Source organism: Podarcis pityusensis (assembly GCF_964106645.2).
Source record: "Podarcis pityusensis genome assembly, chromosome: 4".
Classification (NCBI taxonomy): Eukaryota; Metazoa; Chordata; class Lepidosauria; order Squamata; family Lacertidae; genus Podarcis; species Podarcis pityusensis.
The window spans coordinates 54,598,646-54,851,935 of record NC_138027.1 but is presented as its reverse complement, the minus strand read 5'-3'; the positions used below and the strand labels follow the sequence as shown (position 1 = coordinate 54,851,935).

Genomic DNA, 253,290 nt, shown 5'->3' with positions numbered 1-253,290 from the left:
CCTAACATCCTTAACAAACAAATCTCCAGGATTGCTAAAGTGGTATAAGAGTGTTTTAAATGTATGATGTGGATGTGACGACTGCGAATCCTCCGCTGCATATTCTGTTTCTAAGAACTAGTATTTTTATCCACTTTCAGAGCTGACTTGAACATTTCAGCCAGCTCTTTTTCAGTCATTTGTTGGATGGGAGCAAAACATCCCTTCCTCCCCTACTGTGGCTGGCAGAAAGAAATTCACCCAATGCTTGGAGGGTAGTGTCTGCTTACTACACTTAACCTTACAAGATAGCTGTGGGTTTCCTGTGTTTTCCTCTCTTGGTTTTTTAAAACTTAAAAAAAAAGCCCAGCACCGCTCACAACAGTGCAACAGGTCTTTCAGAAGCTTTCCACAGATCACACTATCTGGAATGTCTGGGAAACAGTGACACGTCATATTACATCATTCTCAAGATATTCTACAGAGAACGAATAAACATTCACAAAATCTTTATTGGTAATATATAGATAGATAAATTGAAGATCTTTACAATTTTATAACATGCAGATAAAAACACATGTTGAGAAACCAGAGATAGGAGCTGAGTGAAGTTGAGGGGGTGGGATGGGAGGGTGGGCATATGCCTCGGGGGGGGGGATAATGTGGATGATGTATCTTTGTTATAATTATTGTGATGAAATTCTTAATAATTTTTTTTTAAAAGATATTCTACAGAGAATAGCCAGCAGGTATCTACATATTTATAAAGTAAGGGTTCTGTACTTAAGGTAAGGAGGGAGATGAGAGGAAGTGAATGGAGAAATAAGAAGAACCTTGAAGTGGCATTTCAAGTAAATTCCTTACCATTCAAAGGAATATTGCAATCATCTACATACTTTCATTGTTTCATATCAAGGGGGAATAATTCCTGCCCAGGTACTGAAGTCTTAATGTTCTGTAAGAGTAAGAAAAGGTGCATCATTATCATTTTGCTAGAAAAGTAGTAGTAGAAGTAGTAACAGCAACCAGTGCTTCCTAAATCCTTCTGAGGTTGTTCATAAAGGTCTTCCATTTTTTATACAAATCCAAAGGAGCAGCTGGGTTTGTCTGCTACAGCAAAACCAAAACAGAAGACCAAAAAAAAAAAAAATACTTTCGGCACCTTAAAAACTAAACAGTTGTAGTCAACTACATTCTACCCAGTGTAAACCCACTGCAAATAATGACCTAAATTAATCATGTCCTTTAGGGTCCCTCCGGACTGGCATTTCATTGTGGGTATATTCTGCAACACGTTCTTGGCATAATATAGTGAATTTGTGTTGGATTATTGTGCTTTAGATTCTTCAGCGATACTTCCCCAATGCTACCACATTATTGCTGTCCAGACAGAATATAGCACAAGAAAAGCAGGACAAAAATATCCCAGAATATTTGTGGTATAAACATTTACAGGATTTCAGCAGGAAGTTATTGTTAAAGTTATGTTTAATGTACATAAAATGCTGTGTTTGAATTCATTGTACAGGTATTTGGAATGCTATAAAGAGAAGTGAGAGGTTCCACTCTGGGTGAAAGTGGAAGTATGGTGTTTTTCCCCCCATTTCAGCAAGTTAAGGTACCTGATTACTCATCCTGGAAACCTGACCTGCAGCTCTCACAGCAAGAGAGAAAACTTGAGAGAGGGCTAGTAGCAGCAGCACTAGAAGAGAAGCTCTGCAATGATGCACAAGCTTAGGATCTCTCTCTGGAACCAGAGAGTCGAAAGTTTACTGAACTGCAATGCTTCTTTGCAATGTTACTTTGTTATTTTGTTCATGTAATGTTTATTTGTAAACTAGCTTAAGACTGTTCTGCAAAAAGTTTTGGAATTCGTTTTGGGGGTGGGAAGTTCATTTATGTCTACACAAGGTCCAAATCAGGGATTCCACTGAACAACTCTAGCATTTATGGGATATGCAATGATTAGAAATGAAGCAGTATAACCACACCAAGACTTTTGCAAGCACAAACAGTGAGTTGGCTCTGGCTATGACTAATGTTTGATACAATCCTAACACCTTTATTATGGCAGAAATCCATGAAAACTTTTTATACCATATGCAATCTGTTTGTCTTTAATATCCGTAAGATTCTTTCTCACTTTTTTTTTACAACAAGAATTAAAATCAGTAGAGATCATTTCCCCCTACTCCTGCCAGGCAAAGAACAAATAAATTTATTAGTATTTATTTGAGGACAAGAAGGAATATCTGGACATGCAATACATATTCAAGCATAATGTTCTGTAAATGAGGCTGTTGATTTCTAGTGATTAATATGCTGGCATAAAAGTCAGGAAATATGATGTTGTGTGGTAGTCGAAATCTCACTTTGACATTTTTTAATGTTATCAGATTGCCAATAAAATGTCTCGCACATGCAAAAACTGTAGTCACTTTAAGATTAACATTTATTTTCAAGATGATTCATGCTACAATCTTACCCACACTTACTTGAGAGTAAGTCCTATTAAACTCAGTGGGACTCATTTCTTGAAAAATATGAGAAGGATTATGTTGTAAGATATTATACAATATAAAGGTTTGAGGAAAGGGAAGAAACAGAAATTCTTCTCCACACTTCCAGTCAAAATTAGCCAGATCAGGTGGTTTAGCATGTCTTCATGAATCAACTTGGGACACTGAAAGATTATTTGGGGTGGAAAGGCAAGGAGGGAGTCAGCAAAAGCTGTTTGTTAGTCACTAACATTCAGTTGCCCTGACAACCAGAAAGCTCTCTTGCAACAGCCACTGGTTTGATAACCCCAAGGTTCCTTAAGCTATTAAATAACACCTACAGAAAACAAAAACATACTAAATGCCGGCTCTGTGCATTAGAAAAAGGAACTCTTAATAAGTCTGATTCAAAAAAAAATAAAAATCAATGCCCAGTAACTAAGAAATAACAGAACTTTACATCTCACTGAGGAGCACTTCCAGGTGCACAATTTTGATCGCAGGAATGCAACCATAATTTGACTTCTGTACCTTAGATCCAATTGTCATACCATAGACAGGAAAAGTGCAAAAGAAGAGGCCCTTCTGAATCAGAGGAAAGGCCCATCTAATCCAGCGTTCTCACACAAACCAACCAAACACCTGTAGGAAGAGCGCAAGTGGGAAGTGAATGAAACAGCTCTCCCCACATGTGATTCTCACTTGTGACCTTAGTGGCTAGTAGGTCTTTAGCCTCCATGAATTTAGCTAAACCCCTTTTAAAGCCATGAAAAACAGCCTTAGTCAGGGAAGTTTTACTTATATCTACTCACAGGCAATGCCAAAGCATGCCAACCCATTCCTAGTTTCTCTCTTTGCCTTTCTCATAAATAGACCCTTCCTCCTTTATGATCATAGAAGTCAGAGTAAATTGTGTAAATGTGCCCATGAAGATGGCCCCAAGTTAGTCTATCCACTCCAGTCTAGCACAAGGAGTTAATATATGAGGGAAGATTTCTCCAGGGTTAATATGGGGTGTGCTGGAAGGGAGGAAATGTTCTATGTCTGTTTTTTTAACAAATGTTCCACCTTTCAAATGCCTTTTTCTCAGGCTGCCTTAAGTAATCAATTAAAGCAACACCCTAAAATTATAAAACACTAAAATAGCGAATGCCATACCATAAAACTAATTCATCATAACTAAATGTTTTGGCTTTTTAAAAAAGTATTGGAAAATAAAACCTGGTACCCCAATCAGCGGGAGGTACCCAGAGCAGGAACTAAGGCATTCATATGAATAGACTGGCCTGGAGGTGGGCAAATCTCCAACTTCTCTGATCCGAGCTGTGAAAGGTGGCATCCGGCTATTCACCTATAGCCTTTGCAGTAGGCATTGTTTAATCATAGGCACAGGTGGTCTCCTTTTGTGCCCAAGGTTCTCTAGATTTCAAGCTATTACTGGGAGCCACAGTCATTCTCCAGTTACATAATCAATTAGACTTTATTAGGCAGGTGTTGTAAAAGAAAAAAATCCCTACTTACCTCCCTTGAGGCTCAGGGCAATACTTCCACTAACCGTTGAGGCAGCACAATCAATCACACAGTTTCCCCCAAACTGGAAATTCATGCTTCCCTCCTCTCTTCTCATCTGCATGTATAAATGGCAACAGATCCATTTAAATTACATATTGTTAAAATAAGAATTGTTCATCAAATAACAAAGACTAGCAATTTTATCCAATTCATTTTTTGTTAATAATTAAATGCTAAATCTGTTTTTCACAGTGAAGTCCTAATAATTCTACTCGATAAATCCAAATGCAGAGATATTTAATATATGCCAGGTTTCTCTCAAAACCAAAGCTAGCTTTAGTCATGGGATTAAAGACTATAAAGGCAAAACCTCAAATTATGTACTGCCAAAATCATTTTCAGAGTGAGAGGATGTTCAAAACTATTGGGAAAAAGATTCTCACATGGAAGTATATTTAGAAATGTATCTAATTCTTAATTTTTAAATTCATTGCATACCTTTTCATCATTATTATTTTCCATTTATAAAACATGCACTTAAAGAAACAATACAGTTACAGGGAGAGGGGAGAACAGAGAGAGGTATTTTCCTGTCACATCAAGACAGACAGATAGCGCCATCATATCCACAGCTCATATGTTTTCAAAGAGCTAAACTAAACATTGGAGGGGGGTACCTGGGAATGCAAACTGAGACGTGTAAAAACAAAGAACAAAAATACCTCCACACATGCAAAACTAACTTGTCATGGTAATGGTATAGATGATAGATAGATAGATAGATAGATAGATAGATAGATAGACAGATAGATAGAGTGGTACCTCGAGTTACAGATGCTTCAGGTTACAGACGCTTCAGGTTACAGACTCCGCTAACCCAGAAATAGTACCTCAGGTTAAGAACTTTGCTTCAGGATGAGAACAGAAATTGCACGGCGGCGGCAGCGGGAGGCCCCACTAGCTAAAGTGGTACCTCAGGTTAAGAACAGTTTCAGGTTAAGGACAGACCTCCAGAACAAATTAAGTTCTTAACCTGGAGAGAGAGAGAGAGAGAGAGAGAGAGAGAGAGAGAGAGAGATGGGAAATGTTCAAACATGCTGCAGTTTGATGTGTCCAAATGGGTTGCGCCACATATTTTTTTCATGTATGAATTAGTCCCTGGGTATCATCGGTATTCTCCAACTTCTGATGTTGCTTCCACAATTGCTAGTTAAGATGTACTGATTACCAAGTGTGCTGAGAACTATGGAGACTGAAGTGGTGTGGTCAACCTCAGAATCAGACATATTCCTGTCTACATTATATAAGGGTGGGGTCAGCCTATGAGAAGTGATGATGGGATAGGTAACGTTCAAACAGAAATGGAAATGAGGTGGTGAGAAAGGTACCGTCTGGGCTTTGCAGTTTTTTTTGTAAAGCCTGTTAATGAGAGTCCTAAAGCACGAGAGAGAAGACACATGACAAACTGATGAGCTATTTCATGGACAAGCAGTTGTAATATCACAGGTATAAGGTTAGATTCTGAAATCTACTAAAGATCCAATCTCGGCACTTGTTACCTGATAAAATAAGTGCTTGAAAGGTCTAGTTCCTAGAGTTCCTGGAGAATATTAACTGCTATTTCAATGTGTGACAAAAATGACAATCCCAACAGATTTTGCAGGGATTTTGCAGGTGCCATTAGAGACGCCAGCATACGTCTTCTGAGCCAAACTTGGAAAAGTACCTTGAGGGGCTCATTAAAGTCTGCCTCCAAAAAATAGGAGAGCTTGACATCTCCAGCTCACATTGAAATCTGAAACAGAAAAAAATGCTAGGTTTATTCCTTAAGAATGTCTCTCATACCTACAAATAAACGCGCACCCCCCATGCACGTCCTTGTTTTGGGAAGGAGGACCCCTCTAGTGGTAAAATCCAAAGGTGGGGAAGGTTGTCATCTCTCACTGATGATTAGCAGGGAGCCTCTTCCCAGCTCATAGAATCACAGAATAGGACTATTACAAGTGACTCAGGAGTCATCTAGTGCAACCCCAGTAATGCAGGAATCACAGCTAAATAATCTCCGCTCAAAACAGTTAGTTTAGGGTTCTCTCACTCAAAGTAAGCTAATAGAGTAAAGCTGCTCCATTAGCTTGTATGGGGGCAGGGAGATGGAGGAGTACTTTTTCTAAGCCTTTGGAATGGTTCGGGGAAATTGCCCAAGGTGGAGACCACGGCAGGGTGGTCTTGAGTAATTTCCTGGTTAATCTGAGGCAAAATTCAGAGATCTTGCCCATCTCCTGCGGCTATTGCTGCTGCTATTGATTTTGCCACTGCCATTGCTTCTGTTAGAAAGCTAGCAATGGGATTCCGTTTTTAATTCCATTTTGCAAGAAAAGTATCATCTGGCAACTCATCCTAAACTTTAGGCACTCATCTTGGAAGTTCCCAGACATCTTCCATTTCATGGCTTCTTGTGGCTTCTGAATATATCAGATTTAAGAAGATTTAGGTGCCACTTAACTGTGTGACTTAATTATTTAGCCAAAAAGACGCATGTAGAATTTTCTGAGTGTAGCAATCTAACATACCCTAGCATTACATTTTAAGAAAAGAATGAGATCTTCAAAACGATGGAGCAGCCATTAGCATTGCAGTACAAGCAGGAAGCCTGTACAGCCTAACCATGTGTGTTTTGTTGTGTAGTGCCACCTGGTGTCCCAGACCAGACACTTCTGTTTAAGCTTGACAAGCCCCATTCAGTCCCTGCTGGTCTCTTGCTCCAAGTTTTCAGAAGTTAAAAGATAAGGCAGATAAGAACTGTTGTGGTACATTTGTGTTTTCACATGGCTTCAGAATGGAAAAGCTCACTGCTGTTTCTACTCCAAATCTACACTCTATACACACACAAAAACAGCATCAAACTTCCAAAATTATATCTAAACATAACAACCTCACCTAGGAGAAACCAATCTGATGCTACCCAGACCTTTTGGACTACAACTCCCATTATTCCCTGCCAGCTTGGGCAATGATCATAGACGATAGGAGTTGTAGTCCTCCCAAAATGTTACAGCATTTGGGACTCTTACTCCCTTTTTTCCTTAAAAAAAAAGAGAGAGAGAGAGAGAGACATGATAGAGCTGTATAAAATCATGCATGGTGAGAGAAAGTAGCTACATAGAAGCTCTTTCTCCCTCTCTACTAGCATTTGAGGTCATGCACTGAAGCTGAAAGTTGGACAAATCAGGTGAAAGAAAGTACTTCACAGAGCGCATTGTTAAACTATAGAATTCACTCCCATAAGGTATAGTGATGGCCCCCAACTTGGATGACTTTAACAGAAGAATAGACAAATCCACAGAGGACAAGTAGTTCATGAAAAGCTTCAGAAAACAGCAACCAAAATGATAATCAAGAGGCTGCAGTGACTCCCCATGAGGAAATGTTGCCTTTGTTCTCATCAGTAGTGTTTTCCTTATGTCTTTATGTCCTTATCTGGAGGAAGGCACATTGGCTACCCCTTGCCTATGAGCCACTGTACTTCAAAAGTGACTTCCAGGTTCATGAGTCCAAATCCCTTCACTAGCAGAAGTAGGCAAATTGTCTCCCTGCATCAGCAATTTCATCCAATTTCATAGTGACTCAGCTCTCCATCATGCAACTCAGCCTGTGTGTGGCTCAACTGAGTCATGCAAAATGCTTTTATTACAGGGGGGAGTCAGAAGCAGGGCAGCAAACGGCTTTTTACATGGCATCTGTGAGCAATTTATTTGTCCTGGGCAAATACTGTTGCTGTTCCTTTCCCCTGCTAGAGCTACAAAGTCTGAAACTCATCAGTAGGATGGATACAGCTGTCCAAGCATTTTAAGGAAGTGTCTGTCATTAGTCTAACACCTCCATATTTTCAGGTTCATAATCTGCCTTGTAGATTATTGGCCCAAGAAGCACACATGAGTCATTCCTCAACATCCATCCTTAGATGACTTCAGTCATCATCATATCAAAATTTCAATATGTTCCACTGCTGTTTATCCCTTTCGTAGTTTTAGCAATTACATGGCACTTGCTTTCTGAAAACTGTATTCCCTTTTTCACAGCGTTCTCTTACCTATCAATTACCCATTTACCCACACAATATATGTTCATTAGCAGGCAAGTAAACATTATCACGCTGTCATTTTCCTAGCTCCTATTTATACGCCTTATATTCTTAACACTTGTATTGTTCATCAGATAAAAGCTGTCATGGATCATGAAACCGAACAGACAGTTAAACGGAGCTTTTAATTCTAGCTTTTAAGATAAACCATTTCTATTTGATTTAGGGCCTTAAAGAGTGCATAAAATCTCCATTCAAGAACAAATGAGACAGAAGAAATTTCTCTTCATTTTGCAGGGAGCTCCATAAAAGCTGATAAAATTCTAGCAAGCACAGTATGCCATAGAGGTAAATGCCAATGAAATCACTGTGGCGTAGTATAGATCGTCTTGATTCCTTGAGGGGATGGGAGGTTTTGATACCCAGGCATAGCTTCTGTGTCTGCAAGTGTTTCCTCATTCACTTCAGTGAGGTAGTAGTAGCTCCACCACACACAAAAGGGATGTGCTTGAGGCATATGGGTGAGCAGTGAGCAAGGTGGCTGCTTAGAGATCTGCTCCTGAGCCCAAGTAGACCTACTTCTTAAATATAATGAAACAATTAAGGAGACAAAGTCTCTGGGGAAAAGAATTGGCATCTCCACTTAAATTCTTTTCAGGATGGGGCAGGGCTTGATTTCGGTTTGATGAGGCCCTAAGCTACTGAAGGTAATGGGGCCCTTTATATGTCCATCTGTCCTTTGTCAACACCAAATTGTCACTTTATTGTGTTGAATATATGCTATATGAGGGGCCCATTACTTACATCATAGGAGCCTACACAACACAAAACACTGTTGCTGTATGTAGGTTTTATTTTATTTTATTTTATTTTTATCTTATATTTTGGAAATGTACATCCAGGGGTTTTTCCTTTAAATTTTTTGGAGGCCCCCAAGAGAGTGAGGCCCTAAGCTATAGCTTGATTAGCTTATATGTAAATCTGGCACTGGAATGGGGACCTTCTGAAACTGATATATGTAAGTTATATGAACACATCCATTTCATCAAGAGGTGTGGGGTTTTTTGTACCTCATAACACAAATATTTGTTGGATTCAGCTCTGCAGAATCTTCTCCAAAGCAAGGAGAAGATTTAGAGTTAAAATTCTAGCTTAAAATTGCACCAACAGCACAATCCTATGCATGCTTACTCAGAAGTAAGTTTTAATGTATTCATTGGGGTGCACTTGCAGGCAAGTATGCCAGATCCTAGGCGTGTTAACTGAAGTAAATGGGGCTTATTCTCAGGATAGCAATCTGGAATCCTGTGCACAAATACTGGGGGCGGGGATCCCATTGAAAGGAGCCAAGTTAAACATGGACAGATTCAAAATGTACACGCCATTAATTTCAACTGGATAAGCACAGGTAACTTTGGTTTGCTAGAGGTCCGCCAGCCATTCCTGATAGAAAATGCAAATTACAAAATTTACATTAACATCCTGGGAAAGTGTGATTCTGTGTACCCACTTAGTGTTTATTTGCAGTTTGAACAGTTTGTTTCTGGAAGCGCACTTTGCAGGCTTGTCCATTATATTATCCCACCAGCTGTCACCTTCTAAAAAATCTGCAGTTTATTAATAGAGTTGCATCAAGCCACTCTCCAAGCAGACAAAACACAAGGAGGAAAAAACCTCCTGTCCCTCTAGGCTTCTTTGGAAAGTTTCTCAAACTTTTCAACATTTTTAAAGATGCAAGACCTCCATCATGGCAATAATGAGCTTCTAGAGATCACACAGAGAGAAAGAGAATACCTGAAGAATCTGGCAGTGGAATTATCTTGCTAAAGGAAATTAAAGCCATTTTAGACCTAATTGAGACTGCCTAAAGTTGGCAGGTTGTTTGCCTGAACAAATTACAAGTTTTCCTAGAAGAAATGCTGCAGATTTTAAAGCGGAACTCAGAGTAAAATATGGCTAAATATTGAATATTGTCTGTTTAGTGTTATTCATGCGGTATTATTTCTGATACTTCTGAACCAGTTGGTATCTGTACTGGGTGTGAAGTTATTTTTATATTTGTAAATGTTTTAATTGGGTTGTATCCCAAGTAGTGCTACATGAATGTTCCATCAACTTTTCACTTGTACAATGGAGCATTCTTCCTCCCTCCATGCTGCCCCAAAACTGTTCTGGGGGTTCTCTCAACCTTCTGGAGCAGATCTGAGGAGGGTAGGAACTGCAAAAAGGAGGAAGAATGGGGGGGGGAGGGGTCCATTGCATAAGCAGTGGTATCTAGTGGGGTGGGGGGGGTTATAGCAGGGAAATGATTTTGTTAATTCCAAGTGATTCATCATAACCTGAAGCTGATGAGGGAAAACTGTGCAATATATGTTACAGTATTTTACCATGGCAAAATCTCATTTACAGCTCCTCATGGTTTTTCTTTTTCTTTTACTGATAATGTGTCAGACATCAAGTCCATACCTGTTCAGACCCACCCAATATTGAAGAGCAGAGGAAGTGGCAAAGCAATACTGGAATAATCCATTTTGGGTTCAACAAATTAATGACACTTTTAGACTGCTCCAGAGAGAAAGCTTGTTCTAATTTAAGATTACATGCACAGTAGAGATAGATGGGAGACGCATGTGAAAGAAAAATATTCTCAACAGATATGCAGTGATAAAATCACCATGGAGCACTTTATATTACTGTGATTGTAATGAAAGTGGTTCGTATCCATCATGAATTTCCACACATTTGCTCAGGAAGAAAGGTTTTATGACACATTTACAAGACTGAAGGTCTGTAGAGGGTGTGCATGTTTGCACACAAGAAGCTCAGTCTCGGGTATCTCCAGGTGAAGTGGGAAAACCTCCCCTCTGCAATGCTGGAGAACATCTGCCAGTCAATGTAGAGACAATAATGGACCAGATGTGCCAATGGTCTGACCTGGCATAAAGCACTTTCCTATATTCCTGAGGTCACTTTGCTCCTATCAACTTCCACTTAGCTACTTTCACAATGTACATACTGTTCCAATGTGTTCTTAAAAGATGAGTTTTTCCCACAGTGAAATAATAGCCATTTAATAACTCTGCCTTCATTTGCACAACACACACACACACACACACACACACACACACACACTGATGGTGATTTCCAAGATCCAGGTTACATTTGTCCAAATCAGCATGCACTCTGCCTTCAATCACACCCTTATTCACATAAATGAATAATACACAACAGCTATTCAATTTATTTAATGTGAATCAGACCAGAAGCTTAAACACTGGGCTGGGTGGGATCCGGTGGGGGGCAAGCAGGGAAGGGGACCAGATATCTTACAATTTAGTAGGATACCATTATGCTGGGGATTTCCCGTATTCTCAGTATGGCAAAAAAAACCCCAACAACTAATGATAGTATATGAGAGAAAAGAAGGTACAATATGGCCCAGAAGGGTCACGTTTTGATGTCACTGTTTCCTGGAAGGTCTCTGCTGCTCATTTATAACCCAAATGCTTTGCATTTACAGTGCAGTAGGCAGGGAATCATGCACAGTTCATTGTGTAGCTTGCAGCCAATGTGTGTCTCTAGGACAGAAAAGAACCCTGAAACAATTTATTTTTTTTTAAGTGTCCAGGTTTCAACCCAGCTGTTTCCCTGACACCTTTAAATATGCTAGCTTTCCCTGCCAAATACCCTCCCACCCCACCCCCAACCCTATCTTTAACGATCAGGACTTCAGGTCTATAACACCCGTAGGTTACAATTCTAATGGTCACAGTCTTTGGCTGCAAAATGGTGATTTGCAGGAGAAATCACCTGGCTCCAGCACCCTGCTTAGAAGAAGATGTCAAAGCCTAAACTTCAGTCTACACATCAGTAGACCATAGGCAGAAAATCAGATCAATCAAACTTTAAACTAATGCATCTCTTTCATAAATCAATATATATATAGGAAATCTACATAAAAATCCAGTCTGTTCAGTCACTGTGAGAAAAGGATGGTGGAGGAGATGTCCCAACGGCATGATCTAGCAGGTTCTTTTTATGTTATTACTGCTTCCAGTGTTTTTAACTTAAGCAAATAAGTTTAAAAGCGCCTCTTCTTAAAGCAAAGCATTTTTATTATTTTCTTTGTATACCGCCCCTTATCTGAAGATCACAGGGCGGTTCACAACATGAAAATGCAAAAGAAGAGCACAAAATACATCATAAAACAAAAACAAAACAAACCAGCAACCCCTCTACCACAAACACATTTAAAAGGCCATGGAATGTTAACCAGCCCAAGGCCTGGTTGAAGAGAAACGTTTTCTCCTGGCTGCATTGTTTTGCTCGTTTACTTTGACTTTTGCAATTTTATTATCCTGCCAAGTTAATTAAGTCTTACGGTTTCCAAGAGATGCAATTAGGATGTTTCTTTTTTTAAAAAAAAGAAACCAAAGCAAAACTTGTCAGTTTGATCTTTGCCAAGAATAGTTAAGCACATGTGAAACTGAAGAGAAACTTGCATAACCACAAGTTAAACTGCTAAAAGGGTAGCTTGAATATTTGAACTTTTAGGGAGACGTAGCTGGGAAATGAGGGATGCGGGTGGCGCTGTGGGTTAAACCACAGAGCCTAGGACTTGCCGATCAGAAGGTCAGCCATTCAAATCCCCACAACGGGGTGAGCTCCCGTTACTCGATCCCTGCGCCTGCCAACCTAGCAGTTCGAAAGCACGTCAAAGTGCAAGTAGATAAATAGGTACCGCTCCAGCGGGAAGGTAAAACGGCGTTTCCGTGCGCTGCTCTGGTTCGCCAGAAGCGGCTTAGTCATGCTGGCCACATGAAGCTGTGGACAAACGCTGGCTCCCTCGGCCTTTAGAGCGAGATGAGTGCACAACCCCAGAGTCCTCCACGACTGGACCGAACAGTCAGGGGTACCTTTAACTTTACTCATGAAGCTGCCTTTGAATACATGTTACGTTTAGCATTATGGTGTTCTGATGAGAGTTTCAGATGCTTTGCTTTATGTCAGTTATGCCTTATGTAATGGTGTTGTTCGCAATGACATCAGGGGATTCCCCCTTACTTTATCCTTATGCCCAATGGCCCAAATTTCCATATTCCCTGCAGCTCATGGGAACCCTCCCCCACAACAATTGCAACTGCATGCTGCTGTTAATTATAGGGAAAGCTCCCATGGGTGCAATTGGGAATTCCCCCCCCCCTTGCTAACTGCAGCACAGGGATGAATTTTGTCATGGTTGGGTGGAAGAGAAGGATTTAACCTCCCCTCCCTATGTACTGTTATGCCTATGGAAACTGGCAAAAAGGTAGGTTAGGCTGACAGTCGGTGACTGACCCTATTTCTCCTGCCCTTGGTGCAATAGTAAATATTGTATTTCATATCACATTGGCATTTTGACCAAAACATAATAAAGGATAGAAGCCACAAAATTAAAAGTATAAATGTGTCAATACTTGTGTTTTTATCAGCCAAGCGGTTCATTAAAATCTATGTATGTAGGCACTGTCTGACAGAGCACTGAAAATTAATGTTCACGAGAATTAAAGTCTCCTGGAAGCAAGAACAGTAACAAGAACCCATTGCTGGCTCAGTGAAGCTAAGTTGGTATACAAATGGGCTTATAAAGAACATCATTAGGCATTTCTTCAACCCAAACAACACCTAATCGAAAAACAAAATGAAGAAAATGAATTGCTTAACAACTCTTCTGCGGCAAGGATTAACACCTGTGCCAAAAAAAAAAAAAAAACCTAGAAGAAAACATACAGCAGTCTAGATTGGTGCATTGTGCATAAGATACTATGATATATCCATTTGGCATTCTGGTTCTACTCAAGATCCCCCAAAGCCACCACTATATTATGCAAAAAGCAATTTGTGCTTAAAAGAAAGAAATTCAAATAGTTGGGGAAATATTTTGTGCAGTTTCAACCCCCACAGCCCTCTGTGAGAAATCTATCATGTAATATGACAAAGCAGAGGCATGGACACTGTTAAAATTAATGGCACGCATACATGAAAAGAAGTCATGCATCCAGAGGAAGCAATATTTTGCTCCAGAAAAAAGTAATGCCAGTGGCTTCTCAGGGGCTTCTCTTGCCTTTTATTACATCTTTTCACCACTACAACTTGGATTTAGATCTTGGCAAAGACAATAAAACTCAGGGCCATTTGGCCTGGCTGAAAAGGGGTTGTATGTCATCTGAACAGGTTTGCTAAGCATTGCTGTCACACACCATAGAGAGTATATTTACAATACAGCTTTACATCACATCCAGTGTGCTCCCACTGCTAATTTTTGAAGCTGCATCCACATGACGTTAGCCACAATCCATAACAATCCAGCTATTTTGCGATAAGTACTGCTGTTTGATGCATGTTCTCCCCAACTAGCTTCAATTTGTTTTTTAAAAATGGATTTGAAATAAATGGTGACATAGCCATACCCTAACTGCTGTTGGGCAGGCACAGATGAAGGCACAAGTGTAGATGACAGTGCAATGGATAGGAATGGGGATTGGGTTGCACAGAGAGAGAAACAAACAAACAAAAACACCATGCTCAGCAGACAACAACATCCCAGCCCACTCTCTGATGCAAACTCTATGCAAAGGAAGCTTGAAATGCAGCGGCAGGCCTTGCGGTGTTCCAAGCTGCTAGTGTGAACATAACCTGAGACCCATAGTAATGCCCAACAGCCTAAGACTACAGTAGCAAAGAAAATCAGGTCTCTTCTGCATTCTGTTCATCTTCTCAGAACTGATTCATTCTTTTAGATATCCTGATAGGCTCACAAGCCTGCTGATATTATCCTGGCTATCCAGGGGCATAGGAAGAGGGGTGGTCCACCTCAGGTGTCATCCCTGAGGGGGGCGGTGACAAAAAGGCACACCATGGGAGGATTGCCCCACCACATGCGGCGGATCGCCCCCCCCCATGCACTGCATGGCCGCCGCTCTGGGTGCCCACGCAGCTCACCCCGCCACTGACGCTATGTTGCCTTGACATGTGTCCTTTGGGGTGCCCTTTATGCTTGGCAGGAACACCCGGGTGAATGCCAATCCAGCAGTACCACAGCAGGTTCACAAAGCCAAGGTTCTCATAGCAGGGAGCAAGGATTTCTTCCAGTTCTTTGCTGTGGGCTCACAGGTGGAGCCTAGAAATGCATTCAGGTGTGGGGAGGGACCCTGTTCCTCCCATCTTAGGGAACTTCCCCAAGCAGTGGATGTGGGGGGGGTGACAAAAAGAAAAATTCCGCCCCAGGTACCACCTGACCTTGCTACTCCTCTGCAGCTATCCACAACGTGTCTGGCGCGCAGCCTCTCAGTTCATTAATCAGTAGTTTCCCTGCACATACGCACACCCTTTCACTAGAAGAAGAAGAGTTTGGATTTGATATCCCGCTTTATCACCACCCGAAGGAGTCTCAAAGTGGCTAACATTCTCCTTTCCCTTCCTCCCCTACAACAAACACTCTGTGAGGTGAGTGGGGCTGAGAGACTTCAGAGAAGTGTGACTGGCCCAAGGTCACCCAGCAGCTGCATGTGAAGGAGCGGGGAAGCAAACCTGGTTCACCAGATTACGAGACTACCGCTCTTAACCACTACACCACACTGGCACTTTATTTCCCTTGTTGTACTTTATCAGAGTTCTACACATAATGTTTGCTGGAGTGGGGAGGGCCCTCAACCCAGTAGAGGCTGGTCCATTAGGAAAATTAGGGCACTGCCCCATCAACCCCAGTCTGCTCTCACCCCATCAGCTCACCACCAGCCTGCCTCCCTCCTTACAACTAGTCTAGCCTGTCAGCTTTCTTCTTAGTTTCAGCATTTCCCTTGTAGAACACAGCAGGGAAGGGTACAAAAACTAAATTAGTTGGCTTTGCCTGTCATTGGCTCTGGCTTTGCCCGTGGTTTGGGCACTCTGCCCTACTAGGCCCAGTGGGTACCAGCCACAGCTACCTCAATTCCTAGCACACTGGATTTAATGATTCACTTCATATAGGCTTGTTTTTCCAGAGGTAAAATGACCTTGGCGGAGGGGGGGGGAGAGAAGACAATTTCGAGAATAAAATATTGTAAATTCTGTTTCTATCTGCAAATGCCTCATCTCCCCTCAAGAAAGTGGTGAACATTAAATTCAATACCCCTTGCCACTTTCTACATGAAATACTAGAGACTGGTTTATTACACTCTTTAGAGAGGTAAATCACGACTCCTGTATTCTGTTCCTCTGGTTCAGGTTGCCACTTTTCTCACATGCCTAGAGGCCTTTTGCTTTCAATAACTGCACATGGGGATGGACAAAATGGGTCAATTTCAAGCTCTCTCATATTTTCATTTTTCCAGTCTTCAGTTCTCCACATTCCCACAACAGTCCGCTTTTTTTTATGTCCTCATGCAAATCCATCAGCATTCTTGTGCAAATTTATCCTAATATACACATATGCATGCTATTCAGTTATTTTTGGTAATACAAGCATTTTTATGAATACTTTACCCTAGTACATGCAATTTTTGTACCTCTTACTTGGCTAGAGAACTGCATTGTAAAATAAGGAGAAGTGCCAGTTTCAAAATACAGCCATGCCTCCGTTCTCATATTGTTTTGCAAAGTGCAAATTAGGTAAATTTGCCTCATATAATTTCTCCCACATCACTAGCTTCACAGCAGGCAGAAAACCAAGAGGTGCAGCTTTTCCCATCGCTACTTGCTGGGAAAGGATTCCTGTTGCATTTCTGCTTGTTATGGATTTATTGAAGGAAATCTATTTAACAAGATGGCACTGCCAATGTGTTTCTTATTATTTCTTAATTTCCCGTTTCTTAAACATCCCTCATCAAAAGCTTCCATGGTGGTATGGAAAAGCAGGAATAAAATCAATTACTACAGCATAACCCAGGCTTTACTTACCAATACTTGGACATTCTAACCTGTTTCATGCCACTGTTACGTTAGACTGGAGCCCTGCATATACTGTACTTGCAATGGGATGTTTTCTATGTAGTCAACAAGAAGAAATTTACGGTAAATGAATTGGCTTAAGGCAAAATACATTTTCCCATATTAGGGTTATTTGCATTAGATTGAACCTAAATTAGAAAGAGCATGAACTCCAGCCGTTGCTGCTGCTTTTTGCTTTAGGGTGGATACACTACTGCCCAATCACAGCTCACCACAACCCTGGATTTCTCCTTTAATTTCTCTGGGCCACAGTCACTTCTTCACCCAAAAACACCTTCAAAACGTGCAAGGAAGTCCCTTCGCTTTTTTCTGGAGAAGAGACTTCCTGGGTCATTCTGAAATGATTCTTGGCTTCTTCCCTTGTGCTTGTATGGCTCTAATTTCTCTGTGGCACTCATCAATCAAAGCTCTGGCTTCACTTATTACGGTAACTAAAAACAATGGCAGACGGCAGGAAGCTCGTATCTCACAAAGCAATTGCTCTGAACGCTGCCTGCACATTTTGCTTCAAGCCTTTTGTTTGATGAGGGCTTGAGACGTACAAATTCTGGGGACCCTGCTGGCTGTGGACAGTGATACCTACTAGACACCCCCCCCCCATTTTGGTGGCCCTGTCTGAACTGAGTGAGTCCCCACTGTTGTTAATTTGCTCCCAGTTTGATATCAGTGGAACAACTCAGGATGAATACAAGTGCTCTGGCTCATAATTTGCATTTTCAGTTATTTTATGTTTATTTTTTATCTTTAAATTTATAGCTTCTCTGCCATGAGCCACTCAAAGCAGCTGTTCGCCAATAATTAAAAAATATGAGCAGACCCTTTCTATTACTCAGATCAATACAGACTATAAAAATAGCCTGGAGTACTCATGTCTTTTTTATAAAAAAAAAATCCAGTGCAGATGTAAAATAACAGTACTGTATCCAGCAAATAAAATATAGATGAAAAGTTGTCTGGTTCTAAAAAAGGGAGGGGGGAGAGATTAAGTCGGGTGCAACTCAGAACTGCACCAGCTATGCATGCTAGATTCTTGGAGGCTTGATAACTGGGTTTGTTTGTTTGTTGCTGTTTGCCTGGGATCACAAAACTGGAGTGAAGGCAGTTTATTAAGTATCTGACAGGCTACAATACATGGCTAGCGGGTTGTGTTCAGTTCTTTGAGTCACAAGCTGTGCAGAAGACTTTTACCCCATTCCAGCTAGACTGATTTGTGTATGATTTCCCTGCAGCAATGAGAACCCTATGTGCATGCCCCTCTAGAAGTCATAGGCTTATGTGCGCTTGCTGAACTGGGGACCCCCTCATACAGTAATGAATAGATGGTTGGTGCTGGCTGCTATGATAGCATGGAATGCATGTGAGAGTGCTGTCTCAATACAGCTGTGTGGGACTCCACTGAAAACAGCTTCTCCATATGAACCAGGAAGTGACCTCTCCAGACAACGGAACGACTCTTCTTTTCTTATTTCTGTGGCTGTGATCTCCTGGGTGACGTGGACGTTAGGCAGTTGAATGTGCATGCATACGCTGCCCGTTTCCCTCCCACCCACACCCGGGACGCCCTTGGGTCCTTATGTATTTATTTTATTGAAAATGTTTCAAGACCCCTCTCCAAGCAATACCCAGCTTACAACAACAGAAAGGGCAAAATATCTTAATGGAACTTTTACATCTATCTACCTACTTACCTATTGGTGTCGCAGGGCATGAAATCTCTGTGAATATGCTGCAGATTATTATTATTATTATTATTATTATTATTATTATTACCCCGCCCATCCAGCTGGGTTTTCCCCAGCCACTCTGGGTGGCTCCCAACAGATTAAAAACAGAATAAAACATCACACATCAAAAACTTCCCTAAACAGGACTGCCTTCAGAGGTCTTCTAAAATAGATAGTTGTTTCCTTGACATCTGATGGTACTAAGACAATTCAGAGAGTGCTCAAAAACATCAGATTAAATTATGGCCGATGGTATGGAATGATGGGAGTTGTAGTACAGTAACCTCTGGAGGGCCATGGGTTAGCTCAGGCATAGGCTAACTCAGCCCTCCAGATGTTTTGAGATACAATTCCCATTATCCCTGACCACTGGTCCTGTTAGCTAGGGATGATGGGAGATGTAGTCCCAAAACATCTGGAGGGCCAAGTGTCCCTATGCCTGGGTTGGCTACACTCCACCATACTGTTCTGCTCCAATTTTCTCCCTTGCCAGTCTCCGTGGATGCTCAGTCCTCCTCTTTAAAACCTTGTTTCTGCCTGCCTCTTTCCCCTGCCTCAAGTCCAAACATTATGTAATAACTAGGATTTCCTGGAAGCCGTGGGTACTGATCTCTGTGTGTGGCGGTGGCACCCTCCTTATGAGGCACTGAGTAAATCATTCTTCTTGCTGGAATGATTGCTGGAACGATTCAGTATATCATCCTGCTTGCTGGGTTGTCACTCAATCAGTCAATCAGACAGAAACGTGAAGCAATCTGATAGCATAATCTCCCATTCTCCCCTGTCATACCTGCTGTTTACAGAGAGTTCTGCAGCAGGGGCAAGGGCGGCAGTGCTGTAAATCTATAGCAGATTGTAACTTGTCAGCTTGCTCCCTGGAATCCTCTACGGGCTCCTGCCAAGCTTCAAATGTAATCAGTAAATCATCATTCACAGCAGTCCAGCGTATCTTCAGTCCATCTAACACTTTCTTGTTTTCTTTGTTTTATTAATCCCTAAGAGTGCTTTGTGAGTTTGCCTTGGTTGCCTTCCCAAAGAGCAGTTCAGGCAGGCTGCCAAAAAGGAATCTCAACACATATGGGCCTCTTGTGCTCAACTTGAGTATGTTCCCACATGCCCAATTAATCGAAAACCACAGGCTGAGAGTGTAGTGATGCACTGCCGGAATCTGCTGAGGTTGCTGCCATGCACACATTGAAACAAAAAGGTGTTTTTAATAGGAGTGGACAGTCACCTCAAGATTTGCCTTGTATCTGTAGCATTTGGGAGCAGGTGGATCTGTTTCAGATCATCTCTGTGCCATTCTTATTCAATTCATTATTTGGGTACAAATCTGATCTGCCAAATGTGAAGCTCTGCTTTGTCTCCATTCACTATAATGGGGACTCGGAAAATAATTACAGTATACATTTTTTTGTTCCTTTTCACATATGTAGATGATATTTGCAGGCATAGCAGCCCATCCAGAATGGATTAAGTATGCCAATGTTCAGGCAGATTCATCCACTGGAAAACCTTTAAACGTATTTTTTAATTTTTTTTAAGAAAAAGGTAAAGGGGCTAAATGGACATTTTAATTTTCTGACAGAATTGAAGAAAAATTGTTGGTATAATCACCCCTTCTGAGAGGATTAAGCCTGCCATTTTTCAGAAATATTGGTGCAGTGGTTCTCCTGCAACAGCAGACCATGGGGGGGGGATATCACATTCTTCATCTTAGTTTTGGAGAACAATCAGATTGAAAACTAGAAACATGAGGCAGGTGGCAAGGGGTAAGAAGCCTGCCACAGTTCAGAAAAATAGGCCCAGCAGCTATTTACCTTTTTAAAAAGAAAGAAAGAAAGAAAGAAAGAAAGAAAGAAAGAAAGAAAGAAAGAAAGAAACTGGAAAAGTCACTGTTTTTCTCACGGTCTCCCCCCACCTTGCCGGAAGAAAGAGCTATGATTTTTAGTTAGTTGCTAGGGAAAAGGGTAATTGGGAAATGTGTAGGCCACTTCGGTGTGTCCAACTCCATCACTGCTTCACTGTGCTCAAAGTCAATATCAGGGGGAGAGTAGGAGCCTGCTTAAAAAACACCTTTGTTCATTAACTCTACATATTATAGCTACTGAGCATGTTGGTTTTCAATGAACTACTTTTTGTACTTTTGCAATGCTTACACACAGCTTTGTCATTCTTAAAAGAAATTTATGGACCCTTGCCCTAGGCAGCCATCTCTGGATTGTTGTTTTCCATCCTCTAACTTCTCCTGATTTTTTCTTTTTAAATACACACGGAATCATAGTGCTTATTTTATGGGTTTCTTGGCACACCTGCGCAGTGGAAAAGGTGTTAGCTAAAGTATCTTTCAAAATGATAAAACAAATGAATATTTTCACAGGAGAGTTTACAAATCTGAGGCACCCCAGGGTAGTTTGCACCTCGCGGTAGGTGATCTATTTGAATAACAATCTGTGTTCCATGGATAAAAAGGGGGGGGGCCTCCAGATGTCCTTTTTGTTGTGCATCCATCTTGATTTGGGTTCATGGTGGTATTTGAGTAGTTATATGCCACCCTGCTTTTGATACCTTTAGTGCATACATACTGCTTCAGTTCCACGTATTGCCGGTCTCATAGCTTGCTCCTGAAGCCCTGTAACTTTTCATACCACAAACGTTCCAGAGTTTTGTTTTGGTCCTGTTGTTGTTGTGCTGTGGTACACAAGTGGCTCTCTAAATGGCAGTAAAGCTGTAACAATGGTGGAGTATCACAGAAGAACTAATAAAATGGATTGGTGCACGGGCAGGCCAGTATAAATCTACTTCTAACACACTATTATTGCAGCAATAACATTTTGTGGAATACACATGCACACAAAAAGCACCTGTCTCGAGTGGGCAAGACAGACAAATGATAAATACACAGCAGCCAATGGGCTACAGGAAGACCAAGAAACATGAGAAGAGGCTGCTGGATTAAGCCAAAGATCCATCTAGTCTGGCATCCTGTTCTCTCAGTGGCCAATCAGATGCATATGGGAAGTGCACAAGCAGAACCCAAGAGCAATAGCATTCGCCCCTCCTCCAATTTCCATAAACTCTGGAGGCAAAACATAGCTTTATCCTCCAGGAGAAAACCTGTGAACACAATCCAGAGAAAACCTCTCTTTCAGAAGCCATGAGTGTGAGCTCTTGCATTTCTTGCATTGTCTTTTGCAAGAAAAATGATTAATGTTGAAGTTGCCTTACTAAACGGAAGTGGCTTTAAGTTAATTAATTTATCAAATCAGTTGTACCTGAAAAACAAAATGCAAGTTTAAACTAAGAGTTCTCAGTTTTGACCATTCTCAAGTTTTCCCGCTTAGGCACATTCAACATTTTACCGATTGGTTATCTTATAAAAACAGCATTTTTCTTCCTGTGCCTTTGGAATATTTTCCTTTTCATTGGGCGTCTATAATTATGCTCAGTGAAGTTGCTTAACTCATGGTTTCCTGCTCCCACCTTCTCTCTCAAGCTTTATTTCTCATTATGAAGAAATAAAATAAGAATGTTCTTTTTTTCTCTATTGTAAGACAAGTTTAGTTCAGCATGATGCCTATTACAGAAATAGAACAAAAGAGAAGAATTGAATCATCAGTTGCTACTAGAAGCTAAACAGTTGGCCTGCATTTTGTTTCTCTAAAACAAGGGGTTTCTCACATCCTACTGAGAATTTTTTAAAAAATTAAAATAATCTGAGATTTAATCCACATACCAGCATGATGCTTTTCTACAGATAAATATAATATATTAAGTTTCAGAGGAGAAACTAGCTGGAAGCTTCCCACTAACACTGGACTTGCAGATGAAAAAACCCCAGAAAATAAGTGAAAATCTTTATATAAAAAAATGGTTACTGTTCCTAACAGATGCTGCTGAGGATTTTGTGTTCCATCATTTCTAGAACAAGTGAACCAGTTCCAAAAAGAAGGTTTGCTTCACCTGGCAGCTGCATACAAGCAAAGAATCTCTTTCAAGAAAATGCCTCACATTTTGCGAACAAGAAGGAATTAGAAATGCCAGCTGAATTTCTGCTGGGCTAGAGATATCGAAGAAAAATAGAAGGCAAACCTCTGCGGTCTATCCTAGGCTGCACTCGTAGTTATGTAAAAAGATGGAGCAGTTTGGCTTGCTTTGAAAAACAGAGGGGGGAGCTGCAGTGCTAAATTGCACAGGAGCCAAATGAAACAGTTTGAATTCTTGTAGCAAATTGTTACTGGCCCCTGTAACCAGGCAGACTTCATGTGTCACATTTTAAGAGAGATTTAGAGGGAGAAAAGTGTAACGGTGTAGGACTTTATTTTTAATCGTGTTTTATTTGTGCACACACACCCATCAGAGGAATTAATACGTTAAATAAAGGACCACTTTATTAATTCAGTGTATGATTTGGAAACAATATATGAACTATTTAAACTCTCCTAACAGTTGCCTATGTCTAAAGTGAGACCTAGGGATGGACAGATTCATTCCATGCTTGTTTGCATGTACTCAACCATAAATCTGTTCCATTCCATTTTTGTATGGGTTTTAAAGTGTGCGTTTAAATTGTACACATTTTCCCCTAAAATCTGCAAGTTGGACATCACATTGTTGATATCCTCCCCCTAAAATACAAATTTGTGTATGGTTTTAGTGCAAGTTCCTCTAAAAGCCACATGGTTGCACCCATTTTGGGGCACGTGTTTTTTTTTTAAAAAAATGAAGATGCATCTCAAAATATGGAGAAATCCATAATCCAAGTGAGAGTCACATTCTGATCCACAGACTTGGGTCAGGTCGCTTAAAAATGTGAACCAAACACATTTCCCCTACATCTCTAATGAAAGCCTCCTGTCTTTACCTCCTTCACTTGCCCACGTCCTGACTCACACCTGGACCTCTTCAGCAGCTTCATGTCACATTCCAAAAGGAGTGAGTACAGAGAGTTGCCTCCCAAATACAGATAGTAAGGGATAAAAGTATAAAAACTTATTTCATACATGTTTCCTGTCCTCAAAATTATGGCTTGGGCATCAGGGATGTGCTACACATCTCCCTGCTCTCATTACACGAAGTATGAGGACCTTGTGGTCCTCCAGATGTTGCACTCCAACTCCCATCATCCCTGACCACTATGCTGACTGGGTGTCAGGCTTCGGGGAATCAGATCCCTCCCACAATGGCAGCCAAGAAGCAGAGAAATGATCAGAGTTCTTACCAAGCAATTTATTCAGTAATTCACAGAGAGCAAGAAAGGAATGCAGTCTTCCCTAAATAATGGCACTGCTGCAAGTAAAGTCCCACCCCACCTATGTCTCTCTTATTCTATGCCATCCCTGCATTGGCTAATCTGAGCTTTCTGCCTCTGAGCTCTCTGTTCTATTACCCTGAATGCACGCCTGGTCCTGGGAGGGGGAGGGGGGTCAGGAATGCTTTCCAGGGACACTGAGTCTGTCAGCTGTCTCTCCCCTGGTGCTGCTTCTTCCTGCCGTTCCTCTTCCAATATTTCCCAGCTTCTGCCCTCTGCAGCCTCTGAACTATGCCCTTCTGCAAACCATTGTTCAAAATCTGTCCTGTGCTCCTCTTCTTGGGAAGCTTCAGGAGAAGGGGGGTGGTCCCCACCTGTCCTCCTCAGTCCAACCCCTGACACTGGGGCTGATGGAAGTCAACAACATCTGGAGGCCCATAAATTCCTCATTCCTGCCTTGCATACTACTACTTATATCTACTATATAAGTTCAATGCAAGTATCTACAAATACATAAAATAACAAGTAAAAGTTTAAGTATGCTCCCCAAAGTGAACTCTATGAAGTTTGACAGTATTCAGCTGGGCTGGGCTCAGGTCCTCCAGGCTTCAGCTTTTTGTGTATTCTAACTGAACACATGAAAAGCCTTTAACAAACTTCAGTTCCTTGGGCTCTTTGAGGAAAGCTATGGCTATTTAAGCTGGTGTGATACTGCTACAAATATACATATGATGCAGTTGTAGCTGCAGAGGCAGGTTGTGGGCCCAGTATGAACCACAGTTCTCTTTTGTTGCTAGTGTCCCTGATTATATTGATAAATTGGGTATACTTCAAAGTCTGAAAGGCTGTGGTCATCTAATGTCAACCAAGCAGTAGTTCAATCTCTCCCCCAACCCCCCAAATTGCTGACTTGGGAGTCTGACATGCCTACAAAAGTTAGGATATAAATGTTAATGGTGATTACTTAATTAATTAGTGTTACACTGCAGAATTTGCAGGTGATGTGTCTTGCCAGTCATTCTGATTTTGACCCTGATGATTTCCATGTGTACTGGTAATATAACAACTAGATAGATGATAGATAGTTTTTGTTCAGCTCTCAAAATTGGGAGGCAGGCAAAAGTAATGAAGCATAACAGTTTATTGTTGGTGTTTTATGTGCTGCCTTCTACCCAAAGGTTTTAAGGCAAAATAAATATTTAAAAACAAGCAATAACTCAATGCAAAAATCCCACATGGAGGAAAAATGGACAGAGCCATGTCAGATTTAGTATCGCAATGGGAAATGGTGAGGTTACTTACTTTTAAACTGATAGTGTGTCCCCAATGATGTACACTATAAAATTGATTAGTTGTTAAAGTACTTGATAGATGTGAACTTAATAATGTTTTCCTTCCAGAATTCATCACTGCACAGTGGTCTGCTCCCGCTTTATTTCCTTGTACGGAACAGTCACTAAATGAATACCTGACAACTTATCCCATGTTATCATTAGTGGTGAGTCCTGTGAGGGACTTGGGGTCACAGCAGCTGCCTGAAGGTTCTGGGTGCTGATGGCTTGCCTGGTGTTTTCAATGTTTGTTAGCTGCTAATAACTATGGTTTATCAAATGCCATTGCTTTAGAGATCACAGCAAGCAAGCAAGCAAGCATCATTCGACATTATGTCTGAACTGCCTTCATGCCTGTGATCAGCCAGAAATTTTGCATGTACCGTATTTGGTTTCTAATTAAATGGGAATGGGAAATGTTAATTGGATGTGAATTCTTTGACTGCTTAATTATTTCAAATACTGTCCCTCCTACTCTTTAGCAAGAGAGAAGTGAAACATTCAAGACAAGCCATTGCAATAGATCCATAATCCAACCTTTTCTCTGGGATTCTGCTTGTGTACTAAGACTTGGTTTTATATTGCTTGAATAATAAAAATGAATATCACAAAAAGTATAACCACATTGCATAAATAAATCTGTAAAGATTGCTACAATATGCCAAGTTCATCTATAGACATCTAGAATAAACTTCGCATCCCAAGCACTCCTAAAAGACCCAATTCACCCCCATCCTCGTAAATAGAACCACACTGCTCTATTCAGAAACATAATTTTACATCTCTGGTTGTGTCCACTGGTTCCATAAAATATTTCCTTCCTTTTCTATAATTCATAAGAACATTTGGAGTCAGACATTATAAATGAGCACGAGCCTACATTTATTCAACGTGTGTAAATGATGGAACCAACTCTTTATGCTACTTTAATAGGAAAATCCTAACCTAACAGCAGTTTTCATAGAACATTAACTTTGCCTATGTATTCATTAATTCTGCCTTCTGTATAGGAAACTGACGTCGGCATCACAGAAAGACCTTCATCAATGCTATGTTAAATCTGGCAAGCTGATATTTTCCTAACTTTCTGGGTTTCTCAAGCTCGGCACTTTTTACTACTCTTTCACTCCACCCCCACTGGCTTAATAGAAAACATTATTCAGGCTAAAAAAAATTGCATTTTGCAGTTGTTCCAACAGTCACTCCATCCCAACACATACATTAACTCTGCATCACTAGTGTAGCTGTGGCTTGGACTGCAGATGCAGCAGAATGAAACTGTAGAGTCCTTTGCTGGAAAAGTGGTCAGTACTACTACAGATGACAAGTGAAGAATACCATTCTTAATGCTTCCCCCATTTGTTTCTTGTTCAAATCTATCCCTTCCATTAACAGCAGCAAAAGCTAGCACACTAGGAAGAAAAGCTCTCATCCTGTTCTTCCCATGTTATGCTTGTCTTCTACATGCAGGGAGGCTTTTCATTGGAGCTAATTTAGCTGGAGCTCAATTGAGGAAGGCAGTCATCACTGAGAGGCAGAACTTCTGCTTTGCATGAAGGAAGTCCCCATTTCAATCCCTAATGTATACAAGTTGGGCTGGGAAAGGTGCTTGTCTGAAACTGGAAGAGCCTGTCAGTGAAAACAATACTGGGTTAGCTGGATCATGGTCTGACTCATTATTGGGGGGGGGGCGGGGAGGGAAATTCTATTCACATTTAAAGGCAAGCCGATTTAATTCACACTTTCCAAAACAAGAAGAGAACCAAAACACAGCCATCATTCCAAATCCCCACTTCTCCAAATTGTGCAGTGCAGTTCTCTAGCCCAGCACTGTGTGCAAAAACACCTGTACTAGGGTGAAGACTGCACAGAAATGCATATATCAATGAAAACTGTTTTGTCAAAATTAAGGGAAATTCCCTACAAACATGTATAATAGGAGAAATCTGCACTAAAATACTGGTGAATTTCCATGAGGATCCCCCCCCCTCTCTCTATATATATATATCAAAGTGATATGGAAGTGTGGAGAACTGAACTTAAGATCGGAAAATGAGAAACAGGCATTGACAGATTCACCCATCCCTACTGAGTACAACACAGCTTCCTGTGTTCCTAAATGCAATCCTACCTATAGTCTGAAATTGATTGTAATCCCAGTGGCCTTTCCCTGCAGCCCTCCACACTTCCAAGCTGACTGTCTGCAGCAGGAAGCCAACTCTTGACTTCTTGTGTGATGTAGAAGATCATGCAGGGTTCTAAATGGTGTGAACCATCAATGCAAGAAGGAGGGGCCACCCGGTGCAGAAGTTCCACTCAAACACGTGAATGGCTACCAGGATGGGCTGTCAGGAGAACAGTGAGAGTGAGGGGCCAATGAGTGCACCCCACTCTCCTTCCTCACATGATTAGAACGGTGTCAGAGGGAACGACCAAATGGGCCTGCTGCTTGTGTCGACCAGGTCTGAATAACTGGTTTTAAATTTTATCATATTGATATCAGTTGTGTGGCCTAGCATGCAAACAAGAAGCTTAAGAGCTAAACAAGCCATGAATAGGTTCTTGTTCTTTTTAAAATGAGGGTTGTAGTTGCAGGTTGATAGGGCAGAATTTAAAAATGTAATGCTGTGGTGCAGGGGATCCATTTTTCCTCCATACTATGTTCCAGGTTGAAATTACACATGCACAAATCACTATTCCCCTGCCCAGGGAAAAGATGTAGGTATGATACCTGTGGTAAACAGGGAGTAGTCCATCTCACCAGGCAGCTCTTTTATGTGATAGACCAAGGGCGCTCAATGTGGTGCCCTGCTGGACTACAGCTCCCATCATTCCTGACTTTTGGTCACATTGGCTGAGGCTGATGGGAGTTGGAGTCCAACAACTTTTGGATGATGGCATGAACACAAAATAAGCAGAAGAAAATTATGTAGCCACAACTGGCATAGAAGATAAAGTTTCACAATATAATAACCATAAAAAATGTGTCTGGGCCTGTTTACAAATCCGATCATCTTTCAGTAAACCAAATTACTTCTCATTCTGCTAGTGGATGACTTATTCATTTCCTTCTTTCATAACCCATGGTTCATTTTTAATAGAATATGATACAGAAACAGCATGAAAAATCTATATTGGCCTGGACCAACTTTCACAGAAATCCATGGAAAGATGTCCACAGTCTTCATTGATAATTGGATCAGGATATAATTTCTCAAGTCGTATTTGGCCTCGCTATCTGAGCCTCAAATGAAAAGAAATAGCATTCAGAATGCCACACCAAAGGATGACTGTACAACGATAACTTGACACAATGTTATTAAAGCAACTGAAGCATACCAGGAATAATCTGTGCTGTTCACGCACAATCCGGGCACTGAGGTGATGCACACTCTTCTGACATTAAAGCTCTGGATTGCACACAAAGCTGAGAAGTAGAAAAGCAAACATTCTCTTTTGCTGCTCTTCAAGAAATCTGTGATCCTGCCATGGCTGTGTAAATGATGACAAGCACTTCTAATCTCCCACCTCAGATCTCACCCATCTTCCTTATCACATACATGCCTCAATAGATTTAGCTGCCTGGTCCCAGCTCCTTGAAGCAAACCAAGATACAGCTTACGTCTTGCACAGTGGCTTTCACAAGTGCAAAAGATCCATTGGAGTTGGCTGCTGTGCTATGTTAAGAATGAGGCTCCTGCTACTTACTCACAAGTTAAAGCTAACTGAGATGGGAAGCAACACGGGATGCAATTTCCAGGTTAGTTTGTAGAGGATTGCAATCTACAAATATTTATATTTGAGAGCCCCAATTCTCAGAGTTTTTTAACAGTCAAACTCTCTTCTCAGACAGCTCTGGGAATTGCAGCTCTGGGAGGGGAATAGGGAATCTCCTAAAAACTCTCAGCGCCCATAACAAACTAGGATTCTTTGGGGAAAACCATGTCTATTTAAATCAGCTTATTTAAATGAATAGTGCAGATGGGGCCTGAGTAAACATGCACAAAGTTCTGTCACATGTTACCTTTTACTTGCTCCTCTGCCCTGCAGGAAGGGTTCATTGGACTCAGCTACACAGCTGCAAATAAAACATTTTAAATGTGTTGTAAAGTGCAATATAGGGACGCAGGTGGCGCGGTAGAGACGCGGGTGGTGCCGTGGGTTAAACCACAGAGCCTAGGACTTGCCGATCAGAAGGTCGGCTGTTCGAATCCCCACGACGGGGTGAGCACCCGTTGCTCGGTCCCTGCTCCTGCCAACCTAGCAGTTCGAAAGCACGTCAAGTGCAAGTAGATAAATAGGTACTGCTCCAGCAGGAAGGTAAATGGCGTTTCCATGAGCTGCTCTGGTTCGCCAGAAGCGGCTTAGTCATGCTGGCCACATGACCCGGAAGCTGTATGCCAGCTCCCTCGGCCAATAAAGAGAGATGAGCGCCGCAACCCCAGAGTCGGTCACGACTGGACCTAATGGTCAGGGGTCCCTTTTCCTTTTACCTTAAAGTGCAATATACAAATGTGACACTAGAAGTGACACTAAATGCAATGTATTTTTCGAAACATTTTTTAAGCATTTTCACAGCGTTTTTTATATGTATGTAGATTCCACCACTGTCTTGTGCTCTTGCCATTTGAATAATCTGTGTAGAGGGATGCCATTAAATAAGCAGATATAAAATCCTAGCTATAAGGGGGGTGTTAAAAGTCTTGAGCTCGCTGTTAAGTGGTCAAAGCCATTCCTTTGTTTTGTCCATTGTAGAATTAATATGCTGCTTAATATGAGATTGTGTTCAGAGAATGGGGAAAGGATTAGTGATAGCAATAACAAAAACAGAACGTGGACATTTAATTTACAGATGAGATCCCATTGCAATAAAGCCCATTCAAAGGAAAATAAGACAAACAATTATGAGATTAAGTTTCATTGGGAAGAAGTTGCTGTGTGGTTAAAAAAGATAAGAAGCCAGAATCCAAATCATTCTCTGAGTAAATGGGATTGCAAAGCTGTTTTTATATAGACATCACTTCCAAAACCATATCTGACAGCTTCTTTACCAGGAGAAATAGGTGAGAGGGGTTGCCTTTCTAGGGCAAATATATTCCCTGTCCAACAAATGTTCATCTTTGTGCACAATAATTTCTTGTTTTCGAATGCTTCAATGATATATAGTGGACTATAGCAACATTTTCCTGAATAATCATAGCCTAGAGCAGGGGTCTGCAACCCGCGGCTCCGGAGCCGCATGTGGCTCTTTTACACCTTTGCCGCGGCTCCGGGGCGGATACTAGCGAGGGGAGGAGGCGCATTGTGCGCCCCGACACTCCCCACTGTGGCGGGCGCTGTACTGGCTGTGACGTCGCATGGGGGCGGTGCGTGCGTTAGTCACGCACCGTCCCGACGTCACCTTCCCACCCGCTGTCAGATCGGAGGGCAGCAGCACGCATGCTTTAAATGTCGCAATGGTTTTGCGGCTCCCAGGTTTTTTTTCTTCGGAAACGGGTCCAAGTGGCTCTTTTTGTCTTAAAGGTTGCAGACCCCTGGCCTAGAGGCATTTATATACTCCTGGAATCATGGACAAATTCCTCCTGAACTCATTATTTTGGCTGCTGGGCCCACACAAATAGCATAATGAGGCCGTAGAACAGGCTCAGCCACTTCAGACGACAGGTGGGGTGTACCATGTTGGAATGGTTAGGTTAGGAACTCTAGAACTGTGGGGGTGGGGAGTTCTAGCCCAGCACTTTGCCTGTTGGTTTTCTTTTTGCAGAGTGTGTATAACATGGAGGAGCCATCAAAACTGTCACACATGCACACCCATTTACAGTCTGAAGCAGCAACTTCATCCATTTTTAGGAACCCACTCCTGAAATTTTGGAATTTTTTTTCTCATGGACCAACACAATTTCCTTGCTTTCTGTGTTTTCTGGAGCAATGAGTTGCTTAACCATTCATATCTTAGCTGAGTTCTCACACATGAGTAAGACTTCAATCCAAGACTTGCCTAGGAATAAGTCCCTCTGATATCTTAGTTTAGTTCTCCACATGCCCACATCAGTTTGTTATTCTCAAGAAAATTCATCAGTGTTTTAATATGAATTTCTCCTAATATGCATATTTTTGCAAATCAATTTTATCTAACAGGCATGCATTCTTGCATGCTCTTTTCACTAATGTATTCACTAATAGTCAAACTCTACACTAGCATATACATTTTTGTTTACATTACTTGGCTGAAGAACTGCAAATTTCAAAGTATGGCTGTGTTTTGGTTCACATCTTGTTTCTGAAAGTGTGAATTGTGTAAACTTGCCTCTAAATGTGAACTGAACTGAACTGCTCCCCCATCCCTCATGTGGGTCAGCTATGCCCATGTTGGCCCTGCCCACCACTGGCAAGCAGCCTCCCTGGAGAGTTGGCCAAGAGAGAATCAGACCCTTGGACCAATAATATTTCTAACACCTCCTTTAAATGCTACAGATGTTTACATTGTCCCTTTTTAGGATTAATAATTCTCTGATATGTTGTTCTCTTGAGCCAAAAGCTTAAACATGAGTTTTGATTGATAGGGAGAAAGGAATCTATACAAGCCAAACCCTCTTAAGTTCCAAAATAAATTTTCCAATTTTTGTATTTTATAAAACTGAAAATAATAGAAACCTTGTGTAGGGTAAGCAGTGATCAATTATGGAGGAGAGACAACTAACAATCAATCAATCTTTAGAATTACGAATGCTTACACAATGCTTCTTTATAACACTGGACTAAGGCAGTTAGCACAAACAATTAATTAACAGCTATAAATAATTAGAGAACAGAGAAACAGATGAACCTGACACCTTTTAATTACTTGACAAAAGTATTGTCAAGATTATTCATTACTAATTGGATAGCAGTCAGTCTCTATAGGAGAAAGTGTTTTAATAGATCCTTTTCTCCTGCTCCATGTCCATAGTTCTTATTTCTGATGTTCCTCCTCTCTTGCTCTGTTTTCTTCTCATCACCTTCTCTCACACATTGACAAGGTTCAATAAATTTGGGCTGCCCTTGGTCACCAGAGCTATCTCCCTCCCTCAAGAGGCACACTCTTGTTCCTGAGTTCACAATGTCTCTCCCAACAGAGTGTGAATTCAGAGATAGTCCCCTACTAAGCTTGAAGCTGAGGAGAGGGGGGCATAGAATTCCCCATAATGCAACACAAAATTCTCTTCTTCCCTATAATGCAGGTGTGTGAAAGCTTTGGCCCTCCATATGTTGCTGAACTACATTTCATGTAAGCCCCAGTAAGCCAACAGTCACACATGATGGAACATGTAGTCCAGAAACATCCATAGGGGGGAAGGATTCCCCATACCTGCTATAGTGAATCGGATCTCATCTCTGCCATCACCTATGCTGGTTCAGCCTCAGCAAGGCTTATTCTTCTATATGCTTAATCACTTTATCATTCTTCCACCCACACCTGGCCCTCCTTCCTAAGCCCCATGCCCTGACAGCCCCAGATCACTCTGGGCTTCACAACCCAACTTGACCAATACCTGGATTTCACTTGAATCAGCCCTACTAAAAAACTAGATTTAATGCTATCTGTTGAGAATGTATATATTGTAGAGCTCCACATGTGTGCTCTGAACATTGTAACTCTTCAGGATATATTTATATGGCTCAGAATATTCAGGCTGGAATGTGACTCATACTTATAATGACAGCTTTTCCTGTTCCGCTGCTCTGTAATATGAGTGTCAGGTATCCATTCCAGACTAATAATTGTAGTCTTGCAGCAAGACATAAAGGAATACAGTGACTTGTGTCTGTGTATCCAAACAATATTGTGTAGTCAGCAAATCCCTATTCTGCAACCTAAGGCTTGAATCCCATGCACTAAGTAACTGTTGGGAATTTGATATAAGATACACATGCAATAGTAGTTGGATCTTGCTTGCAGTACCAGTCATCACACACAAGCAGAAGTTGTAGAAGTAATAGGCTCAGCAAACAGCTCTGGATGAAGCTTGTAGGCTTTTTCGATACAGATCTATACGCATATATGCAGATACAAAGTCTCCCTGTTGCTCTAACAGACACCTGCTAACCAAGACACAACACTGAACAACTGAACTAGCTGACATATATTAATCACAAATATAGTCAGGGCTCTGAGCCATTACTACAGCAACTGGCTCCTTTGACCTTGTACCTGTGATTACCTCGTCCATGGGATGATTTATGCTTATGAAGGAAAACAACCCCTTCCTATGTCCAGCTACTCCAACAGTAACTCATTCCATTAGTGCAAGGATTGGTGCCTCAGCACCCCATGTGCCCCCTAAATCTGCACACACACTCACATCTCTCCATCATCCCTACCAGCAAGCCATTGTCCCAGCACAGGACACATTCCAAGCCAATAACAACCTGTGAAGGGAAAGGGAGGGAGTGGCCTCAAGAGAAGGTGTGGCCTAGAGAGAGAGTCCAAAGACTTGGAGGAATGCATGGCCTCTGTCAGGCCTGATATTCCACACCCCTTCTTGCCCTTGAAGTTTGAGTCTAAGCTCTGGGTTCTCACAGTCATTGCCTGCAAAGTCTTACTTAATACACAGCAGTAGAAAAGAAACAGATGGCAGAACACTCAATAACTGTGATGCACTGAGATGAACTGAGTAGTGGCATTATTGTGCCAAGATAAAAACTTTATGCTATCCAGTTATACTTTGTTCTATTTAGGAGCAAGGCCAATGTGAAATAAATCCACTTCTCATTAAGGATGACACTGGTGCATAATTTTCTGAATAATATACCCAGGAAAGAAGTACAACTTCATTTATTAAGATCATTGTTGTAATGTTGCCTGAGCCAAACCAGGTTAGTTTCCGCCAGATAAAAGAATTTAGCAGCACATAAAGCCTGTTTAGTGGTAATTGAGAACCTTGATTTATTCTGAACTATGGCTCCTGTTCAAAATAAGAAGAAATGGCCAAAAGGCTTTGTATGATTGTATGATTATTATTCTTACCATGATAAACATCCACCTTTCAATGCAGAAAAATTCTTATTTGTGTTCTTTGGCCTAAGAGAGGACTTCAAATGAATGCATAAACTTTTTGAAGATATACCACTGAGAGTTTCCTTAAGGTAACTATGGATATATCCTTTGGCATTATTTCCTTATCACACAGCATATGGAGGCAGTGTTAATTGCCTCCCCCATGTGAAAAAATTAATAATAATCCTATATATCACTGACAAGCTAACTTTCTACAAGCCTGGAGTTTTGGACAAGGAGAAGCAGTCAAGCTTCCAGTGCTGTAGCTGCGATCAGAAGTAGTCTGGTGCTAGAAGTGACACACCATATAATAACCCTCTATTTGTAGCTTGGATCTTATATTGTGGATTCTAAACTAGGCCTCTACCAGTACAAAATTATATATGCACACTGCCCATTGTATACTTCTTTTGTGCGTGTAACTTCAGATGTGTTGTAGTCATAGACAAGCACATTAGAAGATGTGTTTTAGTGTGAACAAGATCTTCTATCTCTTTCTACTACTCTCTTGTATCATTTATCACTAAAAGAGATAAACAACCAGTATGGTTCCTCATCCCACCCAACCTAGACCTTTAGCAGGATGAAGAGGAAGAGGAAGGAGAAGAATGCTAAAAGTTCCCTTTTTGGTACTCAAATTTAGCCAGAGGCTGAGATACAGAATTCTCAAATTGGTTGTCTGCACTGTGGGTTAAATCACAGAGCCTAGGACTTGCCGATCAGAAGGTTGGTGGTTCGAATCCCTGCGACGGGGTGAGCTCCCATTGCTCAGTCCCTGCTCCTGCAAACCTAGCAGTTCGAAAGCACGTCAAAGTGCAAGTAGATAAATAGGTACCATTCTGGCAGGAAGGTAAACAGCGTTTCCATGTGCTGCTCTGGTTCGCCAGAACCGGCTTAGTCATGCTGGCCACATGACCCGAAAGCTGTACACTGGCTCCCTCGGCCAATAAAGCGAGATGAGCACTGCAACCCCAGAGTCGGTCACTACTGGGGTTTACCCTTTACCTTTACCTTTATTATCTAAATATCTTTCTTATTAATTACACAATGCTTACACACAAACTACAGTACATACTTAGCATTAGATTGGTAGTTACAAGAAACTAGAAGCTTCAGTCTCAGAAGAGCAAACCATAAATTGTTCACTGGCCCAAGACTGCCAGATAAATCATAAATCATAAGGCACATAAATGCTCATGTCACCCTGTTTGCTTATTTAAGCCCATGTCACATTTACTGAATCAATAAATTATAATTAAACTATTGGCTATCAAGCACTAGTGCCTAGATTTTACAGTTATGTAGCATATCAGCAGCTACTGAATCCCTAAACTATATTCAGAGATGCTTCATACTTTGGGATGCCTTTAGATGATATGGTTCAGATGTCAATTTGTCCATTGCTACTCTGGAATTATGTAAACAAATGGTCCTTCTTGCACTGAGAGTTACCAGGATTTTCAAATGCAAGTGGTTGTTTATCCTGAAAGGCTATGGCCATTAAAATAACAACTTGTCGTAAAAAGACTATAGCCACACACTTCCCAGGCAGTCGCTAACACCTTGTCAGCCATTCTATCTGCTGCTTCCAAAAATGGCTTATAACCGGGGAGAAAGAAATCAAATCTTAGGTATTGAGCCCCTTTTGGGAATGTATCATGGTGACTTATTTAATCAAAATATGCCCCACATCGGTGGAGAATAAAATCAAGAATGTGATCCACACTGGCAGGATGATGTGCTGAGACACTGGTGAAAAAGCAGTTTTTTCCAAAGGATAGGCAGTGTAAACCTTGCTACTCCTGAGTTGTGCAACTGAAATGAAAGCCTTCCGAGAGAGGTTTTTATCCTCATTCATGTCCCTGGTTATCACTTCATGCTTGAGATAATCTGTCCATGCAAAGTGTTTCCCCACATCTATGGATGATATTCAGAGTTTAGTTTAGTTTAGTTTTTAGTTTAGTTTAGTTTAGTTTTTAGTTTAGTTTAGTTTAGTTTAGTTTAGTTTAGTTTGGCAAGTGTATTCTGCCACATATAATTCATGCAATAATAGTGGTGGATTTATACTGAACCATCCACACACCATTCCAGTTTATTAGCTGTCCTATGATGCTTCTGCAACTTTATCGCATCCAGAGGTGCACTCTTGCACTCTGGTCAAACAAAAGCAGGACGAAAATAAATAAACCAAAACATTTAAGGTATAAGTTACTATTATCTCATTACAAACTCATGCTGCTGCATGTGTCAGACAAACCAGTGAATTGCACCCAGAATCTAGGAACTCCTTTTGTTGAGTAAGATTGTGTTTCAGGTGACATGGAAGTTATGACTCTGATGTTGCATCTGTAGTTTCACACATCCAGGTCATCCCTTGAGGCTGTAATCATATATGTGTGAATTCACCCTCAGTACTTGAAGCACAACAGAGTGATGAGGGGAAAAGGTAGATCTTGCCAGATTTTGCAGCTGAAAACAATTGACTCTTTGTCTTCCCACCCACCTATTCCCAGTCTCCAAAACGTGAATCAGGGACTTGTGTTCTTTGTACCATCAATCAACAATGCCAGCACTGATGTAACATTTTTTTGTGATTTCATGTTTGTGGGAGTGGGAACAGAGTGTGGCATCTCCATTTTTAAGGTCTGCATCTGGGATTCAGGTTTCACTACCAACAGTTCTGAACCAACGGCAGGTTTATATAGTACCATAATGGGTACTAAACGAGATGAAATATGCAAGCCAAGCCAGCAGTAATTAAATCAGGCATATAACATATACAACAGAACCTCACTAATCCCTTTTAATGGGTGGAGGATGAATTGCAAATGGCTTATCTTGTAAATTGCTGAATAAACGGTCAAGAAATAAGCAACTGTAATGCGACACATAATGTACTTTGCTCCTTTCTTGTGACAGCCATTGTTTAGCTTTGCTATTTATGTCACTTATCTAGAAGACTATTCTAAAAAGCACAACATAGCACGTTTCCTTTTTAACTATGTTAAACGATAGACCTCTTGTTGCTATTATGTTTTGTTACATGTGGGAAAAAGTGGCCTGGAGGCCTCCTTGGGTGATACCACAGGAAATGTTTGGCGCACATGTGTGTCCCCACCCCACAAGCGTCACATTAAAAGATGTGTAACAAGTTAGCCATGACTACATTGCCCCATTGTTTTCAATCCTAGCAATACTTATCCAGGTATAATCCCAATTGAACACAGTGAGACTTACTTCCAAGTAAACACCACCAACCATATGCATATTTCCTCAGAAGCAATCCCAGTATGTTAAGTGGGGATTGTACCCAAGCAAGTGATGCATAGAATTGCCACCTTAACCATAACTAACTTAAACTGGATTGGGGCTATCCAGTTCACTAGCTCTGAAAAGTTTCAAAACTAGAAAAACTGCTCTCTGCAGTTAATCTTATACTTACAACACAGCAATAAGCATGAAGGTATTTAGCTGCCACTGTATTCATTTACCAACAGCTTTCATTACCTCACTTTAAGGTGAATGTGTTACAAATTGCTGTAATATTCTGCACCTCCCACACTGTAAACTGAGATACTCTGAAGACTTTGTTTGTTTTTCCACTTCCCACAGCCACATGTTGACCTCAATAAGTTAGCAAAGCAGTATTAAAGTTGGTAAATCATCACTGGCAATAAACCCACTATGTAATTAGTAATTTTTGACGGTTTGTGAGCAGCAGATGTTTAATCTCCTATGAATTTATCCATTGGCTAAGATTCTCACTTAAGTCTGGCTCTGAGCCAAGGTCTTCATCTCAGCTATTTCACCACTTTGTGGGGATGTGGTGCAACATATCCTAAAGATCAAATTCAATTTCTAGGGAGAGAGGGGTTATTGCCTTTTAAATTGCAGGTAGCCAAGTATTTCCTCCATTTTTTTAAAAGGGCTTGACCTCAGTTGGTGGGTTGGCAGGCCATAGCCATTTGCAGGTGTTTCCAGGACAGAATTCTCCTGGGAATTATACTAAGGTATGATGCAGCATCATTATGATGTAAGGCATTATTAGAAGCAGGGAAGGGATGGCTTCTCCCACAGGACTTATTAAGTTCAGGGCCATTTTGGGCCCCATATCATTCTCTCAAAAACCATTTTGAGACACTCAGCTGAGTTCAGAAAGCATGAACTGTGTAGGCACGGTGCAGACTGGCACTGCCTCCAATGTCATGCAGTTCTGCTTGAGCTTGGGGCTCGCAGGGGAGGGAGAAGCAAGGAAAGGTGAGGTATAAATGCAATAAAGAATAAGCAACAGGTCAGCTGGGTCAAGTCCAATCAGACAAACAGGTCAGATCAGATCAGGCAAAACGTATCAAAGTAAGCTCATTCAAAAGGTCAAGGCAAGTATCTCTAAACAGATCGGGACCTTGGAGAGTTCCCTGTTGGCTAAGCATTGCTACATGCTGCCAACATGAGCCAAGAGCTGGGGCCACCTGAGGCCTTATGTAGGCTGGCAAGGCTTTTCCTAGGGTTTTCTTGGGTCACCAGTAGTTGCTGGGCTATAACCAGGCCTGTGCAGAGCTTGCCTGACACCCAGGGTGGAAGTCTTGTTCTTGGCATGACAGTGTAAATCCAGCAGGCCCCTGGCAGGGCCCCCCAGCTGGCTTAGCCCTCCAAGGCGTGGGGCAATTGTACCTGGGTGCACCCCCACCCCCCACAGGCCTGACTACAACTCTCATCAATCCCAGCCAGTTTAGTCAATGGCCAGGGGTTATAGGAACTGTACTCCAGCAGCATCTGAAGAGCCAAGCTGAATAACACTGGCCTATACTACCACATCAGCAAGGTCAAGAGGGAGGTCTTGTTGTCTGGGCAGCCCAGAACCTCTATAGACATTGCCCCGGTGAGAACACTTCAGTGCTACTATCACTGTGGTTTGACTTCATCCCCAGAGGCGCACTCCACCATCTCTCGAGACAGATGCCAACAACAATACTACAGTGGACTGCACTTCCTTGAAATGCCAACCATGCTGACTTGAAAGGACCCTTCCCTGATTCCACAGGCACTGACTTCTGCAGTGGTAATTGATGGGGTTGATATTGAGGTTTGTGTATGAGGCAAGTGACAGAGCTACATCTCCTGGCTAGGAGAGCCCAGGGGATAGTGCTGAGGAGCAGCCTGTATTCCTTCTCATCTGTATCTTCCCCAGGGTAAGGTACAGTTGTGTGAGTTAGTGGTCACGACAAATGTCCCTGACTGCTCCACCCCAGCTTTTCCCTATTGATCTTTAATGGCCGAAGGGGATTTCTAAGTGTGATGACACAGGGTTGCTAATCGTAGTGAGGCTTTTAAGCTTCCAACCGAATGTACTTAGAAGCCCCCTTCAGAGTTTCTTGTTCGGTGGTGGAGGTAGCAGGCATGGGAGCAGTGGGGTCAGAGTGGCATGTGTGCCTCTTACACACTTTGTGCCCTCATGCATTTGACTGAATGAATGGGCAGGGCTTATTTCATCAGGAACAAGATGAGACCTGTCCTCAGTCTCCTTGCTAGCTGCCACTTCTCCTGCTGGAATATCGGAAACTGCCTTATATTGACTCAGACCATTGGTCCATCTAGCTCAATATTGCCTGCACACACTGGCAGTGGCTCTCCCAAGATTTCAGGGAAGGTTCTTCCCCAGCCCTACCTGAAGATGCCAAGAATTGAACATGGGACCCTTCTCCATACAAGGCAAGATGCTCTGCCATTGAACTACAACTGCCACCCCCCCCCCAATAATGGCTGCCTCCAGGATGCAAGCATGTTGCAAAGGGAGAGAGAAGCATGCCAGGATCCTGCCTTGGCTTGAGATGTATCTTTGCACTCTCCAGGCTCCACCTCCCGCTCTGCTACCCGTGTCACCATGGCACCAGCATCTCTGCTCTGCTCCTCGTGTTTCTGCTGGCTCTCAATTCCCACCCAAACATATGCTGTGACATTGAAAGATGTGGCAGACAGGACCAAAGAGCCAGCAGAAATGTAAGGAACAGGGGATGGGGAAGAAAGAAAATATAAATATATATCGCTGAAATGAGGAAAAAGCAATGTGCCTATTTAATCTAGTTTTAACCTTGTTAAAAGAGCAGAAAGATTTAACACTGAACACTGAGTCAGGCAGCTGGGGGCAGCCAGTTTCTGCAGCTGCTGTTTTCCCTGTCTTGCTGCCTACACACAGATCTGAATTTTAGACATGTGAAACTTTCTGATTTTAATAGTCCAAGTAACAATACTTTGAAAGAAACAATAACCATTAAAAGAAAAACCCTTCTTCCCACAGCAGGCTGCTCTTCCTAATTTGAACTTTGTTTACTTTTATTTGTTTGGGATCTCATTTTTGTTCTAGCTGACAAATGCGTAGCAGGGACAACCATATCTTTTGCTATGTCTTATGCATAAGCTTCATAAATGCTTACTAGAAAACACACAATTGTATTGGTACCACTCCAGTCCCAGTTGGAGCTGGATGAGGGCTATGTTTTCAAGCTAATGAGGGTTGGCTTCCTAGAGATATGCCATTATTTTTTCCCTTCCAAACATTTGGAACTCTGTTGTTTATTGCAGTGTGAAATTTTCAGCACTGGAAATCTAATTCATAAAACATCAGCTTTCGAGTAACTTTGTAAAATGTGTGCAATATATGCTCAAAAAAGTACTATGGGTGCCATTTCATGAAAGTGGGGAGGTAAATGCTTCTGCATTGTGCAAGAAAACAAGTTTTTATGAGTTTCCTCTAGGATCTGCAGCCTTTACTTTCCTCACAAGTTTGTTGATAGCTCTTCTCAAATCTGTTTCTTGTATTCCAAAGTCAGCCATCGTGATGCTCTCCAACTACAATCGCTATCACCCCTGTCCATGGGCTAATGCTGCCTGAGGCTGATGGGAGTTGTAGTCAACGCCAACTGGCACACACCACACTGCTTAACTAGGGGCACCTCCAGACTGTCAATATTTTGCGAGAGCAATTCAAATATATACTGGGAATTTTTGGTTTGCACAATTAAAGTGGATTAAAGTGGTCTGTCATCCTAGCACAAGAAATCCACTTTAAAGAAGAAACTTCTTGCCATTAGGAAAATGACGGGAAAATGCACTGAAAAGGTTGGAATGATTAATGGGAAGACATTGAAACACTTACAAGCAGATGAAAGTAGGTTGAATGCTCATTGCCATATAACTGTCCTGCAAACAAATCAGAACAAGTCCTCAATAAAGAGCAAATATAATCTAACCTCCACAGAGTTGTGCAAGCAAACTTAGTGCTCAGCAAACAGGTCACCTGGAGGGGTCCTAAGTCACACTATAGTCTCATTTTGGTTGATCCCCAAGAGGATGCTGGTTTCTCTTTGCAACAATAAGACAGGAGTGGTGGATTAACTGGAGAGGTTCAGTTTCCTCCCAGCTTCACAGTGTGCAGATATCCACACCAAGCAATCATATGCTAAGTCATTCGTCAGTCTCATCCCACCCCCCATGGCTCATGCAGGCTGAACCTTTTTTTGCTTTTAAAAACACCACATGAACATTTAGGCATGTGTCCCTTCATACACCAGCAGAGTAATTTCAAGGTGGAAATGTTTTTAAAGTGCAAAACTGCTGCAGAGATTGGTGAGTTCACATCACAAGGACCTACCAACCAGTGTTGAATTGCCATTTTTGCTTGAAACTTACAGAGCTCATTGTGGCTGCATTGCTGAGATCTCATTGCTCATTGTGAGTACTGAGGGCACTGGACTTCACTCCTAGCCTCACCCCAGACATTGGGCATTGACGCCTACATTAGAGGCTACTTACTGGGACACCAGCACAATTAGGAAGCTGCTTTAAACTGAGTCAGGCTGTTGGTCCATCAAGCTCAGTATTGTCTACACTGGCAGCATCTCTCCCGGGTTTCAAGCAGAGCTCTCTCCCAGTCCTACCTGGAGATGTTGGGGATTGAATCTAGTACCTTCTGCTTGCAAGGCAGATGTTCTTCCACTGAGCTGTGGCCCTTCCCTATGGAGTTGCCTGATTGTGTGCAGCCTACACTTGAACAGCTGTTTGCAGGTAGAACACAGGTGGTGCTGTGGGTTAAACCACAGAGCATAGGACTTGTCGATCAGAAGGTCGGCGGTTCGAATCCCTGTGGCAGGATCAGATCCTGTTGCTCGGTCCCTGCTCCTGCCAACCTAGCAGTTTGAAAACACGTCAAAGTGCAAGTAGATAAATAGGTCCTGCTCCGGCAGGAAGGTAAACGCCGTTTCCGTGCGCTCCTCTGTTTCGCCAGAAGCGGCTTAGTCATGCTGGCCACATGATCCAGAAGCTGTACGCCGGCTCCCTCGGCCAATAAAGTGAGATGAGCGCCGCAACCCCAGAATCAGTCACGACTGGACCTAAAGGTCAGGGGTCCCCTTTACCTTTATGTCAGAGAATTCTGATGGAAACAGGAGCAGAAATTGCCACTCTTAGTTTTTTTATCTGTGTCTGGAATGAAAATCAATCTAATGAATGCAATCAGTATTCACTGTTGATGTTGTTTACAGCCTGCAGACAATATGTACAGTGATACCTTGGGTTACATATGCTTCAGATTACAGACGCTTTCCGCTAACCCAGAAACAGTACTTCAGGTTAAGAACTTTGCTTCAGGATGAGAACAGAAATTGGGCTCCAGCGGCGTGGCGGCAGCAGGAGGCCCCATTAGCTAAAGTGGTGCTTCAGGTTAAGAACAGTTTCAGGTTAAGAACGGACCTCCAGAATGAATTAAGCACTTAACCTGAGGTACCACTGTAATTGATTACTCCCCACCACCACAATGCATTGTGTTTTCCTTTGAATGAATGGTGTGGGGTAGCATAATGATGAATGGCATCACCTTTGTCAGAAGCCAAACTGCAGCAGAATGGAAACAGCACTTCATGCAAAGAAACCGATTCCTTCTTCCATCCCTTGCAGGTGTTTTATTTGCAGGTGGCCACAGAAATGTGTGTATATCTAGAGGGGCCAGACAGTATGCTAAACACTAGGCGCAGCACTAGGAGTCTGGTCCTGCTAACCAGCACCAGCATGATGCCCCCTTATAACATGTGAAGAGGGCTATTTCCCTTTGGGGGGGGGGAGAAGCTCCATGCTCTTGCCACTGTATGAGGAGAGAAGCCTTCCTTATATTGGGGCAGGGGGAGGGAAAGACTTGCATCTAGTTAGCCACTCCATAAATCCTGCTATGGTTCTTAACCTTTAAAGCTGTTCTTATCTAATTTATTGTATTGGCTCTTTATCCCATTGACTTCGGTTACCGATATGTTATACACTCTCAAAGAGAGAGAGAGTGAGCCTTACTAGAAAAGAGGATGTTTTAAATCCTGGCTGAGGAATGAAAGTTAAATTTTTAATTCTGTGCTCTCTCGCTTTGGGTATTATTTTTATTGCTGCTGTAAAAAAGTTTCCTTCTTTTTCCTGACTAGAGCATATGTCTAAACGTGCTTTACACTGTGCACATTTACACTCAGCAAAATGACATGTTTACAAATAAGCATTTCTTTAATCACAGGCACATTTATGCTGAATATGGATTTCAAGACTAAGAAACCTTAGTGACCCCTTGCTCAAATGAATCCGTAGTAGAGAGCCAGTGTGGTATAGTGGCCATGGTATTGGGAGACCAGGGGTTCAAATCCCCACTCATCAGTGAAGCTCAGTGGGTGACCTTGCACCAGTCCCTGCCTCTCAGTCTAACCTAGCACACAGGGTTGTGAGGATATGAATAGTGTTCTACTTCCACTGTTGAAGGCAGTAGACCTCTGAAAGCCATGTTCTGGGAATGACAAGTGAGGAGAGGGCTGATAGACTCATGTCCTGCTTGTGAGCTTCCCACAGGCATCTGGTTGGTCATAGTGAGAACAGGACCCTGGACTTGGTGGGCCATTGGCCTGATCCAGCAGAACTCTTCTTATGTGGAGAGGGAAGCCCACAAAAACCACCTGGAGCTTCTTGGAGCAATGGTGGGATAGAAATGTATTAATTAATTAAGGGCAAATGAAAATTGTGGCCTTTACACAATGGTACCTCAGGTTAAGTACTTAATTCATTCCGGAGGTCCGTTCTTAACCTGAAACTGTTCTTAACCTGAAGCACCACTTTAGCTAATGGGGCCTCCTCCTGCTGCTGCGCCGTCGGAGCATGATTTCTGCTCTCATCCTGAAGCAAAGTTCTTAACCCAAGGTAATATTTCTGGGTTAGCGGAGTCTGTAACCTGAAGCATATGTAACCTGGAGCGTATGTAACCCAAGGTACCACTGTATTGACATGTTTATAATTATGGTAGTCAGAACTCAACAGCTCTATAGGGAAAGGATGAAGCTTAAAAGCTAAAGGTCTTCAAGAAAATTCCCTTCTGCTGCTGGGGATCAATCTGAAACTGCCGGTCCTTTCTTGCAACAAGAAGAAAAACCAGCATATAGAGAAGTTTCTATTTCAAATAACCTTTTTTTTGTTTCTAAAGCCAAAGTGGAATAAACTGTGTTACTGAAACGATCCATAAAGATCTTTGACAAAAGTGGAGCCAATAAACCCTCTATTTTTATGTAAACACTCTCTGTGGTTCTGATTCTGCTGTCAATAATGCAGAAGACTTTCAGCACAAGAGTTGCAGAGGGACCACTATAAATCTTTCCTTGTATGATAACAGGAATAAAGGATTAATATATGGGAGGAAAAGAAACAGCCTAATATCATTGTGTAATTTAATTGCTAGGGCTCTATTTACATGAAACACAGCCCTGGAAGCAATCAGATTTAATCAAGCTGAATCACAAGTGGCTCTCATTTTATATGCCAAAGGTAATTAACAGGGGAAATGATATATAGATTCATGCTTTCGGGGAATTCAAAATGTTCAAATATCAAGCTGAGCATTTAGCAGTTTAAATAGGTTTTCTAATCTTCTATTTCAGAACAAGGAATCGCATATTTTCAGCCTAATTCTGTTGGAAACCTCATCCTTATGCAATACAATCAATAGCGATGAAATTCTGAGAACTACCTTACCTTCTCTGGACACATTTTAAGATATTATTTACATAAAAACAGAAATATAGATGAGATTTGTGGGATGAGTGCTTTGCAGAACCGCTTCATTTGAAAATATTCCCCATCAACCCTTTTTGTACATATTCACTGTGGTTGTTGTTTTTGTTTAAAAAAGAGAGTCAAAAAGAAATGAACTAAGAATAGCCTTCTCAGTGTTTTGTTCCCATTCTACAGTCTAATTAGCATAACCTTAGTAACAGAAGACCAACACTGATATGAATGCAAAACTCCTGTGGTGATCATTAGGATAAAATCTGGCACTGTCCCTAGCAGTCAGTCACAAACATTTAAAAACTGGTATATTGCTCTCCAATAGGGTGTGAAATGTCTCATACTCAAATCAAGTACAGCAAAATAAAGATGTCAAATAAATGACAATTTGTGTATGAAAGGCTGTGTCATTTGGGGTAATTGGAGCTGGCAAGCAATTCCCCTTGGTATATCCAGTTAACAAAAGGGAAAATAATTCAGTTTTCATTCACTATGTATATGACAGTAAATCCACAAAGACTACGTGTTAACATTGCATATGAACATTTATTTATTTCCAACTACAATTTATTTCAAACGACCATTTCAGAAAATAAGAAATAGATTGCATACACATTCTAAGCAATTCAGCATTGTCATTGCAACTCAATATTTGTTATCTAACAATCTTGTATCTTCCATTTTAATGGAATCTCATAGCAGCAAGGGTAAAACAAATTTTTGCTGCAACTTGAAATTCATTATCTGATGGATATTGTCCCTGGGAGACTCTGCTGGGTGGGTTGTTGGTACCAACCAATCTTAGCAATGATGCAGTGTTGTGTGACCAGGAGTTTGCAGCCAAAGATCTCACTGATTATTCTCAGATAAATATGTGAATGCTAGCCCCCTTCCTTTACCACCTCTTTACTCTGGCCACTCTCTCTCTCTGTGATGGCCTCAGGCACTGAATTAGACACCAACTCAAAAGACAAGCAAGCACCATATCCACTTCCCAGCCCATTTGTTGTTGTTTAGTCGTGTCCGACTCTTCGTGACCCCATGGACCAGAGCACGCCAGGCACTCCTGTCTTCCACTGCCTCCCGCAGTTTGGTCAAATTCATGCTGGTAGCTTCAAGATACCAGGGTTCTAACTTGAAGGTTCCATGACTGCATTCATATGACAGCTTATTCCATTTCCCCAGTGTTCCCCTGCCTGTTAATTTCTGCATTATATGTGAGTTTTCACATGACATAAAAGCCACTTCTGGAAATATAGTGCAAATTTAGAGCTCATTTCTGTGTTACTTGCCTCCAGAAACTTTCTGTTTGCAAATAACGCAGAAATTAACACCCAATGTGCTATATTCTGTTACATTTCCAGAATAGATTTTTACATGACATGAAAGCTCATATATAATGGGAAATTAACTGTTAGGGAAACACTGGAGAAATGGAATGAACTGTCATGTGAATGCAGCCTGTCATTCTCATCTACCTCCACAGTCACAAAAAGGCTTGCCGCTGGGCTGTAACATTTTACCTGTTCATTTGTTTAGTTATTTCCATTCATTAATTGCTTCCCATAAAATATCTCAAAGCAACTGCACAAAAAATGCATAAGCCATAACAACAATTATACTATTTTATAAAAACAATTCTAACAATTTAAAGCAATAGAAAAATTTCATATGTAAAAACAATTAAAGGCAATTTTCTTTGTAAGAACAAATTCAAATCCAATATTGATATGGACTGGAATAAAGATCTCCACTTCAAAGGCTTGCTGAAGAAGGAAGGTCTTCAACAGACAACAAAAAAACCAACACAGATAGTACCTTTCTGATATGTATTTGGAGGAAGTTCCAAACGATGGATGCTATCATGTTAAAGGCCTGATTCCTGTATGGTATTGAATTAACCTGTTGAGGAGAGGGCATCTGCAGGAGAACTTCTTCTGCAGAGCACAGTGATCAGTTGGGTATTTAAGAGTTGAGACAATATTTTAGGTATCCTGGTCCCATTCAAAGAGGGCTGCCATTCAGTTATGGGTGCTTAATGAAGCTTATTAGAATTGTAGCCTTAATATTTTTTGTACTGTATGTTTGGCTTGTGCTGCTACATTCAACTCTCTACAAGCAGTTCCATTTTTAAAACGGAAGAGCCCAAGTCCATCCCAACAATTGCTTTCACTGCCCCTCTGAATGAATTGCTTGCACATTGTTATCTGGGTAGCAATGTAGTTTGGAAACAGCTCAGGAAAAAATTGTTTCTGAATTGAAGCTCCCACCAAACCACAGATTGTAGGCACATTTGAAGTCTGTGAAGGAGGCCAAAGCCATAGCTGGAACAGACACAGCCTCTCCTTAAGAGATGGGGTGAAACGTCAGTGACTAAAAGTTCAGCTGTACAGGAAAGGTCAAAGAAACAGATGAGAGTGAGTTAAGCAAAGCAATAAACCCAGCTAAAAAGGAAAGCTGCTTCCCATGTTACAGTTTGGAAGGCAAAGATACACTCTCAAGAGTTTTATGTGCCTAAAAAACCATGGCAACCTCATGCCAGACCTGTGAAAGATCTGTCTATTATGTCTGTAAGACAAGACTCCAGAATTATCTCTACATTTTCTCACAGGAGTAATTCTTGAGTGCATATCAGAATCACTTATGCCAATTTTACACATGGGGCACCAACACATGCACATTTGCCCATTCATTTCAATGCTCCTTTCGAAGAGCTTTGAAGGCACCACTGACCTACTGCTCAACAGTGCCAGAAACCTCCTTTTTGGCCCATGTATGATGTCATGGGCTGGGCAGGTGGGTGTGGCTTGTCCAAAATGGAGAAGGTCAAATAGGAGTCTTGGTTGACCACAAACTTGACATGAGCCAACAGTGTGACGCGGCAGCTAAAAAAGCCAATGCAATTCTGGGCTGCATCAATAGGAGTATAGCATCTAGATCAAGGGAAGTAATAGTGCCACTGTATTCTGCTCTGGTCAGACCTCACCTGGAGTACTGTGTCCAGTTCTGGGCACCACAGTTCAAGAAGGACACTCACAAACTGGAACGTGTCCAGAGGAGGGCAACCAAAATGGTCAAAGGCCTGGAAATGATGCCTTATGAGGAACGGCTAAGGGAGCTGGGCATGTTTAACCTGGAGAAGAGGAGGTTAAGGGGTGATATGATAGCCATGTTCAAATATATAAAAGGATGTCACATAGAGGAGGGAGAAAGGTTGTTTTCTGCTGCTCCAGAGAAGCGGACACGGAGCAATGGATCCAAACTACAAGAAAGAAGATTCCACCTAAACATTAGGAAGAACTTCCTGACAGTAAGAGCTGTTCGACAGTGGAATTTGCTGCCAAGGAGTGTGGTGGAGTCTCCTTCTTTGGAGGTCTTTAAGCAGAGGCTTGACAACCATATGTCAGGAGTGCTCTGATGGTGTTTCCTGCTTGGCAGGGGGTTGGACTCGATGGCCCTTGTGGTCTCTTCCAACTCTATGATTCTATGATTCTATGATTCTATGATTCTATGAAATGGAGGATCCAGGTGGGCCTAATTCGGCCTGCCAGCTGGCGTTTCTCCAGCCCTGCCCTAGAAGATGAGGGAGATAGGACTGTATAGCTATGCAGCCGTATTTATTCTGCTGCAGCAGAAACAATAAAGAGCCTTGTGGCACCTTAAAGACTAACAGACTTTTTATTATGGCATAAACCTTTCATGGACTATAGCATTGAGGCATGCATGAGCCCCAAGATTTGCCTTGTATTCATATCTGTATGGGTGCAGGAGGGCTTTAAATTCTCATCTGCTTCTGAGTTGCTCTTAGCAGTCTCCACTTCCATCTGTGTTCTATGTTCCAAGCCACTTTATGTTTAATGAAGGTCCATGCTTCCCCATTCACTGTAATGAGGAATCTTCAAACTACTATATATACAGTATTTTCCCTTTTGACCAAACTGGATAAACTTTACAGTCACAGGAGTCCCTCCATAGTGGATGAAACCTGCCAGATTGCAGGCAAATAGGTCCTGGGGCTTTTTGCAGGAAAGGAAAAAGGAATTCACTCTCCTACAATCCCTCATGGGGAGGGGGAGGGGGGTTGTCTCTATTATGTATTCAGTGGTCTGTGTTTGCATGAGCTTGAGTCTGGACTAAGGAATCTGAGCCCCTGTGTTCTGATTTGATACATGATATCCAATCACAGAATATTTCAGGCCCTTAAACTCTGAGTTATGATTCGCAGCTTGGGAGTTTAGACAGCCAATCACCTTGACAGTGGGAGTGGCCCAGGTCTTCAGAAATGTATATAAGCAATTGCTTTGCCCCTGTTGTCCAGTTCTGTTAGTTCAGTAAAGGTTCTTGCTGTTATCACTGTGTCTTGCTTTGAAGGAACCCACCTACACTTCAGTCTCTTTCTTACCTTAGATAGATAATATTTAAGCCCTGGCTGAGTGTTGTGCAGCTCCCATCGGCCTTTCTTTCTGATGTTTGTTTGTTACAGGTCTCTTGCAGGCCTTACAACATGAGGCTGTCTAGAATGCTGCCCAATGAGTTCTTAAGAGCTCTGGGCTTTGCTTTAATTTTGTTAAAGCAGAGCAATGTAGTCTTCTGAAAGCTTTTCAAGAAGCTTAAATGAAGCCTTTGACTTCATTTCAGTGCTTTAGCAACAACGACAACGACAAATCCAGAGATCTTATGTGCATCAGCAACATTTTGGACAGCCTCACTTCTTCCAAGGCCCACGGGCCTAAATAAACATAGATATATATGAGAAACAGAGAGGTGAGTTTCCCTGGATAGATGTTTATTGCCATCATATTTCAACTCGGAAAGGAGGGAGACTCCCTCCTCACCCCAATTCTCCTCATTTAGCCCACATAGAGACCCAATGCACACACCTACTAAAGCCCACTTCATTTGCTGTATTTCGTGTGACCACAATCCATGAATATGATGAAAAGTCCATGGAAGCTTACTACAAGTCCTGTAATTTTCTGCTTCCCCCACCCTCTTACCATTGCTTAGCCTCATGCTGCACAGAAAAGCTCTGCAAAGCGCCCACTAAAGAACTGCAAATGAGAAAAACAACAAAAGCAGCTGCTCGCATCCTTCTGAGCGAATTGCATGATTGAAAAATCAATACAAGGATTGTCTTGGAGGTCTTCTTCATGATGTCTTGGAGGGCCACTCAGGTGCTTTTTGCAGGCCATGGCAAATGAATCAAGCAAACAGAAAGCACAAACCTGAAAAGTTGAAAGCGAGCAAATGGGTTTTGAGAGAGATTGCATTCACCAGCAGCCTGTAGCAGGCATATTGCAGCACTGTGTGGGCGGCTGCCTGGCTGGCTGCCTCTTTTGCTTTCCTGCCATCCCTCACACACAAGCTGTACAATTCAAAGTCCCTAATACAAGGTACTCATGCTGAGTGACAGAGACTGTTACAGACTTCAAGGAACCCGTACAGCTTCGCTGGGCTGGTAGACAGTTTGTGTGTCTCTGTGCTGATTTGGCCTGCATTTTTATATAACCTCATTGATGAGGCTTCTGCTTTTTTTAATAATGGCTTTGCTCAAAGGAAGTAAAAATAGTACTTCATTTCCAGGAGAGAAAGGAACATTGCAATAAGGAAACATTATTTTTTGCAACACTATAGCTTTCTTATAGTTGGCACTGAAAGACTAAAGTCTTCCCATTATTAGACATTTGCAGCATTACAGCTCCTCCTACTTAGGTTTTCACAGACACAGAAAGAATGGTATTATGACTAATTCAAACACAATGAACCAAAGAACGGCCCCTATTAGATCAGGCTAAGTTCTATCTAGTCTGCCGTTCCATCTCTGATAGTGGCTGGCTCAGTGCTTCTGGACTCTTAGTGAAGTGTGCGTTGGTGATGGTGGTCACTTCTTATTGTTTACTCTCAAGTATGTGATCGGGCAAATCTACCCCATGAATACATTTGCCAAAAGCCCTGTGTTACCCATTTAAAGGAATGGGTGATAGAAAAGTCCAGTTCCTACCCTAGCTTCTAACATGAAAAGCTATGAGATTTCAGTTCATCCTTATTTTCCCACAGTAAAGCTGTCTTTGGATGTATCTCACATACAGTGAAATCTAATATTTAACACATCTGGGAAAACATCCCTCCCCAGTGTGTGATGTTGGGCATAAGAAAGCCCACCTACAGGCTCAGCCCAGTTTACATTTAGCAGACTCTCATGCATGGTAAGGGAGGAAGTAGCAAAGGAGAAAGAAAATGCAGATTCCTCTCTCCAAGGTTGCACTTAACCCTTGTCTCACACAGTGGACTCTTCCAGCTCTCACCTGGGAGCTTTCCCAATCTCTCACCCTGGGAGGTCTTCCCTTCCCTGCCTCTCACTCATGGTCCTTCACCAACCATCCACTATCTTCCTGTGTGTTTGCGTGTTGACCTGCACACAGACTGTAGAGCCAGAGGACAGCTCCAGGAGTTCATGATTCTCAGGAGTGCCAGGGAAGGAGTCTAAAGCACCAGAATGATCAGTTCTAATGCTTTATTAAAGAAGGGAAATAGACTTACAGCCGAAGCAGCCTGTTAGTTACCCTTGCCCTTACAGACATGGGATGGATGCTACAACAAGTAGGCACCACAGCAAGGAGATGGCTTGTCCCCACTCAGCCCAAAGAGCATACATTCTTTATAGAGTAAAGCAGTATATGTCACACTGCCTAACTAGATGGGAACACAGGTGGTTGATACTCCAAACATTACTGATGTTTCCGGCTTTCTGGGCTCAGAGTCCAGCATCTCAGATCCACAGATTAGGATATCAAAGCATGGATAAACATATACGAACTACTTCCAATTAATTGAAGGGCTACCTTGGGTGCCAAGATGGCATATGCACAGTCTCCAGAGCAGTTAACCTTTGGCTGCAACACAGTGTGTAATCCTTGGACCCAAAAACAGTCCAAAGCCGGGGACACCAAAAGAAAAGAAAAGAAAAGAAAAGAAAAGAAAAGAAAAGAAAAGAAAAGAAAAGAAAAGAAAAGAATAAAAAGGACTTCCAGTTTTCCACCTTTCCACAGTTACGTAAAATAAATTACTTAAAATATTCACTCTAGAATGATATCCAACTGATCATTTTGGCAGGATATACTGTATAGCAAGACAAGCCATACCTCATGTGGAGACAGGCACCCAGAAGACAGCTTCAGTACAATGGCGGTGGTGCATCAAAGGAGGAGGCAAGTAGCTCACTACCACCATTGGTGGACCACTGTAGTTGCTTGACTGAACTGTACTTTTCACCTACAAATTAAAATGGGAAATTTAGCCTGCAATCCTAAGGGTACAACTTGAGAGCTGACTGCATAAAGATGTACAGGACTCACTTCAGACTGTGTGTGTGTGTGTGTGTGTGTGTGTGTGAGAGAGAGAGAGAGAGAGAGAGAGAGAGTGTTTAAGACTGGAATGTAGATCTATCATGTGGGACAAAGCTTGCTCCCATGCAGAATTTACGCCTCTTGTATGGCTTTCACCATTATAATTATTTTTTCGGGCACTCCCAGAAAAATGGTGTGGGATTCTTGTGCAAATAGGGTCTTGATCTACAAAAGCCTCTCTTCTGAAGTAGTGCAGAGGGGAAGGAGAGATCCCCTTGAACACACATTCTGAAGCACAATGAGCACACGAGTTATTTGGACAATGAAGTGTGTGAACTGTTTGATGTGCTTCTTTTTCAGTAAGGCTAAATGAAAGCTTTCCATCACTGGAGCCATCAGTCTCTCCTCCTCTGGAACTCATTTGGCAGCAGAGAAGGCTGCTGATAGCTCTCAGTGATCTTTGACCATGCCGCTTTGAGTCTGTGATACCTACGGAAGGGAGAGTGAGACCATCCTATCCCTCTCAGCTATGGATGGGGAAGAAATTTGGTTCAGTTCACATTTTAAGGCAAATTTGCCCCAATGAATCCTTCCTGAAATGACACAAAATGCAGCCATCCTTCAAAAGGGGCACTTCTCCAAATTTGGCAGTGCAGTTCTCCAGCCAAGTAATTCATATGCTAGGAGAAAGCATGCATAAAAACATGTATCTTAGTGAAAATAGCATCCCAAGATGCATTATAGTAGGGGAAATGGCTAGCAAAAACATGCATATTATGCAGAACTGAATTCAAGCTAAATTCAAGCTAAAATGATGAATTTTCCTGAGGCGTTTATATGTGTGTGTATGTGTAACTGTGGAGAACTGAACTTAACGATTGTAAAAATGAGAAACAGGCTGCATACACAACCATACATTTAAAGCACATTGCTTCCCCCCCCCATTGTAGGAATTGTAGTTTATTAAGGGTGCTGGGAATTGTAGCTCTGTGAGGGGTAAACTACAGTTCCCAGGATTCTTTGGGGAAAGCAATGTGTTTTAATTGTGCTTTCAATGCCTCATGTGGATGGAACCATGGAGAGAAACCAAAACTGACAGATATGCTCACCCCTCTCCCTCAAGACATATGCACATTGTTAAAGGTTAGAGCAGATGAACCTGTTGTTTCTGAATTGATCTGGTGGCAAAAATAGATTAGGAAGAAGGAACTGGATAAAATTGCCATAAATCGTAAGGGGGATTTGCAGGTCTAAACTGAAACTCAGTTAGTGTAGCCATGGCAGTATCCCTGTTATCAATTATCTCGCAATATACGGTCTCTGTTTTTATTTGCAGCTGTTTGAGTTATATTTTAAGCCGATTGTGTGGATTTGTCATGGCCTGTAGCAAGCACAATCCATTTATAGATGATGACTACCTGACTTTTGAATTAGCCCTCTCACCAGTCCCTTGGTGGTCTAACTGGGATGTTTAAAGCCATTTTCCACTTGCCTGGAACATTTCATAAGGTTTGCTGGGAGCAATCGCATCATGTGCATTTTTACTGCATTGTGCATAGAAGAGAACTAATCAGCTCTGGCTGCCTCACAGCTGCTTTGGGATGCAGAACCTTTGGAGCTCACAGGCCAGTCTCATTCAGGAATGTTTCCAGGCTGGCTTTCCTTTTGCTTTGCTCAGGACTTATGGAGGGGAAAACATCACAATGAAATTACTATAACAAGCGGCAGGAAGAGAGGACATGTAACGAAAGGGTCAAGAGTGAACACCCCCAGCTCCCTAGCTATGCCACCTGCACTGTGTGAGTGGCATGAAACAATGACTCCCCCCCCTTCTACCAGAGCAATTTGCCCATTAAAAAAAATAAAATCTAAATGCAATTCAGATTTTATGTGGGCCATTTGCTTTAATTGAAATGCCCACATGAAGCCTGAATGCCAAATGGCCCACATAAAACCTGAAAGAAACTGCTGCAAGTTTGCAGAGGGCTCCTCATTCAACACATACCATGCTTGTTGAGTTAGATCAGGAGGCAGCAAACTTTTTCAGCAAGGGGCCGGTCCACTGTCCCTCAGACCTTGTGTGGGGCTGGACTATATGGGGGGGGATGAACAAATTCCTATGTCCCACAAATAACCCAGAGATGCATTTTAAATAAAAGGACACATTCTACTCATGTAAAAACACGCTGATTCCCAGACCATCCACGGGCCGGATTTAGAAGGTGATTGGACCGGATCTGGCCCCCAGACCTTAGTTTGCCTACCCATGAGTTAGATGGTTTGAGTGTTTGCAAAGGGAACTGAAATGCGTTTTCTTAAGGTGCGATCACGTGCCTCTGTGTGCCTGTCCTGTTCATGAGTGTGTGGGCACATGGGTCTGTGAGGTGGCAACACCAATCCCCAAATGGTTGGCCAAAGGTGAATGTGTCCCTAGGCCTGGGGAGTGGAAGGTTAGCCACCTCTGAGCTAGACAGTATATATAGCAGAAGTAATTCCAGGTTTAGGTATGGTTTTTACATTTTTCCAAGGGGGGGGTGACGGTCATCCCTCACCCTAACCCCAAGGCTTCATCCCATGTTCCTCCAATAAATTTAGAGTTAAAGGGGTAGCAGGAAAGGAACTAACTATAGGGTTGTCCAGCACCGCCCACCAAGAGTAGAATGCCTTACTCCAGGAGGGAGATAATTGGCACAGGAAGGAACAACTTTGTTGGCTCAGCCCACGTGATCTCCAATTCTAAGTTTACTAGGGAGTGGTAATATTGAGCTAAGGAGCTAAGGAGGCATTATCTAGCATGCTGGTCTGTGACATAATAACTAGCCCATAGTGACTAGTCAAGCCATTATGGGCTCTGGCGAAGTCTCTCCCTATAACAGAGAATACAGCAGGATGCAAGCTGATGGATTCCTTCTGGGTAAGTATTAGCTTATCCTACATAATGTTTCAGATATGTTTGTGCATGCTATTTCTTTTTGAATCAAAGTTGGGTTTTTTTTTAAATAAAACACTCAAAACATATCTTCTTACACCATCTATTATATACTTGGAGCCTCACCAAGAAAAGGAAATAAGTTTCCAAGTTTTATGTGGCAACAGATTAGTGGAAGGGTGAAAGGTAGCTGCTTAAAAGCATAATTATCTGTTTTGACTGCTTTCTAATTGCTTAATTTGAGACACTGTTTATAATTCCTTTTATTATTGATTTTAGACCTCCTTGTGGTTAGAAAAAGAGGCTGTTTCGATAAGGTGTGCACTATCCGTCGTTTCGCATGCATCTGATAACAATAAAAAAGTAGGTGGGAGCCCAATGGTCTGCGTGTTTATTTGGAAGCACATTGCAGTGAGTTTTACAGAGTTTACCACCAAGCTGGGGAAGTTGCCATTAAGACATGCAGTGTACCAAACAGCCATATTGAGCGCAAATCACCACCACCATCCGTGAGTATTAGTTTTTATATTTGTTATATTTGTTATTTTTGTTGTATTCTTCTTTTCAATGTGGCAGGCAGGACCTAAGGCTTTGAGCCTCCACTGTTAATATGCCAGTGCATGATGAACCACAGAACAAGAAATGAAGTTGGGGGGTGTGAATGTCTGGGAGTCAATAAATTAAAGGTGAATAGATTTTAGGGGTCTAAATGGGAAATTGAATTGGGAGGGTTTGAGTGGAACCTGAATGTTGTGAGGGTTAAACTAGCAGAAAGTGGATAGCTGTGGGAGATCTGGTGGGCTCTGAATGTTTTAGATAAAATTTATTGAAAAGAACTTCGTTGGTGGGTTGGGGAAAATATTTGGGAGCATCTAGATGGGCTTTGAATGGTCTGCTGTAAATTAATTGAAGGGGAATTGATTTTGGAGTTTGGAACTCAGACGCAGCATTAAACTTGACCTCAGTTTATGATTTCGTTTCAAACAAGTAACCAGCAGATGCCTCTAGGACACTGACAATAATGGCATGAAGGCACCATGTATACCCCCCCCCCATTCAGTGATCTACTGCCCCTGATCATGGTTGGCAATATTTTGCTATCATGATGGTGAAGCCAGAGAGAGCCATAATGGGGATTTCAACTGAGAAGTTACAGTAAGAACGGGTAAGCTGAGAGAGAAACAGTTAGATAGGGAGAGGCAGAATTAGTACTGAATAGTCTGTGACTTAGTGGACTTCAATATAGTTTATAGGGAGGGGGGAGGCTGCAGTTAGGAATCCAGCTACAGAATAATGAACCAATGCAGCCTAAATGTGCACACTCTTTTGGCATTCACATCCTCTTTGTAACAATTGGACAAGATGAGATTTTTTATCATTCATTCTGGCTACAAATTATGATCGACAGGGTTATTTGCTCCCTCCCTCTCCCCCATATAGGTTAATGAGGTTGTAAATTAGGGAGACAACATAATCTGATTATCATATATCACAAAGCAGTCGCATGGCAGAGCAAAGCATAGTGGCAACATTTACAGCTGCCTTTCATGGGAGAGATGAGCCAAGCATCCAGAAAGCGGTGGAAATGGAGGCAGTAAAATCAAAGCAATTTGGCGTTTTCTGTTGAACGATAATAGCCATTGAACACTACAGCCCACAACCATCTCTTTACATATTGCCAATTCAAATTCATTATTGAACACAAGATCTAAGCCAAACACCTGCCATTTAAAATGAGATGACATGATGCAAGGAAAAGCAACACAAGGGCAGAGGGCTAATATAAAAGGAATGTTTCATGGTGAAGTTCATATGTAAATATACGGGGAAAATATGGGGAAAGTTGTGTACTGGATTTAACAAAGGAGAGAGGGAAAACAAAGAAAGATTTATTCTAGACATCAGGTAGATTTTTGTAGTTGAATTACAGCAATAACTCCACAACCTTTTACACACAGAGAACCTTTAGTTAACCAGTGGGTTTCCCCTCTCCCCTATTATTCCATATATCCAAGTGCAGCAATCCTAAATGTAGATCCTGGCAGCTGTTTAAAAATTGAGGATTTGTGATAATTACATATCTTAATTAATGTCTCAAAGAATAAAAGCTGTAATGCAATTTATTGTTTACTACATAAGTCATTCTGAGGAGCACCTCCATGGGATTCCTGACTTAAAACCTCTCGGCCTTGGAAGTCTAGCTGCCAAATACCACAGCAACTGGAAAAAAAATACTGAAGAAAGGACAAGAGGAATTTCCCTCTGGTGTGACTCAAATAACAAAGCTTATTTAGCTAGTTTCCACCCACTGCTGTCTTTGTTCCCCTCCCGTTCTGGGTCTGCAGCATGCTCTGAAAATTTTCCAAACAGATGGTATCTCATCTCCACGAGGCATGAAATATTCTCCACAATAGCAGAATTGGGCCCTTTAAATATCATGTAAAAGTTGCTTGCCATTTTAATTCCTTGTCAATTCTGAAACGGAACTAAACATGGCACTATTAGAGGTACTGATGAATGGCAGCATTAAAAAAACCCCAACCTGTCACATTTTCTTTCAGTGCAGTGGAACGCGAGTATTATTTGCAATCAGAGAAGAATCCTGTTCAAAATCCCGTGCTTTTCATCTGAGCAAAAATAAAGAACTTGTGGGTCAAGTCCCAAGGCTAATACAATATTGTAAGATAATAAAGGCAGTTATCACTCTTCATTTATCATGGAAAGAGCAATTCAACATATAATAGAGCATCTCGGCTAGTCTCTAAGGAGCGTTGGTGGAATATCAATCTTTGGTTGGATTATGTTCGTGTTTTCCTATTAAAAGGTCCAGATTTGCTGTTGAAAATCTCCCCTTTGAATGCCCAAATCTCAGAGCCAGCTCACTCAGCCAAACAGTTGCTGCATGAAAATGTGGGAAGGTGGATCCGTACAGAGTTCAGTGCATGGTGAAGTAAAGGTGTGAGCCACTTTGTAGCACACTTTTGTGAGTACGGCAGCCAATGGTGCAACAAATGTAAGTTGCAGCAAACAGTGTGTGTGTGTGTGTGTGTGTGTGTGTGTGTGTGTGTGCGCAACAAATTCACTGGACTCACATTTATGTTCTTAACATGCCAGATGAGTCATGTGAATTGGCTGTTCATATTACTGATATGCAACTGAGATGCATTTTCCAAACACTCATTTTAACCATCCTTTCAATGTCAAATATTTTAGCTAGGGACTGTGGTCATATAAACCAACATGCACCCTGACCTCCTGACTAACAGAAACTCTGCTTCACTATATTACTAAAACCAGAGAAAAGCGTCAGAAGCCTGTAGACAACACTTTCCCAAGTGTCTTCTTTTTTAAAAAAGCCATTACTGTTTATAAATTGCAGATCTGTTGTTCCTGAGCTGCATGCCAGTGCTACATGCTGGATGTGATGAAGGCCCAGAAACACCCCACATGGACTATAACATAGATCAAATCCAGGGTTCACTGTACAGATTCATTCACATAAATACTAGACTTAGGCCAAGTTACTCAAATAGGCTGCCATTTTTCCCCATTTTCCCATTAATAAAGTGCAGACCAAGACAGTGGTATTTGTCAACTGCAAATATACTACACACCACCTTCAGGAAGCTTGGAGTTAATTCCATGGAATCACAGGGCAGTTTCCCATCTAGAATTTGCCAGTATTAGAAATGTTCAGTTTTCACAGAAGGCTATTTTGGTCTTGTTTAAGCAATGGAGAACAATAAACAGGAATATGAAAGAGCAAGACTGGCAGTGGTCAAGCATGCAAACACACACACACAGAGAGAGAGAGAGAGAGAGAGAGAGAGAGAGAGAGAGAGAGAGAGATGCCTCCACATTAAGAGCAAGATGCCAGCCTGCAATGGTCATCCATTGACCCCTGTAGAGCAACAGCTTTGGCTGAAGCAGTTGACACACCATGAAGAATTGCCTTGCTGAATATAGTGAAGGACCAGCTGGGTCCAGAGTCAAGTGAAGCTTGCCCTACCAGTCTCAATAAGCATGAGCCGCCACTGGGCTTGCCTCTCTTCAACCAAGCTCAGACAGCCACCCTTTGGAAGCTGATGAGCATGATGGAGCTCACCAGTCTTGCTTGTTACTTGTCCCCACCCAGTATCTGGTGATCAGAGATGCACTGTCACCAGGGACATTATGAGGGGGTGCCTTGGGGGTAGGCTGAGCCCCAGGTCTTTTGCACTAGCCCACAGATCTGCTGCCCCTTGCCCTAAACATTTCATCTTTTTAAAAAAATGCTTGCTGTGTAGTTAGGCCTACTGCAAAGTGCTGCACTAGTGAGACCCACCACCATATTAATTTGCCCAGAGGGAAATACATGTCGTGGGCTTCTACTCCACATCTGTTAAGTTCCTACCAAGGTCACTAAACATGGGGGGGCTCTATCGTCATCTGTACCACCCAGATTAGAATCCCAACAGCCAATATCATTAGGGAAAGGGCCATGGCCCAGGGGGTGGAGCACATGTCTTGCATGCCAAAGGCCACAGGTTCAACATCCAGCATCTTGAGGGAGATCTCCACTGCCTGAAACTCTGGAGAGCTGCTGCCAGCCAGCGAGACAAAACTGAGCCAGAAGGACTGATAGTTTGATTCAGTATAAGGCAGCTTCCTATGTTCCTGTATCATGTTTTAAATCTACACCACTTTGCCCTACAAAGTCTCATTACTATCTTCTCCCATTTATAGACAGAAGCTTTCTCTAAATTCTTGCTTGTCGTTATTCAGTGTGGACCTTGTCAAGCAAAGCTTCAAAATCCTACCACAGCGTGCAACTCGCCACAGCCAACGTGCTTAATGTCTCTCAATTTCTTTATCCTTGCCAAAAATGTTCCTATTTTCTTCGCCAAAAGGGATAATCCACACAGCCTTTTTTAGAAAGAGAGAGAGGAAGGAAGGAAGGAAGGAAGGAAGGAAGGAAGGAAGGAAGGAAGGAAACACTGAATTCCACATGTCCCCCTCCTACTTCAAAGAATCTAGCTTCTGTCCTCCTTTGCCTCAGCTCAGGAAAAATAAAAACCTGTTCCCAGGAAACGGAGCGGGTTGGTTGCACACGCAGTAAAGTTTCCATTTAGTCTCTTCCAAGCTGAAAAGGAAACAATCTCCCCTCTTAAAAAAAAAAAGTGGTCGTGGGGAGAACCTGCCATAGCTTGTACTTTGTCGGTTCGGCGCTAGATGGCACTGCGCGAAGTTTTATCTGCTCTTGTTTTGTTCCCGCGACTGGAAACCCAGGCTGGGATCGAGCGGAATTCATTGAAGCTGCGGGCTTTCGTGACGTGTCCCTGAGCGCTCCATTACTTTGCTCGCTGCCAGCGCTTTATTGTTCTTGCTCCCTTCCGATCTTCTTCTTCTTCCGCCTCCTCCCCACCTTCCCTCGTGGTGCCTATCCGATGCCTTCGCCATCCCGCTGAACTCTGCCTGGGCGACCAGCGGGCGCCCGCTCAACTCCAGCCCTCTCGCCCGGCTGCGCTTGTGGAGGAAACCCAAAGGGATCCAGAGGCAGGTGAGCAGCGCGCAGGATGGGCGCCGCGGAGAGCAGCGCGGGACCGCTGTAGACGCGGGACGCCTCGCCTGCCCTTTCCTTGGAGACGGGCATTGGCTCGAAATCGACATTCCATCCTCCAGTGAGCCACCAGCCGCCCCAAAAAAGCCACCCACCCGCGCCCACCCTGCTCGATCTCGGAGGGAGGAATCATGATCGAGTGAGCGAAGCCGTGCGCCGAACAGGTAGGGCAATGCAGCTTTCTTCCTTCTCGCCGTGCGCGAAGCCCAGGAGGTATCCAGCCCTCGCTCCTTCCCCCTCCGCCCTCGCCCACCCCAGCAGATCCCGTCCCAAAGTTGTGCTTTTGGGAGACGGAGATGCCAACGGCATGGCGACAAAGGGACGGTCCGTTTCGCATCCTCTTCTTGGTTCGCCGGTGAAAACCTGGAAAGGCTTGGCGAGGTGGTGGAGGGAGGCTTGAAACGCAGCCGGCCACTTCTTCCAGATCTGTTTCTCTCTCCCTTTGGGTCGGAACTCCGGATATGTTGGTGGAGAAGGCTGTGGGGAAGGCGTGTGTGTGTTGTGTTGTTGAAGGAATCAATTGTTCTCCGATCCTGTTTACCAGAAAGAGAGGGAAGGGGCGGGTATCTTCGTTGGCTTGGTTTCGGTCCATGCAGCCAGATGTGCATCGGGAGCAATAATTGGATAGTAAAAGTCACCCAGCCCCGAGATCCTTGAAAGTTGTGGCTCTTTTCTCCCTTCCCTGGCAAAAACCTCTTGGCTGAAATCAGACAAGTTACGAGGCTGTGGTGGATTTTTAAGAATAACCACATCTGGAGAACCTATTTGGACCTATTTGTTTGTTTACTAAAAACAAATGATTGCTAGTTTGAGGATAGGGAGACAAACCATGATCTAATTATGTAACTGAGCAGGGTACTTAATCCCACATTTCAAGCTCTGGGAGGCTGGTGTGGGAAACAGCAGAATGCTCCAAATAAAGACCTGCATGGCAACATCCAGGATATAAAGAGACAATATTCCCACGAAGCTTGAACTGGAAAAGGCAGGGCTGAGAGTGCCAGCTGAAACCCATGGCAGGATTCTGCCTGATTTCACTGGTGCTGGATGGCACCCTGAATTTGCATCATAGCAGAGTGATGGTTACAATAGAGTGGGGGGTGTCATTAAAAGAACAAGGCATCTGTGGCACTGTGACGCAATGTCACACAGTCATGCAGTGACACCCATTTCTCTCCTGAATCTTTTGAGGAGCAAGAGAGTTCTGTGATGTGCAAAGCAGCAAGCGAAAGAAGTCTTTAGGCTAATGAGGTGATGCCTAATTTGTCTTGCTCGAAGGAACAGAGCTCACTATCACCATGGCGACCCAGGGAATATTAACTTCAATTCCATAGAACATGTGGGGTGGGGGGGTATCTTTCCCAGTTGTAAGTGGGGGGCGGGGTGGGATAATGAAAGGTTTGCCGCCACTGATTTAGTAGAGAAAGTTTGTGGCTTTGGGATGATGTCTTGCAGCAAGATCAAGTTGCCCTCTCTTAAGCATAGAATGCATAAACCATGCATCAGCACCATGGACAGTGCAACATGGAAAAGCCACTCGATTCAGCCCTATGAACGTGGTGTTGCTTCTTGAAAGTTTCCCAACTCTCTTTGGTCAGTTGAAAAGTTAGCATTCTAGTGAAAGGTGTGAAGTGGGGGAAGAGAGAGGCTTATTGTACATATTACAGCATGCAAGTCCCTTTTGCTGGGGGGGGGGGGGCGGGATTAATCTGCTTTGTGCCTAGCAGTGGTGCAGCATCAGAAGAGTCCTTGGGAATGAAGAGCAGCTCCAGTAGCTGGAAAGTGGAAACAATCAAGCAATTTTAAAAAGTGATAGGAAGAGAAATGGAGTTGTTTTTCCCATGCTGGCTTATCTCTTGAACTTTTCAGGGCCCAAGTTAATAGTGAAGAAATAGTTTTGCGGCATTCACTGTACAGACATAGCACAGTCTGCATAAAAAGCACAGCTCTGCCCCAGTCTGGAAGATGAAAAGGATATGTGGGTACCACTTAGTTAAGTTCATGAATGCCCAGAACTGCAAAACTTACATTTTGCTTTTATTTGGTAGTTGTATAGCAATGCCACTAATTGGATGGTGCTAAAATTACAGATCCACAGGGCTAGGAGGGACTCTAATGTATTCTCTTGGATCATTGCATCTGGGATGGGACTTAAATCATTGCATCTGGGATGGGACAGAAACTCTATGTCCAATATACCTCACATCAAAGTTGCTAGCATTTATATTACACTCTCCCACAGGTAGCAATCTTGAACCATCAAAAGTGTGCTATAGATGAATTCCTAAAGAAAAAGGATCACAAATTTTATATATATATATATATAGTGTGAAGCACTAATTAAGGCTTTCAAAGAGCCTATGTATGGTTTCCCAAGTGTGAAAATGGAATAGAATCATAGAATCTTAGAGTTGGAAGGGACCCAAGGGTCATCTAGTCCAACCCCCTGCAATGCAGGAAGCTTAGCTAAAACATACATGACAGATGGCCATGTAACCTCTGCTTAAAAACCTCCAAGGAAGGAAAGTCCACCACCTCTCGTGGGAGTGTGTTCCATGGCTGAACAGCTCTTACTGGTTTTTCCAAATGCTTAGTCGGAATCTGCTTTCTTGTAACTTGAAGCCATTGCCTTGAGTCCTACCCTCCAGAGCAGGAGAAAACAAGCATGCTCCCTCCTCCATGTGACAGCCCTTAAGATCTTTGAAGATGGCTATCATAGCTCATCTTTTCCAGGCTCACACACAGATCAGAGACACATTGGTGCTATGCTGGCAGATTGGCTTAATGGCACCAAGAATGCAGGCTCAGCCTGAGAGGGAAGATGGGAAAACACACAAGGAGAATTTTTTAAAAAACACATAAATGTTTCCAGGATCCTGTACCCACTGGTAAGGGACAGGGCTGGCAATGGAGCCCAACCTGCCACCCACATCCAGAGAAAGCGAATGACTCCTGCACAATTTTGCCTGTGACATAGGGTGGAGTGAGTAAAACATGGAAGACTTCTGTAGCAGTTAGGCATGACAGCCCGTGTTCTCCCTTCCCTTCCTTAGCCATATGGGGTGCTCTTTTCTGGTATTCCCAGAACTTCCCTCTGATATTTGGATGGGTGGTATACAAATGTAATAGATCATCAGCATGAACATCAGTTGTTGGAGTGGAATTTGGTATTATGTGTTTGTGTGTGGAGGAAGTCAAGAGCAAGGTACTTTTTAGAGATCTAGGCATAGATGTGTTAGCAACGGGCTCAAGTTACCATGCATCTAACGAAGCGGACACAGAGCAATGGATCCAAGATACTAGAAAGAAGATTCCACCTAAACATTAGGAAGAACTTCCTGACAGTAAGAGCTGTTCGACAGTGGAATTTGCTGCCAAGGAGTGTGGTGGAGTCTCCTTCTTTGGAGGTCTTTAAGCAGAGGCTTGACAACCATATGTCAGGAGTGCTCTGATGGTGTTTCCTGCTTGGCAGGGGGTTGGACTCGATGGCCCTTGTGGTCTCTTCCAACTCTATGATTCTATGAGGCTAGCCTGCTTTGCACAGAGTGCTCCCTTTGTGTGCAAGGTGCCCTTTCTCCAGAGTTTCTCATCCCCAGAGTTCCCTTTGTGAACCCTTAAGCATGTTCAGTATTGGGCCAGAGAGAGATAATCCCAGACACAGCATCCTATCACCTCAGTTATTTTCTCCCTGTGTGGGGGTTATAGACTGATGGTAGTGTGATTGGGTTCTGAGTTACATCATAACCTGCGCTTTGTCACTGTGACATGTGGGGGCCATCACTGATGTGGGGTTAGCTATATTTTCAAAGAAAAAAATCTTACCTCATTGAAATCAGTGGGAGGAGTTGCACTGCCCATGAGTCAAAGAGGTAGAGAGGATGCAGCATAAATGTGCTCCTGCTGTGTGCTGCCACCCATGCGCCACCCACAATGCTACCCTGTTTAGCCATTTGACCAGCATGACCTGTCATGGCAGTTGCATATCAGATGTTCCTCCAACATTGCTGTGTCCCTGTCAAATACTTTAGCCCCCTCATTCAAGGATTTGTCAGTACAGAATTGTGCCCTGAAGATATTCAAAATGAAACCATCATTTCAGTGGAATAGCCCTTGCTAAGTTGGTGTCCTCCAGACAGTGGCAGACCTTGGGGTCTCAAATTTCAGCGGCACCCCCTGCCACTTGTGCCCTATTCTAAATCATAGTTGCCACGTCCCCTGCAGCACCCCCAAGGCTCCTTACCCATGGTGACCAAACCGGTCACACTCTCCTTAATCCACCTCTGCTCCAGACTGGGGCTCATGGGAGTTGTAGTCCCGCAAATCTGGAGGGCAATAGATTGGCAAAAGCTGCAATAGTATTTTATACAAATGGAGAAGGTGGGTGGAATGGCGGGCATGTCTGGGGGATTGCAGCTATAGTCTGCAAAGCAATCTCATTCCAGCACCACAGAAATCTAAAGAAATCTATGGTCACACCTACTCCAGACTTGGCATCTTACAGATAAACTAAAGGGCCTTCTGGCACAGATTAAACATTGAATGTCAAACAATTGTCAAATGACATATGCAATTGGATCAAAGATTACAGCCATAACCCTTCATACACTGAATTTGGAGTAACTCCCAAGTAACTCTGCCCTGGGTCACTCAACAAAACTGTTTGGTTGGTGACTGCTCTCAAGTGGTTACAAGAAGCAGGAGATGGTAGGCAAATAAATGCTCTTCATGTGCTTCTGAAACTCTAGTGCGTAGTCTGTTCTGCATACTATTTGAAAGCCTCCCTAAAATACAGCCGTGTAAATAAGTATCATTTCACATTGACATTGCTAGTTCTATTTCTGTTTCTTGCTACCATTATTTCTCTCTATTGTTAGACATACAAGACAATCAAGAACAGAAAGGAAAACAAGAAAATAATAGTGTTCATTTAGGAAAGAAATCTTTCGATGAGTCATTTTGATTCTGTTCCCTGTGCAAATGCATGTGCGTGTTTTGTTTGTTTTTTACATTTCACAAACACACTGTCTTTTAGCACTTTACGTAGTCTTCAACAGACAACAAGCAGTAAATACACATTTTTGTGGGGGGGGGGAACTGAAGATTTATATACCTGGAGAAAAATTTAAAATATGTATTTGTAATCAAATGTCTTATTTTTATAGGTCATTAAGTTATCTCACCCTGTAACTTAGTGAAAATAATTGAAAAGGCAAGGAGGGAGGGAGAAAGAGATGGGGGGAATCAGCTAGAGACTACACATGTCTTTGTTTCTCTGAAATCTGTAGAAAATAATGAATTCTGTAGAATATTGCAAGTAGAAACTCCAGATTCTATGACCAGATTATAGCATGTATACTAGTTACACATAATGCTGACAACAAAATATATATATTTTCAGATCATGGAATTTGAAGGAAATGGTGAGGATTAAGGTGATAGGAGGAAACGGGATTTAAAATGCATTTGGGCAGCAGAATCATAAGGAAGAATTACTGCATCTTCTCAATGTCCGCAAGTGCTTGTCTATCTGTGACTGCTGACCAGCTTTTCCCAATGAACTCTGGTTTTTCTGTGACACCTTATGCAACAGCAGAATGATTGAGCCCGGAGGGATGTTGCTTATGCCCCATCAGTTCTTCATCCCACACTCTGCCGAGACCAAAGAATGCAAGTCAACGTTTTGATTTGACTAAAATCAATGTCACACAACAGTCCTGATCATCCTCAGAAACAAGCACAATCAACTGGGTTGGTGGGGTGATGAAATGCTCACATCACACACAACAGCACATACCTCAATGCAGTGCAATGTCAGGATTCCTGGGGGTTTTTCCCATTTGTGCCCCACTCTTCCTCAAAAAGTCTGAGTAGCTTGCGGATGGTTCCCTGGTAGTCTCACATCCAGGCAGTTGCCAAGGCCAGGTATGTTCATGCTGTCCAGCACACTTGTGTAAATCTAAGATTCAGTTCCTTACAGCAATATAAATTTCTGCATCAGCATAGCTGGTATAACCAGTGCTTTTTTTCTGGGGGGACGTAGGGATACGCATAGCCCTAAACATTTTGTGAATCTAAGTTTGGTCTCGTTGAGGGGCAGTATTTCAATATGAATAGGAAAATGAGAATATTCCTAAACGTATATATATATATTTGGGGGGGGGGAGCACTGGGTATAACAAGGGAAGGAGCAGAGGTCAGCAAAGCATTTAACCACACCAGATCCATACATTGCTTTGGAAGGGAAAATTGGCCAAAACTTAGTTGTGGGGGGTGAGGGGTTAAGGATTCATCTTCTAACACTGTCATGAGTATTAAATCTCTGCTGTCCCTCCACATAAACTAGGTTGTTCCCTGCAAGAAATAAAGAACCAACAGAAAATAGCCCCTTAGGCAGATTCTGGGGCCTAAATCTCTCCCCAATCCAGTCCAACATATGGACCTATACCTGCCAACCAACAGGACTGGGCTGCCCCAAGTTTGAAATTGATATTGCTAGCACAGTTTGTTACTTCCTTTATAGAAAGCTAACAGTTTGCACCTCAAAGGTACTGGGAACATGAAACTGCTGTCTGTAAGCCTAATTATTTGGTACTGAACAGCGTGTCTTCTTGTGTATGAAAGGGGTGGGTGGGAAAGAGATAAGACACAGCAGCTAAAAATATTGGTCTAGAAGATATTGGTTCCCATGGCCTCCCTCTCCATAGAAGCTTGAAAAAAGAGAATGAAAAAGAGCCATCATAAGCATTGATAACAAAACTGTTCAGCATATGTGTGAGTGTTTATTGTTACATAAGCTAATAGTCTAATGATAAAATTATTCAAATACAATTTAAATGCTATTGAAATGGAAGCGGAGAGGAAAGAAATTGCTATAGTCATCCAACCTCCAAACTAAATGAATTCACTGATACTTTTTTTAAAAAAAGAATATTTTTGATAAGTCCAGCATTTTAACTTGCCAAGATAGGAATCATATTTTGCCCTCCTACAGATGTTCAATTCTCTTATCAAAACAAAATATTTTTACACTGTTCATTCAGTGAGAAATTTGGATTTGTTTCTGGAGACAAATCACTCCAAAGACAAAACAATTGAAATTATGTCTGAGAAATAGATTTCCTCTCGTCTACAACTCTTAATAATGCCCTCACATCGGATGCTTGGCCATATGAGAACTAGATGAAAATTATACTCTGTTTCAGCTAAGTATATTAATCATGTCTGTGTAAGGGTCAGATGGCAGAGCGCACCATTAAAACATCACACTTACCCAGGAATTATTTCCATGTTTTGAATGTTAACCATCTGAAATGAGAGGTAAATGTTACTTCCTATTGAAAGTAATAATAATAATAAAGTAAGCTTTGCTTTGAACAATTTTAGTATCACAAGCATTTGATAGAAGGTGCTTTAATTTTGGTTTTTATTATCAATTGCTTATGTTATACATCTTTAGTCAGCTTTTATTGTTTTATTGTTTGCGTGTATATTTATTTTTCAAAATATAATAATAAGAAGAAGAAGAAGAAGAAGGTTCTGTTGTTAGCCACCATGGAAATACTCAAAGGAGAAGTATAAGTAAAATAAGAATAAGATAAATAAAATAAACAAACCAATTTATTATGATTGGTGAGTGGTAAGACGAGCAGGCAAGTGGTGGCCCCTGTAGCAACTTTCTGGACAGTTTATAGACAGTTTCTACCATCTCTTATTATCTCCTGTGAAATGCCGGGGGGGGGGGGGATATGCCCTGACCAAAGCTACATAGCCCATATGATACTGTTGCTGTGGCCTGAATGAATCTGCCTACTGTGATGACAGGAGAAAATAAGTTTCTAGGGGAGCAAGAAGCTGTGTCTTGCACACAGGGATTGTTAGGTGTTATTGCAAAAGACTGCTCTGTAGTGAAGGGGCTAAGTGGGAGAGAAATTACCACCTCAGGGAGAAAATACCATACTCTTGTCTCACCACAAAATTGTGGGAGACAAGAGTAGGGTACTTTCCTACAAAATTCCCACAAAATAGGTGGGAGGCTGTGCCACAGCCAGCAAATCAGCATAGCTTTTACTGGGATGGAAATTTATTTCTTACTTATTTAATGCATTTTCATTATGCAATTCCGGCAAAGAAAGGAGGAGGGGGCATCAGGCCACTTACAAATGTCAAGACAGCCCTCAGGCTCACAATCTAAAAATACCCGACACAAAAGGGAAATGGGTTGGGAGGGAGGAGGAAAAAAACCAAAACTCTGCCACTATATTGCAATGATCAACTGGAATGGAAATATTTCAGGGTGGAGAGAAACCAAAAGTTGCTAGTATTTTGACAGAGCTGACGGACATGCCATACAATTCCATCTCTGCCCCTCTCCTATATGGAATAGATGCAGTAGATCAGGCATAGGCAAACTCCAGCTCTCCAGATGTTTGGGACTACAATTCCCATCATCCCTGACCACTGGTCCTGTTAGCTAGGGATGGTGGGAATTGTAGTCCCAAACATCTGGAGGGCCGGAGTTTGCCTATGCCTGTAGCAGATGATAACTGAGGAAGGAGCCTGGTGGAGCTAGTGTTTCAGCAGAGCAGATGGAGAGGCCTTGCAATGGGTTTTGGAAAAAGCAAGTACCAATGGCAGGTCATTCCAGAACAAAAGTGGAAGTAGGTGAATGAGGACATCCAAATCTGGTCCTAAGAGAAAAATCAGCCTGCAGATGCTCAGAACAGAGAATGCCTTTCCCCCTCACCCATAGATGCTGAGTGCCTTCTTTCCTGCTGAATTTCCCATAAGTTTCTTCTACACAAACAATGATGTATAGATTGAAAGAAGAAAGCCGAAGGCTGGAAGGAAAAACAAAATGACAAGAAAACGAGCTGCTAATTCAATGGTGTAATCAACTGTGTTCTGCAGTATTTAATCAGAGGATCCCTCCATTCATTTATCCAGCTCAGGCTTCTGCTGCAGCATTGCAGGACACCTTCTGGTCCCGTCCCCCCCACTCCCCATGAGGAGGAGAATTTTTTCAGTCGCATAAGAAAAAGGGAAATTATGAAGGCCATTTCACACATTACACAGAAGCATACCTGGGTTTGCCGCTGCAGATCCGTGTCACAGGAAGCAGCCGCCAATTATGGCTTAGACTTGCATGATACACGCTTGCTGTTGTCACATTCCCACCTTACGTATTTACATCTACTGCCCTAAAGCTGCTTGTGAAACAGAACTGTGTATCAACCCTTGGTACGTGGTTCTTCCTAGATTTAACCCTATTAAGGGCCCTTTCAGCTCATTGAAATTTAAGGGCCAAAACACATCTGACAGAGGATATAACTGCTTAGGATCTCCTGTGGTTCTTATGTTGCTTATGAACTGCCCTCAGAAGGGCTGCTTTGAAGATCAAGCAGATGGTGCTCTGGGAGAGGCTGTCACCTTTTCCTTCACTGCCCTTTTCCAGATATGACCTCTACTCCACCAATACCCTAAGCATGTCAATGTGTTTTCTCCTGAACAGCACTAATAGCAGCTCTGGGGAAAGATTTCTATAGGCTCCTTGATTTCTCTCTGACCTAGCTGCTTGGAGGAAAGATCCATTGCTATGATATAATTGTGTGTCCCTGTGAGCACCTTGGCTGGGGAGAGCCTGGCTGAAGGGGGACCATCTCAGTCAGAAATAGCAGGTTGCTCCCCTTCCCCATCCTCTATGGAGGTGGCTGAGGCCAGATCCATGCCATGCATCTCCAGCACACATGTATGACATTCCCCAAAGAATCCTGGGAACTTTCCCCTCACAGAGCTGCAATTCCCAACTCCAAGGATTCTTTTGTGGGGGTTAATATGCTTTGGATGTGATTTAAATGTATGGTGTTGATTGGCCCTAAGAGGGCTCTGGAGCATTTCCTGCCAGATCCTTGTGTTCCCAGTCTGCATGGGAGAATCCAGAAAAATGAGGAAGGGGTCCTCTGGTCTAGGGTCCTGTCTTCTGGTGAGCCACAATCTCGTAGCTGTGGCCAATAAGCCAATGCCTTGATCATTGCAGTTGAGGATGCTGAACCCAAAGTTGTTCTTCTATTTGTGGAAGGAGTTTTTCCCTGAGTAAAAGGACCCAGTAATCTAATTTGGATCCAGACCTGGACATTTTGTGATCATCCATTGGTCTCCAGCCATCTGTGGAGGACAATGAAGATTCCAGCTTCTTTCTTGCAGGATTATGTTGGAGAGGTTGTAATAAGCAAGCATTAAAAACAAGAAAAACCTCGTTTAAAATATTATTTTCCTTTTAATCTTGTTGTATTTCAATATCTGAATATAAACTGTTATTCAAGGCTCATGTAGTAACTTTGTTTTGTGCTGAAGTTCTCACTGGACAGAAACTTGGCCAAAAAAAAAAGTTAAAGCCTAAATGAAAAGATTTGGGGGGCAGTATTTGTCTGTAGGTGTTTTACACTATATTTTGTGAATAGTTCTCTAATTTGGGCTTTTGCCTGACAGAGAGGAAACCTAGCCTAGCTTTCAGGTTTTACCATCTAGAGAAAAGGTACCTGCTTTTAAAAAGCCTTTTAGTTTATATGATAGACAGATGGCAATTAAGATGCAGAAAGTCTTGTTTAGTCGCTACCAAACAGGGCAACTGAATTGCTGTGGAAATGGTCCCTTAATAAAGGCATGAGATCTCCCCCAACTTTAATTTACTAGTGGTCGTTGCACGACAGCTTTCTAAAGAATGGAAATCAGTTCCATCAGCTGTCATCCAGTGTCATTTTGCTGCCGTGTTATAAAGCTTTTCATTGACTTGTACTGACATTGTAGTAGCTCTGCAGGAACTTCTGCTATGTCCAGTCAATCAAAGAGGAGAAGCAATGTCAGGACCTCTACACAGCTCTTGCTAGTTGCCTTTGGCTTCTCCCTGTTCCCTTGCCACAGTAGCCTCTGTCTAGATCACTCTGAAGATGACACAGGACCAGCTCAAATTTATACACTTCCTTCTGGATTTCATTGTGCAATCTGTCCTGGATGTCTTTGTCTGCAGCAGAAATGTTGAATCTGTGGCTCTGTCAGTGTCATTAGACTACATTTCCCATCATCCCTGACTGTTCGCCATGTTGGCTGATGGGAACTGAAGGCCAATACCATCTGAGGAGGGACAGGTTCCTCATTCTCGGGCTACAAAATTGCCTGGAGATAATTATTATATGCTGTTGTTTCATTATATTACTTTTGTGGCTTGGAAAAGGTGTTATGCTGGTAGTCTTGCATATTATTCAAGGGTGTGTGTTATTTTGTAAATTTTCTTGTGGTGTTGAATTATGGTGCATTGTGCTGTCTTTTTTTTAAAAAAAAAATATTTATTACTTTTATAGATTACAAAAAGAGAGAAGAAAGCAAAAAAGAAAAAAAACAGAACAAAAAACAAAGGAGAAAAACAAAAAGAAAAAACAATACAATGCAATATATAAACAATACAAAACACAACCTAAACTCAAAACTAAACACATTAAACTAAACTAAACAAACCCCACTCCCTAACCTTAACCCTGAATAAAACAAAACAAAAACAATTTAAAAACATACATCGTCTCTTTTCCATACTCTATCTTTCATTCCCTTATTTCCTCGACCTCCTCGCACCTCCCTTTTTGTGTTCCACTTCTATTAATTGTTTCAGCAAATCCTTTCCACTTTTCTCCATTTTCTGGGATAATGTAAATAACGTATTTTTTAACCTTATTTTCCATTAAAACTAAAAGGCTTTAACTTGTAACGTCTTTGCTTCAATCTATTTACAAAAACGGGAGGCGGACTTCCTGTTTGTAACCTTCCCGTTTCAGTGCCGAATTAAAGTATTTAAGAATCCAATTTTCCGTTTTACTCACGAGTAAATGTTTAAAGTCCAATTGTCCACAGGAAAAAGTCAGCGCTCTCCGGCAACAGCAATGTGGCTTCACTCCGTGAAAGAAGCAGTCGATTCAAAGCACCGCGCCACTCACCCCACGTCGCTCCGGATCCCCAAAACAGGGTTTCCCCACGAGTAGGGGATGCGCAAAGGTGCCAGCCGAATCCCATGTCCACAGGCTTCTCCCGCCTGTGGTTTTTAATGGGTCTCCGCCTCGCCGTGGTGGCTCAGACCCTGTTTTCCACGGAGCGGATTCCTCCTGATCGGAGGAAATCCGCCATTGCCAGAGGCGCCAACCCGGAAGTCTCCTGTCTTTATTCTATAGTCCTCAGCTTCCTTGACAAGGAAATTAACATGGATCGTAGGTATTGATAAACCTACCTTCGATTAATTTGTCAAATCCCCTTTTTCTCCAACTCAGAAGTCATCATCACATCTTGTGCCAGCAAACCACACAGTGTTTGATTGACTATTAAGTTAAGCATGCATTCCGTGAAGACATGATTTCTTTTGTCCATCAGTTTCATTAGATAATCCAGAATTCTAGTGTTATGAGAGAAGGAGGTGTTTTTCCCCTCCCTCTACCCACTTTCTACACATCATCATTTAAGAAATATCTTTAGTCGTCTTTTTTCCTACATTAGAGAGTCTCTAATGCTTTATCCTCCTCCAATCTGAGCATTTTGGCTGCCCCATTTCTGCATCTTTTCCAGTTCTACCATATTTACTGAGATGAGGAAATTAGAGATGTAAAAAGCATAATGGCATTTTTCCACCCCTTTTTTCTGATTACCGAGCACCAATTTTGCCTTTGTCACATTCACTGCACACTGAGTTCACATTTTCATTGAGATCTCCACTGTGACCACAATATGGTTGACCCGGTTAGTCAAAGTTCAGACACCATCAATTTATATGTTGTATATTCCCCAATTTGCATAGTTTTACATTGAAGTTACACTGGACCTAACTAGCCGTCTTGTTGCCTAGTCAGCCAGTGGAGAAATCCTGTTGCAATTCTTCACTCTCTGCTTGGGTTTTCACCAACCTATTTCCATATAATCAGCAAACCTGGGACCCTACGAGCCATACCATTTTCATCCTGACTGCAGTCCATTTTTACACAAAATACTTTGTTATTTAAAGTAGTGCCATCCTGCTCTTCAGGAAAAGAAATGGCACAAAAGGAAATGGAATTGGGAGGGAAGAAGAAAAGGTAGTGGCAAGTGCTAGGTCTTGGTTACAAGGAAGAGGGAAGTGGGCTCCTTGAGCTGGATGGAGGGGGGCAGGCTGGCCTCCCCCTTGCCATTTTGATATTCCCTGGAGGCAAAGGAAGGAACCTAACAGTGATCTTCCTTCTTCCAGCCAGTGGTAGAGGCCAGAGTGTGCTTCCCTTCAGCTTTGCAGTCCCTGGAACAAATTAAATAGCACCAGCCCCAACACAGGGCTTTGGGACAAGGGGGTGTGTGGAATGCTTTTCTGCTTCTGCAAGAACTGTCCATTTAGTCCTGCCCATTCACCCAATACGTGACTCTCATAAGAGGAGCTGTCACTTAACCCCCTGGCTGTAAACATTGCAGGTGAGGGATTTCATCGGAAGCTTTTTGGAATCCCCAGTATGTAATGTCTTTGGGTTGAGAACATGTTTGTTCCGTATATTACGGACCATCTGGACATGTTGTCCTAACAAGCAATCCAAGGCAGGTGACTGACTCAGGAGGACTCATTTTAATTGCCACACTCCCAAGCTGAATTTGTGTTTGTGAAATGGTGCGAATTGCTTTGGTTCTGCTACTGCCTCCCTCCTCCTCCTCCTCCTTTTCCTCTACATGCTGTGCTGCTGCACCATTATATAACCAGCCATGTGTGGAAGCTGCATGCAAAAGCTTAAGAGCCAAGATTAACTTGTTAGTTCAGTGCAACAGAAGCAGAGCAGGAAGCTTTTCTTTAAAATATAAGGAGGTGGAAGCCAGCAGCCACCCACTGACCTTCGCTCACTGTAAACTAATGATGTTGGCATTCTGTAGGATTGATATCCTGCTGCCTGACATCTTGTGCCAGTATTTACTAGAACCACAATATTCTTAAATCAGAAGAGTATGCTCTGCATGAAATAGAAAAAGTGACAAGACCATGTTCTGATATAATCCCCCTGATTTTGATGGACCATGTGGTGGTCAACAAATCAGTCATAAGAATAAATTAATTTTCTGGCCAATTTAAATGTTTTCCTCAGTTCATTTAAAATAGGATTTTAAACATCTATACAGTGGTACCTCAGGTTACATACGCTTCAGGTTACAGACTCCACTAACCCAGAAATAGTGCTTCAGGTTAAGAACAGTTTCAGGTTAAGAACAGACCTCCAGAACCAATTATGTACTTAACCCAAGGTACCACTGTATTAACACTGTTGAGGATGGCATTTTCAGACCAGAAGGATGCTTGAGGGGCAGAATAATCACTCTGAAGAATCACTAAGTACACAAGAATGTTCAAAGTACAGAAATATGTCATTTTTCTGGGACACGGACATTGATCCCACAATAAAGAACTTCACTCTGATCTACCCTGCATGCCCGCTCAGAAGTAAAGCCCAATGTCCAACAAGATTTGCTCCCGTGTAAGTGTGTGTAGGACTGCAGCCTACATTCTTTCAAAGCTTATGGGAGATGTTACCTTTTTAACATCTACCTCTTACTGATAAGGATATATATGTTTTCAGTGTGGTAAGCTCCTCTCCATTCCTCATTTTACTATTTTATTAGTTATCCATTTAAAGCATTTTTTTGCTGCATTCGTTGCCAAAGGCACCCAAACTAATGCATGGTTAAAATGTCATACAAACCTAGTTTACTTTTTTCATACTCGTGATTTATTTTCAAACTTGGGTTGCTCGAAGCAAAATCACAGATCTTCCTCCACCCAACTCATATTTATTGTGTTCTCCTGTTTCTTTCCTCAGCTTTTCTTATTTTTGAAATGAATTGGCATTTAGAACATGGATGACATGCAGCACCATTCTACAGTATATATGTCTACCCAGAAGGCCCAGGGATATCAATGGGACTTGGTGCCAAGTACATGTAGAGAACAGGATTGGGGAACCTCAGGCCTAGGAGGGCTCTTGAGGCCTCTCTGTTTGGCCCTCAGGATTCTCCCACATTCTTTCTTGGCCACCCACCTTCCCCAGACCATTTGCTTCACTGGACCTGGCCCATGCCATCTTTATGTGCTTTTGTCTGGCTAGAATGATTCTGTGATCATTCCTCTAGCTTGCTTGGATGGAGAAATTTGTGTGCATGCCAAACCTTTGACTTTCATGTTGGGTGGAATGTAGCTTAGCCTACAAAGGCGAGAGCACAGGCATTGCTCTGCTCACTTTGACTCTGATCTTGCCCACCACAGGCTTGCAAAGGGCCCTGGAAGGTTGCCCATGAGGGAATTTGGCCTTCAGGCTGAAAAATGTTCCCCACCCTTGGTGAACAGGACTGCTGCCTTGCAGTGCAATTGTATGCATGTTGGCTCAGAATTTAAGTCAGTATAAGATTCCTATGCTTCTAATGTTGCCTACTTCCTAGTAAGCATGTTCAGGATTGCAACCGCCATCGATTACAAATGAGGAAAAGGTTTTGTAGAATATATTGCATGTGCTCTTGATATCCTTATCTGCTAGAGTGTGGCCTGAGGCTTGAGTTGAAAGCCCCACCAATGCATCCCTTCCCACCATCCTGGGATGTAAACAGACCAGACAGGCACTTGCTCATTAAGACAAGAATGATTTATTCTCTGTATATATCCGTGCTTCGCCTCTCTACAGAGCCTTCCAACAAAGCAAGCTCTGCTAGGCTCAGAAGTAGGATGAGATAATTCAACACATTTAACTTAAAATCAATCTTAGGGGGGCTTTAGATATCACAGCCCAGGGAGATCATGTTCTGTAGAAGCAGTTTGGTTAAATCTAAACTAAGTATCTAAAACCATAAATATGGAACTCCTGATTATTTCTGTACCATGCATACTACTGGAACTCAAAAGTCGCAATCTGATTTTCTCTCTACCAAGCTATATAATTTGGTGGCTCAAGTAACTTCATCTGCCCTGCAGGACACATATTCACCTAATTTGGGAGGATGAACCATGTCTGCAGTGAATCAAAGCATTCAAGTAAAGCTTTCCATCACTTCACACCTCTTATCCTTGCATAACAGCATCACCGATAAAACACACATGCAAACCCAAAGGCACTGTTGACCATATACTGGGAAATAAAGTCTGCTAGGGAGTGTTCTATTGGCAGTGTTCTTCAACCTTAGATTCTATTCGGAAATACTCAGGAATAAACCCCAGTAGGTTTAGTGGAACATACTCCCAGGTAAGAGAGTATATGGCTGCAGACTTAGGGGGGAAGCATTATGCACTGATGTTTAGTCAAGCATCAGTACTCCTTGCACAGAATCCTCATAAATGGCAGTCAGTGAGGGGTTCTATTCCAGTGGTCAGATTATCTGATCTGCCCCAGTGGCCCAAGAGAGTTGAGCATCATTCAGTGAAAACATGGTGTGGTCCAGGAAGTAAGATTTCCCCTCACACATTCTAAAATCCTATTCCCTTATGGTGTCCTTTCCCACCTTGCTCATTTGTTTCCTCTTGTATCATCAGCATTTCTTTTACAAATGCATTTATGAGAGAGTCCAAACAGAGTCTGGGAAGGCAAGGGAAGCCATTTACGGTAAAGGAAAATAGAAATCTGGTGCCTGTGAATTAAAACTACAACAGTGATTGACAAGTTACAGTAGCGTGTGGTGTTATCTGCATCCACAAGCAATATAAAATCAGCAGCCAGTGCAATTTCCTGATTGCAGTGCCTCGGTGTTGTCACTCGTGATTGCTAGATCCTTATAGTTCCCCTCGAGGCAAATGGGAAACATGAAGGGTGTAATTGGATTCAATAGGGCCACAGCTTTATTTGGGTGGAATCTGATCTGTCGAAAGCTTCCACAACTACCTCCCATGGCAGATCTGCCATTTCATAGCACTCTTGATCTAAAAGCTTTTGAACCTGCTTTTGACTCTCGTATCTCAGGACCTTTCATTTATTAGTTGAAATATGCCACTTTTGAGTTATGCAAGACTTAGGGAAGTATCCATGTATTTTTGCCTATTTTGCTAGATTTTTTTTTCCAACTTAAAAAGGGAGCTCTTCAGGGATGCACCGAGAGTTATCAATTCCTTTCTGATAGGTTAATGAACATGAAAATCATATGTTCCACAAAAATCTACCATGAACTTAGCCTCTTCATAGAGCTCCCAAAGGGACTGTCAATTGGGCAATGTTCCAGAATGAGACAGGCATGTTCACTCCTTTTGAATATTAAAAAAAAAAGAAGAGGAGAGGAGAATTTCCCCAGCAACCGTTGTAATCTACTTCACAGAAGCTTTATGCAGAGAGATCACAACTTGTTTTGGTAAAATGAATGTTCTAAAGGAAAATATAAAAGATCAGGGCATGTAACGCACGCTGGGTATATTTTAAGGGTCTGTCTTTCTAAACACCCATGCTGAGCCATAATGGAGGCACAGCTAGTTAAGGGCCCTACCAAGAGCTTCTTGAAATCAATGGAAAAATCTCCCATTGATTTCAATGAGCTACTCATCTCTTTTTTTAATGCCTATAAAGGGCAATGCACCAGTGAATTAAGCACCACCAGGACTCAAAGAGTGATAGTCCAGGATTTAATAACTAAAGAAATTGTTGCATTGGAAAATAAGCACAAAAGAACAGTCAGCAACAGAATATGTAGGAAGCTTATCAGCAAGAGGCAGGAATTACAGGTAAATAAAAATTAACATAACCATGGCCAATAAATACTATGCATTTGGGAATAAACATCCTAATCCAATGCTATGAAATGAAAACCTTTTTAAAAATACTGTAAAGAAAAAAAATGGTCTGTAGCCTCTACAAGTGGAAAGAAAGTGTACACCGGCCAAAACATCAATACAGAATTCTTCACCCAGTTCGTACTTCAGATGCATCTGATGGTAGGGATCGCCAAGCTTATTCACACAAGGCATGGGTACAGCCTTTATTTTTATTTATTTTTTAAATAATATTTATTGAGAATTTTAAGATTACAAAGAAACAAAGAAAAAAGAAGAAGGAAAAAACAAGTAACATTTAAACAATACGAATCAATAAAAAAACAAGGTCAAAAAGAGAAGAAAACAAAACACATAATACATCAAAAGCAAAAAGCAAAAATAGACAAAAAATTTAAAAACAAATCCAATATTCCCAAATCATTAACTGTCATTACCTTGTTTCATCGACCTCCTCACACCTCCCTTTTTTGTATTCTAGTTGTTAATTATCTCAGCAAATCCTTTCCATCTTTCATAATATTCTGTCATTAAATTACCTTAATCTATTTTAACCTTATCTTACCATAAAAGGCCCTAAAACTTAAAACTTAAATCTTATTTATACCAAATTCTCTTAACCATGACATATTCTTACATAATTCTTTTTGACATTTCTGCTAAAGCCAAATAATTTCATTCCAACATTTTTCTAATACTCTTTACTTTTACAAGATTTTCCTAAATAGATTGTTTAAAACTTTCTTCCAATCTTCATCCAACGTCTCTTTCTCCTGGTCTCGGGTTTTGTCAGTCCTTTCTATCCCATCCATCTAGTCCATCAACCTGGTAACCTTATATCCGAGGCCCTTGGATCTCTTCCATGTCCCATCCGCAGATCTTCTTCATATTTATACCTGTGCTTTACTTTGTCTTCTGCTCCTTTCACTCGGGGAGACTCCAGCTTGACAATGTTTTTGTCCCTTCTCGACAGATCAGCCCCTTTTCCAAAGTCAACACTGAACTCCATGTGGTATTTAAAAGCATGTTTCAAAGTCCCTCCAAAGTTAAGGGCCCGCACAACTCCGAACGCCTCCCGGCCCAAAGCCAGACTTGAGGGGTCAAAACATCCCTGCATAGGGGGGTCTATCCAGCCCCCCATCTCCAAGCCAAACAGAACTCTGTCTCTCCAAATCTGGCTTTTTCCAGGTTCATTCGTCAAGTCCAACAACTCATGTTCCTGCTGGGCCACAGTTCCCTCCATCTCTGCCTCACTAGGTCCAGCAACAACCTCCTCCCTCATCTGATCTGTCAAAGCACACTCCTGAATTAATTCCTGAGTGGGTTCTATATAAGTACCCACTGCCTGTCCAAACTTTCCGATCGCAACAGTCATCAAGTCCGTCTTCTCATGTAACTGTTCCAATAAAGCACTTGTCTTACAAAAGGCCAACACCAGAGCCTCCGAGTACATTCTTGTTGAAGGTCAAAGTCTGGTCCCACAATCTTAATCTATTGCAGCTGCAAAGCTCCCCAGTTCGGATTTAATAACAGTTTCACAAGCTCCCTCTAGGGGAAAAAGCTTCTATTTGTATCCATCTCTTTTTTTTTTTTTAAAGCAAATCTAACAACAAAGTTTCCTTTTTCAGATATTTTGTCAATATTTTGTTCCTTTTAGATGCGAAGGGGAACAATGGAATCAATATGTTTCTCTTCTTTTAACTATCTGTCAAAAACGTTTGTCTATAGTCAATGAACTTCCCGAAGACGTCTGTCCTGACACCCTGCTCCCAGGTTCAGGACGGTGGAGAATTGCTTTTCTTAACTTGTCTTCTACAAGTTTAATCAGTCCAGAAAAAGTTCCCCCCTCTTCTCCTTCTTCCAAGGGGGGTTCAGTAATTTTAAATGATGAAAATTGATCCTTTACAAACGATTTTCTAAGCTCTAGCTTGCCGTGTCTTTGCTTCAATCTATTTACAAAAAACGGAAGGCAGACTTCCTGTTTAGACCTTCCCGCTTCAGTGCCAAATTAAAAGAAATTTCTTATTCCAATTTTCCGTTCTGCTCACGGACAGTTATTTAAGCTCCAATTGTCCACAGGAAAAATTCAGCGCTCTCCGGCAACAGCAATGCGGCTTCACTCCGTGAAAGAAGCAGTCGATTCAAGGCACCGTGCCACTCACCCCACGTCGCTCCGGAACCCCGAAATCGGGTTTCCCCGCGAGTAGGGGGGGCGCAAAGGTGCCAGCCGAATCCCACGTCCACAGGCTTCTCCCGCCTGTGGTTTTTGATGGGTCTCCACCTCGCCGTGGCGGTTCAGACCCTGTTTTCCACGGAGCGGATTCCTCCCGATCGAAGGAAATCCGCCATTGCCAGAGGCGCCAACCCAGAAGTCGGCATGGGTACAGGCTTTAAAACCTAAGCACTGTACTTTCTTGTGTAAAAAATAACCAAGGAAGTGAATGAATTCTTTCCAAACTTAAAAAAAATCACAAATCACCAGCGGCTCTTTTAAAAAATATATGTGTATTAGTCTCACATATGGCTTATGCTGGAAAATGGGTGAAACCCAGAAACTCAAGGCTGATGATAGTGCCGAAAGCTGGGCAAGATCCAAAATACATGTGGGTGTACAGGCCTATATAGCTGTTCAGCCAGTTTCATGGCACCCTTGCAACTACACCAAGGGTAGCCAACATGGTGATCACTAGATGTTGTTGGACTACACCACCCATCAGTCCAAGCTAGCATGACCAAAGGCCAGGGATGATGGGCATTGTAGTTCAACAGCATCTAGAGGACATTACGTTGGCAACCCCTGAGAGCAAGTCATTTTATCTCACACTATGTGCAAGCTGAACAAAACGACTTTATACCAGATAGAAAGATTGTGAATCCTCTTAGACAAATGTCCTGAATGCCAGTAATGCAGAAAGGGGGGATATGCTAGTTTTTATCTTGAGATGCCCACAAAGTGATCACCTGGAATGGCATTTCTTAGTGGCAATGCTAAACAAAAGGAAGAGGGTGGAAGTAAAGCTGTATGAGAAGAAGCACATCTATATTAGAGACCTGCAGCAGTGATCAAAATGAATACCATGAACGTCTTTTGTCACACAGGGGAATGAAAGAAGACAGCCTCTTGTCTCCGCTTTTGTGTGCACTCTCTCTGGAGCCCCTAGCAGACATACTTGGAATTAGACATTGTGCTGACAGTCAAGAGGTTAACGTCAACCAGAAAGGCTCCGCTCATCAGCATATTTGCATGTGACACTGCACTCATCATATCCAACCCAAATAAGGTGGCCTTGGTGCTATTTTGCAGGTGGGATTCATGCCAGGAAATCCAGGTTGTACAACTAAACTGGTTTTGGTGCTCTTGAGCAACAAGCTGCTTCCATAAAAGATACCTGACTTTTTGAGGAAAGGAAAGTGATGGGTTGAAGCACTGGGTGCTGTGACATCATATAATCTTCCCATGAACAAAACAGCTGTCATCGTATCACCTCCATGCAAACAAATGGGCATGAATGTATCTGGAAGAAGCCCAGCAGTCATACATTTAAATGATAACAAACCTGTAAGCATCAAAAGACTTAGAAAGCAGCAGGCAGTGCATATTAAAATAGCTAGGGATGCATTTTCCCAAGAATCCCAGCCCCTGCATCCTTGCTGTGAGACATGTCTGCCTCCATCCCATTCAGGAAAGACATCACAAGTCTCTTGGTATGGGGTCAGCTTTATAAGCCATCCATACCACATCCCCTTTACCTAGCTTGGCATGCCACCCCTTTTGCAGAATGGGAATAGCCAGCTGCCATTAGCAGCTGAGTAGGAATTTTTCGGGTGGTCTCCAATTGGCCTTTCCCAACTACTCCATACAGCCAATCAAAAATGTCATGGTAGGGAATTTAGTCAGCTTTCTGTCATAACAGGCATGTTGTGAAGTCAGGAATGGTGGGACTTGTAGTCTAATAACATCTGCAGAGCTAAAAGTTGCCCATCCCTGGCTTATACCAGAATTATTACTTTTAAATTTCTGTGTATGAATTGGTATACTACTTATATGCCAAAATGGCTTCTACAAAATGGCTTCTAATCAATGTGTTGGCTTTGTAAACTTTTTTGTTTTTGCTACAACAGACAAACACAGGCACCCCTTTGGAATTTGTGGCTTTATTGATTTATTTCACTTGACCAGCAATTCTTCTCTGCTATTGTGCTCTTGTTCTGTTGTTTTAGCCTTCTTATCTCCTGCTCCAACATCCTGGAAATCTCAAGCTTGCTGCAGCATTCTGGCAGGAGAATGAATTGTCTTCATCAAACCTAGGTATGTCATGCTAGTCGGAAAGCAGAAGCAAAAACAATGGCAAATGTATTCAGCATCTTAAATACAGACAGTGCAAACACTCAAACAAATGACACACCATACAGTATCCTTCCCAGTCATTATTAAAGTAGCTCTCTACAGGAATCGGCCATTAGGAAACAAGGCAGGTAAAGAAACAAAGGCCAGCAATTCAGAATTAGAAATATGCAGATTGCTGTACCTTGGCAAGGGAAAACACAACTCTTCGGTTGAGCAAGCATCAAAAAAGCAAAGCTGTTGTGCTGTTTATTCTCATAGCCCTCCTGCATGTCCTATTTGGATTCAGTGCATACATTCATGCCTCTCTCTTAGCAACATAGGAAGCTGCCTTATACTGAGTCAGACTACTGGCCCATCTAGAGCTTCATTGTCTACACTGAATGGCAGCAGCTCATGGGGTTTTAGACATTTACAGCCCTACCTGGAGATGCTGCAGACTGAATTTAGGACCAGGCACTCTGTTACTGAGCTACAACCCTTCCCCTTATTACTAACAAAGCAAATGTGAGCAAGTGCTGGATGGCTTTTCCTGATTTCCAAATAGGAAAGTTGGAGTTTATTTAAAACAGAGTACAGAAGCAAAATCAACAATAGCTCTTTCCTTCAAACACATCCAATTATTATCACCAAAAAGGGGAGCGGGTAGTCAGGTTACTAGGTCTTCAGGTTACTAGACAATGCATTCATGTTATATAGATGTAGAGTAGAGAAAAGGAGAGGAAATGTTTGTTTGATCTATGTTTAGCCAGTCATGTCTAATCTTTGCAAGCCTGTCTATATTTGGCAACAAATGAACACATAGGGACATTGGCTCAAAAGCTTTATAGATTGTTTTGTGTGTTCGCTAATTTAGAAGCTAGGAATAGACCCAAGGGAGATGGAGTCTGGGTTTGGTGTTTCTCCTATAGTCTGTAATATAAGCCACTGTGTTGCTTTTCAGCACAATTTACTAAACCTACCATGGAGACTTAGGATGAAGGGTGGGCAATTCATAATAACAATAAATATTATCAAATCCCCTAAAGAGACTGGGTGCAGAGCAGCTCATGAATAAAACTCACAGGTCTAATTGTTCTGTCCCAACAGGTACTTCGTTGCTTTTTTAATAAGGCCTCCCAAAACGCGGCGGGCCTCCCTGCGGCCTAAAAAAGCCGCTTGGAGGCCTCCGAAGCCCTGGGGGGTGACTGGGGACCCCCCGCCACCCCCCGCCGCACCCCAGGGCCGCCAGGCCTGGCGGGGGAAGGGAAGGGCCGCGTGTGGCGTTGCCTCCCCCCCGCGGCCCACACGCCCCCGCAGGCATGGGGGACAGCCAGAGGGGCCCCCGTGCCACCACCCAACACCCCGGGGCATCAGGGCCTGCCTAGGGTAAAGGATCCCCTTTTAAAAGGGTATCCTGAAATCCATTACCCCCCCCGCTATCCCTTGGGAACTCTGTCGCTGGGGGGGGGGGAGGCCAAAGGCTCCAGGCTTACCTTTTGGAGCGAGGAAGTCCAGCGACGTCCTTCCCGGAGAAGCTCTGGAGCCAAGTGAGGATTCCCAGGGAAGATCCTCCCTCTATTGTGTGGGCAGGTAATCCCTCCCCTACCTGGCCTGGTCTCCTTGGCAACCCTTCCCCCAGGTGGGATTGGACAACTGATTGAGGTAGGCGGGGACCTCCAGGTATCCCACCTGAGGGAAGGCAAAGCCAAGCCTATGCTGATGGGGCCGCTCCAGATCTAGGGCTGCGCGCGTCCACGCAAAGGGCGCCCCCCGTTTTAAGCGGGGAGCGGTCATTGTTCTGTCCCAACAGGTACTTCGTTGCTTTTTTAATGAAGTGTTTGTTGACTTTGGGTAAGCTCTTCATTGCTAGAGGCAGTCTATATGCACTAAAGCTGCAATCCCAACCATGTCTACTTAGAAGTAAGTTCCAGTGAATTCATTGGGCCTTACACTTTGGTAACTGGGGTTAGGATTGCACCCTTAATCCACTGTGAATCCTGAAAACCAATGGAACGCATTGTTGCCCCACTCCCAGCCAAATCCCCATTGCTTTCCTCCCACCACCACCGTACCCTGAAATTTTGTTAACTTATGTTCTTTTCTAGAATAGAACACATTGTTCTTTTTCACGCAAAAAGAATACATTGGCGCGCACAAAACAGAACTGAAAACTGTCAAACACTAAATCATGTTTACTACAAACATTTAAACATAAATTAGCTTGAGCAAACACACACAGACGACCACTTTCTGAATAAAATAAATGTTTATGAAAGAAAATGTTGCCATGACTTTTATGTGCTTAAGTGGCATTACGCTGAGTGAAGAGGTAGTTCCTGCCACCCAGGACACAAAGAGCAAAATGTCAACAGGGTGTCAAACTGTTCCTCCTTGATGCCTGAATTAAGGGTGACAAATTTCTACTGAAATCAACCTGCAATCATAACCCCACTTACCTGGGACTTAGTCCTGCTAAGGCTTACTTCTGAGTAGAAACAGTTCGAACTGCAGTCATAGAGGACTTTGTGATAATGGGACATTAGTCACTTCATTAACTTTGTCATTAAGATGCCACAAGATTATTTGCCATTTTTGCTGCAAAAGTCTAACAGGGCTACCCCTCTGGAAATTCATTAACTTTGAAGGCGAACATAAAGAGAAGATAATTGATCTGTAAATGTCTGTTGGTGGCTGAATAAGAAAATATGTATATTTCAACATCAGCAGATGATGAAATGAAAAAAAGACTAGTGCAAATAAACCCATTGCAGTGGGATGGAAAATACCAGATGAAAGAATGAATGACTGTTGGAAAAGTTCTAGCTTTGTCCTCTAAGCCGTCTATGATATAGCCCATGGAAAGGAAGTCATGTGCAGTTAGGGTTTGGCTTTTGAAGTTTGTTGAAAACCAGGTTCTGGGTGAAAAGGTCAGTGCCTATGATCTTCAACCAGTCTTTTCCCATGTCAGTGTTCTGTCAAAGGGACTAAACCCAAAGCTTGAACCCAAATTTCAAATTAAACTGGGTTCTGGGCTGGATCTTAAGGTTGTACAACTGCCACCCTGGCCTACAGCAAGTTCTGAATGTGAGGGATGTCAAGCCTTGAACAACCATCTAGAAGAAGCACATCTATATTAGGGACCCTAAGACCTCCCAATCCATCTCTCTGTTGCATTCTAGGGAAGGGAAATATCATAACTGCTATTCACCGCAGGTCCTGGAGGTATGAAAGCTTCCTGGTCAGATTAGCTTAAAGTAACAAAAAGAGCCTGCTCTGTGTTTTCCACATAGGAGATCACCCTTATCTCTGTCTCCTGCGAGCTGTGGCAGGAAGCCGGTCTGACAAACATAACCTGAAGCACGAACTCATCTAACGACCCATGCTCCACTCATTAGATTCCAGATTCATCTAGTACACTGCTTGCTTCATTTACATACACCTCTGCTGGTAGGATGACTCAAAGGAATTACTTTAAAAGAACTTCAAAGTATTGCAAAAATTGACAATTTAGGGAAACAAATTGATACCATGGGATTATACTACAGGTGGAGTAGAGACAGTCTTGCTATCATTTCTCTGTCAGGCATATCAAACAGTCGCAATCAATACTCAGCCTTTTACAGTAACATTTTCATTAGCTGGTGCATTCAAATAGATCAGTTTTGGCACCTCAACAGAGACGCTCACATCTACTGACTCCAAACAGTAACATTTTTGCAACTCTATTATTCTGTAGTGCCAAATTCTGGGTAAGGTATGCATATATTCTGGTCCTGAAGGGAGCCTTCGTACCCACTTGAAGCTTGGTATAATCAGCTGCTACAGCACAGTTCACCTATTGGGAAGTGTCAGGGGTTCAGGAGCAGAGGCAAGGGCAAGGGAGGAAACAGAGAGCGAGGGGGAGGAGGCAGAAGAAAAGATGAGTGATGACGACGACCCGAGATCTCCGAGTCTTTCCAGTGAATCAGAAGATTCACAGAAAGGAGCACCAGTGGCCAGGGCAAGGGGGGAGCCTAGGGGGACACCCCAGGAAGATAGAGCCAGAGGGGACTCAGAGGGGAGCAGTTGGAAATCGGGACCAGCGTCACCGCCAGAGAGCAGGGAAGAGGAAGGGCGCCAGGGATCAAGCGCTGGCAGCTCACAACAGGGGGGAGGGCACGAGTCAGGAGTGGCCACACCTCCATCGGGGAGCGAAGAAACGGTCAGACGGAAGGTGGAAGGTTGGGCGCGCGCGACAAGTTCAAATGCACAGGAAGGTGGCGCAGTAGGCAGCCCGGAAAGGGAGCCAGGTCCTAAAGCCCGCCGAAAGGAGGGAGAAGAGTCAGGGGGGTCAGCGTCAGCGTCAGAGGAATCCCGGAAGGAAGAGACCCCGGGGGGCAGAGGGACCCAGAGAAGAACAGTCAGGCGGAAAAGGTGGAGCAAGGCTAGGATATTAAGTTGGTGTACAAGGGGCGGAGACTCAGATGGGGCTTCGCCGATCTAACCATTAGACGTAGGGTTGCACGCAGCAGCTTGAGAATGGAAACTGTAACTCAATAAAGACTTTTATTTAATGATCGCTGGCTAGCGTGATCCTCTGTGAGCTAGGATCTGGAAGCAGCTCTGACAGGAAGGGATAGAAATCTTTATTTTTTATTCACTGTTATTGTATGGCCACCCAACAGAATAAAACACAATATTAAAAATATGATACAAAACAATAAAAGCAGCACCAAAGCCTGATATTTTGAACAGATATGTGTGAAGTCCAGATTTAAAACACTAAGTTGTTAGAAAGCTCTGGGTGAAGAAAAGGATCTTGAGCTGAGGTTGAGAATACCATAAAGATGGTGCCATGCAAGCCACTATAAGGCTGCTGTTCAATAACTAGGGTACCACCACCAAAAGGCCCTCTCCTGCCTGTCTCAATTCATTTGGCAGGTGCACTCAGCAGTGGTCCAATGAGGATCCGGCAGATAGGCAATTTTTCATGCAGTTTCAGGCTTTAAAGGTTAAAACCAGCACTTTAAAGTAGGCCCTGGCTGGGAGAGCATCTGGGTCTCTCTGCTTTTCTTTAGCACCAGTAGAGAACTGCTTCTCTTCAGAATCTCTAAGAGGTACTCTCTCTTCTCTGCATCTGCCTCAAAATTCCTTATCCGTGCCTTGGTTGTTTCTCACCTTTAAAAAAAAAATTGCAAATTGTGTCCTCCTGAAAAGAGGGCACATGTTGCAGTGAGACCTGGAGACTGACCTCCTGTGTTGTGGGTGGGTTGGATTGGTTGGCCACAACACCCGATTGGTAGGTCCCTCAATGTTGGGTTCAATCTGGCCAATGGGGCACAGTCCAAACGGATCGAGAGACCTATATATACCCATGCATGTGACCCAGAGCTTCCTCTTTCAGCTCGTGCATTCAGAACACCCGCCCACCTCTCCCTATTTTTAGGGCATTGTGCGATTGACCTTGCTATGCCGTCGTGTGTCGTCTGACGTTGGGACAGGGGCACGGCAGGAATTTCCCCACTTGGCTGATTGGCTGTTGCCATTTGGGTTTTGCCTGCCGCGTAGCAAATCGTCACAACTTGTTCAGGTGATAGGGATGGGAGAGCGGTCTCACCATCCCTATGTGAAGGGTATTTGGTTAAAGGAATCCAGGGACTCAAATGGTTTGATCAACCACCAAGAGTGGGTTGTGCCCGTGCCTGAGTCCAGGGGGGCATCTGGGTGGTGAACATAGTCTGTTCCCGGCTTTTCACCTACCCAGGTGTTCACCCTTGGCTGACCTATGCTGGTGCCCTGGGTCAGCAGATGCAGGGAGCTAGTCGAACCAGAGCCTATGCAACCACTCACCTTCTGTAATCAATAAAGTTGTGGCCTAAATTCTGCCAAAAACCAAAACTAAAATTTTAGTCAAGTGTGACTTTATTTAGGGGGGAGATCTCTGGGTCTGAACACGCAAAATACATTTTTGCAAAACATGCACAAATGCCAAATAACAAATTGTCCAAGCAAACATATTTTTGCTAGGGCTGTAAAAAACAGTGATTTAACCAAAAATGCACAAAACTGGCCCATTAATAGAAGGGAGAGATGAATGAAATTGTCCTTGCAGCTTAGTTTCACTGAATCATTTTGCTGATTTATAAGCATATTTATTTGGCAACAAGTCCCGTTTAACTAGTAGTAGCTAGACTCTAATCCTAGCCCCATTTACCTGGGATTAATCCCCACTGAATTCAATAGGATTTATCTCAGAGTAGACATGGTTAGGATTGTGCTGCTACTTCTGATTAGACATTCACAGGGCTGAACTGTTAATCTCTGCTTTCCCCTTCACACACATTCCAAAAATAGCATGGGATGCATAATAAACCTTTGTGTTTGCTTTTTGAATAAAGCATCTGGGGTTTTGCAAGACTTTTCTTATTTTTAAAATGTAAATATGAAACATTGTAGCATTTCAGATTTAAAAATAGAATTGCATACAACAGCACACTGCTAGTTAATATTTTTTTAGAAGCCTGCTTCAATCACTGGTCTTTCTTTGGACAAGTATTCAACACTGTACTTCTTGAGTATAATGAGCTAATTAAACTACAGTTCGTCCATATAATGAGCTACTTGAGGTACAATTCTTCCATTCTGTAAAAGCACCATATGTATTCAATTGCTGTCCAATAAAATGGTGACCCATCACACACGCACCGCAGTAAGTGGCAAAGGAGGCAGATTTTTTAAAATGAATTTCCCAAAATTCCAAAAGTACCTAAGAGCTGGGCTTCCTGGCAAAAAGAAAAGGAAACATGGCAGGTGTTCTGATTCCATTTCCTACAAAAGAGTTTTAGCTCATTCACCAAGACACAGCCTAAAACCAAACAACTGATTTCCAGGTGAGTGAAACAGTTGAGAAATGGTCATTCTCTGTTTATTATATTTGTAATTTCCACATATTAAGGCAATGTGTGGGAAAATATAACTCTGGTGTCTCCTAGCTCTCCACCTCCTCAAACCATACAATTTACCAAAGATCAAGGCAGGAAGCCTTTGGACCTCATAACACAGAGATCACATCAGATTCCATCTATGGTTATAGGAACCTGACAGTTCTGTCCCCCTGAACTATGCCAGGGCTCGTTCTCAGAACACAGAAAGCAGGAAGCGATGAAACTGTCCCCTGAGCAGCTATCTGGTGGAGGACTGAAAATAAAATGAAAATAAAAGATATAGTTCTTCATGCAGTGCATCATTTAATGAAATCTGCTGCCACAGCATGTGGTAATGGTCAACTTAAATGACTTTAAAAGTGGGTTGTACCAATTCACTGAGGAGAAGCCTGTCAGGGACCTCTGAAGTTCAAAGGCCATATGTTACTGTGGCAACTAGAATGGTAGATCTGATAGGTTCTTCATCTGATCAAGCAGGGCTCTTCTTAGAGGGCACTTCACAGATAACTATAGTTACAGTCAAACCTTGGTTTTCGAACGTCCCAGCTGCCGAACGTTTAGGAAGCCAAATGCCCAAAACCCGGAAGTGAATGCTTCCATTTTTGAACACACCTCAGAAGTCAAATGGCTTCTAAGGTGTGTTTCTCCATTTTTTCAGTGGATTTTGCTGCCAGCCCTTTGATCCTCGGTTTCTGAATGTTTCGGGAGTCAAACAGACTTCCGGAACAGATTATGTTTGAAAACCGGTACTATAATCTGCACGTATAGGAGATTAAGAAAAAATACTTCTAGATAGGTGACATTTTCCTCAGGCAGCTGAACTCCAGCATTGTTTTTCTAGAAATTAAGCACACTGCTTACATTCCACAACTGAATTCCACATTTATTCAAGGGAAATTCAAGGGCATAATATTTTTAAAGGATAATGATACGCTACGTGGACTGCAGCGTATACATTACGCTTTTCTGAAGTGGTGCTTCGACGTGATATATCCATTAGTTTTCTAACTCTGCTAATTGTAGATTCTATCATGCTGAAGTGATTATGAGAGCCAATTTTACTAATATCTTCCCCCTTTTATGCATAATAAGCAATTTTAGAAGTCATTAATAACTTGTGAATAAAGTGAAATGAAGCCCATAAACATTAAAAAAAGAGTCACTACTGGGCAAAGGACTAAAAATAGTTCCAAGCCACTGGATGTCACAAAGGATTGGTAATGAAATAGAAACCCACTTTTATAGGATCTGGCCAGCTGAACTAAAAGCAATTACAGCTTGACAGCTTGCTAGTTACATAATGAAATGCTGGATTTTTACGGGCAGGTGTCAGCATTAGAAAAACTGTCAGTTCGGCACTAATTGGTACCCTGGATGGCAGTCTCATTATCGAGAGATAGGAGAGCATGGCCAGGGTGCTGCTAGTGATAAAAACTGCTCACACATTCATTTTAACATGCAGGTTTGATTTTTCCCTTTAGGATCTCTAACACGAGGTAGAGATGACCGTGATGACAGATCATTCCTTGTGAAGGAGAGGCTGCTGGTGACACAAGTTATCTTTGTATAGCTCTGCTCACGTACAGGCTGAAAAGGAATGTCACAGCTGCTGCAGCCAGCTCAAGAGTATCTCATCCTTAAGCAGACAGAATCATAATGTGCACCCAGCACCCTTGTTCGCATGTGAGGCCAAGCCAAGCGATAGATTCACACAACTGAGCAAATGTTTGGGCTTCTAGAGAGCAGACTGCAGCTCCTTTGCTCCTCCCTGGCCATTTTGATGCAGTGCTCTGCTATGCCATAGTTTGCCTTAGGGCAAACATAGGCAAACTCGGCCCTCCTGATGTTTTGGGACTACAACTCCCATCATCCCTAGCTAACAGGACCAGTGATCAAAGATGATGGGAGTTGTAGTCTGAGTTTGCCTATGCCTGCTTTAGTGTGTCATCTGAACCTGGGAACCTGATTTGGCTCTCTCCAGACAAACCACAAGCTGTAACACCAAGGGTTGTCCCTAAGGTTTACAGGTCATGTGAATGGAGGGGATAACCCATCAACCCAGGTTTGGCCAACACACTAAGCCAAGCCATAGCTTAGCAAGATGACCATGGAGGAGCAAAGCAGCTTCTGTCTCCTCTCTAGAAGTCTGCATGTTTGATCATTAGCACTAAGCTGTGCTTTGGCTTAGCACTGCATGCAAACCAGATCAATATACAGTGGTACCTCGGGTTAAGAACTTAATTCATTCTGGAGGTCAGTTCTTAACCTGAAACTGTTCTTAACCTGAGGTACCACTTTAGCTAATGGGGCCTCCCGCTGCTGCCACCACACAATTTCTGTTCTCATCCTGAAGCAAAGTTCTTAACCCGAGGTACTATTTCTGGGTTAGCAGAATCTGTAACCTGAAGCATTTGTAACCCGAGGTACCACTGTATGCTGGTATCAGTCCCAGACATGCTCTCCACTGCTAGGACTGATTTGTCCTCTTAAATCTCTATTGTCTGCTCTGACTTGGAGTTCCTCTCCAGAGTCTTAGGCACAGGCCTTTCCCATAACCTGCTTTCTTTGCTTAGGCATTTGTAGTTTGCTGGTTGTCAGTACTATGTAAGATGACATAACGGTTCTGTAGTTTTAACCAGTTGGCTTAGTCATATATTTATCTGCTCTCATTTTTATATTATTATGCTTATGCTATTTTTAAACAGAGTTACTGTGCCATGCCCTGGAGTCACTTACAGTAAATTGTGGCCTAGCAATATTTTAAAGAAATAAAGAAATTACTTGCTACCTGTTCTGTTTAACAGGATATGACAGGGATTGAAGCTAGGACTTTTTGCAAGCAATGCATTTGCTCTGCCCCTGAGCTATCTGTGATCCCTCTCCTAAGAAGTTAATGCCAAAAACACCAGCCAGGCCAAAACAAAAACAAAAGCATGAAAGGTAGTGGGGGAGCGTTTCTGATTCAGCTTCCACCTCTCCACACAAACTGGATGCGTGCCAGGAGGCAGTAAGATGGTGGAAAGGGCTTTTGTGGGGCATTCCAACTTGGCACACCAGAGGGCCCTCTCAGCCTCTCTCCCCCACTTCTATAGCTCCAGCACTTTTCAAGTAGGGAAGGGGTGAGAGATTGACAGCATCTCTAAGATGGTCTTGACTCGTAAGCCACCAGCTGCCAAACACTATTGTAGGGTATTATGCAGAATAGATAGGACAATCACATGTTTCTCGATAGTCCTGTCTTAAAGCAGTCCAAACAACAACCCAGATGATTGAATAAATGAGCAGTGTGGTTTTCACATCAACGTGAGATGATTCAAACTGATGCTAATAATAATGGCCCCACGGTACAACTATCAGATGACTAACTACTGTTGCTGGTAAAAATCTGTTATGATATTTAGCATCTGTATCCTTAACCCACAGGAGAAATACTATTTACCAATACAGAGCAGACAAATTCCACCAAGAAGCAATAGAAGAAGCCAGCAAATTAAAACTCCCTGAGGACAATAGGCACAGTTCTACATAACCAACCAACAACAAACATCAGTCTTTATTCTACGAGGCTCTACACTTTGTGCCACACACTCCCTTGTCAGCAGCCAGTCAGTTGCAGTGCAGCAATTTTTTAAAAAATACAGTGTCAGTGAATTTAACTCTATTCAAAGAAACCAAAGCAGAGCAGGCCTAGTGATCCCAGCAACGTTTCCCAGTAGGTCTTGCCCCAATGAGGCAGTTGTGAGGTCTGAAGGTCCCCAACTTCCCCCACCTGCTTAGTCCACTCCTTTCCCCACGTAGTCATAGGCTGTGCCTGCACACAATCTCTCCTCTCTTCTTTTCATTTCTCTGTGTGTTCTAGGAGACCGGGGGGGGGGGAGCTGGTCACAGCAGAAGGGGGAGACTCCCTGGATTCTTCAGCAGCCTGCCTCACCACTGCCTCTTGGCCCCCCTCCTTTCCAGCCTCCTCTTCTGCCTCTGGTTCTGGACTTCTTCTGCCACAGCCTCTTCCTGCTCACTAAACCCTGTTTCCCCTTCAGCTTCTGACACCTCCTCCCAGTCTTCTCCCTCTTCTCCCTCAGACCACTCATCACTAGTTCCCTAGCTCTGAGCCTTCTTCCCCTGGGGGTTCATGTGGAGATTCCCAGCTGGTGCCTTCCATCACTCCTCTGCATCCAGCCAGTCCATGACAACCCTTTTTGTGCTGGCAAGTGGAGATGGAGTTCTACACACAATCACCATTCCAAGCAAGTTTCAGTTTGATTTATGCCTGTGACAATTTCCCATAGTAGCTGACTGTAGAACCTGAGATTGGCGCCTTTAGGGGGAACCAAGGAATGGTATTTGGGACTGCTTGAAAACAATAAATTTTCTCTCGTATTTTGTGGAGAATTGTGGACCATGCATGTCTGTTCTTGTAACTTGCATTTTCTAATTGTGTACATCTTGAAACAAGACCCGCCTGGCCAGTCCGATGACCACAAAGACGCAGAGGATGCCAGTAGCATTTGATGGGCTAGAGTTGGAATAAAATTCTCCATTTTCAGCTCAATTCCAGCATAATCCAAATTCTCTCTTTATGAACAAATAACTATCGGTGTTTTAGTGCCTTGGCAATTAATTGGATGAAATGTGACAGCAGAGACTTGCTTCATGTACTGACCATTTGCCTCTGACCGCTAAGCATAGTATTTCAGAGTACTATCAATCTAATTAATTGAAAGGCTGAACAGCACCCTGTAGACACCTTTGGCCTTCTTTATGAAGTAGACAACCTGGAGCCCTTACTACAAAATGGCACATTTATTTTGTAGCAGCAGCAGCACGCATGCCTCCTGTTTTGATTCATGTTGGTTCCCACTCTTGAGCTCCCCTGGAAACTCCACTTTATTAATGCCATAAATCTCCATATACAGAGCAACCTATTTATTACCACAGAATGTAACTGTCTTACAACACCATGAAATGTTGATTTCCTCTAAGTTCAGACTGAAGCTATAAATCCACCTCCATCATTATAAAGATCGGGCTAGGTTTACTGTTATGTCTTCTAGGGTGTCCTCCTATATTGGTCCTCGAGTTATGAGGGATTCATATGCTCTCCAGCAAACTAACACTGACAATAGGAATCCTTGAAGGCATCGTGAGCTTTAGATAGATTTCCTGAACCAGGGTTGTGGTGACCTCTAGACATCATTTCTCTTTGTCAGTGACGTTCTTTTCACCACCACTGGTGCTGAGGACCACACAGGTAGGGGAAAGGAAGGAAGCACGAGAATTTCAGGCTTGGCCTTTAGGGAAGTCATTGCATTAGAAGATTTATCTGTTTGATAGATTTGTATCCTGACACTTCAACTCTTCGTCTTCCCAGGTCAGCAAACAATAAAAACAACAACAGTAAAATCTAAAAACATACAATAATTAATTACAATAAAAACAACTGAAAAAAATATCAACAACAAATATAAATCCTGCTGCTCTGGTTTTGGTTTTGGTTTAGGTTGTTTTTAACTGACAGAGATGATAAAAGTAGCAAATCCCAGAGAGAATGAAGACATTTAAACTGGGCATCTAAAAGACATCAGCATAAGCAGGTTAGCTGGGGAAAATATTCCAAAGGCAGAGACCACCACTGAAAAGGCATTGTCTCTCTATTTTTCTGTTTATCTCATAGTAATTGGTCACCTAAGGAGAGTTTCAGGGATCGAGCTGGATGTGATGTTAAATATGTATTTGCATTTAAAATCCATATTTTTTAATAAAAATGCAGTTAGAAACTGTGTGTAAAGGATAATTATTTAGATCACAGTAGGTAGGGAGTTGGTACAGCTTTCCTCCCCAGCTGTAATCCTGAAAAAGTTGGGAGGGGGGGTTGAAGCTGCAATTTGGATTGAGTACAAATCACCCAGTGGCACTGGAGGGATTTCCTCCTGAGGCAAGTAGCAGCTTTAGAGATGCAAATTTTGTCAGAACTGAAGCATTGAGAGGGATGGGTTAAACGCCCCTTCTTATCTGCTGCAGTCCTGATATCAGCCCTTGTTGCCTACTCCAGCAGGTGCTGGTTGCCTTTTAAAGTATGTATGCTAAATGCAAGGACCCATTGAGGGGTCACTTCTCATTTGATCCTCGGATGGAGATCTCAGTGACTGGGTGAATCGCGGAGTTCATCCCCATGATTCTTGAGCAATCAAAATACACATATGGCTGGGTATTTTGATAGCAAAATTGTTATTTTATGTATTTGACAAGAAACTGATTTATATATGCTATAAGGAAGCAAATTCAAATTGAACGTTTTAGAAACAGTTAAAACAAAAAACTTTTGTTAGCTTAAATGGTATCTTTATTACTAAAGAATGTACAGAACAGCAACTATTGTTAGCTGTTGGATAATTTCGAAGCTCAGTGAGCTTCATACTAATCTTCTTGCTTCAATCCAGACTTTTCCCTAGCCATCTAGCCTTCCATTAACAAGTGTAGCCTAAGGTGGGGAACTTATAGCGATCCAAATGTTAATAGACTCCATCTCCCATTATCCATTGGCGATGCTGGCCGAGACTGATGGGAGTTGGAGTCCCATAAAGGATTTGAAAATACTTGAAAGTTGAGGCAAAGGCATATTTTAAACTAAATTCTTTCAACGTCCTTTGTTGGTTTTTTGTAATTTATGCTCATGATCACATGACTAAAGAATCCATCATATTTTGCCTTTCCAGAATTTTTGAAATCCCTGTAGTAGGAAACCCTGCAAGAAATTACAGAAATGAGAGGCTTCATCCATCAAGGAGCAGAAACATCTATACTCATCAACATGGCATTGTCTAGGGAAGAGTAAGATGTTTTCTATATTTTGACAAGAGCAGATGTGAGCATAGTCACACAACATTACAAGGGCCTTGGGGCTTCAGACTCAACCTCCAGGTGTTACTAGGGCTTTGGGGATAACCAAATAAATGTTCTCTTTCACAGCAAAGACACAACTAAATGCATCTGTTTTTAAAAAAGGAAAAGACGTGACCATGTATATTTTAAAACTTTTGTTTTTTCTCCCTATTCTGCATCATATAACCTCTCAGTCATCTTCCAACAGGTAACCTTGACTATTTCCTTTTAAGTTCTTTTAAATTTGTTGGCTTCAGAATCATGCAGGCTTGTATGTTTACTCAGCAGTCAGTCCAGTTCAATGTGGCTTACTCACTAGTAAATGCATTTAGGAATGCATTCTGCTTTTACCATGCCAAATCTCTAATTTTTTGCCCATGAAGGGCATCCCAGTCACCATTCATATACAGCAACCAGTGTGTTGGTTAGGGCTGATGGGCATTATAGTCCAAAGCATATGGAAGGCATCAGGTTAGAAAGGGCTTATAAACACACATCCAAAGAAAGTTTCTTCCACCAATATTTCCTGTGATATTTCTGTGAAAAGTGGGCCATTTTCAGGGTCATAAAAAAACATTTGCTTTGTACTTTTGCTAGCATACAGGACAGGGAGAACAATATGTACTGAAAATAATAATTACAAACTTTGGTTCAATAAAAGCACACTCAAATACACCCTCTATGTTGCAGGATCAGAAAATGCTACTGGCAGTAGAAAATGAGTATATTCAAAGGTATCTAGCAATGAAAGAGGATCTATATAAATTGATATAGAAAACAGTTTCAACCCAATCACTTAACTCAACGTTAAAGTCAAGAAGACTGCAACTAGCTGTCAAAAGTATTTCTAAATTATATTTTGTCACTTTCTGGACAGTGCACTTGGTTCCCCTCTTTAATTTAAAGATAAGAGAAAATCTTCAGGTTTGATTTTTTTAAAAGGGTTTGCAGCTTACTGTAATCGGATCTTGTTTTGAATTATTGCCGACATCAAGACTCCCAACTTTGTAAATAAATACAGTGGTTTAATCCATATATACAAGATAGGGCTATTGCCTCTTATTTGTTTTTTGAGCAGTGCAGTGGTGTCTTCATCATTATCATCTTAAGCCTTGCATGCAATGGACATATCAAGTTGTGTGCTCTATGCACCAGTGGTGTCTGGTGCCAACTGAGTCTAGTGGGGTGGAAGGCAGATAAGCCAACAGTAGGTGGAGTGTTAGGGGAGGGGTAGTACCTCTGCTGGGGGACATGTCATGCTGCTTCTGGGGTAGTTTGTCCATCTTTGGTCCTCACACTGTACTCAGCTCTCACCTGTGTGCTCCCAGAAGCTGTCAGTATGTGACAGTGGCCACACCCCAGGAAATAGTTTTGACTGGCTGGCTAAACCAGGTGATGAGAGCTGATGGGTCTCAAACCCTTGGTGAGTTAAGGACTTCCCCTGCATGCAAAGACAGGACCCAGCAGATTGAGAGGACTAGACCAATAGTGGATCCAATGGTCAAGAAGGCAGTTTCTGCACATGTTGTAGAGGAACGTGAGGGGCAGATGAGGCTCATCAACCTTGGAAGGTAGCCTATCTAGGAGAAGGAAAACTCTAATCCTAAATCTCCTCTGCCTTGTGGAATATTTTAGGGAGAATAAAAGGCTAAGGAATAACCCTACACAAATCTGGGGTAGAATCCCTAAGATGGTTGGCTGGTGCCTTGTACACCTCCTTCTGGCAACTCCTGCAGCCCAGCTGGTGCCAAATGTATTGCCCTGCTTCCTTTTGGACCGCATCAACAAAGTTGAGAGAGGAGTCTTGTTGTCTGGGGAGCCCAGGACCTCCATACACACTGGCCAGGCTTGCCACCTAGGCAGCTCACTTCAGTGCTCCTAACTCAGTGGTTTGACTTCACCCCCAGAGGTGCACTCCATTGCCTCTGGTCATATCCAACAAGCCTCTTCTCATAAACGCCCATGGTATTTGGTTTTTCTTTTGCAGTATTCACAGCCATCTAAAAAATGCAATGTTCTCCTGTCCTTCCCCACCCCAATGTCCAAATTGGAAATGAGATATTCTTTGGCAGTATATTAGAAATCATAACTATGGCACCATATGAGGGGGCGGGGAACCTAATAGCCTAGCCAAAATCTTCTCCTACTCAAATAGGGCTTTACTTTCTACAGCTGTGTGTAGGCTATTGCTGAGTAAGACATAATGATGACCGTTGCATTTGCCTACACACCATCACTGAGCATTCTCTATCAAATTTGTTGTAAGTAAAGTATTTAAGGATATCTTGAGCTTGAAAGCTGCTATATAACGTGAAACTCTATTATTCTCTCCTGATAGCATATCAAGCATAACACCATTTCCATGCAGTTTAAGAAGCAATTTAAAATTCCCAAGACAGTGTTCTGTGCACTAAAATTTCACAGGCGTCTCTCTTCCTGCTACAAACCACATCAAATTAGAAGCTGGTGGTTGAATTCATATTGCCAAAGAGAACATCCATGGAATGACAGGGCATTTGCATTAAAATTGCTTTGGAAAGTAACTAAACTACATACTGATTGGAAAACATATATTCATTCCCACACCTTGAAATTCCCGAACAGTAGTCAGTTGAGGGAATATCATTCAGAAGCTTTAGCACTGCATGTTTACAAGGCACCTTCCAGCTGTTTAGAGCATCTCTAGATGCTGGATAAATCCTATCATGACAGATGTATCATTTTATGCATTATCTAACCAATCCTTCTACACAACCTGCATGGCAGTAAATCTCACTGAAATCAACAGGATTGCATGGTGTGGATTGTAGTCACAGTGTTCTAAACTGCTCATTCTGAAGTAAGAAGAAAGCTTTATATTCTTGCAAATAATGTTATTTTTTTTACATGCTTCTGCTTTACATTGCCGTCACGATGGTAAAGAGGGCTTATGTCATCTTTGCCAGTATAAACAGTGGAGTAATGAGTAGGTGTTAGGAAAAAATTATTTTATCTCTGCATGGCACTAGTTAAATTGTTGCTGGAATAATACATTCTGTATTAGCAAGCACAGTTTGAAAAAGAATGTTGGAATATGGGGCTGAGAAAAGAAAACAGTTGCATGAATAAAATGTTGAAGGGGAAGAAGGCTTGTGCTGAGAGAATGAAGGAGCTTGGTATTTTTAAATGCTGTTAAATATTGTTAAGTGAGGTTACTGGGTAATGCTGAAAAACATAGGAAGGTGCCTTTCACTGTTAGTGCATCTTGCACAGTCTTTTTCACACTGACTGGAAGTGGTTTTTCGGGGTTCCAGAAAGTGGCCTTCGCCAGCACTCCCTGGAAATGCTAGGTATTAAAGTTGGAATTTTCTGTGTGTGAACCATGTGCTTGTCCAGCAAATACTGGACTGGGAATGTTATGCTTGCTGTTAAACAAGGAATTCACCCAGGATAGGCTTAAGAGCTCTGTAGTGGGAAGAAAGACCTGCTTCCCATAATCCAATATCAACTGCAATGCGCTTCATGTAGAATGCTGCAGTCACATGGATGTAGTAATGCTACTGTGAATAGGATATGCCCAGGCAAGCATTCTGTAAGTGGTTAAGAGCCTGAGCTACAAACTAGGTTAATTCTCACCTCAGCTATAAACTCACTTGGTGAGAGATCCAGCATGCACATGAAGCTCCTGAGCCTGTGCAATCTAGGGAAAGCATCCTGAAACACTGCCATCAATGTGAGGGACATGTTCACTGAGAGAGCTCGGGGTACACTGGACCCAGCCTTTGATCAAACTGACAAAAACTTTACAGTGGTACCTCAGGTTACATACGCTTCAGGTTACATAGGCTTCAGGTTACAGACTCCGCTAACCCAGAAATAGTGCTTCAGGTTAAGAACTTTGCTTCAGGATGAGAAAAGAAATCATGTTCTGGCGGCGCGGCGGCAGCAGGAGGCCCCATTAGCTAAAGTGGTGTTTCAGATTAAGAACAGTTTCAGGTTAAGTACAGACCTCCGGAACGAATTAAGTACTTAACCTGAGGTACCACTGTATTGCAAGCTTACATAGGGAGCAGTGTTTTATTTCTTTTCATTGATAAGTTGTTGAAATGAAAATATTGAGCGTCTCCAAGTCAGAATCTTCATAAATGATTGTGCAGTTTAAATTTCCAACAGCTGAATGAAATTAAAGATCTGATAGCCAAACAACTTTTATCTGACATTCATTTACTATGCTGGGAAGCTCAATCGCTGCTGTGCTCAAGGATTTATGAAGGAAATCTTAATTATTGTCTGTAAATGTAAGAAACAAGCTTACCACATAAAACATTCCTGAGGAGTGATGAGATTGATATAAATTCCACAATAATGTCAGTGTCTCGTGAGTAATGCCCCCTATTCCAGGCAACACTTTGTAACATTATAATGAAGCTACCCACAATATCGTTGCAGCAAAACATACTTTTTGTCTTCATAAAAACAGTCCACCTTCTAAATCTGTCTGAACATTATCAGACCCATCGCCAGGAGTCAGCACCATAGGGCTCCCAGGAGGACCCACTGCTTGAACCACACAGGCCCTGTGGTCCTTTCAGCACTAGACAAAAGAAAACTAACAGCCATCAATCAGAGCAAAGAAGAGCATGCTGAATCAGGCCAAAGTCTCGTCTAGTCCAGCTTCCTGTTTTTTCACTGTGGCAACCAGATGCCTATGGGAAGCCTGACAGCAAGACCTGACAGCAACAGCACTGGAGCCCAGGAGGTCATGGGTGCTGCCTGGCACTTTAATTCCCCCATTATGACTCTGGGAATTAATGTAGCATTGCTACACCATGGCACTGTTTTGGTGCCCCAGAGGCATTGTGGGGGAATTAAAATGGCAGGTGCTATCAGCAGCACTTGCTAGCTAGACCACCTTTTCGTTACTGTGCCTTCTGTTGCCTGCCTTGAGGGAAGTTTACCATCATGAAGGGCCCCATCAAGTCTCCAGTTAGAAATATCTATGCCTTTATTTATCACTATTGATGCAGCATTTGAACAAGAATTACAACATGCCCATGCCTTTCTGTATTTTCAATACAGAAAATGTCATTTTTTAAAAACAACAACCAAACACTTTAATAGTTTACATCACTGTTTACTCTGTGTTCTGGACTTTAGCCAAAGCAAGAAAGGTCACCCCATTGTATTGAATCTGAGTCTAGGAATGATAATCCCACTGTATCCACCCACTGCCCCCCGTGGGAAAACCACCATGGAAAAAGAATCACGCTGAAGTGCAAAAACCACACTGATGGAAGCAGAAGACTTTTCCTGCTTGGGCAGCAGAGCAAAGAACACTTTAAAAATGTTTCAGACACAGCTCAAATACTTCTTCTGCTCTGTATCCACAGGTCAGACAATCAATACATCCAGCAGCTACTTGATGCTTATAACATGACAGGAAAAGATGTGTGCAGTGTATTTCATGCATCATAATGTACATAATTCTTCCTCTCTCTGTAAGAGGCCCTATGTTTTTTGTCCAGTTCTCCTTACATGCGTATCTTTCTCAGAACCCTGAAGCTTTTTCCATTCTGAGGCAGCATTTTCCAGGTTCATTCCTCCTCCAGTATTCCCACACAGTGAGAAAACAATACGTCACAACCAAGACTTTGTTTTGTAGCAGAGCAAACGTTTTTTATATAAAGTGAATCTCTTAATAATGTACAAACATGACTCCCAGAATTCTGACAAGGAAAGGGGGTACAAGGAAGGTTTCTGTCTTTGGTGGATATTGCTGAGCTGGTTTTGTTTCCATTCTTTGCTTACAAGGAAACATTTTGCTCCTAAGGGGCCAGGCTTCTCTTCAGCAACTTTCTGGGGGCATGTGGATAGATGTGTAATGTTGTATTTCTTTTGAATTGTGATTTTGCATTGAAAGGAAACTCCCCCCTCCCCACAGTGAGGGTGCTGGGGTTTTTTTTTGGGGGGGGGGACTGTGTACCCACTGCCAAACATCTCCTTGCATAGTGAAAAGGGAACTCCACAAAAATTCAACACAGCCTATTGTACTTCATTTCCACTTTTCTTGGGAATACTTCATTCCTACTCAATTTAGAGATCTTTAAATTTGGAGAATTTGAGACTCCCTGTTTAGTTTTGTAATCTTTCCAACGAAAGGAACCCATGTCCTTATAAACCAAGCACACATTGTCCCGGAAATACTGTCGGCAAATTGCACTTGTTGCTCTGTCCCACCAACAGCGATCTATACGAGAACAATAAAACATGAAAACAATAAACCCAGGTTCCAGGTGTGCATACTTCTTCTTTTTTGTTTCCCAGTTCAAGAGTATTTTAATGCAGCAAACAAATGAGCGAAAGAGAAGAAAGGTTGGGTGCAGTGAATGTTCTATTGTGTACATTTTTTATAAAAAAAAAGATTCGTCACTTTCAGTACTTTGGTTATGTTTTCAGATAATAAGCCACCCACGCAAGCTGCCATATTAATTGAATTGCCCTTATAAACAAAGCACTGTCATGGGGAGTGCCTTTCAAGAGGAGAAAGGCTTTCTCCCCCAACATAAACCTGACAGAACAGTATAATTACTGAAGCTAAACTAATATCCATATCTGCTCGGCTTCTGTGTTAAAAGATAAGAGCAAACCAGAGATTAGGGAATGAGATCCCAAAAGGAAAGCTGGTTAACAGGAAGGGAAAAAACCCTAGACCCTTCTGAAAAGGTTTTGCTGTTTTTAAAGATGTAGGCAATGCCATTTGTTTCTCCTGACTCACAAAATGGTCTGGAGACACCTGGTGTAATTCAAAGTGGTTCTGGCCCTGCAAGCTGCCTGCATGGAAACATGATGTTGGGGGGGCGGGGTTTAAAAAAGCAGTATCCGTATCATACATTTAAATCCGTTTTATTCCACTTTTAACAGTCATGACTTTCAGGCCAACAAATCCTGGGAACTGTATTTATCACAGAGGTACTGCTCCAAACACCCCAAAAAAATTAAAGTTCCCATGGTTCTTGAAAGGGGTAGGAGGAGCCATGACTGTGAAAGTGATATAAAAGTAATTTAAATATATGGAATGGATGTGGAAATAGAGCATGGTACAAGTGTAATAAATAAATAAATGTAAAAAGGTAGATGACAGAATAAAATACACCACTGCCTTAGACCACAATCACACCATACATTTAAAGCACACTTCAAAAACAATTTGCTAGCCCCCAAGAATTCTGGGAGCTGTCGCTTCTTAACGGTGCTGAGACCTTTTAAGAGACCCCTATTCCCTCCCAGAGCTACAAATCCCAGAGAATTTGACCATCAATTCCTCTTCACAGGGAACTCTAGGAATTGTAGCTCTCGGAGGAGAATAGGAGTCTCCTAACAACTCTCAGCACCCTTTAGAAACTGCAGCTTCCAGGATTTGGGGGGTGAGAGCCAGGAGTGCTCACAAAGGTGTCCTGGTGCTTTAAATATATGGTGTGAATGTGGCCTTACTTCCATTCACTGTGACAAAGATTATTTAGGAAAGGGCATAGTTCTTTTTTGGCATGTAAAAAGCCCACATTCAATTCCTGGGCATCTCCAGGCAGGGCAAGGCATGCCCGCTGCCTGAAGTCCTGGAGAGTTATGTTGCCAGTTAGTGCAGATGATACTGAGCTAGATGGACCAAGGGTCTGACTCAGTAGAAGGCAGCTTCCGGTATGCAGATATTATTTTTTATTATTTTGTTTCTTTCTCTAGGAGAAGCTCGAGAGAGAGGGGGAGAGAGACAGAGAGATGGCCAAATTGACAGAGTCAATGAGTGAGTACAAATAGGAAGTTCAACTTCTTGGCTTTTTTCTGCCTATTATTATTATTATTTAGAAAAGATTCCTTCCTGAAGGCAGTCTTCATCCAGGTTCTAATTCACTCTCACTTCCATTAAATGAATCAAGCCCCCCTCACAAAGGCTGGCGTCCTGCTCTCAGTTATATGTGTGCTGTGACTAAATTCTAAAATGATAAAAAGTTCTGGAGTTTAAAGATCTGTGGGAGTCACATCTCCTCATCCAAAATGGAGGCAGACCGGCTGTAGCTACAAAATAGTTAGCACTGAAGTCACTCTGACACATTCACAGAATACCTACCAGTATCTGTACTGGGGATGTAACATTGTGCAATCAAATATGATGGGATTCCCCTTCCTCTCCTCACCAAGCAGTCTTCTCAGCAGGGGATGCACAGGGATTTCAGGTGGAAGTCTAGTGTGCAATTGGGACACCACAATCCACTGTAACGAATCTGCAATACCAGAGCAAAACAGTCACAATACATGTTCTGGGACGACTTCTTTTTTCTGGGACCTGGTTCAAATTCACTATAAATGACTTTGGTTTATATTATCTTTTTATTACTTTAACACATGTGTCATTCTAAGGATGGGGGAGAAATTCAATTCAAGTCTCATTTGAAGACAAACCTATCAAATTCACACTTGCTGAAGCAATATGTGAACTGAAACACATCTAACTTTCAAAATTCACACTTACCTGAATTTTGTTGTTCAGTTCTCCAACCAAACAGTATTTACAAAAATGCATAATTAGGGGGAGGGGTGCATAAACGTGATTATATTGGTGTTAATAACACAAAAACGCATTATATTAGGGGTTGGTGCTTGCAGAAATGTGTACTTTAGTTAAAACAGCATATTAAAATGTGTTTGAGAAATTCACACGAAAGGATGCTGATTATTTTCAAAAGGATTTTCGCAAATTGATGCAAAATGTAGAGAACTGAGAAACAGAGCTGAAATTGACAGATTCTTCCAACCCTTTTCACCACACTGCCGTGAAACACAGAGCTGTTAGCATCACAGGCAAAAAAAAAAAAAGATGTTTCACAGTTGCTGGATGCCTTAGTGAGAACTTCTTTGTCTTCATTCCATCCTGAAAATTTCAGGATGACTGATAGAACTCACAGAGCTGTGCGTCTCTATTGTATGAAACAAGAAGAGCAAAATCCCAAATGAGGAGTGTTTTGAATTAAGTTAAAGCCAATTTGCAATGACGGGATGTGTGAGAGAACTACGGAATGACTGAAGCTAGACAAGCATTCATATCATTCATATCAGCAAGGTGCTGCTTCAAAGATAGCAACACAGGCAAAATGAGGAAAACAGATCCCAAAGACAGGACTTAACAAAGGTTTTTTGTTTTTCTTTGCAAGGCAAGAGCAGTCCTAAAACCACTTAAGCCATTGAAGCTGCACAGAAGTTAATGCAGCTCCACTGATGCACACAGTCTCAGAATCACTCTCTAAATTGTGGCATTTAGAAGGTAATTCAGTTGAAACATTAGCTTTTGCCTGAACACGTTGAGCTCTTGCTTTCAGCATGTTATGTTCAAGCTGTTAACTTCTCTTTGGAACTAAGCTAGAACACAGAGTGATTTTTAACAATCATTTTTACTCCTTGCAAAAAGCACCCTCCCCCTTTTGAAGATTCCCCCCACCGAAAGGCTGTAAAGAGTGGGGAGGAAAGTAGTCACAGCATGGCAGCCCTTCCCGACAATCACCATTCAGAGTGAAGCAAAGCTGTTCCTTTATTCTGAATTGACTTTGCAATGTCACCATGCAACCAAATCTGACAAGCTAAGTCTATGTGGTGCCACAACAAACTTTCATGCAATATTCTGAATGTATTACAATTTTGCCGACTTTATTACTTTTACAGGGACATTGAAAATATTGGATTTTGGTCACAGAAAATAAATGAAGCAAGACAAATTATATGGTACCTTGGTGAAAGTTTCAGGGAGGAATGATTTTGAAAGAAGCCTTTTTGATATGCAGAACAGCTGCTCACTGTGGATTAGTGCAGAAGTATAATCTTTATGCAAGCTCTGACTCGGAGATAATATGAGCTGAAAGATACTCGTGAATCGATAGCAGCAAAAATTTTCCTCATAAGAACTGGTGACTAAAGAGCAGTTTTCCCACTGCACTTTAAATACATATAGAAAACTTGTCTGCATGGTTTAATACTTCTGGCAAGAACAAACAAGCATCACTGCAATTTATTACAGATTTTATAAAAATGATAAACTATATTCACTTTAATAACCTGAATTGGAATAACACTTTTCCCCATCACAAGATTCTACCTTGCTATGTTGCTTCTGTCATACCAGTTCAAGTTAGGAGTATATTTGGCTGGTTGGCATGTTTCAGTGCTAAGAGTGATATTGAAAGCATATCAAGATCATTAAAACGGCAGCTGATGAGTTGGATGCAGAGCTAGTCGTGCTTAGATTCATTTATTGCAATGGTCTAAGCATGATTAAGTCTAGATCCAACCCAATGTGTATATTTGAATTCTATCCGCATAACATTTTCATGTCATGTGACCAGAGGAGAACTTCTCACTGAAAGGGACGGAGTATGAAGTCATTCACATTTTCTAACGTAACTCATGCCTAGATAATGCCCATGACTAATTGAGAAAAATCAAGGGTTGGATCCAATGCTGCTCAAATGGTGTTCTACTCCCATGATGCAATTTCCCCTTCCTCTCCTCTGCCCACATTCCCCCAAAATCTTCTCCAGTCCCCTAACTCTCTGAAATACATCTTGAGGGGATGCAGGGGAGAGCAGAGAAGAAGGAAAATCTGTTGCACGTCGAGGTCCCCAAGACACCCCAAGTAAGAACACAACGACACTTGATTTTTGTTTAAGGTTTTTGGCATAATTTTGGCCACAACTTTATTAAAAATACAGCAATGTGAGTAGTTGCTTAGGCATTGGTAGCGACTAACTGACCCTGCAGGTGACAGCTCTGACATTCGCACCCCCCGCGAAGTCAGCAAGGGTAAGTCACCTGGGGAGAGAGACGGGACTGGGAACCGTGCCTCACCTCTCCCCAGAATGCTCCCAGGGGCTCTTGCGTGGCCCTAGCCCCTTGCCAGGGGGTTCAGACAAAAGCATGGTGAGCCCCTGGGTTCCTTTAACGGAAAACCCTTGCAGCAGCAGCATTTTGGAGGGGCAGGCTCAGCCAAATCCATACCCCTCCACCAACCAATTCCCAAACCAATGCCTAACCGCAACCTTACAAGTTGTGACAATTTGCTACGCAGTAGGCAAAAACCAAATGGCACCAGCCAATCAGCCAAATGGACAAAATTTCTACCAGGCCCCTGCCCCAAAGCAGAGGACCCCATGACAGGCATAGCAAGGTCAAGCAAACAGCCTAACATTAGGGAGGGAGGGCGAGTGATCCAAAGCACGCAGCGAAAGAGGAAGCTCGTCACTGCGTGCAGTGTATTTAACAAACAGGGCTGTCAATCAATAAATGGCAACATACAAATCTCCCCAGTAACAGCCCGCCCCTGCTTAAAGATGGCCAAACTCTTTTGCCCAGCAACAGTGAGGTGTCTTGTCAGCCCCCACCGCAACACATGCTCTCCATGAGGGAGAACACGCTTTGTAAAAGTGGGAAGGTGTTGTGTCAGCAGGATGGCAGCGTTGGATACAACCCCGACTTTATACATAGAATCAAATATAAGAGTTGATGGAAATCAAATTAAAATATCAGGAGTCTTATCTTGAATTTTATCACAAGCAGATACCAATATGGACAACATTGTGCCTCCAGGTGTTATTGGTACAACTGCCATAATTCCTGACCATTGGCCATGCTAGCTGGGCCAACACAAAACTAGATGTGATTCACCCAGCCTAATTATCTCTGTCTGGCTGTTGTTGTTGTTGTTGTTGTCTGCTTGGATATATAGATAGACAGATATTGATATATTTAAGATATTTTAAAAATCTCTTTAACTTTTCATAATCCAAACTGGCGACAGCAGATCATTGAAATCTTGACAGATTTCAAGATTTAAATTTACTGTTTTCAGGTTATGAAATAATACCAGCAACAACAACAACAACAACAACAATTTAAATCTCACCCTTCCTCCCAAAAAGCCCAAATAAGTGTGATAATTTAAATTATTGGTTTGATAATTCAAGCAGAATAATGACTTTGCCAGCAAGTGATATATGCAGAATTTATGCAACCCAAGTTTCAAATTCAAAGGAAGCAGCTATTAAAATAGCTGATGTGATGGAAGCACAAGTCTCAATTAAGCACAGTTTAATTCTCCCCCCTCCCTGCCCCCTTGAATTACTGTATTATTTATTGGGGTTTTTTGGAAGGTCAGAATGTCATTCTAATGGGGCAAAGTTTTGCAGTTTGGTCAAATCTTTTTATATATATAAAAAAATCACATTTTGGTGGCTAAAAACCTTGTGTAAAGATTACAGTTTTAAATTAAGCCAGTATCCCGTGTTACTATAGAAACCCCCATTTATGACATGTTTGCAGGCAAAAAGTCAAACGATGCATTTTAATGAGGGAATCGGGAGAACATTCCTTCTATGGAGAAATTTATTTTTAAAAAAACAACACAGAATTTCTTAATGATCTGGGAAAGGCAGTCTAATTAATAGTCCTGTAAAACTGACATTAAATCCTGAAATGACATGTGCCATGTTAATTTTAAACAGTAGTCTCCACCTTGCAGATTATGTCTTAGGTACTGCAGGAGGTTGATGGATTGAGAAACATGTTTCCATGGAGATATATGCTGCTTTGCTGGTATTCCCTACAGAAAGTAAAGGGTTTCTTTGCCCCCTTCTCAGTTAGACAAATTAGCTATATATAGCAAGAGATGTTAGAAAACTGAAAACAGCAGTCTGCTGGGGGGGGGGGAGTGGAAAACTAGCATTTATGAGTCAAAAGAAGCACCACGTAACAGACTTGTTCTGGAGGATGGAGCAAGGAAAGAAGTATATATCATTTATTTATAAGCCATTTCTTCCTTCTTGAATGAAGAACAGCAGCAGAGGAAAGGCAGCTTTGCCTAAGAGAGCTTTGCAGCTGCCAGCGGTTTATTCTGCATGAGCTGGTTTATAGCTGGAAGCAACGCTAACAGCTAAAAACTTCTCAAGTGGGTAAAGAAACAATGGAATGGCCTGGGGAGCAGAATTATCCATGTAAATCACAGCTTAAGTTCGAAATGCAAGCACGGCCTCCGCCCCGCCCCCCTCATCCTGGAATTTTTGTTTCCAGCATTCTATGAACAATGGGTTGCAATCCTAAACCAACTTACTAGGAAATCTCTTCATGAATACAGTGGGGCTTATTCCTGAGAATTTGTTTATTACATTTATACCCCCCTTTTTTTTGTCCAAGAAGCTCGAGGTAGCATACATATTTCTTTTCCTGTCCATCTTATCCTCACAACAACCCTGTGAGGAAGGTCAGGCTGAGAGGCAGTGCCTGGCCCAAGGTCACCCAGTGAGTTTCATGGCTAAGTGGGGATTTGAACTCGGATCTCTCCTAGTCTGACACTCTAACCACTACGCCACACTGGCTGCTAGCTGCACCTAAGTCCCATGACTAATTCATGGCTAAGATGCCCCAATGATTTCAAAGGGACCTGACTTAGACTGAATTCAACACAGCACCACCACCACCCCAGCATCCTTTTTAGTGTGCACTAGCAGGGAATGCCTAGCACTGCCTGGGGATTAAAAGAAAACCCCTATAATTGTGTTTTAAAACAGATAATGTAGTGTGTGCGCACCATTCCCAAGACTGTGTGTGCTGGGGGGAGATGGGCTTTAAATGTATGGTGCATACACAGCCTTAGAAACATGAGAAGGAAATGGCCTTATACCAAATCAGACTGTCAATCTCTTGAGTTCAGTATTCTCTGGATTGGACTGGCAGCACCTCTCAGCTCAGTTGGTTAGAGCATGGTGCTGATAACGCCAAGGTTGCAGGTTCGATTCCTGTCTTGGTACAGACACATATTCCTCCACTGCAGGCGGCTGGATTAGATGACCCTTGTGGGCCCTTCCAACACTACAATTCTATGTTTCTATGATTCTGCAGGGTCTCAGACAAAGGGCTTTCCTAGTCCTGTCTGGAGATGTCAGCAGTTGAACCACAGACCTTATGCACAAAAAGCATGTGCTGTACAACTGAGCGAAAAGAGTGAGGGAGAAACTGTGAGGCTGCCTCCTTAGTGGGTATTTCAGGTCAGCAATAGTCACTGTAGGAGAAGCAATGGAGATTCGTGGGAGGATAAAGGTACCATGAGTCTCCCTTTCTCACTCTCATCCAAAGGAAAGGATGCAGATAACAATGACACAGATTTTTTTGTCTAGACTTTTCTTATGTCCAGGTGCAACAGGTAACATATATTCAAAATGTCCCGTTGTTTTATATAGTCTCTTGTTGTTTCAAACATTAAAAAATATTCCTATACTTCCTTGTAGAAAGTAATGTTCTGCTCAGAGGGAAGATCACAAAATGAGGTTACCACACACACACACACACACACACACACACACACACACTTTTCAGTAAGACACTTTTGAAGAAACCCTTAAATTTGGCTGTTTCCAAAGAGATAGACAGAGCTGAAATCCAAATGTACACAATAAGAGGAAAAGCACTGCATCTGCATAAAAATAGCAGCAGTTTGCATAATGTGACATGTTGGCATCATCTTGGCACAGAATTTAAGCTTTCTCGAGGCAGAGAACTACCAGCCCTTGTGTCGGGTTGTGGAAGTGGGAATTATGAGGTCTGCCAGTTGAACAAATACTTGATCAGGGAAATCATCATCAATTATTTGATCAGGAGCTGTTCCAGAGGAGTAAATTGGCTGAAAGCAAAGGTTTTACAGCAATAGCAGTAGATGGGGGGGGGGGGAGAGAGAGAGAGAGAGAACTGAGGGATTTAAGGTCGGGCTTCTTTCTGATAAGAAAATGTTTGAGTATTTAACTGTGCCATGAACCCATCTGGGACCCAGGACTTTAAAAACAGGCACGCCGAATTGCAAGACACCACTGAGAAAAATCACAGCATTTCCATTCCCAGAATCAGCTGTTAGGCAACGTGCTATATTAGGCTCTGTCCGTTTGGTAAAGGAGACATATCAGTATGTCCCCACAGTGTCACTTCCCAGGAAAGAGTCAAAAGAAAATAAAAATATCACCAGCACGAATCTGGATGTGATGTGTGATGCCCCCCCCCCCTCAAACCAATGAGCATCCTCCATGAATGATCAACAGGAGGTAGAGAAGATTGCTTTTCTTTAAAGCAAAGGAGTTCTAAAACCAGCTCAGATGTTTTGGTGCCTATGGATTCTTGCAATGCCACTTGGAAGCTGTAGTGCCGGGGCTGGTGAGCTGGCAGTGGCACCTTGCCTAAACATCTGTGCAGCAATCCTGTGTGTCATGAATCCTGGCAGCCCAGCTTGTGACTGCCTGGTGGAACCTGGAGGAAGAGATGCCCGCAACTCCAGCAGCATTGGCAGAAGCAGCCATCTCACCCACCAGGCATCAGATGGCAGCTTCCCACACTCACCCCAGATAAAATGTGCGTGCGCCACTCATTCCCCCAGTTACGAACCAAGTAAGAGTGACAAAATTTGTTTGCAAATTTCACCAGCCTCTCCAGTTAATTCATGGCTCAAGAAGCACTCATACAGCAGGCATCCACGGTGTGGAAACGAAAGAAGGAGTGCCATCCCGATGTCTTTTCCCCACTACAAGCCCAGAGAAAGTTATTAGAAGGGTGACCTTTATTGAACTCTCATAATTAGGAATCAATTTTGAGTTCTTGCCTATTTGGGGTCATTAGAATTTGTAATCTGTCATGTAGATTGTTCTTTGGATGTGAAGTATTGACTGGCTAGATAAAGAGAATAGAGAGAAGTGTGGGCAGTTCCTGCTTCAAAATCATTGTTCGTGGGCAGTAGCCACTTTCCAATTGTTTCAAGGTTTAATTTATCTTCCTTATAAAATCCAGAAAGCTAATCTTTGGCAGAGGTGATAAAATGCGTGAACCATTTATTTTCTGTGTAAAGGTATCTGGAAACAAAGGGGGAGAGATGCATGCATTTGTGTTTGGTGTGTTCCTAAGACTTCTTGTGCTGGTTATAGGTTTTAGTGGGGAAATAACAGTGTGTTTAAGAGCTGAGCGAAATGGGCAGTTTCTTGGGCAGAGAAGAAAGAAACTAGCTGGGCACAATAAACCTATTTGTAAATAGTCTGTTAAGAACCCATACATTTAAGAGTTCCTGTTGTATCCTTCCAGTAGGGATTGTATTATGCTTCCTATCCTAGGAAGTGAATTTGGGATAGGGCACACCACAACACCACAAACCATATTTGTTTAGTGTTGATTTTCAATCATCTTTTTGAGCTACCAACATACTTGGTGCTATGTATGCCATGCTGAGCTGCATGCATTGAGAAAATAAAAAAAATAGGCCTTAGTTACAGCCTGGGGGCCAACCAACTAACTACAGTGTGCAGAGCAGTTTCCCCAAAGCTGGTTGACTAGAACCCCTCTAGGTATATGCTTGTTGACACTCTCAAAGGACAAAAAAGAATGTTGCAAGCCTTAGTGATCAGGTTTTACATAATTCCTATCCGGATATATATCTACTAGTTCCTGCTTACATTGTGTTTTCAATTCTGAGCTTTTGGGCAAGAGCAGTATTGCACAAAACCTCAATATTATTTTTTTTAAAAAAAAAACTTTTAAGAATGAAAAGGCTGATATACGTACAGCAAATATGCCTCCAGCATACAGGAGTTAGTGGAAACTGACACACCATCATCATTTGGACCACCAAAAACAAAATGTCCGGGTTGTGCTCAGACAAGGAGCAAACAGGAGGGTATGTGGCCATAGAGAACACTGATCGAGAACATCACCATATATATGTACACACACACACACACATACATACCACTTAAAATATTTTAAAATCTCTCAGCAGTTTACATTAAAATAATAAGAAATAGAATAACATTTAATCAGTACTTTTTTCTGGGGGGATGCAGGGGTATGCATACCAACATTTTGTGAATCTAAGTTTGGCCTCATTGAGGGGCAGTATTTCATTATGAGTAGGAGAATGAGAGTAACCCTAAACTTTTTGGGGGGTAGGACTGCATTTAAAAAACTTTCCTAAATATTTGATAAAAATGAAAAAGAAATGATTATCACAAATAAAACGGACAAAAAAGGAAGAGTTAGCATCCAGAATAGCTTGGGTAAACATAGAAGTTTTAAAGAGGTGTAATTACTGTTTCCATCTCCTGAATTACCCGAGGGAGGACATTCCAGAGTCTGGGTGCTATAACTGAGAAGGCCCACCTCTGTGTTGTCACCAAGTGACAGTGAAGAACCACCCACCAAAACATTGTGTGACACTGTGCCCACACTTGCACTGCCTGCAATTTGAAATTGGGTTTATTTTCCTTATTGGATTAGAACATGAACTTCTGGATTAAATGGGGGGTGGGTGGTTTGGACTGGCATTTTGATGAGGTAGATAATATGTGGACACAACAAAAAGCATAAACACATGAGTAGCAGAGAATCCACAATAAAGCTCAGCGTGGACAAGCCCTAAATGTTTCAAATAAAGCCCTTACTGTGATGCATCCTTCCATTGCCTAGAAGTAGACACCAGTGCCAGAGCTGACAGATCTCACCTAGCCAAATCACTAAAGGAACACCCATTAACTTGCCAGTCCAGGGACTCCAGCCATTTGCCATGCTAAATGTGGTGCCTGCCCTGTTCTTCAAAAGAAAGGTTGGTTCATCATCCTGGCTCATACTTACCGACGGCTTTTGCCTCTCATGCACCCACTGATTCCTGTGACCCCTGACTTGCCTTGTGTACCAATCTGATCTAAAAATAAAAGTCTTGTGGGAAACTGAAGTTGGGAGTTCCAGTTCATCACTTGCTGGGGGGAGCCAGGGCAGGAGAGGAAAAACTGGATCTACCAGTATTTTTACATAATCTTCCATGTCACACTTAAAAGGAATGATTCTAGTTCTAATCACTTCTGGGCTTTTTTAAAAAATAAAAAAGACAAGAAAAAATAATTCAGGGGCAACATGTTTAATATGACATTTTGGGACTTCAATAGCACTGATATTCTAGAAAGACTAAAGTGATACAACTTTCATCTAGAGAAAAGCAATTCAAAGCCTATAATGCATATTTGATTTTCTTTTTAACTCTGTAGCATTTCTGACAATATTGAATATCCACCCAAACTATCTATGGGGCCTAGTAGGATCATTTCAGCTGTAACGTGGCATGTTATTTGATGCTGCTGTGATGAGCATTTGATCTGTCCAATCTAGTAACTGCCGGTGGGGTGGGGTGGGGTGGGGTGGGGTGGGGTGGGGTGGAGCTGCAGAGCTGCTGTTCTAACACTGGTGTTTCTGCAGCTTCCCTGAATGGCACTGGAGTGGCACAGAGTGATGGTAAGGTCAGGTCTGCATGGACACATCGGTGGAAGTGCCAGATTGGCTCCACCCGTGTGCTCATGCAGCCCCAATTTCACCATTGCCCTAACCCCAGCCACACGTTCACTTGCAAAACTGCTTGCAGGTTGCGACCAAATGACCAAATCCTGTGTGCATTTGCTTAAAAGTTAATTTAGGAACTTTGCTTCCCAAAAATGTGCTTGGGATCAAGGGATTGCTGCCTTCGGATTGGTTTACGCTGTTGTCCCATGCTGAATCTAATTTTGAATTTTCCCTTTATTCTTCCTGTGATGCTCTTTGTTCTAGTGCTGCACCTTCTGTGACACACACAAAACAGTACAGGAATAATTAAGGGGAAAGAGTTATAAGAATTGGAGAGAGTAGGCTGGAATGCCATTTTTCACATGTAAATTTCCCCTGGATAAAGGCTCCAGCCTGATTCTTGAAATGAGAGTCTAAGGTCCTTATTCATGAGCTTGCGTCCTAGAAAATGCTCTCATGCTGCTATTTCAAGTGGACAAGACAGCAGAGGCCACGATGTGCCTCACAATGCCTGTGCAGGTGACACAAGTAATATTGCTGCAAAATTAATGTGTAGTTGATATGATATTGAACTAGAACTGAACTTGGAGATAGAACATTCACCATAGGAACAGGTGCAGATTGTACTAGCATGTCAGTGAATCCTAAACTTAGATGTATTTACAGTGCAATCCTGCGCACGTTTACTCACAAGAAATGGGGTCAACAGAGCCTGCTCCCAAGCCAGCATGCACAGGATTGTAGCTTTGACTTTGTGCCCTTCTGTTTAAACAAGAGTCCTCTTGTGGTGGCTAGCTGAATCGATTGCAAAATGTAATATTTGACTGCTGCCACATCAATATAAGAAGCTGCTCAGAGAGAACATGGCATTAGTGATCACCAAAGACAGACACGTTTGCCTCCAAGGTCATGCCATGCGCATTTCTTTCTGTATACTCTTTTTAAAGAGCAGCTAAATTACTTCCTGAGAGTTTTTCTAGTGTTCTGCCTTGGTCTATCATTAGCCATTAGGCTTGGCTGCCTACTTTAAACAAAGTATTTGTCACAAAATCTTAGTGGCTCTAGCCACTCTCAAGAAAAGAATGTAACACGACATTCCTTGCTAACTTTTATCATACCAAGACATTGCTGTCACGGTGCATATAACAGAGGACAGGTTTTTCATAAGGAGAGGTTATCTGTGGTGCAGTGGAGAGTGAATGTGGGGAAGCAGCTCTTGAGAAAGCAGGAATGATGATGTGATCTGCTGACACACCAGGGTAATTGATGGACTTTTATTGCTCCGGCTAGTCAATGAGGCACTCATATTTTTCCATTCTTTGCAATAGATGGGCATAGAGAATAAGAGGAATGAGCAGGGGTTGGATACATCTTTTCTTTTCTTTGATTGCATTCCAATCTCAGATTAGCTGTTTAAACTGTAACTTTTTTGCAAGGTTTTTTTCCCTGTTTTTTTTTGGTTTTGCATTCCCAATGAGAAACTAAAGAGGTTGCATTTTAACTGGCAAGAAACCTTTTGTTAAGGCTCAGTGTGTTTTAAAAGTTGCACCTATGCAATCAGAAGAACGTAGCAACAAGTTCAAAGGACCTTATTCCCAAGAAATATGGAAATCTGGTTCATCATGTGGGGGAGGGTGAAATATTTCAATAAAGTCAAATATTCCAGATGACAGGAAGTTAAAATTCTGGCAGTGTGAGCACATGAACTAATCTGGGCTCCATGTGAGCCGCTGTGTTCCCTTTGGCAGCGCAAGTGCCTAAGAGCATTAAAGGTAATACATTGTTGCAACTGACGTCCAAGCCTGCAGGAGCATTTGTTTAATTAGGCAGGAGAATGAGCAAAGCCAGAGAGATAGAGGCTGCTCTCTTAGATGGCTTGCCTGCTGGGTTTTGATATTTAGAATTGATTTTTCTCCTTTAATGAAAAGTTAAGCATTTTGTGAAAGGGGGAGAGCAGGGAGGGGAGGAAATTATATCCCCTCTCCCCTTGATTCCACAGCAGGCCATCAGTGGGCAGAGTGCTTATTCATATGCTTAGGAGGAAGCATTCATAGGCTGGTTCCTTCAGGAATTGCCTGCTTCTACATGCATCTCGTTGTATAATTTGAATGTAGATATGTGCCTTACAAAACCTAATAGCGGGACTAGGTCCATTGTGGTGCTGAATATTCTACATAACATGTGGTAGCTGGTTAAGCAGAGTTATTCAAGATCACATCTACGTAGAGAAAAGTCCCTCTGCGACTGCCTCTGTAGGGTTGGGTGCAGACCAAGGAATGTACAAATTCCAGAGGTGAAGAACATGGTTCTGCATATAATGTAGCATTGCTTGTTTCTGTGTTTTTTATATCCAGGTGTTTTATAGTCTAATAAGACTTATTAATTGATTGTCCAAATTATCTTCCGTGGAGAGGACACAGGGAACCTATGGAGAGATAGGCAGTCATACACACCTGCCAAACTCCATTTCAACTACAGGAAAAGCAACTGATGTATTTGACTTGTGCTGAGATCAGCTCATGCCAAAACGTTTTTCTAAATATACTCACACCCTTATTCCCTTTTGCTGGGGTGAAAATTACTATAGGGAACGTTGTTCTAAGGTTCAACAATGCATATAAGCCAGTGGTTCCCAATTAGCTAAGTACTGTGGACCCCTTTGTTTTTCAAAAGCCAACCCACAGAACCCCTACTTCGGAAAATTCTAATAGTTACTATGGTCATTTTTGTTAGGCGAATGGTGTTGCAGACCCCCTGGGTGGGTTATGTGGACCACCTGGGGTCCGCTGTCCACCAGTTGGGAACCACTGAATTGTAATCAAACACAATTGTCCCTCCTTATAAGAAAAGGCAGCTTCAGAGTGGGAGAATTGGAACAGAGAAATGGTGGGAGAAAACAGGTCCTTTCATCCTATGCCTGTCTACCAATTTCCTGCTGCAGTTCCCTTCCCTCAGCTGTTGCTTTTTAAGTTTTTGCGAGATTCCAGGCTCACTTGTGGAACCCAGCAGTGAGGGGACTAGCTTGAGACATGCAGCACAGAGTGGAGGGTTGGGAAAGGGTCAAGCATCTCTCTGCTTCCCACTGCCCCCTCCCACTGCTGCTACCCCTTTGGAGAAGAGTCTGTCTCACAGCTTTGCCACGTGTAGTCTATATAACATGTAGTTCAGACTTGCCCTTCAACAAGCACATATTGCAGCACAGGCTTAACCCTGGAAAGATGCATCTGGAAAGAAAACGAATCACCCTCCCTCTGGTGGAGTCTTCTTTCTGTGTAGCCTTTGAAATTAAACATATACATCATGTTGTGTTAGTGGTTCTGAAACACAAGGCATTAGTAGAACGGCTTTATTTGAATAAATTGCTACCTTGCCTTCCTTCCTCACTCGCCTCATTATACTCTTCCCTGAGACCAATGACTCTCTAATTTCATTGGTCATGGATGATGGAGTAGGGCAACCATTCTGCTAATTTTCCGAGCGTAAGAATACTACTTGCATTCCTTTTAAGTTTCAGCACTTCGCTGTGTGGCTGCTTCTGTGCAGTTCCAGACACATAATGGATTGATAAATAAATTGGCTTTAGCTTATTTGCCGTAGTGTTAAATTAGGCCAAATATGCTTTGCAAAAGTACCCATGAAAATGGACTCGCAAGATGTTCAAGGTTTGCTTTCTAATTGGAGGCTCAGTAATCCACATGACTGGCCACCACAGGAGACCCTCTCGCTCCAGGCTGATACCTTCCCACATTCCAGTTAATATTTACACAGACACATGTAGAGAAATCAAGAGGCTATGAGATGGAACACTTATTTAATTTCCATAGTTTGAGAGGCTAGGGAAAATGAGTCTTGTATTCTGTTCATACAATTCAAAATTACTCTGTTCGTTTATACACCATACATATGCACAAATTACTATTCTGAATTCTATGGTTGAAACTAATCATGAAATTGTAGTTCAGTTTATTATGTTAAATGCATCTACTTTGAAAACCATTATATAGCCTATTATTTTACAGAGCAACAGACGTAGCCTCCGGATATTACACTATGTATTTATTTTGCTACCACAAAACATCTTATAAAAAAGGGGTTTGGAATGTGCTCTCACATCTCAGATGCCTTCTGGTGTTTTCAGTTTTTAGATGGAGTATTTCGTTAAAATCTCATTTCTCACATACTTTTATGGCTGCTGTACTATGAGTGTAAAAAGAAAAAAGTCTGATTTGGTGTAAAATTAAGAGTCCAATCCAACAGCGTTTTTTAACATGTAAAAAGGCGACTATTTTTTATCCTTCTCATGTCAAGAATATGTAAAGTTCTAGATGCTTTAATAGAAACAAAGAGCAAATGAATCTGAACTTGACTACACATTGCACTCATTATGAGAACTGGCATCTTTGTAGTAAATTCTCGGAAACTATTGAAGCATCTCTTTACTGGCTGCAGCCAGCAAAAATTTTGCAAGGATCTTAGCAGACAGTCTCCTAACTATATCCAAGGCTACCCTTCCTGAATCTCAAAATGGTTTTCGACCTTCTAGGGGGACAGTGGACATGATTTTCACTGCTCGACAGCTTCAAGAAAAATGCAGAGAGCAAAACCAACCCCTGTATATGGTGTTTATTGACCTGCCTAAGGCCTTTGACACTGTAAATCGTAATGCCCTGTGGACTGCCCTTCTGAAAATTGACTGCCCAGATAAAGTTGTCAACATCCTTCAGCTCCTCCATGATAATATGTCAACAACAATTGCAGATAACAATGGCTCTCAAAGTGAACCATTCACAGTGGGATCAGTTGTTAAACAGTGTTGTGTTATTGCCCCAACTCTTTTTGTTATCTTCATTGCCATGATCCTACACATTGGCAAAGGGAAACTCCCCACTGGAGTAGCAATCACATATGGAACAGATGGAAAGCTCTTTAATCTGAGTAGGCTGAAAGCAATGATTAGGGTTACCATAAATTCCACCATAGAGCTTCAGTATACTGATGACAATGTAATGTGTGCACACTCAGAGGATGTCCTCCAAACCATCCTAAATATCTCCGCATAAGCTTATGAAAAGCTTGGCCTATCGCTCAACATCCAAAAAAACAACAAAGTGCTGTACCAACAAGTACAAAATAACCCCTCTACAGTGCCACAAATTCAACACAGTGGTGTAACATTAGAAAGTGTCAATAATTTCTCCTACCTAGGCAGTTATCTTTCCACAAGAGCCGACATTGATGCTGAAATCCATCATCGCCTGAGCTTTACGAGTGCAGCTTTCTCCCGATTGAAGTGCAGAGTATTTGAGAACTGGGACATTCGCAGGGAAACCAAAATGCTTGTTTACAAAGCTATTGTACTACCAACCTTACTTGTGAAACATGGACCACTTATAAACGCCATCTCCAACTGCTCGAAAGATTCCATCAACAGTGTCTCCAAAAAATTTTACATATCACTTGGGAAGAGAGGCAAACTAATGCAAGTGTACTGGAAGAAGCAAAAATCACCAGTGTTGAAGCAATGATTCTTCAACATCAACTTCGTTGGATTGGTCATGTTGTTTGGATGCCTGATTATCATCTTCCAAAGCAGCTACTCTATTCCGAACTGAAAAATGGAAAGCGTAATGCTAGTGGTCAACAAAAGAGGTTTAAAAACTCTCTCAAGGCAAATCTTTAAAAATGTAGTATAAACGCCGACAATTGGGAAACACTGGCCTGTGAGCACTCCAATTGGTGTCATGGACTTTGAAAACGCTCAAACTCAGGACGAATGGGAGAAACGTGCTGTGATCAATTCCCACCCAGAAACCTATGTCCCCACTGTGGAAGGGCATGTGGATCCAGAATTGGCCTCCAAAGTCACCTATCAACACACCGTTAAGACCATGTTCATGGAAGACAATCTTACTCAGCTACAAGTGGCCCCCAAAGAAGAAGAGTAAGTTCTCTGCCACCCTGCTGTATCATTATTGCAAAAGGTCACCATGGAAATCCTGCCCATCATATACCACGTTTCCACATTGCAGCCAGTATTAATAGTAGCCACTGACAGGGAAAATCACTATGTGATGGGCAGGAGTCATGCGGTGAAATTAGCCACAAGGATGCCAATTCCTGCTGAACATGAAACATCTAGACAGCTATTATTTTCATTAATACATTAGAAATTCTCCAGAGCTACGCATTCCCTCTCTCTCATACAATATCATGACATTTTTTATAGAGGACAGCATCATTAGTTCATACGTTTGCCTGTTATTACAGTCATAAATAATGTGGTCTGCCAAACACAGAGGAAACAATGAATTGAATTATATTTTGATTATCAAAGTACTGAGCAGTTATATAAAATAATGACAAGAAAGGTCAGCACAAGAGGGATAAAATACAATGCAGATTTTATTATTTAACTCACTTGTTCATCTCTTGATGAACAACTTTTCAATTGACCAACCATCCAGCTAGTCTACAAAATCTGATACAAATTTTATCTTCATGGTCTCTTCCTACCTACCAAGCAAAATTGCCCCCTTTCTTGCAGTTCCCTTATTGCACTGACTTTTTATTAGTAACTACATGTTTCAGAGAATGGATTCTTGATCGTGGGCTGGTGTTTAGTGATTTGATAAATGGCATTAACTTATTATAAAGAAGAGTCTACAGCTGTGGTGAGAAACCTGTGGCCCTCAAGGTGTTCTTGGACTCTGATGCCCATCAGCACTGCCCAGCATGGCCAATGGTCAGGAATGATAGGAGTTGTAGTCCAAAAAACATCAGGAAGGCAGTGGCGGAGGAAGGGGTATGAGGATGCAGTCCGACCCGGGTGCCATCACTGAGGGGGGTGACAAAATGACAAAAATATGAGTTTTTAAAAATAAAAATAAAAATTTGGGCTCACGAAATGTTTTAGTTCAGAAAGGCGGCTGGTACTGGGCACCACACCACTGCGGCTGGCACTTACCACAGGGCCTGCAACGTGCCTGAGCCATGCATCTCTCCTGGGAGTGACGTGGTGGCTCGGGTGCCTGCAGGCTCCGCGCTGCCTGAAACAGCAGTGTGGGACTTGTGTCTGCCCTCCCTCAGCCACCCTACAGCTGAGGGGGAGGCGGTGGAGAGGCTCTACGCAGTGCACCCCGCCCCCATGGGCAGCTCACCCCGCCCCTGGCTGCAGGACGCACACACCGCACCTGACACCCAAGCAGCTAGCTTCAGGAAGCTCACAGGTTCCTCATCCCTAGCCTACAGAAAGTGTCTTTATAGAATCATCCTCAATAGGATGGCCCAAGATTTATGGAGACCTCTTATCCCAGCTACAGTGTAATTAGGTATATGAATTAAATATTTGTTAAGATTTTTATGTTACATTTTAATTTGATCCTTAATTTGATCCTTGCACTTAGTCCAGCAGTTAGTGCACAAAGAACACAAGAGTTCAGGCGAGACCTGGATCCCAGTGTTACTCAGACACAAAATCTCCTAGTAAAATAAAAATTAAAGAACACTATGGTGCTTGTCTGAGAACATATGCTATATAGCATTTGGCACATTAAATGCCACACAAAACAACATTTTGCATCCAGTGACACAGGGCTTCATTATTATATCACTGAGATAGAGGTTACTTTGAAAGGAAATGCTGCAAAGCTCATCTTCACTTTAACAGCCAAGTATGTCAACTAAATGTAGCTCGGTTTTTTGTGTCATTTGGAATTGTTTGCTCCAGAGGCACATATCCAAGGTTCATGTTCTCTCTCAATGTGGCACATGGCAATCTATACTGGGCAGGTCGCTCCTTAAGGGAATATTGAATTAATTGTTCTGCCTCAAAGTGCCTTTAGTTTAGGGGGCACAAGATTCTGCCCCAGCTGCAGTCCTCTGAGCTATCTTCAAGGACAGCCTACCAGGGATATGGGGGCGGCAGAGAGATGACTCCCTTCGTCAACACATGGGGGCAGCCTCTGCAGAACTACCCAGAGAGGGACTGAATGTCATGGCATATCACTGCTTCCGGGGACGTTTTCAGATGCATTTTTCAAAGTGAGAGGTGGATGCAATACTTTATAACTTCTCCAAGTGGCTAAAAGGAAAAGAAGGCAGAGTGAATTAAAGGCAGTACTTGGACCACCTCATAAGCTATAAGAATTGAAGTGTGTGGCAAAAAAAAATCCATAAACTGTGGGCCAATTCACATCGCTATAATCTGCGCACTGCTCCAGAGAGTATGGATCAGATACATCTGATCTAAAATCAGATCAAAATCAGCAAGTGTCCGTTTTGTCAGATGTGCCTACCTTGTGCCCCTGCAGATGTTTCTGGACCACAACTCCCATCCTTCTAGGCCACTGGCTATGCTTGCTGGGGCTGATGGGAGTTGTGATTCAGCAACATCTACAGGGACACAGGTTAACCCATACAGACTTATGCCTTGAACCAGATCAGGTCGCAGATACTTTAAATGATTCCTACAGAGCTATTCACAAGCTGGTGGCTTTTTAATATCTGTCTGATCAACATGATGTCTTACCTGTATCTATCAATCTTTATTACACAAGCCTTAAAAAGGAACAGAGTCAGAACTATTTGTGTGACTCTCACAACATATAAAACAAATTTCAGGCATTTATCTTTTTCTATTAAAAATCCCTAGTCTCTAAAGGGGGGAGTGCTTTTCTTAAAAAAAAAGTCAGACATAGGGTTGAAACTGAGGAGGACTTAAGGAACACAGAAATTCTGGCCACTTTCCTACTCCATCCTCCTTTAGATAGGTATTGATTACACTCTTATGATTTATTGCTTTGTACTGGAATGTTTTCATTAGAACAAATTGCAGCTCATTCAGAATTCAGAAATTGTGTTACTGATCCTGTCTTAAAACTAGGAACGAGTTTTTCCAATCTTAGTTCAGCTCTCCACATTTCCACATGAACATTCATCAGCATTTTAGTGCAAATTTCTCCTCCTGTACACATTTTTGTATAGCATTTTTTTCCTGATATACCAATTTTTGAAAGACAATTTCCCTAATGTAACACATTATTGTATGTTATTTTCACTATATGCATTTTAATGCACACTTCACCCCAGTACATGCAATTTGCTACACATTACTTGGCTGGAGAACTGCATTGCAAAATTCAGAGAAGTGTGAATTTTGAAGGCTGTCTGTGTTTCAGTTCGGGTATTGCTTTGGATAGTGCAAACCAGGAAGGTTCACCTTTAAATGTGATCTGCATCAAATTTCCATAGCTGTCAACTTTTCCCTTTTCTTGCGAGGAATCCTATTCGGAATAAGGGAATTTCCCTTAAAAATATGGAAAAGTTGACAGCTATGTAAATTTCTCCCCTATCCCAACTTAAAACTTGCCCGTTCACCCAGTAATTTGCTGGCTGCTAAAGCATAGCTTTGTTATAATGTTTTATGAGCTGCAAAATCGTTGTGTTTGAAATCTTTAATACGTGGATTCTTCTCTAGTATATTTCTACAGTGTGAAATACTCTGGTGTTATTCAAACAAAGGGTATCATAAAAAATATTTTAGATAAATAAGCAAATACTAGCACAGTGAACCTTGTCCTGACTCTGTATAACCATTCTAGCTTTGCCTCTCATCTGTGTTGTTATTTTTACCATGGTACCTTGTTTTGCGACCGGGATCTGTTCCGGAGCCCCAGTCGCTGGCTGAAAAGGATGCTGGACAAAGCGCCACATCTGCACATGCGCATGGAGAATTTTGTGCTTCTGCACATGTGCTTCTGCACACTTTAGTGCTTCTGCGCATGCACAAGTGGCGAACCCGGAAGTAACCCGTTCCGGTACTTCCGGGTTTGTCACAGACATTCGACAGAATGGGCGCTCAATGAGGCAGATGCTACCACTGTACAGATCAGCTTCACTATATGGTTGTTTTCTTTTTTTTATTTCACATGATATCATGAGTTGGGGGGGGGGGAGCACTATTCCATAGACACTTGGCTGCCACCAAATTTGCTGCCTGTTTGGCACCAAGGGAGGACAATTTTAGTCTCCTGAGCTTTTAAGTGGATAATTTAGTTTCTGGTTTTATTGCTGGTTCTACTTCTGATTTTAGCTGTTGTTTGTACTGTTGCATGAATTTCAATGAGCTTGACACTAATTTGCTGGATTTTTTAAAAAAAATGTATTGCTTGATACCCTGAAGTGTTAGCTGAAAAGCAGCCCAGATACCTTTTTAATGAATATGAAATAAATAATGTAATGTAAAACCATGCACGCCTGAAAAGCAGACACAGCCATCTTTAAAAACTTAGCTTCACATACACTCAATTGCAAACCCATCAAATAGATCAGGGGAAAGGGAGCATTTCTTAGGAAGAGGAACACATTTCCTGTTCAGCAAGCTTTCCAAGGAGAAGTAAAACTGGGCAAAGCTACTAATGTGAATTTTACCTTTGTACAGTAGGCTAGTTTCTGCACATACCCTATCTATCCAGGCAAGCAAGAAGCATTACCTGAATTCAAGGACACATTTCAACCAGGCAAAAATACTCAAAGTGGGAGCAGGACCAGTAAAGAGCATGGCCTGAGAAGATGGGTCATGGCTGTGAAGTGTGTAATCTCAGGAGAGTCCCACAGGTCAGATTTAAAAAGTCTGGAGGGCTGCATTTGACACTCGCCCCCCAGGCCTGCACCCTGCTTTCCCTCAAACAGAAGTTATTGGGAAACATAGTCATTTGTTGTTGTTGTTGTTTTGCTGATAGGATTGAGATAATACAAAGTGCTTGTTTACAATCAAGAACATGGAATTCACTCTTAAAAAAAGAAATCTGGCCAGGATCCAGGTTAATATCCATAAATTGATCTGCATTAGCAAACCTACCTAAGGGAATACTTGTATTCACTCATTTTTGTAATCGTACAAGAGGCTCATCTGGAATGCTAATATAATGTGAATATTCCATTTGAGAGCTCAACAATCTTGCCTGGTATTAAATATATGGGGAAGGGGGAAGATCACTTTGGAAGCCAATTTGGACAGAATTGCAGGAAATATTTATAAAGTCTAGGTGAATTCTACTTTTTGACATTCAGCAGGAACACTGTCTGGGAGATTCTCCCCTTCATCTATAGCAGCATTTAGAATAAATGCAACAGGCGGCGGGAGAGGGGGAGTGTTACACAGAACCATACATCTGAAAATACGCAGATCACTCTATTTATGTCTCCATCCATGTACTAAGGGTAAAAAAAATATATTGTGTCCATTATGCCCCTAACAGATCAACCCATATAATGCAGTCTATTACTGAACCAAGTTATATTCTGCTGAAGTGTTGGGGTATTTTTAAGGATCAAAATGTATTGATGCCTGTGGGCATAGTTGCAAGCATTCAAAACTGCAGAAGAATGAATACTCTTAATGGAGCCTGACAAAGCCATAGACACCAAACCATAAAGAGATTGTCTGGCATATTTTGTGACCTTTAAGGGGCTTGACAAAGCACCTGGCTTCCTTTGTTTTGAACACCTTGGTTCAGCTTTTCACTCCTTTGGGCCAGAAAAGGTTTGCTTAAGTGTGGAGAGAATACGAGATTGCGTTCTTCCTGAACTTGTCTTAATAGGAAGCATAGAATCATTGTTGGCACTGCCATACATTAATTCAACTGCAGAGTGTTACATTATAATCGTTTTTCTCCTGAAATGAGTGAAAAATCTCTTTTGGCTTTACTGCAATATGTCCGCACAAGGTATTAATCTCTGTAAGATGAAAATCAATGTTGTCACCAAACTGTCCATCCCATTTATTATTTTAAACTGCAGTTTGCTTTTATAATGTACCCTGAATCACAAGCAGTACAAGCAATAAAGTATTGTCATTTAATTTCAGGAGTTAAACCAGCTTATAGGTTTTTTTAGTTCCTACAAAGAGAAGGCCCAGACTGAAGGAACATGCCCAGCAGCAAATGGAGGGCTGGAGCTGTGCCACTCACCTCACCTCCATCTTGCTGAATCACTGCACTCAACTGGAATAGAGAGGGGAAAGATCATGGCAGTCAGGTCAGCAAGGTGCAAACACACCAGCAGAGCCAATCCCGTGTCCTGCCAGCACATTTACAACATGCTAACCTCGCCTCCACCACAACCATCCTGGCATCCTGCAGCTACTCAGTCATATACAGGTCAGGTGAGCAGAGCAACCCCACCATCCATTCCAGAATGGGCCATAACTTTATTTAAAGCAACACTTCAGTAGAAAACACTTAGGCACAAAGGACTAAGTATGCAAAAATACACTGTGAAAACAGGAGATTCCAGATTGACAGCTGACCAGCAGTGTTAATTTGAAACCATTATATTTCATAAGTAGAGTGCAACCTTGATTCCCAAACTTAATCCATTCCAGGAGTCTGTTCGATTCCCAAAACAGTTTGGGAACCAAGGCATGGCTTCTGATTGGCTGCAGCAGCTTCCTGCAGCCAATCAGAAGCCACGGAAGCCGTGCCAGGTATTCAGCTTTCAAAGAACGTTAAAAAACTGGAACAATTACTTCTGGTTTCCGTTCATTTGGTAGCCAGAACGTTCGACTCCCAAGGCATTCAGGAACTGAGGTTCCACTGTAAAAAGAAGGCGCTTGCTAGACAGGAACACTTATTTAAGCTTTCCACATGATCCAACAAAGCATTCCCCGATTACATTTTATTCACCCACATGCCCTTATTATTAATAATAATAATTTGTTACCTGCCCTACAGCATGAGGTACCATATTATAGTGGCCTGACTGCACAGGTTAGGAAGGAGGTGACATAACCTTGATGTTGGGAGATCGACATTTTTGTCCACTTCTCCATCTAATGATGCTGAACCGTGGAAGGTTCAGAGCAGACAAAAGCAAGTACTTCACATGCTGTAGGTTTCTTATGTTCTTATAAAACTTGCTAGATATGCAGCTTAGCAGGGGGGAAGGGAAAATCTCCAAAGAGCTTTTTTGAAAAGAAAAGATCCACAAAATGACAGGGAACAGGGTAATGTGTAACCTTGCTACTCTTTTCTAAAAACAAATTTTCCTGGATGAACACTCTAGCATGAGAGTTGCACAATAGGGGAATACAAACCACAGAAGTTGGGGGAGGGAGTATTTTGTTTTTATGCTTTCAAAGCGATGCTTGCAGAAAAGAGGGTTCCATTACTCATCACTTTATGCATCAATGACATTCACCTTGCTTGCCATAATGTGTTGATTACACTGTAAACTGACCACACAAAGCATTTCTAGCTCCACCTCTATGACCTAAGAAAACTGAGAGTAGAAAGAAACTGCCCAGGTATCTTTGCAATTTTATGGCGCACGTCGGACCAGGTGAAGAGTAACACCTGACAAATGCTCAGGATAAAGCATGAAATCCCCTAAAGACCTGGAAGGATATTAAATTCTGATTTAATACCCAATATCTCAGGTCCTTGGTGCACACAAGTCAATGGGAAGGTTTGCAGATTAAAGTGCTTAGCAAAAGCCACTTTTTAGTAGTTCAGTTCCCCCACCCTGCCACATCAGTAGGCATGAGATGAGCAGTTATAAGATTAATAATACCTCAGTTATGATCAGGAAATGTTTATAGAGAAGAACAATAACGGAGAAGAGCAGAGAAGGCTAGGTAATATTGTTTGGGGAAGTCAAAGTTTTCCTTATAAGGCTACATCGCCTGAGCTGAAGTTTTTAACAGCATCAATAATATTGCATTACCAACCTCCACAGACTGAATGTATCACACCCAGTCCCTAAACTAATTTTCCATTGAGGCATATTCAAAAGGCACAACAAGATCATCTGCCTATAAATATGCCCTAATTCTGATTCTTTTCTGTCCTTGCAACCTCTTGATTTTCTGCAGTTTTTAAATGTACAGCTTCTGAAGCAAGTGGCCTTGCTATTATAGTAGTATGGGCTCCCCATTTGCCCAAAAACATGTTTGCAATATCTGCACTTACAGATAAACAACTACACAATGGCACCAACTCCAGGGGGCTCTGGGGGCCCGGACACCCACAAATTATTTTTTTGCTATGGGTGCCCGGCCACCACCACTGCTGCCACTGGAGCGTGCACCCCGCACTGCACCGCCATTACGTCACGACGTCATGACAGTGTGGTGTGGCGTGCATGCGCTAGACACCCACAATCTGGGGCCCAAGTCAGCACCACTGCAACTAGAGCATAAGTGAGCATAAGTAGAGGCAAGCAGCATTCACACTCCTACCAGGCAGCCAATCTGCTGCCTTGCATCAGATCCCCAGAGGGATGCACCCTAGAATATCTCCAGCCTTCAGCTAGTTCTTAGCCTGCTCACTCTGCCTTTGCTCCCACAGTATAAACCACAGTATTGTTGCACACCACCCCAATCTCCAAGCAGTGTGATATTCCAGGGGTTCCAGATGCTTACCCAGGGTTTGTGTTTCCTTTGAAAATGAGGCACAGCAAAGACTGTGGTGTCTTTATGATCTATGGTTTATTTACACATAGATACAACCTGAGCCTATGATGGAGCCCTAACAGCCCCAAAGAGTCTTGTTTCTCCCATAGCCACAGCCTTGGATTTAAAGAGACATTGAACATTGTTATTGAAGTATTGGTGGGTGCCCACAAGGCAAGACACAGTGATAACAGCAAGAACCTTTATTGAATTAACAGAACTAGACAACAGGGGCAAAGTAACTGCTTATATACATTTCTAAAGGCCTGGGCCACTCCCACTGTCAATGTGATTGGCTGTAAACTTCCAAGCTGTGAATCATAACTCAGAGTTTAAGGGCCAATGGCAGAGGCCCAAATCCTGAAATATTCTGTGATTGGATATCATGTATCTAATCAGAACACAGGGGCTCAGAATCCTTAGTCCAGACTCAAGCTCAGGCAAACAGAGGCCACTGAATACATAACAGTTCTGTTAAGTTGTGGGCGAACATAGCAGACAACACAGCGATTCTTCAAACAGCTCTACTTTATTCAGATGTCAGAACAGAACTAAGCTGAGGGGCTCAGTCAGCCTGCTTATATAGAGCTCCAGAACAATGTAACTGTTGCCATTTTCTAAAACTATCCAATCACTGAACGTCACTTTTCGATCCTTCAGTTGCATAACTATCTACAGTATCCCCCTGCTGACCCAGGGTGAGAACTTCAGTACATAACACCCCTCCCCACCAAGATAAGGCGTTAGTTACAATTGTAATGGTTTCCTTATATACAGCACTACACGTAATGGTTCAATTAGGCACAAAAGCATATCGGTTACATTTCACATACTTAGACCAACAGTGATACATGTCCAACGACATAGTCCTTTAAATAAGTTGGGCGCTTGGAAACTCTGGCAGACCGCCGGGGACTGGTAGCTAAGTCAGGGGGGCCACCCAATTCTTGCTGAGGCTGTGGTGCGACTCTAGGTGGCGTTGAAACCAAATCCCCTGGATCCGCTGCTGTGGGTGGAGCCTCCGCAAGTGGAGTGGTCTGAGCCTGTGGTAAGTCTGGCAGACCCTCTGAAGTGGCTTGGTTCGGCTCCACGCTGGCAGTTTGCGAGGGAGGTGTAGGTGGAGCCTCGCCATCTGTAAGTGTCTCTTCCGGAGCCACGAGCGCAGTTGGGGGCACCACGGTAGAGTCCAAGTCCCCAACCCTGCGCCTAAGCTGGTCTATGTGCCGGCGCCACAAGCGTCCGACTTCGAGTACCACCTGGTACGAGCGAGGTCCAGTGACTCCCACTACTGTGGCTGGCACCCAAGGAATGTCCCCCACATAGTTCCGGGCAAAGACCTGGTTTCCTGGAACAAATGACCGTGGCGCGTTGGCACAGCCTGGGGGTTTGGCCACGGCAAAGTCCGGGTGCAGCCGGTCGAGCGGTGACCTGAGGCGGCGGCCCATAAGCAGTTCAGCAGGACTCCGCCCTGTAGCCGCATGAGGGGTGATGTGTTGCACGAACAAGTATTCAGCGACCCGCTCGTGTCAGTCTCCCCGGTCCAGGCGCACCAGTGCCTCTTTTGTCGAGCGCACCATTCTCTCCGCTTGCCCATTGCTGGATGGATGAAATGGTGCCGTTAGGGCATGGCGGATGCCCAGTCCCAAAAGATACCGCTCAAAAGTGCCTGACGTGAACTGTGGTCCGTTGTCGGAGACAAGGACATCAGGACACCCATGCGTCGCAAAGAGGCCTCGCAGCACCCGGATGACGGCCTCGGTAGGGGTGGAGGGCATCAGGGCCACCTCCAGCCATTTGGAATAGGCATCCACCACTACCATAAAGGTCCGGCAGTGAAAAGGGCCGGCCAGATCGATGTGCACCCTTGACCAGGGTGTCTTTGGCGTCTCCCAGGTGTGTCCCTTAGCTGCCGGTGGTGCAGGCCTCGATTCTTGGCACACTTGACAGGCGGACACCCAGGCAGTGATGGCATCGTCCATGTTAGGCCACCAGACATAACACCGAGCCAACGCCTTCATTTTGACAATTCCCGGGTGGCCAACGTGCAGAGCTTCCAGGACGCGTTGACGGAGTCTTTGGGGAATCACGATGCCATCTCCCCACAGCAGACAGCCGTGATGAGCTGAGAGTTCATGTTGTCTGGTTGCAAACGGTTGGAACTCGGATGCAAAAGGCCCTTGTGGCCACCCCCTCCACACCCAGTTGAGCACACGGCTGATGGTGCGATCCTGGGCAGATGCAGAGGCCACAGTGGCAGCCGATACAGGCGCTGCCGGAAGATCCTCAATCAGGAGGAGCGATGAAGCTGGAGCCGGGTCTTCCACAAACGCTGGAAGAGGGCAAAGGCTGAGGGCGTTGGCATGGCCCATCGATTTCCCCGGCCGATGGACGAGCCGGTAGTGGTAGGCAGCCAGGAAAACAGTCCATCGCAGCATGCATGGCGAGAGGACCGGTGGAGTTGGACGATCACCGGCGAGGAGGCCCAGGAGCGGCTTGTGGTCAGTGATGAGGTCAAAAGTCCTGCCATAGAGGTATTCATGGAACCTCTTCACTCCAGCCACAAGTGCCAGTGCCTCCTTGTCGAGCTGGCTGTAATTCCGTTCAGTCAGAGATAGTGTCCTGGAAAAGTAGGCGAGCGGTGCTTCTCTTCCGTCTGGAAAACGGTGACTAAGGACAGCGCCGATGCCAAAAGGTGAGGTGTCGCAGGCAAGGACCAGCGGCCTGGCTTCACTGTAGTGTACCAGCACACTGTCTGATGAAAGGAGAGCCTTGATCGCGTTGAAGGCCGCCGTCTCCCGATGACTCCAGGACCAAGGCGTCTTTGTGCTGAAGAGTCGGTGAAGAGGCTCAGCCACCATGGCTTTGTGGGGCAGGAACATGTTATAAAAGTTCAGCAGCCCCAGGAACGCCTGCAACTCTGTCTTGTTCTTTGGGATGGGGGCCTGCTGGATAGCACGGATCTTGGATGTGGTCGGGTGAAGGCCGGAGGTGTCGGTAAGATAGCCCAGGAACTCCACCTGTGGAACAGCGATCTGGCACTTCTCCCTCTTTACCTTGAGCCCGGCCTCTTGGAACCTGGTCAGCACTGCACGGAGGCGCTCGAACAGCTGCTGGTGTGAGTCTGCGGACACCAAGACGTCATCAAAATATGGTACCACGCCCGGAAGCCCTTGCAGGAGACGCTCCATAAGACTTTGGAAGATGCCAGGAGCCACACTCACTCCGAACTGCAACCGGCGGCAACGGAATGCCCCTCGGTGGGTGACGATCGTCTGGGCTTCAGCAGTGGCATCATCGACGGGCAGTTGTTGATAGGCTTGGGCAAGGTCCAGCTTAGCGAAGACCTTACCCTCACCCAGGGAATGCAGCAGGTGCTGGACAACAGGAACCGGATAAGCGTGCTGCTGAAGTGCCTTGTTGATCGTGCACTTGTAGTCGGCGCAGATTCTCACCGACCCGTCTGGCTTGACAGGCGTGACAATGGGGGTTTCCCACTTGGCATGGTCAACCGGCTCCAAATCTCCTTGGGCGATCAGCTTGTCCAGTTGTTTGTCCACCTTAGCCTTGAGAGCAAAGGGAACCCGGCGTGGCTTTAGCTTGATGGGGGCGACTTGTGGATCAAGGCTAAAGGAGATGGGCATACCTGTATAATGCCCCAAAGTGCCGTCAAAAACCTCAAAGTCTTTGAGCAGACCCTCAGTCTCTGCGTTAGAGATGCAGTTGATGCCGGTGACTCCCAGGCCGAGGGCATCAAACCAGTCTAGCCCTAGGAGGCTTGGCCGCTGACCTTCGACCACCACCAGTCGGAGCAGGCCCGAAAAATCCTTGAAGGCGATCCGGAACCGGCCAACGCCTACCATGGGAATGTCGTTTCCCTGGTAGTCTCTCAGGTGTACGCGGTGAGAGTCGAGTTGCCTTTTGGACACTCTGGGTACCAGTCTTTTGATGGTGCTCCAAGACACGATGGACAGGGCAGACCCGGTGTCGATCTCCATGTCACATGGAGCTCCTTCAATAAGCACCGTGACGTTCAGCTTGCGTCGCGTAGGCGAGTCGGTTTGGCCAATCGTGGTTCCCGACGGGCAGTGGCAGTTGGTGAGAGCGAAACAGCTTTCCTTGGCAGACTGGAGTGAAGACTTGGACTTGTGAGTTGGTGAAGGGGGGGTGTCAGACGGAGCCGATCAGCAGACCTTAGCGATGTGGCCCCTTCTGGAACACATCCGACAGATGGCGTCTCTGAATCGACACTTGGCACGGGAATGGTTGCCTCCGCAGCCAGCACATTCCGGTTGGCCCTTTGACTTCTGTTGGAACTTCCTGCGCTCCCGCTTTGTCTGGTGCACGTCATCGTCTTCACTGGAGGATGCCTCATCACTGCTGGCCTCTTCGTGATGCACTGGAACTGGCTTCCTAGCAAGACGCGGGCTGCCGGACTTGCGGATCTCCTGGGCGGAGCGTTCAGCACCTTCTGAGGCCACAGCCTCCTCAGTGGCTTTCTGTAGTGTGAGGTCTGGCTTGGCAAGGAGACGCCATTGCAGATGGATGTCCCGGACCCCGCAGACGATTCGATCCATCAGGGCATCGTCTAAGTCTCGGAACTCACAGTGCATTGCAGCATGTCGCAGGGCGGTGGTGTAGTTGTTGATTGACTCCCCCTCTGCCTGGTTCTGGTGGTAGAATGCATGGCAGGCAGCAATCTTGGATGGCTTTGGCGCGTAGTGGTTGCGGAGCTTCTCTTGGATCGTGTCCCATGGTGTTGCCTGGACTGCTTCAGGCACAACCAATGCTTGGGCCATCTCAAACACCTCAGGCCCACAGAGGCTGAGGAATAGGCCCCGCTTCCGTTCCTTTGATACTGCTGTCAGCTCGTTGGCTTGGAGGTAGCAGTCGAACCGAGCGAGGTAGGAGTCCCATGATTCAGAGGCTGGCGCAAACGGCGGTAGAGGCACAAGTGAAGCCATGATTCCGATACCGGCGTGGAGGGTGATGGATGGAACACCGTGCTCTAGCCAGAACAGTCAGCTCTGAATTGGTTCTGTTCAGTGATTTCGCTCAGTGATTCAGCTCAGTGATTCAGCTCAGTTCAGAGGGTGGCTGCATCTGGCTGTGCTCTGATGTCCATTGATCCCACCTTCGTCGCCAGTGTTAAGTTGTGGGCGAACATAGCAGACGACACAGCGATTCTTCAAACAGCTCTACTTTATTCAGATGTCAGAACAGAACTAACCTGAGGGGCTCAGTCAGCCTGCTTATATAGAGCTCCAGAACAATGTAACTGTTGCCATTTTCTAAAACTATCCAATCACTGAACGTCACTTTTCGATCCTTCATTTGCATAACAAACTATCCAATCACTGAACGTCACTTTTCGATCCTTCATTTGCATAACTATCTACAGTATCCCCCTGCTGGCCCAGGGTGAGAACTTCAGTACATAACAAGTTCTGTCTCTCTGTCTTCTCCCAGCTTCCTGCTTTACATCTGGCCCACATCACAGCAAACTCTGCTCTCCACTCTGGCTTTGTTTATTGAGGGAGGGGACCACAGCCATTTGCCACCTCTCACCAAATCCCTAACCCCCCCCCCCTCACTTCACCAGGAAGCTATTTTGGCTATTCCAGGAATTAGGGCTTGAATAGCTTTTAACACTTGCTGGATCGAGGCGAGTGTTAAAAAGTTTCTGGCATACAGCTTAACACACATACCCCAAACTCACAACAGTATTAACCACACCAGCATGTAAGCAGCAGTGCCTTAGCTGCTGGGAGGTAAGATGAGTGGTACCCCACCATCAGCTACTGTCAGTTTCATGGATAGTTCCCAGAGTTCCATGCTGATTTTCAGAAATCATTTGTGAACTCTAAGATTATCTGCTGCCCCCTAAATCTTACTGGGATTCTTGTTCTTCCCTTTCACTCATGCAATTATTCCTCTTCAAACTGTGCTCTGCTCTTTGAATAAATCTTCCTTATACTCTGCTTTCAGTAGAATGTTTTGTTTGAGTTTATTTTTCTGCAGCGAAGTACCTTTAACTGTGTAACAGAAGAAGCACGGTAGATAATAATACGACATAAAAATGCACTGACCGGAAAAGAAGGCACTGATATCCTTCACTGAATGAAAACCTTTCATTTGTCCAGTTATGATTGGCCTGAAGCCCATCAAGAGGGACAGAAATCATTTGTTTCATCTCTCTAAATATTATATTCAAAGTGGCTTGCAACCAGTTAAAACAGCATGAATATTAAAACCAATACAAATCATCCTTTAAAAAACAAAACTTTGTGGCAACAGCATTCAGATTGCACCATTAATATAGCACAGCAAACAGAAATCACAACCTGCTGAAACAAATAAATATATGTCCAAATGCAAGTAGAAAATGCCAGGCGGATTTGCCAGGGAGGATGTTCCATAATCTTTGTGCCATCATGGAGGAGGCCATGTATTTAATGGCAACAGGACAATAGATCAAAGCCTCTGAAGCTGACCTTAACACTCAGAGCAGGTTCTCACAAGAGAGAGCAGTTCTTAATGTGTCCTTGTCCTAGCTATAGAAGAAAAGCCATTGGGTTTTGCCACTAGGGGAAAAGGGAGGCATGCTACAAGCTTAAATGGATACAGTAGGTATTGGTTCTCTCCAAGAGCCCATGCAAGATGGCCTCTTCTCAGTCGGTCACATTGCTGCAATTTCTAGGACTCTTTGGGGGAAACCATGACAATTATACTTCTATTCAACCAATGTAGGTTTGTAGTGTAGAGCTGTCTCAGTTCAAAAGCACTGAATAATTCTTTACCAGACGGCTTTTAGCACAGCCACCCTTTTAAAAAGTTAATTCAATAATTTCATTTTGAAGAACCGTTTCATCTTGATTTTAACCCTTTCTTTTTGCAAATCTTTCATCTTTGTTGCTATAGAACCCTGTTAATGTTCTCTACTCTGGAATGTTCGTATTTATTTTAGGCTTGATGAAATCATTTCACTGCTGACTGTTCATCTCAGTCCATGAAGCTGCTAAATATCTGATCTGAAAGGAAGGCTGACAGAATTCATACAGCATGCAAAAATAAAATTATGAACCTAACAATTCTAAGTCCTAATTCCAGACAAGACTTTATGGCACACATGGAGAAACAAAAACAAAATAGAATCCCAGGTTTCACCTCAGCTGAATCTCCCCTTAAGTTATTGCTCATTTTCTCCTGCAAGCTGTTCTCTGCCTGTGATTAAAAGTGTGTATAACAGAGATTTAAGAACCTTTCACAGTTTTGCTTATCTATTAAGGCACAAAGGTGCCTTACCAATAGTTGCTCAGGTTTTGTTTGTTGTTTTTAAGCATTTGAGCAGAACAGTTTAACTCCTTAGCAGCCAAAAAGGTATATCAGGGAACAGAAACCAAATGAATTGTATTTTTTGTAGAAAAGCTTTCTGAAGCATGGAAGTAACGTTTTGACCTTGATTAATGAGATTACCAAAGGAAAGAGAAGGAGAGAGGGCATGTGTGTCACATTTATTCTGTCTCTTTTTATATCAAACATGCTGTAAAGACCAAAAGTAGGTACAAACATATAAAGAGAAATGTTCAGTTTTAGTCCATTATTCAAAGGACAGTAAAGAAACCAACAGGGTATAAAAATGAATTATGACTTCTTTCACTTCAGAGTTACTGAATGTTCAAATCTAGTAAAAAGCATTAAAAAAAAATACTATCATTTAATAAAATGGTGTGGGTGATCCAGTCTTTTTCTTCTTTGGATTTTCCTATACTGTCTGGTTCACGAATACATTAAAAACCAGGATGGCAGGTGCAAAGGCAGACAAGGCTTTCACACATTTGCCATTTCAGTAGAAGAAGGGATTCTTGCCAGTTTGTCATGCAAAGAGGTGAAAAGCTGCTCCAGCTGATTTGCCCTCTTCTATCATAATATTAAAGGTCCAGAACACCTGTCCAGTTTGCATCTGGTCACTTTACTGAAATATCATTATGTTGCTTGTGAAAGGAAGTCAGTTACTTCATTACCAAAATGATATCTTTTCTGAACAGAAAGTTTCCCAGTTTAATTCTTGTCTAAACGGATAGTCTCAAGCATACTGGTTGGATTTATGTTAGCAGTTGCCAGGTTACTTGTAGCAAAAGGGTGTGAACAACTGTTCACTGTAAGCATGGCATCAAAAATTATGGTGCTTAGAAGTGACAGAAAAGCTTTCCTCATTATCATATGAGACTAATCAGGAAAACCAGAACCAGACACATTTTTTCCTTTACTATTTGGCATAGTTTTGTGCAACTGAAAAGGAGGGAGGTTGCCACCATTGTATCTCCACAGTACATTTACCTTACAAAGGGTACATATGTTCAAGAACCTTTGGCACAACCTTCCCCAACCTGGAGCCCTCCAGATGGACTACAATGATGGCTGGGGCTGATGGAGGTTGTAGTCCAAAGTATCTGAAGGGCATCTGGGTGGGGGAGGTTGTGCTAAATGTTCTTGAACAGGTCTACTCTTTGTAAGGTAAATTGACTGTGCTTTCCAATAAAAGCAATAAGATGTCTGCTGATTTTGCTTGTGCATTTGTGTTCTGTGAAACAACCAAAAACAATGATCTGAAGAATGTTTCATCTATGTTTATAATACTGTTTATGAAATGAGTGTTCCTTGCATAAACCATGGCCTTACTAGGGGAACCTACACAAGCCCCTCCATCAATCTCAGCCATTACAGAAATGCTGAGTATTTATTATGAGGTTTAGAACTTCTCAAGTTCATTTTGTGTGTGTCTTATTTAAACATGATGTCAGGTTCTGCAGTGTACAATTCACAAGTGTACCCTCTGCCATGACTAATCTACAGTTAAAGACTTGCTGTTCCAAAATCTCATTGCTGTAGATTGAAATGGACTAGCATTTTGTGTAAGTATTTTCCATAGATCCTTCAGTGCTTTATTAACTGACACTGAAAAAAATGAAAGGAAATTTTTGCTGGAGAGTTTCCAGAGAATCATTTATAGTCAAGTCAACAAGAAGTCAGTAAATACCACAAGATTAGAGTTTATGCATTTTGCACATAGCAGAATTAATACTGGATCCATGGCAAACACTTTAAAAGTACTATGAACTTATCATGAAAGCTGTAATACAATGTAAGGATATAGGTGGTATCTCAGGTGTAGGATAGACTGCCAAGGTGCAACCTAGAGATTCACTCTGTCCCTTTAAGCTATCTTAGGCCCAATATTTCCCTGGTCCTTTTTGTCCATTTTCTATCTCTGTCTTTCTCAGTTGTACAGACAGGATGAAAGTCATCTCCTGCATAATTGTTAATTTTAAAGGGACAGAGTAAATCTCCAGGTTGCTTCTGGCAAACCTATCAACAGGACCCAAAAGAGATCACACTGGGTTTGGTATTTTCTATACACAGACATACGCCTCTCTGGGGAAATGAAACCTCAACTCAGGAGCTGAGTCTCTAAACATTAGCTGACCTTGAGGAACAGTGGACCATGGAGCTGGGCAGGAGAGGATTCCAGGGCAGGGAGAGGTGGCCCTGTCCACTCACTTTCTTTGGAGGCAGGAACAGGCTGGCGAAAGGTAAAGTAGTCTCATGATGGCCAAGAACAGCTCCTGGTCATCGTGAACCTTTGGGGAAAAGATCTTGGGATGGTTCAGGCTGCTCTCAGACATCATGATTTTGAAATGCCTGGCTATTTATTTATTGTATGCCTTCGTCATCCAACAATTAATGTTCTCTGGGCAACGTACAGCACAATAAAAAGGATTAAACTATAAAATACAGTTCTAAAAAAACAGCAATAAAGAAATCAATATGAAACAGAAAGAAAACTCAAATAATACTAGCATTGAACAACCATTGTATCAAAGGGTCAGCTTTAAAAGGCCTGTAAGAATTTTTTTAAAAACTGGCACCAGAAGGACTATCATAAGACTTGGCTAGATGTTGGGTTATACCAGGCTTCTCTCCCCTTAAAGGACCAGGAAGGTATGTGTTTTCTTTCATGCTGTCTAGAGATCAAGATTTCCTCCCCCAAAACTGATCCCACATGATCATTTACCGGTAATGATTGTAAATAAGAAGGTTATGACCAAATTTAACCTCAGCCTCAGTGACCCCTTCTTGCTAGCTGCAAGAACTCTGTTGCCACAAACCTTATCCAAATGAACAAGATACAGCCTTGTGGTTTGTCATGATGTTTTGAAGAACCCACATATCTTTTGCTTAAAATAATGAGAGCCAGTCTGAAAAAGTTCAGACTGTATGAATTGCCATGTTAGATCATCAGACCAAATGTCCAGGTCATCCAGCACATTCACAAACAAGCAGGTCAGTTTGTAAATCAGTCATTCCCACCCTTGTTTCTTTCCAGTGTTTGGTCATCAGAGATAGCCTACCTGTGAATGTGGAAGTTTTAGTCTAAGCTAATGCCACCGAGAGATCTCTCAAACCCATTATTAAAGCCACATATGTTCCCATCAGATACATTCTAGTCAGATTAAATGTATAAAAAATAACCCACCCCCCTTTTAAAAAAATTCAGAAGGAAAGCAATCAAGCATAGCAATATTGTTACAACTGATCGCATAGATTAAAAGCAAAAGGTTGCTCATTTAGCTACAGTGCTACTTCAACATGAACTTGTCTGAAATTTCCATGTGAATGAGATTGAGAGTTTGATTGCCCAATATCAGGTCAACCATGTAATGCTAAAGTCAGTTGCAGCTAATAGAAATTTATCACAGTCAGCTGTTCTATTAATGGCTTGCCAGATGTTGTTTGCAGAGCTCTCTCTCTCTCTCTCTCTCTCTCTCTCTCTCTCTCACACACACACACACACACACACACACTGCAACCAAGGTGTGCCAAATGACATTTTGCTGAGAACACCATCTGCTCTATCTTCCTGCCCTCTCTCTTTGTCTTTCAGAAAGCAAAGACTGGTGGCAGATTGCATTTTCTTGGGATTGTAGCACCAGATTACCAGCCGGAAAGGCCACCATAACTTCAGCAAAGAATAAATTAGCTGAACATGTAGATTGATACTTAATATCTGGAGAATAAGTGGGGCAAAGGTGAAAAGAAATGCAAGAAAAACATAAATAGGTACTATTTTCTGAACCTCACTGCAAACACCAGGTTCTACATTTATACACCTTCAGTTGGGGATGGGAATCTGAACACATTGTTCCTTCAAATTTAAACAGCACATATATTTTTTGCAAGTCCCTTGACCCCAAGCAAAGTACTGAGAAACTTTTAAAAAGTAAAACTAGTATTTCCTATCTAGAATTCATAAAGCTGTGGAAGCTTTGAATTATTTGTGCCCCTGCTGAGCTGCACTAGATATCTCTTAAGATGTATTGGCTAAGCAGGTTTTTTAAAAACCATGCATCAATATGAAATGAAGATGATTCCCAAATATATCAGTTCACCCAGTTCTCCTGTGTGTGAAAAAGTTGATTCGCTCCCAGGGGAAAGGGACTATTTTTAGAAAAACCAAGAGATGGGCCCTTTTAGTTTGGGCACATATTATAACTGTTTGGCTCCTTTTGTCTCCCTAGGCTATTTTTACGCTAAGCCTGCTAGTGTGGTGAAGTGGTTAGTCAGGGGTTGCCATCCTTTTAGGACCAGGGGGCACATTTTGACTTCTGAGGGGGGATTCTAGCCACAAAATGGGTGCCATAGGGTGTGGCATAACACAAAATGGCTGCCATCAGGGGCATGATGTAACATTAGAGCTTTTTTTAAGCTGGAACTCACCAGAACTCAGTCCCAGCACCTCTCATGTGCTCTGCCTGCACCTCTTTTTCTAGAAAAATAACACTGCATAACACATTATAGAAAATACCATCTTGGTAAACTTCCTCCCTCACCATAACTGTATTTCTATATAAGATAAGACAACCTGTCGAGGTTGTTGTTGTTGTTGTTTTGTTGTTTACACCCCACCCACCTGTCTGGGTTTCCCCAGTCACTCTGGGCAGCTTACAGCATATATAAAACTTAGTAAAACATCAAACATTAAAAAACAGAGCAGGAAAGGTGCTTTGAAAGGGGCGGGGAAAACAGCAGCAATTGAAACCCTATCACTTGGTGTCAAAACAACTCACTTATCCATCACAGCTCTGACTTCAATAATCACTGGCTAAAAACACTGACAGGCAGAAGTAGCCAGGCTGGCTCATTTCACAGAAATTACTTAGAAAGCTACCTACACATTTTGCTTTGTAACTTTATTTGTAGGAGGCATAACAACTTACCAGTACTTTAAAAAATATGTACACTCAGAGTCTGGGGCTCCTGCCTGCAGGTATCAACAAAGGCCTTTGCAGGTGTCATGATGCTGACAGGCACTGGGTTGGTGACCTCTGGAAAGTTGGACTAGGGTTTACAGACCAGAATGCAGATCCCTGCTCAGCCATGAAGCTCATTAGATGGGCTTGGGCCAGTCACAGTCTCGCAGCTTAACCTACTTCAGAGAGTAGTTGTGACAATAAAAGGGAGAAGGGAAGGACTGATACTTACTTTTCCTTATTAAGAGAGGATAAGTAAGTGCAAATTCAGAAAATCCCCGTGGAACAGTTCTCTTGAGACTACATCAGCTCAAAATGCTGATAGGACGCTGTATCCCTTGAGTTACTCTTCCATGGCCAAAATGTCATGCCAATGTCCTGCTGGCATGTCAAGAAGATGAATTCTAACCTAGCTTTCTTCCTAAAGAGCTCCTTTTCTATGTGGAGGATTTTCCTGAACAAGTATTCAGAGCTGAGGTTCCACCTGCATATAAATGGTACAATCCAAGTAGAAGCATGGGGTTGCTGAACACGTAGCTTGGCTGTTGCATTACTGCTTATGCATTCATAGCGGATCATAATACTGTAAATTATATTTCATTTCTCTACTGATTTTCATAGCAAGAAACAAACAAACACAACAGCATCCTTCCAAAGATAAGTGTATTTCAGACTTGAAAAAAAGAGTTTGCTTTCCCTGCATCTTTAGAACGCTGGGGAAATAATAAATGCACACTACTTTCTCTTACTTTTCATTGTACACAGAAAGCAGATAAGCTCCTGTAGACATATGCAATATGCATTAGCAACCTTTACACACTGAGAGATAATTGGTATTGTTCTTATTAAACAAATCCAGTTGGTAGGCATCGTTTTCCACCCAGCCCAGCAACTTGGCTTTAAAGAAGCACAAGGCATATCTGCCGCCTTCTCATATCCAGCTGAGACCAATGAGCATTTTGCTGTGCTCCTGAGAATGAGATTCATTAGCAGCGAATAGTCGCTTCCCCCCAAACTGGATGTAAATGCTGATGCTGAATCACAAAGCAATTGTTGTCAGAATAAACTTGTGGGTAAGGATTCTGTGACTTGATTGTGGGGTTTTGTGGTTGTTGTTGTTTTTCATTTGTTAAGATTGGGTCCCGGTTGAGCTTCCTCTGGAGCAACAGAAAACAAATTTCTGTCACATTCCAGATACCTGAAGATGGTTATCATACTGCCTCTTTGTCATCTCTTCTTCTCCAGGATAAACATACCTAGTTCCTCATAGGACTTGGTCTCCAAGCTTTTTAACACCTTTGACACCCTTCTCTGGAGATGTTCCAGTTTGTTAATAACCTTCTTAAAGTGCAGTACCTAGCACTGGACCCAGTTATGAGTTTTCTGGGGACATCTAGCAGGGACAGAATAGAGAACTAGATAAGCATTTGTTGTTTGATCCAAGAGGACAGTTTTTATGTTCACCCGTGTCTAGTTCATTTTACATATTTTTTGTGAAAATATGGATTCCTATATATTGTTGATCCAAAGCTTTGTGGATAGGCTGGGTAACATTTCCCATGCAGTACAGAAGATTATTAAAGTTCAGTTAATCTTATCTATGGATAATTTCACCACTTTGATATGTTGTTGATTCCTATTTTCTTTTTCTGCACAAGTCCACAAGACTAGGTTAGCAAATCATTGCTATGATGAAATAGGACTAAATCCCTAATAGACATATTTTGTGTTTATCCATTCTTATAACTCAAATGAGTGAAAAATGAGAACATCTCTTCAGCCTGCTAGTGATTAAAAGTGATATAATTCATTGGCGCACGATTCATTAAACAGAATACATCTAGGAGTCTTGGATTTAGGTGTGCTTTGATCTGGCACAAATCAAGTCCACCAAATTAGACTGAAAATAATTGGAAGGTTAAATATTTAAGCACTGTTATCAGGTGTTTTTTTAAAGGGAGTAAAACTGGCTGCCACATGAGACAGTAGGCATTAAACTCCTATTTCCATAAAATGTACAATATTCATTACAGGAACATAAGAAGCTGCTTTATACTATCCAGCTCAGTAATGTTTATACAAACTGGCAGAGACTGGCTACCCAAACTGCCTTCAGACTTCAAAGTCTTTCCCAGCTCCACCAAGAGATGCCAGAGACCAAACCTGGCATCTTTTGCAAGCAAAGCAGAGGTTCTACCACGAGCCTCACCTTCCCCATTTCTCAAAGCTGAAGCAGCTGAAATAAGATGGAACATCATAAGCCAATCCGTTTGCTAAATGGTGAGTTAACAAGCCAGTAATTAAAACTTTAAAATAAATACATACTGTATTTGCTGCTTTATGCCAAAATGCAGGCTAAGAGTAGGTTATAAATAAATAAAAACTTAATTGGCGGGTCCTCAGCTATCACGAGATTGAAAGAGAGGGCCATGTAAGATTATTACCTTGAAACCTTAATTTCTGTAATTGTTTTGCTGGCAAACTACAGATATAGAGCTCCTAGGTCACTCATTTATGGATTTGGCTCAAGTTAATTTTGAAGGAGAGACCCAGAGGAGAAAGAGATCTTCTTAACTGGCTGCACTGATTGTCTGGAGCACAGACAACGTGAGGCTGCTTAACTGGTTTGGTTCAACTGCTGTCCAGAGACATCAACCCCAAACAAGTGACCTTTAAAAGCTTGAGGCAGGTTATCCTATGGCATTCAATCACTTTGTAGCAGGTGGCCTAGTGGGGTGGTATCACTCACCTGGCCTCCAGTCAGTTGTGTCACTGCTGGTTACCAGGGGGAGGTGTGAGGCAGTAGCGAGGTGGGTGTGGTGAAAACCCACTGGCAGAGTCAATGTGCCACTCCTGCTAGTGCTTTTGTAGCTCCGCAACAGCCTCACCCCTCCCTTCTACTTCCTGGGAAGCAGCATCAACATGAGCAACCAGAGGATCAAGGGAGTAACAGAGCCCCACCACGTCCTCAGCATTAGTACTAGAAGTGGTAGTATTACCTGCATTTCAGTAGATAGGTTTTTCACATTGTTTTAATTCCATAGTTAAATTACTTTTACACAATAATCTTTTGTATGTTTTTAACTATGTGTGTTTTATTTGTATTTGTTTTAATTTTTGTGAGCCACCTTGAAAAGGTGGGATTTAAAGAAATCAGGATATCATCATGTGGCTTGGACCATGTGCTAAAAATCACCTGGAGCTATTGTTCTACCTGTCTCTGCTTATGACCTATTGTGATGGGATTTCTCAGGTTGACGTGGGGACAAAGTTAATGTGTAGATTGCTTTGCTGCAAAGTGAGGACTTTGGTTGCAAATCCACCTGGGAATTGCTATTATTCATCATTCTCTCTTTCTCCCATTCATTCCCAGTCCTGCTTCGGTGGATGAGGGGCAAATCCAACTGAAAAATCATACACTTTGCACATTCACTCGTTATGGAGTTTCATATAATTAATGGCCACTTATAAAAACACTCCCACTCACACACACACACTGCTTTTCACACAGTGTGGCAAGGATTCCTGTTTGAGATTCCCAAATTAAATCTACCATACTAATGCTGCAAATTAGCCTTGGAAATACCAGTTCTAAAGCAAACATTACATCTTACAAAGTAGGCTTCAGAAATACCCTAATTTTGTCTCTGGAGCATTCAGTTCAAAAATTCAAAGGTAATTCCCTAGCAAAACTGCAGTCTACAGATTTAGACCCCCTGTAGATCCTCGTCCCCCTTAATTATTTGTCTCATTTCTAGTCATCCTCAGTCTCATCAGAGAGATTGGGCTGAAATGGACTGATAAGTATATCTTGAATCAAAAAATGTCTCTTTACATATCACTAAGGCCTGACTAGGAGGGGTGTGCTAGTGGTGGGTGGAACTGTGAAGGAATTTCAGCATAATCATCCTCACTAAACTAACCACAAAGAGCAAAATTAAAAGCTATGTAGTCAGAGGTGTCAAAGCCCAAATGTTTCAGAAGATTGTTATATCTGCTTCTGCTTCTTTTTAAAAACTCCTTTCTGCATTCACTAAAGTTGACAAGTTTGGACTTGTGCATAGCTCTAAACCCACCTGAAACAGGTGCACCACCCTAATACAAGCCCAGCTGAGGAACTCCTACCAAGCTAGCGCGTGCCTTTGGGATCTGAGACTGCCCTGGGGAACTGTCAAGAGGCACCACATTGCTAATAGGTCGTGCATCTGGAAGCCCATCTTGCTGCATCAGAGTAACCACTGATTGGTGATGGAGGAAATACTCCTGGACTATGTTGTTAGAAGGAGCGCAGAAGAGATTTTCTTTTTAAGGAGCTTTTCTCAAGGGGGATGCTAGGAAACAGCTCAATTTTGTCTTTCTCAAGATACCTTTGTTTCCTGATTCTAGCTCCTCATAATGGGGGGGGGGGGCAATTGTGGTCCACTAGGTGCCTCGGACATCTGGCCTCCTACACTCTCCCAAAGCCCCTTCCGTCTCCATCCCTGCTCTGGGCATCAGGCTGATAGAGCAGAGTGAACCATCCCTGCTCTGCATGCCCCATTGTCTTCCATACTGGCCACATAGGAAGTGAATATACTACCTTAGGGCACACTATGCCCCCTGACTGCGCTAGTAAGGCAGTCAAAGAGCTTTCCGTTTCACCAGACTGTGACTTCTGAAGAAAGGCCGTCTTTTGGAGTTTGTTTTTCCCCCAAAATGTAAATGTAAACCAAAATGTAAATTTGGTTAAATGCAAAAAAGAATTGAATTTTGCTCCCATCCCTACCAGAGAGATAGCTAGAAGGATTTTATTTTTTTATTTTTTTAGGGCAGAGACTAAGAGAGGGAGAGAAAGCTTTGAGTTAGTGAAGCATCTTGGGGAATTGCTCTCTTCGGGAATCTAATACAGGATTAGTAGTTCTGCTTTAGAAGCTGGCCATTCTTGTGTTCTTAGTATGCAGTACCTATTCTGATAATCTTCATACAATTTTAGATACAAATTATGTAGCAGGAAATGTAATTGGGGGACCTGCAACAGGAGGTGGTACAGACGTAACTGATAAATCCCTGAGTTACTTCAGAGCCATTATAGCTCCACATTTTAATCCCCATGCCCTGCTATTTTGTTATATTGGGGAAAGACAGAGATGTGCATTTGTTATTCCATTTCATTATCCAATGTGGAGTAATCCAGGGAGGCAGCTTTGTTACCAAATGTAGTAAAGACCTCACTGTAAGGGTACTTCTGTTTGTCCCGTGATTTATCCTGTTTCCCCTGATTTCTAGGCATGGATCTGATTAGTTATTTGTTTTTTGTTTTTGTCCCACTTCTTTCCCCAGGAAAAACCAGTGCTTACTGCTGAATTGGAACAAGCACCAGTCTGCCAAAAAAAATACCCAATTTACATTTGTTCCAGTTCAGCAGTAAACATTAGCGGCAGGATGGGGGGAAAGAAACCTCTTGGACCCATGGTGAGAAATTAAGGGACAGGAGGAAGTGTGGGTGAACCCTCAGAGCTGCTTTGCCAAACCTAATAGCCCCTCATGAAATAGGCAGATTTTTTTGAAAGTGTCCTATAAGTTGATAGACCCAAACACAGAAATATTACTGCATTCTGAGGTGTTAGACCTTACTTTGAAATAAACAACTGATTGGGAAAGGAAGTACATGCTTGATAGCTAGAAAAGTTCTGAGACAATGGAAAGCCAAGAGTGTGTTCTTTTGGAAGTAGTTTGCCTCCATCTAGACATTTTAACAAGTCTACTACAAAGAAACAAAAGTCTCAAAAGAAAAACAACATTCAGACATCTGTCCGCTTAGTATCCAACATGGTGTAGAGAACAGAGTACTGATATTTCATATGTTTACTACAGAACAAACACACCTTTTATGTTTTTTTCTGTCCTTTCAAACCTATATGATTCATCCATGTTTTATCTATTTTAAAAGAGAGATTTTAAAAAGGCTGCTGTGGAAATCTGAAGCAGCAGCACTTTTAGAGCCAGACTACCAGTCCAAAAGGAACCAACATGACTGGGCCACACCAGCAGTTGCCAGAACATCTTTTCTTTATTTTTTAAAATCTTCGTACAGAGCTGATGCACTTCAGATAGCTCTGCCTCCCATCTTCATTTTCCCAGAGTGCCCCATGTGCAGCATTCCTACTTAGTTTTAACTTAGGTTGGGGTTTTTCTGACATTGTGGAGGTTGTCACCACCAGTACCAGGTGACGGGGTGAAAGGCTGGACCAGGGAGCTGGAAAGGAATGAATGTCTTCCTCTTTTCCCTTTCCCAAATGTTTTTGCAGAGGTTGCCATACACACTGGCAACCTTCATAAAACATTTTGGGAAGATTTTTTAAAAAGAGATCCAACTATTCCTTTCTCACTGTCTAGTAAGTCGGAGAGGGGGGAGGAACAGTAAGTGACCAGGCATCACATACCATGATGAGAAGGGAATGGGTTCCTTTTTTTATCTCCCACACACCAATGAAACTTTTCACAGAAGTTGGAGGAGAAAAAGAAACCTATTTGTTCCCTATCCAATACCAATGCCTGTTGAACAGGGAGAAGTGTCCAGAGGAACATTAGTGGGCTGAAGTCTCAAGGGCTGTGTTCCTAGGAGCTTGGCATTGTGGAGCTCAATCATGGCAGCAGAAAAGGCTTGGCTGCACAACCGCAAAATTCTTTATTGGCTGTAAAAGTGGTACCCTAACTACCAGACCTCCATGCCTATTTCAGTAATTAGTGTTTGTGAGCTTTTCACCTCTACCCTGGAGTGGTACATTTCAGGTTTACCAACCCATGTGGAATTTATGAGGACTAGGTATGTTTATATATACAGTGCTACCTCGGTTTAAGAACAGTCCTGTTTAAGAACGATTCAGTTTATGAATTCCACAAAACCTGAAGTAGTGTCCCGGTTTGCGAACTTTACCTCAGAACAGAATCCAAACGGTGGAAGGGCACCGGCGGTGGGAGGCCTCATTAGGGAAAGCATGCCTCAATTTAAGAATGGTTTCAGTTTAAGAACAGACTTCCGGAACGGATTAAGTTCGTAAACCGAGGTACCACTGTATGAATGCCTGTACATAGGATGCATTCATGAAGAAACTGACAACATATATATGATTGAGTATAGAAAACAGAATAAGGAAATGGGAGAAAGAAGCGATTCCCATATATGTAGGTGGTAAGCATGTTTATTAATTTTTTTGACCATCTGTGATGCAGGTGCAATAAAAAAAAGGGCTAACGCAATTTCAGACAGGATTTCAGCAGGAAGTCACTGACTGAAAACAAAGTAATAAGGCCACCTCATAACTTTTGCAGGTGCAAACAGTATGGAAAGTGGGTTCAAGTATAACCGCCCTGATGCTATAATGAGCACAAATCATCTTGAATGCACAATTAAATGGATGCATGGAAGGATCCTTAGTTATCAATGACAAAAGCATTGGTTGTTTCATGCATGGGGTATTGTGAATATCAAGGTGCTGATTAATCAAGTTTATGTATGCACATCAGTATTTATGCTCTCTTTTTTCTTTCCTGTCAGCTAATGTGCTGGAAGGAGACTCAATGGAGCAGGACGTGGAGAGCCCTGTTACAATCCATCCGCCTAAGTTGCCCAAACAAGCCAGGGAAGATCTGCCGAAGCACTTAAAAGAATGTACCAAGAGGAAAATCCAGAGGTATGTTAGGAAAGATGGAAAATGCAACGTCCACCACGGAAATGTGAGAGAGACTTATCGTTACCTGACTGACATCTTCACAACCTTGGTTGACCTCAAATGGAGATTCAACCTTTTTATTTTTGTCATGGTTTATACTGTGACGTGGCTTTTCTTTGGATTCATCTGGTGGCTAATTGCTTACATCCGAGGAGATTTGGAGCATATAGGGGACAAGAAATGGACCCCATGTGTCAGTAACCTCAATGGGTTTGTTTCCGCCTTTTTATTCTCCATAGAGACAGAAACCACCATTGGGTATGGTTTTCGGGTCATCACAGACAAATGTCCTGAAGGAATTATCCTGCTTTTAGTTCAGTCTGTTTTAGGATCTATAGTCAATGCTTTCATGGTTGGCTGCATGTTTGTGAAAATATCCCAGCCCAAGAAGAGGGCGGAAACCTTGGTGTTTTCTACCAATGCCGTAATTTCCATGAGAGACGGAAAGCTGTGTCTGATGTTCCGTGTTGGGGACCTTAGAAATTCACACATTGTGGAAGCGTCAATACGAGCCAAGTTGATCAAGTCAAAACAGACAAAGGAGGGGGAATTTATACCACTCAACCAGACAGATATTAATGTAGGTTATTATACAGGGGATGATCGTCTGTTTTTGGTTTCACCGCTGATCATCAGCCATGAAATAAATCAACAGAGTCCATTCTGGGAGATTTCCAAAGCTCAACTGCCCAAAGAGGAATTAGAAATTGTGGTCATCCTAGAAGGAATGGTGGAAGCAACAGGTAATGTTTTCTCAGGTTCAACTTTTTCATAACATGTTATTTTTAAAAGGTGCATAAGCATTATGAAAGAGGTAAGATATAATCAGAGAGAAAATGCAAGATGCTAATCTTCTCCAGTTTTGTCCCAGTGAGTGTCTTCCAGCCTCCAAAAAAATGTAGGTTGAGCAAAAGGTTCATTCTTGAAAGGTGATGATGCAAGCAGGAAAAATAGCAACTCGGAGTAGGGTTTAGAGGGCACTGGATCTTTTTGAAGTTCTAAAGTAAATGGAGTGTGTGGTGGGGGAGAGAAAAAAGTTGCTTCTTTCTTCCCCAAGACCCTCAATCCACCCATCACTGTTTAATGCTCTGACTCATTGCCCGGTGAGGATAAATTCTAGGTGAGATTCAGGGCAGCAAATTAGCTTTCTTTGAGAACTATTGCGCTAAATTATTTGCTGATGCCCACCTGGTGGTTCATTCTGCCAGGAAAAGAAAAGCATTGCTTTAACTTCACTTCATCACAGGAATCAGATACTCTTTTGCTACAGACTATGCATTATTAGGTTTAGAATCCAAAGCAAGCTCTGATTAATTGCAAGCTCAGGTCAATTCAATATTTACATTTGGTTTAATCTCGGTTCAAAGAGAGAATCACATTTTTGGACATTTCCACATTTAGCTAGCCCCCCAAACACATATGGAAATCCCTAAACAGTAGATCCCAGATCCAGTTTCCAGCATGTCAGAGATGAAATATTTCCCATAGTATGCCTGAGAAGGAGTTTGTTTGTTTAAAATGATTGTAAAGGTAATAATAATAATAATATATAATATTTATACTCCACCCATCTGGCTGGGTTTCCCCTGCCATTCCGGGTGGTAATAATAATAATAATAATAATAATAATAATAATAATAATAATAGATTAAAAACATCAAACATTAAAAACTTCCCTAAACAGAGCTGCCTTCAGTTGTCTTCTAAAAGTGAGATAGTTGTTTATTTCCTTGAAATCTGATGGTAGGACATTCCACAGGGTGGGCGCCTCAAAATGAAGCCTCAGATAGCTGCTACCACTCAGAGTAGCAAGTAGTTCTGGGCTAGATGGAAAATTCATATATTCATATTCTTCTGTAAGACAGTCTGCCATGTACATGCCCTCAAACTGTGGCACCCTGTGCTTTGGATTCCATAGGCTGATCCTTGGAGATGGGCCAGCAGGTAGATGGATTGTATGGCCTGATGGCTCCTTTCGAGTCTTGGCCCCATAGGAGCAGAAACCACAGTTGCAGTGGGGGTGCTGACTGAAAGCCCAGAGCAGATTTCTAAGCCATAGCCCTTCTCTTGCACCCCAGATAGCCACCACATGTAGTTCATGTCATGCTTCCATTTCATGGCATTAAGAAAACACACGGGTGCCATAGCAATGAGAATGCTTCTTCTATTATTATTATTATTACTATTGTTGTTGCTACAGAATCACAACTGCCATCTTCAGGAAGAACTAGGCTAACTTTACGCCCTAGGGAAACTCAATTTGATGAGGCATACAGCCTACTGATTATGTCAGAGAAACAGGCGCATTCACAAACAAGAAAGAAAACCAAGTGACCAAAGTCATATAGGGAGAGGCTGGTCTGAATAGACTGATGGATCTGACACTGCAAAAACAGGAGGCACAGCCAGGGCCACTGCAAACTGTTCTCTCCAAATAAAAGACAGTAAAAGGCATTGGGAACCCAGAAGTGCATTTCATCAAAAATTCATCAAGGCAGAGTGCAGGAGAATAATGGCACAAACCAGGTGTGTGCACAGTAAAAGGAAAGGCAGCTACAAACAAACCCTGCTAAATGTCAAGGCAAAGGCACAGGTGACCAGTCAAGACAGGCATATTGCAAATCCATGTTGCTTTGAGAACATTGGCAACAAGAAATAAAATACAATCCTAAATCTGTAGCTCAGAAATGTTGATGGTGATTACCATGAACTATAATAATGAATTGGAAATAATTCTTTGATGGCTTACATAACATAAGACCTATAATAAAACTGGGAAGGCATGAATAATAATCAAGTTTACAACAAGATGTCTTATCCATTTAAATCATGCACAATTAGAGCAGATTAAGCAGACTAACAACCCAACCCCAACACCTTCACAAGTTATCCTGTGAAGTGGAATATTACTACAGTTGTCTTCTTCTCTGTCTGTCTGTCTGTCCGTCTGTCAAAGGAAGGTTGTCTTCCAGGCCCTGCTGGTACTACTTACAAATAGTCCCATTTAAAAAAAAAAATGCAAACTTTAAAAGAACACATTTATCTTTTGGACTGGCAACCCCACAGAGAAGTTCAGCTGGACAGAGCTGGGTCTATCCTCCAAACTGTCTGGTTCAGTAAGGTTTGGCAGACTTTATTAGAGAGTAGTCTACCTTGAATATAACTGAAAGCCAAACTTTGGCTTAGCATGAATGAGCGAGCATGCACTGCTGGTGCACAGTGGAACAATCCTGGCCACTTTGTTCCTTTCCCACTCCTGTTGTTGCCATGCTACCAGGAGCTCAGTCATAGTTTGGGGTTCATGGTTTGTCTCATTCCAAACAAGCCACAAGCTGTAACCAAGGCTTTACAGCTCATGGTTTGGTTAGAAGGAGACAAACCATGAGTTCAGACATAATGCTAAGTCAGACCATGGCTTAGCTCCCTGGCACACATGGCTTCAGTGAGAGGACTGCTTAGCATGTTCACAGTTGTGTGTTGCTTGTAACCAAATCAGCCCAATCAAGTAATCCAAGAGTGTAGTTTTTGTCATCAACAATGGAACTGGAAGCTGATGTGTGTGCCTGCCATCCACCAACTAAAGCAATCAAGTTTTGTTGTGGTTCCACATGTGAGAATTTGAACCATGTGTAACCACAGGGGGTTACGGACACTCTTTCCACCCTGCTTTCCGTACTATGTCAAAAACATTTTTGTTTGCTTAAATATAAGATAATTGCATGTGAGATATTTTTTTTAAAAGGCTCAAATTACTCTTTAAAAAAAACCTGTATAAAAGTAATTTCTTTAAAGCTAATCATCTAAATCTGTTTGAAATTTCATTTATGTTTCTGACAGATGAACAGCTCTAGCGTAATGTTTGTAGAAGGGTTTGCGCTTACATAAAAAGCATGCTCACCAGCTGTGGAAAATGTGTTTGGAAAGCAGTAAACTGTGCACACAGACCGTTATTTAGCTACCAAATGAGGCCATCAAATAGATTGCCACCTTACAAAGCTGGCTCGACTCTTAACTATCACCCTGTTGACTGATGGATTATTGTCCCTTTAACAGTGTGCTAATGAATGACTTCAGTTGTTCTCTACCATCAGAGCTATGTGTCCTCTGTACTTTAAAAAGCCATAAGTTTCACATCAAGGTAACTCAAATTCTATAATCTGTATGCAGTTAAGCACAATTTCACATTTGCATAACGACCCCCTGAGGGTCATCTAGTTCAACCCCCTGCAATGCAGGAACTCTTAGCCAGATCATAGAATCATAGAATTATAGCGTGGGGAGCAAGAAGCTATGTAGAGCACTGAAACCCTTCCCAATGGATACTGAAATTCCCACAAATTTGGGAGGTTCCCCATACTGTGCCTATTTTCCTGTCAATAAAAACAAGAAACCTGCTCTTTTTAAAAAGGGAAAGTAGAGCCTCACAGTATACAAATATTCTGTACCAGGAGTAAGTTCAACTTTTTTTCTGCACAGAAATGTAATGTATGCAAATCTTATGATACCTCTCCCCACTAATAGTTGCCCATCCTGGCACCCAACGTTTCAATCAGATCTATTCTAACTAAAGTATAAAATCTTTGGCAGACCTGACTTATCACATTATTATTTTTCATGGAGTTAAATATAAAGAACACCATCATTATGACTGGGTACAATGAATAGCAGACAGTCTTAAAAACATAAAGTGTGGATGAAAAAACCTGTGGCTTGGCAGAGATTGTTGGACTACAACTCCCATCATCCCCTGACTAATAGCCATGCTTTCTGGGGCTGATGGGAGCTGGAGTCCAACAACATCTGGAGGGGCACTAGCTTCTCATCCCTGAATTCTAAACCAGTACTTAGGCTTGCGGCCCTCATGTTTCAAATCTGATCCTGTATTATCACTGTTTGAGGTATGTCTTTTTGTGGATCCTGTTACTTCAACATTCAGCGTTCTTGCAACATTCTTTAGAATTTGAAGAACAGGCAGTGTTTATTTCAACTTTGTGACATGCCAAATAGCATAGCTATTGATTCCTAATACTGTGATATAAATGGCTTAACAACAACGGCAGCAAGAAAAACAGCAACTTATCTTTCTCTTCCACCAAGGAACTTAAAGACAAGTTAATTTTGCTACCAAATATGAAGGTCATAAATACAGATATTCTGGTGAAAGCATCTGAATTAGAAATAGAAAGAAGAAAAGCTTCTACAATATATCCAGAGTAGCAGAATTTTCCACTGATTTAAGTATCAGGGTATTTAAACACTGCATATCTGAAACCCAAACAGTGCAAGTGGAGTGAATTAATGTCAAAAGATTCAGGTCACTTTTTCAGAGGAACATTTTAAAGAAAAAAAATAAACTGTCATTTCAGAAGTGTGTGTTGATTATAACTCCCCCAAAAAATTGACCTATGAAATTGCTAAGCAGAACACTGCTTCCCATCTGCTAAGATCTGGTCAGGTGGCTTGAATGCATCCATCTGCACCTACAAATGAGCTTAATCAGGTATACCAAGCATCTGGAAGGGTGGACATCTATTAATACGAACACTCCCCTACAGTAGCTTAAGAGAGCTGGTAGCATCCAGAACAGAATGTTTGGTGAGCAGAAGTGGACCTCCCTGGGAAAGGCAAGAGACCCACCATTTTGCCAGCAGAGGAAAACAAAGCCCTGGAAGGAGAGGCAGAAGTAGGCTCCTAGCTCTGAAGACTGGAAAGACATTCTTAGGATCTGACAGGGCATGGGCTGAAGAAAAGGTCTTTCCTGTAATGGAACAAGGGGGCTCATCCCTCCCCCCAGCACCCATGAGATCAATCTCCCACTGCTATTTTGCCTGAAAGACCAGCCCCGCTGGGTAGCACCCAACTCTGTGCCTGAGAGTATTTCCAAGGACATGGGGGCAGTTAATGTCGCTGTCCCACCATTGTTGTATTTTCTTCCTATCTATCTTCCCTTCCCCAGCTAAGCTGATTTAGGATTCTGCAGCCATTCCACCAGCATAACAGCAGCAATGCCGGGCACCATCAACAACATCTTTCTGGCACAAAGTTAAAACGTATCTCTTCTCCCAGGCATTTGACAGATCATGACAAGTTGGTTGATGGCCCGCTGGATGAAATGTTCTTGCTGCTGAGGTCTTAGTTGTTTTTCTGCTGGGTTTGTTTGTGGCTCTTTGGAAAAGCTTTATTGAAATGTGTTGCTTTTTAGCTTTTAACGTTTTTGCAAATCACTTAAAGGCCTTTTTGATGTAAGCAACAAATAAGTCGAATAAATCATCATCATCATGTCCAGACCTAGTATACATTAAGCATAGGATTGCTTGGCCCAAGCAGAATACCTCAAAACACACACAAATTGTAGGTAGCCATGAAATAAAACAAAAAAGTAACAATATGATAAAACCTCATTGAAATGCACTAGAATTTTATTCTGACTTAATGCCATCAGGAATTGTTTTCCCCCTCCGCAAAACAAGGGCGGTGCACTCTGTGTTTCAAACATATTTTGTTTCAGAGGTGAGCAGAACCTACTTTGTTTGACAATTTCTTTCAAAAAGCTTTTACTGCAGGTAAAAGATAATTGAGGTGTTTAAGAGCTAGAGCAAGACAGTAAGTTCTGATTGATTGTGACAGAGATTTGGCTCTGAGCTTTTCCTGATAGGCAGTGATGGATGCCAAAGTCCCATTAAGTTTATAGAAAAGAAAAACTTTATGTTTATATTTTATTTTGTTTTTCATAATCTCATTTAAATCTTATGGTCCATTTATACCCTGTAGATTTCCTTGGATTTGAAATGCGAATAATCAAATCAAATAACAAATCTGCCACTTATATCAATGATAACATTTTCAGTACCACTGCATCATAGCTATGGGTCCCCCTCTAAATTAAAAATAAAATTCTGGGATTTCAGATTTTTCACACTGCTACTTGCAAACAATTATATTGTTGCACACTACCCCAATCTCTGAGTAGTACAAAATTCCAGAGGTTCCAGGCGCTTACCCAGGGTTTGTGTTTCCTTTGGAATGAAGGATAGCAGAGACTGGGGCGTCTTTATGCTATGTGGTCTATTTACACATATATACAACTTGAGCCTACGATGGAGACGTTCACAGCATTAATACCTCGCGAGGATCTTGCTTCTCCCAAAGCCACAGCCTTTGATTCCAGCAGAAATCAAGCATAGCTCTTATCTCGCCTCTGCCCAGCCTGCAGCCTTGCTTCTATCTTCTAGCTCACATAACTCAAACTCTCAACTCTGGCCTTTGTCTTTCTAACTACCAGCAAATGAAAGGAGGGAGACTCATCCATTTGCTGTCATTTCTTTTGTTACTTAATGCTCCATAGTTAGAGGACCATTACCTCACCAGAAAGCTAGTCTGGCTATTCTAGGAATTGAATCCATTAAAAGGGGGCTCAATCATACAACCTACTCTCCCCAAAACTCACAGCAGTGTGTGTGTGTTCATCTTCCTGACTTGTGTGGAAGGCAGCTAGAATTTAAGTAAATCACAGTCTAAGGAAGAGGAAGAAGAAACTTTTTCAGTGAATTATTGTCCCACTGACTTAAGACATCTCAACTGCCTCATGGTCATGCTAGAAATGTGTCCCTTTGCAGAACAAGTGGAGTGTGTGTGTGTGTGTGAGAGAGAGAGAGAGAGAGAGAGAGAGAGAGAGAGATGTATTCATTCTCATTTTATAGCTTCTGGGCACCATTTTTATTTAGCCTAGCTGTAACTAGGCTCCCAGACTGTAGTGTGACAATGAATTAAGGCCTAGATTCACAGTTGGCAATACCTTCATAATAAGAACTCCAGACGTTCTGGAAGAGAATATTAAACGTGGTAGAAGCACAATCTTAAAAAAAAATAAAAATTATAGTATTCCTTTTCCACCTACACAACATCCACCTTAATCATCTTACTCCCACATAACTGGCTCGACTTCAATGACACTGTCTCCTCTGCTAGCTTAAGAAACTGTTATATATTTCCATGATAGCTGAAAATGAACAATTTTCAAGTCAAGTTGTTAAATTTACATGCTTGGAACAGTGTGTGGGTGTTGTATGGATTGGCATAGAGGACTGAAGAAATCACCCCCCTCCTGGGTGTGTGTGTGCGCGCACACACACACACTCACTTCTGATGACAAGCTGCTTGTTTACTTATAGGCTTGAATAAAGGCTTTTACTGCATAGCAGTCTTTAGCTAAGAAAATTGTATGTAACATCAAGATCAATAGTTTCAAATGCAATTTAAAAGTTTAGTGGGATCAATAGGATGCCCCTGTCCCTGTGGATCCCTAGACAAAGATAAGCAAATGTGCCAAAGTTGGAACTCGGGCTCAGTAGTCCTGTTAACTTATGCCAGCTATGTTTGAAACTTAGAAGCAATCAGATGCGTTGGGCCAACAAAATGGTGACTTCCATTGACAGTGTTTCTTTCCAGGCCACTTCCATGTAGTTAATCTCTTTTGAATATTATCAACACTGGGGTGGGAGTAACCACACTATGGTTACCAGAGTGTGAGAAGTATTTTAATGACTCCCAATCTGTTAACTTTAGTGGCTTGGATGCTGGGTTTGCCTGTCCATGAAGAGCTCCTTCTGTTTACAGAAGGGTTCTAATCCACCAGAGCCTCCTATCTGTGGCATGGGAAAAGTGGTTTTTGCTAATTTCTCCTCCGTAGCACCACCATCCATGCTGTTCTGGGGGGTTCCCTGGCCCTCTGGAGCAGATCTGCAGAAGAGAAAGGGGAAGTTGGTAAATAGCACCTCCCCTCATTTGAACCAGAGCATAATTCGAGTCATAGAAATCTGGATTCCAAGTCATTGTCTTAATACCACCTGCCGCTGTTCTAATTGTGTTTGTTTTTATTACACTGCTTATAGTCTATTGTTAGCTAACTTGAAACATTCATCAAAAGGCAGAATATAAACCCTTAAATAAATAAATAGGCATTGAAGGTACAGTGGTACCTTGGTTCCTGAATGGCTTGGCTCCCGAACAAATCGGCTCCTGAACGCCACAAACCCGGAAGTAAGTGTTCCAGTTTGTGAACGTTTTTCAGAAGCCGAATGTCCAACGCGGCTTCCGCTGCTTCCGATTGACTGCAGGAAGCTCCTGCAGCCAATCAGAAGCCACGCCTTGGTTTTCAAACTGTTTTGGGAGTCAAACGGACTCCCAGAACAGATTAAGTTCGAGAACCAAGGTTCCATTTGGAGAGCCAATTGGTACCCGCTTGCTTGCAGAGTAAACCCAATAGTGTATTACTAAACAGCATGAAATGAAACTGATGTTCTGATTATTTCTGCACCAGAACTCATGACACAACTGACTAGAGTGATGTATAGTATGGAACAAATCAATAGCATGCTATCATGTTGGAGTTTTTGTCCCTGATTTCCCACCGATATGCTCTTTAAGTGGCATTAAAGCAACACATGAAACATTGCTACAATACTCAAAATTCACACAATTTGCTAATAAATGTTGAGCACACAACAATAACATATGCAAAAAAAATTCTTTGCAATCAAAAGTATGGGTAACTGTATCCATCATCTTAAGAAGGAGATCTTATAAGGCTTGTATTAAACCTTTCTCATTGCTTTATTCACATAATCTGAGCAGACAGCACATCAGCATCTCATGGTAATTTGTTGTTCAGTTTCACCATATGCTTATTATAGCCTGATCTGATCTATCCATCATTTCCTACTTATTCTCTTGCAACTACGTCTTAACTGTCCCACTGCTTCTCTGAAGTCTGCTAATTGTCTCCTCCCTGCTGACAGTTAAATTTCCTTCACCACCCCTCAGATGACAAAGGTAATTTTCACGTTATGATAATCAGTCCATGTCAATAACTACGGGGAAAGACCAAATAAATTCTATGGTATAGTTCAGATTCTGTTTTTGTTGTTGATTAGTCGTTTAGTTGTGTCCAACTCTTCATGACCCCATGGACCAGAGCACGCCAGGCACTCCTGTCTTCCACTGCCTCCAGCAGTTTGGTCAAACTCATGCTGGTAGCTTCGAGAACACTGTCCAACCATCTCGTCCTCTGTCGTCCCCTTCTCCTTGTGCCCTCCATCTTTCCCAACATCAGGGTCTTTTCCAGGGAGTCTTCTCTTCTCATGAGGTGGCCAAAGTATTGGAGCCTCAGCTTCAGGATCTGTCCTTCCAGTGAGCACTCTGGGCTGATTTCCTTAAAAATGGATAGGTTTGATCTTCTTGCAGTCCATGGGACTCTCAAGAGTCTCCTCCAGCACCATAATTCAAAAGCATCAATTCTTCGGCGATCAGCCTTCTTTATGGTCCAGCTCTCACTTCCATACATCACTACTGGGAAAACCATAGCTTTAACTATATGGACCTTTGTTGGCAAGGTGATGTCTCTGCTTTAGGAAGTCATTATTTTAGCTAAACTGAAGTTCCAAAAATTCTAGGTCTTTTTATCCACTGAGGATTCCTGAAGTCCTGAAAGCACAATATCAGTAACAATGGAATCCAGTGCCAAAGTTCAATGAAATTACATGGGCTACAGAAAACTCTTCTATCTGTCTACATGCATCCATTAGCTATTTACTGTGACAACAGAAAATGTCTGTAATTATTCTAACTGCTAAGAGAGGAAACAGTTGACAATAGGATCATCCTGTGAAACTGATTGGCAGTTTCCTCTCATAAAGTGCAGATCCTCCTCATCATCATCATCCTTCTCCTCCTTCTTTTTAAATCACACTGAGGAATTTTTAATCAAAGAACAACACTTTAATCAATTAACCACACCAATCAATTCATTAAATCTTGCAGCTCTTTTATTTTCACATAGTACTGACAGGATAATGTCAGGATAATGAAAAATAGACAAGTTCAGCCATGGGTTCAGAATGCCAACCCCTATGTCAACACTTCCCAAATTAGCATTGCTTTGGCAACGATAATAAAAGCATAGAGAAAGATACTATGCAATTGCTTGACTTCTGTTGTCATTAAGAACAATGCTGTCTGGAGTTGGGTTGTGAGGCACTCTCTTTCTTCAGAAAACAGAGGAATAGCATGGAAAGCACAATAAATACTAGCTAGCACCAAAAAAGGGGATAATGTTTTCTCTTATGCCTTCTCCGTTAAGTACCACTAATAACCGTCAAGTTCACTCTCCCAAGCCCTGCTCAGTTTGAGTGAGTGTTGCAGGTGGAAGTGCTGTCTCGTATACTCACCATTACATACATACATCATGTTACTTGTATGCAGCCTTTCCATAGGTACAACCAGTGCTTTTTTCTTGGGGGCGGTGCAGGGATACGCATACCCCTAAACATTTTGTGAATCTTCGTACTTTTGTCCATTTACTGTATTTATTTTTCCCAATTTGAACGATAAAATGGTTATTTTCTTGAGTCAAAATGAGAGTACCCCTAAACAATTTTTTAAAGAGAAAAAGCACTGGGTACAACCATGCACAAGGCGGCTTACAGCATGAAAAGATTTGCATTACAAATATAATAAAAGTAGTCATAACAATAAGCACATCAAAAAGCACACAACCAAACTGAACAAATTCCACATAAATAATAAGATCTAAAATAAAGATGCCAAAGATTATTCTAGTAACATTAACAACCCCGTCCCACCCACTCCACCCCCCAAGAATTTAAAAATATCCTAACCAACACCTCAGCCCAATAGTCTGCAGCCTCGTCTTTTGTAGCTGGAGTCAGTCAGGGCCCTCCTCTCCCAGGCCAGGTGGGCAAAAGGCCTACAGGGCAGGAAGCAGGTCCTCCAGGACTCACAGTCAAGATGGTATTGCCAATTGAACTCAAGGGGTCTTATGTTTAAGTAGGCATATCTAGGATTGTGCTGTTAGTAATTTTCACTGTCTACAACACCCATGTAGACAAGGTGGCTATGGCAACAATCTCAGTGTTCCTTAGGTCATGGGTCGGCAAACTAAGGTCCGCGGGCTGGATCAGGCCCAATTGCCTTCTGGATCCAGCCCATGGACAGTCCGGGAATCACCACGTGGATCACCAGCACGCATGTTCTTTCCCTCTCCCTCACACGGCGGCGGCGGCAGCTCCTCCCTCCCTCCCTCCTCCTGGCTTCTCCCTGCCCTGCCTAAAGGAGGAAGGGGGCTGGGCTTTGTTGGTGCCAGCAGCAGCAGCAGTGCTCGAGCGGCCGCCATTTTAAGCAGCCCCTCTCTGGAGCCCTTTCGCCTGCCACTCATCGTCCCGCCGCCTCACCAGCCCCTGCCACTTGCAAGACACAGGTAAGCAGCCACCGGGGCTCGTGGTGCTCTTGCATCATTTTCCCCAAAAAATATAGTCCGGCCCCCCACAAGGTATGAGGGACAATGGACCAGCCCCCTGCTGAAAAGTTTGCTGACCCCTGCCATATGGAGTGATCATCTGAAGGTGCTTCCATATGTTTTGTAGACTGCTTTTCAGCTTTCCCTAAAATTTCTTCCAAATTATTTGGAATGGTTGCACTGAAGCCAAAGTGAGAGGAACAAGGGCCTGAACCAGGGCCAAAGGATGGAATAAGCTTTTATGAAAAGAGCCTTGTTCTATCTGGATTCCCGCCAGAGAGCTGGAGAGAAGATGAGACAGAATTCGTACAGAAAAATAAGGCAGGCAAGAGGCCCCCTCAATCCATGTTTCACTGATGGTAGAGGAAATTAAGACCCTCTTCCCACCTCGCCACATTACTCCCACACACATACAGAAGCAGGAGCACTTGTGTCGATCTAGCTGCTTTCATGATATTATGCTGCATTCTTCCCAAAGGAAGTCACTTGGTGCAATCCTAGGCATGGCTGCTCAGAATTAAGTTCCACCAAGTTCAGTGGGATTTACTCCCATGTATATGTGTATGGGGTTGGAGCCTCAGTGGCAGCACCAGGGGGGAAAATATGGAGGGGTTCACAGACTGGGCAAAGTACAGCTGGAATGAGAGAACAGATTTCTTCCACATGTTAGTTTTCTGAAACAGAAATAATGATACATTTCACATTAATGCTCCCACCCCAACATACCTTCATTATAGTAAGCCCCGTTGTTGTTTTTTCATGGTGTTATCTTTCAAGTTAGCACATTTCAGATTACAACCTTATTTTATTTTTTCACTTTGTGGTTCAGTTATAACTTGTATGTGAAAAGTTTTTGCTGTTGTTATTGTTGTTGTTTTAATTGTACCCCGCCAATCTGACTGGTCACAAAGGGTTCAAGTAATCAAAGGGATGGGGTGGGGGGAGTTAATGTTGGAAAGGTTGGTTGCTCCTCCCTTCACTCTTCTCTAGAACCATTTATTAAGTGACTAGGAAAGCTTGTGACAGACTCAGCCGGTCAACCCCCTAGAAATATGTAAGGTGTCCAATCAAGCATTGCCAGGTGTCAGAACCCTTATGCTGTCATTATTGGGCCTGTGAACATACTGCTGATTTGGTCTGATTCATCATTCTGAAGATATTGCCTTGCATTTAGAAGCGCCAAGTCCTTAAGACTGTGAAGACTGGCTTGAAAGTGTGCGAGCAATTGATGATGAAATCTCAGGAAGGCAGGGGAAGTGGGAAAAGGCAAGCAAGACTAGCAGTAACATTTTCCCCTGCTGCATCCTACCTGCTTCTATTCATTTTTGGTGGCAAAACTGAAACTAGTGATAGGATGAAGTTTCTCAAATTGCTTTTGACTCATTTTTTTTGAGGGGGGTGGCGGAGTTTGGGTACCCAAAGTTAAGGTGGTGGGGAAAGCAAATTTCTTAAAGGATTCATAAAGGGCAGCTTTACCATTGCCAACAACGCAAGGGTGAGTTCTTCCTCTCCCCACTCCACCCCCCAAAAAATAATAATTCACACAACACTCTCTAGCACCTTCAGGTTGTAGGGCCAGTTGTCTTTCAGAGAAGCTTTCCTTCCATTACTGCTCTGCTCAGTGAGCAGAGCCTAGTAATCCTCAAGCTTCTGAGGATTCCGCTAGACACTTTTTGAAAACCAGTGTACCAGACAGTTCCCTTTCCTTCATTCTCTTCCTTTGCTTATGCCTCTCCTTGCTCCGCCTCCCTGGGGAACGCTGGCTTCCCACACTGCGATCATTTCTGAGCACACACCTCTTTGTCATTCATTTCCCTCACTTTAAAGCCGCAGTGTTGCCTCTGCGCTGCCTGACTGACCCTACTAAATGGCAAATTTCACCGCTTGCCATGTATCCAAACGATCTAGGGCGGAAGAGCACGTCTTTGCTTTATGCTACATTTCCAGACATCATGTCTCATTAACATCTGTCTGGTTGAACAAAGCACTTCGCTCCACGGAATTGATGAAAGCCAGGCAGGGGCTCCAGCAACGTCCTGAACCACAAACAGAAGAGGAAGCAGCCATGATGTGACACTGAGCTGAGGGCGCGTCTCTGGCTATTGATCTACAGTGGCCTCTTTAAACTAAGCACTCCCAGTTCCCGCATACAGATTTATACATGATGTGGAATCCACCTGTATGATATAATGAATTTGACATCTTGTCAACCCTCTCAGTTACCAAGTGTGCCACAAATGTAAAAATGTTATTTAAAATAAAGGCAGCTGCAGCTACATCCATTTATTTATTTAGTTAGTTAGTTTTTTTTTAATAATAATAATAAACACCCTACACCTTTCATAGGTGTCAGTGAAGGAAGAGGGAAAGGGTTAATCATTAATATTACCTACACACAGTAAATTCCTGCCCTACTCTTACTTCTGCTATTGTGGTTAAACGGCTCAAGATTGCAGCTGCTTGCAAAATATAAGTCCAACAGGTCAGGAGCCGTTTCCTGCCTAGTCAGCTAGCAAGAAACCGCTGCTGTTTGCAGATTTCACCAGGCCTGCTAAAGAGGCCCCCTTTTCCGGCTTACTAATGCAACGATAAGAAAAGACACGTGTACAAGGAGAGGGAAGGAAGTGCTTAACTAACAGAAAGACAGGAATGTTTAGCAAGCAATAAAATGTGTTCAGCAAGCAATATGGATGTGCCATATAAGGAATAAGTTGAAAACTTGCCAGCTGATTGGGGAAGTTTTGGGGGAGGTCTGGGAGGTGGGTAAATACTCTCAAAGTATAAGAAGGCTTGCAGATGCGTATTGCTTTACAGCCAGATTTCAGAAATTATTCTGCTGGCTGTCTCTGTGCACAGATCATAATAAAATCTTTTCTCCAAAGAAGAAACTTTCCTGGTACCATTTTTGTTCTTTCCTCGGTCCTGGGGACGCGGGCAAACGATTCCCTGGCAAGTATAAGGCATAAGCCTACAGCTTGGGGGCTCGTCCGGGATTTGCCCCACCCCAGAGGGCCGGGGAGAGCCAGGCTCGACCAAAGGTGGACAGCTCGGACCGGCGTCTGCAGGCTTTCGGCGCGCACCCTACCGATTCGTGGGGGAAACCAGCCACACCGCTCCTGAGTGGGGACCTCGGTCGAGGGAGAAAAGAGGACTGGCCAGGAGGGAATTCGCAGCGGAAAACGGTAAGCCCAAGGGAAAGGGCGTGGGCCCCCAAGGAAAAGGGGGGCGAGGTCTGATCAGCCTCACCTGGCTGTGCAGTAGAGTGCCAGCCACCAGGAATAAGGGGATTGGTTGCGCAGTAAAGTGCCAGCCACCAGGAATAAGGGGATTGGTTGCGCAGTGGAGTGCCAGCCACCAGGAATAAGGGGATTGGTTGTATAGGAGAGTGCCACCAGCGAAAAAATTTGGAACAGAAGAAGGAGGGAAAATTATTTTGGTGTGTTTTGTGTGTTGCATGTTGAAATTATAATGGTGTGATTTGTATGTTATATGTTGCATGTCGGATACTCCAGTGACTGAATTGTTGTCAAAGTGTGGGTCGGGGCTTAGCGTTCCCCTTGGCCGAGCGATTGCAGGGTTGTGCATTTTCTGCCCGGGGCGACCTTGGCAGGTCACAATCTGTAGTGCGTGGAGTGTGAAAGGATTTACAGCCCATTAGGTGCGGAGTATCTGAAAAATGGGGTCTGGGGCAAGCAAATGTAGTCCTCTGGAATGTTTTTTAAACAACTGGAAAGCGGCCACAAAAAATTATGATTGGGGAATCAAACTGCGAAAACAGAGAATGAGGACATTATGTGAAGTTGACTGGCCCGCGCAAATTAATTGGCCTTCGGAAGGGAGTTTTGATTTGCAATTAATCAGCCCATTATATCAGAACATATTGAATGTCCACCCAGACCAAATCCCCTACATTTCTACTTGGAAAACCAATGTAGAAAAGAATCCACCGTGGTTGAAAGCCTGCCGAGGCGACGCCCCACAAAATACAATTTGTGCAGTTCGACCGGCAGGGAAGGCAGAAAAGCCCCCGGTGATACCAGACCCAGAAGATGAGGAGGGGGGAGTCATCAAACCGCCACCACCCTATGCTCCACCAACTGCCCCTCTAGCAAATCCCCCAGGCCCAGGTCCCCAGGCACCGGGAGGAACTGGCCCCCAGGCCCAAGCAAGCCTCCCATCAAGCCCAGAACAAAAGGACAGCGACTTGTTAATGAATGATGATTTAGAGGAAAAGAAGGAGGAAGGAGATGATGAGGAATTTATAGGGAAATTGATGAGATGGACTGAGGAGAATAAAAAGTGGACTAAGGAACAAGAGGAACGCATTACGGCATACGTGAGCCCCTATGCGGAGAAGTTGGATGTGAGCCCCTTGTTAGTTGAGGCAGCAGAATGTTGTACCCCGGACAGGAGAAAGAAATGGCAACGTAAGTGGGGAGAGGCGGCGAAGAGAGTTATGTCTCATAGACAATATGAGAAAACCAGGAAGGATCAGGCAGCAGGAGTGATGCCCCTCCGAAGGGTTTATGACCCACCGGGACCTCCAGGGCCTGGTGGGGCGACACCACAACGGACCTACACGGTCCAGCATATACCCTTTTCAAGTGCAGATGTTTGTAATTGGAGAAATCAAAATCCTTCCTTTGAGGAGAATCCAGCAAAGATTATAAAATTGTTTGAAGGGATTTTTAAAACCTATAATCCCACTTTTGATGATGTCCAATATCTGATGGACGCCTTGTTAACAACAGAGGAAACAAGTAGGATACATACTGAGGCCAGAGCCCATCTGAAGAAACAGCAAGTACAGGAGGCCGACATTGCCACTTCCTACCCGGCAGAAACCCCAAATTGGAATTACCAAATCACTGACGGCCAGAACTCCCTCACTACTTATAGGCAGCATGTCTTGAATGGCATGAGAAGGGCAGCCAGGAAGCCCACCAATTTTGCAAAAGTCAGGGAAATAATGCAAGGGAATGAAGAGGCCCCAGGAGCATATTTAGAACGCCTGAAGGAAGCCTACCGCCAGTATACTCCTGTGGACCCAGATGAGGCTGCCAACGCCCCTATCATAAAAACTGCCTTTGTGGCCCAAGCGGCGCCCGATGTCCGCCGAAAGATTCAAAAACACGAGGGGTTCATGGGCCACACCCTTGAGTGGATGTTAGAACTGGCTCAAACCACCTATAATCAGAGGGAGGAAGAGGCACAAAAGAAAAAGGAGAAGTATCAAGCAAAGAAGTTGATGGCGCTACAGGCTACCGCACCCACCCCTCAGGAAAGAGGAAGTGCCCGGGGAGGAGGGCAAGGCCGTCTGGGGAGGGACCAGTGCGCCATCTGCCGGCAGGAAGGGCACTGGAAAAGAGAATGCCCACAGGCTCACTCAGGTGGAAGAGGAAGAAGAGAGCGAATCCCAGGCCCAATCTCCGAGGGACCTGGACGACAGGAACTGAGACCCTGGACATCGACAAATGCCGGCAGGGGTAGAGGACGTGGACAGGGACCTCCCTGGCACCCTCCAGTCCAAAGACAACCCGGCGCAATGAGCCTGAGAGAAGAGGAAGAATATTAGGACAGACCGGGCCCAGCTGATTTAGGTTCCCGTGAGCCCATGGTCAAAATACAAACAGGGAACCAAACCATCCCCTTCATGGTTGACACAGGGGCTGCCCACTCTGTTTTGCCAGTACCAGTGTCCAAGCCCACCAAGCAAACAATTAACATAATAGGAGCTACAGGCAAATCACAAAGAGCCCCATTCCTGCAATCTGTTGTCTGTCGCCTGGGTGGCCAAGTGGTCCAACACAAGTTTTTGTATATACCGGAGTGTCCCATCCCATTATTGGGCCGAGACCTGCTATCAAAATTGCAAGCCCAGATCTCCTTCCAACCAACAGGGGAAGTGACAATGACCACAGGGCCAGCAGGAGAGTTTTCCTTAGAGGTACCCTTGAGGGAGCACTGGCGCTTAATGATGGTAAAAGAAGAGGAGGGGATTATTCCAGAGGACCTCCTGCAAGAAGTTAACCCTGGTGTATGGGCAGAAAGCAACCCGCCCGGAATGGCAAAGAACATCCCACCTATAATAGTTAAGCCTAAGCCATTTGCTAACCCTGTGGCTGTGAACCAATACCCTATCCCCCGGCAAGCTGCAGAAGGAGTATGGGTACATTTGGAACGGTTGCTTCGCCATGGCATCCTGAGACAGTGTCAATCTCAGTGGAACACCCCACTCTTGCCGGTAAAGAAGGAAGACGGCTCGTACCGTCCGGTCCAAGACCTTAGATTAGTTAACCAGGCCGTGGAAACCCTCCATCCCAATGTGCCCAATCCTTACACGCTGTTGAGTCTGATCCCTCCCACCGCATGTTATTTCACAGTACTGGACTTGAAGGATGCATTCTTCTGTTGCCGTTTGGCAGAAGAAAGTCAGCCCCTGTTTGCATTTCAATGGATGGATCCAGGAACAGGCACCAAGGTGCAATATACGTGGACAAGGCTTCCACAAGGTTTCAAGAATTCTCCAACCCTTTTTGGGGTTGCATTGGCCTCGGACCTGTCTAGCTTCCCCACCAGCCCACACAGGGTTCTGTTGCAGTACGCAGATGATCTTCTTTTGGCCTGTTCAGACGAGGACACGTGTATGGAGGCCACCAAGGACTTATTAAATCATCTGGCTGAAGCAGGATACCGAGTATCTAAGAAAAAGGCCCAAATATGCCAACCCACCGTAAAATACCTTGGATTTGATATATCCCATCAGCAACGGACCCTAAGAGAAGAAAGGAAGCAAGCCATTATCCAGATTCCAGAACCAAGGAACCGCAGGGAACTTCGTGGCTTTTTGGGCTCGGCAGGATTCTGTAGAACATGGATCCCTGACTTCAGCACAATTGCCAAGCCTCTGCATGAATCAACCAGAGGAACTGAAAAGGACCCCTTTGTGTGGGGAGAAGAGCAGCAGCAGGCCTTCAAGGATCTGAAAAGGGCATTGCAGCAAGCACCAGCGTTGGGTATCCCAAATCCTGAGAAGCCTTTCTCCCTGTTTGTGGATGAAGACCAGGGAACAGCAAAGGGAGTGCTATGCCAGAAATTGGGGAGCTGGCAACAACCCGTGGCATACCTGTCTGAACGCCTGACACCTACAGAACAAGGTTTACCGCCATGCATGAGAGCAGTTGTGGCAGTAGCCACCCTATTGGACAAAGCAGACAAATTTACTTTCGGCCAAGACACTGTTTGTGTGACCCCGCATGCAGTCCCAGCACTGCTTGACATGAAGGGTACCTATTTCCTCTCCCAAGCAAAGATGAGAAAGTGTCAGATGTTATTGCTGCACCCGCGTCTGAAGTTCCAGGTCACCACCGCCCTCAACCCAGCTACCCTGTTGCCGGTAGGAGAAGGTGAGGAGCAGACGCACGATTGCATTGAAGTGATGGATGAAGTATATTCCAGCAGACCTGACCTAAAAGATGAGGCAAACCCTCACTGGCCTTCATGGTTTGTAGATGGAAGCAGCTTTATTGAGACTGGACAGCGGAAAGCAGGCTATGCAGTGGTAGCCCTGGAAGACCAGGTGATCGAAGCAAAGTCACTCCCGTCTGGAACATCGGCCCAGCTGGCAGAGCTAACTGCGCTTACCAGAGCCCTGAGCCTGGCAAAGGGACAGAAGATAAACGTTTATACAGATTCTAAGTATGCATTCCTGACTTTACATGCCCATGGAGCCTTATGGAAAGAAAGAGGTTTGCTTACCTCCAGAGGAAACCAGGTGGCCCACCCACAAGCCTTATTGAACCTTCTGGATGCTGTATGGGAGCCCGAAGCGGTAGCGGTTATCCATTGTTATGGACACAAGACTGGACCAGGAGAAGTGGCCAGAGGAAATCGATTGGCAGACAAAGTGGCTAAGGAAGCAGCCCGGGAACTGGCCCCAGCCCCGATTATTGGAGCACTGGTCCCAGAAGAAATTTTAAGCACCGCTGACAAGCCGGCTTACACAAAGCAGGAAAAGGACACTGCAGACGCTCAGGAATTGACATTGACCAAAGAAGGATGGTACCTCACCCCTGATGACAGGATATGGATTCCAGAGTCCCTGTCTCGGCAGATAGCTCAGAGATACCACGAGTCAACCCACATGGGGCCGGACGCTACAACCAAGCAGCTGGGAAAGTGCTTCTATATAGCCCACCTTTATCAACTGGCAGCCCAGGTTTCCAGGAAATGCCTGCTATGTCAAAAGAATAACCCCAGAACCGGACCACTAGCTCCCCCAGGAATTCAGCGCAGTGGAACTGCACCTATGGAAGATCTTGTTGTGGACTTCACTGAATTACCCCGTTGTGGACTATATCGCTACCTGCTGGTGGCTGTATGCACCTACACCGGATGGGTAGAAGCATGGCCGACAAAGACTGAGAAGGCACTTGAAGTAACCAGATGCCTGCTTAAGGAAATCATCCCTCGCTATGGATTGCCAAGGTCCATAGGATCTGATAATGGACCAGCATTCGTTCATGCAGTCCTACAGGGACTGGCTAAAGTGCTCCAGATCAACTGGAAGCTGCATACTGCTTATAGACCCCAGAGTTCTGGAAAGGTAGAAAGAATGAACAGGACTCTAAAGAATCAGCTGTCCAAGCTGACACAGGAAACCGGGTCTAATTGGGTGACCATGTTGCCCTTGGCATTGCTTAGGGTCCGCAGTCTCCCGTCAAAGCGAACCCACTTGTCACCTTTTGAAGTTCTGTATGGGAGACCGGTCCCATATGTTAGAATGTTAACTCCATATGCTAGCCAAGATGTGCAATTGAACAATTATGTACAGTCACTCTCCCAAGTTTTCTCCTCTCTCAACAGGTGGACCCAGGCCCGCACCCCATGTGTGTTAACTGAACCGCTCCATCAGTTCGAACCGGGTGACGAAGTGTGGGTGAAAGACTGGCAGCAAGCCCCCCTACAGCCCTGCTGGAGGGGACCATACACCGTGCTACTCTCTACCCCTACTGCTGTGAAGGTTGCCGGCATCACCCCGTGGGTCCACCATACTCGAGTGAAGAAAGCCATTTCAGATTGGACAGTAACACCAGATCCAGAGAACTCTCTTCGGATGACCATCTCCAGGCGCCCGGTAGACGACCGCCCTGCTGATATCACTCCGGAAGCTGATATCTCTACGCACGGCTGAAGAATTGGATGGGAGGGGTGCCCACCGGGAGTACCTCCAACGTTCCAGCCTTGCAGCCTTTGCCCCCTGATAATGTCCAGAACCCCGAACGAACTTTAGTGTGCATTATATGGTGTGAGGAGGAAGCAGTGGGGATTTTAACACCGAGTATTTGTCGTTTGCAGGCGGCTACCTATTCGTGTGGGTGTGTAGTGGCCCATCCACCGTGGGTATCCTCTCCTTGGGGGGCAAGGTTGTTCTCTACCCATCGGGGATACCACCATCCCCCGGGGATTGAGGGATTTTATCTCCACACCATAGGGTTCGACGCTTGGAGGTATCCCCGACCTTGTTTCCCTAACCAACTCGGGCGCCCATGAGCAGCGTCCCCAACGTGCCCTATGCCCACAGCCCTGACCCCACTGAGCCATACCGCACTTATTGGCCTGATGGCCTCTGCTACGACTGGTTCGTCTTGCCAGTGGTAAGAGATGGCGTGCTCTTTGGCTATTGGAAACTGGGGTTTGATGAGATTGCCGTATTAAAACACCCCACTGCCCCGTTGTGGCTCCTCTCCCACACCACTGTCCAGCACGCGTGGATAGTACTCATACGGGAAGTTGCAGAGACGATCGAAATCTATCGAGTTCTGGACCGCTCTTGCTGTTGTGGGAGGGTAGTCAACTGTTATCTGGGAGGTAGAGCACTGTACCAACCTCATTTGATAGACCAGGTCCTACTCTTAATGCAGACGATAGATGGGACGGAACCTATCTTAATGTAAGAATTGCAGGGGTGGGAGCCTTAACCGGGTGTGCATTGAAATCGCTAAACAAGTGCCAGTAAGACTTGCCACCCCAGGATTTCAGCTTCCATATGCTCTGGTCAGTAGGGAGGCAGCACGAGAGTTCAATCCACCCAACAGGGTTAGTAGAAAAGTTGATCCACATAGTGGGAGCGTCAGCTCACCGGTGGGCTCTCATCCTTGAGGCTCAACAGGTAATCGGGCACAAATATCAGTGGGCTCTTCAACAATGAGCACACCCCCTGAATATTGGTGGGAGGAACCATGGTGGGATTGGGGTTGGTGGATAGGAGTTGTCTCAACCGCTCTTGTCATATGGATGTGCATTTTCTTTTGCTGGCATGAGCGTCACAGGCTCTGCGGGAGACGACGGCCAGATCCTTCTATCCCCATGATGATCCTTATAGTATATCTTATGTTAGCTATTGTAGGGGGAGATGCAAGGACTAGCAAGCAGGGCCAAGGGGAAACAGGTTTGTTAAACAAGACATCCAGGGGAGAAAATTACCATAAGATGTGGGAAGACAATATTTATATCAAGGATATGTTTAAATTCGCTACTATGTTACAGCTCTCCAATTGTTGGCTGTGTATGCATATACCGCCTTATGCGCAACGGCCAGGTTTGATGCTACACGGAATTCCCATTAATGACATCTTTAGCATAAACAATACGATAAACCCCGAAGAAGCTCAATGGCCACCTGTAAAATTGGCCCTGTCCGAGCCAGCCTTTATTTGTTTGAATTTTTCTGAAGGGTCAAATCTACGAGGGATTTACCCCAATTGCCTATATGTCTTAAAATTTGTATTCAATAGGGCCTGTTCCGCCTTATTTAATTATGGTAATACCTCACGGTGTTATCAATCTGATACTAGCTCCAAATTAATGACAGACATGCACCACCTCCACGAAAGCTCTAGATCCAACTCTTCCGCTCTAGCCCTGTTAAATTCCACCCAGGAACAATGGCACATAAGCCTTTTGTTTTCGCAAGCCTTCAAGTGGTCTGAGCAACACCGAAACACCAGTCACCTTCTTCCGGAGGAAATATGGTTGATTTGTGGCGATGCAGCATTCAAATCTGTTCCCCGAGACCTTACTGGAGTTTGTACCTTGGGAATGGTGATCCCCCTTTTATATAAGGTGGAAAAGCTACCAACATCTCTCAGACTGCGTAACCGCAGGGCAGTTAACACACCTATTAACCACTATATTGGGACCCAGATATCGCGAGCCCTGCTACCTTCTTTAGGGGCAGCCATGAATTATAGAGATCTTCATCTGCTGGCCAATTGGACAGAAGGATTATTCAATGATACCATTAAAGCCTTAAGGGACCTCAATCAAGAGGTGGCTGCTATGAGGGAGGTTGTCTTACAGAATCGATATGCTTTGGATGTAATGTTGGCCTCAAAGGGTGGGGTTTGTGCCCTGGTTCACTCTCATTGTTGTATGCTCATCCCGGATAATAATGTCAGCATTTCAGCCACCATTGACCACATGGAAACGATGATAGCTGAAAACCCGCTGAAAGCCACAGGGAGTGATGCATGGGATTGGTTGTATTCCTGGCTCCCTGATGGCAGTTGGCTCAGGAATGTTGTAGTATTATTAGCAGGACCGCTGTTAATCCTTTTGCTTCTTTGCCTCTGTATCCCCTGCTTATTGCAATGCTTGCAGCAAATGATGCAAAGACTCGTGTCACGAAAGCTAGGACCCACGGTCATCGCTGTGATGAGGGAATATAGACCCATACCCCAGAACGAACCTAAGTATTAGGTTGTTCAAAAGAAGAGGAGGGAGTGAAGGAAGAGGGAAAGGGTTAATCATTAATATTACCTACACACAGTAAATTCCTGCCCTACTCTTACTTCTGCTATTGTGGTTAAACGGCTCAAGATTGCAGCTGCTTGCAAAATATAAGTCCAACAGGTCAGGAGCCGTTTCCTGCCTAGTCAGCTAGCAAGAAACCGCTGCTGTTTGCAGATTTCACCAGGCCTGCTAAAGAGGCCCCCTTTTCCGGCTTACTAATGCAACGATAAGAAAAGACACGTGTACAAGGAGAGGGAAGGAAGTGCTTAACTAACAGAAAGACAGGAATGTTTAGCAAGCAATAAAATGTGTTCAGCAAGCAATATGGATGTGCCATATAAGGAATAAGTTGAAAACTTGCCAGCTGATTGGGGAAGTTTTGGGGGAGGTCTGGGAGGTGGGTAAATACTCTCAAAGTATAAGAAGGCTTGCAGATGCGTATTGCTTTACAGCCAGATTTCAGAAATTATTCTGCTGGCTGTCTCTGTGCACAGATCATAATAAAATCTTTTCTCCAAAGAAGAAACTTTCCTGGTACCATTTTTGTTCTTTCCTCGGTCCTGGGGACGCGGGCAAACGATTCCCTGGCAAGTATAAGGCATAAGCCTACATCAGTACAAAACATATTATATATCTCATCATTTCCCCCTAACAAAATATTCAACCATTTTCCGAGGCCTTTTTTGTAAACTCATGCTGATCTGTTTTATAGAGCTGCTGGTTTTAGTTCTATTTTTTTTAAGTATTCATTACTTAGTTGTGTTTTTAAGTTTATTGCAAGCAGTTCTGATAATGTTTTATTTGAATTATGAAGTAGGAATCTAAATAATAAATAAATAAACAACTGTGCCAAAATTACATCAAATAGCTTTAAAGTGCTATTTAAAGTGCCCCCTTCTCCAAGGTATATTAACTCAGTTGTTGTTTTTTAAAAAATAGTTTAATTTAATCTAGAACTAACAGGGCAATATGACAATCTCTGAAGAGTGACAAAAGTTGCAGCTGAGTTTCCTCCCCAAATAATCCTGGGAACTGTAGTTTGCCCCTCACAGAGCTACAGTTCCCAGAGTTTTCTGCATGCATATCCAGGCATACTCAGTTCCAGGATACATTCCATTCAGGCAAAACCACTCGAGGGTGCACAGTGGAGCCAGCTAGGGACATGATTTAAGGATTTAGGAAGGAGCATGGTTTGAGGAGAAGCCAAAGGCTGGCTAGACAGGCCTGGGCCTGGCTCCTGCCAAAGAACAATGACAGATGTACTGTCTTGTCAGTAAGGAAGCCAAGTTTTACTCTAGCAAAGTGACAGCATATAATCAGCAACGGGAGAAGAGCAGAAATTAGTCCAGTTACCCGAGGAGCCTATAATGAAGGAAGAATCAAGCCAACTCCAGAGATGGGCTTCAGGGTTCCTGAAATGTTTATCAGGGAGAAGGCCTGGGCTCAGGATTCTGGGATCAGGAGCAGCAATCTAAAACTGCACATGAGCATGAAATTGTTCCAACAGTTGGCCCTGCCTACCCACCCGTCCGCCCGCCCGCCTGCCTGCCTGCCTGCCTGTGTTTAAGTGCTGGGCTCCATTTTCACTTCTATGATAATTCTTTTGAAGACATTACTTGAGAGCCCTTTTCAGGACAAAGACCAAGACACCAGAATGGTTGTTTTGGGACCCATTAGGAATCCTGTGTTAAACTGTTGGATACTATAGTGTTATGTCCTCAAGATTTTCTGGAGCAACTTTCAAAGTTGTCTGATTCTGTAACTTTGAGGTTGCCTTTCCTTTCCATTGACAGGCCAATGACTGGTACAACAGGTGAGAGGAAATGATTCAAGCTATACTTAGAATAAAAGTATTAATTTTTATACTTTTTAAGAAGTACGATATTTTACACTGCCAGGCTTATGCAGAAATTGAGAAAGAATGTTATGTGATAGTTTGCTGATGATCTATCATTTTTATTTTTTACATGATTTCTATTATAAATATGTATAGCTGAAAAATGCTTTGCGTTTTTTAATGAAATTGTGGTATTTTTATAAATGTATAAATATTTGTCCAGAGACCTCAGGATGGGATAAAAACTAGATCCATGCCTTAAAAAATGAAGCATCGTGGATAATTTTCTCATCTTTAGTTGAAAGTGATGGTAGATAATGAAGATAATGAAGACCCAGGGAGTTAAACACTGTGAGTAGAAGCCTGGTGATGCCCTTGTGCTCACAGAAGGGTTTTTGATGGAGCAGAATCTTCCATTAAGTGGGGCAGGACATGGGCCCTACCTGAAAAAAAATGCTCAAGAAAATTCAGGGACCCTCTAGGCCACTGTGGATGCAGGAGCAAGGCAAGAGGGAATAGATGAATCTTATGGTTCAGGGACGTCCAACTCCCAAGAGACTGCAATCTGCTCCCAGAATTAAAAAACTGGCAGGGATCTACCCATGGGGGGGGGAGGACCCAAAGTTGTTGAGCTTTTTTAGGGGGCCAGGGCAAAGCTGTTGAGCTAATTTTAGGGGGCGTGGCACCAAAGTTCTTGAGCTTCTGGGGGGGGGGCATAAATCGCTCACCAAACAATATACCGGGCAGCAATAACACCGTCTTCCGTTTTTGCAGTCATGCGCAAATTAAGGACAGAGCAAGGGGATGGGGCAGATATCACCTGGGATCCACCTGTCAATCATGGTCAGGCGGTTGGACATCCCTGTTATAGCTCAATTCTTTTAGCAAAAGCATCCACTAAAAGCATTAGCCTGAGGGCACCAAGTAGAATCTGCTTCTTCTTCATTTGGGAATTGGTAAATTAGCATAATGATAAATAAGGTGTTTGTGTTTTTTTGTTTTTTAAAGGTCTCAAACGTTTTGCTAGCCATTTTCCAATGGAAAAATATTTGTTGAGTTCAAGTGGGGGAGGGGGAGAGAATTGCACTGAAGAGAGAATTTTGAACTGATATCATAATACAGTAATGGGAAAAGGGGAAGGGATAAGATAAAATTGGCCTGCTAAACTCACTATTATATCATTATTTTCATATACTAATAGATCGTCAGTGCAGCAAATTTAGTGTTGCATATCTAGCACGGCATTCCTGTCCATCATAGCTATGTGTGCACCGTAGCTTTAACATACAACAGACCTGCTAGGAGCCATGTTGCTTCTGATTTCTCTTTCCTTTCTTCCCCAGGGATGACGTGTCAAGCCCGAAGTTCTTATGTTACCAGTGAGATCCTGTGGGGTTACCGTTTTACACCTGTTCTCACGCTAGAGGACGGATTTTATGAAGTTGATTACAATAGCTTTCATGATACATATGAGACCAATACACCATCTTATAGTGCCAAAGAACTGGCAGAGATGGCCAGCCGTGCAGAATTACCCCTCACTTGGTCTGTGTCCAGCCAATTAGACCAGCGTGCCGAAATGGATACTGAAGAGGAAACCAAGAACCACGAAGAACAAACTGAAAGGAATGGTGATGTGGCCAACTTAGAGAATGAGTCCAAAGTTTAGAACTTAACAGTGGGGACAGAGAACCACTAATCTTCCTTTAAAAGGGGAAAGGGGGAGGACCGATTAAGGTGTGACAAGCCTCCCTGCCCATAAGGCAAGCAAAGATTTGGGTTAAAGCTGCAATATCCCTGCAATGTTGCCATGTAATCTCTTATCCTAGTTCTATTTTTTCAGCTGGAGAGCTCAGTGTTCACACATGCAGGTGTGTGGTTTGGGGCTGGTTTCAAAGATAAAGGGCAGAAGTTTGTTAACCGGGGCCAAAAGCAAAACACAGTGACTGTAAGTGAAGTCCATTCACGTCCTGAGCTTTAACTCCAGTTTTCATATACTGTATTCTAAGACAGTTTTGAATGAGATGCCTGCATTGCAGCTTTTAGACCCAAGGAGGTGAAGAGAAAGGTCTGAAATTCAATGAGATACTGTACATATGCCTTATGTATTTTCTTTCTCTTTCAGTTTAGTAATAAGCCCAGCATGTACAAAAGTACTGTAGTAAAGAACCTCTAAATAATGTACATACGTGTGTAATTAATGTAGGTTTAGAGATATAATTTAGAAAATAATGGGATGCAAAAAACAAAACAAAAACCCAACCACCTATCATGAGGAAAGCAGTTCTCTTCTAACACCAGACGTTTATTAGAGTTTAGCACCCATTTATAACTGCCCCATGAATGCATGTCTATTTCCTCATTGTACCAGACTGGCAGCTGTTTAGAGTACCTCACTGTTTTCTTAAGCGATGATTTAGCTGACTCTAAAAAGCCATAGGTCTGGGGTGGGGGGATAAGGGCAGAAAAATTACAACACGATTCCTGATAAACTGTGAAACTGTTTACAAAACAATCGTTTTCTTTGTAATGTTATATGGTTAAAAAAAACCCACTTCTGGCTACTTGGGCAGGACAGCTAGAATTTAACTGTGGCAGATTCTTGTCCAAGGCAAGGATTCCTTTTGTATGACATTTGTCTATCAGAGATTTTGTGTCGGGCTATTAACCCTTTAAGTGCAATACTTTAGGAAACTTTGGTTTTCGAAACCATTCAGCTAAAAACAAAAACAAAAAACACCTGTGTAATTTGCTATATCGATAGCTATATAACCTATATAAGCCATGAAAAGTTTTGAATGTTATACCATAGTTCAGCAGAGAACATTTCCAGCTGATGTTCTATCTGAAAAAAAACAACTGGACTTCAGCTGGATTTCATTATTGTAATAGGTACTTCATATGTCTTGAATACTCCCTGCAAAGATCTGCCAGCATGTCAGCCTTGCACATGTGTTGTTTCTGTGATGTCAATGAGCACAATCTGTAGGCCTCATTCTGCCATCTTTACTTATAATGAGTAGTGCCTTAAGTGCTTTCCAGTGTTACATTCTCCCAGTGGTTGACAACTGCAAATGAGTAGATACAACAGCTATACAGCATCCCTGACCCAACTGCCACCAGTTCATGCATTCAAAGCTGAATTATCTCCTGAGGAAATAGGTTTGGGATTGTTTTGGTCCTCATCACTTACTTACTTACTTACTTACTTACTTACTTACTTATTTGCTGCCCATCTGACTGGGTTGCCCCAGCCACTCTGGGCAGTTCCCAACAAAAAAAGAGTAAAAACACCAGTGTAAGGCATAGCAAGCAGTATCATACAGTACTGTGTTCATCTTCATGGCTCAGATCAGCATTTTAGCTATGACAAAAACAAAACAACAAAACAGAAGAGGTCTTTATTCTGTTCCCATAGTATTTTCGTCAAAAAGAAAAATTTGCAAAGATTTTCCACCAAAAAGCTTTCAGGCTATCTTGTAAGGAATAGACCTAATAAAATGTTTAGCTACATATCCATGGATTCATGGCTAAGAGAGCACTCCGCTCTGGCAAACCATTAATATACTACCAGATAAGAACATTGTACCATAGACATACACATTGATTTAATCATTGGGCAGCCCCACCCCCAAAGTTCTTTATTATTGTTTGGTCATTAAGAAAACTTACCAAGTACTATCTTGGCACCCAAATCACAATTAAATATGGATAGCCATAGCATCACACACCATCATTATCAGAACGGCATGTTTAGGAAACTGCTTCAAATATTTACATGGCAAGTGTGTTACATCAGTCCATATGTATGTCAGGTGGAATTAGCCTTTTACATTTATTATGCATTAATGCATTAATACTAATCCTATTCTAACCATTTATGCCTTGCCCTCACCATAAGTAGACCTTGAGTACTGCAGGGTTGCTGAGCATTTTTGCATGACAACTTAACGGCCAGGTCCACACATCACAGTAAACCATAGTCTGAACCAAACAACGACTTACCATGAATAATTAGTGTGGCAGTGTGTGCCAAGTAAATCACACCTCTCTGTTCCTCACTTTGCCAAGCCAGGATGAGGCCAACCCTAGCGCTGGCTTAGTACCGCATGAGAACCATCACTAGTGGTTTGCTTCTCTTCAAACCAATCAAGAAGGCAAAATTTGTTCTTGGCAGTTCTTGGCTCACTACTTGTGATTTGTTTGGAGAGAAACATCAGACCAGTCCTGCTTCAAGTATAATGCTAAACTAGACATATAGTTTGTTCCCCTCCCAGCTTGGTGGGGTCAGCACAGGATAGCAGCAATGTAAACACGCTGCTCATTCACTGTAAGCCAAGGTTTGTTTCAGACCATGGTGTACCATGATCTATGAATGGGGCTAAAGCAGCATTTGCTAATGGTCATGTCTGCTGGTGGCATAATGGTACATTGACATAACTTGCTGCATGGTACACATTTAGTTGCTAAGGCAGTGAGACTAGGATAGATTTTTGTCGAGGATAGATTACAGCTCCCAAAGGAACCCACATTGTGTAATTTGTGCATGTGGAAATCTCTCTGTAGAAATAAAGTAGTGCAATTCAAATCAAAACCATTTATCTTGAACTGACTCTGTTTAATTTGGTAGCATCCAGAGTATATTACTGCTCAGTCAGAGTAAGGTTGGCAGAAGGTTGGCAGTGTAAATAGAGGACAATGGTTGTAACTCCGTAGTACAAATGCCCTTTCAAACAAAACAAACAAACTACAGCCTTAATTTTGTGTTTATGCCTGCCTAATCTGAAAAATTAAAAGTACATTGAGAAGAAGTTCAATTATTTTTTGTATGAAAATATATATAATCATGTTTTAAAATACATGACTCAGGAGAAATCTAGTAGGCAGGTAGAAAATTTGCACTGTGATAGATTTTTCACATTTAGTTTACATCAATGTGCTGATTTTCTCTTAATGCCATTCCAGTTATTTAAGTTTTATGGAGTTATGACAGATATGTCATTTACACTTCCCAGGAGCTGTGTTCACTTCTAGCCGAAGATGTTGTGCCACTGAGCTGGATTGATAAAACCAGCTGCACTTATGCTTATTAGAATTGGAAAAATATTGCCTGGTCACTTGCTCAAAAGAAGTGACCTCCATATGGTTTTCACTGCCCTGGCCATTCCCCAAAAGGTGGTGTGTGTGTGTGTGTGTGTGTGTGTGTGTGTGTGTGTGTCAGGTTGACAAGTTTCACCAGGAAGATATAGAATTGTTACTTCCTTTCATTTCCACTTTTGGAAGCTAGTTTCATTGTAGATAATGTTAATATGTAGTCATAAGTCCTATGTATGCCATCACCATGTTGGAATGTGCCAGTTATTTATGTTTATATAGCTCACCCAGATCCCAACACAACTCTAGTAGCACTTTGCTATGTGCAACCTGGAGCCCCAGGTGCAGGTATATATCCCAGGTTATGCATCCATGTTGGGTTCAATGGAATAGATGAACATCCCAATCACAGCCACAGCCACACACCTTGTGGGTCTCCCTGTCTGGATGAAGCACCTGTCTATAATGCTGAGTTTGCATGACAGAAGAAGTTACTGGCTAATTCACATAAACTATCTACCTTGGTAGCTCACCCAGTAGAGCATGAGACTCTTAAAGGATTGTTATAGCCACCACCATGCCCCCAAACTATGGGGAGAGGGCCCAGAGCAGGGGTTACAAACTTTTTCAGCAGGGGGCCGGTCTACTGTCCCTCAGACCAGGTGGGGCGGACTATTTTTTTGAGGGGGGAATTAACAAATTCCTATGCCCCAAAAATAACCCAGAGATGGATTTTAAATAAAAGGATACATTCTACTCCTGTAAAAACACGCTGATTCCTGGACCGTCCGCAGGCCGGACTTAGAAGGCGATTGGGCCGGATCCAGCCCCCGGGCCTTAGTTTGCCTACCCATGGCCCAGAGTGTAGAAAAAGAGGACTATTTTTGTTTATCTTAAATATTTTTGACAAGGGTGGCTTGGTTTAGCCCTCTCCTTCCAGTCACAACTCTGAGGACTAAGAGTGACATTTCCATAAAATTTTGTGGTGGTGCATTAACATACATCAGAGTTGGCCTTATAACAGAGAATCTACAGGAGAAAGAACTGTGGAAAGCTCCAACAAGGTTCTACTAAAGATCGAACTTACTCTACTAATAAGAATGCATGAGAAAGAATTAAAAATAAAAAAAAAACCAAAAAAGTGAGCTTATTTGGGAAAAGAAGCTTTTTGCTCTTGTGATTTTGGGGTCTTTTCTGTAATCAATTATGGCAGGTTTAGTAAGGTTTGTTTTGTTTGAAAAAAGATTAAAAGCGTGCCATATGAAAATTCAGTCTGAAGGTCCTCTTAGAGCTTTCTTTGCAACCTTTAGCACATAAAGTGAAGCTGCATCATACTGACACATGCATGTGTAAGCTGTAATGTTGTGAGTAGGGCACAAAGCTTAAAAGTCTCTCTCAAATTGTCTCTGTTATTATCAATGACGCATCCAATGTAAAGTTTACGGAATCTCGTTTTTGTAATATAAGCTTAAAACTCAAAGCTTCCGATGCTTTCAACGGGGAGGCATCACCAAAATTTTGTACTAAGAATGTCCCACACATTTCTATTTTTCTACAATGACTGATTAAGAAGTTTAACAATGTATTTTGTGTCAATTATTTCCACTGAAATGTTGAAAAGCAGAGAAGAATGGAATGCTGTTAATTAACAATGGATTTTCAAAGCCAATCAACAATGAGTAGTGTTTTTCATTCTTTCAGTACATACATACATACTGATCCAGAAATTTGTCATAATTAATTTACTTTTATGTTCTTTATTTAAGTATTTATATTCTGCCTTTTGGCCCCACATCTTCCCTCACACAAGGGGCTCACAACATAAATGAAAAGCAATATACAATCCCCCCCCCCAAAAAAGCTAAAAACCAGAAACCAGATATTAAAATCACATAAATGGGGGGGAGAGAATTAATCCATACCAAGGTGTGGGAGAACAAAAAGTGTCTGGCAGTCTTTGGTTATTAAATAACAGGGTGGGGTTTCTGACCAATAACACTTGTGGGACCTTAAGTTTAATAGGGATGACTACACCATCTAAGGCAGCAATCCTGTACATCTTTATTGGGAGTAACTCCTACTGATCACAGTGGGACTTACTTCTAAGTCGACATGCACTGCCTTGTACCAATGCAGACAAATTTTCAGAAGCATATAGACGTGCTTTTCATGTGCAGCTGCTAAAATGTATGCCTCAAGTTCCAGCTGAAATTCCTATATGTGTATTTCCTGTATATTTCCGTTTCCCTGCCTCAAATCCTCTTCCACAATTTTAGAAGCAAAAGGGCAATTCATGTGCCACAAGGTGCAATCCACTGTGTACCACTACTGTGCAGCTTTCATTTCAATGTTGCTTCGTACAGACCCTTTCTAGAGAAAAGCATCTTCATCACACTTGAATGGAACATGTGCAGGTTTTCATCTTTCTGTGGCCCCTGGTGGAATAAAAACCATCAAGGGAAGCTTGCTGTTGATTTTAATGGAACCAGAATTACATTAATTAACTGCAGTTAATGCCCACCATTAATTTCATGTTCTATGGTTAATTAAGCTTTGGCCATGAGCAAAAAAAGTTACATCAGTACTAAAACTAATCCCTAAATGATCTTGATCAATAGTGTTGCAAAGATTTATGCATGTAAATAACTTACCCGCTTAGAGCATGAAAACCACTTGCATAAATCAAGTCCCACCTGGGCTTAAATGCATGCAGGTTTAGGATTTTTCTCAATACATACCAATGATCTGGAAGGTTCACTGGTGCCCTCTACAAACAAAACTCAGTACTACAGGAGCCAAATTTCTGGCTTCAATGCATATGTTATTGCTGCTTAGTGAAGTTCTTACTTAAATATGTCATTACTTTTAACATGTAACCAATTTGTCTGACACTCAAAAGAACAGAATCTTAATTTAACTGAAGTTCAGTGAAATTCATTTTTGAATGGTGCAGTTGGCTCTGAGGGTCTCCAATTGTTTCCTTTTGGGAATTGTTATCTTTCCTTTCTTTTATTTTTAAAAAGCCAGTTGCTCATACACTTTGGTCACAGTCCACCAGAAACATTCACTTAGAGCCGTGGAATAACTCCATTTTCGTTTCCAAAGGCTAGGCACTAGAGAATGCCTTCATGGACTGTAACCTATTTGGTTTGGTCCATTTCTAGGAAAGTTTGCGTTGTGGATTTGATATCATTTCCGACAATTCTCATAACTAAAATTCAGGAATTGTAGATGTCTCACACCATCATTTCATGCATAAACATTCAGGTTGAGAAGCAAACTAGCAAGTTCAAGAAAGGGTTTCTGTTGTTCAGTTTAAATCATTCTGTTTAATGCCCCTGTTTAATGCCACTTAAATTCCTTCTTAAGAAGATACTTTGTTGTTGTTTAGTCGTTTAGTCGTGTCCGACTCTTCGTGACCCCATGGACCAGAGCATGCCGGGCACTCCTGTGTTCTGAAGATACTTTAAATCACCCTTATTTTGCAGATCCAGTTTCCTTTTCACTTCACAAGCACAACAGGAGCAAAACAGTACCCTAAACTGCTGCATCCCTGTGGATTTCTGCATACGTTTACTTATTTACAACCTATACTGACATGCAGTTTGCAACAGCCATTCTGATAACTCAGGCTGCATGTCAAACTCCACTTACCTCAAGTCAGTATGACACTTCTGAGTATACATGGCTATGATTATGCTGTTCCTAACTATCTGATGAAGAAGAAAAAAATACATAAGGAAATAACACATTGTCTTGTCATTTCAATATCCCCACTATATGGAAGAAAAGTGAAAACACAGATTCAGATATGTATTGTATTATTTTTCTCATGACATGGTCAGCATTATTCACCACCCCTTTTTTCAACAGATGCTGCCTTTACATCAGGATGGAGAACCTGTGCCCAGTAAGCCAGATGGCACACTGCCTCAGCAACCTCAGTCTGCCATCAGCCAGCCCCCAGCTGCCTTCCTTCTCACCTGCACTCAGTCCACAGCATGGCAATGCCTGTCACCTTCCTCCTCTTTAACCTCACAAGGTTGCCTTTGTAGAACTCATCAGGGTGAAGGATCATTGGCTCTGGCCATAGGTGCCAATTCCCTGGGACCCTGGGTGCCCCAGCACCCACAGAATTCCCCATGAAGGGTCCCGTGCACCCACAAATTCTGGTGCCAGGGCCATGCACCCACGGCCCCAGGCATCCATGGTCAAGCTGGCACTTCTGACTCTGGCTCTATTACCATTGGCCTGTCTGCCACCCTGCTAGCCTCAATGGAATTAACAATGTCTACTGTGATACCCCATAGCAGACAATGAAAGATGAAGGTCCAGGGAACTGACAGGCCTCTGGGCTGGGAACACAGAGAATGCTCCCTATCTTCAGGAACCCTCAATATATTAATTATAAGTAAGGGCTCTGGCACTGTAGTCCCAAGTCACTGATGAAAAGTTTTTCCAATATATTTACAAGTGTTTGTTTTTTTCTAATTCTTTGTTGCTCCAAGTGTTTTTCCTCTTGCAGATATTAACAGGATGTAAAGCTATTATATTTATCTCTATAGCACAAGTCAGTTCCTCAATTGAGGCCTGAATTTCCTAGTTTTTTAAAAACATTTGCCACAGAGACTTTGAGAGATATTATTCAGATTGCAAAGTGTTGGTTGCAAGGAAAAATTTAAAATCATAAAACATGCAGCAAAGTAAAGTATGGAAATATAGTCTGTTAGGCCTTTTAAATATGCACTTGTGAGCTTCTTCCAGAGTTACCCTCTTCCCTTAACATAGAAAAAGACCAGATGTTTAGTAAGTAAAAAATGGTTTACTTACAACCTCTCCAAAGGTCAGATTCATGTGCTTTTCCATATAGCAGTCAGAAAACACAGGCAGTAAAACTTGGCTTAGTTACAGTAAAGTTCCTAAATTATTGGCATAGGAACTCAGGGGAGGCTGGCTAGAGCCATGCAGTCTGAGCTGGGGCAACCAGCTCAGACCTTCTCACATTGAGCTTCTCAGGTAGACTAAGAGGCGAACAATAAGCTTGATTACCTTCCTCCCAAGGTGAAGGGAAATGATCTTCATGCATTAATTAGATTTAAGCATGTTGGTTATATGAAGCTTGTTATCCCACACAAAGGAGGACAAACCTTTTAAAATAAAGTCCAATCTACTATAGTAGAGCAGTTGACCAATTTCCCCCCCCCAAAAAAAACTTTGTCCAATTACCAAGTTTTCAATGACCAAATAACCACTTTTTTAAAACTAGATGAGCCTAGGGGTCCCTTCCAACTCTACAATTCTATGATTCACATACATTTAGATTCTACAGCACCTTGATGAAACTGTTTCCCAGTTATTCTTAAGTGTGAAAATCTCAGCCTTAAAAAAATTGCCCTGCAATTTGTCACAATCCAGCCAAAGCTGGATTACAAATTCTTGTTAAAAGCAGTGGAATGGAACAGAACTTAGTCACACTCCCAAATAAAGATGCAAAGGATAGTATAGTAAGCCAACCCCCCCCCCCAAAAAAAACCCAGTTACTCAAGCCCCAATGAACCCAGGGTCAGTTACTCTCTCACAATGACAATTAGGATTGCAACCCTACTTCAGATTTGTGAAGCAGGCAATCTAGTGACACCCTCTGAGTTCAACTGAGTCTTCATGGAACAGGAACAGGAAGTGCAATGGTTCTGTTCTCCCAGCCAGCTGGTGTTCTTCAATTATGAATTTAAAACACATTAATGTATTAATGCTGGCAGAGCCAAGGGACATTTTCAAGCTTGTCTGCAGTAATTTCAGTGCTCAAGTCCCTTTCACAGGGCACTGATGTGGCTAGGAATTTTGTCACATACTCCATATTAAACCTCACCTTTTGGAGCACCAAGAGAAATGCGCAGAGCTCCCCATGCATTTTAGAACCTCAGAAAAATGGGGTTTAAAAACATGCAGGAAACATTCAAAGGTACAGAAGCATCCCCACTTCACACATGGAGAGCACCTCCTAGGATGATAAGGGAGGGTGGAGTTGGCATGCTTGAGCAAACACCACCACTACCCTGAATGATTTCTGTACCTGCTGAAAGGATGCTTCTACAGAACTAGAATGAGGTGGCTACTTTTGGCAGTGGGTGTTGGCAGGGGCGGAGGAAGGGGTGTGTGCTGGGTGCAGGCCGCCCTGGGTGTCGCCACTGAGGGGGGTGACAAAATGCTGGGCGGCACTCACCGTGGGGCCTGCAGCGCGCCCGAGTCACGTGTCTCTCCTGGGAGAGACATAGAGGTTTGGACGCGCGCAGGCTCCCCACTGCCCAAATGGTCAGCCCGCTGCCTCCTCCCCAGCTGTAGGGAGGCTGAGTGGGAGGAGGCAGGCAGACTCTGGAGGCCCTGCGGTGTGCCCACCCCTATGGACGACTCACCCCACCCCCAGGTGCGCCGCCCCAGGCACCCAAGCAGCTTCCTCCACCGCTGGGTGTTGGGACAGCCCTCATATAATATATCAAAGAAACAGGGGGCCCCAAATGCCAGTAAGTGATTATGCTTTAGTGAAGTGTGTGTGCGTGTGTGTGTCTGTCTATCATCTATCTATCTATCTGTTTTGAAATGAACAGGAGAATATGAAGGAAGTGAGCATTTGTACTACAAACAAGTGGATTTTAAGAAAACCATTATTGCCTCTTGCTAAGCTTCAGATGGCTATGTTGCCTTTTTTTATTTGTTTTGAGCAGAAGTATTACATTTTTGTTTGTTAAAACTTGTCCCTTGAAATACTTGGAACAAGATTTCTTAATAAAGTTGAAGGAGAATTGTGGCCAAATTACAGTGCAGATTACTAAAATCCTGTAAAAGGAGTCAAACTCCCATGCATGCTTGTCCATGCAAAGCTAAACAGGAAAATGCATTTCTAATTTGGGAGATGGCAAGAAAACACAAGTCGGTCTTGTTGAACTAAGTAAATTCATTGGAAGTATTAACTGTAGGTGCATCAATGACAGAGGTTTACTGTGATATCAGGGCAATTCACACACTTTTTCTTTTTTTCTTTTTTGCAGCATCCACACAACATTGTTCAGTATTTATCCACAGTCACTACTAGAATGGAAGCTCATTCGTGTTTTTTGTTTAGTTTTTTCTGGGTGGTTTGTCATGTTTGTGGTGGCAATTTTCTCTGGGGGGGCCTCTGTCACCACATATCAATGTTTGATTCTTCCTTACCTGAGCACAACCAAGCTACAGTGGTACCTTGGGTTACATACACTTCAGGTTACAGACTCCGCTAACCCAGAAATAGTACCTCAGCTTAAGAACTTTGCTAATGCATAAGCACCACTTTAGCTAATGAGGCCTCCTGCTGCCGCTGCGCCATCCTGAAGCAAAGTTCTTAACCTGAAGCACTATTTTTGGGTTAGTGGAGTCTGTAACCTGAAGCGTATGTAACCTGAAGCGTATGTAACCTGAGGTACGACTGTATATGGGTTCCTTGTGAGAAAAAGGTTAGACATGAAGAGAAATGCAGCAGGCTACAGTAGAAAAAGTTATGACAAAAGCTTAAATTTACCTGAGAGGAAGTCCTGTTGGTTTTAGTGAGATGAATTTCCCTGTTAATATGATCAGAGTACAAACCCCATTGAAATCAATGTGACTTAAGGTAAGCCTTTACTTTCTTCCTTAGATTTCCATAAGACTCAGTCACACCTAACCTTTTCTGGCTTCTTTCTATTAAACATGATCTCAAAAATGATATAAACACTAAGATACTAGGAACTAGAACCTGAACATGGAGTTTGATTGCATCTGTAGTCAGTTAAACCACTTTGAGGTTTCATCAGAATTAAGCAATTCACAATAATAAATTTTGTGAAATAAAATTAATGGCTTAGCATTTCCTCTGAAGGCAGTCTATGTGAACCAGTGCTTGTTGATGGATTGCACAAACTGTAATCTTCAATTCCAAAATTCAGTTGAGGGCCCAACTAGACACGGTGTGGGAGACATATAATATATTCCCCAACATTTTCCTTTAAAAAACATTTATACATCCCCAGGAGATCCCAAATTTAATCAGAGCAGCAGCTAAAGAGCAAGGAGATGTTTAACCCTTTCTCTGTAGGATGTTTGCTCGCTAAAAATCCAGTACATATTGCTAATACCTTACATGTTAAAAAAAAATCCCTGCTGCCCCTTTTATTAGATGATGGAAATTTTGTATATTTGCAGATTTGAATATTGGCTTTTGCATTATTATGCAAACCAAGGCAAAGGTACTGCAGTGCTGTAAGTGATTCAGTCCTGTTCTGGAAACAGAAATTGAACATATTTTGACATGTACTCATAATGCTGTCAGTAACTTTTCTAACATCCTTCCTCTTTTATAAGAGAGAACTAGATACATTTATACCACCCGTTATTAGTAAAAGTCTATCATTCTGCCTGCCACTGTGATCAGCACTCACATAAAGCTCTATGCATGCACACACATTGGCCGGATCCTGAGTTGTTCCATTAGCAGAAGGGCTCTCTCTGTTAATGGAAGGGACCCCTGTCCCGTGGAAACATCTGATGGTGAAAGGCAAGATGGAGGCAATCTCCACCATGCCCCCATGTTCTCTCACAGGTCCCAGAGCCAGCTCCCGTGCTGTTCTGTAGGGTAACCCCATAATCTGAAGACATTCAGGGATTGTAGTAGCCTACAGTGGGAAAGAGGTGAAAATTCCCTCCCTCTGTTCCACCAGTGGGAACATCCAGAGAATATTGTAGAGAATATTGTAGAGAAGAGCCATAGCTCAGTGACAGAGCTTGTTTTGTCTGCAGGAAGCCCCAGTTTCACTGTGAGGCATCTTCTGGCAAGAATGGGAATATTCCTCATCTGAAACTGTAGAGAGCTGCAGCAAAACTGTTGACAACATTGAGCTAGGAGGACCAATGGCCCTAGTCAGCGTAAGGCATCTTACTATGTTCCAAGCCGTTGTATTTTAGTTCATACAAGGAGCTCTTTGGTAGCCAAGTCAAAATGTCATTCTCTTTGAACAGCTTGGCTCTTTTGCCGCATCACAACGTTGTCGTGACATTCCAGACACCATAGGGGGGGGGGCTGCTGTTCAAAAAGAACAAGTATTATTCTCCTTTGTGATTATTGAATCAGGGTTCTCTGGATCCGTGCCTATATAGTAATAGGATAAGATGTGAGAATGAAAACACTTTAGACTAAGAGAGCTGAAACCACCAGAAAAAGGATTACATATCCAGTTTGTCATACAAAAACAATTGGGGGAGGGTTCAGTTCCGTCATAAACTACGTCAAGAGACATAAGGCTCATTTCTTAAGCCTCTGCTTGCTTAAGACTGCCTTTAAGCAGCAGCACTTTTAATTCTTGCAAATATTAAAAGCAATAAATAAAAAGGGGCTTGGGGCTTGGCCTGGCACAATCTGTTAAATGGAAGCTGCCTTTGGGACTCCATGTTTCTCCATCTCTGGGAAATGTAGTTAGAGGAAGACCTTACTTGTAAGGTGCTTGTGTTAGAAATGAGAAACCTTAACACTCAAGAACATGAAATTCAGATTTAGGAACATAAGAAGCTGCCCTAGACCAGAACAAAGAATTTGCAGTCTTCCCCAGTACTATTCTATTCTGACTCACGGAATGCAATAGGTCTTCCACAGCAAGAGTTGCTTTTGTGGGAGGGGGAGGAAAAGAGGAGGAGGAGGAGGAGGAAGAAGAAGAAGAAGAAGAAGAAGAAGAAGAAGAAGAAGAAGAAGAAGAAGAAGAAGAAGAAGAAGAAGAAGAAGAAGAAAAAATAATAATAATGATGCATTTATTGTTAGAGCTAGCATGGAGAATTGTCTTACCGAAATAATCAGTTCAGACTGCAATTCAGTATTTTTCAAAACAACAACTAAAGAACTCCTCTTGAGAGTCCCCTTTATTGTTCCTGTTCTTCTAGAAAATTCTAGATTTGAAACATTTTGTGTATTTCACTGTCTCCCTCCAAGTAAGTATAGCTCGAGTCATCTAGCATCCAGCTGATTTCTCAAGACTACATAGCAAACCAACGAGGGCAGGAGTATAGCCTGCAGAGGTCACAAGCAAAGGTAATCCTTGAGGTCTGCTCCTTTTCCATCCGGACAGTTTGGTCCCATCCCATAGGTCATCAACCACCAACTGCCTTGTGGGAAGGATCCCGATTGGGTTTTGTACTTAAAATATGTATTTTTTCATTGGGTCTTGATTTTACTTGTAAACTGCTTTGGTAGATTTTTAAACCCACCAATTTCAACTCTGGGATGCATTACGAGCAATAGAATTTGCACAATTTAAAACATACATCCTCTCATTTTAGACCTATTTTAGGTTCCACTGGGTATTAGAATGATAAGAGATACTATTATTTCCAAATCAGTAAGAGTAATGAAAATGATAATTAAACTTCAGTAACCTCACTAATGCCTACAGTCCCTTCATTCCCTTTTTCCACAGTGCAGGTAAAAAAACCAGGTTTTCTCAAATGCCCAAAAGAATAGCTCAATAAATCTTAAATTTAAAAAAGTATCTCAAGAAATCAACATTAGGGATAGGAATTGTTTTATTTAAAACCTAACAAATCAGACTGTCAGCTCTCCTTGCTTGTAATGCATCACTGATAATCTCTCCTGCCATCCAAAATGCTTATATAGTAATCCTTTAATTTGAAATAATGCCATAATGGCATCTAATGTGTCTCATATCTTAGAATTCATCCAGTGGCTTAGACAACATGTCACAATGACGATAACTGAATAATTTCTTGTGGTGGGGGAGACTGTGCATGTGTGAGAAAGGATGAATTAAACTGCTTCCTTCCAAAAATATTTTGCTAAACATCCTTTCCATGTAACAACAAATAGTCTTTTACCCAGTTTTCCTCACAACATCTCCATAAAATAGGCATCCATCATAGCTACAGGAAGCTGAGGCATAGACTGCAATCGTCTGCCCATTTATCTAGATCCAATCTCTCAAACTAAACTAAATCTAGATCTCTGGTCAGATTTTTTTTTTCTATCAATCAAATTTTATTGTTAAAATCATAGGCCACAGTATTAAAAAATGCAATCCATTCAAAAAGATGACTAAAAACATCATAAATGTAATAAAGTAGTGAATCTTCTTCCTTACCATGAGCAAAACCATTTTAGCATCTATGAATTTCTGATGCAGTTTAGCTGCAACTACAGCAAAAATGGACACTGTCAGCACTATAATAAAGGGTAAAAAAAAAATCTGCTATAGAGGCCAGCAGTTAAGCTTTTCTTTTTATTGAAACAAACCATAGTTGAAGTATCAGTATCAATTTTGTCTGGTTTGGTGGTGAAAACCACATCACACCTTTTTTATGTACCCTCATGCGCTATGAATCACCCACCTCTAGATGGCAGTAGCGAGGAAGCACAGAATAAAATCTCTTAATAGGAAAGTGAATGCTTTAAAAATAGATTTCTGAAAAATTGAAATCCTTCTCTTAAAAAATATTGCTGAGGCTATTTCCATAGTGATTTTTTTAAAAAAATAACTTCAGAATCTAATTCCTTTACATTAGGGGGTAAATATTTCATCAATATTGATAGTCACAATGTAGCTTACGTTTTCTTATTAGAGCAGGTGGGAATAACCTGTGGCACTCCAGATGTAGGCAGAATGGCCAACCGTCAGAGATGGTGGGTTTTGGAAGTCTATAAACTTAGACCCTATGGCCCCCAGCCCTACAATATTGTTTATGCATTACTCCACCACTTAATAGTACAAGGGCAAAGTCCCTTTCACCCAGACACTGGAGGCAGAAATGGAAAAGTTGGTTTCCCCAAGTTAGAAGGCTCCCTATGTTCATTCTGGAACAGCAACAACTTTATTAAGAAAAACCCGCTGCTAAAATTGTTTGTTGACTCCTTTGGTGGATTTGGAAAGCACATTCATTTTAATTGTGTTTTTAATGTCAGTTGTGATTACACGATTGTATATTTTTTATATTAAAAAATTCTGGTTGTAAACTGCCCTGGGAAATATTTGTATACTGTTACAATAGCATTAAACAATAAAATAATGTGCATAACACATCATATTTGCATTAATGCCGGTGGTTTTTAAAAGACCAATTCTGCAAATGGAATATATCTGAACATAAACACACTCTGGCTAGTTGTGTATTCAGTCCTCTAAATCAGATCTAATTCTAAGTGAGAATTATTAAGCTATTGTTCTGTATTTTTTTTTTGCTGCAGGTAAGCTAGGAGGGATTTTATGTGCTAAGACATCAGCACATGCATGGTGGAAAATGAGATTTCTAGTGTTATGTTTTGCGTTATGTTGCCGATTGTCCAATATGCACTTTCTTTTAACAGTAAGAGCTGTGCTGGCCTTTACTTCTGTCTTATTTAAATAAACTGTAATAGAAAAGCTGAGTAACTTTTTAAAAACTTCTGTCCCTTGCTGACCTAAAAAGTCAAAGGAGGCACAAAGTATATGCAAGCTCATTGGCGGGAGACAGTACCTTCATGCAGTTACAGTATGCCACAATCTGGCTTACTGTGATGTGCGAACCAGACCATTGAGGGTTTACGATACATATTCCTATGTCTGTCTCTGACCCTACGCATACAGTTAGCAGTGTGTGGGATGTTAATTAACTCAATACTTACTGAGTTTGTGTAGATTATAGCTTTGCAAATTTTGAGGGAGCAATGCAGAGCTTTGGGTGTACTTGCTATTTTTGGGTGCCCCAGTATACTGTTGGGTTTTGTACATTTTTATAAATCCCTTGAACTGTAGACATTGAAAAGTCAAAATTGACCCAAATCAGTAAAACGAATGGAACTAATTACTGTACCTTCAGTTGTGACAACAGTTCCCATGTACCATGTTCAAACTGTTGTTGAGTACATAAAAGAACGAGCACTCTAAACATTTATGTAGACTTTACAAAAATTAAGATACTCAACCTAGCAGTGAGGAACTAGGTCTCTGCATATATGCAAAGTGAAGAATTTGGGTTTTTTCAGCTAGCTTGGATAATCACTAGGACAAGATGTGGGATCATGAAAAAGAAATTCCATCAGGAATGATTGGAAGTATTTGATCTAGAAGCTTGGGTTTCATTTATTTCACTTTGCAACTGTTCCATTTTATTCTTTTGTTATTTTACTAGGATAACTGGTCAAGAGATACAATTTTAGGGGAGAAGCATCTGTCCTTTTTCTACTTTGGTCTTCATGGCAAATGCATTGATAATACCTGCTGGGCTGTCAATGGGAAAATGCTAAAAATAAGAAACAATATATGTGGACTTCTCTGATTACTAGTTTCTAGTTACAATTCCAATTGTAATTCATCTGATCACTAATTTTTAGTTGCATTTCCAGTTGCTATTCATTGTGCATAGCATAAATAAAGCAAACTAACTTTACTAACACTAGATGATCAAGAAATGGTGCAATGACAAGCAAATGATCAAAACTCTTGAAGAAGCTATACATTATACACAAATTATTGAATAGGGCCACATGCTCTATCTGGGGCATGTGATAATGCAATACTATAGCAATTTTGAGATGGAATTAATGCCCAAACCAAAGGGAGGCCAGGCTGGAAATGAAGTAAAAAAAATTCTGGGAATATTTCAAAAAGGGTGGAGTTAGAAAAGGACAATTGCATGAAAAACTGGAAAAGAAAAGAAGACAAAGATGGCTCAAAGGTATAAGGCACAAAAGCACAATACAGAGCCAGTGCTGGAAGAAAATGCATCAGCTGACTTTGCTTGAAGCAAAAAAACAGCAGTAATTGTGGCGATACAAATGAAACCTGCAACTTCCTATTGTAAACCAAACTGAATAAAAAGGCAATGAGAGTTCAGCTGCAGGTATGGGGAGTTGCACTGTTGTGAAAGATGACTGGATATGAACAGTCCTTCCCCCAATCCTTAACGCCTCTCCCCTTTCTGCAACTCATTCAAGGGCTGTGCCATGCCTTCTGCATGCTAGAATCTACTCAGCTACCAAGATCAAAACCTGTCCTTCTAACACAATCTAGCCCTAATACAGGCATAGCTGCATGGAAGGACCAGCAACACTCTCAGTACAGATTGTTTGAGTGAACTCTCCAAGGCAAACACACATGCCACTATGGGAATAAGATTCATACAGTCTCTACCTGTATCCCCATCTTGCATGTGTCTCCTAATTCTTGGTAATGGCACTAGCATGAGACTACAAGCTTGAGGGTTCACAGAGCTCCATCAAGCCCTTTGCCAATTCCTCCAAGTAGGCTGAACCTTTATGGGGATGGATTGTGCCCTTAGACTAGTCTAGCCCCAGCTTCAGATCTGGAGTACTGAGTACATATATAACCTGCTTTATGAACTAAGTTAGACAAAAGGAAATAGTGGGTGCAAAACTGTATACAATTTGCAAACTAAAAATAATACTGCCTTTCAATATGAAGGTGTGAGCATTTCATTAGTACCTTGCTATTTCAATTAAAAACTCAAAATAATGTATTCTGCCTCCAACTTTTAATTCTATAATCCTTAAAATTCTGTGTCAAATGTATCTATGATGACATGTTGATTATAATCATACCTAGCAGACCAGGCCTTAAAGTAGGTTAATTGCATAGGAAGATTTTACTATGTTTACATTTTTTTTTCTTAAATTATTTTTTAAAGCACAGTAAAGAGTCTGAGGACAAATTATTCAACTGTTTATCATACATAAGACTGCATGACTATAATACAAAGGGCTTGTCTTTTCATTTAACGTTACAATATACACAGCAAGTCCGGACTAGATCTTACAATCTGAACACAGGTATTTAACCTTTTCCATGCTGTTTATGTTTACAATGCACAGAAGTCCTGTAACCAAACTGTGTAGTAAAGCACACAAAACTGGACTGTAACATAACACAGTATGCAGAAGCATTGGAGTTTATGATTTTTGATTATGTAGGTTTAAAAACAGTATTAGTTTTTGGTGCTTGCTAAGGTGTGGCAACCAGCACAGAAAAAAAAAAGTTACCCATATTTGATACCCTTATATTCCTGGACAGCAGTAAGTACTGGATTCCTTTTTGCATTGCTAAGCTCAGTGTTCCATTTCTAAGATGACAGCCTTTCACTCACCAAACATCTTTGAACTACAAAAGTTCAAAAATACTTTAACTCACATGCTTGACATTTCAGTACAAAAGAAATATGGATCCCTTGATAAAAAAATTGATTTACAAAAATGGTTTAATTCCCAAAGCATTCTTTCACACTTGCACTGTATTCAGCCTCTCTGCTGCCATTGTGAGGACTGGTTTTTGTTTTTGTTTTTTTAGTTTTCTAGTTTTTAAAAAAACACCTTTTGTTCAGAAGACCTGACCTAGTTGGTCATGTGAAACTGACCAGTATGAAGTACATGGTTTTCTGCTGAATGACCTTTTTAAAACTAGTTTACTGGCAGAGGTAGATTACTGCTTTTGTTAACACATAAAGGGCAAACAGTGTTAAGGAAAGATAATCACTTAATTACCCCAATCCCTCAATTTTATTCACTGTGTTTTTATCCATAATTTTAATATTTTATGTGGGTCCACAAATTTAGCAACTGCCAAGCTGACTGTGTTATATTAAGGCAGCAGAACCCAAAAATTAGGCACCTGTTAAGTACAGCCTGCTAACCTCAGGTCTCACGAGCTTTTTGCTTTACTCATACTAATGTTTTGGACCTGTTCATGCAATCAAGGTCTTGCCTTCAAGTTTACATTTATGCTAATAAGGAATACAAGAATCAACTGCTGGTTTCATAGCTTCTGGATCTAGTGTCCCTTTTACTTTCAGAAGCCTGAACACACTTATAATGTAACAGATGTTGTTATAGTCTTGAATTAGATGTCAAATCTATCATGTTCAGTACACAGTTTGCTGTAAATGTATTGGCTATGAATTCAACAACAGTTCCAGTTTTGTTTAAGCAATAGTACAGCCATAATTTTCAACTGACATTTAAAAATGGTCTAGTTACACCTTGTGTCAAAGTGCAGAACTGCTACATTATTGGTTACAGACATCTATGTGCTATAAAAACAGCTTTGGTACAATAAATTATCAAAAAAGAAAATAATTTTTTGTAAAATTCACAGCATAATTGTGAGGCAAAAAAGCAGTCACATAAAATTCTGCATTTTTAAAAATGTTCAAGATGAACAGAAGACATCTTTGTGCAGAAGTAATGGTGGAGAAACCACGTGCCCAGAAAAAGCAAAACAAAACAAAAAAAGTAAAAAGCAGGGAGGGACACAGTTGTAGCTATTTCCATCAAAAGCAAACCACTACTCCTGTGACCTTCAACCAATAAGGAAGTCAACTTTATGACACACGCAAAGTGACCTTGCAATACCTTACAATAAGTGGGTCACAAAAGTCTATTTTAAAAGAAAGGCCTCTTGAATTACCCATTCTGTGTTTTCAGCATTAAGGACTGTCTGCAAAAGCATGTCCAAAAGTGATTGCATCTGAAATGGTAGGCTCCTCTAACTTAAGAGTCCAAATCCATAAGGCCAAAGGTTATCCCAAAGACCACCACTTAGACTTCCCCCTGGACTGGCCAAGACCAACCTGTTGATTGCTTCTCAGTGCACCTTAGTTACAAGACCAGCCATATTTCAATACTAGCTGATTGTGGTCTCAAAATATGAGACACACAGAATCCCATTATAATTGCTGCTTTGATTCTCAGTAGGTTCAGATAAGGAGAATCCTGATCACCGCCACTTAGCATGCTCAATGTGCCTCATGAACACCATTACAACCGTCCCTTTTTTTTTTAACAGCTGAAGACTATATTTTGTAATCTGAAGGTCCCTCTTCCTCACAGTACTGCCTTTTCGTGTTCATGTGTGTTCGGGAAATTAAAATTCATATGACTCTCTCCCACCCTCTCTTATTTTTTTATTTTTTATTTAAAAAAAAACACTCCCCAAAAGCCCATTTATATGATCCTGGGCAGTGCCTTTAAAAAGCTGTTTGCAACTAAGACCAACATTTGTACTTTTTACTCCTGTTGAATGGGTGGGGGGAAGGAATCTATGACTTGGTTCTGGTAATTAAAATAGGGGCAGCAAGGTGAGACATCACCTCAAAGCTATCTAGGATACGTATCATGGCTCTAAAAACTTTACTATCCCTTTGCAATCTGTTCAAGTTTAAAAAAATAATCAGCTTTGCCCTTCTGTAGCGGTTCAGTTAGTCTATCTCCTTCTGATTCAAGCAGCTTTGCACTTTTTTTGGAAAAACACCACTTCTATAAAAACACACAAGAAACAAATTTGTTTCAGTTTAGTCACGAGCTAGCCACAGGACTTTGCTGAACACAAACCCCTGTCATGGGAGACTCTTCTCTATCAATTCCCTGCCTCATTGCAAGGTGTCCTTCAGTCATGTAATGAGCAGGACCTGTATTAGCAGAAAATTGGTATGTTGGATGTCCTGCTATGCCAGTTTCTTGGCGTGGATTAGAGTAGACTGTTAAATTGACGTCCATAGCTCCATTTTGTCCAAAGTCCAATGAATTAGCAGCCACTGGGCGGTTCTGATAGGCTTGATTGCCTTGATTACCAGTTGAGGAAGAAGATGTGGAGGAAGAAGTAGTTGAGGAAGACAGGGATGTCATGGAGTGGTGAGTATGAACCACCTCCATAGAATCCTGGGTAGAGGAGCTGTTTGTTGGAGAATTGTAGACCCTTGGCCTGGTCCGGCTACCCAAGGCCTGCTGTCCATGGTGGTGGTGGTGGTGGTGATGGTGGTGATGGTGGGAGGTGTTTCCATGGTGATGGTGTAATGCATTCTGTTGCTGAGGGGTTACGTGGAAGGAGGTTTCTTGAACTGGATGGGTTTCAACAGTGACTTGTGTAGGAGCTTCAGTGCCTGTCCAACCCAGAGGAGGAGGAAACTGCTGACGAACCTGTTATTAAAAATAAATAAATTAAATCCTTCTATTTTATGTCATACCCTTCAAGCTAAATATAAAAAACTACTTTTTAAACATAACATGTTGACCCTTATTTGATATCTTGCTTGTTTTTTTCAAAGAAAAAATATAAAAGCAAACTTTAGTATGAACATTCAAAAGTGAAACACTGTTGCAATCATAACAGGAGGGAAACAATGTCAGCTGGCATTAATAATAAAACTATTGCATCAATCCTAAATTAAACATATACATTAATATAGACAGACCATACTTCCAAACAGGTAGAATCATAGAATCATAGAATCATAGAGTTGGAAGAGACCACAAGGGCCATCGAGTCCAACCCCCTGCCAAGCAGGAAACACCATCAGAGCACTCCTGACATATGGTTGTCAAGCCTCTGCTTAAAGATCTCCAAAGAAGGAGACTCCACCACACTCCTTGGCAGCAAATTCCACTGTCGAACAGCTCTTACTGTCAGGAAGTTCTTCCTAATGTTTAGGTGGAATCTTCTTTCTTGTAGTTTGGATCCATTGCTCCGTGTCCGCTTCTCTGGAGCAGCAGAAAACAACCTTTCTCCCTCCTCTATGTGACATCCTTTTATATATTTGAACATGGCTATCATATCACCCCTTAACCTCCTCTTCTCCAGGCTAAACATGCCCAGCTCCCTTAGCCGTTCCTCATAAGGCATCGTTTCCAGATCTTTGACCATTTTGGTTGCCCTGCTCTGGACACGTTCCAGTTTGTCAGTGTCCTTCTTGAACTGTGGTGCCCAGAACTGGACACAGTACTCCAGGTGAGGTCTGACCAGAGCAGAATACAGTGGCACTATTACTTCCCTTGATCTAGATACTATACTCCTATTGATGCAGCCCAGAATTGCATTGGCTTTTTTAGCTGCCGCGTCACACTGTTGGCTCATGTCAAGTTTGTGGTCAACCAAGACTCCTAGATCCTTTTCACATGTACTGCTCTCAAGCCAGGTGTCACCCATCTTGTATTTGTGCCTCTCATTTTTTTTGCCCAAGTGCAATACTTTACATTTCTCCCTGTTAAAATTCATCTTGTTTGTTTTGGCCCAGTTCTCTAATCTGTCAAGGTCGTTTTGAAGTGTGATCCTGTCCTCTGGGGTGTTAGCCACCCCTCCCAGTTTGGTGTCATCTGCAAATTTGATCAGGATGCCCTTGAGTCCATCATCCAAGTCGTTGATAAAGATGTTGAATAAGACCGGGCCCAAGACAGAACCCTGTGGTACCCCACTAGTCACTCTTCTCCAGGATGAAGAGGAACCATTGATGAGCACCCTTTGGGCTCGGTCAGTCAGCCAGTTCCAAATCCACTGAGTGGTAGCATAGTCAAGACCGCATTTTACCAGCTTCTTTACAAGAATATCATGGGGCACCTTGTCAAATGCCTTGCTGAAATCAAGGTAGGCTACATCCACTGCGTTCCCTTCATCTACCAGGCTTGTAATTCTGTCAAAAAACAAGATCAGGTTAGTCTGTCATGACTTATTTTTCAGAAATCCATGCTGACTATTGGTGATCACAGCATTCCTTTCTAGGTGCTCACAGACTGTTTGCTTAATGATCTGCTCCAGAATCTTCCCTGGTATTGATGTCAGACTGACTGGGCGGTAATTATTTGGGTCCTCTCTTTTCCCCTTTTTGAAAATAGGGACAACATTTGCCCTCCTCCAGTCTGCCGGGACTTCGCCTGTTCTCCAGGAATTCTCAAAGATGACTGCCAGTGGTTCTGAGATCACATCTGCCAGTTCTTTTAATACTCTTGGATGCAGTTCATCTGGCCCTGGAGACTTGAATACATCTAAACTAGCCAAGTATTCTTGTACTATCTCCTTAGTTATTCTGGGCTGTGTTTCCTTTGCTGAATCATTTGCTCCAAATTCTTCAGGTCGGGCATTGTTTTCTTTATCGGAGAAGACTGAGGCAAAGAAGGCATTGAGGAGTTCAGCCCTTTCTGTGTCCCCTGTTTGCATTTCACCATCTTCTCCTCTGAGTGACCCCACTGTTTCTTTGTTCTTCCTTTTGCTACGAACATACCCATAAAAGCCTTTTTTGTTGCTTTTAACCTCTCTAGCAAGCCTGAGTTCATTCTGTGCTTTAGCTTTTCTGACTTTGTGTCTACACGTGCTGGCTATTTGTTTGAATTCCTCTTTGGTGGCTTCCCCCCTTTTCCATTTTTTGTACACATCCTTTTTTAATCTTAATTCAGTTAAAAGTTCTTTAGATAGCCACCCTGGCTTCTTTAGGCACCTTCCATGTTTCCGTCTCATTGGTATTGCCTGAAGTTGTGCTTTTACTATCTCCCTCTTAACAAACTCCCAGCCATCATGAACTCCCTTTCCTTTTAGTATTACTGTCCATGGGATCTCACCCAGCACTTCCCTAAGTTTTATGAAGTCGGCTTTCTTAAAGTCAAGAAATTGAGTCCTAGTATGCTTGGCTGCTCCTTTCCGCTGTATAGTAAACTTCAGAAGAGCATGATCACTCGCGCCTAATGATCCTTCCACTTCTACCCCACTAACCAGGTCATCAACATTGGTTAGGACCAGATCTAAAATGGCTGTTCCTCTTGTTGCTTCTCCCACTTTCTGGACAATGAAGTTGTCTGCAAGGCCAGTGAGGAATCTGTTTGACCTTATGCTCTTGGCTGAGTTTGACATCCAACAAATATCCGGGTAATTGAAGTCCCCCATTACTACTATCTCCCTTGCTTTTGCATGCTTGGCCATCTGTTCCAGGAAGGCATCATCTATGTCCTCCGTTTGGCTTGGGGATCTATAGTAAACTCCCACAATGAGGTCACTGTTATTCTTCTCTCCCTTAATTTTGACCCAAATGCTCTCACTTTGGCTTTGAGATTCTAAATCTTGGATCTCTTCACAGGTATACACATCCCTGACATATAACGCCACTCCTCCTCCTTTCTTGTCTGGTCTGTTTCTCTGAAATAGATTGTATCCCCCCATTATTACATTCCAATCGTGGGACTTATCCCACCATCGTGGGACTTATCCCACTTATCTAAACAAGTTTGGCATTTGTATACCATACATTCAAACACAAAAGGGGCAGTAAAATTTCAGATCACAGAGTAAAAAATTAGAAGTGATACACTTTGTTGCACTGATCACTAGTTTCCTTGTTCTGCAATACACTCAAATTCTAGTTCAGACTAGCAGATCTGCATTTTAAAATGCATACAATGAACATTCACATATTCCTAGGTGTCACAGGGTGGCTTAAATGGTAGTAGTTTAACAAGTTATTGACCTAGAAGGAATTATTAGTTATCCTGGCAATAATTTAGGTGTCAAAGTACATAGATAATGAAACAAGCTGCAGATGTGAACAAGGTCATTGCTGTATATTAAGCAAATACTAATCTAAGACCGTGATAACTGATTTGACATTTGCAAAGTTTACTGTGCAATAATCTGGATAGCTCACTTCATGAATAATGTTGCCAAATTAAGGATTAGAAAAGAGATGCAATTTATTAGTATGATAACGTATAAATTGAACTGGATTTGAATGTAAGAGGCCCTCATTTAAATCTCCATACTGCCACTAGCTCACAGAGAGAGGAATTCAATGTGCGCTAAGGCAATCATTCTGTCAGGGCAAACATTTTAACTTGCCAGACAGAACAAGCACTGTTCTGGGAGTTCCTCCTAAGCCCCCCCCCCCCAACTCCACCTGCCAGAAACAATTTCAGAGGGTATGGGTCCTTGCATGGGGCTTCTGCTGATGGGATTCATTAGCTGAATTACACTCAAAGTGGCAAGGGTATGTCACTATTTTTCAGAGCCTAACCTACCAGAAGATGCAAAGGAATTCAGAACAAGAAAAGAGGTAGGAGAGAACAGGCCAGCCTGAGGTATAGCCCAACAAACTGTTATGTGCCTGAAATGACCATTTGGTCAGTTCAATTCTTTGAAATCAGAAGAGTCTGAAAGAAAGAGAGACTTCCTTTCAAGAGTCTTACCTGTGGACTATGTGTTTCACAATCCATAGCTTGTACAGCAGCAGTGAAGTGTCCACCACTATGTCGATGCTGATGTGTAGGATCTGACCGTGCCCTTCCACTGTTGCTTGTCCCAGAAGAGCCACCTTTTAAATTTAAGCAGAACCAATGTATGGAAAAGGCTATTAACATGATAATCAAGACGTCCATAATGAGTCAAGAAAGCAAGGCTCCATCTAAAAATGAGTTTCTGATATACAGTCTGCTAAGAGTTTGCTGTTGCCATTCAAAGGAAACTAAAGCAATGTCTAAAATCTTTTGGGAGGTTTAAGATTAGAGAAAATAATGCCATTTTATTCAGACAGCAAATATTCTGACAAAAGCTTAGGGTGGTATCTAACTAAGTTACTTAAGTCAATTTATTTCAGTGGGTCTATAGTGAGCATGATTAACAGTGGATATTTTTAGCTTCCCCCCCCCCTCTAAATGTGATAATCAGAATGTACCTGAGCTTGAAGATGTGCTAGAAGTGGTTCCTGAAGACTGTGACTGCTCCATAGCTGGACTTGTTGACACACTGTTGCTTGTGTTTGTACCTTCATCTGCTGTTTTCTTAAAGAAACTGTGCTGCAGGGCATAATAAGGTTGAATTCGAGTTTTCGGATCATAGTCAAGCATCCTTAAGATGAGGTCTTTGAACTTCAAGTAGTCAGCCACAGTATGACCCGATTCCCCAGCACGACGTCCCCCTGGGCCTCCTGTTTCAACTCCAAGTATATTGTGAAGTTTACGGGTTCCAGGTGGTTTATACTCCTGTTAAGAAATTAGAAATTCCTCAAGCTATCAGTTCTCAAAATATTGTTGACAATATTCTAATATTAAGTACTTTAATTTTACTTTCATTGAACTTAAAAGTCTCTTTGTAAAATGAATATAAGCACCACATATTTTATGATATAATAGTGTGATTTACACAGAATGCTATACCATGGTTTGTTTAGCTGGTGTGATTTGTTTGAACTTCTGAACCCAACCCTGGTTTGTCTTCTGGCCACCAGCCACAATGTAAAGTCATGGTTTGTTGTTAGCTTACAAACAATTGTTTGTTTTAACTATGATTGTGTGTTACTTCTGAACCCTACCATATTGCTTAACCACTGGTTGTTTAGCCACCTAACCCCAGATGTTTGGCAGGCTCCAAAGGCATGAGGCAAAACCAGCTGGAAAGCACATTAAGCTGCTGACTTGTTTCCTTACTAATGAGATGACTTGTGGTTTGTTGAACAAAGATAACTGAAAGAAACTATGGCTGAGAATTGGTAGCAGACCAATATCAAAAGCCAAATTTGCTGGATCAGGATGGAGGACATTCTTCTGATAGGGATAGTTTCCCACTGGTGTTTACAAGCATGGTCCTGAATAGTCGTCTGCTTCTCCAGCAGACATCCCACTCACCACAATGACCCTGCTTACAGTTGGTGGTAGTTGGGTCAGACTTGCTCTCTCCAGGTTTCTTGTCCTGGCATTTTTATTCTATAAAGTTGAGCCTCAAATTTGTGTGGCCCTATAGCATGTTTGTGTTTCTTTCCCTTCCATTCAGCTATTTTTATTCCTGAATGGTGTGAGTTTTGGGGAAGTTTTTCTCCTGAGTGTTGTGAGATTTCCTCCATTTTTTTCCCTTTGGCGTTTCCCTCACAATCTTAGCCAGTTGGTCTGGTGGGTGCAATAGCCCCTACCCCTGGGGAGGAGGAGGTAGAAGACTGTTTAGGACCTGCCTGCCGTCTCCAGAAGAAGGCATCGGCCCATCAGAGGAATGTCCACCATCTTGGTCCATGAACAGAAATATATGGTAAGACAAATTTCCATTGTCTCTTCCTTAGAAATAGTTATCTTTAAATCAATGGGAGCTATAAACAAATTAGTATAAGACTAAGATTCGAATTAGCAACTTACCCTTTTTCCATCTTTGGTCTTCTTTAAGTTCCAAGTTCCATCTGGCAACTTCTCAAAGAACTTTCTTGCTTTTGGTGCTTGGTCAAGAATGTGAGCGGGTGCAATACCTAAAACTTCCACTATTTTATTCATCTGATCCACCTGTTTAGGAAGCAGAAGAAACCAGTTAGGAAAGAGGGGAAATCTATGATGGTAAAATACTAAGCAACACCACGTAACATCAGTGCATGTGGAGGTTAGCTCAAACCCTGCATTCTAGACTGCATTCCAAGACACCAAATAAGGATTAATTCACACAATCATTTATACTGTCTGTTCCAGATAACATTAAGCCTTTGCTTTACACAACATTAAAAAGTTCCATAAGATTATCCCCACCTTTTTGGAATTACATACCTCATTTGCACCACTGAAGAGGGGTTCTCCAGTGTGCATTTCTACTAAGATACAACCAAGGGACCACATGTCAATTGCAAGATCATAAGGCATTCCCAATAGCACCTCTGGTGATCGATAAAAGCGACTCTGGATATACTGGTATATCTGTATTGTAAAAACAAGGTTATTAGATAAGCTTAAGTCTATTCTTAGTTTAGGTATTAAATCATTTACAGCCAAGCATTGTTATCTGAAGTACAAGATACGGGGGAAACAATAAAAACTATTTGCAAGAAAGCTTGGCAGTTATTTAAAAACTACAGAGAAATCTCAAGGTGACCAATGTGATAGGTATTAAGAGTAAACATTACAAAATATTTTGTTTTAGTAAACACTGTAAGATCATTTTGCTATTACACTCGAAAACTGAAAATCCTATTTTATGTTAAAATTACAACTTTAGAAAAGGTAGTTCTGATCAACTTTTCAAAAACCAAATACTTCATACATTAAACTGCTGCAGCTTCCCTTTCTTCCTTGCAAAAAATGGAAACACTTTGACATGTGTACTACACATTCAAGATTTATTGAATGCCATGTTAACACATCAACTAATCTTTTTAGAAAAGCAAAGTATTTACACACTGGTCATGATAAAAGCAGTGAATCATTTTAAATTCTTAGGATTTGCTGGGGGGGATGCAGAAGCTCTGGCACTCCTTTTTTATTTGCTGAAGAACTTATTTAAATCCTTTCCCCATACAAATTATGGATCTAAAATCTGTTTTGTTTATACAGATTTTTATAAACAAAACAGATTTATTGAAATATTCTGAAATTTATACTGCTTTTCAAGCTGCCCTGCATCAAATGTTAACACACTTTATAAATACTCACCCTCTGCCCAAGTTGGCAAGAACTGCCAAAATCAACTATCTTGATAGCGCTTCGTTTGGGGTTACAGAGCAAGATATTCTCGGGTTTTAGGTCACAGTGAATGATGCTAAGTTCAGGAGTTGCAAGAAAAAGCAGTGCAGTGCACATCTGTTGTGCAAACTTTCGTGTCAAGTTCAGTGAAACCCCTCTGAAGTTCGTATTCCGCAACAGGTCATAAAGATTGTAGGAGAGCATTTCAAAAACTAGACAAAGATGGTTTCGGAACATAAAATGACGCTTCAAATGCACTAAAAGAAGAAAACCATGTAATTACAAATGTATTCTTATAAGTGAAAATCATAAATACAAAATTGTCAGTTGCTAAGGTAATTTATTTCCATAATTTTTCATGCTTTAAAGCTTTATTTGAGTATCCTACATCATGTATGTCGAGATAGATACATATTATTCAATGATCCACATGATAACAGTATTGATGACAAGTCAACAGAGCACAAAATTTCCTAAAGTGTCCACAAACGTCTGCCCCAACCTGTTTACCAATTTGGCCAAAGGATCATGCTTCACACTTGCTGATAAATTAAAACTACCTGCATCAATGTGATCTAAGGAAAGTGTTAGAAACCCACTTTTCACAAGGAGGTATAAGCAGATATGATTTGTTGTAAGTAAAGACAGGAGGTGATTATTTGGGGAGGGTGGGATCAGTAACTGACATGTTCAACAAATACACTGGAAAGAGGGTGGTTTGTTGTTGTTGTTTTTTTAAAAAAGAATAAACCGACTAGAAGTTCCCCAGACCATTAGTTCTACCCTAAAAAATAAAACGAAATTCTTTGCAAAAAACAAAACAAAACAAAACCCAATCCAAGGAGGTGGACTGACCCAACAGCTCACTAATAAATATTATGTTTACTGAGCCACCATTAGCAACTGGTGTACAGAACTGAGGTGGTCATTTAGGACGTAAGTTGCTGAGAAAGCTCTATGCAAAAGGTGATTTGAAATTGTTTCTAGATACACAAGCAACATTGTCCCTTTTGGATTTGACTAGTGAGGAGTTTTAACTGCCAGCCAGCTGAGTTAACAAAGTAGCAATGTAAATGTGTCTGAATTTGGGCAAAGTCAAGCTTTGGCTACTAATATCAAGCTGCTGCCAAAATATAATTACTATTAGAGCAACCTAAAATGAGCAATCAACACATATGGACAGTTGTTTAAATAGCTACAGATTATACAGCTGTCAAAAGTTCCACACTTGGAGCAATAATGAGGAACTATTTGGCAACAACTTTGGATACCTTTTGCAATCTGTTTGCAATTAATTGAGGTGATGCTCTGAACAAGACAACTGCAGTCTTCTGAAATGTGCATCTTTGAATGGATTTCTCTTACTATAGGTAATTAGAACTATTCAGAACTTATAGATCAACCATCCCCATCCTAATGCCCTCCACATATTTTGGACTGTGTTGATGGGGATAGGTGTCAGTCAGTAGTCCAAAACATCTGGAGGGTACCACAACAGGGAAGGATGTTATAGATTGGCCTTCCAAGTGAGGAAACCACACATCTGGACAATGATAAAGAGGGAAGGAAGCAAGAGACCAAGAAATTACAAGAAAGATTAAGTAAGAGATCTTCATATAGTTTGTTTCCCAAACATTAGGTACAAAGTGCATATTGGCAAAGATGAACTGATTTCTTCCTATTGAAAAATTTGACTGAACTATTTAAAAAAGAAAAAGAAAATGCAATGCTTCATCATTGTGATAAAGATGCAGATATAAAGTTCTCAAATAATACCTATATAATATTTCATTTCCGTGTCATGTTTGTTCATAAGCTCAAGAAGTCGCACTTCAATCTGGGCTTGATTTAGGAAAGCCTTTTTGTTCTTTATAATTTTAATAGCCACAAACTCTTGTTCCACACGGTCATATGCCTTTACAACCTGTAAAATAAAAATACGTATCATCTCACACACACACACACATATATATATATATAAAGATCTCTAATACAAAAATCATTATCTATATAAAATATTTCTTCAAAGCAATAGAATCTCTCAAAGATGCAGTTTGAACAAAGAACCAATGATACCTCATAGCTTTACTTTGGACAGGGCCTATCAAATGCTGAGTCAACCTGATAAAACTAATAATGGGTAGGATTCACCTAATGACCCCCATCAGTGTAAGCCGTGTGCAAGGACTTCTGCTTGCACAACAGAGCTTTCCCCCGTCATGCAGGGAAAGGAGAGATGGGATCATTCCATCTGGGAAGCATAAATGCTTGTGCAGACAGAGCATTCATCAAAGTGCAGTGCTGAATCCCACCCATATTTTTCCCATTGGTAGCCTGGATTATATATAAATGGTGAAGCAGCTTGTACACACAATGGCTACAACTTGCCATATCCGAATGATGAGGTACTTAGGTTGCTTACCTGTCCAAATGAACCTTTGCCTATTAAAGAGTCAATTTCATAGCGATCCATCCACTTTTCCCCATTTTTCACAATGTAGTCATAGTTATCATCATCATATCCATCGTTGTAAACCTTTCGCTCCTTTTTGTGACTCGAATCATCACCTTGGCCCTGTTGGTGTCGCCGTTTCTTTTTTGCATAGTAAACCTGAAGTTACAAAACATAATTACAGGAACCAATCACCAGACAATGTTTTGTTGTTTTAAAACACTGCTGTGTTTTCCAAAAAAAAAAAACTCAATTCAGGGAAATTGTATTAATGAAGTACAACTTATGCCTTCTATGCCAATCACTCTGAAAGCAAAACAAGGCCACCAAAATGACTACTGGAAAGAAAAGATTACCTTTTGCTGGTAATCTTTAATGCCAACAGGAACCCACCACCTTATTAGAGTAAGACTATACAGCTCAATTAGCATCTTAGTATCAGGAAATGCATCATGTACAGAAAACACAAAACCTGTTAAGATACTACTTATAATAAACAAAACCATTTGTGTGCAAATAAAAGGCAGCTGGGTGAATTATGAAAATTTACCTCATTAATATGTTTGTAAGTTTTGATCAAATCCACAGATAGTTTTCTCAGAGGAGCAGTTGCTGGATCACGAAAGGTTTGGGGCATCCGCCTCTGTAAAATGGCAATATCAAATATTACCTTAAACAAATTGGAATAGACTAACACAGTATCTAAAATGAATGAATGGATTACCTTATTCTATCCTCCTCAAAAGAAGAGTACAGTGGTACCTCGGGTTACAAACGCTTCTGGTTACAAACTCCGCTAACCTGGAAGTAGTACCTTGGGTTAAGAACTTTGCCCCAGGATGAGAACGGAAATCGCGCAGTGGCAGGAGGCCCCAATAGCGAAAGCTCACCTCAGGTTAAGAACAGTTTCGGGTTAAGAACAGACCTCCAGAAAGAATTAAGTTCGTAACCCGAGGTACGACTGTAGCTTTAAAAAAAATCCAAAATCTGTACACTATTACAGTGTAAATACTAGTATCACATTTCCTTCAAAGATGAAATCACCACAATTAGATAGCTGGATCAGTCCCAATAGGATTTGAAGGGGTTTTAAAGGCTATATTAATAGTGGCTGCAATCACACATCACACTACTAAACCACGTTTCAGTACAAGGTATAACCACAGCGGTCCTTTGGTTTGACATTCTCCCATCAGCCGCATGACTGGGAGGAGGAGTTCAGGAGCTTTGGCTTTTACTTTCTGAGAACTGTGGTTTGTTGTGTTGTCTGGTTTTGTAAGATGTGGGCAACACGATCAATCCAACTTCAAATTGTGGTTTTTGAAATTGTCATGTTGAAACTGTTTCAAAAAGGAGAGAGGGGCATGCAAAGGTTTGGAAAAGGCTAAACCCTGGTCAGTATGTTTTGTTTTTCACATGTTACTTAAATTAGAAGACAGGGTTTGTTCTTTATTAAAGGCTGTGTAGCACACACAACTAAGATGTCCTGAAAATATTAGCCAGTTTATCCATTCAGGAGATCCAAAGGTAAACCATTTCCTGGGTTGTACCACTTCAGATGGGAGAAAGCATTCTGAATACTCCGACCACCCAACAATTTAAACAAACATCTTAAAAATCTGACATTAAGACATTAAGATAGTGGTTTTCAACCAGTGTGCCATGGCCCCCTGGGGTGCCTTGAATGATGGTCAGGGGTGCCACAGGCAACACTGGTCCCTGTCCCTCTTTCTGTCCTCCCTTTTCTAATGCCTTCTCACGTCTCTGCCTCCCAAAGGCTTGCACAGCTGTTTGTTGCAGCAGCCCTGTCTACAGCTCCTTAGGCAAATGCTGCCTCTGGGGCTGGCTAGGGGGTGTAAGTTGCCAGGAGCTGCCTCAGAGTAAGCAAGGCCTGCCTAGGAGCCGAGAAGCCTTTTCGCCATGCTGGCCCGGCAATGCCCAGTGCTGCCACTGCTACCTCCCAAGGTAAGGTACTGGCCTCACGTTTACCTTTGGCCAGTCTCCGTTGGGCCACTAAGGCTGGGGACGTCCTCTTCCGAGGCCCCTGGAGGGCAGTATGACAAAGCACCTCTTTTGGGGCAGGGGGCACAGCTCAGAGACTAGGGGTGACAGCAGTGACTGCCCAGTCCCAAGGAGAGAGGAGAGGAGCCTGAGGGAACCCTCCACAAGGGAGGGTGTTCGAAAAGTGTGAGAAGCTGCCAGCTCTGCAAGCTAGCGGTGGCATAACTGGGCTCCTGACCCCCACGGGGTGCCACAGAAAAAATGTAGTTGGTCAAGGGAGCCGTGGGCTCCAAAAAGTTGTAGACCTCTGCACTAAGAGAATAAGGTTCGATTTTCCTGACATTTTTGTCCCTGCGGTTTTTCTTTGTGCAATGTGGTGATGATAGGGTGGGGGCAGGGTGCATTCAAACATTTAATGTTCAGAAATGTTGCGTTGAAACAATACCACAAGTATTATTTATTATTATTATTATTATTATTATTATTATTATTTAAAAAATAATTCTCCAATATACTTCTTAACCAATTAAGCACATCACATTTTGGATCTTGCAGCAAACATATAACTCTTTCTTTACTAGACAGACTGACAGACTTCAAAATGAGGTTGATCCATGTTTTTCCTCTCTAATGATGATTGGCTACTCAGGTTATCAAGAACTACATTGTATCACTTCCCAAGCTTCTATTTTAGTTATGCCTATCTAACTTCACTGAGGACCTGGCTTGGATGTTAATAACTACCCACTACACTATTACCTTACCCAAAAAAGGTAAAAATATTGCTTGGGTCCTCTTACTGACTTTTCACTGGATTTTCTAGTCTGAGTTTAACAACTGAATTTAACTATTTTACTTGAAACTTAAAGAGACTTTGTGAAGTCATATTACAGAGCATATATATTTCTGTATTCTGGTATTTTGAAAAATTCAAAGTATGTTTAGGCGGCTTGGGTTTGTTTTTTCCTTTGAAGGTTTGTGAACATGGATTAACCAGGTATCTGAAGGAGTGTTGAGCCATTCTAAAAAGATGTACATGGATACCCATCACAAACAGAATACAAAATAGCAGTTGTCATCTGCTCTGGCTATTGCTCATGTTATCACTCGTCCCAAATATATCAGACATATGCACCTGTCCACATACCTTGCATAAATGCAAGATTTTTCAATATACTGAATTCAAAATGCTTTGGAATTTCAGAGGTTCATTTTTTTCCAGCTCACATTTTAAGAGTTCTGTATTTATAGATGCCGATATAAACTGACGTGAGATAGGCAGAAAGACAGATAAATGAAAAAAAACTGGTTGCTGTCCACCTTTTTCTGTATCCCAGCCACTTATTGAGCTGCTGTGATGCTATGGGATATTCACAAGTGTTAAAGCTACTTAGGATAAAAGAAGTGGAAATAAAGTTTTGGACATAGAACACAGGCAAACAGGAAAGTGAAAACTTAATTTGATTGAGTAAAATTAGAGGCAAATGGCTGTGGCAGAAACAAGGGATATTGGGTTGAGAGATTTTGTTATTTTAAGTGAATCTTCCCAAGTTTTTAAATCCCCTATAACAGCAAAATAAATATAATTGCTAGCAGTAGCTGTGAACCTGATCTATGTGTTACAATTCTCTCTGGCCAGCAGATGGAGCCTAAAGTCTGTAAAACAAGTTGTCAAATGGTTTTAACATATTCCTTGTGAGTGATAACACAGTTTTCCAACAAGAAATGAAAAAGGGAGAAATTTTCATAGTCTAGCTCACTAAGACACCTTAAAACCAAATGACTCCTGAAGAATCATCCTACAAGCTTTTCAGTTGTAATCATATTTGCAGCATCCACATAGGACTGGAATATAAGAGGAGTGCAACTCCTTTAAAAGCAAAAGGCAACAATGCTGACAGAACTGTGATTGATGGTCTAGTGGATGTTGGACAACTAGATAATACAAAGATTGAAAGGATTATTGAAAGAAGATGGGGAGACTGAAGAGTTCAATGCATTCATTGTGTATTATTTTTAACAGCAAAAAATGCTGGTCAGAAGATATCCATGCTTGAAGTGATGTGTTTTTGGTTTTTTTAGCACTGTAGAAGACAAATCAAAGTGATGAAAGGTGAAGTTCCAGAGAAAATGAACTGAACATTAACAGGCCAGCAGATCCAGATGGTATATTGATTTCCTTACACAAATCTGCAATTTGTCACTAGAATTGGCTTCTGTACTGGAGGTTTGACTACCCATTAATGTAACAACAGTGTTGTTGTTGTTGTTTTTAAGGGAGGGGTACTGGAGGGGAGCCAGGAAGTTGCAGGCCACTTAGTCTGTATTAGTTGGGAATATTAGGCACTATAGTCTCATACCTGGTGCTGCTCAGGAATTCTAATAAACCAAAAAAATCAGTGCAGTTTTGAAAGGTTCAGTCCAATATATTGATTCAAAATGGTGTTTTGATCTCAGGAACCATCATGCAAAAGATGGTTGTGGTATCTTAAGAGGTGTCAAAATGCACAGCAAACGGGCCCACTTTCCAAAATATATAATGAATACAGAAGAACTAGCCACACTGAAGAAGAATCATGACTTTTTCTGTGAAGGAAAGTTGTGCATCACCAAACGTTTCACATTATTTAAGAGAACTAATGTGTGGATGTAGCTGACATTCTACATATGGATTTCAAAAAAGTTTTTGACAAAGTTCACAACCAACATCTCCTGCACAATCTTAGCAATTAGTGACGGTTATAAAACAGGAGCAGAACATAGAAGTAAACAGAGTTTTTACAATAGGAAGGTAAGCAATAGGGCTAGTTTCTATTTAATTTATTCAAAAATGACATGAAATTGGGGTAAGAAGTTGGCTAAACTTTTGATGACTTCAAATTACAGGTGGTGACCATTTTAAGTGCATCCAATTGATGTGTGATTGCCAGCATACAGGTCCTTATTGACTCAGAAGGGGGTGGGGCTCCACCAACATGGGGGGGAGGGAGGGAACAGAAGCCCCGTGTGAAATGGTCATCACCTGTATTCAGAATAGCAGAAGCTCAAGAAGACAGGGAAGAGCAAACCAAAATAACTTTTCTAAATAGCAAATTAGGTTTGGTGCAAGGATGCACTTGGGAACAAAACATCCTAAAATCACATATGCAATGATGGGGGCCTGAAATGGTAGTGAATACCTAGGAAAGAGATCTTACAGACACTGCAGGCAGCTCAAGGAAAATGTCACCTCAGTGAGAAGCAACAATATAAAAGGCAAACTTACTGCTGGGAGTTATCAGGGAAGAGACTAAAGTAAAAAGAAAACTAAAATAATGCCCTTGTGGAAATATACAGTCTGGCCTCACCTGAAATACTATGTAATTTGGACAATCCCATCACAAAGAGATAATCATTGAGTTGGATTTGGTGCAGAAAAGGTCAACAAAATTATTAAAGGGTAGAAGGATAAAGAAAAGTGTTTGGAGTAATTTAACTTAGAAAAAAGACAATTGAGGAAGGGCATGATGTAGAACAAGATGGAAATTCTTCTCCCTTTCTAATACAACTAAAATTCTGGGACACCAACAAAACTGATCAGCAATTTTTACGGCTGCAGCAGTATGAAGCAATTGCCATGTGCCAAGAAAGCTTTAAAATGAGACTGAACAGATCCACAGAGAACATGTTTGTCAATGGGTTAGACATGACAGCCAAAAGAAACCTCCAGTTTCAGAGATTGTGTTCCTGATACAACCTGTCGGGGGGTGGAAGGAAACAGTTGAAGGTTAATGCCTTCCTGTGTGCTTGCAGCCACAGGAAGTGTCTAGATGGACACTTGGTCTGAATTAGGAGGACTTTCAATGGGGTTTTAAGTAAACTGTATGCTATGGATAAGATTAATTTAAATCCCAAGGCAAGGAATTTAGAATTTTATAATGAAGATTTAAAACAGGAGACAAGTGACTAAAAGAATATAAAGAAAAGCCCCACTAAATCAGATTGAGATTTTAGTTAGTCTACAATCTCATTCCAACAGAGGCCAGCCAAATGTTCTAGGAAAACTATGAACAGGATGTGAAGGCCTCAAGAATGAAGACTATAGAAATGATAATAGATAGAAATACTGGGTGAGATCTAACATTGTATGAATAGACTATATTTTGGAAATCTTATGCAGCAATGATGTCTAACAAATTATTACCATTTGAAGAGAATTTGTTTCTGAAGTAGTATCTTCAGAACTATGTATTTTAGGCTTGATTTTAAACAGTTAAACAATAAAATGTCAACTAGCATGGAATTAGGATGCATCCTAAATGCACTCTTACCAGCAGAGGCCAGTGGTAGGCTGTAAGACTGCACAATTTACTAGTTGGTGGACTTTGTTCCTGGTTCCTTTGCTTGAATACACCAATTATCAAATATTTTAAACTGCTTAATTCCATACCGTAAATAGGTTGAAAGTATCTTCTACTTTCAAGTATCATCTAGGTGATGAAGAAAGTGTAATTTGCAGTTGTAGATCGGCTAGTTTAACAAACACTTGGCTTTGGGTACCCAAATGAAGCCTGAAGATGTAAGAACACCTTGTGGAATGGAGAGATGGAACCACAAAGGAATAGGCAAGGTAAATTTTGGGGTAGACTTTTCTTGAGTTGATGAAGTAGCTCCTCAGGAATAATATCATGACATATTTTAGAGACTACACTACACTTTTAAAGAACACCATACTACTACTATAATCACAGCGGATTACTGATTGTGGGGAAAAGAATCTGGTATTAGTTACATAGAAAATCAGTGAATGCAAAGTCAGGACTGGAGTTTCCATCGCATGTAAAAAAAATTAAATCTAATTATTGTAATCCCTGAATACAGAATGCAATATATATATATATTCAGTGCTTTTATTCTTAAAAAAATATGTTTGGGGGTACTCTAATTTTCCTACTCACATTGAAATACTGCCCCTCAATGAGGCCAAACTTAGATTCACAAAATGTTTAGGGATATGCATACCCCTGTATCCTCCCAGAAAAAAGGACCGCATATATTGCTTACTATTAGCATCTTTCTCCCCCTTGATCCATCCCTATCTATATTATGGGTCTATCTATATAAGTTATAGATTATTATAATTATCTCTCTATTGCACATACATGTGGCTTGTCTAAGGCCACTCAGGTTTAGTACAAATGTAGTATTTGCTACATGACCATGGTTAAGAAATCAAGAGAGAGATGGAATCTTCCTTCCCCGCTCGCATACCTCCACCCTCCAAACCCCACAATCCTTCCTGGAGTATGACTTGCTACAACCTGTCTAAACCATGAGTTATTGTCAGCATCACGTTACATGATTAAAGCTAACCCAGCTCCTTGCCTTAACCAAGAACTAAACAAAGTTCCAAGGACAATTAACAGAAATAGTTAAGCTATCAGCAATGTTACGCATACTTTTAGTGAGTTAATGGCTGAGGTGAGATATGAAAAAAGGCATTTCCCCGCTCATATTTTTATACTAGAATCATGTGTTACCATCAAATGCCCAGCTCCCACTGCAGTGAAGAAGCAGAGTCAGGTGGGAGTGACGTGAACTATTAGCGGGAGGGTCTGGAACTCCAGACTGATGTGCATGAGCACTATCTCAGCTTAAATATTTATTTCCTAAATGTCGCATACCTGGTTGGTGAGAGGCTGTTGAATCTGGTCAGCATATGATAAGGCAGAAACTTGTTGGTCATTTAAGTTTTGCTGCCGACGATCGCTGTACTGCTGATGCGAATGGGACATCTGTCCAGCCATCTGAAGGCCAGCAGCATGGAATGAAAATGACGGTGCAAGCCGAACAGATGAAGGTTTGCATGCTGAAGTCTCTCCTCCTAGAAAGGACAGCACAAGAATTTAGTATAGCTTTCTTAATTCCATTGAGCTTTACCTTCATGTCAAACATACAAAAATGGGGAGGAATTTTTCAGTATGCATCAGTTTTCATTAAGGGTTTTTTTAAACACACACACACACACACACACACACTCCTGGATGTGGGTGAGTCAAAAAGTTTCTCATTTCTAAAAACTGTTGATGAACCTTGTTGAGGAAATTGCCTATGTCTGTATAATATTTATTTTCTTGTTTGTGTGCATGTGTGTGCATTGACTGGATACAGATATATAATTTACAGATACACCTTTCTGCTTACTAGATTTTACATCAACATTTCCTTTCTTCAGCCTCTTCAATAACGGATATGGCCAGTCCAACCAGTGGTGCAGAGTCTACTGGTGCAACTGGACTTCTCCGCGACCCTTCCCCTCTGCAGGGAGGTGGGACCAATTCGGATGGTCCGCCCCCGCCACTTAATGGATCCAAATGGTTTCCAGAGAGTGGTAGGGGATGCTTTAGCCCATGTTGATGGCCTTTCAGCTGATTCCCTGGTGGCCCGCTGGAATGCGGAGTTAGCCAGGGCTATCGACTGTCTGGCTCCGAAGCGCCCTCTCCGATTGCATGGAGCCCGGACAGTCCCGTGGTTTTCTTCGGAGCTGAGGGCGATGAAACAATCGCTGAGACGGCTAGAGTGTCGGTGGCAGAAAACTCACTCCGAATCTGACCGGACACAGGTTAGAGCTCAACGTCGAGCCTACCAAGTGGCGATAGCGACGGCGAAGAAGACTTTCTTCACCGCCTCTATTGCATCTGCAGAAAATAGTAGCAGGAGACTCTTTCAGGTGGTTCGCAATTTAACGGAACCACCTTTACCACCGGGGCCTTGTAAAGACCCCAAGATCTCCTGCAACGATTTTGCAAAGTTTTTTGCAGATAAAATCACTCATATTCGGAAGGAGCTAGACACCACCGTGGGAGCAGGGCCGGGGCGGGAGAGTGCTGGAGCTCTGTCTGGTCAAGTTGCATGGAATCAATTTCAATCCGTTACCCCCAAGGATGTGGACAGGCTGCTTGGACGCGTGAAACCAACCACCTGTCTCCTTGATCCACGGACTGTCTCGCCAGAGTGGTGCATGCTCTAGTTATCTCCCGCTTGGACTACTGCAATGCGCTCTATGTGGGGCTACCTTTGAAGGTGACTCGGAAACTACAACTAATCCAGAATGCGGCAGCTAGACTGGTGACTGGGGGCGGCCGCCGAGACCACATAACACCGGTCTTGAAAGACCTACATTGGCTCCCAGTACGTTTCCGAGCACAATTCAAAGTGCTGGTGTTGACCTTTAAAGCCCTAAACGGCCTTGGCCCAGTATACCTGAAGGAGCGTCTCCACCCCCATCGTTCTGCCCGGACGCTGAGGTCCAGCGCCGAGGGCCTTCTGGCGATTCCCTCATTGCGAGAAGCAAAGCTACAGGGAACCAGGCAGAGGGCCTTCTCGGTAGTGGCGCCCACCCTGTGGAACGCCCTCCCATCAGATGTCAAAGCGATAAATAACTACCTGACATTTAGAAGACATCTTAAGGCAGCCCTGTTCAGGGAAGTTTTTAATCTGTGATATTTTACTGTATTTTTGGTTTCTATGGAAGCCGCCCAGAGTGGCTGGGGAAACCCAGCCAGATGGGCGGGGTACAAATAATAACTTATTATTATTATTATTATTATTATTACATGTGGGGAGTTTCCATGGGGCTCAATAGGGGCCCATTTTCCCTTCCTACCTTGGTCATGTTCAAAAGCTTGTGGACCATAACAAGGAAAGGAAGACCTGGGGTATCTTGCACCTCCACCCTGGCTCCTGTAGTTACCAGTAGTTACCAGCCCTTGTTGCCTGAAAGTTAGTGTACTTTGCCAGTGTCCTTTTATATATAAAAACTCTGAAATAAAAACTGTTTGTTTGTTATATGTGGTTGACTTCTAATAAGCATTCCAATGTGGTGAGCAGAGAATGCACTGTCATATATGCAATTTCCTAAAATAAAATAAATGTTACAACCACTCCAAGGATGAGACTTTCTCCCTGACTGTGTTCAGAGCATATTTAGCTGTAAATATTCATTAAACAATGAATATGTATGTTTGTTTAAGAATTGTGGGAAGTATAAAAGGGAAACTTGATTTAAATTATTTATTAAATATTCTTTCCCACAAAACAAGCAGGGGATGAGGCAGACACCTTTAATGAACACTTAAAAAATATATTTATTTTATGACAATATTTTATGGCTTTGCTTCTGGTTGTTTATATATAGCATAGTTATAGGCTGTTTTTAACTGCTTTTAACAGTTTTTAACTGTTTTTTAGTAACTGCTTTATGGAGTTTTGTTATCAGTTTTGACAATACAAAAATTATATAAAGTGTCGTGAATTTTCAATGCCCTATTATGATGTGTACCAAAAAGACACTAAGATTAAATCTTTCTCACCTTGGAGTAAGTCCCCTGAACTCAATGATATATATTTGTGAGCAGACATACATAGGATTGCACCTTAATTGTTAATATAACTTTGAAACTCTTAGACAATAAAGGTTATTTGTAATGGTTCTACTTCTGTTTTATTTAGAAAGATGATATCATAGTGTAGATGAGGTCTAAACACTTCTAGAACGAGTCTATTCAGATACGAATGTCCATTCCAAGACCAGTGAGATATTGCTATCTGACTGTAGCTCACTTGACACTAAGTATATACATATGAAAAACATCCTTGCTACAATTTTTCAACAACAACATTATACTGCCACTATGGGAATGAAGATGCAAGATACCAGTACTGTAATCTCATGACCACCATTAAAACTGGAGATGTTTCTACATATGTAAAACTATATAATACAGAATGTTTCTATCTATCTATTGTTGCATGAAAATGGTTTTGGTATCTGATGTAATTCCCAAACCAATTTCTGTTTTTAGATAATAAATGTCCATATTGCAGCAGGCACCATCTTTTTGTAAGGAAGTTTTGTTTGTTTGTTTGCTTGCTTGCTTGCTTGCTTGTTTTACAGATTTATAAATCACTTCATAGCCTGAAGCCATCATACTGCTGTGCAAAAAAAGAGAGATAAACATAAGATACTGCAAGGGTTGTAAATAATAGGAGTATTTTTGACAACATTATTTTGTTTGTTTCTGGTAAATAACTTACTGTTTTCCATCAAGCAAAAGTTTGTATCTTACTAGAAGCAAGCTTAGTTGTTTTGCTTGATGGAAAATAGCAATGTAGTATACCCACCTTTACAAAACTCTACAAAATTTCATCTAGGAAACTGCTCTGTAAAATTAATGCACACACTGGAGTTCATTAAAATATTTAGAGAAAACTTACACTTACATGACTCATATTAACACAAGTAGAAAAGCTAACATGCACATGGGAAAACAGATTTCTCTAGAAGCAGCATGTGGATTGGTACATGTTAACATATATGCTAAAGCAGTATTTCTATTTGAAAAGATACCAAGAACTCAAAACTACCAATTGCAGTTTGAGTAACTACAATTGAGGGTGCAGCCAGTAGTAACACACAACTCTTCTTAAAAATTCTTGATCATTCCTCGGCTGGAAAGATTTGGTGCTAAACTCTCCATTCAAGCCTGGATTCTCCAAGACCCTTTTATAGTAAAACTGGCAGGCACTGTCCAGTTCAGATCTTTGGAACAGCAAAAGATTGTTGGCAAAACGACTCTTATTATAACCCTTGCAGTATAAACCTATACATGCAGGAAAAAAGCTCTTCTGAGTCCAGTAAAACTTATTCCCAAGTATGCATGCATAGAAATACAGTGCCTTGCTATTTTAATGTTCTCTCAATTCATAACTATAATTCCAGGAAAGGGGGTATTCCAGTCCCAATGCATTTTTCCAACTGGGTTGAGATCGAATAAAAACCTAACACTGATGCAGGCTGGGATGGACACAGTGACTCCAAGAATAGGACCAGAACTCTGAATTAACCATGCTAAATCTCTTATAGGTAATCAATGAGTGACAGATTAAATGCAGAACTATTACATCAAAACCCTCAGGAGATACAGTCACTAAATCAGAATCAGAACAAAAATGTGCCCCTTAAGAAATGGTTAGCCAGGGATGGGGGCTTCTTCAAAGATGAATCACATGTGAGTGACAACCAATGAAAGCTCCATGCAGGTATCTTAGGAGCACCCAAGCAGCAGCACCATACCATCTGCTACTTCCTTCAGCATGCTGCTCCTAGTAAAACAGCTGGTAGAACCACTGAATGCCACTTTAAACCACTCAATTTGGGAGTTCTTGGACCAAGGGGGTTAAGAGGCAGCAACTATTCTCTGTGCCTGCTCCCCCAAAACCAGAGGGTAGACATAGAATCAGAGCCTTGATTGGTGTTGAACAGGAACAAGTGGCAGGGCACATGTTCCTTTCCAACCCGAGGCGGCAATGTTCAGTCAACAGTGCTGATCTGCGTGGAGGCTTAGGAGGAAGAGTAAGCGAGCAGCAGCTGCCTACTCTTATGTTCCCAGCTTAACCTACACAAACTCCTCCCTTCTTAGTGCACTTAACTGCATGAGGGTCCCAAAGCTAATATTTGTTTCAGGACCACAGTAGTAACTACCCAACAAAGAAGAAAATTATTTTTCCCATTAAAAGTGATCTGTAATTACTCAAGTTCCTTCTCTCCATATCCTGCAATCAAAAATAGGTGCATTTCCCAAAGTAATCATACCAAATGAAGAATTCTAAAACTTGTGCATTCTACAGGCCTGTTTTTATCAGCACTCTAACCCACACTTCTGGGAGAAAAACTGAAAGTAATACTAAATTCAGTGCCAACACTTAAGTTGCAAAATTAAATGGGGTTTGACTTTTATGAGTATTATGTTTCCTAGATAAAAGAAGTAAACAGTCACTCATCAACACTCTAGAAAATTTAGCTTCTACTTAGAGGCAATGTGCTACTTAAAAGGAGTGTACTAGCATTCTGCAGTAGGATGGGAAATTATGAGTAATGGAAAATTTCCCGCTACAGGTCAGTCATATCTTACACAGGAGTTACGTTCCAGGGATAGCGTGTAAAGCCGAAATTGCATATAGTCAAAACAATCCATTGGAACTGACCCTATGTGAGCAATCTTACCTTCTGAAGCTGACACACTGAACAGATTTTACCCCACCCAAGCAAGGCACAGATCTTTGAAGCTCTTGCTTACCAGGCTCTGGGAGGCTCTCGCAAGATTTCACAAGGCCATCTAAGATCTTGCAAAAGCCTCCCAGAGCCCAGTAAGCCAACCTAGGAGCTTCAAAGCACCTTCTGCACTGGGAAAACTCTCTGCCTTCCATGTATCTTATTTCAACCAGCCATCTTTCAACAGTGTAAAGTTGAGTTTGAACATGTAAAACACATGTTAAATTGAGAAACATGTACTATATTTTCCCACAGAACAATTTCCATTTCTAAAACAGAATTATTTCATAAAATTAAAACATAATTATCATTACTAATAACAAATGAAATTGCCAAGTTTCAAAGTTGCAGTTAACTTTCTTTCAGCATCTCTAAGAAGTCTATATAAGAGAGACAGTCTGAGTGCAAGACAGAGACCCCAAGACTAATCAGGTCTAATTGTAAAGGTGGCAAGAAATTCGCAATCCACATGTGTTAAACCAGATCCTATTCTAACTTAGTGTAAAAAAAATCCTCCAAAATTTATGAGAAGACATACATGACTGGATTCTGTAAGGATTCCAACTACATGCATACTGAATATTCTTTATCTATTTGAATGAATGTATAGGTAATAAAATAACCATAACTGCAGAATCAGAAAAAATCACCACCACCTCGTCATGCCCCCATGGGCACACAAACAACACAGCACATTGTCCATTACTTGAAATGCTAAGACTTCCTGCTCCTAGTAATCACCAGTATGCTGTGATGCATGTGCAACAGGGAATATGGAGAAAGGACAGCGGGCTCCATAAGGCCCCATGAGAAGAGCTCTCTATAAGCATATGTGGGGAGAGACTGTACTCAAAATTCGCCCCATATTTTTAGGCATGCTTTACTGTTAATATTTGGGATGAATCTGAAAGAGCTATTAAGTCCTAGAATCCTCCTCTACAATAGGGAAGAGACTTCAGAGAACAGCTCTCTGAGAAACATTTTAAACAAAAATGGTACAAGTGTAAACTATTACATACCATGTCAAAAATTAACTTTATTTTATTATTTTTGAGTTGTCACAGCACATTGGTGGTAGCAAATCTATCACAATCTCTCATTCAAATTCTATATCCAAAGGGGGGGGGAGTATAGGTCCCCCCCCCCCGAAAGAAGTCTTGCTCTAGAGCAGGGGCAGAGAACCTGTGACCCTCCAGGAGATGCTAGACGGTAACCCTCATCATCCCTGAATATTTGCTATGCTCGTTTGTGATGCTGGGAGTTGGGAGTCCACTAACAACTAGCGCAGTGGTTCTTGAAGGGTGTGGCATGCCACACTGATGTGACTGGAGAAGATAGCAAGTGTGGCTGGAAGATTCAAGAACAATCAAAGAAACTTGTTTATAATTATATTTTGGGAATTGTTAATGTTCTTATGTAGGTGCATTGTTTTATGCTATCTAGATGTCCCATGATCATATTATAAAGTAATTGTGTTCTATGTTATAAATCAAGTACTTCTAGGATTTGTTTATTTTTGTTTTCCAATGTATTTCTTATCAATAGGATAAGATGCGAGTAAATTTTTATTCTGAAAGTGTGGCCCAGGAAAAAATGTATAAGAACTACTGATCTAGACAGTCACCAGTTCACTCCCCTTACTCCATAGGTAGTCATGATTTAACACAATTCATTAATTAGATTGGAATACAATACAGATTGACCTAGATAAAGGTAAAAGTAAAGGTAAAGGGACCCCTGACCATTAGGTACAGTTGTGGCCGACTCTCGGGTTGCGGCGCTCATCTCACTTTATTGGCCGAGGGAGCTGGCATACAGCTTCTGGGTCATGTGGCCAGCATGACTAAGCCGCTTCTGGCGAACCAGAGCAGCACACGGAAACACCATTTACCTTCCCGCCATTTACCTTACCTATTTATCTACTTGTATTTTGACGAGCTTTCAAACCGCTAGGTTGGCAAGAGCAGGGACCAAGCAACGGGAGCTCACCCCATTGCGGGGATTCGAACCACCGACCTTCTGATCGGCAAGTCCTAGGCTCTGTGGTTTAACCCACAGCGCCACCCGAATCCCTTAGATAAAGGTTAGGAAAGAAAAAAATGATTTTTAAAAAATCCTACATGTATGTAACTCAAACAAAATTCAAGCATCTGCCAAAGAAACTCAGCCATGTATTACTTGTTGTAGCTGGAATTGGAGATAAAAAAAAAAGTGGCATCAGTAATGCATTCCTTTTTTGATATGACCGTACAAACTAAAACCAAATTGCAAGGGTGGGGAACAAAATCCAACCAACTAGCTGGATCCTTAGTTTCCCCAACCCCATGGGCCAAATTCAACAAGCGGCCAGGGTCAGTCACTTGTCATGCACCTGGTGTCAGCTTGACATTATGTGACCCATTTTTGTTTGCCTGCACAGCCTGACATCAAATTCTGCAGGCGGAGAAACAACTGACTGGAAGTGCTTACAAACGCTACTTTCAGAGTAAACCATTATCCTACACCTGGGGCCATACACTGGATAAAGTGGACTTGCGGATCACATGGAGAGGCCTGGTGGACCTAATTATTTTATTCTGTTTTTTATTAAATTTATATCTTGTCCCAACTCTCAAAAGAGCTTAGGGTGCTAAATAGGCCTGTGGGGAAACAGTTCCCCACTGCAAGCATGTTGAAATTATCTGTAACTATTTCCTCTAAAGATATCATATGTTGCTATATACGAAACAGTATCATCTGCATGTATATTCTAGTTTCCTTTCTAATCTGTTATTCGAGTTTTTCATCAGAAAGAAACAATAGAAAAAATGAATAGTTCTGACTAGTACTTCTATTCCAGTTTATAACATGTTTGCCTTACAAAACACCTTGATCCCATTCTCAAAATTAGGACTTATATTATATCTTTCCATAACTGAAAAATACCATCACCCCATCTGTTGAAAGCTTTTTTTTCAAAAGCTAGTAGCTTAAAAATTAAAATGCACAATTATGCAAAGACTGTATAAAGCAATGCACATCAGCTTTTTTTATATAAAGAAAATGTAACTAATTTACTCATTTTTTACCAATTAATTTTGCAAGCAACACTACGTTTAAAGGAAGAGAGCATGGGTAATCACCTGACTTTCTATAATTCCTGAACAATCTAGAATTAGTAGTGAGTAATGAGGGGGCCAAGTTTGCTGTTGACACTAAACTGTTCAGGGTTGTTTTTGTTTTTAAAGGGAGATTGCGAAGAGCTCCAAAAGGACTTCTCCGGATTGACTGGATGAGTAGCAAAAATGGCAAACGGAATTCAACATAAATAAAAGAAAAGTGATGCATGTTGGAGTAAAATAATACTTCATATGTAAGCTCATGGAGTCTGAACTGGATGTGATTGACCAAGAATGAAACCTTGCGGTCATAATACAAAGCTTAATGAAAATACCAACCTAGTGCATGGCAGCTGAGAAAAATCTAACTTCCAAACTATAGGTCATTAGGAAAAGTACTGAAAGCAAAACTGCTGGTGTGATAATGCCACTATGCAAATCTATGGTGCAACCACACTTGGAATACTATATACAGTTCTGGTAACCTCACCTCAAAAATGGTAGAGTTGGAAAAGGTTCAGAAAAGGAAAACCAAAATTATCAAGGGAATGGAGAAACTCCCCTACAAAGAAAGATTGCAGTGTTTGGTGCTTTTTAGTTTAGAGAAAATGCAAGTAAGAGGTGACATGACTGAAGTTCATAAAATTATGCATACAGAAAAGTTTTCTCTCTCATAACAGTAGAACTTGTGGACATCCAGTGAAACTGACTGCTGGAAGATACAGGACACTTATTCACACAGTGCATAGTTAAACTATGGAGTTTGCTCCCACAAGAGACAGTGATGGCTACTGACTTGGAAGGCTTTAAAAGAGAACTGGACAAATTCATGGAGGAAAAGGCTACCAATGGCTACTAGCTATGATGGTTATGTTCTGCCTCCACAGTTGGAGGCAGTAATGCTCCTGAATATCAGTTGCTGGGAAGTGCAGGAGGGGACAGAGATCTTGTGCTCAGGTTTTTCATGCAGAAGGTTTCCTACCTGCATCTAGTTGCCCACTTTGAGAACAGGATGATGGACTAGATGAGCCTTTGGCTGGACAGCAGGCACTTATGTATTTATCTTATTAAGTATTGTCCAAAAAGAAATGTGCCAAATAGTAATGCAAACTTTAGAAGACTGCACATGACTATAAGACACAGCAGATAGCTGAAGTCTGTTTTCTAGACACATAATTTGGTTTGCTTCTATATGAAGGAGATCAGGATATGTATGCTGACTAGTATACATACAGGATATGTATGCTGACTCTTTGACACTGTGCACAGAGTACCATGCTATTCAATGACCATTACTTATATATGCTGTTGGTATTTTTATGTTGCCATGTGATCTTCAGATGAAGGGTGTTAATCCAAATTTAATAAATAATTATAACAAAAAGAACTGCCTTGAGTATAAACTTTATTTTACCATAATTTATTATCAGTGACATATAATTTTCAGTATTTCCGGCTGTAAAATACAGGGGAAATGATTATGCACAGTACAAACACAGCCAATGGTGCCCATGAAGACATCCCCTGGTGCCCATGAAGCTTCTGCATATATACACCATGGCTCACTGTCTCATTCTTCTTGAGGTGGTTAGCTTTGTTTCCAATGTTAAATGTTCATAGAGCTTAAGAAGGAAGCTGAAGGAAGATGATGTTCTTTCCTGCTTCCTCTTTCAGCTCTATTTGCTTTCAACAGCTGAACAAAAGCAGTTTGACTGGGGTGGGAGAGAAAAACAGAGTGGACAGGAGAGAGGAAGTAGGGTTCCACAGGAGTCAGGAGACAGAATGTGCATGTTCACATAAGCTGAATCCAGTAAAAAGGGTTCCTCTTGAAATTGTTTCTTTTTTGTTTCTCACCACCACCACCACCACCACCACCCAAAAACTGATATCAAATCAGAGTTTTGCCATGGATTTTGCATTTAGTCAATGCTACCACGATTTTTTAAAAGAATGTCTTCAGAACTATCATCAAATCATAGGTGTTCTCTGTGTCCATAGACGTGATATGCTGGTGGGCTTTCTGATCATCCTATCTAAAAGGGGGGGGCATCCATGAGAATCAGTGCCTTCAGTCAATATTTTTGTGGTGCTGGAAACATTAGATTTGTGGATTTTACTGTGTGGTCTACTCTAAGTTTTAATTTGCAGGTGCTCTTAGAGGACCACATGCAGAATTATGTGAACTCAAGAGGTTATGTTTAAATTATACTGGATCCAACTAGCATCTATATACCTTGGAAAAGAGGTCTGTGTGTGTCAACACATTCTCTCTGCCTGTTTGAGAGGGGAAGGGGAAGAATGACGAGGGAAAACAAGCAACCAGAGGGAATTATTGCACTTTCAAAAGTCTAATGCTCTCACAGGACCAAAATGGTTGGCAACCCATGGTTTAGAACTTGGGATAAAACTTGATGGTACCAAGTACAGTTCACATTGATGTAGAAATGCTGTTTACCACTCAATAGGCCTGCAACAATTACTAGCACACCTGCCCACATCCACCTATGTGTCAGACATTTGTGGCATATTTTGCCAGTCCAAAAGAAAAGAGCAATTCTCTTCCAACTGACACAGTCTTCTTCAATGGCTGCCTGGAAGCAATTCATACTCACCATAGGCAACCACCAAGTTATCCTTCCAAGTGAGGATTATTGCATAAAGTATGCATCTGTCAGAGGGCAATATATATTTATCTCATTATGAATGTTCTTGAACCAATGGAATTATTATTATTATTATTATTATTATTATTATTATTTTAAAATCAAGTCATGAATTAACTTTTTTGTTGGCCTTGTTCCACTAAAAACTATATTGTACAAGTGTGCTAAAAATAAATGTGTGATTCTACTCTACTATTTTACTTCTGTGTTCAAACACAATCAAAATTTAATTCCTTTCCTTCTACTGATATATCCAAATTATTTTTGTAGTGCATCCCTAAATCAATGCAACTCCAATACTACTAATAAGGGTAGAGATGCATAGTCATATTCTGCTTCTTAAATTGTGTGTATGTTTAGAAAATCATTGACACACATTATAGACTGCTCTGTCCTATCTAATCAAATAACTGCAAGCTCATTATGACACAAGGGTAATAAATTTAACATTCTTAGCACAAATTAAGAGCAAATATAAGATAACCACATGATTATTAGTATCATGCAAAAAGATGACAGTCATTGATCAGCAGATGAGAAAAAAGGCAGGACAAGTAAAATTTGATAGATGGCTGGATAGTACATATAAGTGGAGATGACAGGAAAGAACAGAGCTTAGGACTTACATGGGGAAAGAACCCACATTTTTCTTAAAGCACAATATATTATGAACCCCTTTAAGAATATCCATGAAATCATATATTTTTTAAAAGAGCCATTTTCCCCAAACATAACCGTCCATACACAAATATATCACAAATCACATCTATCACATCTATCACATCACATCACAGAATCCTCAAGCACTTGTTTCTGTCTTTTAAGTATCCCAGGTTTTAACACTGCATTAGAATTCTCAAATACAGTAATGTCCTTAATCTCATATCCGTAAATAGTAGCAAAGATAAAACTGCAATTCTCTTCTCCCTGGAAAGCACCAAACACTGTACTTCTAAACACAAAATCCTATAAAATGCACATTTAATGGTAAATATTTTGTCTGCATAAAAATCTTAGCATAAAGATTTTAAATATCTGTGTTTTTCAATGTAGGTAGGTAAGAGAAATTAAATCCTTATTTCTACTTCTGTTCTAAAATCTGTGTCTGCCTGCAGTGAGTGGAAACTGCTGCAGATCATTAAATACTCATTTATCAATGTCTCTCACCAGGCAACACAATGCAGCAGAACAGCACACAGAAACCACCCTGAACCCCAGCAACAGCAGCTAATTAGCATAGCCTACCACTAAAACGACACCGTATGATTGGAAGAGTTAGTCAGAGAGCTGGCCAATCAAAGCAGGTTATGCAAATAGCAAGCTTTAGTTGCCAGGGTAGAGCTGCTTCCCATTGTCCAATAGGAAAACAAGCAATAAACAAGAAATGAAATTGAGCTTTGTCACATTTTCAAGTTGTTGTTAACACTTTCAAGTTTACAGCAAAATTAGCCACAACCGCACAGGATTAGAATAGCGTTCTAAATTTCACCACCCCAAAGAAAGGGCAGTGCAATACAATAATGCTACACAAGAATTTGAGCTAATTACTGCATTAGGAGTTAGATTTCTCTTTTCACAATACAGCTGTATTACAGCAGGTTTGCTGGATATTTTAGAGCATTTAATTAGTCTTAGAGGTGTCAAAATATTTCTCAATAATTATTAAGATAAATAAAACACTTAAGTCTAAGGAGAACAGAGGAGAAATAGAGACGATAGCTTGTTCTTGTGAAGAAAAAGAGCAATTAAAAACTCAGAAAATATACAAGACATTATGCTGCTGGCAATCCACTACATTAAGTTGTCTCTCTTCAATTTATATGCAATCCAGAATTACTAAGAAACAATAATATTGGGAATACTCATACATCAACTTCATATAAAAGGAAAACATTTAACATGATTAGGTTTTTATTATGAGGTAGCAAGCACAAATGCATTGCATTTCAAAGTGCAAATGGACAATAAAACATGAGTAAGTATAAATATAGGTGTGATACATATAGATGCACAATATGCATAAAACCAAAAAATATTGTGACCAGTATTTCTCATGGGAATTATGAAATATTGATATGTTTCCTAACAGAGTGCCCCAAAAGTCTTATCACAAGACACAAATACTAATTTCTACTTTCAAAGCATAACCTCTTACAAGAACAAGTGCAATGCAGCTGCAGAGCTCCACATCAGGCTGAAAACTAAAGTGATATTCAGGTGTTTTAATGTATTTAAAAGGAGGGAGGATCTGAGAGCAGTCAAACGTATTATTAAATCATTACAAGCAAACTCCACTCACTTCATCTGTGTTTGCTGTTTCATTACTCCCTCACCTAAATACCTGTGAAAAGCATCAGATAAGTCATAGAAAATGCTTAGAATGTTTGGCTATTTTATTTATGTATTTGAAATGCTGTTTGTTTGCTGCCCTTGGTTCCTTCAGGAGAAAGGGTGGGATATAAATTTGATTCAAACTATCCAAATGGATATAAACAGATGCTGCTGAATTGTAAGAGAAAGGTACAAATAATGGCTTAAAAGCCTTGATGAAACACCCTATCCACCTCAGAAGTTTGCACATGCTTACAGAAATATTGCTCCATTTCCCACAGAATCATGGAGTTGGAAGGGACCCTGAGGATCATCTGGTCCAACCCCCTGCAATACAGAAATATGCAGCACCACACTCTAACCAACCGAGAAGCATTTAATTCTGTAAGTGAGATGGGTAGGATCTGTACTATGTTACAACCCCAAACTCCTAAATTATGAAATTTGGGAGTATGTTAACTATCAACTACATATATTTATTTCCCAATTTCCTCCTAGGAACTTTGAAATAGTAACAAATTCAGTGGATTAGTGTCAAGAGCAACATAATTAGAACTGATAGCTTGTCACATATATATAAAAAAACCCTCACAGAATTTAACAACATGTAACAGCTGACACAGAATCCAAAGACATCCAGCTTTAGTTTTAAAACAAGTTTCTAGCCCTCGCTATTGGAAAGACAGTGTTTGAAATAATGCAGGCAGTGCCTGCAAACAATGCAGTGATAACATCTAGAATATCTGTGATCTATGTGGAAAGTTCTATAAAGTATCTTACTATTCAGAACTGGCAAGAAGCTTGAGTATCTGCAACAACTCATTTGTAAATCAACAAACTGTACCAGGGCAAGAGACACCATTCTTGTCTCAGCCTCACCACATTTCTGCTACATGCAAAGCACAGCATCTACCAGCTAGCAATAACAGAATGCCCATAGGAGGCTGCAAGTACAGAAGGGGCAGGGGAAAGGGGAATGTAGCTGGAATGGTAGCTTCTGCCCTGGTCTATGGGTTCTATCTTCTCTGGTGGTGCTGCATTGTCCTACCCCACACACTATGAACAGGAGAGTGTTCCTATTGTGTGGAAATTAACACCGGGACAACAAAAATGGATTCTACGTGCCCTAATGGTGGCCAAGAGACTGATATTGATGGAAGAATAAAGATATGATACACTTTAATCAATGTATCGACAATATGATAACACTTGCAACTTATGGACAGACTGCTTACAGATGTAGACTTTGTTTGGATAAATATGACAACATTTGGAATGAGTTTATACAGAATATAGAAGGCTATTATCAAAATATGTATTAGGATAATAACACTATTATCAATTTATATAAGAATGTATGGGAGTATACTGCCATGCATTATTGTATATTGCTTTTTCCCCTCTTTCTTATACACATCTTTGTACTTTCCCCCCTCACTTTCCCCGTTTTTCCTTTGTTAAAAAAAGGAGTGTGTGAGCAGAAGAATGCAAATGGTCTCCTTTCCATAACATGTTTCCCCTCATATTCGTAATACTGTACATGAATGTGAGCACACAAAATTTACACACAAACAAACTATCTAAATGATATAGAAAATCTAGCAGCAAGTTCATTTAAAAAAAGTTTTTTTGGGGGGGCAGAGATAGTTGCAATGAGGAGAAAGAGATGGGGGGGGGGAATCATACCATGATTTTCCTTCATTTTGGTGCAGATATGCTTTTAACTCACCACCTCTTCCCAAAATATAACCTGATGCATGCCAAGAAAATCCTTATTCAAGTCAGAAAAATGCAAATTGTACAGTTTATCATTTAATTGGGAATGTGCACATATGGTCTCAAATGGTATGTTCTAGGGGCAGAGGCAGGGTAGCTGACTCGCCTTATCTCAGGATCCAAGTGCATAACTTTTTTTGTTGTTGAAAATATAAGCTTATAAACTCTAGAGTTCTGTATAACTGTGCAATTAACATTAAACAACATCCTGATTTATTTTGTTTGGTTGGGTTTAAAGCAGCTCTGCACTTCGGTTTCCATGGGATGGTGATAAGCACATTACCCTTCTCTGCTTGCCACTACAGGACAGCAGCACTAAGTTTCCTTGTACAGGCAGGATAAAAAACACAAAAGATTTTCAATTGCCACTGCAGAGTGCTTTATTTTCCCAAGTTGGAGAAACAGTTACTGTTGCTCATTACAGAATGAATACTCACCTCCCTCTCTAGCCTAAACAGTGTGGATTGGGGAGCAGGCAGGAGACTAGCCATAGTGTTCTTATACTTCACTCACAGCAAAGCACTAAGGCAGCTGTTCCTAGGACTCTTTTGTCATATTGTTTTTTAAAAGTTGAAGGCCAGAGCATACCACAGCTACTGGCATTATAGAGTTGTGCTTCAGTTCACTGTTACATACAGTCATGGGGAAAAGAAAGTGCACCCTCTTTGAATTTTACATATGAAGTCATAATAACAATCATTTGTTGCTTAGGTGGTCTTAAAATTAGGTAAATGCAACCTCAGATAAACAACAACACATGACATATTACACCATGTCATGATTTATTTAACAGAAATAAAGCCAAAATGGAAAAGCCATGTGTGAAAAACTGTACATAGCACAGCACTATAATACCTGTGGCTGTGGTATGCTCTGGCCTTCACAGTGAACTGTAACAGTGAACTGAAGCACAGCACTATGGCTGCCACAGGAGGGCAAGTATGTGAAATGTATGACCCAGTCACTTGTTTTGGACAACATCTTCCCACCTTAGGTAAATATCAGTGGCACATTCCCAATTTAAAGATAAGCAAATAGCTAACTGAGAATAGTATTATGTACCATATTATTTATTGCTCAGGATTTGGGATTTGTTTTATAAAACATTCAAACTAGAGACGTGCAGTGGAAAAATTTCCAATGCTTAATATTTCTGTGTAGTAGTGGTGGTGGTGATAATTCTATTGTTTGTTTGGTTGTTTGTCGCCCATGTGCATGCTGTTTGCCACTCTGGGCTACTTTGGGAGTATGGGAAGGTTATAATTTTCAAGACAAATGCAGTAAAACAAATCAGATCCACTAGATTTCCATTTCATAAGTAGAAGTGAATGGATGCCAATACAATATTAGACCAGTCCTGAAGTTTCAAAGTGTTTGGTTTTGTTTACTAAATACATGGAAAAATAAACATTGTAAATCAGATCGTTCTCTAGGGATCTGATGCAAACTGGAAGATCTACAGAAAAAATTTCATTGCAAAAATTTAAGTCCCTAGTTCTAATCAGAACCTACTCTGCCAGTTGTCCATACTTGTAGAAACAGAATGTGCAGATTACTTGTGCGTTTTCCACTCATTTAGCATGCATCTCAATTGGTCCATAAGCTTAAAAAAGTTTGGGAACCATTTTTTTAATATAATATAGCCACAATTCAGAATTCTCAGCAATACTTTTTATTGAAATAGCCTTTATTTACAGTGGTGCCTCGAAAGACGAAATTAATTCGTTCTGCGAGTTTTTTCGTCTAGTGAATTTTTCGTCTTGCGAAGCACGAGTTGCTCCTCGAAGTCAAGTCGCAACTGTTTTAAGAAAAAGGAAACAAACTTGCAAGACGTTTTCGTCTTGTGAAGCAAGCCCATTGGGAAATTCGTCTTGCGACGCAACTCAAAAAACCAAAAACTCTTTCGTCTTGCGAGGCATTCGTCTTGCGAGGTACCACTGTATATTGCTTATTTAACTCACAGAAAACTGTCAGTACAAATCCTATGCATGCTATTCAGAAGTAAACACCACTGAGTTCAATAAAACCTAACATATTTTTTGCCCCATAGGGCGCACTGGCCCATAGGGCGCACCTAATTTTTTGGGGGGGAAATAAAGAAAAAAAAATTATTTCCCCCTCAGGCGTGGGGCTGGGGCGGGGGAAGCCCGAGCTTCCCCCGACCCCACCCCCCAGAACAGGCTGCTATCCGCAAGCCTAGGGAGCCCGGCGGGAAGTCGCGCCGGTCTCCCCAGGCTTGCGGATATCTGCCCGAAGTCGCGCAGCTCTCCCACGGCTTGCGGAGAGCTGCGTGAAGCTCGAAGCCTGGGGCGCGCTCAGCGCGCCCCAGGCTTCAGGATGCAGGCAGCTCTCCGCAAGCCTTGGGAGAGCTGCGCGACTTCGCGCCGGGCTCCCACGGCTTGCGGATAGCTTCCTGAAGCCTGGAGAGCGAGAGGGGTCGGTGCGCACCGATCCCTCTCGCTCTCCAGGCTTCAGTGAAAGCCTGCATTTGCCCCATAGGACGCACACACATTTCCCCTTCATTTTTGGAGGGGAAAAGGTGCGTCCTATAGGGCGAAAAATACGGTATTTCCAGGTGGGTATGCAATTTCTGCTTATGTTTATTTTATTTTATTTTATTCATTTTTAATACCTTTTATTATTAAGACTTTAAAAAGACAGCACTAGTAAATCATAACACAATAATGCTAAAGTGGGGGAAACCAAGTCACCAGTCTGTCACGGTTATGTTTCTTTATTGAAGCATGAACTCCAGAAAAACAGCCCTATTGTTTTAATAGTGAACAAGAAGCAAGTTAATAAATTTCCACTTTTCCAGGATAGCTAATTCTCAACTAGATGTTTTATTTAATATATTTATCTCAACATCTTTTTAAAAAGTTGTCAAGGCATCTTACAAATAAAAACCTAAATCAATGAATGATTAAACAAGACTATAAACAGCTTGGCAGTAATTAAAGTCTAGTTAAAAACAATAAATCAAAAAACAATGGCAATAAAACAATGATAAACCAAATTTAAATACCCAAATAAAACCACATTGTGCCTAGCATTACAATTTTGTGAGAATAAGCATGAAGTACAGAGAACTACGGAGGCTATTCCACACATTGGGTGCCACTACAAAAAAGACTTGTCTACCAAGTCTGCTAACGTTAGTGACCAGGGGAAAGCCTCAGATTATTTTAAAGGAATGTTGAAGTTCATTACATCACAGGTTCAGAGCACAAATTTATCTAGGTTGTTACATTTGTCTGTATTACAACTCAAGCATAATTCAATTATTCCTACACCACCCCAAGTTCTTCTGCAGCTTAGAATATAAAAAGAAAGCCTGCACATATATGGTCCATGTTCAGCTTAACCAAGCTACTTCGCAGGCGTTAGCCATACTCTGAAGTGAAACTTCTGCTGTGAACTTTGTAACCAGACCACCCAACCAAGCAGCCTTTTATGTAGTAAGGCTGATCAATTTTCTTGAATATTTTCTTGCTAATGTTTTACATGGCTACGGTTCTGCCCCCAAGTCCAAAACCCTCTTGATCTTAGATATATTTGCTTGGAGGGAGGGCGCAGGGAGGCTCCAGAATTCCCAGGAATCTTCCTATCACAGTTGGCGCTATGAGTTGTATGCAGAGTACAGTGGTACCTTGGGTTACAGAAGCTTCAGGTTACAGACTCCGTTAACCCAGAAATAGTACCTCGGGTTAAGAACTTTGCTTCAGGATGAGAACAGAAATTGCGTGGCGGCAGCGGGAGGCCCCATTAGCTAAAGTGGTACCTCAGGTTAAGAACAGTTTCAGGTTGAGAACGGACCTCCAGAACAAATTAAGTTCTTAACCCAAGGTACCACTGTATGTGAAACTGAGCTACAATCTCTAGGGAACAATATGGTAGTCTACATAAATATGGCACCATTTACATGAATGCACAAATACTCAAGTGATGTGGTGATATCCCTAAATGTGTACCTAAAATCAGTGATGCACTGGATCAGGGGTCAGTAACCTTTTGAAGCCGTGGGCCAGGCCACCGTCCCTCAGACCATGAGGTGGGCTGGAATATATATATATATATTTGGGGGGGGGGATGAACGAATTCCTATGCCCCACAAATAACCCAGAGATGCATTTTAAATAAAAGGACACATTCTACTCATGTAAAAACACGCTGATTCCCAGACCGTCCACAGGCGAAATTAAGAAGGTGATTGGGCTGCATCCGGCCCCTGGGCCTTAGGTTGCCTACTCCTGCACTGGATGAATAAACTCAAGCTCAATCCACAAAGAAATGTGGGGCTCGAACCCACAACCCTGAGATTTAGAGCCTCATGCTGTACCAACTGAGACATCTCAGTCCATTATCATATACTGTGCATTCTGACATCTATGTTGTCTGTCATTCATTATTGGGATCTGTTTAAGGTAGTGGTCTGGAACTGTAAAGCCTTCAAAGGCCTTAGTGCTGATAATCTCTGGAAATGTTTCCGCCTGCATAACCCTGGCGCTTATTCTCTGATAAGACTGCTTCAGATTCTAACTTTCAGAGAGGATACATTTGCCTCTATGAGACACAGAGGTCTTCTCATTGGCAGCCCTGACACTGTGGTGTTCTCTCATGAAAGAGGAATGTATAGCCTCCTCCTTGCTGTCTTTTTTAAAGGCAGACTAAGCATTATCTAATTCAAAAATCCTTTTTTTGCTGACCGGCTATTTCTGTGCTTGCTTTTTCATTATTATTCTCATAGTTTTGAAGAAACATTTTATTTTGCTTTAGTATTGTTATTTAACATTTTTATTAAACTTTCTGTGAGCCACTGTGAAGTTTTATTAGTAGCATATTATTTTATTATTTTTAAATACACACACAAGCAAACTTGATAAACCAAAAGAAAACATAGCAGCTTTTTTAAAAAAATTCCCAACAAACATTTTAAATACCAAGCTGATTCCAAAGCAAGTTGAGGGGAGTTCACCAATCACTAATTTGAAACCACTAAAACTTACAGTTTACCCCTTAAAGCAGGGTGGTCCAAAGTGCGGCCCTTGAGGCCTTTTTGGCAGCCCTCAGCAACATTTGACACACCCGCCCCGGCGGTGTTAGAACCTGGGATAGAAAAGCTAGGAACCAAATTACTTCTTGGACATGGGTTGTGGGCACCAAAACAGAATGTGTAGGCCCCACGGGGGGGGGGGGGGCGGCGGGAGAGAGAGTGTCAGCAACACTTTTTATTATTTTGATAAGCATGAACTAATATGCAATTCGTATAAGTGAAACATTGTTAATATCACATTTTAGCTGAAATTGTTATTACATGTTTAATTTGGCGTCTACAATAAAAATATTAGTACCTGTGATGGGACGATGAGCTGCTTGTGTGTAAAATCCTAGTCCCTCAGAGTTTGGTCAAGTTTGCAAACCTCTGTCTGTAACGGAGCCCCTTAAACATGGCTCCGTCAGTCGCTGGCAGATTCCGACAGTGGTTGCTTTCGGAATCGCTTCCAACATAAAAGCTCCTTAACGGAAACACGTCTTCTGGACTCTCTGCGTGACAGTTTCCGGCGAGGAGTGGGTGTCCCTACAGGAGGTCCTGAAACCTCCCCACTGTTTTCGCTGGAAGTGTCTCTGAGCCATCCCTCCAGCTCCCTTTCCCTCAGCTCAGCTCCTCTCCCCCTACTGGTTCCCTCTTCAGCTGCTGAGTCTCTCCCAACCTGTGTGAGCCCTTTCACTTCCCTTCCTTCCGATGGCAGTTCCCTGACATCCACCTCCCCTCCAGGGCCCCCTTCATCCCCTCTCGCCCCCTCCTCTACGGGCGGTGAGGAGGCAAAACCCCGGAATGAACTTCCTTCATCTTCCGATGTCCCGAACACTTCTCTCCACCTGTTGCGGTTCCTGGTCTCGAAGTACTCCTCCTCCTCAGAGTCCATCTCCCCTTCCCCTTCCGATTCCGAGAATCCTTCCAACTCCTCCTCCTCATCGGTGGTCCCAAAGTATTCCCTCCGGAACCTCTCCACAGGCTGAGGTTTCCTTGGGAACCTTTGATGGAACGTTTCTATCAATACCTCGTCATTGATATCTTCTGCCATTACCCAAGTGTTTTCTGACTCCGGTTCTCCTTCCCACGCTACCAAATACTCCACCTGATCCCCCTTCCACCTGGCGTCGAGGATTTCTGCCACATGGCTGCTGCATTCCCTTTCTTCTATGACCGGTCCCCGAGTGGCCATCCCTTCTCGTCCCCCCTCATGCGGTGACAGTAACGACCTGTGAAATACTGGGTGCAGTTTCATGTGGTTGGGTAACCGGAGCCTGAAAGCCACTGGGTTGACCTGTTGAATGACCTCAAAGGGACCCAATCTCCTGGGTCTTAATTTCTTACAACCTCCTTTGAACGGCAACCCTTGGGTTGACAGCCACACCCTATCTCCCACCCTTATGGTTTCACCTTCCCTTCGGTTCTTGTCTGCCTGCCTCTTGTATTCTTCCTTCGCCCTTTCTAAGTTGAGTTGGAGCTGACGATGGATTGCTTCCATTTCTTCTACAAAATGCTCGGCTGCCGGGACACCCCATCTCTCCCCTTCTCCCCCTGGGAAAGCCCTGGGATGACACCCATAATTAGCCAAGAAGGGGCTCATCCCTGTGGACACATTCTCGGCATTGTTGTAGGCAAATTCCGCCAGCGCCAACTTTTCTACCCAGTCATTCTCTCTGTCATTGACATAACACCTCAGGTATTGCTGGAGGACCCCGTTTGCTCTTTCCGCCTGCCCGTTGGTTTCAGGGTGCCGGGCAGTCGAAAAGTTGACCTCCACCTGCAGTAAGCTCATGAGCTTCCTCCAGAACCTGGAAGTAAATTGTTTTCCTCGGTCTGAGACCACCCTCAATGGCACCCCGTGCAACCTAAAAATGTGTTCTACAAATAACTTCGCTGTCTCTTCCGCCGTGACTGCATGCGAGCAGGCTACAAAGTGGCACATCTTTGTTAGTAGGTCTACCACCACCATGATGGCTGTTTTCCCCTTGGACTTCGGCAGATCAGTCATAAAATCTATCGACACTGCCTCCCAAGGTCTTTCTGGGGTTGGTAAGGGTTCTAATAGCCCCGCCGGTGCCCGCCTCTCCCCTTTGGCTCGCTGGCATTGCTCACACCCTCTTACATACTCCCGTACATCTTCCCTCACCTTAGGCCACCAAAATTCCCTGGTGACCAACCACATGGTTTTGTGTTGTCCAAAATGCCCCGCCGTGGGGCTGTCGTGCAACTGCTTGAGTACCCTCCCCCTTAAGTCTCCTTCAGGGATATACAGTGCCCCTTTGTAATACAAAGCTCCATTTCTTTCCTCGAAACCCCCTGGTTCCTCTCCCTCACCCCTAAGACCTCTGAGCTTATTCTGGGCGTATTCATCATTCTCTGTTTCCTCTACCAGTTCTCTTTGTCCCACCAATGCCGCCCCACACACCCAGCGGTCCTCTGGAATGACATGTCTCTCTTCGGGTGCTCCCTCCCCCTCCAAATATTCAGGTTTGCGTGAGAGAGCGTCCGCCCTAATGTTCTCTGGGCCTGGCACGTAACAAATCTCAAAGTTAAATTTGGAGAACTCCTGGGCCCATCTCACTTGCCGTTGGTTGAGCACTCGTGCCGTCCTCCAATACTCTAGGTTCTTGTGGTCAGTGCACACTTGCACCTTATGTTGTGCGCCAATTAGCAGGTGCCTCCATCTCCGGAACGCCTCATGAATGGCTAGTAGTTCTCGGTCATACACCGTGTAGTTCCTCTCGGATTTGTTCAGCTTTCGCGAAAAAAAGGCACACGGTCTCCACTCTGACTCCTCCTTCCCTGGCTGCAGAAGCACCGCCCCAATCGCTCTGTCTGATGCGTCAGTTTCCACTCTCATCGGTTTTTGTAAATCCACATGCAGGAGTTGTTGTTCCGAGGCGAAGGCCCTTTTTAGTTCCTCAAATGCTCGCTCCGCCTCCTCAGTCCAAACGAACTTCTTCTTACTGCTGAGACAGTCCGTAATGGGCGCCGTCAGGTGGGCAAAGTTTCGGATGAACTTACGATAGAAGTTCCCAAATCCTAGGAACCTCTGCACATCCTTCCTTGTTTTGGGTGTTTTCCATTCCAGCACCGCCTGGACCTTGCCGGGATCCATGGCCAATCCCTTGTCTGACAGGCGATACCCCAGGAATTCCACCTCCTTGGTATGAAACTGACACTTCTCCAGTTTCACCCACAGCTGGTTGGCTTGCAGCCTGCTCAACACTTCTCTGACGTCTCTCACATGCTGCTCCTCATTCTCAGAATACACCAACACGTCGTCTAAGAAGGCCACACAATTCTTGTAAAGCAAAGGCCCCAGGACGTGGTTCATAAACGATTGAAAGCACGCGGAGCCTCCTTGTAGGCCGAAGGGCATAACTAAATATTCAAATGCCCCCAAAGGGGTGAACATGGTGGTTTTCCATTCATCCCCCTTCCTTATTCGTATCAGGTTGTACGCCCCCCTTAGGTCCAGCTTTGTGAAAATCTTTCCCTTCCGCACCCTTGTCAAAATGTCGTCAATCCTGGGCATAGGGAAAGCCACTGGTTCTGACACTGCATTTAAGGCCCTGAAGTCACACACAAGCCTCGGCTTGTTCGTGTTTTTTTTTATCCACAAAAAACACTGGGCTGCCCCCCACCGCCCTGGACTCTCTGATGAACCCTCTCTTCAGGTTCTTGTCAATGAACTCTCTTAGCTCCTGCATCTCTCTGTCTGACATGGCGTACAGCTTGCCTACAGGGAGCTGTGCCCCAGGGAGTAAATTGATTTGACAGTCAAAGGGTCTATGCGGGGGTAGTTGGTCAGCTTCCCTTTCGCTGAAGACGTCGCGGAGATCTGCGTATTGTCGTGGTACCTTCACGTTCTCCGTTACTTCAGTCCCTGCTAGGGTGGCTTGGGCCCCTGCCAAACCCTTTCCCTCTTTGCAGTGTTCTAAGCAATGTGCTGAACCAAAAGAAACCACTCTCTGATGCCAGCCCACCAGCGGATCATGTAACGCTAGCCAGCTCATCCCCAATATAATGGGAGCTCCTCCCAAGGTGGCCACATTAAACGCTATCAGTTCGGTGTGCCTTGCCACCTTCATTATCATTGGGACGGTCTGCAAGCTGACTTCTCCTCCCAACAGCTCCCTGCCATCGATCGTGGTCACCTGCAGGGGGTTGCTTAAAGGAATCGTCTGTATCTGGTGTTCAGCTGCAAACTCTTTGCTCATGAAATTGCAGGAGCTGCCTGAGTCCAACAGCGCCTTTATCTTTAGAGGGTGTCCGTTTGGCAGCTCTAGCGCCACTTCTATCACTAGGGCGGGTTTAGGAGGTTCTGGCGTGGGCACTTTCACTGCTCTTTGGCCTGGCTGCTGTGCCCCGACGGTGGCAGCCAGGCGTTGGCTTTTACTTGCTTCGGTATTTCTTCCTCTCTTCCCTCCACAGCTCCTACCATCCCTTGCCATTCCTTCCTCTGGGGGCAGACTCTGGCAAAGTGACCTGGCTGTTGGCAGAGATAGCATTTCCGGGCGCCTTTTCCCTCCTTCTTTCCCCCCTCACTGGGCTTTGAAACTGCGCGCGCGCGCGCTGTTCCGATTTCCATCGGCTCTGCCGGCGGGAAAGTTGGCTCTGGAATGTCTGGAATGCGGAACTCCTTCCAACGTTCCCCCTTCCCTTCCCGCCTCTCCAATGCTCTCGCCTCCTGGCGCGCTCCTATGGTCAGCGCTGATTTGGTCAGCTGGTCCATAGACTCCGCCCTGGGCGCCCGGGAAAGTTCGTCTTTCACAGCCGAAGAAAGCCCTTCTTCAAAGAGCATTTGAATGGGTTCCGCCGATAGATCCCACCCCAATTTATGGATCAACATGGTGAACTCAGTCCAGTACTCACGGACAGATCGGCTCCCCTGTTTGCAAGCCATTAACTGTCTGCGGACCACTCCCTGTTCAATATCGCTGGAAAACATCAGATCCATGGCGCGAAAGAACTTCATCGTGTCCTTTAGGACGTCACTATTCGCTGCCATCAGGGGTCTAACCCAGTCTCTCGCCCCCTTTTCAAGATGCCCAATCACGAAAGCCACTCGTGATTCCTCGTCAGGGAATTCATCAAACTGCAGATTGAGGGCATATTGCATCTCTGTCCGAAAGCCATGATAGTCTTTGGGCTCCCCCCCAAACTTCTGCACCAATCCTGGTACCTTTCTGACGAGCTGGGTGTCTTTCCCCTTTTTGTCTGCATCCTGAGCCCTCCTCTCCTCAAGCCTCGCCGTCTGCAGCGCTAGCTGGACCTCCAACACCCGGTACCTTTCTTCCAGGCTTGGACCCGCTCCAGCTCCTGCTTCTCCGGTTCCGGCTGGGTTGCTCATGATGCCTTCTCCTGCACAAGCTACTCACGGAGACTGTCGGAATGCTGTGATGGGACGATGAGCTGCTTGTGTGTAAAATCCTAGTCCCTCAGAGTTTGGTCAAGTTTGCAAACCTCTGTCTGTAACGGAGCCCCTTAAACATGGCTCCGTCTGTCGCTGGCAGATTCCGACAGTGGTTGCTTTCGGAATCGCTTCCAACATAAAAGCTCCTTAACGGAAACACGTCTTCTGGACTCTCTGCGTGACAGTTTCCGGCGAGGAGTGGGTGTCCCTACAGGAGGTCCTGAAACCTCCCCACTGTTTTCGCTGGAAGTGTCTCTGAGCCATCCCTCCAGCTCCCTTTCCCTCAGCTCAGCTCCTCTCCCCCTACTGGTTCCCTCTTCAGCTGCTGAGTCTCTCCCAACCTGTGTGAGCCCTTTCACTTCCCTTCCTTCCGATGGCAGTTCCCTGACAGTACCCTACTTCAGTTTTCAAAACACTCTTTATAGTTAAACTCCTTAACATATTGTCTATCCTTAACATTTCAAAGCACATACATTTCAGTAATACGTGTCAGCCAGGCGCAAAAAAAATGGCACCCAGACTATTTGAGGTGCTCGCAAATGGAATCTTTAGGTGAAAAATGCACCTGGCACCCTAATTTTGAACCCTGCCCCCAAGCCCTCACACTGCCTTCCCAAAGCTTAGTAAGCAAGGCACTGGGTTTGGGAAGGAGGTGTGAGGGCTCCAGGACCCTGCCAGAGTCTTGTGCATTTTCACAAAGCCCAGTGCCTTGCTTACCCACCTTTAGGAAGGCAGTGTGAGGGGTGGGGGAGAAGTCAAATTTTGACTTTGTGCTCCCCATGCAACAACACAGTGTGTGGCTGCAGGTTCCATGTCAAAGTACTCTGTTGGCCCACTTGGTATGTGCAAGTGCAAGGATACTTTGGTCATGCACAAATATTTGCATGAACAAATTCTTATTAGGTGCAACACATTTTTATACAAGTTGAACTGTGCAATATAGTGTTTCTTTCATGCTGACCCAAGGACAGGAGTAGCAGTGAGTGAGTATGCATCAAATCCAAAATTAAGATCCTCAGTATCAACATGCTAATGCATTTGTACTGAACTGTTCAAATAGCTCTTCTGGACAGTAAGCTTTTTATTCTAAAAAAATCAGCAATAAATTAAAATTGTTCTGAATATTTAGTGTAAAATTATTACATTTCATCATACAGTATTGTTTCAGTATGTGTGTTTGTATTTACCATCCTAAGCATTTATGTGCTGGCTCAGTAAGTCTTAGGATATGGCTACTAGCAGCTTTAATTCTGCTGCAATATTTTATCTAGTGAAGATATGACTCATTTTTAATTAGAAAGGGAGTAGGCATATGAGTGTCTCAGGAGTAAAAGTTCCTGAATTAATGCTTTATCCCTGTATTAACCATATATACAATAAAAAGGACAGGATTGGGGACACTTTGTTCACTCCTAGCCACCTTGAACTTAGGTGTAAGTTTTGAACTTAGGTTTAAAAATGAAATGAATAATGCACACCATCTCAAGTTTGCAAGGTAAATATTGCATTACAATATACTTTTATTTTCTCTGCACCACCACTGAAAAAAGGTATGATGGCCAAGAAGATGTTTAACATCAACTGGAAAATAATAATAATAATAATAATAATAATAATAATAATAATAATACTGCAAATACTGTAATCAGCAGGATCATAGAATAGAATCATAGAATCATAGAGTTGGAAGAGACCACAAGGGCCATCGAGTCCAACCCCCTGCCAAGCAGGAAACACCATCAGAGCACTCCTGACATATGGTTGTCAAGCCTCTGCTTAAAGACCTCCAAAGAAGGAGACTCCACCACACTCCTTGGCAGCAAATTCCACTGTCGAACAGCTCTTACTGTCAGGAAGTTCTTCCTAATGTTTAGGTGGAATCTTCTTTCTTGTAGTTTGGATCCATTGCTCCGTGTCTGCTTCTCTGGAGCAGCAGAAAACAACCTTTCTCCCTCCTCTATGTGACATCCTTTTATACATTTGAACATGGCTATCATATCACCCCTTAACCTCCTCTTCTCCAGGCTAAACATGCCCAGCTCCCTTAGCCGTTCCTCATAAGGCATCGTTTCCAGGCCTTTGACCATTTTGGTTGCCCTCCTCTGGACACGTTCCAGTTTGTCAGTGTCCTTCTTGAACTGTGGTGCCCAGAACTGGACACAGTACTCCAGGTGAGATCTGACCGGATCATACCAAATGCCTATCTAGCATGGCATCCTGTTTCCCACAGTGGCCAACCAGATGCCTCAGAAAAGCCCACAAGCACAACATGAAGGCAATAACTACTTTTAAGGTAGCACTGGGTCCTGTTACAGGTCTTCAGAACCATGGTGTCTCTGGTCCTAGATGGTCATTATGACCAACAGGAATCAATAGCTATCTTATCCATGAATCTGTTATCTACTTTTATAAAGTCATGTAAGCTAGTTGCCATCACCACATTTTGAGGCAAATTTTAACTGTAGCAAGAAGTATGGGATACACCACATTTCATAATGAACTCTCAAACTTAAAATTAGTTATTATATTAAGATGTGTTCTACATCTTTCCTACCTGCTTTCAAAATTGTTGCACTAGCTGACCTGGGGTTCATCCTCGAAATACAAAGACTTTTCACACCTTATTTCATCCTGAACTCTTCATAGCCAATATTGCATTCTGCTACATCTTACATTTTCCTCTCCATTTTGAACAGGAGATGCAGGGATGGTTACACTGATATTCAACCATGAAACACAGAATTGTATTTTAGATGTTTGTACCAAATTTCTTTAAGATATTTCAACATTCAAGGAGGAATTCAATGTCACAATCTTCATTTCTGCTTGCCAGACAAACTTACCCCCACTCTCCTCCCCCACATGCTGTGCTAGGTATTCTCCTGACCATCTACAATGGATTTGGGGTTGGCATGAGGAGAAGAAGGGAAGCCCTGAAGCACTATCAGAAGCTGTGTCAGAGTTAATAGCGGTACAAACAGATTGACAAATAAACCTATAAATGGAACATCAAATGCGCATGTAAAACCAAAAACCTCACACTGTGCAGCAAATTAATATATTAGTTTCTTTTCTTTAGATACAAGTCCTTTTACTTGACCTAGGAAAGATTGAAAGGATGATGTTTGGTAACCCAGTCAATCTAGGAGAGGTAGCACTGCATGTCTTTCCTCTCTCTAAAAGAGCAGGGCTGCAGCCTGGGCATGCTCCTGGACTTCAGTTTGCTCTGAGGGGATCATTTTGTGGCAGTGGCCAGGAGTGCTTTTTCCAGTTTCATCTGGAATGTCAACCAAGTCCCTCTCCCCAGGAATAAGTATTTTTCAACAGGAAAGAGTACAGTAGTACCTCGTTTTGTGACCAGGATCTGTTCCAGAGCCCTAGTTGCTGGCCAGAAAGGACGCCGGACAAAGAGCCGCATGTGCACGCACGTGGAGCAGTTTGTGCTTCTGCGCAAAGCATGATTTAGTGCTTCTGCGCATGAGCAAGTGGCGAACCCAGAAGTAACTTCTAGGTTTGCAGAGGACGTTCGAAGGAATGGCCACTCGACAAGGCGGACGCTAGACGAGGTACCACTGTACTAATTCCCTTTTAAGGACTGTCCTAGGAGACTGTTCAGAAGTTTCATGTGATACAAAGCACAGAAGTATGCATCTTTTCAGGGGTTCAAAGCAAGCAGTCCCTGTGTTTGTTGCTACTGTGTTTCCAAGCTTGATTCACTGTGTTGTCAATGACCTAGAAAAGTCTGCACAGACTAGGCTCAGCATTCTTGAGACATTTTTCTCCCTCATGAATCCACACCTCCATGCTTTGGGAACGACTTCTAACTGCCCTGACTCACAAGAGGCGGGCAGATGATAGCCCTATCAACTGTCCTCTACCCTCCTCTTGCAAGTTGAATTGGGCCTCAGAAGAGAGCATTCTCTGGGATAGAATTTCCTACAAAAAAGAGACCTATCTTTCTCATGTTCATTTTCTTATTAAGGATTTACATACTGCCCTTCAATCAAAATTATCCCCTACAAAACTCCAAAACATAAGAAAACAATTTAAAAACATGCAAAAAAATACTAAAGGGGGCAAAATATATAAGATCAGTATACAAAACAGCCAAGATAAAGAGCGACTAAAAGATCTGAGAAATTTAAAAGATCTTTGCCTGGCACCAAAATGATATTAAGGTAGAAACTAGGCAAACATACCCAAGGAGAATATTGCACAATCAGAAAGTCATCACTGAGAAGACCTTCTCCCAAGAAACCCCTTAACGTATCTCAGATGGCAGTTGCCCCCAAATAATGGCCTCTGCTGAAAAAATGGAAACTGGTACTTAATTTCTGTTTACTGGTTGAGTTGGAAGATGTTCAATGAATAAGATGACACTTTCCTCTGAACACAATAAGCATTGTCTTTAAAAAAAAAAATGCCTCCTCTTCCAGAGAGAGAAGTTGAACTACCTTCCGGATCCAACTAGAAGAGCAGAAATGACTTCTGAACCCCCAACTAATCAAACTCTCTAGAACTCTGACACCTCCATAAGTTAGCTCATAAAAAGGGGAAACTACAAGACAAAAAAAAAAAAAAAAAAAGCAGACTTCAAGTAACTCACAACACTGATAAAAAGCTGACTTTTCTCCCTAAGGAACAAAAGACCTGACCTAAATCTCCTGAAGAAGGTAAGATCTGCAGGGCAGGATGATTCCTTCCATGGAAGAGGAGGCAAATTTAAAAAAAAAAAAAAATCTTGCCTATAATGTTCAGAGGGAGGTGTCACCTTATTTAGAGATGTCCTCCAATTCAACCAGGTAAATTTTGGTTTACAGACAAGCACAAGTGAAGACAGACAGGCCCATGTTTAAAAGAGTTCAAAGGGTTAAGCTGTGGCTCTGAATTGGGCCGAGAATGAGCAGAGTGTCAGGTAAGTTAGTGAAGCACCAATGCAGTATCATTACACCCAGTCCCAATTAGCCCAGAATGCAACTGATACTTTGCTGACTGCAGTTTCCAAACTGTCTTCGAAAGGCAGCTCCAAACAGGAGCAGCCAGCAGGGCTGGTTGGCACTGCCAAGCTGAGCTACAAACAGTGGCACTGCTGCTGCTTATGGAGATGGTGTAGGGGCGAAAGGTCAGGGTGACTGAATGAACCTGCTCCTTCAGTGTGAGTACAGTCCTATCCGAAACAGAGTAAATACAATACTTTTTATTAATGTGATAAAAACTTAGTTTTGCCATTTGGTGAACAGTTGGCTACCTTATGCATTTACTGTTTTGTTTTTAAGTTAATTTGATGATGCAGGTGTTTTGTTCTGCTTTAAGTACATTTAAGCCAATTTAATGTTTTGTATGCAGCAGTGGCCAGTTCCGGCAGTTGGTCCGGGCTTCATCACCTAATATTTCCTAAAAGCTGGGAAAGGGCACTGGGGCTGAATGCTCCTTCCCTTGTACACTCCATTGGCAGTTTACTATATTTCTGACTTGTATTAATCCATAATTTCCCTGGCTTTCCATTCTGGCTTCCTAACTGGGATTTTACCAGAGTTCTCCAGTTCTGCTACAGCCAAGAACTCTTGATTAATACAAGCCAGAAACAAAACACCAAAGCAGCTCATGAGGCAAGGTAGGGGGGAGAGTGAGGGTTTGGCTCCAGTGCACATTCCCAGCCTCACAAACCATGGTTCATGAAGTCTAAGATTATTGTGCAATCAGGTTACTAAGGCAAATCTAAAAGGCAGGGTATAAATTGGAAATTGCTGAATTTAAATTCAAACATAAATATATACCCTTTTGTGGGCAATAAATAGTGCTTTTTAGTTTGCATATTGCAACTTTAATTAAAAGCATTTGAACTTTCTAATCAAAGGTTTCTTAGTCCTCAATACAAATTAGATTTTTTTACCTATGCGTATAAATTCTCAACAAAAGTCAACAAATTAAATCAAGCATTTCTCACTTGTACATGCAAAGACATAAGATATATCTGAACAGTTGGTAGAGAAAAATGGCAAGCATCTACCCTATCAATGTACAGCAAGCATGCCAAACCATTACAGCAAGAGCTAAACAAGGGATGAATACATCATGTGCAATACCCACATTACATAAATCATTTAATACTCTCTTCCATAAAACAGTCCAGAGACTGGGGGAAATCCGTAAGTGAGTATAGAAAAATTATGATAAGCAAGCGATATGTTATATTGCATTCTTCTTTGAAACTTGCTTTCTAAAATTTGAGTATATTGAAACTATGTCATCCTTCAAATTGTTTCCATTTAAATGAATTCTGTTCATATCATTCTGTTGTTCCTTTCAGTTTTTCTTGGCTACATTTGCATAATGCTCAACCATACTTTTATCATACCCCTCACCTCCTCTGGTATGGCAGTGAGAACACAGAAACTTTGGCTTCTGTTTTCCACTAACAGCCGTCTCTTGCCATGTCTGTTATGTCCCTTATTTTTTGTTTCTTTTAAAATTGTCATAGCTACTCACCATCTTGATCAATTTCAGAGCAGTACACTACAATATAATAAAAACATCATTCGCAGGGCCAATCCTACCATTAGGCAGAGTGAAGTGAGTGCCTCAGGCAGCATGTGCTGGGGGGCGGTGGTGACCCTCAGCTCTTCCTCCCTAACTTCATGACCATACCTTGGAGAAGAGAGCTATGTGACATGCACCTAGCCCTCCACCTTTATAGCTACCCTGCTGATCACCCTCAGAGGCAGTGTGATGCCCCTTTGCTAGTATTAAAGTAGAATTTGCTACTATATGTGGAATACGTGCATGTGTGTGCCATTTTGGCCTTTGCCTCAGGCAGAGAAATGTCTTGGGCAGGCCTTGATCCTTCAAATAACACTAAAACTGAGAGGCAATACATTCTAAAACATATCACATACAGAAAGTATTCACCAAATTTCCAATAAATCATTCTTTTTCTATTTATAAAATAATTGAATAATAAAATAATTGCATAGTTATTTACTACTCCATCAATCCTCCTGTGAACAAATGTGTCCCCAACAACATTTCCCCCCACAGATAAATGAAGGCACTGAAGCAACATTAACAAGGTCTGAGTGTTTGTACAGTTCAGTCTCATATTTCATTTGGAACCCAAGAACAACTAATTCTCAGGATCTATCACTTTATAACATACAGTATTAGTTTGTAAAGTAAACATTAGAGTAAAAATAAGTTTTACCTAGTAATCTAAATGTAGTGAAACACCAATAAAGAAACACCATCCACATGCATTTTCTGGAGCTAGGAAAGATGCCACTGGGGGGGATCATTCTAAAATATGATCCTAGTGAATAGAAACCAAACTGGATAAACTAAACCTAAATTGGTATCATTCACTGGTGGGCATTAGAAAGATCACTTGATAGTGGTAAACATAAAAATATTTGAAGCTTCTCTTGATGAGCATATGAATGTTGGGAAATTCCATTCCACCTTTAGTTGCAGACATGGAACTGTTGAATGTCACATGTCTGTTTACATACCAGCACAGCTTGCTGGGAACTTCCATTGTGTGTATAGCTTTTGCTTTTCACTCTCGAACTGAGGAGACGAAAGAGAGACATGTTTTCTTTGTCCTGATTTATGCTTAATAAATCTGTAGTTATTAGTACGCTTCCACAAGCCTCATGCCACTTCTGTTTGCGCAGTATGATCTGCTAATATAGTACGTTCAGGCTTTGAAGTTGCTGATTTACGTCGCACCAGAGATCGGGGGATCGTCATGGCTGGAAGGGCATGATCCAGCTGGGGGGTAGCCAGCTGGCATCTCGACCCCCGAAGGATGCCAACAGTGAATACAGGTTACAAAACAACACAAAACTCATTGTACAAGATTGTACTAAGATCAAAGAAATGGTCCTGTAAGCTTTCTTCTCACTTGTGTGCCTGGCTGTGGGAATTTTAAATGAATACATCTAGGCTTCATAGTAACTTGTTAGTCCACAAAGAGTAGAAATTCACTTACTGTAAAATCTATACTTCAGTAAGACTAGAGTACCACCTTTGTAAAGTGGAAGAATCTACCTTCAACACCACTCCTGAATCCAATGCAAAAGAGAAATGGGGAAGTATTCAACTAAGTAACTGCATTAGCACAAGGAATAGCACTAGCACAATGGGCTTTCCCTTTCTCCTCCTCCGACAAGCAACCTGTACCATCCCCAATCTCCTCCTGAGGGTTGAAGGGAAACCCAGAACAGATGGGGGCATAGGAAAAGAGAGGGGGAGATTGCTCAATTGTGCAGGGTGATATCTTTATGCTGACACAACAATCTGCTTAATGCTACTCTGAATGCAACCCATAGTGTTGAGTGCATATTGCATATTGATGATGCCCAAGAGTGAAAGATTCAGGAGAAATTGTAGGGTTGCAGTTCCAAAGGAGCCAGGCCTAAAACATATTGAAACAGATCCAGATAATCAGCTTCATCCAAGACTATAAGATAGTTGGTAATTATCTTCAACATAATTATGTGTCCCTACTTTAATCCAAACTGTGCTGGAAGAAATTGGACCTGTCCCAATTTACTGGACATTAATATTTTTGTGGGGAGGGGGGATACTCTATTCCTCAACAAAGCCTTTATGCTCCAAGTTAGAAGAGATCTGACATACAGAAGGTTTTAAGGTTTGTTTTTTTAATCTCAAAAGCTCTTCTTTAGAGCTACCATGTTTTTCACCACCACAAATAAAAAATGTCATTCATGTACTCCATCATTAATAAATCTGAAACAAACAGTGATTCACGTTCTCAGTTCCTTCATGAGCATGTTAGACATTACCAGTCCTTAAAAATATTGACTATAAGTATCATAATGTGGCTAAAGATTGTTAAGTTATGGATATCCATTAATTGTCTGAAATATGAGCGCTTAATCGCACCTCTCCTGGATTTCACTTATGATTAATAGTCGTCATGTATACATGATTTTTTAAAATCACTCCAGGTAATAGAATATGAAATATGCCTGTGACTGGATGAAACCCCATGTAGCAATCATGCTGACAAATTCATTATTTTCAAATTCAGGACAGCTTCCATGGAATTTCCTGACGCAATATAAATTCCACTGGAACTGAATGGCATACCAATGTCCCTAGGCTCTTTGATTAGCTGGGCTTCACTAGGCCTTGAAGAGGCTTCTAGGCAGCAGTGTGCACTGACTATATACAAAGTGAAACTTCAGAGGCCTTGAATGCTCCAGTGCATGAGCAGTGATGGGCAATGGGAATAGGTCTCATGAATCTATGCTACCTTGAATTCACTTAACTACAGAAGGCATTTATGGCTTCTGATCAACCATGGTAATCTTCTGGGTCACCTGTTGAGATCAGGCTTAGGAGACATTGTTATACAACAGTTCCACTCCTTCCAGGATGATAAAACTTGGAAGGTGACACTATGGTCATTTTGCTCTGCCTCAGAGCCTATGGCTTGCAGAGTCACTCAGGTCTCTAATTTGTCCTTCATGCTTCTCAACGTCTACATGAAACCACTGGGATAAGTAAGCTGAAGCTCATCAGTATGTTAAGACTCAGCTTTACCTTCCTCTTCCTTTTCAGGTTCCAGGGAGGCTGTTGAAATCCTGAACTAGTGCCTGAAGTCAGTTTTAGAGTGGATGTGAACAAACTAGTTGAAGCAGAATCTGAGCAATACAGAGGTGCTGTGCATAGCCTCAGCTCCAGAAGGCAGTTTACAAGCTGAGCTGGTACACCCCCCAAAAGTCTTAAGTATGCAGTTAAGAATGCCCCTGGATCCAGTGAAGACATCAGTAGCATTGCATTGCGTATTGTATTGTACTGTATTGTATTGTATTGTATTGTATTGTATTGTATTTTACCAGTTTGAGCTATTATGCGAATTGTGACCCTATCTGGAGAGGGTTGATCTTGACTCAGTGATCTATGCTCTGGTCATGTCAAGAACAGACTATTGCAATGAGCTCTACATGGGGTTGCCTTTAAAGAAATTTCAGCTAGTCCAGTATGTGGCTGGACAATCAGCATCTGCAACATTTTTTATATATCGGCTGCACAGCATTTCCAGGCCAAAACATTATATTGGACAGTCTGCACCTTCCTGCCCACAGTTTAAGATCTGCTTCAGAGCCTCTCTTGGGGTGTTTAACCCTATGTTGGCAAAGTAGGTGACCACAAGGAAGAGGTCCTTCTCTATAGTGGCCCTACAAATTTGGAATTCCTTTCCATCAGACTGGTGCCAATTTTGACATTGCTGAGTTTCTGGAAAGCACTGAAGACCTTTCTTTTTCTATTGGTCTCCCGTGTGTGATGTCTTACAGGCTGTGGTTTGGCTTGGTTGAGTTGTTATTTTATGGCTCTTAATATTTTCATGAGGAGCTTTACTGAGTCACTGTTTTTAAGCTAATGTATTATTGTTTGCCTCTTCTCTTATTGTTTTATGTTTATAAGCCACTTTGGATGAGTATTACCTAAAAAGTAGCCTTAAAGTATTTATTTATATATAAATAAAACAGAGACCTAGTACTGTCTCTAAAATCTGGAATGCAACACTCAGAACCAGGTACAGCTGTGACATATTTTGGTAAACCCCTTCCTTTGCCACCCCACATTTAATCACACCTTCTACCCAAGTAAAGCTCCAATACACTACAACATTAAGTTTTAGGAGAACACTTGAGCAATATTTTTTACATTCTTTATTCATCTGTGTTACTGGGCTGGTAAACAATGGGGACATAAGACCTTTTCAGGGGTGATCCTGCTCCATAGGAACTTCCTTCCTAGGGAAATATGTATGTCATTGTTGGTCTTCAAGAGAACTTCAAATGATATTTTGTTCCAGTCTGTGTTTTGTTAATTATAATGTGATGTGCTTTTAAATTTGTATTGTTGTTACTTACAAATTATTAAGTTGATGGAATATTTCATTTTATGATGGGATTTAAACACTTGCCTTGTGAGGGCAGTGTACCTGTAAGTCAAGTTTAAAATTTTATGAATAAGTAATTTATTTACTCATATTGCCATTGTCTTGACCAAAGTGGCTAAGCAGATGTTATACTACAAAATAAGCCTGATCCAGAAAAAAGACTGTAG

General features: G+C 42.1%; 2 protein-coding genes and 1 long non-coding RNA gene across 4 annotated transcripts in view; 1 reads left to right on the top strand and 2 right to left on the bottom strand.

Annotated features, from left to right (window-relative positions):
• The first annotated feature begins 60,328 nt into the window (after positions 1 to 60,328).
• On the top strand, positions 60,329 to 180,025 carry KCNJ6 (potassium inwardly rectifying channel subfamily J member 6). Of its 2 annotated transcripts, XM_081004468.1 has the most exons (4): positions 60,329 to 61,491; positions 104,943 to 105,003; positions 149,887 to 150,804; positions 177,348 to 180,025. In XM_081004468.1, exons 2-4 carry the CDS (start codon positions 104,979 to 104,981, stop codon positions 177,671 to 177,673), a joined length of 1,269 nt encoding a protein of 422 aa, XP_080860594.1. In that variant the 5' UTR covers positions 60,329 to 61,491; positions 104,943 to 104,978; the 3' UTR covers positions 177,674 to 180,025. The 2 variants fall into 2 exon arrangements, with proteins under 2 accessions (XP_080860594.1, XP_080860595.1); XM_081004469.1 differs by lacking the exon at positions 104,943 to 105,003.
• On the bottom strand, positions 83,237 to 85,020 carry LOC308476704. The gene is made up of 2 exons (XR_013986054.1): positions 84,918 to 85,020; positions 83,237 to 83,416 (listed from the first exon to the last, which is right to left on the bottom strand). It is a non-coding gene; the product is annotated as an uncharacterized lncRNA (long non-coding RNA).
• A 15,778-nt stretch (positions 180,026 to 195,803) lies between the features above and the next one.
• DYRK1A (dual specificity tyrosine phosphorylation regulated kinase 1A) overlaps positions 195,804 to 253,290 on the bottom strand; it is a 117,246-nt gene continuing 59,759 nt past the window's right edge. Inside the window, exons 3-12 of the mRNA XM_081004431.1 lie at positions 216,440 to 216,639; positions 209,326 to 209,418; positions 208,746 to 208,934; positions 208,100 to 208,247; positions 206,294 to 206,580; positions 205,415 to 205,561; positions 205,019 to 205,159; positions 203,572 to 203,878; positions 203,087 to 203,211; positions 195,804 to 199,063 (exon numbers count right to left, since the gene is read on the bottom strand). Of these exons, the coding sequence (XP_080860557.1) occupies positions 198,443 to 199,063; positions 203,087 to 203,211; positions 203,572 to 203,878; positions 205,019 to 205,159; positions 205,415 to 205,561; positions 206,294 to 206,580; positions 208,100 to 208,247; positions 208,746 to 208,934; positions 209,326 to 209,418; positions 216,440 to 216,639 (2,258 nt within the window). The 3' untranslated portion in view covers positions 195,804 to 198,442. The remainder of the gene's footprint in view (positions 199,064 to 203,086; positions 203,212 to 203,571; positions 203,879 to 205,018; positions 205,160 to 205,414; positions 205,562 to 206,293; positions 206,581 to 208,099; positions 208,248 to 208,745; positions 208,935 to 209,325; positions 209,419 to 216,439; positions 216,640 to 253,290) is intronic.

Coding starts and splice junctions, on each gene's coding strand:
- KCNJ6 (XM_081004468.1), top strand. CDS start 104,979: ATGGCCAAATTGACAGAGTCAATGA. Junction 105,004..149,886: donor CAAATTGACAGAGTCAATGA/GTGAGTACAAAT, acceptor CTTTCCTGTCAG/CTAATGTGCTGGAAGGAGAC. Junction 150,805..177,347: donor AGGAATGGTGGAAGCAACAG/GTAATGTTTTCT, acceptor TTTCTTCCCCAG/GGATGACGTGTCAAGCCCGA.